Source organism: Colletes gigas, unplaced genomic scaffold, assembly GCF_013123115.1.
Source record: "Colletes gigas isolate AHSC1104 unplaced genomic scaffold, ASM1312311v1 Colletes_gigas_Sc00024, whole genome shotgun sequence".
NCBI lineage: Eukaryota > Metazoa > Arthropoda > Insecta > Hymenoptera > Colletidae > Colletes > Colletes gigas.
Window position 1 is genome coordinate 107,202 of NW_025106653.1, and position 288,358 is coordinate 395,559.

At 37.1% G+C, this 288,358-nt stretch overlaps 7 protein-coding genes and 1 long non-coding RNA gene across 8 annotated transcripts; 6 read left to right on the forward strand and 2 right to left on the reverse strand.

Moving 5' to 3' along the window:
- Positions 1 to 1,323: 1,323 nt before the first annotated feature.
- LOC122401337 lies at positions 1,324 to 12,052 on the forward strand. The gene is made up of 5 exons (XR_006259435.1): positions 1,324 to 1,621; positions 1,719 to 1,886; positions 2,031 to 2,213; positions 10,994 to 11,137; positions 11,299 to 12,052. It is a non-coding gene; the product is annotated as an uncharacterized LOC122401337 (long non-coding RNA).
- Positions 12,053 to 59,116: 47,064 nt separating this feature from the next.
- LOC122401370 lies at positions 59,117 to 172,805 on the forward strand. The gene is made up of 14 exons (XM_043403451.1): positions 59,117 to 59,195; positions 160,127 to 160,259; positions 166,080 to 166,179; positions 166,250 to 166,380; positions 168,753 to 169,943; positions 170,024 to 170,240; positions 170,324 to 170,431; positions 170,498 to 170,589; positions 170,675 to 170,738; positions 170,841 to 171,178; positions 171,248 to 171,380; positions 171,463 to 171,723; positions 172,410 to 172,529; positions 172,629 to 172,805. Exons 2-14 carry the CDS (start codon positions 160,180 to 160,182, stop codon positions 172,803 to 172,805), a joined length of 3,012 nt encoding a protein of 1,003 aa, XP_043259386.1. The 5' UTR covers positions 59,117 to 59,195; positions 160,127 to 160,179.
- A 7,962-nt stretch (positions 172,806 to 180,767) lies between these two features.
- On the forward strand, positions 180,768 to 182,890 carry LOC122401372 (vacuolar protein-sorting-associated protein 36). Its single transcript, XM_043403455.1, has 6 exons — positions 180,768 to 181,090; positions 181,152 to 181,347; positions 181,431 to 181,792; positions 181,849 to 182,013; positions 182,082 to 182,297; positions 182,356 to 182,890. Exons 1-6 carry the CDS (start codon positions 180,995 to 180,997, stop codon positions 182,527 to 182,529), a joined length of 1,209 nt encoding a protein of 402 aa, XP_043259390.1. The 5' UTR covers positions 180,768 to 180,994; the 3' UTR covers positions 182,530 to 182,890.
- A 226-nt stretch (positions 182,891 to 183,116) lies between these two features.
- LOC122401335 (putative uncharacterized protein DDB_G0291608) lies at positions 183,117 to 186,424 on the forward strand. Its single transcript, XM_043403412.1, has 10 exons — positions 183,117 to 183,559; positions 183,651 to 183,697; positions 183,772 to 183,852; positions 183,924 to 184,130; positions 184,209 to 184,293; positions 184,386 to 184,508; positions 184,569 to 184,741; positions 184,834 to 184,935; positions 184,998 to 185,186; positions 185,244 to 186,424. Exons 1-10 carry the CDS (start codon positions 183,496 to 183,498, stop codon positions 186,384 to 186,386), a joined length of 2,214 nt encoding a protein of 737 aa, XP_043259347.1. The 5' UTR covers positions 183,117 to 183,495; the 3' UTR covers positions 186,387 to 186,424.
- A 195-nt stretch (positions 186,425 to 186,619) lies between these two features.
- Positions 186,620 to 187,744, reverse strand: LOC122401336 (malignant T-cell-amplified sequence 1 homolog). Its single transcript, XM_043403413.1, has 6 exons — positions 187,605 to 187,744; positions 187,370 to 187,522; positions 187,193 to 187,293; positions 186,981 to 187,114; positions 186,829 to 186,896; positions 186,620 to 186,755 (listed from the first exon to the last, which is right to left on the reverse strand). Exons 1-6 carry the CDS (start codon positions 187,613 to 187,615, stop codon positions 186,674 to 186,676), a joined length of 549 nt encoding a protein of 182 aa, XP_043259348.1. The 5' UTR covers positions 187,616 to 187,744; the 3' UTR covers positions 186,620 to 186,673.
- Positions 187,745 to 188,155: 411 nt separating this feature from the next.
- On the forward strand, positions 188,156 to 189,911 carry LOC122401387. The gene is made up of 4 exons (XM_043403475.1): positions 188,156 to 188,703; positions 188,911 to 189,096; positions 189,173 to 189,334; positions 189,627 to 189,911. The coding sequence occupies exons 1-4, from the start codon at positions 188,644 to 188,646 to the stop codon at positions 189,726 to 189,728; spliced, it is 510 nt and encodes a 169-aa protein (XP_043259410.1). The 5' UTR covers positions 188,156 to 188,643; the 3' UTR covers positions 189,729 to 189,911.
- A 462-nt stretch (positions 189,912 to 190,373) lies between these two features.
- On the forward strand, positions 190,374 to 192,679 carry LOC122401344 (membrane-bound transcription factor site-2 protease). The gene is made up of 6 exons (XM_043403426.1): positions 190,374 to 190,572; positions 190,695 to 190,973; positions 191,211 to 191,561; positions 191,680 to 191,838; positions 191,965 to 192,222; positions 192,307 to 192,679. The coding sequence occupies exons 1-6, from the start codon at positions 190,498 to 190,500 to the stop codon at positions 192,673 to 192,675; spliced, it is 1,491 nt and encodes a 496-aa protein (XP_043259361.1). The 5' UTR covers positions 190,374 to 190,497; the 3' UTR covers positions 192,676 to 192,679.
- A 59-nt stretch (positions 192,680 to 192,738) lies between these two features.
- LOC122401345 (transcription initiation factor IIA subunit 2) lies at positions 192,739 to 194,204 on the reverse strand. Its single transcript, XM_043403427.1, has 4 exons — positions 194,012 to 194,204; positions 193,567 to 193,671; positions 193,356 to 193,485; positions 192,739 to 193,249 (listed from the first exon to the last, which is right to left on the reverse strand). Exons 1-4 carry the CDS (start codon positions 194,081 to 194,083, stop codon positions 193,218 to 193,220), a joined length of 339 nt encoding a protein of 112 aa, XP_043259362.1. The 5' UTR covers positions 194,084 to 194,204; the 3' UTR covers positions 192,739 to 193,217.
- Between the last annotated feature and the right edge of the window lie 94,154 nt (positions 194,205 to 288,358).

Sequence of the window (288,358 nt, forward strand, 5' to 3'; positions counted from 1 at the left end):
ATTGAAACTCCCATTTTTCGAAAAACAATGCCATTACGAAAATTTATGCAACTCTCCCATTTTTTACATTTTTCTAATAATGAAGTTGTGGATAAAGATGATCGTTTGTGCAAATTACGAGATATAATCGATTATCTCAATGAGAAATTTACGAGTATGTACACTCCCAAAGAATATGTGTCATTAGACGAATCTCTAATGAAATATACCGGTCGAATGTCATATAAACAGTTCAATCCATCAAAGAGGGCACGTTTTGGAGTCAAATTTTATAAATTGTGCGAGTCTAAATCAGGATATTGTATCAAATTTAAAATATATACAGGTCAAGATACAGTAAAAAATTCAATCACCAGTGCTTCCGAAAATGTTACCATGTTTATGTGCACACCAATATCCAATTTCGGACACACCTTGTTCTTGGATAATTGGTATTCTTCGCCAAATCTGTTTAAAAAATTACAATCCATAACAACTAATGCCATTGGTACAGTTAGATGTAATAGAAAGAATATGCTGAAAGATCTCGCAACGACAAAGCTGAAACGATCAGAAGCTATTTCAAGATCATGCAAGGGTATTTTAGCTGCAAAGTGGAAAGACAAAAAAGATATATATTTATTATCTACAAAACATAAAAAAATTGAGATGATGGAAGTAGAAAAGAAGAGATGGAAAACTAATAACATCGTTGTAAAGCCCAATATCGTTTTAGAATATAATGATGGCATGGGTGGGGTAGATTTCCAAGATAGCTACTTATCTTCTTTTTCACTTATGAGAAAATACGTGAAAAGTTATAAAAAAATCTTTTTTTACTCAATGGATATTGCACTTTTTAATGCTTATGTTTTATTTTCAAAGAAATTAAATATATCAAAAAGTAAAAAATACACATTTTCCAAATTCCGATTAGATGTGGCGCAACAGATTTTAGAAAGTGTATGTATGCCTGAATACAAAAAACGTGGAAGACTGTCTGCTGGTGACGTACCACTGCGTTTACAATCAAAACATTGGGGCCATTTTCCAAGGAATATTCCACCCACAGAAGCTAAAAAAAATCCCCAAAGAAGATGTAAAGTGTGTAGCAAACATAAAAAACGCAGCGAGACTACTTGGGAGTGCAAGAAATGCCTTGTGGCATTACATATTCCAAAATGTTTCGAAATTTATCATACAAAAGTAGATTATTAATTAATAAAATGTTATTGTTGTCGTGAGTATTCATTTATATCCGTGTAAAGTTCTTTATGTAAGAGCCTACCATGCGCTGAGTCGCTGCTTAAAGAATTGCACTCGCAGACGCGGAGCGGCGTAGATGTGACACTTTACCGCTTGTTATATTGTAGCGCACGGCATCGCAACCGTGAAGTTTATTCGTAGCGCAAGTGGTTAAGGCTTGATCGTAATAATTCTTGCTCTTCTGTTTAGCTTTTTCTAGATTCTGTGTCACAGTCGTCTGAGTGGTGGTAATTTTTCAAAGAATTCATCAAGCTGTTTTGCAAAGGTTCTAGGTGTTAGACCCATGGAGAATTTTGAGGGTATATTGGCCTTTTCGCCAAAAATAAGTTCATTGGGCATAAAAGCAGTGGTCTCGGGCACAGAAGTGTTATTTGAGGTAATTGATGAAAACGTGGTATGCTCTTTCGAGGGAGCCCAAAGATTGTGGGTGGAAAGCGGTAGAAGTTATTCTTTGAATTTTTAAAATTTTACAGAAATTTTTCATAACTTCATTAATAAAATTCCTGCCTTGGTCAGTATGGATAGCCCTTGGACATCCAAATCTACTGATGAATTGTTTGGCAAGGGCATAAGCAACGGTTATTGTATCTATGCTACATAGCAGGATTGCATCTGAATATTTAATGAGGTTATCTTGTAAGGTAAGTAGGTACTGATTACCTTTATTAGTTACGGGTAAGGGTCCAACTATGTCCATTTGTACCTTTTCAAACGCGCGTTTAGGGGTGTCTGTAATTTGCATTGGTTGTTTAGTTCGCATGGTATAATTCTTGTTTTTTTGACAGGTGGGGCACGAACGAACAAAATCTTCAATTTCCTTTGCCATACCTGGTCAGTAGAACCGTTCTTGGATAAGTTGGCGAAGCTTAAAGGAACCTCGGTGACCTCCAACTACCGATTCATGATGTTCCTTAATAATCTGTGATCGTTCCGACCTTGGCGGAATTATAATCTCCGTACAGCATATGGTAATGTTATATTGTGGGTCGTTAAAGATTTCCCTAAGCAAGTTTAATATACTATTTTGCGCGGAGGAATCGGATTTATTTGGGTCTATTAAGATACTGAAGGTAGCAGAATTTAAAGAGTTTTGTCGTGATCGTCGCGACAACACTGTTGTGGTTGGCTCACGACGAAGAAGTTTTGCTGGTTGGTTTTTTACAATTCTTTATTGCGTGAAGTACTCCTTCTCGGATCTTTTAGAGTGCTGTGGTCGTAGCTCGCGGGCTACCTTATATACCTAATTTTGGTGGGTGGAGACGCCGGAGTCGGAATAGAAAATTGGGAGTGGTGTATCAGGATTGGCTAATTGGGAAAAATGTAGGCTGGGACCTAGGAAAAGGAGTGGAGGTATGCATAGGGCTGTTCTGGAAAAGGAAAGTCGGTTAAGAGGACACCAGGGTAAGTGAAAACATGTGGGAAATATGGGTGGTCGAGCGGCGCCTCCAACCACCTAGCCGACGTCTGGCCTTGAGGGTACCACTTGCCCAGGCGACGAAAACTGCCTAATGAACAGGCGAGCAAGTGGTTGGGCCCTAACACTTGGGCCTACCCTACGTATTATATTGCGTCGCGACGGGACGCTCGAGGGTCTGCGACGCAACATACCGGCCCCCTTGAACTATTTAGTTCAAAAGAGAAAAAAAAGAGAGACGAAAAATTGATGAAAGTTTCGGTTTACGAATAGATTGTTGTAAGGTGCAAGACTTTCTAAAACAAGAGAATACCAAACTAATGTACAACCATGTATGATTATCTTAATGTTTAGCGTATTAAGTAAAACGTTAGTATATACGTATAATTAAAAACGAGCCCTTGATTCTAACAAACCTTATGCTAAATGGATTAAATTCTCTATGTTATAGCTACACGCAATGAGAAATAGTAAAATAAATAGCCAAATTAGATTAACATAAACACACATGCATCCGAGATTAATAATCATACAGCTCACTTCATGATATTCATGATTGTCATACAATAGTTAAACGCGTTGTCTTCATATATTACTTATTGAATCGTTAATCGGTAAAGGACAAATTTTTTTTACAGTTCTCTTATAAACTCCGTCGGTCGTTTTTACAGTCACTACTCGCACGATTTTATCATCACCAGGGTGCAATTCACTAATTCGCCCTAATTTCCAACGCATAGGTGGCAGATTTTCCTCTTTAAGGAGCACTAACGTTCCCACCTTTAAATTGCACGATGGATTGTTACACCATTTGGTACGAATGTTTAGTTCATTCAAATAGTCCTTGTACCATCTGGTCCAAAAATGCTGTTTCACTTTCTGTATATGCTGCCAAACGGACAGTCGATTATTCGCGATGGCAGACACGTCTTGCTCCGGTAAGCCAATCAAAGACTCGCCTATTAGGAAATGGGCAGGGGTAAGGGCTATGTAGTCATTGGGATCGGAAGAAATCGGTGTTATAGGGCGTGAATTTAAAATCGCTTCAATCTCTACAACATACGTATTTAACTCCTCGTAGGTAAACAGAATATCTCCTATTGTACGAAGTAGATGATACTTAAATGACTTAACGGCAGCTTCCCATAGTCCTCCAAAATGAGGAGATCTTGGAGGTGAGAAATGCCATGTAATGCCCTTGTTGGTTAAATATTTGATAGCTACATGTCGATGTTCTTCGGACCTTAATAATTCTTCCATTTCGGTTAATTTATTTCTAGCACCTACAAAATTTGTACCATTATCAGAGTAAATGGTGTGAGCATAACCGCGTCTACTAAAAAATCTTCTCAAGCTAGCAATGAACGCATCGGTTGACAAATCGCTAACAACTTCGAGGTGCATTGCCTTTGTTACGAAACATATGAAAAACGGCGATCCAAACCTTTAATCTCTTTGTATTGCGGAATTTTTTCTCTTTAATATAAAATGGACCGCAAAAATCGATCCCGACGATTTGAAACGGTCTTGCTGAATTTACACGATCTTTCGGTAATTTACCCATTGAATACTCTGGTGTACTTTGCGGATTAACTCTAAAACATTTAACGCAATTTCGAATGATGTGCCTTACTGTATTTTTGCCATCAATGGGCCAGTACCTTTGCCTCACAGCGTTTAACGTTCCCAATATACCTGCGTGCATACAGCGGTGGTGCTCGTTACGAATAATGAGATATGACACGTGATTAGACTTAGGCAGAAGAATCGGATGTTTTTGCGAATATCTAATGTTTGAATTTTGTAGGCGACCACCGACGCGAATGATACCGTGTTCGATAAAAGGAGACAGTGCATACAATTTACTGGTTTTAGAAACCATGCCCTTGGTATTTAAATCCTGAAATTCTCGCGTGAAATGAGTTCTTTGGATATTCTTAATGATACTATCCTGAGCTCTTCGAAGCTCGAAAACCGATAGTGGCCCCGTATTTGACTCTAGCTTTAAGGCATTTTTACAAAAACGAACACAATATGCTGTTACTCGCTGTACGGTGGTTAACGAGGAAAAACGCTCGAAATCATTTATTTGACTTGTGCAACTAACTAGCGTAACCCGAACCTCTTGTATATCTTTGACAGGGATTGGTATTATGGGCCACTTTGATGGCAATTCGGATAACCATACTGGACCATTTAACCAGAGATGATTTTCGAGAAATTCTAATGGTAATTGTCCGCGAGATATACAATCCGCGGGATTCTCCGATGATGCTACATGTTTCCAATCCTTCGCATTAGTACGCTCTTGTACTTTTGCAACGCGGTTCGCTATAAAGGTTTCTAGAGTGTGCGGTGGTGAATTTAACCATCCTAACACTATTGTTGAATCGGACCAAAAATGAACCGCGCTAAAGGGCCTTTTTAATGCTTCCGCGACTGTTCGATACAGGCTACTGAGCAATTCAGCAGCACATAATTCCAATTTTGGAATTGTGATCGTTTTTAACGGAGCTACGCGAGACTTTGCTGCTATTAGATTTGTCGTAGTGCCCTTCTTGGCATCTGTACACCTTAAATAAATACATGCTCCGTACGCAGTTTCACTTGCATCGCAAAAACCGTGTAACTGGCATTCCAGTGTGTTATTTCCGATAATTTGGCGTGGCACCACAAAATTGTTAAGTACAGGCAATTGTGACATATATATATTCCATAACGAGGATATATCCGACGGAACAGTGTTATCCCATCCTACACCGCGTTTCCACAATTCTTGCATTATTAGCTTTGCTTTTACCACCACAGGTCCAAGCAAGCCTAAAGGATCAAACAATTTAGCTATATTTGACAAAATAGTTCGTTTCGTTATTTGCGATCCCTGATCAGTAATAGTTACTTTATAGCTAATCGAATCATCGCGTGGACGCCAATAAATGCCGAGAGTCTTTTTTACCGTTTCCATATCTAAAAATAAAAATTCTTCCGAAGCGAGCTCTTTGAAATTTGCAATTAATGAAGGTTCATTCGATGCCCATTGTCGCAAATTGAACCCTCCCGTCTTTAAGGCTTCGACTAGTTGATCACGTAGAGCTATAGCCTCGTTTAGCGTTTGTGTACCGGTTAGAAGATCGTCCATATAAAAATCGCGTTTTATCGCATTTGTTGCTAAGGGGAATGATTTTTCACTATCACTAGCTAGTTGATTTAGGCAACGAACTGCGAGAAATGGAGCACATGCAGTACCATACGTGACAGTATTTAATTGGTATGTCTTGATTGCTTCAGTAGGATTTTTCCGCCACAATATTTTATGATATATTGCATCATCTGGATGCAGTCTTATTTGCCTAAACATCTTTTCGACGTCAGCGATTAGTACATACACGTGCGATCGAAAGCGCGTAATTAAAGCAAAAACATCTTCCTGGATTGTCGGGCCTACCATAAGCGTATCGTTCAGAGATATTCCCGTATCGGTCTTAGCGGATGCATCAAAAACTACCCGTACCTTCGTTGTAAGGCTACTATCTTTGACTACTGCATGATGCGGCAAGTAGCATCCAGAATTTTTAGCTGCTACATTTGTTACTTCTGTCATATGACCTAACCTTTGATATTCCTCCAGGAAGTCTACATATTTTTCGCGTAATTCGGTATTCAATTGAAGTTTACGTTCCATCGCGTAGAATCGTTTTAGCGCACTTTTATATGAATCGCCTAGCTCGCCCTTTCTTTCATTAAATGGTAATCTCACCATAAAGTGACCCGACGCATCGCGCTGGGTTGTATCTTGAAATGATAGTTCGCATAATTTCTCTTCTCGCGACATTAACCTTTTTTGAGGGATTTCCTCGAGTTCCCAAAACTTTTGCAATTGTTTATCTAGAGGAACCGTAGCAAGAAAACAATTCGTCCTATTTATCGGTTTACGAACGGATCTTACTTCACCCGAAATAACCCCAACCTAATTGCGTTTCCTGCAATACCGCGGTTTTATTGCTTAACCGAATTTGTCCACTAAGTAACAGTTTATAAAATAAATATTCGCCTAACAACGCATCAATATCAGCAGGTATATTAAAATCAGGATCGGCTAATTTAACATTACTTGGAATGTTTAAAACATCGCGTTCAACTCTTCGCGATGGCAGATTACTCATTATACTTGGTAATATTAAAAACTTCGCGTCATACGAAAACCTTGTAAATCTTGATTTAACTCGCGATTGTACGCACAGTCTTACTTGACTTGCCTGTTGCCCTAAACCTAAGACTGGCAAATTGATTTTACGCCTTGGCAATTTTAACTTATTTGCAAATTTCTCGGTTATAAAATTCGATTGCGAACCAGGATCTAAAAGGACTCTACAATTGTGTTCCTTATTATTTGCGTCTAAAATTATAATTTGAGCCGTAGATAATAAAACCTCCGAAATTCCATAAGCTGTTAATGCTACTGAGGTTGATGCTGACGGCACGGCGTTGTCAACAATTGTATCTTTCTTGTTATTATTGTTTGGAGGGTCAAAATGCAGTAATGTGTGATGTTTAGCTCCACATTTCCGACAGGTACTCGCTCGGCATTGTGCCGTTGTATGATTTGAATGGAAACAATTTACACAATGCTTAATGCCTTTAATTAACTTTAGTCTCTCATAAGGAGTTTGACTTAAAAATTGTTTGCACTGATTTATATAATGAGTTTGTTTGCATAAAGCACAGGTTATTGAGGAATTTGCACTGACAAAGGTATTGGTTTTATGTAATTTATATGGTTTGTCAAACTGTCTTTTATAATTATTATCGCGTTGTTGAGGATTGTCATGATAATGTGAAACTAGTTTGACTGGTTCATCGTCTCGTGAATATCGATTTATGAATGCTAATAAATCTTTGAATTTTGGCATGACATTCTCTTCAATTGTGCGCTCCCATGAAGTGCGTGTTGTTCTATCGAGTTTTGACGTTATTATATAAATTAACATTTCATCCCAATCTACTGGTTGATTTAAAGCCTTCAATGCATTAACATGCATCTCTGCCGCTTCTGACAGAGCACGTAATGCAGAAGGTGAATATTTAAGATTTTCCGGCAATTCGAATAAAGCGCGTATATGGCTTTGTATTATTTTTCTCGGATTATTGAACCGTTTTTGTATTAGTTCCCAGGCAACAAAATAATTTTCCTCAGAAGCAGTTAGCGAATTGATAGCCGAAGACGCATTCCCAGTTAAATATGATTTTAAGAGGTGAAATTTATGCACGATCGCTATGGAATCATTTTCATGCACCAATGAACGAAATGTATCAAAAAAGGCTTGCCAATCGATAAAATTTCCATCGAATGGCTTGATGTGGATTTTTGGCAATATTGTTTGGTTCGTCATTACAGTAGGACTAGCGGCTGAAATGTTATTTGCTGGAGCAGTGGTTATGGAACGATTAGATAATCTATATAATTTCCCACCTATAAGATCTCCACATTCATAATAGAGTGTTTCAAACTCTTCGCGAGCTGCCGTGTGATCAAGACTATCGTCTACATTTTCTATCTCAGTTTGAACTGAACAAAGCCTTTCAAAAAGGTCTTCAAGTTTCTGCTTACGTAATTCTAACGCGTGTATTTCTAATTCTCCTGCATCCCTTACATAATTTTTTATTCGCGTAATTTGTGCCTTGAGCACCGTACGTTGCTTAGCAAGAGATTTTAAATCTAACGCCATAATTTATAGAGATTGAAGCAATTTTCGGACAAGAGTAATTAAATGGTATAGGAAGGTGAGTCAAGCTTACTTGAGCGCTGAATGGCCTTTACCGCAACTATAATCGACTCTGTCCTCCTTCGGTTTCAATTGCCACAACTGCAGGTAGAATGTTGAATTCGTCACTCGCTGGAGCCCTTTCGGTGTCCAGATGGTTCCGGGGTTGTTAGCCGGTGGTACAGGTCCGCAGGTTACAGGTCCGCCGGTTGTAGGTTCGCTGGTTGCAGGTACGCCGGTTGCAGGTAAGCCGCTTCGCAGGAATTGCCCAATGCTGATACAGGTGTACCCGTCGAACTCGTTGTCCTCACCAATGGTTTGACAATATAATATTGCCACTTATGATTCCTCGCCAAGGAATTTCGATGAATGCTTATTGCATCCGATAAATGTCCACAGTCGTTGATATGACTCAATAAATGAGCGATCAAAATGACTGCTCTTCGATTTTTAAAATAATAGATGATCTTATTTGATCACTATAAAGCCGGTTACGTTGCACTTCACTTCAGAATGTTATGTTTGATAATTGCTCTTAATTAAGCACAGTATCATAAAACACAGTACTAATTTACTGCTATCCGGCTCGAAGGACCATGTCGTGATCGTCGCGACAACACTGTTGTGGTTGGCTCACGACGAAGAAGTTTTGCTGGTTGGTTTTTTACAATTCTTTATTGCGTGAAGTACTCCTTCTCGGATCTTTTAGAGTGCTGTGGTCGTAGCTCGCGGGCTACCTTATATACCTAATTTTGGTGGGTGGAGACGCCGGAGTCGGAATAGAAAATTGGGAGTGGTTTATCAGGATTGGCTAATTGGGAAAAATGTAGGCTGGGACCTAGGAAAAGGAGTGGAGGTATGCATAGGGCTGTTCTGGAAAAGGAAAGTCGGTTAAGAGGACACCAGGGTAAGTGAAAACATGTGGGAAATATGGGTGGTCGAGCGGCGCCTCCAACCACCTAGCCGACGTCTGGCCTTGAGGGTACCACTTGCCCAGGCGACGAAAACTGCCTAATGAACAGGCGAGCAAGTGGTTGGGCCCTAACACTTGGGCCTACCCTACGTATTATATTGCGTCGCGACGGGACGCTCGAGGGTCTGCGACGCAACAAGTTTAGTAGATTTTTAAGGGATTTCAGCGAGTTTTAGATGTGACCAAAAATTAATTCATCTTGGGGGTCAGTTTTAAAAAACAAAAAGAATACCGAGTATTTATCCTGTGGGAACGCCATGGCATCGCCAACATTTACTTTATATTGTCATATTTGTTCTATTGATAGACCTATTTGACCTAACAGTCCCTCGGTTGCGTGGGAGGCATTGGTGCCATTGTTGGAGATGAAGTGAACGAAGTTATCTCGTCGTGTAAAGAGGTGGTCCTTTAGATAGAATATGGTAGGAGCGGTAGGAGAGGGTTTCGGTTCGTCTATATCGGCATTTGTGATCAAAATCCTTTTCCCAACATTGATTCTGTTTTCGTCATTGATATCTTGTGCATCTAAAAGGTTTCCTATAGGGTCTACCGAATTTACTACCGAGGTCACACCACTGGATTTCCCTGTGCAGTTCTGGTCATCCCCATTCACACTTTCATCTGGCCTCAATGGCCAGGATACAGGCAAACCTCGGTCCACCTGACCGGGTTGGAACCATCCATCCGGTTCTCCTGCCCGGATGGGATACGTAGGCACACGGGGCGCTCCTCTCCTCTGAGACGACACAGGTTGCACATCGAGTACAGATTCCCTCTCACGGCCTCCGAAGCGAGTTGAGGAGACTCTGGGATACTCGATTGGGGTGTTCCTTCAGGAAGTTCTCGCGCGAAGTTCATTACTGAGCATGATTTCCCCGAATCAAAAATCTTTAGTACGCCATTGGTGACCTCGCTTAATTTCCTCGCTGTTTTCCTGCACGCTAGGAACCAATGAGTCTATCGTTTTCCGCGAATAACGCTTCATCCATCTTATCCATTTCGGAGTCTACAATTGGTGGTTTGTCTGCGCAGACTTGCACCCTTCCCAGACACCTCGGTTTAGAATTGGAGTCCGCGCAAGATCGTACAAGTTGCAGTTGAAGACTGGAATTTATGTCGGCGACGACGGGATTACGTCAGGCAAATCAGACAATATCAGGTTTCATTACTCCGCAAGTAATCTTATGACTTAAATATGCAATTTTCTTTTGCAGGAAACGACATTTCTCTGATTGAAGAGCCAGTCCGGCATTTTGCTTCCTTGGAGGAAAAGATATCAATGATAGGTTTTTAGCATCTCGCCAAAATCTCTTTTCATTTGTTCAATGTGAAACGCTCGCTAGGCGTAACCGGCTGATATCTTAACGTCCTACCGTCGCTTTTCAAAATTGAAGAACTACGTTTATAATAGAACTACCCGATCCGATTTTCGTTAATTCTTGATAGTCTACTATTCTCGCAAATTCTACAAATAAATTCGAAAGAAAAGTATTCGTGGACCGGATGATCGGCTAAACGCGCGGTTTCGCAATCAATCTACACATATAACGAAGACAGACATGGGGCGACCAACTTTTCAGAGTATATCTCTTCTTTCAGGTTCCGTTCCTATCGCGCCTCTCGTTCGTTTCGAGCCTCCCCATAGAGGATGATCATCCGATTCTGTTGATAAATTATCATTTTTTCCTGGGGCTGTACGAACAGAGGAAAACGTCGATCGACGGTTACCGCAAATTTCACGTGGTAAGATATATTTTATAAATATTTATCAGAGTTTAGTCAACATTTTTTCCAGCGTCCCTTTTGTTATGCTCCATAACTAGTTTACTTCCTTTTCCTCCTTTTGCATAAATTACTTTAATATTAGTCGGTGGGTCTGATTTTAATTCTTTCTGTTTCATTAGGTTCAATTGGGAGCCGGTGTTACGATCGGGTCAATGGACAGGGTTTGGGAGGAGCCAGATATAGGAGGTGACGCGAACGTGCTATTAATCATATTTAAGGGACTGTCCGTCGAGTTATACCCTTGGATTATGGACTGTACGGGAACAAAACCTGTTTCATTTACTCGCAACACTACAGCTCCGGAAGTAGGGGGTTCTACGCGGGAAGATTCTAGCGATTCCTCTATGAATACTCCACTATCACCACGCATACGCTGTTTACGGCTCCCTTTAGCCCTCACGTATTTCTTTAGGAACGGCGGCATTTTATCAATTGATTAAATCTACTTAGTGCGAATAAATTAGACCAGTACAAATAAATCTAGCTACTAGTCTGTGCTGCGGCTATTATTATATTACTACACTTACAGTTCGCTAGCAACTACGACGGAAACGCTCTAGAATTTTATTGACCAGTTCTCCTGCAACAGGGGTTTTCTGCTCGTCGTCGGTCTGTTGAGTCAGCGGTCTGAGTCCCGGAAGATGTTCGGAATCGGCGATGGGACTGGTCCGTGATACCTTTCAGATGTTCCGATCGTCGGTGGTGTTCGTTTCTCTGTCCTACAGGAACCTCGTTCGGTGGCGTTCGTCTCTCCGTGCTGAGTAAGGCGAAAGTTCAACCGTGATGTGAACAGGGTGCATGTGATAACGGTGGTGGCTTGCACGGCCGCCGAAATCACCCGTCTCCGGTATTTACCCGTGCCCTTGGGGAAACCGTGCGAAAACCCAAAGGAAAACGGATGCACTGATTCTAATGTTCACTTTATATGTATTTATAAGAGTTCAATGAAAATATAAAATTCAGTTTGTTGGAACGTGCACTCACGAGCCGGCAAAGTTTGTCTTAGCTAAATTCGGCACAGTCCGTAATAAACTAAAAGAAGGAATGACGGAAACTCCGATTCGACATGACCTTTAGAAAATATCTCTAAGTATCTCTAAGAAGTGCTTTCCTTTCTCTCTACCTTTTCCAGCTTGATCGCCGACGTTGAAAAGCATACAATTGCATTGTTTATTACAATACGCTGGTCCGTTTGAATTTCGCTCTTAATTAGAATGCAGTTACATGACTGCACTTGACGGTGAATAATCGGGTTTCAATTAATTCCCGTTGTGGCGCTATGTGCATTAAACTGTTGCGCGTCCGGCGGCGTATTTCCGAAACTTCGTAGGGAATTCGGCGGGGAACGCTGCCCGTGGAGTGCTAAGGCACTCTGCTCCTTGGACGCGGGAGTTTCAAACGGAGATCGCTAGATAAGGAAAATAATAAATGGATACAACGATTTGAACACACGTAAATAGAACTTTAATTAACTCAATAAAAGAATATAAAACAAAACAACCAAGATTTCGCAGGAATTATTATAACCCGTTCGTACACTTCCGCTCTCTCGATTCAAAATGCTTCTCTCTTTGCCGATTCAACTCTATTAACTAAACTCAAATAATACAAGTACGATCTCGCTTAGGTTACAATGCTACGTCCGTTCACTTTCGATCTCCGGATTCAAGTGTCGCTCTGCCGGCCGGTCGCGGCCCAGCCCACACGTAGGCCCCTTCCGATCGTCCTTTCTTTTATTCGGGCCGGGCGCAAAACTCTCGCACGCGCGTTCCTCGGCACACCCCCGATCCCTCGAGAACGGTCCTCTGCGGCACGTGGCCGTTATCGGCTTTTGCACGCAGCCCGTTTCCGGCAATCGATAGCGCACAGCCCAAGTCCTGGAATTACACCCCTAGGAGAAAGGATCAAAGTGGAGTTCACGACTATCCAAACATCCGTCTCCAATAAATTATTGGCTAATCTATGACCCGAAGTGAAGTCATTAAAAGAATCTCTAACTACTTTTAAACCGTAGAATTGGCGCGGACTCCACTTTGTCTCCCTTTCCTATTACATTCGTGTAATCTGATTTAAACCTCGCGCCCCCCCAGAGCTTCTGCTACACGGTGCCAGGCGGCGACCGCAACAAAACCTATGTTCACGTGATAGCGTAACAGTACTGTTGCGTCCCGAGTTCACGGTTTAGGGAAAAAGGAGGTGGGTTGGTGCCCGTGGAGCGCTGGACCGCTCTGTTCGACGAGGCGCGCAAAAATCAAAACGATGGACATTATGAAATTCACTTCTACGTTAAAAATAATCAAAAGTAAAATTGTAACTTCAGGAACCCTTCCAATTAGTGAAAGTAAATCATTAGAGTTGTACAAATATTACTTAGTTTCGCTACGACACAAGAAGTACAAACTCGTGTGATCCAATTTCTTTCAGCTCTGTAAACTTGAATATAAAATGCAAATTGGGAAATACTCATGCTCTTAAAGATTCTGGATCTCCCATTATTTATTCCATAACTAGATGAATAAAAACGAAGAAATGGACGAATAAAAACTTGGTAAACTCACTATAGTTAATGCATTATCGATTCCAGTCTCGTTTCCTTTTTCATTTTAAACGAGACTTGAATATAAATTACAATTAATTACGGAGTCTACACGTTATTCATCCTATAATTATTAATTCTATAATTAAAACCACAAAACTTTTATAAAATATTCAAGAAAAGTTTTCCAATTTTTGCACTAAAGGAGTCAACGTAAAGTTTAAAACCACGAAAAGTAGTACAGCGTCCATAAAATGACACCATTTGTAACTGTGACAATTATCGGTGGAAAAGATACCCACGAAGATTTTTATGTACGTGTTTCCATCTTGTACCTTTAAGAGCGAAATAAAACTTGTTTATTACTGAAGTTATGTGGGTTCAGTGCGTGTCTAAGAATGATTCGAAAGAAAGGAGAGTGAATCATAGTGCCGAAACATCGTTTAATGTTTGGCGGCGGGAATAAAGGACTCACGGGGACCCAGGTGGCCCGAGCGATGCCATGGCGTTGCGATAACAGACAATGTGGACGAGCTGACGAGTTTGAGAAACGTTCGACATCGGGCAGTTCTCGTCGAGACGTGGAGTCATTTTTACTTCGAGGCATTTCTCTAATATCTCTGTGTATTGTCGTTTGTTTCTTTATTGTTAAATATACAGGGTGTCCCGTAAATAGTGTAAGAAACGGAAATGGGGGGTAGGTGAGACAATTCTAAGCAACAATTTCCTTTGCAAAAATGTCGGATGGGGCTTCGTTTTTGAATTATTAACGAAAAACACTGACCAATCACGGCGCTCGCCTTCCGCGCGCTCAGGGCCGTCCGACCTCGGAGAGCCACCGCGCCGGGTAGGTAGCAAGATGCGCGTTGAAAATACATCGAGGAACGAGTACAAATAATTAAAAATACTACCACTGCAACTGTTACCTAATTCGTGAATTACTACGTAATTAGTACGTAAATTACTAAATGGAATTTACTTTTTATTAATTATTTGTATTCGCTGTTTCCAAGGAAGAAGGAATAAAATCTCGGAATTTTTAGAAAATTAACCCTTCGCACCCGAGTGACGCTTCTCGCCAGAGTGTTTTAAAATTAAAATAAGAATTATTATCAGAAAATTAAAATAAATACGGTAAGAACCATTTGTAACCGTTTGTTATTAAAAACTGTACTGAAAAAGCAGACTGGATTTCTGCGTACCGAAACATTCCTCGAATGCAAAGGGTTAATAGAGAAATAATTGAAATTCGACTTACCCATTCATTTGCAAGTTGACCTACTGCGCTGACAATAGGGCCCGGCCAATGCACCGCTGTCGATCACGGCAAGGTCGAAGACCCGAACGAAAATCAGCTGATGGGCCAGCCCGGTCACTGTACCTGCTTCTCACCCCGAAAACACTTCACAGCACGGTCACTAACAATTTTCATTTTCACTTTTCACTTTCGCATACCGATGCGTTCCGTTGCACCCTTCTTCGATTGTTGCCTCTTCCTGGGTTGATAACGGTGCCTGGATGTTGCTCCCTCCTGAATTGTTACTCCTTCCTGAATTGTTGTTCCTTCCTGGATTGTTGCTTCTTCGAACCTTGCTCCCTTCAGGATTATTGTTCCTTTTCGCTGGGATAATGGGCACGATACGTGCGGGCGGCTTTCTTCGCGTTCCCCTTGGACTCCGCGAAAACGAAGAACGTATGATAATACTCTGCGTTTACGCGTTCCATCGCGTGCGTCCGCTTCTGTTCAGAAACGCGTAGGTTCTGTGAAAAATTTTGACTGACAAATTGCATTTCCCTCCCCGAAAAAGTTCCAGGTAAGGCAACCTATTGTCGCGCGATTCGGAATTACCTGCGATCGGCGAACGTGCAGACCATGCTTTTGCCGTGTATCGCACAAAGCCAAACGTCTCTTCGGCTAGTTGACCCTGGCGGAGTTATTTTTTTATTACTGCAAAACTGCCGCAAATGTTTGCTGCTAACCGTGCGTTCGACTCTTCTATTCGAATTTTTATGATTCACCGTGAATATTTTTTCATGGAAAATTTGTTGTAAAAAAGAAAGAAGAATATACCATGAAAAATTCCATGCTTTTAAATTTTAAGAGTATAAAATAAAAAGGTATTGTTTATAAAAAATAATCCACAAAGAAGGAGGCAGTTACATAATAGATAATATGCGATAATAAAAAATATTGGAGCAACAAAAAACAAAAATATTTAACAAAAATATTAAATAATATTTCTTCTAGTTTTTATTTCTGAAATAAAAATTCCAAGAAGAAATATTTTTTAATATTTTCATTAAATATTTTTGTTGTACAATTAAATATGTTTTGTGTACAAAAATATTCACGGTGAATCATAAAAATTCGAATAGAAGAGTCGAACGCACGGTTAGCAGCAAACATTTGCGGCAGTTTTGCAGTAATAAAAAAATAACTCCGCCAGGGTCAACTAGCCGAAGAGACGTTTGGCTTTGTGCGATACACGGCAAAAGCATGGTCTGCACGTTCGCCGATCGCAGGTAATTCCGAATCGCGCGACAATAGGTTGCCTTACCTGGAACTTTTTCGGGGAGGGAAATGCAATTTGTCACTCAAAATTTTTCACAGAACCTACGCGTTTCTGAACAGAAGCGGACGCACGCGATGGAACGCGTAAACGCAGAGTATTATCGTACGTTCTTCGTTTTCGCGGAGTCCAAGGGGAACGCGAAGAAAGCCGCCCGCACGTATCGTGCCCATTATCCCAGCGAAAAGGAACAACAATCCTGAAGGGAGCAAGGTTCGAAGAAGCAACAATCCAGGAAGGAACAACAATTCAGGGAGCAACAACAATTCAGGAAGGAGTAACAATTCAGGAGGGAGCAACATCCAGGCACCGTTATCAACCCAGGAAGAAGCAACAATCGAAGAAGGGTGCAACGGAACGCATCGGTATGCGAAAGTGAAAAGTGAAAGTGAAAATTGTTAGTGACCGTGCTGTGAAGTGTTTTCGGGGTGAGAAGCAGGTACAGTGACCGGGCTGGCCCATCAGCTGATTTTCGTTCGGGTCTTCGACCTTGCCGTGATCGACAGCGGTGCATTGGCCGGGCCCTATTGTCAGCGCAGTAGGTCAACTTGCAAATGAATGGGTAAGTCGAATTTCAATTATTTCTCTATTAACCCTTTGCATTCGAGGAATGTTTCGGTACGCAGAAATCCAGTCTGCTTTTTCAGTACAGTTTTTAATAACAAACGGTTACAAATGGTTCTTACCGTATTTATTTTAATTTTCTGATAATAATTCTTATTTTAATTTTAAAACACTCTGGCGAGAAGCGTCACTCGGGTGCGAAGGGTTAATTTTCTAAAAATTCCGAGATTTTATTCCTTCTTCCTTGGAAACAGCGAATACAAATAATTAATAAAAAGTAAATTCTATTTAGTAATTTACGTACTAATTACGTAGTAATTCACGAATTAGGTAACAGTTGCAGTGGTAGTATTTTTAATTATTTGTACTCGTTCCTCGATGTATTTTCAACGCGCATCTTGCACCTACCCGGCGCGGTGGCTCTCCGAGGTCGGACGGCCCTGAGCGCGCGGAAGGCGAGCGCCGTGATTGGTCAGTGTTTTTCGTTAATAATTCAAAAACGAAGCCCCATCCGACATTTTTGCAAAGGAAATTGTTGCTTAGAATTGTCTCACCTACCCCCCATTTCCGTTTCTTACACTATTTACGGGACACCCTGTATTCATTCTTTGAAATACCAAAGGTTTTTGTCATTCCATGGTCCGTATGATCCTACAGTTATAATCCAAGGCGGAAGAAATCTTAATGATCTCGGAAACTTAAACTCCTTTTTCCAAATTTCACAAACTTCCAAGGCAAGAATAAGGTAAAGACGTTGTGATTTTCAATTCAAAAGGGAGTCTACATAGAATTCAACCTCGAGAGAGATTTCGAATCTTTCTTTCAAAATTGGGCATCGAAGAAAGTAAACCTAGTTACCTTGATTTCAGTAAATGGAATATTTCTTCCACGAAGAATGTTGAAAATAAAGAAAATACATATTCATTTAAATATGTCCATAGAATGAACATATCATAATCGTTTTTAATTAAAACACAATCAATATTAACTGTTATTAGTGTGGACCGTTTGAAAACCCCGCGACATTGTACGAATGCGAAGACGAGTGAATGAGAGAGAGAGAGAATGTATATAAACAGACGGCGTGCCTAGCAGCGAGAATAAGAATAAGCGTAGCATAATCGAGAGCAGGTGTAACTCCAAGCGAGTGTAACGAAATTCCGAATAAGGTGTGTGCCGAAATAAATCTAAAGACCCTGTCTTATAAAAGTTTTTGCAACATTAGTAATTTCATTAACTTTAAAATTTATAATACGTTTTGAGTATCGCTAATAACCAAAGGATGAATATTTATTTGACCATTAAACGACAATTAAAAAGCTGAAATTAAGCTGCTCTGTATGGTCCAATAAATACTTATCTATAGACATACTCATTTCTAGTCAGAGTTGTTAATACTATATCTTACAAGCATTATATGTACATTGCTTAAAATAATTATAGGATATCAAAAATGAAAGAATGAATGCTATAATAAATGGAATACATAGTAATTCCAGTAAATGTGTACTTGTAAAAAATTATGGAAACTCGTTACAGTGTTTGTTGGTTTTTCTCTTCTAAAAGAGAAAGTTTTCTTTATGTAACAAAAACCATCGACGCGTATGTTGCGTTTAGAGACACGAGTCAAGAGGGTGCAGCTGTGTCCCTTCCTTGACTTGTTTAGACAAAGTATAGGACCGATTGGGTCTGAGGGTACGGGACGAATTCTTCGTCAATGACCTTTCTCATTCTGTATGTTTCTTTCAATGCGTAAAGACGTGCCTTACAAGTGTTTCAAATAAATCTTAGTAAAAGTTATATCGTTTAAATTATTTTATTTATTCCACCACCTATTTCCAATAGTTTTTATAAGATATATTGTATATTAAATATAATAACTTTTTCTGTACACATATATGCATGTCTATTTTTTTATATTCAATAGCTGTGTTTACTAATATCAATTTAGTTCATGATTTCATAACATGTACATATAATTTTGACTATAATTGAGCAATTTTTTTAATTTTATTTTGTTGACGTGCACATTTGGCATTTCTCCGACATGTAAATAAAATTATACATGTATTTAAATTGAAGAGAATTTACGTCAATTTTGCATTCCTCTTTCAAAGTATTACAATTGTATAAATTATTAATTTGTTGCAGAGATCCAAAACCATGGTCAGAAACGTTGTTATATTTAATAAGTATCAAGCTTACAGAGAATATAATTGGTTTGCACAATTACGGGTAAATTTTAAATTACCAAATCGTAACATAATTCTCGCTAACTACACAATATCGAACCGACACTCAAAATACGGTCGAACACGGTTATATCGAGCACTAGGAGATTGACATTGCCTCGTTGCATTCGTTACTCGCTATATTATTTCTGTTAATGCAACGACAGTTATACAATCATATAATATTTTTTAATTATAAATAAATATATTCCATTTAATATTATTTTTTTGTGTTTAAAAGCTATACCAGTTATTAATTTAGATAATTTTACTTTAACACTTCTCTAATTTTCTAAAATTTGTACACTCGAGTAATAAGTACGTTAATTATAAAAATGAGCAATTTTTCCAGAATACAAATAAATTAAAAACATCGTTTCCTCGTTCGATCCTATATGATTTTCTATAGAGGGTGTTCGGCCAACCCTGGGAAAAATTTTAATGGGAGATTCTAGAGGCCAAAATAAGAAGAGAATCAAGAATACCAATTTGTTGATGGAGGCTTCGTTAAAAAGTTATTAACAATTAAATTCAAAAATTTCAAAAATTTTCGTCTTATTTTGGCCTCCAGAATCCCCCATTAAAATTTTTTCCAGGGGTGGCAGAACATCCTGTATACGTGCTCCTGATTCAGACACTTCATTTAAGCCCTCTAATTATCCCAAGCAAAGACGGAATAAAAAAATCTAAATCGAACAAAAGCAACACTCACGTTATCGTGGTTCGCCGATAAATCAAAGGGCAATCATCGAGTCACGCGATGTAGGACAACCAACAAGTTTCCTCGAGCAGCTGCCAGCGTAGACTCTCACTACTCGAGGGGTGTTTTCAGGTGCTCGATGTCCGCTAAAACTTTCGACGGAAGAAAAACGAAAACTCCAACAGTTATACAATCTTACCGACGAGATATTTTCACAGCCTTACACAAGAAAAAAACCAAACGAACAAAACTATAAGTAGACTTTCTCCACGAAGTCAATTCGACAATGTGTGACGACGGAAATCACCAGGCCACGTTTACTTTCGGTTGGAATGTTTTCATTTTTACGGCGAGTAGCTGCTTCGATAATTCGATTCGCGAGTTTATCGAGCGTTCGAACGGTGGTGGTTGCTCGCGTCGTAGCGCGCTTACAACTGGACGGCTTTCGACGTCGCTGGCTAGCGATAGGTCGCTCCTAGAGGGTTGAGTGGAGTTGCGTGCTGAAGGGCGAAACGAACAACACGGGGTCAGAGTAGGGGTCGCGCGATTTGCGTCGAAAGAAAGGACGCGGACCGTAGAAATGAACATTCGAACGTTAGGTGACCTCGATATCGGTTCGATGTTTAACCTTTATCAGCGAAAGCGTATCTACCTGGTCCTTATCGTTCCAAGCCGGTTGAACTTGGTGCCTTCGCGATATGGTGACAACTTTTTCGCTCGATAAACGAAAATCGTGCCGGTTATCGCGAAAATGGCGATTCATTTGAACGTTTTCGTTCGACAGATTAATTACTATTTAATAAACGATAATAAAAAATGGACTAAAAGAATCTTTTCGTATAGTTTCAAAGTTTCTCCCCGTGTGCCTAAAAGTCTAGTACAATAGAACTTTTAATTCTTTACGAAAAAGATAGAAAAGGAATTCCCCCTTACACGTCTTGCTAATGTAAAATTTGTTAAAGATCGTTAAATTTTATGAATAACTTACAAAACGTATGTGCTTTGAACAGTAGAATGATTTATGGCCAATTTCAAAATTATTATTGAGAATTTATTTATTTTTAGAATTGCATTGTGGGATCGGGAAGATAATGACTCCGCTCTGTTCCGTTCCGCACAATTGTATAGTTGCTGTCGTACAACGACGTGACTCGTGGTGCGGGTTACGCTCGACTCTCTGGTACGATCATCGCCACCGTACCAAGAGGCCTTCAAAAACAAAAGACGGTCAGAGACGACGACAACGGCTTTTCGGCTCACGCGGCTCTGGTCGTCTCGTGTGCAACCATCGTCTCGTGTGCAACCATACATTGTAGCGGCTTCGAACGGCTAAGGCGTATGTGGTGCCTTGGCCGCCACACTACCCCCCTGCCAGTAATTGGCACAATTACGAAAAATTGACCGACTACATTACCACTACCATTTACTCTATTATATAAAATACGTTATCCTAACTAAGATTTACATTACAGTATTTGAACAGAGTTGAAAAAAAAAAGGAATTTACATGGAGTTTAATATATAATACGTAATACCTAAAAATACATGAAAGTACATAAAAGTGATGGATAAAAATAAATGGTATATGATACTTATTATAATAATGCGCAAGCCTTAAGTACTACCGCGTAATTTGAAATCGCTCGGGAAAACGTACGCGTCTACCTGAACGCGTAACACGTTGCTGTATAACCGGCGCATTGTCAGGTACGTTTGTTTGTGTGACCGGCTGATTTTCTATGCTCACGGGATCCGGTCTGTTTTCTGCTAGCATATAAGCAGGCTTTAGCCTTTCAATTGATATATTTATTTCCTTACCTCTAATGTTTATTGTAAATGTTTTTTCGCCTCGGCGCACTACGGCGTATGGACCTTCATAAGCGGGTTGTAAAATAGTTTTGGCTGAATCTGTTCGGATGAAAACATGTGTTGAACTGCTAAGATCTTTGAAAACGAATGTACGATTAACGGAATGGCGTGATGCATTAGAGGGACTCAATTTAGAAAAATGGTTGCGTAGTCTATTAGTAAAATCGGAAGCATTTTCTGTGCCTTCCGCTGAATGCGAAGACAAGAACTCTCCCGGTAATCTTAATGGCTCGCCATAAACTAATTCCGCTGAGGTAGCGCCGAGGTCTTCTTTCCAGGCGGAACGAATACCGAGTAGAACCGTCGGAAGTATTTCTGTCCACCTGTCGGATCCGTGGCACCTTATAGCCGACTTGAGCTGTCGGTGAAAACGCTCTACCATCCCATTGGCCGCTGGGTGATACGCCGTTGTGCGAAGGCGTGTGGATCCAATTAAATTGTTCAGCGCAAAAAATAATTTGGATTAGAACTGCCTACCCTGATCGGTGGTAATCCGTACAGGAGCACCAAACCGCGCTACCCAACCGTCATAAAAGGTTCGAGCTACGGTTTGGGCCTCCTGATCGACCATGGGGAAGGCTTCCGGCCACCGCGTATATCTGTCTACACAGGTCAGACAATACCTGAAACCTTCGGACACCGGTAAAATTACTATGTCTAAATGAATGTGTTCGAATCGCGCAGAAGGTTTAACAAATGTAGCCAATGGTGCAGTCACATGACGGGAAATTTTTGATCTTTGGCACGGTATACAGCAACGTGTCCACGTGCGAACATCTCTTTTAATCGACGGCCAAACATAACGTTGCGTTATGAGCTTGATCGTCGCGTTAATACCTGGATGTGATAATACATGTAACATATTAAAAACTGCACGTCGGAAAGGAGGGGTGACATAAGGTCTTACATTCTTAGTCGAAATATCGCAAAAAATTTCGGAAGACGTGCCAGGCAACGAGACTTTGCGTAATTGCAGGCTAGATTCGCTATTCAACAACCGCTGCAACTCCTCATCCTGGGCTTTTCGTGGGGAAAATCTTCGAAAGACTCCCTCCCACCTCTTTGGGGAGAGGCGGGAGGGGTGTGTGGGATTCCCCGCGCCCATTATAACGGGCGCGGGACCTACCCACTAAAAACCCCACGGTGACCCTTCCGCACGATTTGGGAGGATACCGGGAATCGCTTGAAGTATACTTCCGGTATCCTCCCCGTGCCCGCGCTTTGCGCCCACCCGCGGGGGGACAAACGGTCCCCCCGGTAATCGCCCTGTCTCATAGCGGCAGGACGAGGTCACATCGTCCTGCCGCCATCCGTCCCGGGGCCGCGTCTAGTGGCGGCTGCGAGCCCCAACTCGCAACCGCCGCGACCCCCTTTCCACCCCTCGGAGGCCGGCAGCTCACGGCCGCACCAGGCCACCGAGGGTGCCGCTCCGTGCGCCGGGCCCGGACAGGAGGCACTGCCACCCCATCCGGTCCGACCCTACTCCGCCTGGCGGGAGGGGGCTCCTATCAGGACCCCCCCTCCCAGCCTGGGTCATGCGCCACGCCGAGGGGGCCGCCCGCGTCGCCTGACGCCCAGGCGACGCTCTCTCGCCACCAAACGAGCGCGAGCTTCAGCACGCCGCTGACGCTCGCGCTCCCTTCCCGCGGTCTCCTTCTGCAACATTACGATTTCGCAGAAGGAGGCCACGGCCCTCCACTTCTCCTCGCTGCCGAGCATGGCGCGCACCATGCCCGGCAGCGAGACATCCCGCCCGATGACGCCGATCAGGACACGGCGTTCACCCTCCCATGCAGCGCATACCTCGAGGGTATGTTCCGCCGTGTCCTGCTCAGCGTCACAATGGCAGCAACGCGCCGTCGGCTCCTTCCCTATCCGGCACAGGTATCTCCCGAAGCTGCCATGCCCCGAGAACACCTGTGCCATCCTGTAAGTGAGGCTTCCATGGCCTCTGTCCAGCCACTCACATAGGAGTGGCCGAACAGCCCCGACTGTCCGGTGCCCCGCGGTAGGCAGAGCCAACCGCACTTGCCACGCGTGCACCACGGACTGCCGGGCCTGGCGCTTCAACTCGCCCCAAGCAGGTTCCTGCACACCCGGGACCGCCCCCACCCCCGCGCGACGGTCGACGCGGTGACTCATCCTGGGCTTGCGATTTTGCCAATTCTTCGAAATCAATCGAGTGGTTAACCGTTTCCACTCTGGACAGTGCATCGGCAACGACGTTGTCTTTACCGGAAATATGTTGAATATCTGTAGAGAATTGCGCAATGTAATCTAGGTATCGGAATTGTCGAGGAGAGCATTTATCTAATTTCTGTTTGAAAGCGAAAGTTATGGGTTTATGGTCTGTAAAAATCGTGAAATGTCTGCCTTCGAGCATATGTTTGAAATGTTTTATTGCTAAATAGATAGAAAGTAGTTCCCGGTCGTAAGCTGAATACTTCTTTTCGGCAGATCCTAATTTCTTAGAAAAGAATGCTAATGGTTGTCGTTCGTTGCCGACGCACTGATGTAAAACAGCTCCTACGGTGTAATCAGAAGCATCGCAGGTAACCGACAATGGAGCGTTGACCGCAGGATGAGAAAGCAGGGTTGCGTTTGCTAAACTATTTTTGGTATTTTCGAAAGCCTGACGCGCTTTCCCTCAGGGGCTGTGTCCGGCAATCGTCGACCGCAGTACGGGGCGTAGCGACCCCGAGGTACCTGAAGCTAATCACACCGTAAGCCTCCTGTTTGTCGTCACGACGACCCATTCATAATTCCATTTTTGGTTTTGTGAATGGTACGTGACGGCAGGAGAAACGGGGGCCTTGGCTTAACCGCCTGGGCCAAGAGTATGGCGACTCTATAAAATCGCCCTCCAATCCTAAGCTATGGTGCGCGGCGATGGGATGCATGGTTGGGGGAGAAGGCCCAATCCCAAGGATAATATATCCCTGGAGGAGCTCGGCATCGCTTCCGTGAGGGCGAAGAGGGCCGTGACCGGGGGTCTCCTGCTGGAGATCCCTGGTCCAGAGGGCGGCGAGAAGGCGGACCGACTCGCCCAGAGGCTCCAGGAGCAGCTGGGCGAGCGGGGTGTCCGAGTCGCCCGGCCCACGAAGCGCACAGAGATGCGCATATGTGGGTTGGACGACTCGGTCACCGCGCAGGAGGTGTCCTGTGCCCTAGCGAGGGCGGGTGATTGCCCCGAGGGAGACGTGCGGGTCGGAGAAATCCGCAGGTCTCCTTCCGGCCTGGGGTCGGTGTGGGCCCGGTGTCCCCTCTCCGCCGCCCGAAAGGTGGCGGAATCCGGGAGGGTATTGGTGGGGTGGGTTTCGGCGCGAGTGGAGATACTCGCGCCGCGGCCACTCCAGTGTCACCGCTGCCTCGAGCTGGGGCACGTGAGGCAGTGGTGCACCTCGCCGGTGGACCGCAGCGGTCAGTGTTACCGCTGCGGGGCGAATGACCACCGCGCGAGCCAGTGCTCGGCGGCCCCCCACTGCCCGCTATGTGCGGACATGGGGAGGCCAGCCGATCACAGGGTGGGGAGCAAAAAGTGCTCTCCCCCCTCCCGGAAGGGGAAGAAGAAGGGGCCCACCCCGGTTCAAGCACCGCGGTTGCTGGCAGCGTCCACCATGGAGGTGGACGGTGCCACGGGGACGGACAGCCGGGAGGAGGCTGGGACGGCCGTTAAATAACGGCGCCCCGCCTCCTCCTCCAGGCCAATCTCAACCACTGCCGCGCGGCACAGGACATGATGTCCCAAGTCCTCGCGGAGTGGGGGGTTGGCCTGGCGGTCGCCGCCGAGCCGTACCGCGTGCCGGATCACCCACATTGGGTGGGCGACGCGGACGGTTTGGTGGCGACGGTATGGGGAGGTGTCGACGGGTCCCCGCCGTTCTCCATTCTGGAGCGCGGTCGGGGTTTCGTCGCCGTGGACTGGGGGGGAGTCGCCGTAGTGGGGTGCTACATCTCGCCCCGCAGCGGTCACGCCGCGTTCGAGCTGTACTTGGCCGAGGTCGCGGCATGCGTACAGCGCTGCGCGGCCCGGCCGGTGCTAGTCCTGGGGGACTTTAACGCCAAGTCGGTGGCTTGGGGATCCCCTAGGACCACCGTTCGCGGCGGGATCCTGGGCGACTGGGCGGCGGGGCTCGACCTTCGGTTACTGAACCGGGGGTCGGAGCACACGTGCGTGCGGCATATGTCTTCGGATGGGGGCCAACGCTGCGATGTCGGGTTGGCGGCCCCAGGCGTGCGCCAACTGGGGGGTCACTCAGGGGGAGCTGGCCGCGGCCATCAGACGGCTCGGGGCGCGTAACACGGCCCCGGGTCCGGATGGTGTGCCCGGCCGGGTTTGGGTCTTGACCCAGGGCGTCCTTGGGGCTGACCTCAGGCGGTTGTTCGACCGATGCCTGAGGGACGGGCGATTCCCCCCCAGTTGGAAGGTGGCGAGGATGGTCCTCCTCCGGAAGGAGGGTCGGCCCGCGGAGTCTCCCTCCGCATACCGGCCCATCTGTCTCCTCGACGAGGTGGGCAAGCTCTTCGAGCGGGTGATTGCTGCCCGCCTCGTCGAGCACCTGGCGCGGGGTGCCCCCGGCCTGGCCGACTGCCAGTACGGTTTCCGGGAGGGTCGATCGACCATCGACGCGATAGGTCGTGTCAGGGCCCTCTCGGAGTCGGCCGTCTCCCGGGGAGGGGTGGCTTTGGCAATATCCTTGGATATTGCCAACGCCTTTAACACCCTGCCCTGGGAGGAGATAAGGAGGGGGCTCGAATATCATCGGGTCCCCCCCTTGTCTCGGGGCGGTCATCGGGGATTATCTCCGCGGCAGGTGGATCGAGTATCCGAGCCGGGATGGGCATATGCGGAGGGAGGTGTACTGCGGTGTTCCGCAGGGGTCGGTCCTCGGGCCACTCCTGTGGAACATCGCGTACGACGCAGTGTTGCGGGCCGACCTCCCCGACGGCGTCAGCGCCGTGTGTTATGCAGATGACACACTGGTGCTGGCCGTCGGGGCGCACTGGGGGAGGGCCAAGCGTCTCGCGGAGGAGGGGGCGCAACGCGTCGTCGACCGGATCAGAGGGATGGGGATGACGGTGGCGGTCCATAAGACCGAGGTGATAGCGTTCCATTCACCTCGGCAGGATCCGCCACCCCCTCTGATCCGCGTGGGTGAGGCTAATATCGAGGTGAAGCCCCAGATGAGGTATCTGGGGCTGATCCTCGATAGCCACTGGCGCTTCGAGGAGCATTTCCGCTGCCTGGTCCCCCGGCTGGAGAGGATGGTCGGGGCTTTGGGCCGGATTCTGCCCAACCTGGGGGGCCCGGCGGGCCGAGTTCGCCGCCTCTATGTGGCAATGGTTCAGTCGGTGGTCCTATACGGGGCCCCCGTCTGGGCGGACGACCTGGCGGCCTCCCGGCGCGGCATGACTATGCTGCGTCGGGTGCAGAGGCGGATGGCTCTAAGGGTCGTCCGCGGGTACCGGACCGTGTCACATGAGGCGGCGACGGTTCTTGCGGGGATGCCGCCCATGGATCTCCTCGCGCGGTCGCACGCGATGATGTATCGTCACCGCGTCGACCGTCGCGCGGGGGTGGGGGCGGTCCCGGGTGTGCAGGAACCTGCTTGGGGCGAGTTGAAGCGCCAGGCCCGGCAGTCCGTGGTGCACGCGTGGCAAGAGCGGTTGGCTCTGCCTACCGCGGGGCACCGGACAGTCGGGGCTGTTCGGCCACTCCTATGTGAGTGGCTGGACAGAGGCCATGGAAGCCTCACTTACAGGATGGCACAGGTGTTCTCGGGGCATGGCAGCTTCGGGAGATACCTGTGCCGGATAGGGAAGGAGCCGACGGCGCGTTGCTGCCATTGTGACGCTGAGCAGGACACGGCGGAACATACCCTCGAGGTATGCGCTGCATGGGAGGGTGAACGCCGTGTCCTGATCGGCGTCATCGGGCGGGATGTCTCGCTGCCGGGCATGGTGCGCGCCATGCTCGGCAGCGAGGAGAAGTGGAGGGCCGTGGCCTCCTTCTGCGAAATCGTAATGTTGCAGAAGGAGACCGCGGGAAGGGAGCGCGAGCGTCAGCGGCGTGCTGAGGCTCGCGCTCGTTTGGTGGCGAGAGAGCGTCGCCTGGGCGTCAGGCGACGCGGGCGGCCCCCTCGGCGTGGCGCATGACCCAGGCTGGGAGGGGGGTCCTGATAGGAGCCCCCTCCCGCCAGGCGGCGTAGGGTCGGACCGGATGGGGTGGCAGTGCCTCCTGTCCGGCTCCGGCGCACGGAGCGGCACCCTCGGTGGCCTGGTGCGGCCATGAGCTGCCGGCCTCCGAGGGGTAGAAAAGGGGTCGCGGCCCCGGGACGGATGGCGGCAGGACGATGTGGCCTCGTCCTGCCGCTATGAGACAGGGCGATTACCGGGGGGACCGTTTGTCCCCCCGCGGGTGGGCGCAAAGCGCGGGCACGGGGAGGATACCGGAAGTATACTTCGAGCGATTCCCGGTATCCTCCCAAATCGTGCGGAAGGGTCACCGTGGGGTTTTTAGTGGGTAGGTCCCGCGCCCGGTATAATGGGCGCGGGGAATCCCACACACCCCTCCCGCCTCTCCCCAAAGAGGTGGGAGGGAGTCTTTCGAAGATTTTCCCCACGAAAAGGCCACCGAGGGTGCCGCTCCGTGCGCCGGACCCGGACAGGAGGCACTGCCACCCCATCCGGTCCGACCCTACCCCGCCTGGGTCATGCGCCACGCCGAGGGGGCCGCCCGCGTCGCCTGACGCCCAGGCGACGCTCTCTCGCCACCAAACGAGCGCGAGCCTCAGCACGCCGCTGACGCTCGCGCTCCCTTCCCGCGGTCTCCTTCTGCAACATTACGATTTCGCAGAAGGAGGCCACGGCCCTCCACTTCTCCTCGCTGCCGAGCATGGCGCGCACCATGCCCGGCAGCGAGACATCCCGCCCGATGACGCCGATCAGGACACGGCGTTCACCCTCCCATGCAGCGCATACCTCGAGGGTATGTTCCGCCGTGTCCTGCTCAGCGTCACAATGGCAGCAACGCGCCGTCGGCTCCTTCCCTATCCGGCACAGGTATCTCCCGAAGCTGCCATGCCCCGAGAACACCTGTGCCATCCTGTAAGTGAGGCTTCCATGGCCTCTGTCCAGCCACTCACATAGGAGTGGCCGAACAGCCCCGACTGTCCGGTGCCCCGCGGTAGGCAGAGCCAACCGCTCTTGCCACGCGTGCACCACGGACTGCCGGGCCTGGCGCTTCAACTCGCCCCAAGCAGGTTCCTGCACACCCGGGACCGCCCCCACCCCCGCGCGACGGTCGACGCGGTGACGATACATCATCGCGTGCGACCGCGCGAGGAGATCCATGGGCGGCATCCCCGCAAGAACCGTCGCCGCCTCATGTGACACGGTCCGGTACCCGCGGACGACCCTTAGAGCCATCCGCCTCTGCACCCGACGCAGCATAGTCATGCCGCGCCGGGAGGCCGCCAGGTCGTCCGCCCAGACGGGGGCCCCGTATAGGACCACCGACTGAACCATTGCCACATAGAGGCGGCGAACTCGGCCCGCCGGGCCCCCCAGGTTGGGCAGAATCCGGCCCAAAGCCCCGACCATCCTCTCCAGCCGGGGGACCAGGCAGCGGAAATGCTCCTCGAAGCGCCAGTGGCTATCGAGGATCAGCCCCAGATACCTCATCTGGGGCTTCACCTCGATATTAGCCTCACCCACGCGGATCAGAGGGGGTGGCGGATCCTGCCGAGGTGAATGGAACGCTATCACCTCGGTCTTATGGACCGCCACCGTCATCCCCATCCCTCTGATCCGGTCGACGACGCGTTGCGCCCCCTCCTCCGCGAGACGCTTGGCCCTCCCCCAGTGCGCCCCGACGGCCAGCACCAGTGTGTCATCTGCATAACACACGGCGCTGACGCCGTCGGGGAGGTCGGCCCGCAACACTGCGTCGTACGCGATGTTCCACAGGAGTGGCCCGAGGACCGACCCCTGCGGAACACCGCAGTACACCTCCCTCCGCATATGCCCATCCCGGCTCGGATACTCGATCCACCTGCCGCGGAGATAATCCCCGATGACCGCCCCGAGACAAGGGGGGACCCGATGATATTCGAGCCCCCTCCTTATCTCCTCCCAGGGCAGGGTGTTAAAGGCGTTGGCAATATCCAAGGATATTGCCAAAGCCACCCCTCCCCGGGAGACGGCCGACTCCGAGAGGGCCCTGACACGACCTATCGCGTCGATGGTCGATCGACCCTCCCGGAAACCGTACTGGCAGTCGGCCAGGCCGGGGGCACCCCGCGCCAGGTGCTCGACGAGGCGGGCAGCAATCACCCGCTCGAAGAGCTTGCCCACCTCGTCGAGGAGACAGATGGGCCGGTATGCGGAGGGAGACTCCGCGGGCCGACCCTCCTTCCGGAGGAGGACCATCCTCGCCACCTTCCAACTGGGGGGGAATCGCCCGTCCCTCAGGCATCGGTCGAACAACCGCCTGAGGTCAGCCCCAAGGACGCCCTGGGTCAAGACCCAAACCCGGCCGGGCACACCATCCGGACCCGGGGCCGTGTTACGCGCCCCGAGCCGTCTGATGGCCGCGGCCAGCTCCCCCTGAGTGACCCCCAGTTCGGCCGCCCACTCCCTTGGGACTGCCGCCTCCGCCGGAGGACGTGGTCCCCTCACCCGAATTGGGAAAAGAGTATTGACCACGTCCTCCAGCAGCCGGGGGTCAAGACCCTCGGTGACGGGGGGCGCCCACGGGCGGAGCTTCTTCAGCACCACCCTGTACGGGCGCCCCCAAGGATCGTCATCGAGGGTCTGGAGGAGATCCTTCCATGCCCGGGTCTTGGCCCGTTTGATGGCGACCTGCAGAGCAACCCGCGCCATCCGGTATGCCTCATACAGGTCATCTGCCCTCGCTCGCGCCACGCCATCGTCCGGTCGTAGACGACGGCGCGCGCGGGCGTACTGGCGTCGGGCGCGGACACTCGCGACCCGCAATTCCGCGATCGCGGCCGACCACCAGTACACCGCCCGGCGAGGAGAAGCTCGCCCGACCCGGGGCATCGACGCGTCGCAAATGTTTGCGACTAGTACCCCGAGCCGGGCAGCCTCCTCCTCCATGCTTGGCAACTCGGCCGCCACCTGCGGCCAAGTTGCAGCGAGGGCAGCTGCCATCAGGGCGTCCTTGTCCAGGCGCCGAAGCGCCCAGCGGCGCGGTGGGGTGCCATCCGGGCGGCGGTGCCGGGACGCAGCCCCGGCGGCAGAGACCTCCATCCGGATATACCGGTGATCGGAGAGTGTCTCTGCCTCCGGGGCCACCTGCCAACCCGACACCATGCGCACGGCGTTGGGGGTCGCGAATCCAACATCCACGATAGACCCCCCATATCGCCGCACGCACGTGTGCTCCGACCCCCGGTTCAGTAACCGAAGGTCGAGCCCCGCCGCCCAGTCGCCCAGGATCCCGCCGCGAACGGTGGTCCTAGGGGATCCCCAAGCCACCGACTTGGCGTTAAAGTCCCCCAGGACTAGCACCGGCCGGGCCGCGCAGCGCTGCACGCATGCCGCGACCTCGGCCAAGTACAGCTCGAACGCGGCGTGACCGCTGCGGGGCGAGATGTAGCACCCCACTACGGCGACTCCCCCCCCAGTCCACGGCGACGAAACCCCGACCGCGCTCCAGAATGGCGAACGGCGGGGACCCGTCGCCACCTCCCCATACTGTCGCCACCAAACCGTCCGCGTCGCCCACCCAATGTGGGTGATCCGGCACGCGGTACGGCTCGGCGGCGACCGCCAGGCCAACCCCCCACTCCGCGAGGACTTGGGACATCATGTCCTGTGCCGCGCGGCAGTGGTTGAGATTGGCCTGGAGGAGGAGGCGGGGCGCCGTTATTTAACGGCCGTCCCAGCCTCCTCCCGGCTGTCCGTCCCCGTGGCACCGGCCACCTGCATTGTGGACGCTGCCAGCGACCGCGGTGCTTGACCCGGGGTGGGCCCCTTCTTCCCCTTCCGGGAAGGGGGAGAGCACTTTTTGCTCCCCACCCTGTGATCGGCTGGCCTCCCCATGTCCGCACATAGCGGGCAGTGGGGGGCCGCCGAGCACTGGCTCGCGCGGTGGTCATTCGCCCCGCAGCGGTAACACTGACCGCTGCGGTCCACCGGCGAGGTGCACCACTGCCTCACGTGCCCCAGCTCGAGGCAGCGGTGACACTGGAGTGGCCGCGGCGCGAGTATCTCCACTCGCGCCGAAACCCACCCCACCAATACCCTCCCGGATTCCGCCACCTTTCGGGCGGCGGAGAGGGGACACCGGGCCCACACCGACCCCAGGCCGGAAGGAGACCTGCGGATTTCTCCGACCCGCACGTCTCCCTCGGGGCAATCACCCGCCCTCGCTAGGGCACAGGACACCTCCTGCGCGGTGACCGAGTCGTCCAACCCACATATGCGCATCTCTGTGCGCTTCGTGGGCCGGACGACTCGGACACCCCGCTCGCCCAGCTGCTCCTGGAGCCTCTGGGCGAGTCGGTCCGCCTTCTCGCCGCCCTCTGGACCAGGGATCTCCAGCAGGAGACCCCCGGTCACGGCCCTCTTCGCCCTCACGGAAGCGATGCCGAGCTCCTCCAGGGATATATTATCCCTGGCGAGCTGCATCGCCCCCGCGAGTGTCAGGTCGCCCCCCTGAGGAACGGTCAGCGTCACTGCTGCCGTTTTAGGGGGGCGCCCTGGTCGCACCTTCGCGGCCTTTCCCCTGGCCGCGGGCGGCGAGGTAGCAGGTCGCGGCTGCGAGGCCTTCCTCGCCGCCCTCTTTGCCTTCCGCCCTACCACCTCGCTCCACGACACCCCTCCTTGGGATGGTGCCGCGGAGGACGCGCGCACCGGGGCCGCGGGTAAACTACCCCCCTGGGGAGCCGCGGCCCGCGGCACCGTAACGGCCACGGTGGGTGGAGCCTTCCCTCCCCCCACCTTCGCCTTCCCCGCCCGAACCGACCTCGGTCGGGGAGGCACCGCCTTCCCGCCGACCACACCTCCGTAGAGGAGCTCCTCCCGGAAGGCGGCCAGCTTGCCGTCGATCATGTTCCCGATCCTCCTCAGAAGTTCGTCCTCTGAGGAGAATGGGGAACTCTGCGCGGGCGGAGTGCGGGTGGAAGGTCCCCGCAACACCGCCGCCGCACTCCGCTTTTTTTCCACGACTGTGGGTCGTGGTGGTGGAGGTGGAGGAGGAGGGAGGATAGGAGGGAGGGCTGCGCTGTTCCAGCGCGCCTCTGCCCTCATCCTCCCCCGTCGCTCCTCCTCCACCTGGAGCTGTAGCCGGGCATTTCGCCCGCTCAGCTCCTGCGCCGCCTCCCCCATATTTTGCGCAGCCTCTCGCAGGGCCTTAGCCACGCTGCTTTTCTGCCCCTTTAGAGAGCAGGCTGCGGCAACCTTCTCGACCCGCCTCAGGGACGAGGAGATCCTCTCGGATATCTCCTCGGTTACCTCGTCCCTGAGGCAACTCACCATCACGACCGGGTTCATCGCCCGGTCCACTCCGTCGACGGCCTGCCCCGTCCGCTTCCTCTTGGAGCCTATGTGGCTCCTCGTGGAGGAGAAGGACGAGACTGACGCAGTCTCGTCGTCCTCCTCCACCTTCCACGAAACCGGGCCAGGCGCTGAGTGAGGCGCGATCGCCGTCACCCTAGCCCCAACACCGTCATCGTCCTTCCCCTCCAATATAACCCGTCCCAACCCCGTTTTATTTTGAAAATCCATGTATGAATCCCACGAGTAGGTCGGAAATAAAGGTCCACCCGGGCAGAGCCGCCTTACCCGGGTAAGCCTAATACTCCGGGGGTTCGGCAGGTGCCCCGGAGGTGGTCGCTTGGGATTGGGCCTTCTCCCCCAACCATGCATCCCATCGCCGCGCACCATAGCTTAGGATTGGAGGGCGATTTTATAGAGTCGCCATACTCTTGGCCCAGGCGGTTAAGCCAAGGCCCCCGTTTCTCCTGCCGTCACGTACCATTCACAAAACCAAAAAAGGAATTATGAATGGATCGTCGTGACGACCAACAGGAGGCTTACGGTGTGATTAGCTTCAGGTACCTCGGGGTCGCTACGCCCCGTACTGCGGCCGACGATTGCCGGACACAGCCCCTGAGGGGACCCTCGGTGGCCTGGTGCGGCCATGAGCTGCCGGCCTCCGAGGGGTAGAAAAGGGGTCGCGGCGGTTGCGAGTTGGGGCTCGCAGCCGCCACTAGACGCGGCCCCGGGACGGATGGCGGCAGGACGATGTGGCCTCGTCCTGCCGCTATGAGACAGGGCGATTACCGGGGGGATCGTTTGTCCCCCCGCGGGTGGGCGCAAAGCGCGGGCACGGGGAGGATACCGGAAGTATACTTCGAGCGATTCCCGGTATCCTCCCAAATCGTGCGGAAGGGTCACCGTGGGGTTTTTAGTGGGTAGGTCCCGCGCCCGTTATAATGGGCGCGGGGAATCCCACACACCCCTCCCGCCTCTCCCCAAAGAGGTGGGAGGGAGTCTTTCGAAGATTTTCCCCACGAAAAGGTCTCCTAGATTCCGCCATATCAACCTCCATAGTTTCCATTTTGCGTCCCACGAGTTTGGTGGAAATAAATATCGGCCCGGGTAGAGCCACCATTGCCCGGACAAGCCTATTACTGCCGAGGGGTCAGCAGGTACCTCGGAGTTGGTCGCTCGGGATTGGGCTCTCTCCCCCAACCATGCATCCCATCGCCGCGCACCATAGCTTAGGATTCGAGGGTAAGTTATAGAGTTACCATCCTCGCGGCCCAGGCGGTTAAGCCAAGGCCCCCGGCCCGACCTGCCGTCGCGTGCCATTCACAAAACCAAAAGAGGAATTATGAATGGGTCGTTGCGACGACCAACAGGGGGTTACGGTGTGATTGGCTTCAGGTACCTCGGGGTCGCTACGCCCCGTACTGCGGCCGACGATTGCCGGACACAGCCCCTGAGGGGACCCCACGGTGACCCTTCCGCACGATTTGGGAGGATACCGGGAATCGCTCTAAGCATACTTCCGGTATCCTCCCCGTGCCCGCGCTTTGCGCCCATCCCCGGGGGGACAGATGGTCCCCCCGGCAATCGCCCTGTCTCATAGCGGCAGGACGAGGCCACTTCGTCCTGCCGCCATCAGTCCCGGGGCCGCGTTTAGTGGCGGCTACGAGCCCCCCGACCACCGCCCTCCTCCCACCTTCCTATCTCTCCTTTTCTTACCTCTCTCCCCCACTCCCCCCTCTCTCATCGTCACCCCCACCGGATGGTGGTCCGACTCCACCCTCTCCCCTACCTCCATCCTTTCCAGCGCCTCTCTTGTCCCCTTGCCCCCAGCACATAATCTATTACTGTTTCCCCTCTGCTTCCCGTGTATGTGAATTCCCCCTCTTCATCCCTATCCACGTTCCCATTCAGAATCTCCCACCCTGCCACTTCTACCAATTTTACTAACTTTCTTCCGTCACCATTTATCTTCCTGTCCTTTGATTTTCTTCCCCCTTCCTCCTCCTCCTCCTCCCCACCTTCTACCCTGCCCCCTGCCTGCCTGTCCTCGCGTTAAAATTCCCCCCCTATTATCACCCTGCCTCCCTCTTCCTGCCCCTCCAACCACCTTCTGATCCTTCCCAACTTCCTCTCCATATCCCCGTTCACGTAAACCGCCACTACCGTCCATTCCTGTTCCCCCGCCTTTACCCTTTCCACCATCAACCCTTCCTTCTCCCCCCGACCGTGCTCCTCCTTTCCTACCATCTCCTCCCTCACACCTATCACCATGCCTCCCATCGCTCTTCCCTTTCTATTCCTCCTCTTCGCCCACTGGGCTCTCCACTTGTACCCTCCTGGTAGCCTACGTCTACCACTATCCCATCTGTGTAATATTTATTAATAAGATTAAAAAATGCGAGTGCAAGAAGACCCTAGCCTGCACTAAAAAAATATAACAATTGATGTTGCTGCTCACGGGTATTTTTCATACCTGCGGTCACTTGACTCGTCAAAAATACTAAGTATACAATTGGTCACCCGTGTTGATTCGGATCTTTCATCCTACAACATGGTTGGGGACCAGAGGAACACAAATGCCATACGACTCACCAATGGTGAAGCAGTACCTCTGCGATAACTCCATGATGACGGTGCTGCCCACTGGAAGTCATCAAAGAAATCATCCATTAGTCAGCATGGACCTGCTGGTTTCCGTGATGTAAGAATCAGGCCCAAAAACTGTAAGAAGACTGCAAGATAACAATTATAATCTATTGTTAAAATTATAGAGATTTTTAATTAACAAATTTCAAAGTATAAACTTATACTTACATTGTTCGCTCGTGGAGCACCGCCCAATAATCCTCTTTGGTGATGCACTGACTCTAACCCCGGTAACGAAAAGTTTCAATTTCAAATTTAAAAAATAATCAAATTTATTAGATATTAAATTACATTTAACGCGACCGAAGATTCAAATCGGCGAACAAATGACTCTATTCTCGCGATTTAGAAACTAAGGAGAGCCACGATGCTCTGGAATTAATTTTAAACTGTGTAAGAAACACTGATTCTATTATCGCGTTTGTCTAACACGTAAACGACTCAGGGTCACTTTGCCCAGAAAAAAAAACTGTTGCTACGCACAATCACCGAAGCTACCAGCCGCATTGCGCGCAGCCAATTTTCCTGGAAAGAAAAGAGCTGAAAAGAAAGGGACAGGAGACAAGAAATACAACGAGCACACCTGTGCTTCTCCTATTTGTTTTCTTTTTTTTTCGATGTTTGTCAACAGAAATACTGCTTTATTTAGAACTGCTATATAAGTTGTTACGACTAACCGTAAAAGGTTAATGCCACGAAGGCGAAATATTCTCACACAATATGATTTTCAACGATAAAATGTTATTCACGAAAATAATTGCTTTACAGTAATTATTCAATTTATAAATATTATATCACCAACTTTCACAGTTAGAGTTGTAGGAATGGTTGTATTTATTTTATCGAATGTTTTAATATATCAATATAATATAATAATAATTTGTATAAATATTCCAAAATTTGCAAACATTAAAGTTCGTTAATTATTTATGCTTTAATAACATATTCCAACTATGTAGTTTCTACGTTTTCTTAAACTTGCATCGAAAATGTATGCAAATTACTATTACAACAATTCGTAAAGACAGATTTATAAACAGTCAATTTCATAAATAATACTCGCGGCCAGAATACAGTTAAATATAAACCATTCTAATTTACTCTTAATGTCTACCGTTAGCCATTCCTAAGTATTACGCTATCGAAAGTACTTTGATATACTTTGGTATATCGAAAAAGGTGAAAAGTTCATTAACCATTTTCATGATTCATCTGAACACGGACTGATTGTAAAATTATGTATCAACGAATAATTTAATAAATAGATAAAAATATATAAATATTAATATGTATGTTAATTTTTTTTATAATTGGTTAAACGTTACCAATATTCGCTTCAAAAGTCGAGTTGTCTGCCATCTATGGTGTCGTTTAAGCGCCAATATTCCATGGCGTCGTATTCCAATCAGAGACTGCCACAGAAGTAAAATAAAAATTAAGATCAAATGCATTGCAGGAAACATATCTACTCATAATTAAACAATAATTGGTGTACAAGATACGTAATTTCGATTAGGGAGATGTAATGACTCGACGCCGGTTAAATATCGAAAAAAACGCGCGAAACCCGATTTAATTTTTGCCACAATTCCGACTCAATTCATAGTAGAAACGTATTAATATTATACGAAAGCACCGTTAGAGAGTAAACGAGTGTAGTAATAATGATGAAATATCAATAGAAATATGTACCTCGTTCGTAGCGAAATACCGACAGGTCTCGACGCGTCTTATCACGCCATTTTTACAATAGTAATGGCTACCCCTCGTTGTACCCAGCAGCGCTCGCAAATTAGGTGGTGGGTGGCGGTACCCTCCAATATTTTTAGAAGCTTTCATTTCGAGAAGAAATTCTTTAACTTCGAATTTCAAAGACTTTAACAGAAATAAAATACAAATTAAAAGCAAATGCATTACAGTAAACATAAATAAAGAATAATCGAACTTGAAATAAGATGTATAAGATACGTAATTTCGTTTAGAGGAAGATAAAGAACCGACGCCGGTTGGATGTCAAAGAAAACGTGTAAAATACGATTCAATTTTGTTACAATTCCAACTCAATTTATAGCAGAGATATCAATTGTAAATGAAAGCATCGTTAGAAAATAAATGCGAGTAGTAATAATGAGGAAATAGCAGGTTAAAAATACACACCACGGCCGCGAAGCGCCGACACGTCTCGACGCGTCTTGCTACGCTAATTTTCAGATTACGAATGACGAACTCTCCCTGTGCTCGCTAACGCTCGGGATATAGGTGGAGGAGACGAGGGGAGCCCAAGATCTCGCGGCGCTCGTATTTCGAAAGGAAAGGTTAAACCTCGTTTTCGGAACTTCGTTTATTCGCGGAAAAAAAAGAACGAGGATAAGCCTACGTACTAAAACAACGTAAATACCTTGACTGTAGAAGCATATTGATGCATGAAAAGATTCTTGAATTCATTTACATTATTCACTTCGACGATTATACGTAATTGCGATTCACAAAGTTGCATTTTTCTCGCATAGAGGGCGTATGTGACACGACGAACTATTCGATTTCTGTTAATTATCAATCGAAGAATTTCTGTCCTTCTAATAAAACGAATATTCTTTCACTTTCTGGGTACATACAATGATTGTCAAGGGCAATTTGATTTAGAATCTGATCTAAAATTGATCTTTCTTCCGGCAGAGTATTTAATAATTGTCAAAAAGTAATATAATACAAATTTTATTTTATTCGTAATTTACAATCGATAATCGATTGTAACGTTAGAATATTGCGAATCTATTGACACTTTCCGTTTCGTAGCACACACCGTATCTAAATCACACGTTTGGGAATAAATAGATTTATTACAAACAATAGTTTAATGACTAATTAGGTGTTGTTTACACCACCGATTCAATGTGAGGTTGTGTTCTAACGAATCGAAATACTGATCGCATACAAAATCAATAGCAGTACAGCGCACTCTGTGCTTAAAGACAATTACTCTGACAATGAGAATCATATTTAACACCTTTGTCAATGTCGGTAACGTTAGCAAATTCACGAATTTTACTTCGGATACGATATTGACAAAAGTATTGATCAAAAATTAATTATGTATTGTACGGTCGTATACTTTTAAAGTCAAGATACAGATTTGATATTTTCAACTTTGTATATTTATACACAACTACAATTTGCCTATACACTAATCCAGTGAATAGTTCAGCTGACCGCCATCCATGATAAAATGTAAGGTCTACTTGTATACCTCGTCTGTGAGGATATGCACATTTTATAATTACCTTAATCCTCCAGTTATAACCATTTCCTTTCTTTGTCAAATGATGCTTGAGTTTACTTTTATAGAGAATACGCTGCAACATATAAATTACCTACAAACGAAAATTGACTTTTACAACAAATTGCTAAACAGGAAATTTTTGCGACGATTTCAATTTATCTGCCGAGACTTGCAAGTAGATAATCGTACACTTTTTGCATTATAGATGGTGCGCATTGTAGCAAAGCTCACTACATATCATCTCAAGCAATGTGGCCATATTAATTAACACGACGTGTATTCGAGATCTGGTGCATTTTGATGCTGTTATTTTTTAACCGAGTTCAGGTTCAGGACACAGTTCAGTGCAATTCAGTGCACCAAAGGTAAAGCTAGTATGAATATTTTTGCAACTTTTATCCGAATATCGTTTACATTCATAGCAACATCTGTTATAAGTTTAAACTGAGGTTCCAAACATTTCCTACTCTCCGTTCGATATGAAATGCGTAAATAAAACTACGTAACTGCGACATAGCCGTCTTTACAGACGGTTACTATAACATTTATTACGTCACGAGATGTATGACATTTTGAGAATAGTATCTCATGTATGTATTGATATATTCGATATGAAGGTTATCTCTGTTTTCTTTTTGATGTCTTTTTAATAACTAAGTTGCTTCTTTCAGACACCTTGTAGGTTCGGATCTCGTACTAGTTTGTTTGTTTACATCACAACTGATATGTAGAGTCTATTTATTCCTGATCAAAAAGATATGAAATATATTATCCAACTAAATATATCACTAAATTGGCATTTGTGATAGGTTAATTTGTTACAAAAATATTGGTATAAATTGCGAAATGTAGATAGTAGCTTTTTCAGATATTACATTTACATCAGAATTTGGCAAAATATAAACTATCAATTACAATTATAAATTGTAGTCAGCAGCATTTACATTTGTCAATTACAATTTTCGTTATAGTCAGTAGCAATTAAAAATTACAGAGTATAATTCGTAATTCGATTAAATTGTATTTATAATTAATGTAATGTATTTGATAAAATAATTTATAACGACTATAACTTTCATAATTAAAACAGCATGCTACCATTTGTTGCATTCCTGTTATTAAACTTGAGGAGGAGAGGGGGGGGGGGGATGATAGCATAATTAGTTAAAACGCTAGAATGTTTAAAAAACGTAGTATATTTTTTTACATAGTGTGAAATGGTTTTTGTATTATTTTAGTGCTAGAAATGTCAAAGTACAATAGGAATACTAAATCATCAGGCGATATAAACGACGACGGCAAATACTGTTCCAAATGTGGAATTATGCTAACGGAGAAACATATCTGCGGTTCTGTACATAGACGGAATAGAGAGAAAAAATCTAATTCGAGGAACAGACGTGCGACATCGCGTAGAAGGAGGTCCATCGCTACGCAAACAGAAACAACAACTGCGCAGATATCGACAACAACGCAAACTACCGATGATACTGATCAAGATGAAAGTTGTCAAAATCTTACTGAAAATTTATTCAACAATATGGCTTTCAGTAGAGCGTTACTAACACATTTGAATTTTCTTTGTCATTGAATTGTATTATATTTTAACGAAGACATATTTTAACGATTTTTACTGTAAGAATAGCAATAACAACACTATCATTTGTATTATCATGTTTGTCCTTTTATTTGCATTTTATGGATATTATTATATTTTGTTTCAGTTCAAGTAAGTTACTTATAATATTATGAAATATAATAATAATACGTTATTACGAAATGAAAAGTAATATAAAAAGTTAGAATTAACTAAAACATTTATGTTATATGTATAAGAACTAATATTGTCGAAGAAAGAGGGATTCTTTGAAATAAAATTCTGTAATTTTGTATAATAATATGCAATATATTCTTGGCAATATAAAACTAATGAAACACAAACACACCTCATCCTTGAATTTAAGAAAATATTTAATGATTTATCTATTTCATCATAATAGTTATCCATATAGGTATAGATAAATCCTATAGATCTTGGTATCACGAGAACTGAAATGCCTACCAGCCAATAAAAAATTAATGGTGTTGTAGCGCAATCTATATTTACCAAAGGTTTAGAGAACCATATCAAACATAACCCTTGAAATCGATAAAATTATCAAATGTAGGAAATTAATTCTCATATAACAGACGAGGTATACTCGTATACTCTGCATTTAAGGACTACATATTTCGAAAATATTTCGAATAAATATTTAGTACGTGTAATATTTTACTACTCAAACTTATAAAGATTCAATCGTTGAGACTATTTCTGTTTCGTGACACTGACTCCTATTTTCGGTAATCAGAGACGGTAACCAGAGAAGCGCGATAACTCTGCAAAACATTTCAACAGAAAATAAACAAATCGATAGGAACGTAGGATGTAGTTGGTCACACTATATTGTAAGACGAAAGGTTCAAACCAGTACCGATTGTAATTTCTACCTGAGATATCCTTGAGTGTAGATATCAACAATATTATTCGAAACTCGAGGCGTAAGCTTTCGTTCTGAAAAACATCGAGTATCGAAGACAATGGACCTTCCTCCGCCCACCGCCTAGTTCATGGTGTCGCTGCTAATGGGACAGTGTCGCCATTCGTAACGTGAAAATTGGCGCGGTAGGACGTGTTGGTAGTTTCACGAATAATAAAATAAGTACGTTTTATTTATTGCTTCTCATTTAATTATTATTACTCTCTGCCAGTCTCTAATGTTACCCTCTTTTAATATTAATACATTTCTATTACGAATTCCATCGGAATTTTAAAGAAAGTTGAATCGGTTTTGCGCCTTTTTCCGACGTCTAACCTAGGTACAATCTCATACAACATATTTCAAGTTCAATCGTTGTTTAATTGTATTATAGGCACATTTACATTAACGCATTTATTCGAAATTTATATTTTATTTCTGCCCGCATTTCTAATATCAATTGAGTAAGAATGGAATTTCTTCGTTGATTACTCCATAGGGAGAGTTGTGAGCCGTGTCGTGTCCAGATCGTGTCTGCTGATCTCTGCTGACCGCTGCTGACCATGACTGACCATGATTGACCACTACTGACCACTACTGGTCAGTGTCGGACGGTGATCTACGGTAAGAACTGTTTAAAAATTCTCTCCCCTCTTCTATTCTATCGTTTGATGCCAATTTCGCTTCAATGAACTGATTTTGCCTTGCTTGTTTAATTGATGTTGCTATAATATGAATATTTTCTTACTTTACAGCTGGCCCAATGGTAACTACCCTATGTACTGATAACAAGTAGTAAGTCTACTCCACTTATTTATATTTTATTATTTATATTTGTTTGTTTGATGTGAATTCAACTTTATTTATTTGATTTTATTTGGTTATTATGAATGTTCCTTTTCTCTGTTTCTACTTTTACATTGTTTTTCGAATTTATGTGACTGCTTTAATATGTATAATATTGCAGGATACAATAATGTAATATTGTTTTCAATCATATACTATATTTGTTTCAATAGAATTTCATGAATTTTTATTTTTACGTTCTTGCTCGAATTCTCGTAATATTCTACGGAGGTACTTTGTTTGATTCTTCCATTTCGTTTGATTGTTTGGTGTTGATTCAACTTGGTGTCTCGATCTAAATTTCTTTCATTACAATTACGAATGTTCGTTTTGATATGTATAACATTGTGTCGATGCAAATATCATATTTGTTTCGATGATACTGATGAATATAAGAATGTTTCTTTTGATATGTATAACATGGTGTCGATGCATACGTATACCATATTTGTTTCGATGACACTGATTAATATAAGATTTTTATTTTTACGTTTCAGCTTAAATTCTTGTAACATTTTACTATTATACTCTGTTCAATTCCCTTTAGGTAGGTGATAGATTATTTTTAAGTGTTTATTACATTTCGTACCATATCTCACTAATATGTAGACAATTGGAGAGGTGGTAGGAACTTTGGTACTCACAATTCAGGTTAAAATGTTCTTTATTTTATATCAGGGTACAGACCGACAAATCAACGGAGATCTGAATAACACAAAACTGACTGACACTGACGATCTCTGATTCTGACTCTGACTCTGACTCTCTGGCGATCGGGGCCCGGGCTTATATATCCCCAGATCCGATCGTCTTTTGGCTCTTTCGTACCGGGTGCAAAACTTCCCGGCGCGTGCCGTGGAACCTTCTCGATCGTTCGACGATGTTCCACGGACACGTGCAGCCGATCGATTTTTGCACCCGGTCCGAACTGGCGGCCCACGGCCCGCGGCCCACGGCCTCCTTTGACGGTCTACAAAGTAACAAATCTAACGGTCTACAAATATAAATATTAGTTTTGATTTACCTTCACCCCTTTTTAAACAAAATAATTTCTTGGTACAATTAAACTAGACTTAAGCTTCGACTGGTTATATACGTGCTTTCTTTGGCAAGTATATTAGTATCTTAAAATCATAATCTTCTTGCACACCGCGATTTTTAAAATGACAAATGTCATAGTAGATTCAATTATTTTTAATTTGACACTCATTCTAAAATGAATATATAATAAGTACATATATACAGGGTGTCCCGTAAATAGTGTAAGAACCGGAAATGGGGGGTAGGTGAGACAATTCTAAGCAACAATTTCCTTTGCAAAAATGTCGGATGGGGCTTCGTTTTTGAGTTATTAACGAAAAACACTGACCAATCACGGCGCTCGCCTTCCGCGCGCTCAGGGCCGTCCGACCTCGGAGAGCCACCGCGCCGGGTAGGTAGCAAGATGCGCGTTGAAAATACATCGAGGAACGAGTACAAATAATTAAAAATATTACCACTGCAACTGTTACCTAATTCGTTAATTACTACGTAATTAGTACGTAAATTACTAAATGGAATTTATTAATTATTTGTATTCGCTGTTTCCGAGAAAGAAGGAATAAAATCTCGGAATTTTTAGGAAATTAACCCTTCGCAACCGAGTGACGCTTCTCGCCAGAGTGTTTTAAAATTAAAATAAAAATTATTATCAGAAAATTAAAATAAATACGGTAAGAACCACATTTGTAACCGTTTGTTATTAAAAACTGTACTGAAAAAGCAGACTGGATTTCTGCGTACCGAAACATTCCTCGAATGCAAAGGGTTAATAGAGAAATAATTGAAATTCGACTTACCCATTCACCTGCAAGTTGACCTACTGCGCTGACAATAGGGCCCGGCCAATGCACCGCTGGCGGTTACGGCAAGGTCAAAAACCTCAACGAAAATCAGCTGATGGGACGGCCCGATCGCTGTACCTGCTTCTCACCCCGCAAAAACTTCACAGCACGGTCACTAACACTTTTCACTTTCACATACCTATGCGTTTCGTTGCACCCATCTTCGATTGTTGCTCCTTCCTGGGTTGATAACGATGCCTGGATGTTGCTCCCTCCTGAATTGTTACTCCTTCCTGAATGGTTGTTGCTCCCTGAATTGTTGCTCCCTCCTGGATTGTTGCTTCTTCGAACCTTGCTCCCTTCAGGATTGTTGTTCCTTTTCGCTGGGATAATGGGCGCGATACGTGCGGGCGGTTTTCTTTGCGTTCCCCTTGGAGTCCGCGAAAACGAAGAACAAACGATAATACTCTGCGTTTACGCGTTCCATCGCGTGCGTCCGCTTCTGTTCAGAAACGCGTAGGTCTGCACGTTCGCCGATCGCAGGTAACTCCGAATTGCGCGACAATAGGTTGCCCTACCTGGAACTTTTACGGGGAGGGAAATGCAATTTGTCAGTCAAAATTTTTCACAGAACCTACGCGTTTCTGAACAGAAGCGGACGCACGTGATACCCACATATTTTAGGTTAAAATATTTGTAAAATGCTATCAGAACATTTATAAATAAATATAAAGCATTGTTATATAGTTAGAATTTGAAAAAAAAAATAATGTAGAAAAAAAAATACTAAAAGTCCAGAAGAGAGACTCGAACCTACGGTAAAAAAACTTCCAACGGTTCAGCAGTCGGACACTCTAACGCTGCGCCATCGACGCCGTTGAAAATATCGTTGATTTTTTAGGATATATACACCCAATGGTTGGCTTTATTTTATTTGTTTCAATTGTTATGTAATTCTGCTTAGTGTAGAAACATTAAACAGTCTACAAAACACTTATATATTGAAGGATGCATAAAAATTCAACGTGTAAGTTACTCTAATACGCAGAAAACGAGGAAAAACTCGGTTTTAATTTTTTTTCACTGTGGCGCACCAAAATGAAAAATCTGAAAAAAATTGAGAGTAATAGTAATAGTAATACCTGTTTACTGTAAAAGTATAAAAGTAGTTCCGGGCCTCCTTCAATACGTAATCGGCATTTTTCGGCATTTTTTGCTGTTTTTTATTTTTCACTACCTGGTTCTTCAATCAAAAAATCTGAAAATCTCCCAAAGTATGTGCCCCGGTACTCGAAATGTTTCTGAATTTTTTTACATTTTTTTACTCAATAGGTCAAGAGAAATAATTCAAAAACATGATTTTCGTTTTCACCCCATTACTACCCCCACGGTCGAGATTTCAAGTTAAAAATTTGCACACAGGGGTTATTTTTTGTTTGCTATCGAATGACCCGTGGCTCGTTCCATTCGGTTTGGGGGCACATTTGACCCCCTTATTCGGCTATACCCTTTGGTTGAAAATATGTGACAACGCTTGTCGCGTTGTCTGACTCGCGTCAATCCACACGCTCCTGTCTCTGTTTATGATAAACAGGAGCGGGATTCCTTCACAGCGATACGCAACTGTGTTAGTGGACTGTATACTTAAACGTTTCTCGTGTGATCGAGAAACGTTCGACTGCAGTTCTGGAAACTTTTAATAGCAGATGGGGAAGACAAGATTTGAGCCTCGATCTTCCCACTGCTGCTGGCTTGAATTTTGGCTGGAGGTGACAACAGTTGGAGGTTGTAAGGCTCCAAAAATAGTCCACTCCGTGATTCAGCGTCGTTTCCTGGTCCGTACGGGACCGGTGTGATGCAAGCCCTTAACTGCGCTAGAAGCGTCTGAAGGTTAAGGTGCTTACACCACGGTGCCCTTTTGAACGTCGCTCTACACCGAGTGTCCGTACACACTGGTGATGAGTGACCGACGTTCGAGCTAATCGAGTTCAGCCGAGAGCACCCAGGGAATACGCCAAATAAGGCCCCTATGGGGGTGGTACTCAAACTGAAATTTCGATCCTCGGAAACGACAATCCCACTCAGGGTATACGCCAAAAGGCCCCTATCAGAGTGTTTGAATCGCACAAAAATTCAAGGAAAACCGAGAAATTTCTCTCGGTTCTCGTTGCACGACAGCTGATTACAGCGGTACGTGCCTTCCACACAACGGTGGCGACAATCAAACACTATTTAAGTGTTACGATGATTGTTATCAGCCACCGGTTGTTAATGTGGGAAATCTACTTATGATTTGAAACAATTGACGCAACGGTGGCGATAATCGAACACTATTGAAGTGCACACACGATTATGATCAGCCACCGGTTGTTCACTGTAAATTGTTTCGATGCTGTGTTTGATTCCAGAACGGTTCTGTTCACACAACGATCACTAAACTCACGAAACCGTGAGGTACGAAATCCGACTAGGTTAATTCTTTCGAATTTACCACAGTCTTAATTTCGTTCCGTTTCGGTTCTGCGGTGCAACTATACAATTAAACGTATTTAATTGCGCGTATATCGTGATCGCGGTGTTGGACGAGGTCGGTTTGAACGATGCGAACTCGTCGAGAACCAGATAGCAAGTGATCGTAGAGACAGACCCTCTTGTGCGCGTTCGCTAGAGGGGAGATTGTCTGTCTCGTATTAATTTTGTATCCTCTCTGTTATTTCGGCGTAGTAACACCTGTTCTCATGGAACCGTTACTGGGCCGATCGCGTGACTATGATTGAAGGTAAATTTGGATTTTTTCTACACGGTATTGCTCCCGAAGCAGGTTACGACGCAGAGAAGGCTCTGGAATGTCGCGAACACTGAGGACAACACCGTATAAGAAATGTCCCCTTTTTTCTATAGATCACGCGAGAATTTAACCACCGTTTCTTAATAACGAATTAACGCGTTATTTAAACATATGTACTATTTTTACTTTGTCACTGCACTTGCCTGTAGTTGTAGTATTTGTAGTTTTACAGATTCAGTGTTGGGCATATGCTTCTTGCAGGTGTCAAATTTTTGTTTGTTCTCTTACTATTCTATTAAACAAGTTTCTGTTACAGAGCATATTCCTATGGAAGTTTTAGGTTTATAGAAGTAACAATTAAGAATTGTTACAATTTTGTTTGATATTGCTTTGTTTGTGTTTGAGGAAATCATCGTGGGATAAATAGAAGATAGAAGAAAGAAGAATGTATTTCATGTATTTTGCTTCAGATTGCTTAGTTTATGTTTTAATAATTTAAATCTATAGTTAGGTAGAATGTAACAGTGTTTCAGGAAATTTTCGTCAAAGGATCAACAAGAGAGAACATATTTGCTTTGTATTTTGTTGGATGATTAGATAAATAGGATGTAAACGTATTTAGATTTATAGTTAGGCAAGAGTTTGGTTCTCTATATTAATCATTATATCAGGCAAGCAATATTTTGGTCTATTTCTCTGTTTTGTTGATGAGAATTTAGTTTCGCAAAAAACTCTTTCGTTGGTTGCTTCTTTTGTTGGTTGCACTTTCGTTTATTGCTTCTTCGACCAACGATCGCTAATCACAAAAGATTTTTACTAATGGAGGGTGGTTGGGATTCGGTTAGGGCGGGTCTTCATTAGCAGCAACCTCCATGTGGTGAGACCTGGGTAATATTATTTTGCGTTTAATTAATAATCGTATCACTCTTAGCTGGGTAATGCAATTATTGATTAAAAACTAAATAATATTAGAAAGTTGGCTGCGATCCACTTTGCATAGGTCATCATAAATATAGAGCTTCTTCGCTAGGTTAGTTTTGATTCTCATTGATTCATCAAAGATTCTAGAGTATTGTCAAAGAAGACGAGGTATACGAGTAGATCTTTCACCCAGTGTATTTTTTCGGCCCATTTTTCTGAGGTCACGAAACCCCATTACCATTTTCGTGTCATTCGCAACGTTACCAACAGATTCAGAAATTAATTTTCATCTCGTCAACTCACATGTTTTTACGCAACACTACAGCTGTTTGCCTATCAATACTAATTCAGTTTGTCAACTGACCGCCATCGATGTGAAGAGGACGCTAAAATCACCTCCGAATTTTCAGGTCGGTATGGCAGTCAGATTGGGCCACCACAGACGAGTATATGAATAGACGTTTCACCTTATGGACTTTCGCGGCCGAATCTGACTGTCATACCGACCTGAAAATTCGTAGCTGATTTTAGCGGCCTCTTCTCATGGATGGCGGTTAGTTGAGAAACTAGGCACTGAATTAGTATTGATGGGCTGCCAGCTGAGTGTGTACGTAAATACATGTGAGTTGATTATGGGAGGGATTGGAAAAGACAGTGCAGTATTATCAGACGGCAGACCCGTGCCGAAAGGGAACTGCCCCACCACTCACACACACTAATGCCAACCACCTTGTATATGAGTTCTGGCGTTTCGTATAGCTTCGTAGATTCGAGAAAGGCGGCGAATGTCAGTCTATCCTTCTTGCTCTCAACACAGCTGAAATTCGATCTCGCATATTCTCGAGCCGAGATTCTCGACTGCCTAGGCATTTTTGACTTTCCGACCTGTGTAGGCATATACAATGTATAAGCAATATACCATAATGAAGAAAAAATTACAAAAATTTGTTTTTACGGAAATACACGTTTTAAAACGATAATATTTTATGAACATATTTTAACCCTTTGCACTCGGTTGTCCCCTCTGAGGGGACATGAAAGTTTATTAGTGATTAAGGAGAATGAACTGATTTCACCGCAATTTTTTAAGAAACACATGTTTTCCTGTACTTTCCTATTAAAATGGGAAATATTCTATTAAAATGAGAAATATATCAGCCGTTTTTACGTTGGAAGTGGAAGGATTGTCGAGGATGGTCAGAGGCGTATGGTCGGATTCAAACACGTGGACAATAAACGTAACTATATAAACTATATTATTTAATGTTTACTAAAATTATTTAACATAAAGAACATAAAACGTAAACGTAAAAAACTATAAACGTAAAATCGAAACTTCATTCAAAGTCGAACCATTCCTATTGCTATCTTCGTTATAATCTAAATAAATTAACGTTCTTTGTCGGACAATAGAATGAATAATAAGCTACATATTCCAAATGTAGGCCAAAGAAACCGGGACTGCATTATTTGTTCCGACAGGAAAACACCAGGAGAAAGACGTCAAACAACATTTTATTGTGAAACATGTATAAATCAACCTGCTATGTATATTGGGAATTGTTTCAGAATTTACCATACCATAGAAAATTATGAGAAATAAATTTTAATTTTGTATTGTAAATATGTGTTCTTCAATGTCCATAAATACATATAAACCAAATTTCAACACAATGCCTTACTTGGTTCCAAAGTTGTACCATATAATATCACGACTCAAGGCTTTTCGTTTTCGCGAGAAAGTAGCGTCGAGTTGCTGATAGCTAACGTCCGAAAAGGTGCCGAGTGCAAAGGGTTAACTATTAAAAGACATTTTTTTATAACAGCTGTGCTTAAAAACTCGATTTGTGTAGCCGGCCGCCTAACGGCGGCCACGCATTCATTTTCTATTTCAATTTTCTTTATTGATATTATCAGAAGTGGGAAAGATTTCAGCCATTATTTCGACAAATTTAATTATTAGATCATTAGCATGATATTGTCGACGGAAGAAGAATTCACCTAAATAGCCTACATAATGTATTTGGCGAGTTCCATACTTCAGAATATTCGAACCTTTGACAACAATGCAGAACTAGATTTAGCTCGACACATTATACATTATTTGTCGTCGGTTGTCATGCCGACTAATACAAACAAGAGAAAAAAGCAACGATCGTGGACTGATGCAACACAGAGCCACAGATATGTACATATAGACAGAATTCATTGTAGTAGTAGCGATATTTTTGAAGAAAAATCTCGGGAACTAAGGCCGAGCGGCGGTTATATGTATAGGAAAAAGTTGCTCAAAATGTTGATTTCTACAACATATTCAAAAATCATCGAAATCGGTGAGACCCGGCCTTTTCTAAATAATTACCTCATTTTCTTTCAATAATTCTCCATTGCAAAAATTCTACAGTATTCTTACATTTTTTTATATTTTAAAATTTTCCCATGTTATTAGAAAGTAGATATACAACGAAAGTTATACAATTTATAGTTCCTAGCATGTATAACATGTATATGTATATGTATAACGCATGGTCGCTTCGTATGGAAAGTCAATGAATCTTCAAAAAGCGCCCAGGTCCGATTTCGAGAAATGTAAGGTCTGTCAGTCACGATGGCTTTTGTCGTTTACTGACGATTCGAACGGTTGGCGATACCAGGCTTGCTTTCGAGAAATGTAAACGTCAGCGATGCAAGAGCGAGAAGGAAAGCGAGTATCAGCCTGTTCTTCTCGGCTCTTCCGAAACTCAACGAGCTCACGTACACGCAATTGAGCATAGTGTGCGAAAGCGAGGAATGAGGAGTTTCCGGGGCCCCGATGCACAGTCTGATTAAACTGATTTCGAGTCGCAAATACGTTTCTGCCGAGTTATTTTTTTAATAAATGATGTATTACAATTTAAAATAAAAAATAGAGAATTTGCGGTGTACGTATCAATGAAATACATCTTATGAATTTTAATAATCTTGAAATTTTTAAATACTCTAAATCGATTGATTTCTCCAATGAAATTAATCGATTAATGTCCAATGATGGACCCTACAGCTTTAATTCCGTTAAAAAATAATAAAATTTATGTAGTTTTATTTTCTGTCTCACTTCCTCTTGTGTTAAATTCTGAATCTGTTGATAACGTAGCGAGTGACACGAAAATGGTAATGGGGTCCCGGGACCCCAGAAACTCCGGCCGAAAAATTACATTACGTGAAACGTCTATTCATATATCTCGTCTGTGGGGCCACGAAAGTCCATAAGGTGAAGGGTCTACTCGCATACCTCGTCTGTGATGAAACGTTGACTGCTCGTGTAACATACACAGATATCTTGTAAAGAAATGGAAGTTTCCAATTTGCTCGTACATCGATAACTGTAAAATATAATAGAATATCAAGATGTCTACATTATTATCAACCAATAATGTTGTAGTCTTCAATAACGACCGCTTTATTTCGATTACTGTTATTATTTAAATAAATTTTCGTAACTAATTGGCTATGGTGGTTTGAAATATAATTACAAATGTATAATGTTCGTAGGAAATTAATTATTTTCAAATTAAACTGCAAAACTATTTAATCCAAATACTATTTCCTTTATGCTTTTTTTGACTCGTCTGTATTTATTAAAACGATCGTAAGTTTTCGATTCTCAGCTATCAAAAATATGAGGAACATATTACGTACATATTACAATAATACAAATGTATCATTCGCTTTTTTAATTCAGTTATAACAAACTTCAAAGTAATATAATATTTTCATAAACATCGTTAACAGAGTCTCGAACGTAATAGATACATTGTACAAATTGAGAGAAGCTTCGTTAATTTAATCAACTTTGAAGATCGTCTCAATTAGACGAAATAATATAGATAATTAAAGTTGGACTGGTTGCTGTAAATGCATCGCGCGGAGGAATGCGTTTCTTGTTTCACTACAGACTCACACGCATAACGTATCGATGTACTAGGTCAGAGTTTTTCAATTTCGATATGCATGCTGAATCAAGCACTTTTTATTGCGACTTTTATCGGATTTTTCTCTCGATTTAACGCGCGCCGTGGCACAAGCTGGCCGAAAACCAAGAGGAAACGGAAATATCGTAGTCTTTGTTTCGAACGCAGGTTTAGTGCTCGTATATATATTTTGAAGCTTTGAAACGCTTAATAGGAATGTCAATCAAGAAAAGTTTAGTAGAATGGTTGGTTTTGGCAAGTCACGTGGGTGAAACACGTGCATCGCAATATCGACCAAAGTTTTAAAAAAGTTTCGTCGAAAGAAACTTTCGAAGCATCGTTTATGTCTGCTTGCATTATTTCATGAATTTTAATTTCAAATGTAATTTCGCTTTTCGCCATTTCTAGTCTTCTGGAAATAAATACGAACAAACCGGGCACGTGTGCTCATTTTCATGTTTTGTAACAATATCTTCATAACTCTGCAATGACCAACAAATTTAAGTAATTGGCAGATAAAAAAGTGTAATAAATAATGAAGCGAAATACTGATAGTGTTATCTAACGTGAATGTTACGAAAAAATTCGACAAAAATCAAACTAGAACTCTAAACGGTGTCTGAATAGTAATTTGATCAAATATCGAACAAACGATCTTTGAATAGAACATCCCTTGTAGATTGGAAAATTCTAGATTTATTTAGTTGTAATTCGTGCTTTTATTACCTGTCGGAGCACAATATGCTTGTTCAAATACATGTAAGATTTCTTTCGTTAATAATTTTCTATCTGAGATTTGAATGTCTTTGTGTAAAATAAGATAGTTAAGTAAATAAACCGATGTTATTTAATTCTCGTTCCAGTTTGAGGATTGTTTAATATATCTTTTTTGAAGTTCTTCACGTTATCTATCTCGATGTACAAAATTTCAAGAAAAAGAAAATTTCGACGCGTAAAATTCATTAATCCTTAACGCCTGGGGAAAAATCAGACGAGTGTCTTATTTTATTCCGAGAACATGACGGCAGAAGAAAACGATAACAAAGATACATGGTAACAAATAAACGTGCTACAAACACGAAAACCCATCACGAGCTTTTTTGATGGATCGCCATGAAAGATTGATGTATTCTGTGTAGGAAAGGTTTGCTAAAATACACGAAAGATAACTCACAAAATTTAAGCAAAAGTTTCTACAAAGTGAAAGATATTCAGTTTTTATATAAAAAATTATTTTATTTCAGGATCTTTCTTTGGTCTTTAGCTAGGCTATACGGTAATTTTCTAGGTGTTCGTTGCTAGTATTAAAAACTGATAATTACTATTTCACTTTCCAGAGTTTCCAAAACGTTCTGAGTGAAACAAGTGAAATATTTCATTTTATTAGAAAGTATTGTTATATCCATATTTTCCATAGTATGTTAGATGTGCTTTACATGTATCAAGTAATTTGATTGCATTACAAGGGTATAACAATATTAGCGTTTGTTAATAATTGTCTAAGTAAACCATTAATTCCTTTAATTCACTTTGTAATAAATATATACAACGAAATATTAATCAAGGAATTTTGAATGTAACAAAATAATTCATCTATTTCATCTTATAGTATTTAGGGTGTTCTAGGCAGTGTAATAATAATTATACCTTTAATCGATCAACGAAGAATTGATTATTTTATTGAAATTATTTACAAAAAAGTGATATTTTGTTGAGATATGTTTTTTATATTTCAAATAATCGCAAACAAAATGTCATGTAATTTTCTCCAATATTCTACGAATTGTGTTTCAAAATTTCTGCCTCATAGGCGACAGATTAGCTCTTTTTAGTGATCTCAATCAATCGATTAAAGTTTTTTAGAAATTTATATAAGCGTGGCTATCAGTTGAACTAAATTAAATAATATAAGATGAGGTTTAATAAAATAGCGATTTTCAAAAAAATAAAATTCTAGATTGATTTTCTAGATCCATTAAATTGTAATAACATATGTAGGCAACTGCATTTTATATTATAAGATTTTAATGAATTAAATTTCCGATGATCTTTATAAAATTGACAGCTGTCGTAGTTTCATATCAGATTCGATTTGTTTTCTTTTGAAGCAAGATTTTTTTTCATGTACAGTGGCAAGTTTATCGAGATGATTTTCATTGTACTGTAGCGGCTAGCTCGCGCAACAAAAGAAACATCTGGTGTGCAAATGGTTTACGACAAGCAAAGTCGAAAAGGCCACTTTTGGGAAAGCCGTTTCTTAAGCGTTTTATTACTCGGCATGTTTTTCGTCGAAAGTCTCGAATGGCCTCAGTGGCATATTGCACATGTCATAAACCATGGATTTCCGAAGGGCTGCAAGGCCGAGTCAAGCGACTCTCGGCGGGTGACATCACCAGGCCTAGACCTGTCGGAAATTCCGCTGCATTGCCAAACTTCCGTCGACAGAGGTACCCCCCACCGAGTCGCGTCGCCTTCCTCAAAAAGCGCGTCAAGGGCGCAAGGAGTAGGCGGCGACTTCCGAATTGCAAAATGCCTAATTGGTTAACTTCGACATATCGGTTCAACCAATTAGGTGGCTGCAAACAGTTCGAAGGAAAAAAAGGAAAATGTAGAAGTCAGTCTTCGCCACGACTTGGAGTGGACAACACTGACAATAAAGAACACAAGGCGAACTACGGCGATTTATTTAAAACCTAATTTTATCCTAACACGCAACCCCTCAGTACGATCGGTGGATTTGACGATCGCAGTGATAAAGTGTAAGCTTTCGTTGCGTCGTTCTTTGACGGATCGTCTAGCACGATTGGCGATCGAGTCGATCAGATGAAGAGCGAAAAAGGCCGCCAAGGCTAAGTTTAAGGGGTGGTTGAGGAAAGATAGAAAGGGAGGGTGTTTGAAACGAACGTCTGTCTCCGGGGGGGTTACAGGTGGTTGCTCCTGGAAGAAAGAGACGAGAGAAAGGAACACGTCGAAGGAGGCGAATGAATGAAACAGGGAGACGAAAAATAAAAAGAGCCGCACATGAACCATGCGCAGTTTGATTATCGGTCGAACTTTATCGCGCATATGTGAGGCGAATAATAAAAAAATTGAAATCTTCCCTTCGTCGTACATACCGAAAGCATCTTAATTTTATCGCTATGGCTACACGATTGAATTCACGCACGGTTCAACAATTGGGGCAGAAAAAGAATTTGTAATGGCAATAAATTATTTTTTGTACGATTGTCAGATTAAGCAAACGTTCAGTTTCTGAAAGAAAGTTGTGCCAGAATTGTATCAACTAAGTTGTATAATAAACGGAATGAATACACAAAGTTGAGCAAAACTGATCCATTCGGCAAATATCGAAAATAATATAATTTTATTTGAAAATTCTTGTTAGAAAATGCAACGAATACAAAGTATAGAAGACACGATAGAGACATCAAGCTGATTGCTTTTTCTAAGGATAGAAAATTTATCGAGCGATTTAGCTTCTTTTAAAAAGCAAAACTGAAATAAGTCGACGATTATTTCGGCACTTTAAAGAAATTTTTATTTCAACAATTTATCAAACGTTAAATATTAAACAGAAGATAAAAGAAAAATAGTATACACTGTGTTTTTTCGAAGGATCAAAGGATCGAGTGGGCACACTTTTTGTACGTTAAAAAAAACACGATTTTTGTCATAAACTTCTTCTGCACTGTCAAGCATTAAAAACATATTTTTCAAAGGAAATTCGGAACTTTCCCAGTGATACAGCCAGTTCGATGTACAAATAAAAAATAAAATCAATATGACTACCCACGTATTTTCGGCTACATTCAACAAAATAAAAGAATCATAATATACATTCCTATTTTGTACAGTGAAAAATTTTCCATGAATTTTTGTTTACACAGGGTGTAAAAAAAATCATTTCATATTTATAGAATAGATAGTACATACTATATCGAGCAAATAAACCTTAGTAAACATAGGTCAAAAGTTCAATCGTTTCTGAAATATAAATCATTTTGTATGTTAGCATGATTCGCTTGCTGGCTTTTACAGAAGGTGTTCCACATGTCCTACTTCCATTTCCATACATGCTTGATATCTTCTTCTTACAAAGTCGCGAACTATCTCGAAAATTTCACGACCCTGTCGAATTATTTGACGGGCATGCTGGATTCAGTCGCATAATTTTTTTAAGTCATTTATCGGCGAATACACTATGTTTTTCAAATATCCCTACAAAAAGTGTTTAAAGGATTAAAATTAGAGGGTCGAGGGAGCTATATGTATATGGGAATTAAATGAAAATATTCAAAATAAACACTGTACTAATATATCAAAATGTGTATACCTCAGAAACGGTTCAACTATCAACATTATGTTTTTTATGGTTTTTTTTTACTTAGGTAATATATAGTTTTTTTAACTCCCAGAAAGCCGAAATTATCTTAATCTTGATTCTGTTGAAAGTAAAGTAACAAATTATCGTTTTAAAATATAATAAATGTAAAGTATTATATAGAATGCACAATATAAGAAGAATTGATAACGTAAAATTCAGATTTTTCATTAAAAGTCAGACTGAAACAACACATTGTTCGAATCTCTTAAAAGTTAATTAACGCACTATTGTTCGAAAATGTAACAAACGTAAATAAAATAAAAAAGAGCAAAGGAACGGTACTTTTTTTCAAACGTCGTAAAATGAAAGCTAAAAAGAATTACAAAAGTAAAAAGAGTTACAAATCTAAGGTATTGGTAAAACGCAAAACATATGTAAACCACCCCCAGTTCGACTCATCGAATATTAAATAACAAACAATGGCTTTAAAATATGATAAACGTAATGTAAGCAGAGTTGGCTTAATAAGAAGTATTCGAGTAAGAAATTGTTTGGATAAAAAATTATTCAAATAAATATTTATCTATAAATTTATTCAAATACAAATTTATTTATAGTTCTGATTGCCAAAGTGAGAATGTGTTTAAATCTGTACTTTTTTTGCAAATATTGAACATATACACGTAATTAAAATTATACATTTCGGTTATATTGTGTGTAATGAATGAAGAAGAAAGTTTGGAGGCAGTTTCTAGTTTAGCCATATGTATATGTATATTATTGGGAAGTCCATAATTATGGAAATTGTAAATTGTCAATCGAAACTATTAGAATTTAAAAACAAAATTAGTGGTTCAGGCAACAACTAACTCAGAAGAATGTAAAATTAACGAATGCCCAATTAGGTCGAATAAACATTTGAAAAGAAATAGATTCTTTTCAAATCCATATTTTACAAGAAATACAAAACTTAACTAAATCCAAGAATTATTTACCTTTTATATTACGTTTACTGTTATGTTATGTGTTCTTTCATACAGTAAACATACATATTTCAAAATTATTTTATTTCCTGATACAATTTTAATTTTCTTAGACCGATTATCGCAACTTTCCCTATTAATTCGGATAATTGACGTTCTACGGTGTTTAAGTTGTATTTATACCCGCTACTATCACAACACGGACCGACTAACTGCGTATATCTAAACAAACTAATGATATAGAGAGACATACATATGTATGTAGTCCAAAAGTAAACACGCAGTGCCTATTGTGTTAGTATATTTCCATAGAGACAAATACGAAAACACGTTAATGCTACTAAGTTAGCGAAAATAAATAATTATTCGTATTATTATTTCAAGAATTAATGAAAATTCCCCAACCAGGTTAATAACAATCTGCCATTGGAAGCCTTTTTGCATGATTCGAACAAGAGAATGAAAGAAAATTGAGTTTATAAATAGAAATTCCTCTTCTTCACGACTGTCTACGATAAAAGATAATTTAAAAAAAAAGTGGGTTTTCATAACCCACATCTTTCCAGGACATGATCAAGTCGTGATCTCATGGATTATACTGGGCCACACAAAGCTTATCCACCCATATCTCATATGCCATTGACAGTGGAATATATCATAATACATTAAAAAAAAAAAAACAGGACATACTAATACAACATAAAAGTCCCTTTAGAAGACATCCTGGAAGGCAGCGTAGCAATTGAAAACCTATTACAATACAAACTATAAAGTTGAATCTGAGTCGCTAATAATCCACGCGGTGGTTGAAAAATTATTCGAATAAATCATCATTATTTATCAGAGGAGATATAAGATGCAAGTCTCTCTTAGAGTGACCAAACTTCTATGTACCTCGGAGATCTTTTTATATTTGTATTTCTAAATATGTAAATTCCAGTCTAAATTCACCGAGCCGATTTAGAAAAACTTGTTAGCCTTATTATAAATCGTACTATTTGTATTTTTCTGTACTGTATTATACGTATACTCAAGTGGGGTTATCCGTACAATACATTATCGCTATCATTTATTCGAATAAACAGAAACTAAATCAGTCACGGATAACACATAAATATTTATCCCGCGAATGAAATATCCCGCTAGATATTTATTCAAAACGATTCGAACAACACCGAGCCCCGGAGTATGATAAACAGAAAATACGGCGGAAACGTCGAGTCCAGGGTGGTTTCTCGAAGAATCGTAACGTTAAAAGGCGATCGGGTTTCTTGCAAAACACGAAACCAATACCGAAACCTGCCTGATTGTTTTGAAAATTAATTAACGAACGGTTCGGGGGAACACGACGGGGAAAAGTGTGCCTCCCCTCTCGGTCGGCGTTGAAATGAAGATTCCACGAACGCGTGCCCCGGCCGCGAGCAAAATTAAAACCGCCAGCCCCGACCAGCAACCGAATCCAACCGTGGCTGGACGAGATCCCGAAATGCCAGAGCTTAACCGCGCGCGCCACCCCGTAGATAAGAGCAGCGTTCGATGGTGGGGGTAGAGAACGCTCGGAGGGGCGAGCTTTTGCAAGCTCGTGGCGCCACTTAGGGGTGAAGTCCCCCGTTGCGGGAGGGATGTGCAAGCAAGCCTCGATTCGAGGCTTCAGTCAGTCGTGCGAGGAGCGAGACTCGCGAGGGTCGAAGGATCGTCGCGACCCGGTGTTGGTCATCCTTCCTCCCGGCGGATGGTTCTCTCGGGACAGGCTTCACCTGTTTATATATCAATCCGTCGCGAAAACGAAGCGGAAGAAAATGTTGCCAGCGCTGTTCACGAAGGGGAACGCAGGATCGAACGACGACGGACTGTGCACGAGATAATCGGCGTGAAAGGGGTGAAAACGCGTGCCGGTACCCTGGATCAGTGATTTCGCCGTGATTACCAGCTTAATTGATCAGGTGCGGTATGGTATTATCCCTGTACTCAACCGCGTTACTCGGATACGCTTGGACGATCACTGTGCGACCACGACAGGTCCTTTTACCACCGTTCTCTATCTAGTTCAGTTTCCTGCCCCTTTTTCCATCGATGGCCTCTTTTTCTGTGTCTTTTTACGTCATTTCGTCTCTTTCTCCGGCGGTTAGCCCTCTTTCTCCCTACCTCGGGTTTCTTCCCTCCTTTTCCTGGCCTTCCCCCCGTTCTTCCGGCCTCTCGGCTGATTAACCGTGAAATGGGGTGATTACGGACGCGACGCGACACGCGCACGTACGTAAATGCGCATACATTGTAACGGCCACGGATGGAAAAGGGAGTGCAACGTGACCTCGTGGTGAATATTCTTCTATTCGTGCGCGAGTCGGTCGGTAAGAGCGCCCGACGAGGGTTGCCAGGCTGGGTTTTATCAGAGAACCGGAGGATGCCTTCGGATGCATCTTTGCGGCTCTCTGGATCCGCCACTTTTTTTCCTCCGTTCACAATCGGGAACTTCGGGGTCACATGGACGCGCGTACGCGTTCATTGTGTATTTCCAGACTTCCAACGGTGACTCTCTGGCTCGTGAAATTTTCATGAAATCTTTAACGTTTACCTTGAACGATAAGCGAAGCACTCCGTGGAGGAAGCGGAGATTTCTGGTTGAATTTTTTAAACGATCCACGCGCGAAAAGCGTTTCCCTGCATATCTTTCTCCGCGAAAGTATCGAGGTTAAATGTATTTGCGATACCTCGGAAAATCTAAACGTCGCTCGAGACGGTCCCGGCGCTTTGTAAATTGTTTTCTGCGTCGTGATAATTGAAACTGACCGTTTCCCGGAAGCACAAAGACCGTTATGAGTTGCAATAATTCCTAAGAGTGAAGTTCAAAGTAAAACGTTAATAAAACTAACGTACGTATCGATTTTAGATGGAAAATGACAATGGGATGATAGCTTTCGTAGAAATTTCATGTAGGTACTCTTAAACGATCAGAAATTATTATAGCAAGATGGTAAATCGTTGCTTCTAAAAATAACAACGAATATACTATTTTTCCCGTAAAACAAATCTAACAATTCGGAACTAGTGAAACGACGAATGGAAATATTCCACTCGCTCATTTGCCTTAGAATTAAACGAAAAAATTTTCAGTGAGGGAATTCGGGGTAATATGGCCACTGTGGGGTAGAAGGGGTATGGATACTATTGTTCAAATGCTTTGAATGTTACGAATAGAGAATTTCTTTGTCCCCGTTTTTGTTCTTTATAACTGTGAACAATTCTATAACAGCGAATAATCGCCACGTTGTATATTTTGTTATATTTTTTTATTAGAATTTATTAACTTAACTATTTCTAAGTTGGAATTAATTATTTTTGCTCCGATAATTCTTGCACACAATAAATATGGTATTTTCAAAATAATGAATTCCATTATCAACGCCAATGATTCATGTCGGAAATTCATGAGCACATATTGTATTTCTGTGTTGTTCACTTGACGTTATTACTTTTTTTTTATCAATGAACGCGTAAAAGCTGCATGAAGGTTAAATTCGTTTTTCATATATTTACGAATACATTAATCGATCCAACTCGTCGCTGCCAATAAGAAAGTGTTAAACTAATTACGTCAAAAGCCGTCGCTTTGAGAAATATTTTTATTTCAATTATATGAAGTGGTCTAACAGAAATAACTCCTTAAGTAATAACTTTAGCGAAGTTTTTGTTCGTGCCTTTTTTGTACGTTTGTAAACATTCGAGAACAATACTTAAGAAGATTATATACATTCATTGAACGATTGCCTTCAGTTTATTATTATTCTGCAAATTACTAAAACCTTCAAATAAAAATAATTAATCTTGCAATTTCGAGAAATAGAAACGGTGAGAACGAATTAATAATGTACCGTGTGGCCTTCTTCGAACCGTACTAAATTAATTTTCGTTAAAATTATTATTATAATATAATGCGTGGTGTATAGAGTGATCCTAGTGTCGATAGACGTGTATTTTAGTGACATTTTTGTGGTACGTGTGGTGCATATGGTATTTTGCGGTATGCATAGCGTGCGTCATGTTTTTGCAATGCGTGTAATTTTTGGTTAGCGAATGTAATTTTTGTTATGCCGCGCAGAGCATGTACCTAGTCTTTTTATAATGTGGGTGACAACTGAGTTAGACGTGTTACAGTGTTTGGGTTCCATAGTGTCTGCGTTGAATGCGACGATCCTCTTTATATTTGTTTCAACTGTGATAGTAAAATATGTATAGTAAGCAAATGTATGGATAGACAGTAAAGAAATAATTTCGGTAAAGTTTATTTCATATTATGTTTTCGATGAAATACAATTAGAACCATACTGCCCATATTCTCCACGCAGATGTTCATATTACCCTAATACATACGTGGAAAATGTGACCACACGTACAAACTATTTCTTCAAATTAGCAGTATGTGAGTGCGGATAGAAATGTTTGAAAACATGGAATTTTTATTCGTAATAGTTGTTTTAGTACTCCTATTAATTTATTTCTATTTAAAATAAATCTGTGTTCACTCGTAGAACAAAACTAATTCGAAAAAAAGTGACAAGTGACAAAATTGTTATTAAACAAACTATTAAATATTTCGAATCTCGTAACAAATATTAATCGAAACTCATCCTAAGAGATCATTTCACCGACAGGTTCAATATTCGTTAAATAATATTGTTTTTGAACGATACAACGCTTCGATTCGTGCTACTCTGTCTAAAGTATTAAACCATCGACGCTAATTGATACCTACGTTTAGTTTACGCGACGCTAAACGTATAGGTAAAAAGAGATTAACGATTGAAACATTTAACAACGGTACAACGAGAGTGAACGAGAAATAATAAATATTTCTCAGAAGTTAATATTAAACCGATGTTTATTCGTCGTACGATTAAACCTACTGAAAGCGTAGTTCGTTAATTGCGCGTTACTTTCGCGTGTAAAGTGATTAGAGGGAAGTTTGTCGCGACGGATGATCGCGTCTCGATCTTTTCCCTTCGCCGCGTTTCTGATCCAAACCTTTTCCAGATTACTTCCATCTCGTAGTTCCATTTCCATCTTGGCACCGTTCAAAATCTCCTCTATCTCGATCAATGAACTTGGAAACCGAGAGCCGAAAAGTAAGCACACGTCTCGCGGAATAGCGGAGTTTACAGCCCAGCGAGAAGATAGGATCGATACTTAAGAGTAAAAAAAAAAGAAGGAGTCTACACGTAAAATTTCTGACCTTAAAACGACCGTGCCGCGCGACGTATGATATTATACGTACCCTCCTCTAATTGCGATGCGGCGTGAGATATAACCGTGCTTAATTTTTCAAATTAATTGCCTTCGTCTACCCCGCAAAGCACAGCCACCGTGCCTCCTACTTAACATACTACCGTCCTCTTCGCGAATTTGACGTTACTTAAAGAAGCGCCATTCGGGTCTGGATAACGTTACATCCGTAATAATTAATACTGCAATCCACGGAAGCTTCTAAAATATTTAAGCATACGGTACACGCGTTTTCGGTTTATTATCAAAGTGAAAATACATGGCATGAAAGTTTGTAAATATTCTTGAAAGCTCTGTTTAAACTTCTCTTACCACCTGAAAAATTCACCTAGTTTTAGAGGAGAATCATTTTAGTGATTATTCTATTATTCAAAATATCTTTTTGATCAGATTAAGCAATAAGTTCGTTCCTTCTAAAATATTTAAGCATACGGTTCACGCGCTTTTGGTTTATTATCAAAGTGAAAATACATGGCATGAAAGTTTGTAAATATTCTCGTAAGCTCTGTTTAAACTTCTCTTACCACCTGAAAAATTCAACTAGTTTTAGAGGAGAATCATTTTAGTGATTATTCTATTATAATAGAGTATCTTTTTGATCAGATTAAGCAATAAGTTTGTTCATGTTTCTTTAGAAGAACGTACAAATTTTTGTTCTAGAATCTTTTACGATATGTCAGATCGTTTATTTAACCTGTCACTGTAAAACGTTTCCTTTCTATTTTCACCATGTTCGAGCACGTTTATTCTTAGGTTCTCTGTGATTTAAAATGAGTTTTCGTATAACGAATGCGATAAAACCGGTTCCTTTAAGCGATATAATAAGATTATATCATCGGTAAAGATTAATGTTCTTCAAATTAGATCCAGAGTTACGTCGATCGTACAAGCGTTATATTTTTCTCAAAGACGTCACTGAATATTTCTCTCGACATGCTATTTTAAAATACTTCGACGAGGAATTGAAGAATTAAAGAAACTGTGTTCCTACAATGTTCCTTCACCCTTAAAATTAGAAAGACGCGGAAATAAAGTTCGACCGATCTCTTCGGGAACGATCTTCCGTGTCATTGAAAAAATCTAATACGAACAGTGTTCCTCGTCGGTTTAATTTCTCGCGTACGGGAGTTACCAACGAATCGTTACGGTTCCAAGTTTTTGATTTCCCGTGAAAAATAATATATTTCGTAGCCGTACGGCGCGCATAACGCGAGTTACACGGAATGTAATAACGTTCTTTGAATTAAGGTTCGATTTAAATGCAAAACAACAGCCGCGCGTGGATCTGGTATTTCTCGTGCGCTGATTAAATTTCAAACTCGATCGGGTGTGGCATAAAGCCGATTCGTGATTTGAAAACCACTTTTTGTTTCGCCTGTCTGCCTCGTGTACACTCGTCGGGGTAGATCGACGAACGTTTGAGCTCAAGGGTCGTTTGAACTCGATATCTCGTCAGCATGAGTACATCGCTGTCGAGCCGCGACCTAAATGATTTTAAAAGAAGAAAATCCGTCTCATCCCGAGAGAACGCCGCGTGACGTCTCGCCCGGCTCGTTCGCGTGCAGCAACGGTTCACAAAAGATGAGAGATGCGAGGCCATTCGTCGTGACGCTCGGAAAATTACGAAATATTTACGAAAAATCCTGGCCTTGATCCCGCGCGAAGACAATTGCTTTTCACGATATTCTTTCGCTCGATTCTCTCCGTCGTGAACTTCCCCGTGTACCCGAAATTTCTCTATAAAGTGTTTATAAAACTGAGATATAATTGTTTAGTATACAAAAGATTTGATTGATATACAGGGTGTTCGACCACCTCTGGGAAAAGTTTTAATGGGAGATTCTAGAGGCCAAAATAAGACGAAAATCAAGGATATCAATTTCTTGATTGAGGCTTCGTTAAAAAGTTATAGGAACATTTCCGGCCACACAGTTTATTTTCGGTAAAGAATTTTTTTTTCGAAACTGCGTAGGAATTCGAGGGTATGTGTATTGACAAAAAATGATTGTAATTGACTCTCGCAGTCAAAAATAATTTCTCCAGAATGCTTTTGAAATTTTTTAATTTTGTTGACAAAGTGGTCCACCTACTCGAATTTTTTTCTCGAAAGTGCGTGGGATTTCGGAGGTATATGTATTCATACAAACTGATTGCAATTGACCCCCGTAACCGAAAATAATTTTTGTAGAACGATTCGAAATTTTTTTTTTCGTCGTAAAAATTAGACACCTATATGTACTTCCTTGTCGATATTTCTTAAAAATTCGTTTCTCATTTTTTATAAATTTGTGTCGTCCTACGGAAATTTTGTTTAATACTTTTTTGTAGGTACCCACGAGCTCTACTTCCATACTAAATTTCATTGAGATACGTCCAGTATTGTAGAAGTTATGGACCTTTGAAGATTGGGCTATTTTTATGGGGGTTTTCTCACTTCACGATGTTAAGGAATAACTTTTCGAATATTCTTGGAATTTCTAAATATTCTTCATTAAAATACGCGTTGTTTGCCATTTCAAAAATTAAAATCCTCCAATCCGTTCAGAAGTTATGATGTTTTAGAGATACGTATGGAATTTCAGTAGAACGTCTAAACGATTGGTCAGGCATGAAATTTTCGGTAATGAATTTTTTTCTAGAAAGTAGATAGGATTTCGGGATATGTCTATCTACAAAAAATGCTTGTAATTGACCCCTGTAACTAAATATAATTTTTTTAGTATGATTTGAAATTTTTTAATTTAGTTTAAAAATTTCAGTACTTACTCGAATTTTTTTCTCGACAGTAAGTAAGGTTTCAGGGGTATGTGTATTTACCAAAAATAATTGTAATTAACCCCAGCAACCGAAAACAATTTTTTCAGAATGATTTGAAACTTTTTGAAATTTTAGGGGAATCGGAATGTCATGGTCAGACATAGTTTCGGTAAGGACTTTTTTTCTCGAAAGTGCGTAGGATTTCGAAGGTATGACTATTTACCAAAAATGATTGTAATTGACCTCCGCATTCGAAAATGATTTTTCCGTGAATGATTTGAAATTTTTTAATAACGAAGTCTCAATCAACAAATTGATATTCTTGATTTTCGTCTTATTTTGGTCTTTAGAATCTCACATTAAAATTTTTCCCAGCGGTGGCCGAACACCCTGTATAGTAGTATATCATTTATATGAAATTCAAAATAAATGAAATGAATAAATAAAATGAAATTAGTAAGATTTCATTTCTTGCGATCGTTGCGTTCATTTGTTCAAATTTAATTAAACTTAAATAGATCCAGATGCTCGTGCAACGACCCGAAACGGTGAATTCTATTTCGGGGGCAGAAATTAGATTTTAAGAATAAAGGTCTGTAGTACGACTTAAACGTCTCAGCACGTTTATTCGATCACTCCTGAAACCATAATTCAAGCGAAAGCAGTTAGTATGTCCGTTTTGCCCCACTTTCCCCTCCACTAATGTCTAGACTGCGGACGTTCGTGCAAATGGATATTTTTATGGAACGCAGATAGACAGGTGAAACATGGTCTGAAATTTTTTACGTCATTAGAGGCGTTTAAAAATGTATTTTTTATTTTGCATAACGCATACGTTTAGCATATTTCGTTTAAACGTCACGTTTATTTTGTAAAATTCGTTCAAAGTTCACAGGAAGTATTCTAGCATGAAGTCGCAAGCACATTTGCAAACATTTTTAGTCACATTTAAACAAATTTAGTAACCATTGATCTGACCATTGACTAATTCGACATGATAATTTGTGGCGTTTGTTCTACTTAAAGATGCTCTTATTCTATCGTGTAATGTAGTACGTTTCATTCAAGCGAACAAATTAATATTAATAGATCAATTTCAATAATTGACGAACAATTCTCCACAATTGTACATTCTTTATAGTAACGATGGTGTATCTTATTTGGATACATTTAGCATACGTGAGATGTAATTAATAGGATGCTTCGGTGAAGCTTTTCTTAACGAGTGATTGAAATATAAAAATTTTCTATGAAACAGTATCGCTTTGATGATCTTTATCGTTCGTGTACCTCGTAAACCATACGTTGGAACAATCGTCGCGACGCAAATGATTATTGCAATCGGCCCCAGAATTAATATGACGAAGCACCGTCAAATAGAATTGTAAATTGAGCGTAACGAAGGTTAACATTTAAAGCGAACGTCAGGGGAGGAAAAAAATATTCGTTATTTCCGTTACTCGACGCGATGGAACGCTTGTTGGTGTTTGTTCAGCTTGATTCGAAATCAGTCAAAACGAATTACCATCGAAACGTGTTAGGTATCTAAATACGGGAAATTATTGTGCAACGGAATTTACTGTTACGAGCAGCGGGCATTTTCACCGAGTATTTCACGTCCGTCGTGGAAAATTTAGCGCGAGATAGGCTCTTTTTCAAAGTAAAGATCGAAAGAAGATGGACGTCGAGGAGCAAAATAATGGTGAAAATCGAGTGGAAGGGGTAAGAAAATGCAGAATTATGGTTCTCACGAAAATGTGTCTGTTCGCTGTGACGGACGCCGTGCTCCAGCGCAAAGCAGCGCAAACGATATTATCCGTACACTCTTTGTTGAACCAGCTGCGCCCATTTCGTATATATGTATATACATCTTTGTATATATGAGTACAGCTGGTACAAGGTTGCATACCTAAAACGTGCTGCGCGTCATAAGCTCGCCAGCCTACTGCACCGCGTTTTAACTGCGCACACCCTGCACATCGGAATATACGTGGACATCGGGGTTAAGTAGCGTGCTGGAAGAATTTTTCATGCCAAACTTTCTTGCCACTTAGCGATCCAGATCTATTCGCGGGTTTACACACGGTCGATGAAGTAGACCGAAGTTACGTTGGGGTCACTGCTATGTCGACCCGTCAATATATTGCACTTTGTAACCGATATTCCACTAGTACGTCAGCGTGACAACTGCTCGATGCAGTTTTCCCTTACCGTAACTTCGCGAAAATGTTTTGCAATCACTAGACTAGAATTTTAACTCTCAAAAAACTACGGAATGCACTTAGTAAACAAAAATATAGGAAACACTTAAAGCAAGATACGAATTGTTATATTTAGAGGTTGAGACAACCCTTTACAAGTGGCTTAATCTAAACAAGCACTCTTTTTCGTAACCAACAATTGCACAACTTTTTCTTCCGTCTTTTCAATAGTCTCAAGTTAATATTATAAATTTTCTTGATGCATCTATCTCTTAATCGAAAATTATTTTAGATATTTTAGGTTAGGAAACGGGATTGAGAACGTTTATTGCACAGAGGCCAACGAATCGATTAAAATATTGTTAAATTTATGCACATGCTAGAAACGGGGTTTGATATTCATTTTTTGTAGTGTTTTTCTTTCCATGTTGGAGGTATCCTCTACAAGTAGCTTAATCTAAACAAGCACTCTTTTTAGTAACCAACAATTGCACAACTTTTTCTTCCGTCTTTTCAATAGTCTCAAGTTAATATTATAAATTTTCTTGATGCATCTATCTCTTAATTGAAAATTATTTTAGATATTTTAGGTTAGGAAACGGGATTGAGAACGTTTATTGCACAGAGGCCAACGAATCGATTAAAATATTGTTAAATTGATGCACATGCTAGAAACGGGGTTTGATATTAATTTTTTGTAGTGTTATTCTTTCCATGTTGGAGGTAATCTGAAAAATTGATCGAGAAAGGGATTAAGTAATGGTTGCAAAAATAGGGGAAAACCGTTTAGGTAGCATGTAGGTATATGCAAGTGAACTCTGTCGAAGTAATTTGCAATTTTCCGTTCTAGTCACGCAAGTGATTTATGTACTTCCGTGTATCAGAAAAATTTTCTACAAAGGCAAGTAAGTCTGTTGTACGTCAAACTTTTTTATTCCCGTAGCTATCGATAACCTTCACCGACGTGCAACATTTGTCGCATGTTATACAGTCAGGGTTAGGGTTTGCAGACCTATGGTAACATTTACGTTAACTCCTTATTCCTATAACTACTATGCTATTTATCATTTTTAAATCACTGCTGTTGCAAATATCGTCTATGCAGTTGCATTTCGCCAGTTTATTTCAATAGAAAAAACAGAGAACTTTGGTAACCTAAATCTAAATAACTTAATTTATGATTTGCTACGATTATTATTTTAATTTAGAACTGTTTAACTGAGAATCATTTTTATACGAAAACATCGTTCTTAGTCTATTTTGGTCAACAACCACGATCTCTAACATAAAAATCTAACACGTATCATTATTGATACTAGGGTGCACAAGTTATGAATAAAAAATTAGGAAGCGCTTTGTCGAACCATCGATCTTCTGTCCAAACAGGCCAAAACGTAACAACGAACTTTAGACTGGTATTTTTCATCGTGGTCCTCGGCAAGGATAATCTTTAGTCCAATACCATAAAGCTGTCTTATAATAGGCGTTTCATCGTATCCGAACGAATTAAACGATATTCTGCCATTTTGTAATTGAAGTTCCACGAGTTTAATGTAAAATAGAACTCTGAAAGTAGAATCATGGTGATCAAATTCGACGTCGCTCGAACCTTAAGAGACTCGTAATTAGTTTGAAACGTTGGAAGCCGTGAAAGCGAAGGCCACTATAATATTAAAGTTCTCGCTTTATAATCTAATTCAATATAAACTACGGGACGCGAATTCAAATTCTGTCTCGAGGGACTTTGATTTTTTGGATTCTTCGAAAGAGTAGAAAGCAATCCAACGAGCGATTCTTATTGATTCGGACCGGATTTCGCTCTTTAAAGGCGAGGCTTTCGAATGTAAAAGTTCGGAACTTTAAAATAAAGAGGGAAGAACGCTCGACGTCGATATATTCACGGGGTGACGAAAAATTCTAATAACGCAGGCGCAAATTCGCGTTGATACCTGCGCTCCGTTATAGGCGAACAAGTAAATAAAGCCATCGATAGTTCCCGGGGTATATACGGAGAATTTAATTTCTGCTAAATAAATTTAACCGTAACGAACTGCGTACATTTTGTTTTTCTTTCTTTCTGGAGGAGTAACGTGATAGGAGGGGGGATTACTGGAACTACTGTTAATCAATATAATCCATGGCAGTGGTTGCACGTGTAGAAAAATTCATGTATATTTACACGCCGCTATTTACACGGGTACTATTTACACGTCGATCGTATTTTCCACGCGAACATCAAAGATGCATTTTAGCAACGACGCATTCTACGGTGTCGACTATTAATAACGCAGTTGCACACATTTTATTTCATCCTGTCCTCTGACGCTTCGAATAGAGAAAGAAGGAAAAATCGATTTCAAAGCAGAATACAGAAGAACTTCCAATGCATCAAAGTAACATCTATCGTGAAAACAGAAACTGCAAATAACAAGGGTCGCGAAAAAGCATTCTATGTCCATGCGTACCCAGCATTTCCATACGAACGATACAAACTAAACGCTATACAAGCGCTCGTCCGGCAAAAATCGAAAATCGTGCTTGCGCGTTATTTTTATTTTCGGTTGACGGTGTTCTATGCACACGTATCTCATTGTTTAGTAACGTACACCTGTAATACAGATATACATTGTTCACTGTCCCTGTCTATCGATAAAAGCGGTGCACAATGAATTAAAAAACGAATAGTGAAAACTTAGTAATTTATATCGTCGATCGGAATACATTAACAAATTTTAAGACCACCTTGACCTTCCTGATAAACTGATCGTAAAAAAGAACGTAAGAAACTGTGACGATTGTACAAATGATGGTGTAAAGGGAAGGATATCGAAAATAATTTCTTCAAACAGACGTTCACGATAGATTCGAGATGTTCGCTTTAAACGCCCACTGCACGTTAGTATATCGCTTGATATCGGGGGAGTTTATAAGGTCGTACATTTTTCATATGAATATTCACGTTTGAGGTCGCTTAAAAAAAAATACTATGTTCCATTTAAAAAGTTCAAGGTGATTTTACAATTTTAATCAAATTAATTCCAACTGTTCGACGTAGATCATCGTGGGAAACGTATATTGCATGAAGTATATTTTTGTCACAGTTAAACTAGGTTCTCTGACCATTTAAGTTGACGCTCGTATCATACCGAAAATTTGAACACATACAAGCGAGACATTGTAAAATATTGATTATATGAAAACTATACTATTGCTTTAGAATCTCGATTGAGACATATTGATAATAAGATTAAATCAAATTTTTAAAATATTGGTAATTATTATGTGACTTCAGAGTCATCTTAGGTAATGATTACAACTAATATTTTATGTTATGTCACATTATAACATTGAATAAATTAGCTAAACTAATCGTAAATGGTTTTATTGGAATTTTCAATATGGGAAATTAGTATATTTAACTGTCTAATTTCGTTTCTTTAACGAGGGAAAACTTGTTCTAGGTATAAAAATAAAAGATAAGCTCTTCCCGAAGTAAAAATTGTAAATTACCGACTTTCTCGTAAAAAGTTACGCGCGTCCGCCCATTGGAAGGTTAAAATTAAAAATAGCAAGAAAGAAATATTATCGTGGGCTAGAAACTCAACGCGTTATTCCCACCCAAAGAGTAAAATATAAATATGCAGATCTAACCCAGAGATTCCTAGATCACTAACTAGAAAACAATTTTTCAACTCAATTTTCAACAGATGGATTTTGCGTGTCACAATATTCCGCGCGAATCGATTCCAGCAGTTTCGATTCAAACTCGATTCGGAAATCAATTTCTTTCGCAAGTAATCGAACGTCGAAAATTCAATTTTTCAGGACGTTTTTAGTGTTTTATTTTGCATGAAAGAATGTAATTTCGTTTAATCAATAAAAAGGAAAAAAAGATAATCCCTGGGTTACGAGCTCATTGTACTAATTTCCAGAAACTCGATCGGTGTATCGCGTAAACTGAATCAGCTTATCGGTGAAAACGAGGGAAGTTGAAGCAATCGAAACAAGTTATCGTATCGGGCTATGATTTTTAATTCACCGAGAGCTATTTCCGCGTACACGCATCGCTCGCGTCCGATGATACAGTGCACACATCATAGTCGTGTATGCATCTCATATGCACACGGAACATACGCGATACATACACGCCGCGTTAATGGCCGTCGATGCCATTCGTTTACGAAGGTAGAATGAGGAAACGTCCGATATCGTTGCTGGCCACGAGATCCAGCGTATCTTAATGCCAGATACGTGGCCTCAATCAGCGCTAGTCCAGAAACGTCTACACTCAATTCTCTTTTTGCACGGTTTCGATTTAACACGGCCCCGGGAAAAAGAGAACCGACTCTATTCTTTCGTACGAATTTTTTGCTCCAACATTCCGAAATTAGATTATTCCGAAAATGTCCATTTCACATCAACGAAGCACACAGAAATCTAGAAACTATAGAGGGTACTAAATATTAATTAATTACGTACACATCGATACACTTTTCGACACTTTGCAGTATTTTATTGGAAAAAATAAAGAAAATATATGTTAAAAATTAATTTAGTTTCTTAGACCAAGTACCTTTATTTTTTGCTTTCAATATTAAATTCGGGGTTAAGTTATAAAATAACTTTACACTTTTACGCTGTTTGATACGATGCAGTTTTTGTATGTACATTTTTGCTGAAAAAAATGAAATATAAAATTACAAATAGACTCAAATAGTATTCACAACACAGTTTTTAGTTATACTTGTTATTTCTCTATTGGACTTTCCACATTCGCTCTTTGTCATCGTTTAATAAATGAATACAATAAAACACACACGAAGAAATTCCTTCGCAACGTAAAATTTAGTTATGTTTACTTCGACATTTCTAACTAAACTTAGAGAAGTATTTTCCGGTCCAGCTAATTATAACTACTACTGCTAAATCGCGGTTCCAAATTCGTTTATGATGCTTGAGTAAATCCGTAAACGTTAAACCGTATTCACGAATGAAAATTTCAATAATAGTAAGCCTATTGTTTCACACAATATGCTCTACTTTGCGATGCATCGTTGTGTCAAAAGACAGTCTCTCTAGCGACGTCTCCTGTTGGAGTCTGTATGCGCCTACTCATCTTTTGTTTACCAGAGAACAGTTGCCCGTTATTTACAAGCAATTGCGCTTGCAAAATGGAAATATGTACATTTGCAGAGGTGGGCCTATTTTCTTGACGCACGAAGAACGATTAGAAGCGTATTATCAATTTAATTATTTGCGATCTATTGTTGTAATTTTGAAGTATGTCGTTGCTTTGAGAAAAACGCAAAAAGTGTACTTAATTTCACTGAACCTTGTACGAATTCGCGTTGTAGATTTTTGGTATAGCTATAGGAGTCGTGTGTTTCCTTGGAAGACTGAATAGAGAGATTCATTTATGACTTGAGTTATTCATGACGTTTATTCCACCGAAGAATGAAATTTTTATTTGTTCGTCGTGAGATATGGTCATTCTATAATTCAAATCCTAAGTTTCATTCTACGAGTAACGAATAAAAGTTGTTCACTTTTTATTCGTTATTCGAAATTTGTATCCGGACAAAAATTTTTCCCATCTCTGGTTGAATATAATAAATCAGCTACGCGTTTGGATCACGAGTGCTTTAAAACGTGACGTTTATATTATTTAGTACAGTTAAATGCATATACGTAAACATATATGTTTGGCTTTTAATGGAAATGTTTTCTGTGTGATTTATTAGGATCTTTTTCTTCTAAATAGTTCCTTCTTACTTTTTGTACGATTTTCAAAAGTTACGGAACAAATTCTTCATTTTTCCATAAGCAGTACGTCCTTTTTTTATACAATGTTGTCTTTGATAGAATGTATTTACCGTATAAAAAGAGAATTGAGTGCACCGTCGATGTAAAACCACGTCTCGGGGACTGTAAGTGATATCGAGCCAGCTTTACCTTTGCGATAAACTTGGCCCAGTAATATAGTAACTCGCGTGCCGTTTCTCTTTTCATAGAGTCGCCAACCGTTGACGGCTTGGAAAATCAAGGCTGTTTAAACAGGCGCGTTTGAACCGCGAGTGTTCCAATCCCATTCGTGATATTTACCTTTCAGATCACGGATATCATTTCACGGATTTGCCATTTATTTTCAATCTTGGTGCAACGTTACATTTAATGCAATTCATCTCGTCGAAGTTTTGTTTGAAGTATCCGATTATCTGTGAATTTTAATTTATAAAACCATTAAATACAACAGTGAAAGCACGCTTTAAAACGATAAAGAAACAAATTACAACAATTCCTTGTACATTTTTATATTTTAAAATTATTCACACCATGTTATGAAAAATATTTCAAGCGTTTTCGTCGTTGAATTCGGGGATTACATATAGCTTATCCGATCAACAATTTTTTCAAGCCACTACACGTATGAGAAATGAATGATGAACGAAAAAGTGGACGTTTTTTGAATGTATATAGAATACAAATTCTTCTTGGTCGGTTTTGATTGTCGTTTATTTTTGGAAAGTTGCTAACGGTTGGAAAAGCACCAAATAATCGAATAAATCAAAATCGAAGAAACTCGAGTGTTTCACGTATCTGCAACACAGTGGAGCACGAATTCGCGATCGTAGAGAAAATCGATGAAGATCCAGGCAAGTTTTATTGCACTCTACTTTGTTTTCTGGGCGTCATAAGGGAAGAACGCGAACAACCAGCTTGCACGAAACTGCCGAGGGCACCGCTTTCGTGAACTTTCGTGAACTTAACGGTATGCGGAGCATTGTTCATCCTGTTTCATAACCCCACCGGGTATTAACCCATTAACATCCCCGGCCTACATTAACTTCGGTTGCCAAGTATAATTGGCATTATATATTCTAGTCTGTTTCATCCGGCCGCTGCATTGGGCAAGCAGAAATTTAGTACGCCAATTAACGACCAATTACCACGCTGATAATCTTACTCTGACGGCAAAATGGGGGAAACTCGCTACAGTTCATCAAACATACCTCGCTCAATGGATATCGACTGATCAAGTAGTGCACGCTCGAAGTTCCATGGCATTACACATAATCAACGATGAAAACCATTATTTAACATTATTTTCGAGATAAAACACCCTTGAAAACGAGTTTTGTTTCGAATCGATACCGTAGTTAATTCCGGTGAAAACAATTATTTACGAGAAAATACTGGCTAGTAATTACGCAAACAACCTGTATACAAATTTAAATTCATTTTCTATTAAATAAACAATTTACAATTCAGTTGTATCGCACACCAGTAATCAATAGGAACTTCTGAAACTTCTTTCATAGAGTCAAAGCAGATTTCGAAACAAACAAAAAAGGCAGTATAAATAATAATAGTTGATATATTCGTCAGATAGACATTAACGATTTTTCTTTCAAGACAATCGCGTGGTTAGTTCCGAAGATATAAGGGTTCGAAGCGTTTGTTTACGTTTCATTGTTGACATCGGCGCGAGGTCATTGACCGTTCGTGTAAATAGTAAACAGTGCGTAGTAAATTCTTAGAAATACTACGACTTCCTGGTCACGACTTTCGCTCCTCACGTGTGAGAGACAGGTCCTTCCAACGCGTTAGACGGAGACGGAGCTAGTCAAAATTAAAAAATTACACTTCATAATTAGAGTAGAAGCGAATATTGAAAAATTCATCGTACGTGTATAATAAGAAATTCGTGATGTTAAATGGCGCTAGAATAACATTGTATGTTAAAAATTCTAAACGATATTTTAAACAACGGTCATTTGTGGTAGGTTTAGTGTTAAAAATGATTTTACGCCCGTAAACTCTCCTTGTAAGAATAAGTACATATATCGAAACATTCAAACATACGCAAAGTTTTTAATGTGCTTAATACGTTCAATGTTTCATGTATTCTTAGATTTCACAACAATTTACAGAGTACAATTTTCTCTTATATGTTAAGAAACAATTCTAAATTCGCAGCCGATTTGCTCGGTGTTACCACGAGGAGGTTGTTGCGAGCGGAGACCCCCGAAGAGAGATAGAAGGAATCCCAAGTTCCTTCGTTCTCCCTTTTAGAATAGAACTTAGTGAACTAAGGATATAGAAGGTATCCAAGTTCCTTCGATCTCGTTTCGCTCTACACGCATTATACTTGCAATAGAAATTGCTAAACTAAGGAAAGAGGAGGAATTTAAGTTCCTTCGATCTCCTCGTTTAGTCCTGCTACGCAATTGTTTCGACAATGAAAACGAGGATGATCGGTCACGTTGCTCTTAGTAAGTCTGATCGTGCAGGAAAAAGTTACCCATTTCTCTCAGCGTCCCACTGGGAACCAATGGACCCGACTTAGAACGTCTAAACAAAGAGGGATCCCGAGCCAGACAGAATTGCCGTGCACATCGACGGAAAACCCATCTGATTCATTGAATCGTGCCATCAGAGGAACGCGATTGACCGTTAGGATCTCTGCTACACGGCCACTTGCTTGTTTCAAGCAAGCAGATGGTGATCGGAGTAAGGAACGAGAAAACGAGTATAAAAGAGTAAGCTCGTAGGAACTTAAATTCCTTCTACCTCTTTAGTTTAGTCATTTCTATAGTAAGCATAATGCGTTTAAGGCGAAATGAGATCGAACTTATTCCTTCTATCCTTGTTAGTTGATTAAGTTCTGTTGTAAAAGGAAGATCGAAGGAACTTCGATTCCTTCTATCTCTCTTTGGGTCTCCGGTCGCAGCAACCTCCTCGCGGTGAGACCTGGTAATCGGTGTTACCCGCGACCGAAAAATCCTGCGTAGCGGATAACACCGAGCTAATGGCTGCGAATTTAGAGTCATTTCGTAAGATATGAGAGAAAACTGTTGCGAGATTTAAGAATACATGGAACTTTAAATGTTTTAAATACATACGTCAAGAACTCTGCTTATATTTGAATGTTTCAATTTTATTCTTACAAGGACTTAAAGTTAAAGTTTTATTATAAATATAGGCAATGTTGAACGTAGACCCATTATTAATCGTGTATACGTAAGTATACTTCTGAGGCATGTTTACATTTTTCAAGAACAAAAGCTCATTTTGACGAACATTATTTTTATTATTCTTTGAAATTTTAGAACCACGTAATTGAAACATTGAGTATGAAATGTTTTATTAAGAACCGCGTCTTTGTTTAAAAAATAAACATCAGTTTTTGTGATACAATTTTAACCATTATGAGCCCTTGCCTTCGAATGAAAAGGGTGTGCTATAATCGGCGATACCATAATCGGACCGTATTTTATTGACGGCTTATTAACAGGCAACAAAGGTTGTATTTACCACTTTTGTTAGAAAATGTACTTTATCAAATCCCTTTAACGATATGGTAATACACGATGGCTGTTCTGAGTATTATGCACAACAAGCACGGAAATTTCATACTCGATGGATTGGACGTGGAGACACTATTTCATAGCTACCTCGTTCTCCGGACTTGACGCCGCTTGATTACTTTCTTTGAGAGCATCTGAAAAACAAAGTTTATCGCGAGCTACCAACGACAGTTGAAAACATGAAAGACTGTCGTTAGGGCATGTAATTCTGTAACACCAGAGACTCTTGAATGTGTGTGTTATATTCGAGCACTTGCGTTGACAGTAATGGATAACACTTTCAGCATTATTTACGTAAAAAGTCATTTAAAAGGAATTGCAGTATTCATTGATTGTTGAACCTATATACCTTAACAATTTTTCACTCAACATTCCATAGTTTTTAAAATTGCGCGATCAGATGGTACATAATTCATATAAAATACAACAAAATAACCCTCGTATCTTGTAGAAACCGCATTGATACTATACTATTATATTTTTGTTTCAAATATTTTCTTATACAGGGTGTTCGGCCACCCTTGGGAAAAATTTTAATGGGAGATTCTAGAGGCGAAAATAAGACGAAAATCAAGAATATCAATAGGTTGATTGAGGCTTAGTTAAAAAGTTATTAACAAATTTTAAATCATTCACGGAAAAATTATTTTCGGTGGCGAGGGCCAATTATAATCATTTCTTGTGAATAGACATACCCCCGAAATCCTACGCACTTTCGAGACAAAAATTCATTACCGAAACTACAATGTCTGACCAATCGTTAAACGTTCTACTGAAATTTCATACGTATCTGTAAAACATTATAACTTCTAAATGGATTGGAGAATTTTAATGTTTCAAAATGCAAACTACACGTATTTTAATGGAGAATATATAGAAATTCTAAGAATATTGGAAAAATTGTTCCTTGACCCTGCAAAATGAGAGAAACCTCATAAAAATGGTCCAATTTTCAAACGGCCATAACTTCTACAATAGTGAATATATTTCAATGAAATTTAGTCTGGAAGTAGATCTAATGGATACCTACAAAAAAGTATTACACAACATTTCCGTACAGCGCCAAACAAATTTATTAAAAATCAAAAACGAATTTTTAAGAAAAATCGACAGGGGGCTGCTGAAATTTTTCGGCGAAAAAGAAAAATTTTAAATCGTTTTAAAAAAATTATTTTTGGTTTTGAAGGTCAATTACAATCATTTTTGGTCATTACACATATCCCAGAAATTCCACGTACTTTCGAGAACAAAATTCTTTACCGACAATATACTGTGTGGACCGAAATGTTTCTGTAATTTTTTAATGAAACCTCAATCAACAAATTAGTATTCTTGATTTTCGTCTTATTTTGGCCTCTAGAATCTCCCATTAAAATTTTTCCCTGTATATTTGAAAATAAATTTGATTTCGTAAACATTTAATTTTTTTTCGCTTGTGTAAAGAAAACAGTCGAATTTTCCACTATATCGGAAGCTTTATATGGAATTTTGTTCTACAAAAAAAAGTTTACGAGTAATTTAAGATGGTCGTGTTAGATGACTCGCTGTACTAAAAGTACTATACGATAAGTCTTCATATAAATGTATAACTCCAAGCGGAGTCTTCGACAAATTGAATCGAAATTTTTCCAAATCAACATTGCCGCCGGCGAAACTAATCTTATATTCAAATCACGGCCACGGGGCGGGAATTCTTCGAACTCGATTCCAGAGATCAAATCAAATAGTAAACGCGAAAGCCTTCGGTAATGTACACACTCGCGAATAAGAAGTATGCGTATGAATTTTTGAAACATATTGCAACGCGTTATCGCCTACGGTGCCCATAAAATAACGTAGTCGTGGAAAGATGAAAAATTGTTTTTCACTCTTTGCAGAAATACGTCGCTTGTATTGTTGGCCGAACAGAAGACTGTTTCGCGGTATTTGAGTGATGGATCGAAGTGTGACTCGAGTAAGAACAAGAAATTCTTAACATCAGATTCAGAAACATTAATCGTAAATCCATTGCGTTTACAATTACATTAAAATGCGGTCTTTCTTTTAATTGGAATACGAATGTATCATTACATCAATCAAATTCAATATAAATTACCAACGAATAATATTTTGGAGTTCTGTAACGTTCAGTTTGAAATCTGAAACCCCCCAAATTGACGCGTTGCGTAAACCTAATGTTTTAATGGAAACTTTTCCCGGCTTCGGTTTTTTTATTTTTAAACACAGAGGGTCAGTGTAAAATGTCAGATTGAAACCGGAACGCAACCCACGCTCTTTACTATGTCGAAGCGAAAGTTTGATATCACTATATCGCTCAGAGCATCAGCTGCGGCGAATACAGTAATGATTCTTAAAATGAACACCAAACGTGATTCATAAATTGAACATTTCTATCCCTCCCAACTTGGGGGAGGGAAAAACTTTTTTATCACACAATTTTTTGTGATTTTTGATGTGAGAGAATAATATTTGAAAATAATTCGATGTCTTTCATATTGTCTAATATTTCATGAATGATTTTGTTATACTTCAGGCTGAGATACTTTTTTTGGCGTTACTTTAATAGGTAAATATCTTTTTAAATATTTTATACATCTTCTTAATATTAGATGGGCACGTCAACCCCGGAGCGATGTTCATTTTAAGAATCATTACTGTACCTATGACCGCGACCACGAGAAATGTAATGACGTTATCACCGTGCTGCCGCCAATCCCAAAGTCTGTCTGTGATGGTGATTCGCATCCCTCGATTCGAATTCTACCCGCGAGCGCAGTTTTGCATGCAAAGCAAAACACAACAAATCGCGTTTGATGTTGGTACTAGATACACTATATATCCGACTTGCATACGTCACCAAGCGATTTCGCGTCGCGCGTCATTTTATGCGACCCGAGCCATTTCCGCGAAGTGCTTGAAGGACGACGAATCGTTCAGAATGAAACGTAGAGGCTCAATAAGTTGCATCTATAAATACAAAAATTTATATTTTACAGTCTTTTATTTTAATCGGATATCCTAATGCTCGATCCTAGGACGTGGCCAAAAGCAATAGATCTTTAATAGTTTCCAATGACATTTATTGATTTTAATACGTAAGCAGAGTAGATACTCCAAAGATAACCCTCTCCAGGAATTCCTGAAAAGTAAGATTATAGATCTATCTTCTTACGGTCTCACTTTTTTTCTAAATACGAAGATGCACTTTGTTTTAAATGGAACTGCACATTTTTTTACCAAATATTATATGTATATCACGTTTTAAGAACGTAGAGAAATTATGTACGAAATATGATACGATATGGGAGCAAAACGTTGAAAGACCTTTTCGTCTCACGAAATGTCGATTTTGTTAATATTTCTATTTGTAACGTTTCGAATGTTCACTACGTAGTTGAACGTTAAGTAATGTCGACTACAAGCAATTTCCACAGAATAGATAATGCTGTAAGGGAAACTTGATCTCACGTTATCTCCACGAATAAATTTCCAATTAAATGTTTAATCCTAATTTAAGCATTTAGCCCCGAAAGTTACAGCTCCCGAGCGTAATGTTTATTAAAATTCAACGAAGATTAATCGTAGTCGCGCAACGAAAGGGAAAATCGTGTATCACAGCTAGCCATCCGAGCAATTTTATGCATCCAGTGCGTTGAAAAAGACTTGTAGTACTGCACCGTATACGTTCCATTATTCTTTGTTTCTCGGCGTACACGTTAGAGCCAATCGAATCAACCATTGTTTATCCGTAATTGCGTCAGTCACGGTGGAGTTGTTTTTTAACACTCCTTTATCCGTTTCATTTGCCATTCTTGGCAATCCATTTGTTCCGCGCAACGATGCGTTACCTCGGGAAATTATTATACGTATACTGTACCTGCAACTGTGATTCCGTGAACGTTAGGTACAATAACGTTATCTCTGCACTGCAGCCAATCTGGAAGCCCCTGCAGTGACACGAGTACTTTCGGTGCTCGATGCAGGTGCATTGTTCCCAGGTAGTTTTGTCTAACGGACTAAACGTAAACTGTTCGCAGTTACTCTATTTTGCGCTTCTAATTCGTGGAAGAGATAGTATTATATACCTGGATGTCACATAACGAGGGTTTTGTCATCTTACATTCTTTAAATAAAGGCACAATGCACACCCGCGAGCCAAGATATGCGTATACAGAGTGTCAGAGACAGAAAATTCGTTCCTGTCGAAGATAAAACAAAATTGCTGAGGAAAATTTTGCATCGTTTAACATGGTCTACCACCGTGCAGTTGCACTTATTTTTTAAATGGATCTAGGTAACATTTTTCTCAAAAGTTTAGGAGATCTTTCATTTTGTTCATAATATTACAACACTTCTCGAGTGTTGCTTTGAACTTCAAGATATACTTTTAACTATATATTCATTCTACATTAAGGAATCAAAAAATTAAACAAAATTAATGATTTTAATTGACTGAAAATATGGAAAATCAAAATTAATTTCTTTTAGTTTTCCATGCTTGAATATTGTAAGATATAGTAGAAAAAAAAAGATTCAATCTTGAGATTGACATTAAATTGGGTATTTTCATCTTTGGTCTACGCCAATGAAAAAAAGACTCTTGAATATGAATTGAATTTTAAAGTTTTAGTGTATTTCCAACTTTCAAAATAGGTTATAGAAAATATTGTACTCATATATAAAGAAAAGAAATTAATTTATAATAGACCTATTTTCTCAAGAAAATATTGTTTTAGGTAGAATATGTAAACGCATAAATATAATGTGAATTTGTAATGGATATGTTTTATATAATTTCTAAATATATTCTGTCAAGGTCTGTTGAATTCAGTCTTGAGATTGACATTAAAAAGGGTATTTTACATAGCGATGGCGAATGAAGTAGCGAGTAATTGGTATGTTTGTATTCGTTGCATCGACACGATGAAGCAATGCATATCGAAGAAGACAGAAAGTATCTGACTTTTTCGTCAGAGTACGCTTCTGCTTGTGATTCTTAGATATCAATTTGCTGCAGAACGAACGAACCATGCACGAATTCGCGAAAGCGGACAAAGCGTACAGTTGTAGTATTGAGAATCCCAGTTAATGATGTTCTTGGCTCTAAGACGCTTTATAAAGTGCGAGAGCCTTCATGGCACTCGTCTATTTGCTTTGCACAGCAACACAGTTCTCCAACAATTTATATTCTATCCTTTGCTATATAAAAAGCACTTAAAATGTACTATTTTATGTAGAAGTAGAACTGGCATAATTTCATTGAAAATGAACAAATGACAAAGACATTCGAGTCACGAGTTTCCAAATAAACGACGTCATTTATTCAATTAAATTTGATTAAATAAAGAGGATTACTAACTTACAAAATTATAATTATTTAATACGACGTTTCGGAAGAAGTTTAAACAAAAATAATCTCGTATATTGTATAAAATAATTTTTCAGCGTGCATTGAATAACACACTGAAAAATTAGTGACATACCACAGTGAATTTTAGACAAATATAGTTATAAAAATCAGTAAAGTTATTTTTTGGAATAGACATATTATTGCTTTATGCATAAGTTTGTATTATACAAAAGTTATTGAACAGATTAGCTTTTAATATATTGAAACAATTATATGTAGTTAATAAAAATACAAATTTTATTTAGAGCTTACTAGAACTTTCAACTCATGTAAAAAAACGCTAAACTTTTTGAAACATGTAAACCGTTTTCATCTAATTTAATTTTGGTCCAATGTGGTATAATTTAGTTTGACGGTTTCCTTACGTAACCTTGTGTCTGTACTTGTGTACTTTGCGTGGTTGCTAATGACCTATTCGGGTTGATGCAACTTTAAAAATTAAATATATATATATAAAAGTTATTGAACAGATTAGCTTTTAATATATTGAAACACTCATATGTAGTTATTAAAAATACAAAATTTTATTTACTTAATGCAAAAAATTTTCGGATAGTAAACAAGTTAGATCAATTTTATACAAATAAAACATATATTTTTAACAGTACTATTATATATAGCTTTATGACATCGTGTAAACAGTTTGGCATATTAGATACAATTTTTTTAATATTTCTGTATTATACTTTCCATTCTTCTAATAATTGCTCTTTTAATTCTATCATAAAGTCTATAATAAAGACATCTTTGTTTGGATTAAACTATTTACAAGGACACAGTAAAACAATTCAAATAGCACGTTTAAAAATCACTGAATATTTCCAGAAAAGTTTATGATTATATTTCTTAAATTTTTCATTTTTAAGAATTGCAGCAAATTAGTCTGCCTCCTGGCAGAATTGGACAAATTTTATTTTCGAATAGCGAATAATAATGTTAGATTTTCCCAAGACTTTGCTCAATCGAACACTCGTCGATCTAAAATTTGTATTCGTTATCAAAATTTCTCCTTAAATTTGTACTCCCATTGAATATAATTTATCGCAGCAATCAAACGATCCGTCGTTAAGACCACGGAGCAATTTAATAATGCATTCTAACGCGGCGAAAGCACGTACTCGATGGCTCGATTAGGTTTATCGCTGACCAATCGACGCAAGGTGCACCGCATAACTTCGCCAACTACGATGGAACGTTAATTACCAAGACAGCGTTTAATTTACCCAACGGGAGCGACGCCGGGACTGCATTATAGAATCGGTTCGCGGGGCATCGTGACGATAACAATTGCGATAATAATAGAAACGGTTATTGCGTTATCTATTTAACGCCGTCAGTCTCGCACCTATCTCCGCCTCGTTCCTCTTTCCTGTGTCCATTTTCGTCTGCCCACACCCTTTAAAGTACAACCGCAATCGTGGTTGCATTGTCGACGCCTAGCTTTGCGTGACGCGATACAGGCAATTTCGAAAGATCTCGATTGACGACCGAGGCTTCGCGCGATCGAGCTTCTCGTGATTACCATCAAGCCACGTTCGTTGTCCAATTTCACCTGTCGCTTGATACCGAGAGTACACTAAACGTGTGCTCATATATATACACATACGTATACATACATACGTGAGTTAGTAAATGCATATGCACATACGTACGCGTACATACGTGTACACGTACATGCGCTCGACGTGTCCTCCTCGGGATTTCTCATACGATACGAACACGTACATACATATGCCCGGAGTACGTAAGCGCCGTATTACTCCGTTGTCCCCTGATAAACCCTCAGAAACTGCTTTTCAAGGGAAAACGTCTGTGCGCCGGGGGATCAGTCGTGTGGGTCGAACACGCGTCGGAAGAATACGGGTCAGTAAATAAATAAAATCATCACGTACCGACGCTGTCCTCGAGGATTTACTACGTCCCGTTATTATTGAATTAATCGTTCCTGTTACTTTTTCCTATTAACCAGCACAGTGTGTCATTATCGGTCATTGACCAGGAAACCACAATTTGGCGAGGGCTTTGAACCACCGATCGCCGACAGCGCGCCAGGAATTTACAAACGATTAACTACCCGATCAATTAAATACTAAATTATTGCCTTCTCCGCTATTAATTTTTCCTTGCTGCACGTTATACTAAATAACATTTTGTAAATAAGTTTTTCACAAACAAAAAGTTTCTTCGTAAATTACATGTTTTATAAACAGTACTGGTAAGCCTCTATGATATTTTTTATTAACTAAAATTTGAGAGAGTTTTTAACTAGATTTAACAGAGACAAATTCTTCGCAATATTGTAAAGGAAACAATATTATCACAATTGTTAAGGATTCTAAAGGAATCTTATCATCGCGGGGTTTATGATATAGACGTTACTTCTCCGCTATTTTTGAGGATTAGGACTTCAAGACATTTTTACTTGGAAACTACTTTACGGTCATTAAGGAACCTCCAAACTCCACACGGGACTGGAATCCTTGGAGCTCTTCCTTGCTTCAATAGCGATTGACGTATCGTAAATCCACGGTAGCACACAGCTGCAGACCACCGGGGCCTTGGGGGCTTTGGCTTTCCCCAAAATGTTTATTTAAAAAGGGGCAACGATCTCGCTCACCCTTGCATGGTGTACCTGGACACTGGACAGCAGGGTGGGCGGGAATGTTGCAAAAGGCATGAAACACCCTGCCAAGGTGATGACTTGGAGGATTGGCTTGACCAATTTTAGCGGTTAGCGCTACGCGTTTTCGTCACCTTGGTAGAGAGAGCCGAGTTTAGGTTAAGGGTAGTATTAGGTTTTGAAATTAGATTCGTTTGATCGAGCCGTACAACCTCCAGTCGATTCTCCACAAATCTAGAAATATTCTTGTGCAACTAAAAAGAACAACGGGCTTCAAGGTTATCGGTTTTTTCCCAAACACCAGTTTGGATGGCCCTTCGAGCACAAGGAAAAGAAACACAGTACGGTCCGCGCAGTATAGCAAATGGGCATAATACTTCGCGGCCAAAACACAATATTAATTAAAATATTTGTCGTATATTAATGTGGTGCAAGCAATGAATAAGATTTCATTTATTTATTAGAGAATATAGACAAAATCTTTACTCAACCGTTTGTGTAAAATTTAATTCTTTCTACGATTTATTTGAAAAATTGTTTAAAATGTTTATAAATAATCGAGACGAGAATGAGAAACTTAAATGTGAAGTCTCTTCAAAATCTATTCGTTGCACAAGTATATTAGAGAAAAAGAAATTTCTTTAGTCAAAATATGATCAGAAATCTTGAATCGTGTTTTTCCATAAGAATGTTTTCACATTTTTTTTGTTCACAAATTTTTCCTGAATATTTTTTGATTCCCAATATATTCCAAGAAAAGTTAACAAAAAGTACAGTGCACTCTCAACTGTTTAACTTGAAAATCATGTGATATTCGATCAAATTTTAACAACAATAAAAAAACAACTTTTTGAATGGCCCTTACACAGGGCTGCTAGGTATCTATTGGATTAAGTATTGACCGTGTTCAATGCAGCCCACCTTCGATGAACAAACATAGATCAACGCGTGTCAATGTATTTGTCGAATAAACAGACAATATTGTAATATGCTCATTTCCAATAAACACATATCTAGAGGAGGTTACTCGAAACCAAATCACTATATACTATTATAATTATGGCACGTAACCGCGATCGTGGTCAATAGAAGGAGTTAACGCGGAATAGTACGAAATATAAAAAGGAAGTCGTACAATGCGAGAGCCAATATTTTCTAATAAAATTGTTGCTTTCTGAAATAATATTATACAGAGAAAAACTTTGAACCGGAATATTTTGTTCGCAGGACTATTGCTTCGCCATTTAAGCTATGTAGGTCATTGATAACATTTTTGAACAACTGCAGCTTGTTCAAGCTAATAAACGTGATCGCCTCGAGCCATGCACAAAAATCAACTTAAGGGGATAAAATGAGTATTTGTGTTGTTTCGTTAATTACCAAATCGACAGGTATAACAGGGAACGAAATTATGAATATTAAACAAACATAATCCATATTCTCATAATTAATCGGTTACGTTAATCTCTTTAATACATGAACGCATAAAATTTGTTCGAGTTGAAAATCGTGCCACGACTGAACATATACCCATGAAAGGTACAACTGTTTTGAATGTTTTTTAGCTTAAATGTAGGAAATTAACTATAATTAAACTTACACGTGTCTAGTGAAACTTAAAGCATATTGTAACAAAGCCTTCAACGCCTTAATAACTTACACCATTCTACATAGTTTGATAGAATTTTGTGGCATTCTGAACACTAAAAGCGCGCAAATTTTAAAATTGAATGCCGTCACTGAAATGAAAAAGTAACTCTCGTAAAAAAGCACTTTTCATCAACTTTGACCCACTTTCTCAGGATCTAAAATAGAAAATTTAATGAAACTTTTTATGATGAATCCTCAAAAGTAACTGATTATACTGAATGAAAAAAATTTAAAAATAATACCTAAGTTTGGAGAAAAGAAATAATCGTTCGTAAACTAAATATAATTGTCTTGGATAACCGCTCAATATGTACATCTCTGTTTGTGTTTATTTGATAAATGCTTATTTAATGCTTATATATTCAAAGATTTTTTACGTGTGCCCGTATTTCTCCGTCTCCATAACATCATAAATCTAGAAGAAGTAAAAGATGTTTTTCCGTTTAGAAGAAATTATGTTAATCGAATTCAATAAAATACTACGTTAACCTTGATGATAAATATCACCACATGACGTTAGCCATACGTGAACCTATTTATCTATAGATTCGTGCATAATCTGAAGAAATAAATAATTTTTAAACATTAAATTTCCGCAAAGAATCAGCTATTACGTCTGAGAAAAAATCTAATTTTTAAGAACATATTTACTAGCATTAGTTCATTAGTCTCTTCGGTTGACCTTTTGTTTAATTTGTAAGTGTCAGTTGTACTTGGAATTCTTTAATAATATTAATTTTTCCAATCTTATAATATTGGAGAGAAGTAATGTAAAATGATCGTCCTCTTAAAATGTTTGACTTACCTTTGAGTGTATTCTATTAATTCCAGCGATGAACAAACGTAGATGTAAACGCAGATTTGCAAATGTATCCATTAAACTAAATTATACTCGCCTCGAGAACCTGGGAAAATCGACGGAAGGTCGGATACATAAAATAACAAGTGTCGTTTAACAGCGATAACATTTTATGGTTTTGCGATACTTGAAAGTCAGTTTTCTACGCTGTGGATGCTTCTGATCGGCTTTATCGTATTTATCGGATGGAACAATCACTGCAAAACTATTTTTTTTCATTCATTATGCGTTTATGGGAGGAACCATACCTGTTCAATGTGAAACACTAGTATTTAATAGTGGTTTACTAGCCAATTTAATAATAATGTTTTTATCTCTAAGACATGTGTCCAAGCTTTTTACTTTTATAATACTGTGCTCTTTCGACTACGATGAAACATAATAAAAGTAACTTAATAATTAAAGAATATGCATAAAAAGTGTCACTCTCATTCTTATTTATTCGTATGTAACCTGATACAACTCGAACATTAACGAATACAAATATTATTAAATTCTATCCGTAACAATACTTTTCCGTTTTTAGATATTAATTTACCTATTTTCTGGAAAAGATTTAAAAAAAATCGAGAATATTAACATTAAATATGCTTGTAAGAAACTATTAAATACTCCTAGTGTTAGTAGAAAATTTTTTAAATATTATCGTGTCCAATTCATCACATACTTTGGAGATAAATAATCCTAACGAGTTTTATTTTCAAATTACTTTAATCCTTTAATCCAAAACAGATTACCTGACATTCCTATCAAATGTACCTTTACGTTAAACGTAAAATACGATAATGTCGGCGGAATAGAAGCCATTATATTATTCTAATCGTTACATTTATTAAACAATTAACATCAACTTTCTTCTAGTCGTTAAACTACAACTAATCTCTGAGAAATAGCCACTTCATTTAGTCGAGCTTGTAGGGAAAAAAGTTCAGCGCGCACAAGAACTCCCGCCGAGCGAAATGCTGTGCTGAAAGCCGCGAGCATAATTAATGCGTACGCTGAAAAACAGCGAGAATAAAGAGAATACCAGCAAGAACTAACTTTAAATTTTTATCCGCAGAAATTTTCTAGCCACGCGGAAAAAAGGAGCGATAACGGTTTTTCTTTCCCGAACATCGAGAAAGGATATACGCTATGTGTTAACTCTCCATTGCGCGAACTTTATTTAATCTTTCGTAACAGAAATTGTTGCTCGATTATTTACGCGTCCGTGAATCAATTAATGGATCGACCAAGCAACGAGAAATTGACTGGAGGGAACGAATCGTTCGTTGATATATTTTAACAACTCAATTTCATACACATGAGAATAGATATTTACCCAGACATGAGTATATTTAGAAGATATGATAATAAAAAATAATACACTCACATATGTATCTAAAGAAAAGAAAATTTATATAAATATATAAACATTTTTTTAAAATAGTTTTTTTTTTTATGTGTATGTATTATTTTAAATTTAATTTCTATTTTTTGTATTTGTATGTTTGGGATTTTTGTACAAAACATTATTTTGTAGTTAAGAAAATTGCTTGTAATTTTGATCATCTTTTTGATATTTCATAGTACTTTCCTGTAATAAATATACAATTTCACCTCTTAGAAATTGAATTGCTGGGGTATATACTATTCTTTTGACTTTGTCTGAACACTAGGAACAAACTAAGAGACCAACTCACATTCAACAAGTAATTAAACTTGCAGAAGTTTTACAATGCACAAGCCCTGTGCAAGGTTGCAGAACAGGGTTGAATTAAATAAAAATCACGTATCGCTTTCTGGTAAATATCGGTAAAATTACGAGGCTAAATTATCAAACCCGTAAATTTACTTACCTACCAGTTGAAATTTTTCGCTAGACTGTTGTTTTTCTTCTCTCCTTTTGTTTACCTATTGTTATTCCGTTTCATTAGAATTTAATAAAAGGTCGATTAAATCGTGTTCCTCTCCAGCGATTTAATTAAATCGACATCGGTGGAACAATTATCAGATAATTACAAGCGAGTTTTCAATAAATTCAGTTAAGTTTAATTTAACGTACCTTCGCCGTGTCCTTCTTTCCTCTTTCGCTTACTGCTCGTCCTCCGACTTTGAACAAAGATTTTCAGAGTCACTTTGTTTCCATTATCGATCTCGTAAGTTTTCGTAGATAATCGCGTTAACCGTGAACTTTATAATCAACAACAAGTTCGTTTCAAAGCAATTCTGTTTTTTAAATACAAAATCACGTGCATCGTTTGTAAGTCCAAATGTGAATGTTTCGAAGTTTAACATCGAGTATCATTTCAAGGTCCTTAAATACGAGTGAACAATAGTCGAGTCGAAATAGAACGAAAATGTGTCTAGAACTATATGGATACCAAAGTTGAGGCACTTGTTGCTACTTTTAAGCTGATAAAAGGACAAATAATTCTGCTGCTGACATAGGTTCTCAGAAGCGGTTCTCAACCGTGTTCCCCACTTTAAAAGTAGTGTCTATTTGCACACACGAAAATATATTTGATTAGTAGTTACTCCATGTAAAATACAAAAATGTTATCTGTTTCCTTTTCTTTCCATAATCTATAAGCTTTACAGTACAAATAAAAAAATATAAATAAATAAGAGAGATTTCAATTTATTTCATTTAATTTATTAAAAATAAAAGTTATAACAAAAATCAAATTGTAAACTTTAAAAAGAATATTGAATCTCCGTTTTAGAAACCAACATTTACATATTTTTTTGCGTGCTTATTAAATACATAATTTTTAAATTTGATATAATATTTGGTCCCATTTAGTATCACTTACACGTATCATACGTTGAGAACCGCTGATCTAAGATAATGTTTGAGCTAATGAAGCTCCTAAACGACGCGCAGTTTCTGAATAGGGAATCAGGTGACTGCAGATAGAAAATTTGTCTTTGAATACTGCAATCAATAGACACGTACACTCGTCGTGGAAAGTACGTTAATATAGCATAAAACTGCTTTTATTGTCTTTTAATTCATCACGCATTATATTTTAATTTTCATACAATATATTTATTCATTGCGTGCTTGCAGAATAACCTAAATCGTATTTTTTCAATTTCTTAGCTGTTACTGAATAGAAGCATCGCCCATTAGTGAATATATGAAGCGTTCAAATAGTGAAATAGTGAAAAGTGTAAATAAAGAGTTGCTATATGATATTTTGTTTTGTGCGTGTTATTCAAATTTTTAAAAATCAGACACGATCGATATAATCTTTAATCATACTTATGCAGTTTATAAAAATGTAAGAATGCAGTTTTATTCCACATGTTTATGTTTTTATAAAAGGTGGTCAATTATAGTTACATATACATAACAATTATTATAAAGATTAATTCAATATTTTCCTAAAAATTATTACGATCATACTAACAGGATTTACGAACTCGTTCTTAATAAAATTAAGAAAGCAAAATGGTTTGAAACAAATATTGGACAAAAAGTGAATCTTAGCCAGATTTATTTTCTTGGTGAAAAGTCCTGTCCTACCAACTGATTAAATTATACCTTTCAGGCTATTAATTTTGTTATTTTGTTAGGCTTTTAGACTAATTAATTTTATTTTTAGTTAATAGACCATTAAAACATGCAACAACAGGTGCCCAAAAAATTAAGAATTTCCAATATTAGTTTGCATCTAAATTAGAACTAAATAATAAAATATTTAAATTCCTTCGATATGTAAATATCGGCGGATATAGTAGTGTATATTGCTGTAAAAATCACACGAAGCAATACTATCTTTATAGGTCATGTAGATTAATATTAAAGGAGTCGCTAAAAGTAGTCCAACGGAGAACAACTCTTGCAAGATTTCTTCAAGATCGCGTAATCCGGTGCATTCAACCGGGACATTCGCTTGGGAACAAGGAAGCTCGGTTTTCAAATGAGAAACACAGCCAGTGGATTCGCTAAGTGGCGAAATCGTTCGTTAATTAAATTTTCCTCGAGTCGGTAGCCTCGCAGCTTTAACGCGCGCTCTGCCTTCCGCAACTATTTTAACTTTACGCGCATTTTAGCACCACGCTCAAACGCTCTCGCGTCGATAAAAAGCATACTCGTCGAAAATATGGGCTCAGGCACAAACGCATTCACTGTTGTCAAAATCGTTGTTAATCCTTTGCTGAAATCCCAGCCCTTGAGTAGCGATAATTCGATTCGAGATCTTTAAATGTCTCTGTAAAATACGTATAAAATTCGTGGTAGCAACCGAATAAATTATACCGCAAGTGGTACGAAACAAACGAAAGCACGAAAGCCGACAAAGAAGCAATTGTGGTTCTGTATTTCTACAATGCGCGTTTTCATTCGAATCTACGTTATGAAGTTTCGTCGAATTAGATCGTACAAGAGAAGCAAAGATCGGCGCAAGGAAGTCTTAGCGAAGCTTGAATTGCTTTCGAAGAGGTACTTCAATTTCGTTCAGACTTCTCTGTGTAAACATTTGTTTTTGCATTACCGTGCTGCTATTTGTCGCATAGTTTATGGTGCCCTGCTCGGTAAGAAATTGTTCCCAAGAAATGAGAATCGAATAAACCTAACACAGGATTCAAAGAGGGGTCTGCAAATGCAACGGGGTTTTACGCAATTGCTTCAATCTTAGTAGATTTCATACTCGTTTTATTATTACGATACTGAAGAAAGATTATGCAACGTCAGACTGTTTTGTCGCAGTAAGCAAAAGAAAAATTAAATAGAAATACAATCCAGATTAGTTTCACCGAAACATGATTACAAATACCAATGTTAAAGAATAATTCATGAATGGAAACCACGCGATTGATATTATAATAATAAAATTTGGTAAGTTATTTTAAGAACACCTTATATATCCAGGCTGTTCGGTCTAAGCAAATGCTCGCAGATAACGATATTAAAATGTTCTGAAAGGTCATGGGTCTTGAAGGTGAAAGGAAAGTTTCTCAAAGAGCTTCAATATCGCAGAACATTTCCATACATCTCATCGATGTATAAGTGTCAATTAATTTCGCCAAGGTAACCGTAATAAGGTGTTACTTAAGTGAAAGGACCATTCGTCCGTGAAAGAAAAATAACGACGGAATTAATACCTCGCCATCGGAAAGTCCAACAGTGAAATGCGACACGATTGACTTCGCAGTGGGAATCGAAGTACAATTAGTTCGGAATTTATTCGCCATTCACAAAAGGTGCTCGGAGTTCTCGTTGTATGTACACTGGCCGTGACTGTCTTTTCATCGTACTCGTTAGAAACTCTAACAACAGTAATAATTAACCGTTTAATTTAATACGGACGGGGAAAAGGTCAGGAATATTTCTAGGAGACCTTCGCGAGTGGAAATGATCGTAGTCCCCTTTGATTGCTTCTCGAATATCAAGTTCGCGTTCGGAGAAGTTAGAAAATTGCATTGTTTCGAAAACGTTCGATCAACGAAAGTGGAAAAGAATAGTCGCGACGATGCGTCTGCTTTTCAACGAACAGGGAACCGGTTGTCCACGGTATTTGGTAAAACTGATAGAGCATTTACGCGGATAGATTTGTTGCGCGTAATGTCGGAAGAAACTCACGCCGAAGTTTCGTAGCGCACATTGAAATTGGACTTACATTCAAGTTCCTCGGAAAGTTTCGAAGCTTAATCGACTCAGCATAACCGACTTATTTCGAACAAACGCGCAATGATCTCGTTCCGCCCTTAGATGAAATTACTTTCGAGCGTCTGCAAAGAAAACTGTATATCCCGCGACATCTGGTTAGCAGGCTCGAACCCACTTTGCAGAGGGTAGGTTTACGAACTGAGGATTCCCCTGGGGTACAGGAGGTCAATATTTTGACACCCTTTGTTTTTTTTATCAGAGCGATAATAGATATTCGATCGGAGAGAAATGTTGTGCAAACGAAACAGTAGCGACGTTTCAATCTAGCAATTTTAATAGAATACTTTACGTAATATACAGGGTGTTCGGCCACCGCTGGGAAAAATTTCAATGGGTAATTCTAGAGGCCAAAATAAGACGAAAATTAAGAATACCAATTTGTTGATTGAGGCTTCATTAAAAAGTTATTAACGTTTCAAGTTCCGCCTGTAGAACAGCTGTTAGTGATTCTCACTCACAAAACTGTAAGATTGTCGATATATCACTAAATAGAGTTTTTCATGCTGAATAAGAACCACTACTATACATGGAACTTTAAAGGTTAATAACTTTTTAATGAAGTTTCAATTAACAAATTGGTATTCTCGATTTTCATCCTATTTTAGCCTCTAAAATCTGCCATTAAAATTTTATATTTCGGTAATTGGACTATATCTACATATGAAGAGATCAAAATGGGGAATATAAACACAAATTACATTTTCAATGAAGAATTTTTTTCTTGAAAATGCGTAGGTATTCGGGGGTATATTCACCAAAAATGTTTGTAATTGACCCCTGCAACCGAAAATAATTTTTGTAGAACGATTAGAAATTTTTTTTTTCGCCGAAAAATTTGGACACCTACCCCCTGTAGATTTTTCTGAAAAATTCGTTTTCGATTTTTAATAAATCTGTTTGACGCTGTACAGAAATTTTGTGTAACACTTTTTTGTAGGTATCCATGATATCTACTTAAAGACTAAATTTCATTGAAATATATTCACTATTGTAGAAATTATGGCCGTTTGAAAATCGGACCATTTTTGGGGGGTTTTTCTAACTTTACGGGATTAAGGAATATCTTTTCGAATATTTCTGGAATTTCTACATATTCTTGGCCAAAATACGCGTTGTTTGCATTTTTAAACATTAAAATTCTCTAATCCATTCAAAAGTTATGATGTTTTAAAGATACGTATGAAATTTCAGTAGAATGTCTATACCAATGGTCAGACATGAAATTTTCGGTAATGAATTTTTTTCTAGAAAGTGTGTAGGATTTCGGGGTATGTCTATTCACAAAAAATGCTTGTAATTGACCCCTGTAACTAAATATAATTTTTTTAGTATGATTTGAAGATTTTTTATTTCGTTTAAAAATTTCAGTACCTACTCGAATTTTTTTCTCGAAAGTAGGTAGGAATTCAAGGGTATGTGTATTTACCAAAAATGATTATAATGAACCCCAGCAACGGAAAATAATTTTTCCAGAATGATTTGAAACTTTTTGAAATTTCAGGGGAATCGGAATGTTAAGGTCAGACATTGTAGTTTTGGTAATACATTTTTTTTCTCGAAAGTGTGTAGGATTTCGGGGGCATGTCTATTGACCAAAAATGATTGTAATTGACCCCTGCAACTAAAAATAATTTTTCCAGAATAATTTGAAATTTTCTAATTTCGCTGAAAAATTTTAAAAGCATCTATTTATTGACTTTGAATTATATTTCGTAAATAAATATTTCAACCAAATGTTAATCATTTTTTAAAAAAGTGTGCATTGTATTCTTTCTTTTGGAAGAAAGGGAACAAAATTCATTTTGATTAATTCCAACGGACACGACTTCACAAGTAACTTTCTCATTTTATTTAGGATAGTGGTGTGTAAATAAGTCGTTCCAAATATAGTGGCGGGAATACAATTTGAGCCCCTAGGTTCCATCCCCTATCCATCTTAATATTCTTCGTCGCCCTTTGTTTGTCGTCGGTGGCGTAACGAATACGCACGAGAGTCGAGATTATGCATGTTACTTCGCACAGGAGTTTCGTACGATTAATATAGATGTTTCGGTGATGTCGACAATGCGATCAAGCACCGTGTCCTTCGCGCGATAACCCAGTTTTTAGAACGACGCACACACGGACGTTTATCGCGTCGCTAGCAGACCACATCTTACGAAATTAGTTTTGTTCCGTTCAATTTTCGTCGAGTTTCACGCTCGCAAAGCAAGATAACAGTGGCATAAAAGTAAAGGACACGGAGTCCAGGGACCGTGAAGCTTTCGCCGGCTGGCCAGGAGTTTTTCTAAATTTAATCAGCTCAAAGCCACCTGAAATACCTCTCATGAAAGATTCAATGACTTCTTTGAGAACTGTGTCAAGAACCAATGTCGTTCGCGGCGAGGAAAATATTTTTTCACCACGACGTAAGCTAAGCTGGCCGGTTACCAGAGACGGCGGCTGTCTTATGCCAACGTGGCAAATAATTTATTTGCGAAATTCAGAAACTTCCCGCAGCACTGCTCTTTATTGCCAACGATGAACCATGTTTACACTAAGAACAAAAGAAAATAAATTATATTTATCGACAGTTTATTCCGTTGAATATTAAAGTGATCTGTAACAAGTTTTTTATCTCTGGGATTAAAATTGTGACAAAACAGTTGTGAAAGTGGCGATAGAGGCCTTGAAATTAAAACAAATTCAATTAATTCACGTCGTGGAAATGGTTTCATTTAGTTCGGTTTCTTTTTCAAATATTCTGGGTCATAGTCTTCTTACGATAACAATACAAAACATCTATATACGATACAACGAAAATTAATTTTTATTTACTTTGTACACAAATATTTGTTGCCATGAAAATTAACAATAATTACTCTTATTTTTGTATCAAGCATATACATATATTTATAACAATCAAATAAAAGAAAAATTTCTTTTTAGTAGTTAAAACTTCATTAGAGATTTTGAAACGTGTTATTTGGTCTTTGTCAAAAGTTTTAATTTTCTTCATATAATAATGCAGACTTCGAAACTGTTTTGTCATTCTACTGAAAAATCGCACTGAACATGAATAGAAGTTATTGATATTGATATCAAAGGGTTGATATCACCACTTTGTAAATATATTTCCTTTTTGAGTGGTGCAATAAGGACATAATTATTATTACCATTTTTATTACCAGTTGAATAATACACTCGTCGTCCGTTAATCGTACGATCGATGGTAAACCAGCAATGTGCGGATAAAAGTCCACCGGATTCGTACGGTCCGTAATAATTTATTATACATATTTCAAAACGGTAAAATTAATTTTCGCGAAACGAATATCGCACGTACAGTCGCGAACACAATCAGTGTCGGCGGTGGATCGTTTCGTTTAATAATACTCGACTAAGAATCGCGATGAGATTGAAAAGCTAAAGAAGTCGGAAAGTTGACGGCCGCGGAAACACTTAAGATTTAATTAACGCAAAATTCATTACAGTAACTCTCGTAAAATTCTCGTTCGGGTTATCGTTATGAATGCTGCATCGATCGTTACGATTTACATCTGAGAACCAGAAAAATTGCAATTCCGATTGCCGCGTTTAATAAATTCTCTTCGGGGCTACGGAAATAAAAAAAAAGGAAAAACAAAATTTGACGACGGGGGAAATCGTGACCACTCTTGGAATATTCTGTTTAATCGCTGACAGACAACTTGTTTCATTGGACGACAAAAGACCTAATCCAATGGAATGATGAATCGCGAGGACAATGTGGCAGTACGAGCGACAACCATGAATCGAAACAATCAAATGATAATGAATGCCAAGCAAATTATTGCGCACATTCTCGTTTATCATTAATGTTTGGTTTTTCTATTTTTCCTGAATTTATTCAGTTGTTATTTAAAGTATACGTTTTTTAACTGGATACCTTAATTTGTATTATTACTCACTGTTTCATTTATCCTCTTGCATTGCACCACGAAAATGTTTGTTCACTCGATAGGCTCTTTGTTTCAGTTTACACTGAAGAGTATAAATAACTGCGCGTTTCTCGTTGTTGCTCGATATAACAAAATCAATACCCAAGTATCGATCACACATATTTCGAATAATTACAAGAGCAAAGAAACTCGATTTTTTGTAATACGATTCCTGGACGAAACTTGATGAAATTTTCGTCAGTGTACCTGAAAATGCTTTTAAAAAAATCGATTCCTTCGCGAAATCGTAAATAATACTCGATAGAAGTTTTGCTAGCGAAAATTCGTTCAGAATTAGCATTGTTCGCGGAGGAGAAACAAAACTGGCCAGCACAGCGGGAGAAACTGAAAAAGCAATTGGAAAACCCAGAAAAGTGTAAATCGTGAATGTAACATTCTGCCGTATCTTTGCGGATGCGTTCAGAGCCATTCATCTTGCCTACGAATGGCATGGAACTGAAACAGCAATCCAGATTACTGCAGCTAATAAATTCCCTGCTAGCTGCTACACGCTGCAGAATTCCGCCGCTAGAATTTGACCGATGAAAATACAAAGAAAGAAAAACAGGAACGGTACACTTATTGTAATACCACCGATACGCTATCGGAAAGTTTCTAGTTTTCGCAACCTTATCGCCGTAACATTGCACTCGAGAAGCAATTCTGTGCATAATTTCGAATTTAAAACAGCCAGGTACTTCTGAGAAGTTAATTTGCCGTTTGCGGAATGTTTACACGCTGCTTTTTGCCAGAAAACGATATTCCATGATAATACTTTCACAGTTTCGGAAAAAACAAGTTGGGCGCTTTTTGTTTGAACATGATAAATAGATCGTGAAATAACTGATCATTTGCATATTTATAGTTATAGAAGCAATACTTTTCGTTATTTCTGAAAAATTATTTAATATCTTAAATTTTCGGTGTTTTTTATCAGAATGATATTTCGATGGTAAAAAATTAATTGACTTCTGACGAGTAACTGAATAATATCTAATTGCATGGAAAGTATCTTCGATAATAAAATAACAGGAAATTGACTTGTAATGTTAATTAAATGGCATGTCTCGACAACACCTAAGTATGAAAATAACTTGTAATATTGGCATCGGAGCAAACGTTAACTCTTAGCAAATATTGCAATTTGCTTCATCGAGATTGGAAAATATTCTAGAAGTTTGGAATGTCGTCATAAATTGCAAGTAAGTCTTCGAGTAACGTTTTATAAGTTTCGAATTTACAAAAATTGCCTCGAAGCAAGAAAAAGTAAGGGTTGTTCGTCGTATAAGCAGAATTTAGTAACTTTATTTGTATCGACCATTTAGAAATGAAAAATGAAACCTAACGTTTGAAACATTTACTCTGTTAGAGTTTGCTTTTTTTTTTATTATTTTTTATTTTTCTTTGCTGTAAGAAGTTTTGACATTTAGCTTCTGTTTACATTTATGCATATTCCTGTGTACAGAAATGATTCATAATAAGGAAGAATGAAAAACATGAAACATACAAATTAATTGATCGACAAAGCAAAGTAAAAATTGGCTTTTGGATTTAAATAAGTCTGAGGTATCGAAACTAGCATATATTCTTTTCAATAAAAAAAAAATTTATATGTATACATATCTTTATATACTATTTTCAGACTTGGAACGTTACGTTTCATTTTTTATTTATAAATCACCGATACAAATGAAGCCACTAAATTTTGTTTGTAACTAATATTACATTAGTAAGGTATTTTTCTACAAACGATTAAATATGACACTCGTTTATCAATCAGATAAAAGTTGAATAGTTTAAAAAAATACTCTGAGACGATAATGAATTATAATGTAACCATGAATGTTTCATTTTTGCCGTTGTATGGCTACTGTCGTTGACAAATAATCGCCATGTAAAAATGTGCACTTTACAGTATTCTCGCGAGGGATTAAAATGCAGTTTTTACCCACAGATGCGTGTATACTCTTAATTCTTGTTTAATACGATAATCGAATAGTTAACACACTCGATATAAACATTAATGAACTTCTCTAACTTTATTAACGAAACACGAAGACTTTGTTTGCATTTGTTAGGAATTGTTTGCAAGTCAGTAACTTTTTCACATACATCAAAAATTCCACTAATGAGAAATATTCAACGCCCACCACAACGTGGTACCATGAACTTTTGAAAACTCGGTGCGAATCGAATGGAAAATAAAACTAAATCAACCCCAGTAGAATAATGAAAAAGAAAAACGGTATGTACATTGTTAAGTCACCCATGCTCCTACGTTCGTATATCAAATACTTCACAGACATAACACAGATTTATCGGCGCACAAAGACCCAATTACAATAGAAATTCCATTATTCGATTCTTTGTTATCTGATTGTTAAATCAAGCACTCTATTGTTCGAACTTACTTTCTATTACACCTTCTCTTATTAAAATTTGTTCACAGTGGTAAAAATCATTTATTAGGAGAATTCAGTACGAATAATAATTACATCCATGTAATATACTAGTAATTAATACAATAAAAAATAAAAATTATATGCTTTCAGGGTCGGATATCATGAATAATACTCACTGTGTACTCAAAATGTTTAAACATTGACAACTTAAAGTTGTATTTTTCTTTTTGAAAAATTTGTTGCACACTTTACATTTATTATCATAAATAACAAACCTTTTTTCTATTACTGATTCTTTTCATCAAAATGTTTAAGATAACTGTGATTTTTAATCTCTGGATAAATGTAAATATTGGTATTAATAATAGTAATAAATCTTATAGTCAAATATTAATATGACGTTCTCCAAATATTATAGAAAATATAAAAACATACAAAAACTCTTGAGTGGAATAGTACACATTTTTAAATAAAGGTAAAATTTCCTGATTAAAAGTTTTGTTTTCTGTTTGAAAACTAAATTAAAGCTTTTAAGTCGTTTAATGCACTACTTTTCCATATTAACATCATCTCTGCTATTACAACCACGCCCAAAATTGCTGTTATATTAAATAATATATTTTCTTCAGCTGATAATACAACATATAAAATATTGTGAAATACTATATGAAGTAATATCAGCAATTTCCAAAGGAATCGTGAACTTTCAGTCGATGCACCGGTTAGTATAAGAGCGGAAACTCGTACCTTAAAAATTGCATTATGTGCTTGTTACCTATACAGACTTGCGTCTCTGAAAAATGTTTTCTGTTCCGCGTACACGACCAATTTGCCGTATATTTTTAAACGAAACGTACATACACACGACCGGGCGGAAAACGAAGAGGAAATTGCTATGCGGGGGCGGACCTTTGCGCGCCCTGTAAACACTTTGGAAATTGACCGCGTTGTTTCAGATCAAAACTGACTTTCTTTGAGGAGTAAAAGCTCGGATAATTCAACGATCCTGTAATGCACGTGTACGTAACAAGGTAGACATCACGCTCGTTCTCGTATTCCCTTTTTTCCCCCACGTGAATATTTCATTCGTTCGAAACGGAAGGGAAGAAAAAAATATATCGACGAGACACGGTACACGCGAAGCGCAAACAACCGCGAATTTGCGAGTTAAACGCTTCTTTCTGCTGTGGAAAAACGAACGAGTAATACTGTTCACCGCTGAAAATAGGAAGAAGGGGCTAATGAAGATTGTACTATTGATTAAATAAATCGCGCCTCGTAAAAATAATCGAATTTATTTATTAGAAATTAAAGCAGTATTTCAAAGATGGAATTTTATGAAAAACAGTAAACACAAACAGCTGACAGCTCCCTCTTTTTTCTTTGACGAAGTTTACACGACTTCTTTGATCTTTTAGTAAACTGTAGTTCAATGCTGTTCTTTAAAATATTGACATTTTCAAATTGTTTACAACAGTCCTTGTCTCCAGTTATTCAGTGATTTAGGGAAGGTTTGGTTTTGTTGTACGTAGACTGGGGACATTTATGCAAACTCATATTTTTATTAATGAAATGGGAGCTTTGTAGAGGGTTGTCTCAACCCCAAAATATAATAATTCGTATCTCACGTTAAGTATTATACTTTTGCATATTAAGTGCATTCTGTAGATTTTTAAGAATTAAAATTTTGAAGGGTGGATCCCATACTTCGAGCTTTGACCATCTGTCGGGGAGCTTGTCTCAACACCAAAATATAATAATTCGTATCCTACTCTAAGTATTTCTTATATTTTTGCACATTAAGTGCATTCTGTAGTTTTTTAAGAATTACAATTTTTAAGTGTGGATCTCATACTTCGAGCTTCGACACATCTGTTTGTTTCGAATTTCTATGAATCATTAACATTATTCCCTGGACTGAATTACAAATTTTATCCTCGTCAATTCGAGAGTGTCGAACGGCGCCCAATAAAACGTTGCGTCTGGACGTTAAACTTTCCTTAATTTAATCTCTTTGCGTACGTTTGCGACCGTCCGACACGAATGTCCAGGATGCTACATAAATCCTGAGGGTAACCGTCGGGAACGGCGCGAAACTATAGTGGACGGCCATCGTCTGGCGAAAGACTGCCACCTTTTCACGAACCCAATTTTCATTTAACGACCGTCACTTCGGCGGAATCTCTCGGCCCCGGTTTCCTCTGTTCCCGGTCCTTTCCCGACGGAGGCGAAACGAGGCGGAAATCAATGGCGGAGGCAAACCTCCGAAGTACCGAATTCGATTTTGCGAGACGGTCGTCGTCCAGCAAGCCCCGGTTATACGTGTCGATAGAAACACACGCGTATGCCTGTCGTGCGTGCACCTACACGCGTCCATTTTGCGATATCGGTGCAAGTTGTCGGACGAGCGTAAGTGAACGTGCACGACCAGAACTAGCGGGTAAGGTAATCAAATTTGCGAGAGAGTGATGGGCTTGGCGCTCCATCAGCGTTTACAACATTTCTGTCTCCTTCCTTCTCTCCTTTCTCTATTACTATTTTCTCTCTCACTCTCTCTCACTCTTTACATATATATATTCCTCCCCCACATCGAAACACCTACTTCCGCGTGTGCACACACAGCAAGGACGTCAGTGGCGGCCACCTTCGCACTCCCGACACATTTTACACTACACCCACTCCTGCTGCCCATTTAATTACCCTGAAAGCCGAACGCTACGCCGACCGCCGTCTGTCGTCGGCTGCATCCGGAGAGGCCGTTCTCGTACTCGTCGAACGTTAATAATGCACTTGGATGCATCGTCGTCTTCGACGATGTTGGAGATACGTGGCCGTTGAACGTCTTTCGGCTGGTAATTTTGTTTCCTGCTTCTTTGACGAGGAGCAACGGTAAAGGGACATTTGACCCCTCTGAGGCGTCTCTTCTATCGAAGCGGTCAAAACGACCCATTCTTAATTGGAATATAAAAATTGCAAACAATTTACTCGACTGGATTTTTGAAAATTTATCATAGCTTTGTATAAGGGAACGAATGAACATTTATTTCCATTGCATTAAATATATCTTAGTTCCAAATAAAAATTACAAATAATTTACTTGACTGAATTTTTGAAAATTTACGATAACTTTGTATAAGGGAACGAATCAACATTTATTTCCATTGCATTAAACATTTCTTAGTTACAAATAAAAATGATAAAAAATTTACTTGACTGGATTTTTGAAAATTTATCATAGCTTTGTATAAGGGAACGAATTTATCTTTATTGCATTATGCATTTCTTCGAGTATCTATCGGTTTAATTTCTTTGATAGAAATAAATACGCCATAATTGTCGGTAGTTCTAGTGTTAAACTGGCTGCATCGATTCTGGCGCAAGAATAATACCGATAATAATAATGGCATCGACTTTATTATAGACGAAGGGGTAGCAATGTGAGATACTTCTTTTTAACCTAGAGGGTTCCAGAATATCTTCAAATACAAGTTTCGAACAAAAAACTACAAAATGCACTTAATATGCAAAAATATAATAGTTAAAGTAAGATGCAAATTATTATATTTCGGGGTTGAGACAATTCTCTACAAAGCTCAGATTTCATTAATTCTATTAACAAAAATATAAATTTGCATAAAAAATTCGCAATCTATTTATAAGTATAGAAAATTTTTTAAATTGTTTCAAAATAGTATGAAGCAGTATTATTTCTTTTTAAACGAATAAGTTATAAATACAATTGTCATAGGCTCGTAATTGACGAGACAAGCATAGAATCCACACTTCATTGTTAGTCAGTCAATTTCAAATCCCTAACTATACACATTGATTTTTCCATGTTCGTAATTGTACGTAAACACAATTATCCTAAAAATAAAACCTAAAGGAAACAGATCTATGTGCCATTTTGAGATCGTGTTTCTAAAAATTATATTTAATAATTGAAGAACAAATTGATTCAAAACTAATTTTATATACAATTTGAGACGCCTAAAACAGGGCCACCTGAATAATTTGCTTGCTTGTAATTGTAGAAAAAAAAGTGTCAGGCAAAATTTCTTCGATTTGAAGGGGCACATAAAGGGATACCAATAGCTTTTTTGTAGGTACAGGTATAGACAAGATATAAAGGTCAAACTTGTTTTTTTAAGTGGAATGATATAAGTTTTTATGTATATTCTGATAGGGCTTTTCTGGAGGAATATAATTACATAAATGAAGGTCATTCAAGGTTACACAAGGTAACTGTAATATTTTACTAATTTAATTATTGGTGTACTCACTGCTACAACAAATGTTCGAAATGATGGCCCTGTACATCGATGCATTTCCTCACTCTGTATAAATGCATAAAGTACTCGATATATTGACCGTACTACTGCAATTTAACGTTTTGCGTTAATACACTTTCTTTTTCAATTATCCAGTCAAGCGCGCAAACGCAGCTGTACGAGTAACTGGACAGGCATCCAATCATTGCACAATGAGGGTTGGTTTCATGCTCCAATAAATAGATACAATAATTTTGATATTACTTACGCTATACGCTTTAAAATTAAGAAATAAAATTTGCTTCAATTCTACCTTCCTCAGTGTATTTAAAAAATCTTTATTTCTTAATAAAGTAGAAAATGAAGCTCAAGCACGTGGTAAAAAAAGAAATGTTCTAGGATTATTATCCAATTTTTTAAATATTATAAATATCATACGAATCTTAATACTAATTGAGATTTATTTTATAAGGAAATTTGAAATAAAAATGTTTCCATTCCCTAGCTTATATTTTTACAGAAGAGACATATGCTATTCTAGGAGCAGTTTAGTTTATAAAAGAATGAAAAATATAACAATGTATTGTATTCAATGATTCCATAGGTTCATTACTGGTTATTAGAAACATAAATGCAAATAATATACATATTAAATTCTTTAAAATTAATGAGTTATTAAATAGACTCTAACAAAAGTAGAATAAATCGCTAAAAATTATTCGAAGCTAGTATAAACATACAAACTAAACTAGATACGAGTATAAACATATGTGTATATCTGATACATAATGTAATAATATTTAATGAAAGGAAACATCCAAAGAACAAGATACTGTAATAATAATAATTTTAGGGACTGTAGAATGCAGAATTGGAACGATCTGACAAAATCTCTAACGGGAAAGATGTTAAGAAAAGGTGAAAACAACGGCTGATTATGGAAACAAACTCTTCGCGTTAAAGTGGAACGACAAACGTGACATTTTTATGCTCAGTGGCATTCACGATGCTATGATAAAGACTGTAAAAAGTAAACATGACGCTTTGAATAGAAAAGCCACATGCATGTACTGGTTACAACGAAACAATGGCTGGATTTCTCGGATGAATATACGGGGTGACTCAATAATGGTGACCCTGCATTTATATTACGTACAATGCGGAATAAAAATCCGTTTAATTGTTATAAGTTTCCAACCTTTTGTTCCTGGAACACAGACACTTGAACTCAATTTTTATCTGGATATAGAAAATATTAAAACGAATAGAAATCGTGTCAACAAGTTTGTTTCATTTTAATATATAAAGATAGTACAATTAGAAATCAATCAGAAGTATTGATTATTATGAAAAAAAGCGACAACTTGTAGCATCTGTATCTCAGAAAAGTTTATGAACTCATATACGTTAGAACATTTTTCTTAATTTTAAACAATAACTTATATCATTCGTTGAAGGATACAAAAATATTTTAGTATTTATACATAATTTATAAAACACAAATATTCATCGTGGTATTTAGTTTCGAATGAAAATTATTGACAAATTGTTTTAAAAACAAAATTACAACAAATTATAATGAGCAGACTAATTGATAAATAAATTGTGCAACAAACTAAGAGTTGAATTTAATTGGCAAAGATATTTTAGTTAAAGTTTAAGCTCAACCGATCACTTGTAGTGTACAATCAAAGTACAAAAGCATCTAAACGATTCAGTGTGCTCGCTTAATTGACACGGTTAAATAAGGATTTAACCAGGGAGAATTTAACCGAGCATCTTCGTCGCTTTGCATCGTGCCATAAAATTATCTGGGAAAGGGAAATTTGTTTGACGCAATGAATTTATTAAATAACCGCTCGATACGATGAAAAGTGGAGCAATAATTTTTAAAACGTAAACTCGATTCTCCTCGTTGACCGAAAATCCTCTGGAAAGGAGTTTCACAGTTCTTGTTTTTCACCGAACGAAATCAACTAAACCCCTTTTGGGCCATTCGTATTCGAAGTATATCCAATTTTTTAATACTTCGTACAAATTAACTTAGATTTTCCGTGCAATAAAACACACGGAAACGAAACGTTTAAAATATTTGCAATTAGTCGAACCAGTATTTTTCGTAGACACGATAACCTATACTTCCCTTTATCGTGTCAAATACGTAAATGATTAACACCTGCGAAGTTCAAGTACGCGAAAATTATATATTCACGCGCGACTTCAAATAATTAATATTCAGTTGGTTCATTAATTTGTTCAGGTATACGTGTGCAGTGCGCGTATCTATTTAGGTCAGGCAATTTTACACCCTGATAACGCGAGTAAATTTATAACCTGTCGCAGTTTATACAATTTTACTTATATACGTAAAAGGGAATCTCGGTTCAAGATTCCCTTTGATGTTACCAAAAGTAAGATGCTCCCTTTCAGTCAATTCGATGAATGTCGACGCTCGAATTTCTCGCGTTTATTTTGAGCTATCTCTTCAATAGGAATTGCTCGTAAACTGTTCGCAGATTTTCTCTCGCTGCTCCGTCGTTTTAAATTCTGTATCAACGAAAACGTGCAAATTCTAGACACATTCATGAAAGAGTCTCAATTAAACGTCGCATCGCTTCGTACGTTTCAACAGTCAATTAATATCGTTTTCTATACAAACGTTTAATGGACGATTTTCGCGTCTCCCACGTTCTCTTTTTCCGTCGCGGGAACATTGACTGAGATAACAGAGAAAATTCTTGCGATTACTACATAACCGATTCGTGTGATTAACTTTTTTCGTCTGTCAGCTGGCAATTATTCGTGAAATAAATTTAAAATTTCATTTTCACAGTAAACACGAGTATTTCCTTCTGCAAGCTTACTTAATTTAAACGACGTCTATTTAAAAATATTATTAATGTCGGTTACGATCCTTTAAAAACGCGGAACAGAAATCTTGGATGAAGTTGAAGCTGCAACACAATTTTGTGTTGTATTATGGTTCGCGAAAAAATGTAGTACGCGACGGGAAAATAATTGAGAGAGAAATACAAACCCAACAAACTTTGAGGTGTCCCTTTTTTTTGCGATACATCATATTGATTTATCGAACCACAGGCTCTCTAGTTACAATGTGGAAAATCAGAAACCAGATGGAAAACAAAATGTATCTGTCTGTTAAAAGCTGCATTTGACTTCACACGTTTAAACGCAATTCAAACGCAACCGGTAAGTGATTCAAATTAATTACGAATCATTGATCGTCCTCGTAATTTATGTCAACAACAGTTAACAGTATTGATTCGGCTAACAATGCAACACTGTTATTTACGTCGATGGTGTTTGTATATCACTTTCGATTAGTTCTAAATACTCCAAGACAAAATGGTTAATATCTTCCGTCCCAATATTCTCAATTTTACCAGTTTTCCTGCATTTTATTCAACAATGTTATCAACTTCGAGATTCTGTTTTTCACAAATTTGAATTTAAAACATGATTGTATATGTATTTAAGCCCTTTTCAAACATTGAACTGCTTTAATATTTCATATGCAATACAAAATGTATGATTAAATAGTAAAAGGATATAAAGTTTAAATATTTAAAAAAAGAAGTCTTATTATTTTCTCAATATTAAAAGCAAGTACAGTAAAATTCTGATTATTCGGCATACTTGGGACTGGGACAATGCCGGAAAATCAAATATGCTGGATAATTGGACTATACCCATATATGAAGTTATACAAATGGGGAAATGGACCATCTTTATAGGGGTTTTCTCACTTGACGGAGTTAAGGAATTACTTTTCCAATATTCTTAGAATTTCTACATATTCTCCATTAAAATACGCGTTGTTTGCATTTTGAAACATTAAAATCCTCCAATCCGTTCAGAAGTTATGACATTTTGAAGATTCGCATTAAATTTCGAGGAAGCATTTTGACCTCACATTAGATTTTCGGTAATGAATTTTTTTCTCGAAAGTGCGTAGGATTTCGGGAGTATGTCTATTCACTAAAAATGATTGTAATCGACCCTCGCAACTAAAAATTATTTTTCCAGGTCGATTTGAAATTTTTTAATTTTGTCGAGATATTTGTCCACCTTTCTGAATTTTTTTCTTGAAATTGCGAAGAATTTCGGAGGTGTGTCTATTCACCAAAAATAATTGTAATCGACCCCCGGAACTAAAAATAATTTTTCCAGGACGATTTAAAATTTTTTAATTTTGTCGAGAAAGTCCACCTACTCGAATTTTTTTCTCAAAAGTGCGAAGGGTTTCGGAGGTATGTCTATTCACCAAAAATGATTGTAATTGACCCCCGCAATCAAAAATAATTTTTTCAGGATGATTTGAAATTTGTTAATTTTACCGAAAAATTTCTGCACCTATCCCGTGCTAATTTTTCTTAAAAATGTGTTTTTTGATTTTTAATAAACATAGCCATGGGTAATGTAGTAATACAGTTTCTTATTAAAAAATAAAATATCTTCTTTGTTTGTATAAAATATAATCCGTAACATTTACCAAAGAATAGTCGGGGTAAATATACCAATAATTTGGACATACTCGATAACCGGGTGCATGATAGTCGGAAGTCTACTGCATACATAACTTCTAAAAATATAATTTAGTTATCCAACTTTAGTACCTTAAGCAAATTTTAAAACAACTGTATTTGGAGTAACTAAAGTTGCATGAGAACAAGGAGGATGTGCCATGATGAATCACGTATGAATCATTTTTTCACTACCTCAATCTATTTCAAAGATATTAAGGTCATTTTCGATTTTTTAAACGGAAATTCAATAATCATGAATTTCCTAAGTTAGAATATCTTGAAGCGTATTCACCATTAGAGCATTATCCATTAGTGTTTTAATAAATAGAATTTCTTAACTCTGAAAAGAATTTCTTAACAAATGGTTAATTTAGTTCACATGTATTCGAATAAATTTTTTACTCAGAATTCGGTGAAATAAATATTTTCCATTAAAAAAATCGAAGATGACCTTAATATCTCTGTAAAAACGCAAGCTAGTGAAAAAACGATACTCGCATCATACGTTTCGCTTGATACAATTTTACATACAACAGTCAATTCAAAAACAATTTGAAATATCATAGATTGGTTTATTCTGTATATTAACAAAAAAATTCTTTACCAAAGCTGCAAAAGACTAATACAGAATTCCCATTGTACGATAAAATAAGAAAACCTTATACGTTTGCCTAGCTAATGTAATACGATGAACTAATTTTTGTAAAACACACCGTAAACACAGCGCAACTTGTTAATTTCAACTAACCAATTTAATGTCTCGTTAGCTTTGATAAAACGCAACGTACGAACGCGAATTGAACAACCCAGTTTCAAGATTCCATTTTTTTCAGACCTCATTTACTTTTTTGCTAAAATTATATGAATTCTGCTAACGATTATCTTCGCGTTCGCGTAATTATTTAAAATTTTTATAATTTCAATAATAGAAGACTTAAACTCTTTAGTGACTGAAAAACAAGCGTGAAAACGTAATATTCTGTCCTCGAATATTTTCACCATCGTATTATTTCGCGTCACGAGTTCGTTTCTCGTTGTTATAACTATAAATTAAATGAGTCAGGAGCGTTTTGTCCGACGTCGGTAATTAAAAATCAATCGACTTCCGCGATGGAAGTTTCCATTCGACTGAAGAATTATTTTCGAACAGAAGGCGGAACAAAAGCTTTCGTTTCACCGCAGAGAATACAAATAGGATTCTGAAGTGTTTCTTCGGCCACCGTTCTCATACATGAGCCGTTTCTTCTCCGAGAGTGGCGCGAAAAGGCACTACACGACACGTCGAACCACAAAACGCGGCCGCTGGCCGATTTCAACCACAGCCACGAACTAGCACGATACTATGGTCCAAGGGTTTCCAAGTGCCTCGAATACACACACACGTGAAAGCGTTTCTTCTTGGAAGAGTGGACGTTTGCGTTTGCTGTACAAATTCGTTCTCACATCGAAACGGTTTGCGCGAAGAAAAGCTCGAAATACCGACGAAGCTACATACTTCCGACATCGATTTTCTCTTTTTCGCTCGTCAGAGATATTCTTCTTGCACTTTTCTCGACGATCTCAGTGACAAGTGTAAATCAGTAAAACGCTTCCAGCGCCAATGGCTGAATATCGAATGTAAATTTCTAGGATTCACTTAGAAGTTCGTCGGATTCAGAGTCGTTAAATATTTAAGATTTTATAATAGGTATTTAAATACAGTGCACTCTCGATTACCTTACCACTGGAAATTCTTGATACTTCATCAGCGTCGTATTACTTTCGAGATGAGACAAATTCTTATCTAAATTAAGTTGCCTTTCTACTTTGTGGGATTTAAAAAATCGAATTTTTTTGCATTTTCTTTTAGTATGTAGTCTCGAAAATATACCTACCAAATATTAAATCGAAATTTGGAAAACTAACGAAGTTATAGCCTGCTGTAATGTACCACGCGCAGGTATAACTGGACGTAAAACTTTAAAGCTGTTTTTCTCAAAACTACATTTTTCGGCACTACGTATGTGATAACAAAAATCTATTCAAGATATCAACATGAAATTTATACAGTATCTTTAGAACTGGTCTCCCTATAGCATGAACTAGGATAATTGCGATATATGCAATACTTTTTCTTTTATTAACAAAAAAGCAACCGAATACATGAAAGTATTCAGTATTTTTTCGTAAAATAACTGCCATTTTGCCATGAAAAAATCCTAGTTCATGCTATAACCACACTCATCTATATTAAGAATATCGTTGATTTTTGGATTTCGGATAACTTGTTCGCAAGATATCACATACGCAGTCGGGCGTCATTCGTAAAAACTGTTGTTTGTTGATCAACAAAATGAGCGTAATGAATAGATATTATATGTTGCAAAAATTCGTAAATATAGCTAAATATATAATAAATGTATCTGTATATATATAATAAATGTCTGATTCCATATTTAAAATTGCAGAACGCGTAAATATTATTTTTTAACAACTTATGTTGAATTTGATTGATGCACTGGCATGAATACATATTCTAATTAAAAGGAAAATCGTATAGTAAGGTAATCGTCATCATGAAAGGTATCAATAAATATACGTGCGATCAATGCCCGTAAATCGTGTTAATCACTCTTTAATAGCTCGCAAAAAAAAATCACAAAGAAACATGTATTTTTCGTGCCTACAAGGTAGAATGGCCCCTTAATATTATTCTATAATCTATTATTCCAATTTTTCTCAACTCTGTCCGAGTCATATTCATGCTCTCCCTGAGTATTTAACAAATGTTCACCAGATTTGTTATCTAAATTCTAGAAACTAGAAAGGAATTATATTCCAGATTAAGTTAGATAATCGAGGAACCACGGTGTTAAACAAAACTTTGCCTCAAATATTTCTGACAAAACAAATCTGAATATACATTATGATTTATGAAAATTACGAAATGTTAAAAGCAGGAGAACTTTCGAACTCAAAAGTTAAACAAATTAAAGTACAATTAACAATGTGATACGTACTATATATTAATTGATTGGTAGAATAAAGGAACGTATCAAACTGTGTAATTATTATTACTGTCTTCATTTTGTTACTAACTAGTATTCATAGTGTTTTCTCATTGAGATTGTGCATTTGAGCAATATTGACATTTTTAAATTGAAAGTTTATGAGACGGGTTAACCTAAATTAAATCAATCTGCAATAGTATACTTTAACAGCACAATACATTTGAATATGCTTGTTTACTCTACCGTCGACTGTGAAACGAAGAAAAAGAGGTTACGAGAAAATTAAAGTTGACATTATTCGAGTCAATATTAGATTTTAAAAATCATACGATAATTAAGTAAATTTTGATACCAGTAAAATAATATTTTCGTAATTGTCTTGTAAGTGGGTCATTAGTATTTCATGGATTAAATATCCTTTTACGTGTAACCTTGATCCACCAATTTCTTTCGTGACTACTAAATCTGTTCCATCAAAGGTTCGATACTTCTTGGTAGATTCTTTTGGATAGAATTCTATTATTCCCACTATTGCGGTTCAATATATTAGTCACATTATATCGTGGACATTAGCCACTGTCAAACGCAAGTACATCGCATGTAAATCTGCTGGAAGTGGAACTTTCCAACCACGACACTAAACCTTCTCGTTCTCTTCATGAAATTTTAAACAGTCCTATCGTGAAGTTCGTGATGCACGCCACGATGTATTTGCAATACAAACTGATTTATGAAAACGACAACCTCGGTTTATCCGGAAAATTAATTCTTCTTTCGTGCCAGAAAAGTTTTGCACAAACGTCCAAAATTTATCTATCAAATTAATAACATACACGAGTTTCGTAAAGTAACTTTGTGAATAGAAACTTTACGGACGCGAGTACAATTATTCTTAATTAAATAATGCCGAGCACAGAAAAAACAGTGTATATACATTTCCTGTTTTGTCTAAAGAAAATTTACAATATTTATAATTTTTATCTTCTATTATATCAAGGCAATGTACATTGAGTAAAGTATAAAAATTCTTTGAACAACATTGTGTCTATAATACAAATAAATACACGAGAAAAGTAACATAGTATTTCAGGCAAACAAACAGCAAAAAGGAACACGTAACTTGGTAATAAAACTTTATAGGCTAGTATATTATTTTCTCAACATTATTTATAATTGCTTCAATGGAAGTTTCCATTCGATGAGCATGGAAAACATTAAGCGAACGATAATAGCCTGACAGCCGATACTAAACTAAACTTTTACAGTTAATCGACTGTTATCTTTTATTCTGGACATTGAAATTTCAAAGAATTACCGTACCCTTGTTCGAAGTTTTTAATCTAGAGGAGAGTAAGAAAAGAAACAAAATCGTGCGGAGCTTTTAGTTAAATTGCACGTTTAAGTCGAACCAGCGTACCGTTTAATTTCGCCACAAATTCGTAACTTTTTAAAAACGCGACGAGGGGACGTCTTCTGAAACTGCGCGATAAAAGGAAATATATTAGCTTCCGACAATGACTCCTCTCGGTCGTAACGAAGATAAAGGAAATTAAACGTCTTTACAACGCGTAGGATCTCGTTCAATGTCATCAGTGGTACGGAGTTCCTTTCAACAGGGAGCTATAGTAAATTCAATCCCTGAGGAGCGTGTTTATACGTGGAAGTAAAGTTTCACGGAACCATCATATGTGCTTAGCTTCGCGTAGCCCGATCTTAACTGTATCTACAAATCAACCGGATGTACAAAGCGCAGAATAATTTATGATACAACCGAAAATTGCGTGATTTCTTGCAGAGAAAGAAGTCAAAATCGTGGAATAAACTTTGTCCGAGCGAGACTTAGTTTCTGAGATATATACGATCGCATGCTAAAGTTTTCTCATTTGGCGAATCGAAAAAATAATTTTCTTTTAATGGCATTCCGGAGTTTTCAAAGATCTCGGAGGACAGCTTTGAAAAAGGAAAAGAAAGTTTAGTTTTAAATCCCAATGACAATATTTTTAATCATTTAACACTTTAGCTATCCCATATATGGATGACAGGAATTTTCACTATGGAATGAAAACAATTAATTTTCAAATTGAAATGTTAAAAGAGAAATTTTAAGTTGTATAGTTTACAATTGCCTAAAATCATAGTTTTGGTTTCGTAAAACATCTTGCATAGCTGTTAGTACAACGTACACCTAAACAGTGCCAAAATTTGATATTTAATTGATGTCTTTCGAAAAGAAAAATTAAATTTAATACGAAACAATTTATTCCACATTTTCCAACTGCTTTTTAATCGTGGAATTATAACTATTTCGGTTTGTATCGTGAATTACGCCACTTCCCGTACGTGTTCTGTAATAAATTACTAGCATGCTAGAAAGTAAATCAGAAACTAGACAAGATTTCGTAATGTTCCCCGGGGGGAGGGGAGGGGGGGGGGCAAAATACTGTAACTTTGGAACAAAGATGCAGTCCCAAGCGGTTCACAGGATGCCGCAAGTAATTAACGAAAACGCTGTAGAAATTGCGATTCATTGCATGTAGAACAACGTTCGGGATATCCAGCGAGCTATTTGCCTCGCATCTGTTCGATAAACTTTTACCAACTCCGTTTCAGTGATGCATCCACAGTTAGCTCCGCCATCTTGCTACTAATCCTCTTTGAGCGTGCAGCGCGCTACAAATCCTTTACCGTACACGTATTCTTTTAAACGTATTGTGTCGAAGCGCGATTCAACGCAAGTTTGAAACACGGTCGAACTATTCGAATAATCTCCTGATCAAATATTTGACAAACGTTCGATTGCTTCAAATAAAATTCGAATAAAAAAGAATTAATATATTTGCATTATACGTACATATACAGGGTGTCTCACCCGATTTTGACATCTTGATTGTCTCGCTATTGTTACTCGTAACAAAAAATGTTTCAGCGGAGGCTTGAATGGTATCGAGTGGAGCATATTCTGATGTTATTAGTTTTTTCGTGAGTGGACGCGTAAAGGTCATATAAAGGTCAACTTTGTTTTTTTAAATGGAATGAGGTATTTTTTAATATATCAATCGATTCAGCTGGACAATCGTTATAAAAAAGTACTAACTATGTAACGTCGAAAAATTAGTAGTTCAAGAGATATTTCAATTTTGAACATCAGTTTTGATTCATGCTCATGAATTTACATCGCTTTCATAATAAACGGCTCATTTGTTACGTCGAAACACAGGGACTTTGCAAACCTATAGACCTATAGAATCGAAATTGTGTAAACGGCTCTGCGATACGTGAACGAAATGCAACGTCACAATGATGCAAACAGTGGTTCTGCGTCACAGACGTTTAACAATTGCGAAAGAGTAATTATCTCGTTGAAATGCAGCGCCGATTTTAATATTGCATCGCGAATGGCCACGTTTCGGAGCGAATGTCGCGTCGAATATTGATTAACCTTAACAAACGAATTCTTTACTTTCTCAGTAATGTCCAGATCGTATTCGAAATTTTACGGCTAGTATTCAAGCATTCGTGAATCTCGTTATCAATGTCCAATCGGTAAACAGCGAACGTAACGTCTTAAAATGTTCTAGGCAACAAAACACCCGACATCATTATTTTTCAAAGCAGGGACTCGTTGCAATCGAAAAAGACAATCTTTTATACAGAAAAATATGGATAACGCAACATCAACGAATTAATTTTCAAAATGTGATTTTTACTTTTATCGACAGATGTAAGTATAATAAATAATCAGGATATTTTAGGCTTACCTAAAGTTGATTTAAATTATGTAAGTATCGAAATACTTCTTCTATATCATCGTAACTTTCTTCTGTTTATTTTTCATTCAACCCGCGTTTATTCGAGCATGTATGTACATTATGGTAACATAAAATACGACGCCATTTGAGTGAGCACGCTCGAGTTAATTCGAGTGTACTCTTTCGAAGCTTGAAAAAATAAATCTGAATAGTGGTCGATGAATTTCGATGTGTTTTTGCCTAATTGTTCCAATTTCAAGTCGGAATCATCATTAGTTTTGAGATGACACTCCCGGTACCATGGAAAGTGTGATTTTAATAAATAATTGCCATTAATAATGCCCATAATAAACCGCCTTCTTTAAACTTTCGTAACTACAAAATTTCTCAATGCTCAAATATCAATTATTTGATCGCATAAAACATGAAACCTCTCTTAAACACCTTAATTAATATTATACATTCATTAGAATGGATTGGGAAAACGTAATTATTTTATATAACGAGCTAACTTATATAAACAGTTAATTTCTGAAGCAATTCACACGGGACACCACGACTAATTAGCTTTGTCAAATTCGGCGGGTAATCACGTTGCTCGACATTACGTCAGCTCCGGTTTGGAAACTCAAGATTACGTTTCCGTTTGTGCTGTTTTCGTTGCTAAAATTGCCTGTAGTTGTCGACCAACAACCATGACATTCAATGAAACAATCTTCGAAATAAAAAAGTCTTATATTTTACCTGCTTGTTAATATTAAGAGATAATTTGTCGTCAAACAATGTGTACAGTTCAAATACTTTACAATTCTGGTAGTAGAAAATTCGTGTAATTAAATGTTAAGTCATAGACAAGGAATTTGATTTAAAAAAATATTACTCCCACTCGTATTCGTGGATTATAATAGTGATTCGCTTCAATAAATGAGAAAAGATGTAAGAGTTTGTGTTTGAATAAATTAAAAAGAGAAAGAACGCTTGAGAACACCGTGTATTGTTGGCAATTATTATTGTATTATATTATACCTTTCTATCGGTTTTATAATTGGGCATTACTTTTCCGTTAACATTAAAGAAAAGAAACGAAAAAAAATTACTTCGTAACACAGTGTAATAGAAACAATATTTGGTAAAAATAAGTGGAAAAGATTCATGAAAAACAAATTTCTTTCCATTTATAGCGAATCATCATTATAGTGTATGAATACGAGTAAGAGTAACTGTATATGTACATAATTCTTATATTAACGATATCATTAGTCAGGTGTAAATAACTATATTGTTAATAACAATGATGGTATTGACATTGAACGATCGATATTTAATATTATTGGATATTTTTTTATATAGTCGTTTAACACTTGCAATGTAAAAAACTAGTAACAGAAATACTACCACGATAACAAAACAAAAAGATACAGTATAACAAAATTATCAAGGTTTGGTATACTTTCAGATGTAACTAAATTACTTAGAGAGTTGGAAAACATTAAATTAGAATTTTTCTGAAAATGATCACCCACTAATGAAATCTATACACTGCAATTTGCATTTACTGGCAATCTTAAAGCGGCTTCCGCATCTTAGCTGCCTTCTCATTAGTCTCCCGTAGCTAATTAAATTCATGGATATCGCTTGGAATCGTTTCTTAAAAATAGAACGTACCAGGCGAACCACGTCATACGTAAATCCATGCTTGAAAGTCCTTAACAGAGAGTTAATTTTAGAACAATTTAGTATCGGAGCCAAATAGACCGAACGTATTCTTTGGGAGTTCGGCTCGAAATGCGGCAATAACTATAGGATCGTATCGAGCGACTCGGCACAGACCAAATAAATTTATTTCAAAGATTCCTGCGGCAAATGACGAGCCAACGGCCGATCATGCTGTACCGCTACGATATACCGGTGTGACCTGCCATCGTGTGTAGGCATATAGCCCGAAGCATGCCAGCTATTGGCATCTGAGTGGGAGACAAAGAGCTTTGGTTCTATCCGGGTATTGGACTATTGGATTCTCTTCTCCTCTCCCTTCCATGTGCTCTATCCTCGTCTACTAGTGCCTACTGTCCTGCCATTACTTTCCTCTTCCATCCCCCCTCTTTACACCCCGTTTTTCTCTTACCATCAGCAGCGTCATGGATGCAAAACTTATTAAACCAACCGTGCCACCTGTCCGTCCGTGTCGGTGGGAATTTCAAAAGCAAGAAAACTGAGGTAATGGCGACGCGTACAGGTGCCTCTGTGGAAACGCTATTCCGCGATATCCCCGGTTGCGATCGGTGAAAAACGAGGCAACATTCGATGGTGTAATGAATACTCTTGTCTGACTAGAGATTGATCGAAGTTACTTGTATCCTTTGGCCCGCGAAGGGACAGGTTCGTTTTATTTTGGACGCGTGATGTATTTTCGGGGGAAACGCCAGCCATTTTTCTTTTTGTCAACGTTTACGGGGAATTGATTTTATTTATATTTATCGTTTATTTAGCGCTTGCTGACGTCGTCGGCGCGGCAGGTACACTCGCGAGTCGCGAACTTTTATGAGCGATAACTGAAAAAAATCTCTGGTCAGTTCCACCGGTCCGATACGACCGAAACATTAATCCGACTTTTGTCGATGAACGCCCGTGTAATTATTTTTCTAGAAGTTAACTGCTTTCTGTCCGTTGTAATTATTGTTTTGCTAAATTTTTGTTATATTAAATTTTTTGAAATGATATTGATAATACTCAATAAAAAAAACATTTGAAATTGTAATAATACATATTTGTGTTTGAAGTTAAATATGAACATTTCAAAACATCACCATTATTACATAAATTTCACCATTCATGTGTAATACAAATTAATGTTACAGAATATGAAATTATCAACATAATAACAAAAAGTTTATTTCTGTTTAAAAAACATTGCGCGTCTAATGTCATGTCCATCAGTTTACATCTTTTTTTAAATATACGAAATTTTGCATTTTTATTTTCTTATTTTCAACAACAAAATAATTCAGATTTCATGTGGAGTAATTTATTATAAACTAAACAAATCTCATTACTGTGGTGAAACTAAATTTTATCGAGAAACGAAAAATGAGAATTAACCTTTAAGTTGATTATTAGGGCCGCTGTGACCCTTTGCAAATTTAAACTAAGAATTATATAATACATATCAATGTAATTAATTGAAAATTTATGTAATCCTTCATTAGTTCATTACTTTCTAAATGCTTTAAAGGAAAGTCGATTTCCATTTGGTAAAAATCAATATTAAGTAAAATAATTCAGTTGAGATTGAGAGTCCACTTAAGGATTAAAGACACATTTATAATTAATGATTTCTTCTCGAAAGGAATTTAATTGATACACTTCCCTTATTGTTACTTTATGAAGTTGCAATTAAAGCAACATAGAACCCGAGAATCAGGCCGTAACATGACACCAATAAAGAAAATGAAAATTGAAGGAAAAAGAATTATAACGTATTATCTGCGCTCCATCTATTGACGCTGTCTGACGTATGGTTGGCTCGTACCACTTCCCACTGAGCACATCCTGCTTCTATACCATTGAATTCCTCATTATACATGGTGGGCAAGTAGTACATACGTTTATATACGTATCCTATAATCTGCTAGCACTACGAATTTCATGTTAGTCTGTTTTCGACAACGTTAATTACGTCGATGGGGTGTACTTCCGGTAAGTGGTAACCCAATAAACGTAGGCACAAATTAGAATGTTGACGCGAATAAGAGCAATTTACCAACAAGGGAATAATGACGTGTCGCGCAAGCTTCATATCGGCTGTCCAATAAACTTAATTTATGAAGTTTACTGCGCATTAATAGAATTTGAAAGCGATATACCATATAAAGGTGTATATTCACCTATCAGCCCCCATTAGTGTAAAACTTCTCTGCGCGTATGCGTTCGTGTAAACAGCAACAATAGGGGAATACATTTATACAAGACTATTGCAATAACTAAATCTATCTAAATGCTTTCCAACAAACAGTGAAACAAAGTATTGATTTCGTTCCTCTAAAATACCGCTAATATACTATAAATTACTGTTAACTGTTGCAAATAATGTTAAATATTTGTGAGCCTACTATGTAGTTTATCGTTTATTTTAGACGAGTTATTATTATCACCGTTACTATTATGCCACCTCTTGCAGTAAATACAAACACTCTGCAACAATGGAGTTTTAGTTCTCGAATAACTTAACGTAGCAGCTTGATTTATTAAATAAAATAAAATTGCAAAAATCAGTGTAAATATAAATGTGGTTCATAGACGCAACATCTACTTCTTCGACAAGTATACCATCGTATTTTTAATCGATGTGCTTAAAAATAAAACTACGCGACGCTTCCTAGACTAGTAACCCGTTGAAATAATGAAGATCTATGACAACGGAAGTCTTTCAAAACCGATCAAAGTCACCGCGGTAAAAATTGCACGATGTCGCGTATCCTTTTTTACGCCTGCGGCGCGGCGGTTTCTTGCGAGCCTCGATCACATCCTTCCCGTTCGCGGACGGTGTACGAAGTCTCGCGAATCCGTTTCGCGCGGCTAGAATAACGTGTAATTTGAAAAGTCAAATCATACGAGCGTTAATGGACGAACGGTGTCGCCAGAATATCCGATCGTTTACAGTATCGATTGTCTTTGTCCGTTCTTTTCTCTCCTCCCGTTTCCCTCTTTCTTCTCCGTGCAGCCGAACGGAAGCAGTAAGTAACGTGCACCAATGAGAGACGGAAATAATGGGCAGAAGGCAGCTGTTGGCCACGACCCAGTTCACCTATTTTCCCTGGGATCTTTCCCCTACCATTTCTTTCGTTCATTCTCCGTCGTTCCCTCCTTTATTTTCTTTTCTTCGTTCCCCCTGCCTCCTTTTTTCTGACGTGACCGTCGAGAAGAAAAGATAACGGGTAAGAATGTAAGGACGTCCGGGGCTTCTTCTTTCAGTACAGGCGGATCTTAAGAAAAATAAACTTGAAACTAGATTAGTCGATTTTCGATTTCTGCGCGATCGTTTCTGCGACAGGTAAAGTAATTGCGGGAAAATAAAGACACGATGTATAAAGCTGTCGAGCGGCCGGAGGAATTCGATACGGTCGACCGTCGTATTTTTCTGGGAAAAAATATTGCCGCCGCGCGGATTAAAGGGGTGGTCTGCTAATTTCAATTGCGATCAGTTTTTTCAAGTAAAAATCAAAGTCTTTGAAACTCTTTGAAGTTTCGATTTTTAGCCATTATCAAAGTATACGCACCATTCAGAATTTTTTGTTGTGTTTCAGGTTAAGAAATAAAACATTGTTTCGAAAAAATGATGTATATTTGAAACTATATAAGATACATGTTAATTAATGGTTATTCTGATATCTGTACTATTTCTTCATTACCAGAACTGGTACATATTGATAATAGGATTAAATTAAAAAATTTATACAGCGGAACTAGACCATCTGTATAAATTTCCAAAAGCATACGAAGAGAAGAGATTACGAATATAAATGGCGTTTCTTTCAGGTTCTAGTTATGCACTCGGTAAGTCTGACGCAGGAAGGCTTTTTATTTGTTCATTAAAAGAAATATTAGTCTCTGATGTTGGATTATTCTTACCGAATAATGAATGTTCAGACTGCTCAAGTTGATTGATCCCGTAATACACGCATCGAACGTAACGTAAAAAGTTGTATAGTACAAGCATATTTAAATAGAAGGCAGGCATGTTCTTTTCACATTATGTATATGACAATTTGCTCGTAAAACGAACATCCAATAAGCTGACTATGAGCCATGATTTCCCGATTAAGGGAGAGAACGCAACGAAAAGCCTTCCTCTTTTTGTCGAGAAATTCTCTTACAAAGGAAACTTTTAGCTAGTCACTAACGCGATAAAGATGTGAAAGGAGCAGGTAAGCGTAGCCGTGACGAAAATAGAGTTACCATGCATTGTCTGGTCTAACTTGCTTCGCCAAATATCTCGATAAATGTGCTGCTTCAACTTATGATCTCAGATCTGTGATAATAGCGTTGCATTGTGAGACACGGAAGCGGGCAAGGATATAACGTAAATGAAAACACTGAAAAGTGGCCGAGGTAAATTCTGACACCGTTTCACTTTTCATTCGCTGGTAATAAACGTCTTCCTGAAAATAATACCAGTAATATGTCTTTATTGCATCAGGATAAAAGTAAAAATAAATTATACCTTACGGTAAAAACGCGACGTGCAGCTATGTTGTTATATTAATCTTCGTGGTCAATTTGAGGCTATACAAATTTATGAGTTTAAATTTGTTCCGAAGAAAGTCATTGGTTACGAAAAAATGCTAGCTAGTAACTACGTAGACGTTTTAAATTCATTTTGAATTAAATAAACAATTTATAATCCAGTTTTATCGCACACCAGTCGCATCATTACGTGGAATTGCTGAAACTTCTTTGGGTGCATAGAGTCAAATCAAATTTCAAAATAAACATAGAAGGCAACATAAATAATAATAGTTGGCATATTCATTAGATAGAGGATGAAGAGCCCTTTAAATTGAAATTGTTTCAAGTCGATAGCGTCATTAGTTCAGGAGATATAAGGGTTCAAAGCGTTTGTTTACTTTTCACTGTTGACATCGGCGCGAGGTCATTGACCGCACGTGCGAGAGAGAGAGAGGTCTGACACGTTAAACGAAGACAGAGATAGTGGACATTAGAAAATTACCCCTTTATTTAAATTACGATATATACAAAACGGAAAGTCGGATTGACATAAACCAAAAACCACTTTAAAACTTTACCCTTTCTAATGATGGCTCAATAATGGAGAAAACACTAGTAGTTTCGGAACTGCACGCGTTTAAAGTTTAATTATTTTTAATACGCGTTGTTAGACTGTTCTAAGACAGTGGAAACTGAAGATTCTCTTCTTTCATCAAAAAATTATTGGATTTTTGAAAAAACAACAATAATTTTATACTTTGCTAAAAAGAAAATAAAAACATTGTCTGTTACACGCAATACACAATAATAAAGAGCTTTCTATTAGACTGTATTTAAAATCAGAAATAATTGCACATTATAATCATACTAAAGGTATCGCAATACAAGTTGGACTAATTGAAACATACATTTGCTATCATCGAACGAATCATTGGCTAATGACATTGTTTTATGATATGCTCGGTGTATCTGCTCTCCATTCATATATTATATGGACGGAAATAAATCTCGGTTGGAATAATGCAAAATTATACAAACGTCGATTATTCCTAAATGAATTAGGACAAGGTTTATTCATCTCATACACGTGTAGCAGGATCTTTTTGAGTGAATTGTGTATAAAATTAATTCTACCTAATTTAGATCTTCAAGTATTTTAGATTCTATAAATTTAATATTTATAAGAATACCAAAAAAATAGCATTGTTTTGAAAGATAAATACAGTTTGCTATGCATATAAAATACGTTCTTCATTGTTTGTAAAAAATATCTAAATGAAAGTTTCTATATATAAATTATAAGTCAGCCATAATGTTCATAATTTCCAGCATGAAGTAAAACTAAGAAAACCATAATATAACAAAATTGTTTCATGAGCTTAGTATGCAAATTTGACGTGGTTACTTGAATTATATTTATAATAAATCCCTTATTATACGTGAAGATTTAGTTAAGTATTATAATAATATTCCGATTCGAGTTGATGTAATTCGAACACCTTCCACATAGCAATTGTATGAAAATAAACATACTAGGAAATAAATATGAAATAATATTAAACTAACCGCACTGCGTCAGACATTAAACTAGGAGGACAGGATTCTGATATTACTAATCGACTGCTGGCAGTGTTGCACATGAGACCAATCGAGTTAGAATGTTCCAAAGAAGTTCTGTAAACTTGTATTTATTAGTCCACGGGGGGGAAAACAACTTTACAATGTTTCTTCGAAGATAAATCGAGTTCGTGCAAATTTAAAGCCCTTCCGAGCGGTGAGCAGAATTCATGATGTAACATCCCTTTGGACGAGCTTAAATAAAATATGTAATTTCACTGTCGGATAAGCTGTTTCAGGTGTATTTCGAAGGAGAAATTTAATACGTTAAATTCGCCGAGTCGTTGCCTCGATCGAGCTGTATTCCGGGACATCTTGTACTCGTGGGAATCGGAATCCTCACTGCGATAGGAGTCTGGCAAACTTTTAGGTAGACAGTAATGCGATAAAGATGCGAGAGAAATGTAGATAAGCACTCATGGGACGAAAAGGCTGGCTGGCATATAGATAAAATTGAATCTGGGTACAGATAGAATATGTCTCCAAGGGAATACAGATTATTAATGTAAATCTCGCGATCTGTTTACTGTTGTACGATACATATCTTTGGGAATTTGTGGTTCAAATTGAATGTATCAGGTAATTTTATGGCAGTAAATTATATTCGAAGAAAGTATATTATCATGAAAAATATTAAGAGGGTATTCCCACTTGGAAACGCCAATCTTAGGCGAGCTTTAAAATAAAGAATCATTATGTAATTATAGATGAAAGGTTTAAAAATGTTTCCTACGTGTTTAGTCATTTCTCAAAATAACGCAGCGTAATCTTTATCGTTGCATTTACCTAAAATAGATAAAATTTACACATAGACAAAATTCTCATTATAGATAGAACAAACTTCGATCTTTGTTCGATTCAAAGTAGAGTTTGAATCAATTTATATTTTGAGTAAATGAAAGCTTGTCTGAATAACTGTTTAATAGGAAAAACGTTGCAAATAAATAGAGAATTTTTATTCATAAAAGCCTATCTCTGGCTTGCAGATGTAATTATTGGGATAACAAATAAGAAACAAATCTCCAACCATGAAACGACACCGATAATATTTTGTTAAAAATGGTGGTCTTCTAGGGCATTTTCTGGAAACATAAATTCTTTAAAATCGTATCTGTATCTTGAAGGAATTTTAAAAGACAAAAATTCTTTCACATTATTTAACTGAAATAGCAATATTTTACTTTGATTCGTCGTATAGGTATTATTCATAATCTAACCTAGTAGTTTATGTAGCTGCTATTTTTTTTTTGTTTTACATTTCCTACCGTCGTATATTACTTTTTCCAGACCTGTTGAAAAGGTACTGCTCGCGATGTACTCGAGTTCTTTCAAGTTTTATTCCAGTTCTGAGTACCATAACCTTTCAACGAATCGAGAGCTTCTCGCTCATTTTGTCTCGCAAGGAGCAAGGAGGATTTTGAATTCCGGCGATTCGTCGCTAATAATTACCGTCACGAAGAAAAATAAATTCCAATATCTGGCAGCAATTGGATCACACCGATTCCCTTCGACTCGTCCCACGAGGATGCATTGTAATCCGGAAAATAATAGTGTACCTCTTTCTCATAAAAGAATTTCTCGTTAGGATCTCCTTGAGAATTGACAAATTGAAATTCTGCGCACGTACAGTTCCAATCGGACGCGAATAAATGCGATCACAGGCAAGCACTTTTATTCCTTATGAATTTACATAAAAATTACCAGGACATATTGCAAACGTTGGACACAAATTAAATCAATTTTAACAAATTATTTTTCTAATATATCCATTTCTGTTTTGTCTCGGTCTGGAATTGTTATTGCTTCGATCGCTCACCTTTATCTCAAATCCTAACAGTTTTGATTCATCTTTTTTAATTTCAACGATCGTGGACTTTCCAATATGTTTCATGGCTGAACTAGAGACTGCCACAAAAATTTATATTTTCTAATTTTAGTGCCATTCCGTTTTTTTTTCATTATTGGTAACGATTTGAAGATATCAATTTAAAAAGATTTCAAAGACTTCAATTAATCAATGCTCTGATAGCTTTATTTACAGACCAAAATTAAAGGCTTGTAAAATTATTTTCTCCTTCCTCAACGATTTTGAAGATATCAATTTAAAAAGATTTCGAAGACTTCAATTAATCAATGCTCTGATAGTTTCATTTACAGTCCCAATATAAAAGCTTGTAAAATTATTTTCTCCTTCCTCAAATAATGTAAATTACAAATCTCGGAACTTCGTTATAATCCAATATTTTGTCTCGCCATTGTAAATCACATAAACCTTCATATTATGATTTCAAATGCTTAATAAAGGAAAAATTATTATTCGTGTCTAATATTTACGAGGAAAATATAGATCCTAGAGTATAAAGAGATTAGAGCCTTTATGCTCCATTTATTTTACCGTATATCGAAAAATAAATTTTCGTTTCCCAACAACAGCTAAAACTTGGTGTTCCTTTTTTTGATGGGGACCGATCGTTCGCAATTAAATTTTCTGTGGTCTCGTATCGCGTCAAATCTCGTGCGATAAACGAACGGAGGGGGACGTTCGAGACGACAAGTCGTGATTTTCGATGTTCCCGCAATTCTGCCTGCGATAGTGAAACAATTCGGTTTCGAACCTGTAATTGCTCGCGAAAGGTTTACTCGCGTGGCCGTCTGCCAGCTCCTCCGAGGGTTATTGTCACAAAGAGAGAGAGAAGAGTAGCGTGTAGTAAATATGCCGATTCAGCGAGGCGTTCCCGCTCGATGCATTCTCGACTTACGCCCATTATCGTACGTCATTGCCACGAAAATGTCTTGTGCTCTCTGTTCCGCCCATTTCGCACACAGGAATCGATAAGTTGATTACCGGGTAAGTAGGTTGAGCGCGTTGCAATTTTACTCGCGGACTTACTCGCGATTAGGTTTACAGGAAATTAAACTTTGCTTTAACGATGCACTTATCTGCATGTGCGTTCGCGTTAGATCCAACGATCGTGCACGAGGACTCCGTCTCGAGAGGTACCAAAATTTTTCAACATATTTCCTAACTCGTTGCTCGGCAAAACAATTTTCCAACGTTTCGAGGCCTCTTTCATTTTGAGATTTTACACTTAAACTAATACGTACGACTAGTAAACGCCAAATGAAAGTGTTGAGAATGATTTGCTTGTCATTGATTGGGAAAATAAATATTTATAAAGTGATTGGATAAGGTAAAGTAATTTCATGTTTAAAAATATTAGAAAATGTATTATTTCGAAACACGAAAGAAAAGGAATTTTTCCACTTGTAGAGTGTAGCCACGTGTCCAAATATAGAAGTTATTTTTAAAAAATCAGCGATTAATATTGATTGATTAGGATATTACAATAAAGAGATTAACCGTAGAACGCTAAGGTTTCTTTTTCTCTTTACAATTTGAATACATATTATCCTAATTTTTGTCTATTTTATCAATCACAGGACAGAGGAGAAACAAAATTTCCATAAGTCTGAAGTTTACGTAAACGTTGGACTTACGTAAATCGTACGACTGCATAAATTTCATTTTTGAGGGAAATTTTTTGTTCCTTGAATCACGATACAGCTTCGTAGCGGTGCCCGAGCTTGTCAGGTTTATTTAGAAAGTTCTAAAGTTTTGCAAGCCCCCGTAATAGAGAACGAGTTCTTGACGACAATTATTGGACACGTGCGGGTTTAAATAACATGTAACAGTGTGCATCTTTGTCTTTTTAAATAAAGTGGAAGCGATCGAAGGGAATGAATAGGATAAATTGTATCGAGTGGACAGACAGGCCGAATGTCGATTCTTTTCCCCTCTGGCTCATTTTCTCTATAAATCCCGTGGATGGTACAAGGGGAATATAATGGAGCTTCGAGTGGTCGCTTTTGTGCGAGCTTATTGTCTTATTGGCTCGCTTCGAAATCCATTTAGGAGGGCAAACGGCGTTAGACAATGGGTCGCATTCAACAAGTAATGAAGCTCGCCGATTGGCAGTCTATTCTCGGTTACTGCTCGAAACTACTCGAACTAGCGGATCCCGATTCCGTATGCTTAGAAGTCGGATTTTCCGTGGGTGGCTGAGACGAATCAATCTGTCTAGACGGGCCTGTGCGTCTCAATCATGGTGTTGTTACAAGCGACCGGTTCACAGGGTATCTAGTCGAAGATTTAATCCCGCCGCGAACATTTACTCTCAATCTCTTCTATCCGCGATATTCTTGGAAAGATCAAGCTCTTCTTTTCATAGGACAATGATGGATCGACCTGCCATCCCGTACATAACCTGTTACATTTACTGCGTGAGACGAAAAGATTTCTACTCTACATTTTATTTGTTTTATGGTATTCGAAATTACGAAAGTAAAATATTTTGGAAGTTTAATTAAAACGATCGCTTTTATCGTCGATCTCTTTAAACTCATTTGTACAGCATTTATTTTTTACGTTAAAATAAAAGGAAATCATATCCTACATTAAGGATCCATTCTACCTTGTAGGCACGAAAAATACATGTTTCTTTGTGATTTTTTTTTGCGGGCTATTAAAGAGCGATTAATTCCGTGTTTTGTAGATACATTTATTATATATTTAGCTACATTTACGAATTTTTGCAACGTATAATATCTATTCATTACGCTCTTTTTGTTGATCAACAAACAACAGTTTTTACGAATGGCGCCCGACTGTGTATGTGATATCTTGCGAACAAGTTATCCGAAATCCAAAAACCAACGATATTCTTAATGTAGATGAGTGTGGTTATAGCATGAACTAGGATTTAATGGCAAAATGGCAGTTATTTTACGAAAAAATACTGAATATTTTCATATATTCGGCTGCTTTTGTGTTAATAAAAGAAAAAGTATTGCATATATCGCAATTATCCTAGTTCATGCTATAGGGAGACCAGTTTTAAAGATACTATATAAATTTGATGTTGATATTTTGAATAGTTTTCATGTTATCGTCTACGCAATGCCGAAAAATGTAGTTTCGAGAAAACAGCTTTAAAGTTTCACGTCCAGTTGTTATACCTGCGCGCGGTACATTTCAGCAGGCTATAACTTCGTTAGTTTTTCAAATTTCAATTTAATATTTGGTAGATATATTTTCGAGACTACATACTAAAAGAAAATGCAAAAATAAAAATTCGATTTTTTAAATCCCCCAAGGTAGAAATGCCTTTTAAAGAATTATTTTATTTATTTTAGCTTATGGAATGAATATAACTGAAGTATAAACATTATTGAACGTCGTATAACCTAATACCATTCGTTTATTTTAATCTTTTAGAGAATAGACATTTATGTCATCGGTGCTAAAAATGGTTGGAAACAGAGTTTAAACAACTAATTAATAGTATTATATTATCCTACAAAATTCACAGATATTATCAAATGCAACCTGTTTTCTTAATATTAAAAATAAAAGAATATCAAGTGTCTTATTACTGAGCTATCTCAACTAGGAATAAGATTGGTTAGAATAGTATTGAAATAAATAAAAGACAGTTGAAAAGGAAACGAAATAATAACTAAGATTGAACATTAATGTAATTGTCCTCGTTGCTTATAACGTGTTCCTGTCAACTCATTAATTCTCGATATCTCTTTTAGACAAATCCTTAATTTTTTATGGAACGAATTCAGTCAACGTACGAATAACCGTCAGCGACAGTATTTCTTAATTTCTTCCCGGGTAAAATAGTCTTTCAAACTTCTGAATAAGTAACAATCCAATAAAGACATGTTGGAATAATAAAGAGAGTGAATTATTCATTTTCGTCCAAATTCATCAATTTTTCCTAGCTCCGTTATTTTGATGCAAATAGACACGTTTCATGTTAACCAAATTAGGTCGCTTTTCCAATCTTGGCTACTAATCGTTTCAATCGACGACAGTAAACTTTTATACGGTAGACCGAACAGAAATATCCTGTATCAAAAAGTAAACTACAAATCGAACTTTCCGTACTTCTGTTTCAATCAATGCCCGTATCGACACAATAAACAATACGCATATCACCAAACGGTAGAACGATGAATACAAAAGCGAAAAATAATATGATTCGAGCACACTTTTTAGTATTTTTTTTAGTTGGCAAAGTTGCAGCCGAAAATGGGGGAAAAAAAACATTTGCCATTCTTCGAGGGGGACAGAGTCACATTCCTGTGAAACAGGTGACGGGCCAAAAAAAGATTGTCAGACATTTCGTATGGAAAGTTCCCTTGTTAGTGGCGATTTTTTTCCGCGCTGTGTGGCAAAGGAAATGTCTCGACGGGCAGCGCAACGAAACAGCGAAAAGCGTTCTCTAATTAATCTCGCTGTGACGTGACTCTTTTATTTTCTTTTTATTCCCCTTTATTAAACAAAACGATACGAATATGGGAACGAATCGGGCACAGTTGTAGCAGGTCTCAATGGCCGCGTGTCTTTCCGCTCGTCCCGCAACGTAAAAGGAAAAAACGAAAATAATCCGGGTATATAGAAAATGCAACGACAGTTTCAGTAATAACCGTTGAATCCCACCGGTGGCGGCTTACGAGAAAAAAATATCGAGATCGCTCGCTGCACTCGCATGCACTCTGCCTTTTTATCGGCTTTTCTTCGAAAGCGAGGTGTACTTTTCGAACATTCTCAAAATCGCGAAAACCGTAGTGCAACGACACAGAAACCGCCACGACGTTTCCGTACGACCGTATACATATACATTATACTTCGACGCACGACAAAAGAAGACGCAAAGCGAAGGGAAGTCGATCGAAAGTGGAATAACAGAGAAATTCTCCGTAAAAACTTTCGCGGGGAACTGCACCAGCGGTTTCCTTCCGCTGGACGAATCAATCAACGTAAACCATTCTACCTGCGTATCTCCGCGACAGGCGAATGTCTATTTTCTCCGGTGATCCAGGACGCGTCTAAAAACAGAACTTCGGCTAGGACCAATCCCCGCTTCGATAACAAAATTCTTCTGAAGAAAGCAACACCAGATAGGGATTAAAATACTTGCATTTTTTTTTAAATTTTTTCCCAAGGACAGTGTTTATTTGCAATTGAATAATATTATGTCTCGAATTACCGTTCTCGTAAATTAAATTTAAATCTGTGTTTATAAAATTTGAAAGTTTATTAAATTTATGTGGAGATTCATTAACGTATTGGTGGGGATTCATACAAAATACTTTTTGTAATATTTTATTTTTATTCATGAATATTAGTGGTTCTTTGTTGTGCACTTATCTACAAGCTCCAAGAATAAATTTTTGTCGTTTGAAAAAATATTAATTTAAAGGGGCTTGAAAATAACATAGTTTTGTGGCATCTTTGATTTTTTTAAAAATAAAAATGTCTTCTACTATTTCCATGGCTTCCAAAAACAGTAAAGTATTAATTCATACAAAATTTATAATATGATGTCTCGAATATTTGTTATGCCAGAACTATAATATTACGATTACCTAATGCAATATTAATGAAAATAGTAAATGTCACGTTATATTATGATTAACCTTTAAAATCCGGGAAATTGTTCTACCTCGCCTCGTACGTACAAGCGCTATTACAGAAATAACTATACGATGAACTTGTAGGTTATTCCACGTCAAATAAACAGGCAATATTAAGTTGTAAGGCAACGTGTAAAGAAACTAGACATCTTCGTTATTCGAGAATAATTACGGGGTATAATAACTTCGTGATAAAACATGACAGTTTCGTATCTACGTCGAACTGGGATTAATAGATCCTTTGCACCGACAGTCATTCCTATAGAATAATTTTGAAATTTTTTTTCTCTCTAATGAATTTACTAGAACATCAAAATTTTGTTTAGCATCTCATTTCTATGGCTGTTGGCTCATATTTGTTCTTATTAAATTAATTCACCTTTGATCGTTGCACAACGCGTGGGAGGCGTCCATACATGCGCAGATAATAACAATGCCAGCAACATCGACAGATGACTTATTTTTCATTACGTCTCGCTATACATATAAACTTCGGACTGCTTTTGTTAGCACTGTATTATACTTTCACATTTACGTGTCACCTCCGACCTTCCAACAACACGAATTTAATTAATTAAAACAGAATCTCTGGTTCTTTCTCTCTATACTTTATCCAACCACCATTAAATATTTCATCTTCTATGCAATGTTAATAAGGCGTTCTTCGATATCTGCAATAATTACCTGAGACAAACATTCAAAATGCTCAAGTTTGATACAAGGAATTTTGTAAAAAAATATTAATTCTTCATGAAACGTCTGAACATGCAATAAATCTTAATTTTCTGTGTCAAATAGTGCAAACGATTAATTTAATATTTAAAAGCTGCGTGAAATAATGTAAAAGAAAAATAACCTTTTTCTAATCATTTATATAGATTTAGTTTGCAGGTACTAATTGAAAGTTCTCGTCATTCCTAGTATTATTATGATTGGTCTGTGCCATTTGAGTTTCTAAATGTGATTTATGCTACAGTACCTTTGAAGCATTTCACTTTGAAGTGAATTCTGATGGTTTGATAAGCACGAATGCCAATAGTTGCTGAATACTAAAGGATACATTTATTGATATAGTAATTAATGGTAAGCTTGTGATCAATCTTTGATAAACTAGTATTGTTTATCATGTATATATGCCTTGACTCATTGTTAATATGGATAATAGAAATATGAAACCAGTAAGCTTAACTCTACTTTTCTAAAATTTCTCTTCTTTGATATATTACTTTATTATAATATCTGATAATATGATAATATTCGAATGATCTATAAATTCTGTTATTAGTTACAGTAGGTACTATATTCATACAAACATTTTAACTGGTTCCTAATATTTCACATTACTTTTAATTATTTACTTCAATGTTGTAGGAAGAAAAGTTTACGAAAAATAAAAAATATAGAAAAGTCAGGAATTAAAATGCTTTTACAGCAAAAATATAGAAAATAGAAGGCGATTAAATATAAATAAATATAAAAGAAATACAAATAAGAAAAATATATAAAATCTTCAACCTTTATTCGTTGTTACGTTTATATTTTAATTTTCTATTGAAAGAAAAACAAGAAACTTATAGGCCACTCCAGCTAAAATTTAGGAATTTTCAAAAGCTGTAGTTGAGCTTATTGGCTCGTGACACGTCCGTAGGTGCAAGTTTTATTCCGTTGTTGTGGACGCGTCGTTTATCAAGCAATGCTTCGATGTTGTAAAAGTTTTCCTGGAGGATTTTCGTCGAATGGAAAATTGATACAAGCGTTTCCTCATGTTCGCTCGAAAGCTTCGATAAGAACGTGTTAAAGACAGGTTTTGTGCGACGGCAACGTTCGCTATCGATCGTTGAACATCCTCCTTTCGTGGAAACTAGCCGCTTCAGAGGCCGGAACTGAGTTTGATTAACCCGGAAATCAATACATGCATCGAACATTCGTTACCACTTTCCGTTGATGCGCCCTTGAAGCTCTTTCCACAAATGGAGCCACCACCATGGGAGGTCAGGGTCGCATTATCCTTGACTTGATTCCTGACGTACATATCTTGATCATTAACGCTTGATCAACGAGAAGATCCAATTACCCGTTCGGATGTCATTATTGTCCGATGATAAATTAAACAATTCTTCTGTTTGTATGAATTCATAATCGCAGATGCGCGATAAACACGAACGAAACAATATTCATTCCCGGACGAACAAAGCGAAAAATAAATTGATCGTACGCGGAATTGTTATATCTCGATCTTTCAGAATCCCAATTTTATCGAGTAGGCAGATAAGATTTTGTGAGCGACAACGAGCAATTTAATAAATTACAAATATGGATGACATAACTTATTAACTAATAACACAAATCATTGACTCGTGTCACCAGAAACGTTTCGACAGATTGTACAGACCAAAATAAAAAAAGTATAGTCATGTTAAAGTTTACGTTCAGTTGGAGCTTTGTGCAAATTGAACCTGAATCTCGTTCCTTTACGAATTTGTCTTTCGTTGTGCAAATTAATGGTGTTAATGTCGTATTACGAGATACTTTACTCGTAAAAGATTCTTTTATTTTGAAAGCCTATTTTAAAAGTTAACATTGAATATAAATATTTTTAAGTTTGATCATTTTCGTGGTATTTACGATGAAGAGCAGATTTTCATTCCAATACAATAGTTGTTTGCAGATATTATAAGCGTCTTTATTCCGTAACATTTGCCTTTAGAAATTTTATACGGACCCTGTGCTTTGACAATCGAAGCGATTATAAGAATACGGGTACGTGACATTATTTATCCCAAGCTTTTGTTAATCGCAAGCTACAAGGTTGAAACGCAGTTTAAAATGTTTCGATGCGAGCCTATTCCTCTCGAAAGAAGCTTTTCGTACCCGTAGAAAGCTATTCGCATGCAGCACTGCTTGTCGTACAAATAAATATGTCCTCTGTTAATAATTCAGTGTGCAGAGAAATACAAAAATATCGCAATATTTTTATTTACGTTATATCTTTCGTTTCATTTTATTAGCATTTATGGCTCATTGATACAATTAGTATTTATGAATTGTAAATAAATGAATGTTCAAGACTGGCTGAAACTTCAAAACAAAAAATTTTTTCCTGTTGTAGACATTCATTAATCGAACAATAATTCGTTTCTTTATTTATTGAACGAGCTACACATATCTAATATTTTGTATATATTATACAAAAGAAAGTTGAAATTCTTAATGCATTGGACTGGGAAATTTTGTTTCGTCCATATTTAGAACAATTTATATAAGTCAGAACGCCTAATTTTATAAACACGAAGAAAATCATTTAATATTCCATCTGGGAAAATCGATTATCCAGTGGTGAAAAATGCCTTTAAAATTTAATTTTTCAAGAAACATAGCGTTTCCGTATCGCTGAACAAGATCGATAATTTCGCGCGATGCGACCCGACAGTATCCCACATCGCTGTTTTCGCATTAATCGAACAGAAGTCTTTCGTTCGCGAATTTATTACTCGACTTGACGTCGTAATTCCGAGCTTCGAGCATGCAATACGAATATTCATCGTAATATTGATGTTAGATTAAGCACGTGTATGTACATAGTAGCGTCACTAATTACCAAGTTACAGCGAATCCCTGAACACCGAAGTGGACCAATATAATTGCTTCATGACAAAGGTATATCGAATCTTGGCGGCGCACCGGCAGGATATTAACTCGCTGCCACGTTCCATAAACTTGCCACTATTGGCAAATATAGAACAGCGCGATTCATTATGCCAAAACGAAGACCCCCATGCATGGATGACCCGTGATAAATCTTGTTCGAAGGGAACGTGTAACGTCTCTCCTCGGATTTATTTGCTTCGAGTCTCGCGTCTTTGTGTCCCTTTTGTATATTCGATCGCGTTAGACCAACGAAGCCTGTTAAAATAATTTCTATCCAATTGTGCAAAATCCAGGCATCGAACATTAATTTTTTCTTTTCGTTAGATATTCGATCGTACAACGACAATGTGCCTAGCGAGTTTCGTTCCCCGAAAGAAGTCTCTCCATTATTTATGAAGTTGTGGATGAAATTCCCTGGAGCCGTCGGCTCACTTCCTCGGCCTCTCAGCCGCTATCACCTTATCCACGTCTCCGCCTTTATCCCCGTAAACACCATTTGCGATCCTCTTTACTCTTGCATGATATTGTTTCTTGCATAACATCGTCCAGTCGTCCAAGAATGCCACTATCGTAACGATTCGGGCCTCTGTGGGGTATAGGACTTTAAACATTAAGATGTACTTGACATTTTTAATATAGTACAAACAAGCATACATTATTACATCATATTTTCAGGCTACTCAGTATTAAATATTTACACATTTAAACGATGGGGGAAATAATAGGTCTTCTGATTGTTGTTTCTACAATCCAAGTATTTCAAACCCGGAAAAATCATAAAAACTTACTAATGATGTAGATTCATAGTTAATGAAAAATAGGAAATTAAATTAAGTTGATATAAAATATGTCACAAGAAGACAAATCCCTCTTATAAATAATTTCAAGGTACGCTGTTGACCCGTATTATAATGTATAATGTATTTGCTTGTCAGTTCTTCCGCCAATTAAATGATTGAATAGATGTTGACCCATATTTTCTAGTCTAAAACAGTTCGAAGGAAAAAATAAATAAACATAACCGTTTTTCCACCCATTAAACGTCATCATAAATTTCCACGTTTATACTAGGCAGGATGAATAATTTTTAAAAAATTTATCTGAAACTCGTCAGTATTAAATAATAAGGCCAACGTTGTACACCCTTGCTCATTAAATAATCCAACATCGCGCATGTTTTATCTTCATTAGCCGGTAATAGTCCCTTTAACGGCTCGCGCCGTAATACACTGCGAGCGAATTGGTCCATGGGAAAAAAAGAAAAAATCACAAACCGCGGGCAAGAACACGTGCCGATACAATCCAATTTCTCCCCGACGTTTGAGAAACAGAGCTTGTTGTTCCTAGTTCGCAACGTCGCGACCGGAATTCCCCGAGTTCTTTTCTTCCACCCCCGCGTGTCGATAGCCCCGAGACTTCCACTCATTTTTCCGCGATCTTGACGAAAAGGATTCCTCGCGCGTAGCTAATGAAAATTCCGATACGAATTTTCGCGCGAGCCCAAAACCAATTTCGAATGCATCGTTCATACGGGCGGGTTCGATCAATTTCTGTTCTATTAAAATCTCGACGACGACGATCCGGATCGCTGTTGTTCCTAGCGACGCTGCGGCCGGGAAACTAGTCCGTTCTTTTGCGCCAGTTACGGGGCTGCGGTTGATGCTCTTGAGAAATCTCTTTTACCCTCTTTTTCCTACGCGTGCACGCGCGCGCGCATAACTTGCACACCTTCCAGGCGCACAACGATTCACAAACACACAGAATAGAAGATGAAGCAACGGCGAGGAAAGAGAGAAGGTCTACGCGTCTCGCTCCCACTGGCCGCCTGTTTCTTCGTATCAGTCTAGTCCTTTTCTTCTTTGTATTTCTCTCGCACAATTTCCTTCCTCTTTCCCGGGGCCAACGGGCTCTACCTTCGCTCTGAGGAGAAGGAAAAGGATGGACGAAGGAAACTCGTGGGTGGGTGGGTCGAGAATGCAGCAGGCTTGGCATTCCACGCATCTCCTAAGCCATATTAAATCCACCTAACGGGTGACCTGTTACCAACCGCAACGCGCCACCGAGGCTTCGAACACCCACGAAACGTGTTTTTCAATTTACTTGTGGCGTCCCCTTTCGATCGATTAATATTCTCAATGTTATATCTACCGTGAAGTAATCAAGCTTCAGATTTGGGCCCTTAAATATAAGAGATCAGGCGTCAACTACAATAATAACTTTTAATTTATTTTGTTTTATTTTATATAAATATTCTCCCATGCATACTGATTTCTATGGACCTGAACCTCTCTCGCAAGTAAAAAGCTCTATCAGAACACATATAAAAACTTATATCAAACAAAGTTGACCTCTACTATATATCACCACGTACAAGAATACCATTTATTCCATTTTATTAGATTTCCTCTTATTGTTCAAAATATTTAAGTGGACCGTATCAAATACTACAATATTCTAAAGTAACTCCGTGTTGCTGCATTTGGTCGAAAACCTTCCGCCAGGGGTTGATCAACATAAATATAATATGTGACGACACTTCCCACACTCACCGCCAGAGGGCTACGCTCAACCTTTCTCCCTCACAAGTACTCGACCAACCATTTAGTGCCCTCCTCTCCTTTATTTCTCACTCCTCCTACTACTTCGCTTACTTCTTCCTCCAAAAGCCACATTTCGATTATCCGTTCTTAGGTGACGCCTTGCAAAAGCAGTCAACGTTTCGATCAACGAAACGCGATCGCTCTTCGCGCACTTTCCAGTGTTTGTGTAGCTCGTAAACAGACTTCCCGTTGAAGATCGTGCGCGTAAATTACTTGGCGTTTGAAATCGAACCTCGAGTCCCCGGCTCTCACGATTCAAAAGAGTTTTTACACATCTCGTAAGTCGAGTTTCGAGCCCGATAACACGCACGGGCGTCAGATGTTCGCGCACTTCCATCCGCCTTTCAGACGATACTCCCCCGCAACGCCCGTAATTCAAACAAAAACGGCCCCCGGAACTGCGTTCGTAACATTTATGTCTTCCGCGAGTCCGTGGATAGTTTGTTCGAGTTAATCCGTCGAGAAATACTTTCGAGAGAAATAACAAGTAGTGAGTGAAGGGGGGGAAGAGGTAAAAGGATAGCGATTTATCTCGAGAGACCTATTAAAGCGAATCGCTCGATTGAGAGAAGTTTCCGAGAGATGAGTCTCAAGATCGGGATCACCGATAGAGACTGTCAGAACGCACATTATTTCTCGTTCGCCTTGTAGATTGCTGTGGGAATTCATAGCTATTTCCAGTGGAGAGTGACGTATAGTGTCAGCCGCACAAACTACGTGACCCAGACTGCCAAGTGAGACGACTATCGCGTAAATGGGGAGAAAAAAGATGGGCGTCGATTTATCGTAGGAATTTCGAAAAGTTCTCAAGACAGTTGCTATGATTTGATTGTATGAAAAATATCGCTGATGGAAGGAATATGTAAAAGACACGACGAGATCACGAGGGTAAATGGTTGATGTATTTTTGAGGCTATGTTCGACTCGAAATCGATTTTGCACGTATCGCCAGGAATATTTAACTGTTTATACAATAGATTACAATTTACAATAGAGTTAGGAAACAATAACAGCATTTGCTGTTTAGATGTCAAGCTAATTGGATGCAACCACCAAATAATCACTGATTGTATACAGGGTGTTCGGCCACCTCTAGCAAAAATTTTAATGAGCGATAGTAGAGGCCAAAATAAGACGAAAATCAAGAATACTAATTTGTTGATGGAAGCTTCGTTAAAAAGTTATTAACAATTAAATTCAAAAATTTCAAATCGTTCTGGAAAAATTATTTTCGGTTGCGGGGGTCAACTACAATCATTTTTGGTGAGTACACATACCTCCGAAATCCTATCTACTTTCGAGAAAAAAAATCGAGTAGGTGATGAAATTTTTCGGCGAAAAAAAATTTTTCAAATCGTTTTAAAAAAATTATTTTCGATTGCGGGGATCAATTACAATCATTTTTTATCATTACACATACCTCCGAAATCGTACGCACTTTCGAGAAAAAAATTCCTTACTGAAAATCCAATTAGGTGCCTAAATTTTTCAACGGAGAAAAAAAATTGCAAATCGTTGTGGAAAAATTATTTTCGGTTGCGGGGGTCAATTACAATCAGTTTTTGTCATTAGACATACCCACGAAATCCTGCCCACTTTCGAGAAAAAAAATAGAGAAGGTGTGAAATTATTCGAGAAAATTAAAAAATTGCAAAACGTTGTGGAAAAATTATTTTCGGTTGTAGGGTTCAATTACAGTCATTTTTGGTGAATAGACATACCCCCGAAATCTTGCGCATTTTCAAGAAAAAAATTCAGTAAGAGCGGCACTTTAAACGTTAATAACTTTTTAACGAAGCTTCCACCAACAAATTAGTATTCTTGATTTTCGTCTTATTTTGACCTCTACTATCGCTCATTAAAATTTTTGCTAGAGGTGGCCGAACACCCTGTATATGATACAAATTATCGGTCGAACGATGTTTTGTTACTTAACACAAAATTTTGCTAATTAATAATTATCCAAACTGCGTAATAGAACTATATTTCAAAATTAATGTTCCACTTATGATTAACCAATAACAATAGAAGTAAAATATTTGTAGTAGCTTCATATTATATAATTGTTTTCTAATAAATTTACAAATTTAGTATTATCAACTATACTATTTGTACTTATTTGATTATTTATACTTACTAATAATAATTATTTCAATGCGTAAAATATTAATTTAATCTTAACAATACTCATAAACAAAGATCCAAACGTAGAATTTGTTAATCTGCATTATTGAATTATGAGCTCCGGAAAGTATAAATAAATGCAATTTGAACAACCAATCTCTTTCCAAATTTTCTGTAAATAAATGCGATGTATTCATGTACATGATAAAATCAATATACTGGACAAAAAGGAACAGAATACAGCATTCAGTTAAAACAAACATGTAGACTGATATAACGACAATATTTTGTGGTACCTTCAATTAAATAATTTTACATCAGAGAGATCAATTTTAAATATTATTCTATTTTGTATTTTTAGCAGTATTTCGCCTCTTATACACGAACGTAGTTTAGGTACGTTTCATTTTTATACTCATGGGGTTATCAAAAAGTTTCCTGTACTGGCTCTATAGAATGTGACATCCTAACCTGAGATTTTAGTGGCCAACATTTACCTCAAAGTAGTCCCCTTGGGAGTTGACGGAATGGTCCCAGCGATTCCGTCACCATTGGAACGTTTCCTGAAAGTCCTTTTCTTCGTTCCGCTCGCTGCAACCATTGTCTCTTCCTGGATCTCTTCAACTGTGACAGAGCTCCGCTTTTTAAGCTTCGTCTTCAATCTAGGGAAGATAAAAAGAGTCACACATGATCAAATCCAGAGAATAGAGAGTGTCATCCTTCCTAGATTGAAAACGAAGTTCAAAGGATGGACGTTTGACACAGTTGAGAAGAATCGAAAGGAAACGAAGATTATGCTAAATATCACGAAGAACGATGATTTTCAGACGGTGTTCCAAAAGTGACAGAATCGCTGAGACCGTTGCGTCTATTCCCAAGAAGACTATTTTGAAGGAAGACTATTTTGGTGACGAACAAATAAAATTATGTACAACTATTTTGTTTTCTTTTCTAAACACTTACCATTTTTAGCAATTACACAACACCAACTTCAAATTAACTGAATTTTAACACACAGATCAATCACCCTAAAAACTAGCATAAGCGAAGTAGCAAGTAATTAATAATAACAAGGACACGGTGGCAAAAACATACTGGCATAATACTATTTACAGATAAAACTACCCATCTAATCAAACAAAAGGTAAAAAAAATCAAAAAATAAACAACACTGGCAATACGAATAAAAGACTTCCGAAAACAGCACCGAAATTGTATCTATTATTTTTAAACCATGAATACATACAAAAAGCAACGATATCGACAATATGTAACGTAGTTTGCAAATGTTTTAACTCACCAGTTTAACATAGAAAATATAAAAAATTTGTACGGTCCTTGGATTCAAAACAATAATAGTAATATTTCATTTCAATAATCTATCGTTCTTTCGTATAGAGACACACAGTCACTGAAATTTCGTGGACGGGGATGAATGGTCTAGTTCGAAGACAATGCGAGAATAATGAAGCGCAGAGTTATTTGTAATTGAAATTAGCTGTCGAGCTATAATTGCGACGGTAATGTCAACGCTTCCTCCTGAATGGTTTAGGCATAATAGCGTATAAGCATTGATAGAGAACGTTGGTTGTGCATATACGCCATCAAGATCGAAGTGTATGTATTCGCATGCGGAGAACATGCTAATTCCTGGTCTCACCACCCCTTCTGCGTATCTGTCTGACTGAACATTCGTTCGAACTTTCGGACGAGGAACGCGTAATTCCTCTAATCCGATAATAACATTAAATTCGACACGTCGTTTCGTCCCTCTGAAAATCAATAGGGAGCAAAGAATGGATAACGAACACGTGGATCAGCTTTGTACATCGCGGTCGTTGCATCGCCAGGTATGGTTGGCGGAACAAATATAGCGATCGACTTAAGGTGTCTGGCTAGTTTGAAACCCTACAAATTCAGCGATGTTTGAAACTTCTCTGAGAAATCTATCGAATATATATTTATTCGTGTTTTGTCAAGCTGTATAAGAAATTTTTAGACATATTAATTATCTTCTTGAAGTATAAAAGCTTAGGTATGTCATTTGGCAAGAGAATTCGTTCTGACTAAATAAAAAATCAAACAGATTTGAGTATGAATATGTTTTTGAAATGATTGAATTTGAAAATTTGTCGAATACGTAATTGAAAACGATTTGGCCGGCGCGTCTGACCATTAATCTATTTTTCTACTTGCACTAAAGTTTTAAATCGTACTCTATTGCACGCATGCTCCATAAATCTTTAACGGCAATTATCTCGAAAACAAAAATATTTTGAATACTACGTATCGTACTTCTAAGTTTGATATTTACAATTTATTTGGAATTTTATCGATTGTTATTATTAGAAATTGAGGAGATTTCTGACATTCCGATTCTGATGTGCTCGCCTTGATCCGATTCTAGGCCACGATTAAATCCTAGCTCCAACCAACTCATGCTAACTATCTCCGTCTATGCATTCTCTGTTGTGTACAGACCGACAGTTTTCGGCAAGTGGATAATATTCTAGCCTAGATTTAACTTATATCCTAAACAAATACGTAGCATTTAATTCTCATAGTGACGGTTATAAATCAAAGTTACTGAGAATGTTGACCTCGATAACATATTTCAAGATTGTTTAAATCGATGAGGTGTACTCCTTCTAATATAATTTTCAAAATAAATCACGAATAAATTAATTTTTTTTTAATTTGGACCATCATTAACATCATTTAACATTAAAGATTAAGATCCTACTACTTTTTATTTCAGTGTTGAATTGGAAGGGAAATGTCCACGAGAAAGTTGCATTTCTTTCAACTAACAGAAATCCCATTTTCTTTCGATCCACCTGTAAAGTTGCATGATCGTTCTACTATGATTCATAATCATAGAAGTATAATATAAACTGTCGATCGCTAACGAAGGTGTCGATACATTGAACGTCGAAATCGAAAGTTTAAACGATACCCTCGTTAGGTACAGATTGCTAAATAGGTATTTCCCTGCGTGATAAGGGTCTGTCGGTTACAGCATCGTAGTTATAGCTCGCTGTCCATAACATATATTCGTCTCGAGACGCTCAGACTCTCCTAATGTTCTAGGGTTCAATAAAGAATCGGTGGTACACTGCAGTTAAGGTTGATAGCATCTCGACACCCTGCAGTTTTTGCACACGAGACGCAGAAGTTTGGAAACCCCGTCTCGTTCACCCTTGAATACGCGATACGTATCGTCGAGGTTTCTGTAGAGACTCGCGTTCCACTTAATTTGGGGTCGAATAACGCGCTCCTACTCCAGAAGCAAAAATCCCTGTAATTACGAGTATTGATTCTTCCTTCAGGCGTAACCTTGCACCTCTCTGTCCGCAAATACGATCAGCTGGTTGTCCCGGTGACGATTATCCGGACGGATTTCGGCTTAGGTCGCGGGCCTGGGTGTCGTTAATCGGAGTTCGGCGTCGAAATTTAGGGCTTCGAGCGGGCGCTACCACCGGTGCCCTGGATTTTGGGAAACCCTAAAAGCCCGCGCGCGCCCGTCTGGCTCGCGGAGATACAGCAAACAAGAGAAAGAGACAGAGAGCAGCGATAAACGGTCGCGAGAGAAAGAGAAAGAGAGGTAGAATGGGGGGGGGTTAGAATTTCGATGTTTGGCAGCAAACGTTAGAAACTCGAGGGGCGAGCTTCTGGAGCGCAATGCGCCATCTGGCAGCTACCCAGAATTTCCACCCCTCTTCGACTCCTACTATCTCTCTTCCCCCTCTCCTAACACCGATGCACACCTTTTCCTATTCTCCCTCTTCGTTTCTCGTTCCTTCTCACTTTGGCAACGGTACACGTGGAAGGGGTAGAAGATGGAAGAGGAAAGACAAAGAAAACCCAAGAGGGTGTTCGGGGGGTATTCTCTTTTAGACAAAGAGAAGAGAATGAAACAGGTACGCGCGTACACACGTACACGTTTCTTCCCTTTCTCCTTCCAGTCTCTGCTTCATTTTCTACGTTTTTTTTTCTCCACGTCGAGATAGCAGCACTCCTATATCCCTTTTGTTCTCCCTTTCGTCTTGTTGCTTCCTTCCGCTTCCTTATGCCGTGCACCGACATTCTTAGCCAACCCCGCCGGAGACCGAGAGCGACAGCGCTCCGTCCTCATCCCAGGACTCCTTCTTCCGAGCCCTCGGATGCTTTAGTATGTTTTGTTTGCGTTCTAATCGACCCCCGGGCTATGCTCCTCGCGAGCATTTTGGCCAGCCCCGTCATCAACCCCCGTTTCATTCTGGTTCGTGGTTCTGGCCGTACCCCAATACGCGCAATCAACTCGAATATACCTAAACCGCGCGATTTTCCTAATTTTCGGCTCATCGCCATCCCGTTTCTTCAGTGCCTTCCCGCTTGTATCGCATTGTTCTCGCGCATGGTATTTTGTTGACTACACGGACGATGTGAAACAGAGATTCGATTATCGCCACGGGGGTCACCGACCCTCCCAAACGAACGAAAAACTCAGAGCAGTATTGAGAACTTTTATGAACCCTCTTCCTGGTCTCCTACATCTCCCTCCCTTATGTACAGTTCTCTCTTACGCACAAAGGACGCATTTACAATATTGTTTGCGACGCGAATGTTCGTAATTCTTCTTCTCGAGTTTCATGAAGCTCGCCGAGTCACGCGAACGCCCTCCAACGACAAAAAGAATTTCCAAGCGTGGATATAACTTTGTGCCGCGAAACCACCCCTTGGAACCGTCTTCCTCGAACGGCTTATATTGAAGCATTAAAAGTGACGCTTAAACTTAGCACAATGCGAACAATATTCTCTAAGACGAACGGCGGAACGAAGGTTAATGCATTCGGGAGGGAGCTGAAACGCATCCAGCTAATAAACAATGGGTTAATTTATCCAGGAAAACGATCTTTTGCATAATTGAATCTCGCGAAACTGAATTTAATACGGTATAAATTCTGAGTGAAAAATAATTTTATTAGACTCTTCAGAGCGTATACAATAGTTGTAAATATTTAAATACTTTTATGTTCCAATCATAGTTTTAAATCAATATTTTCCAGAAGTTTCTTCGTTTTGTTTAACATTATTCTCGTACGATTTCTGTTAACTGATTAAATTTATATTATTTATATGAACGAGAAAAGACGAGTCAAACATCTTAAAACGCGAAAAATAAGAGTAACAATAAACATAAAAGACCCTATAATGCATAATGTAACAATCCTTATAGTCTTTATTTTTAATTCTTATTTTTATGTGTCAATTTTTAATACAAAAAAAGAACGAAGAAACTTATGAACTATTCTAGAAATATATTAACCATAGAAATTTGAAAAAACGCTAATGCCCAATGTAATCACTCATAAATTTGGAGGTTTAGGAGGTTTAAACGAATTAGCGTTGGAAAATGCACCGAAAGGATTGCATTCGTACAGCAAGTTCGTGCCGTTTTATGGTTTCAAATCTCCGCTGTTTTTCCCTGGTTCTATTGTCGCCGTTTTATCAGGAGCAATACGTTTGGTTATTATTGCTCCATAGTAATCGAAACAGTTAAGAACAAAATTCAATTATCGCGGCGGCGACTTGATGGTGCGAACGAGAGATCCGATGGTGCAGTGGCATGCAGTTTTACGAATGCGGCCGAAAGTGCAACGAACCTGCCGCACTCCTGCAGCCGCGTATACCGACCAACGGGACCGACGACCCGATCGATCGAGACCACTCGATTACCGGTGCAGACGAACTTCTTCTGGGTATGCTAATCATTATTTAGAAGGGTTTCTCTATTAAAAAATGTCGCTGCGCTTGGGACGTAATCACACGTTGGAAGATAGAAAAAAAAACAGCCTAAAAAAGCATTCGAACGTGTTTAAATACTGCAGCAAACATAATCAAACTTGGATGCACAGATTACGACTGCAACGAGCAGAAAGCAAGAATAATTTTAATTTACGAGTATTCCCATACCATTTGACATTTTCCCAGCGTAATACGCGGATATAGCGAACAATTGAAAAATATGGGAAATATTATTGTGAAATTTGAAAAAAAAATATAAACCTTTAGATTCGCGAATGAAAAGATTAACTGAAATCGTGTTCTTTTAGAATATTGAAACACAAATTGAAAAACTCGACATAGTCAAAAATTTTAATTATTGGTTTTGGGTGTGTAGTTATATCGCCATTGTTTTTCAATATTAACGAATAAGAATTTACGACGAGATGATTTTGTTTAACTTTTTAAAACGTGATTTTTAAATTGTAAATGTATACTTTTGAAGCCTGCTGTTATATTTACAGAAAATATTTAACATTCTAATCCAGAAAAATTATTTCCTTTTTTACTATGATATTACAGGCATAGCTATTTTATAGTTTGATAGTAAAGCAGGATTTAAGAAATTAAATAATCTGTACCCGTTTTTGAAATGTTCTAATTAAAATGTATAGAAGTTAAACATTTGTATGAATTTATATTCATTTCTAGCATAATACTGCATTTATATTTTACAACATATTATTACACAAATAAAAGTCATTTTTTTACCAATTTTGATGAAGGTATTATAAATCAGTCCAAGGAGCATTATATCTATATTTTTTTAAAACTGCTTGTACTTTTGATTCCGTTAAATATATCAATAGTCTAGGTTTTCCTGTGGTCAAGTATTCTTGAACGTCGAGTTTATCGGGTTCGAGGCTATTTTTGCTTTATATTTTAGAGTCGAAAATTTCCTCCGTTGCGGAAATCATATTTATCATTACTTAAATAAAAACATGTACATTACATTTAATAATAGCTATGTTAATTTTAAATTGCAAACAATTAAATTATGTTTAATATTAGGTATTTTATTATTCGTACGTGCATATTAGTACAAATAATATGTAGATATATAAATATATTATTTTTCCTGTGTAATATTTCTTCCGTATTTTAATCATTTTACTATTTTATTGAAAATTAAACAATATCAAAGATTCATCTCATCACCAATACAATGAAAAAATTTTATCAAGCCTCTGATGTCTGTTATAACCAAATTCGAGTACATATTCTTATGAAAAATAATAGAAACAATGTATCTAAATGATTTTTCAACTTTGTTTTTGAAAGTTCTCGATTACGAGGTTTCCCATCAACTGAATTTTTCCCAAATGAAAGTTCACGTGCATTTCTCATGAAAGTAAATACACAGAGGTTTCTACGGAAGTACATGGATCCAGATATAAGTAAGGTTGCAGACATTTCAGTCCAAGGAAGCTTAAAGGTAGCCTTATTTCTATACAACACGATACTTCAATCTTTCTTCCTTAATATAGCTGAAAGGGTAGTCTTCGCAAGCGAAGTAACAATATGAATTCTACGTGTCCACCTTAGGTTTTTGATTCCTATCAAAGCATTGAATGTATCAATCATATAAATGCATGCCAGAATTTAAAACAATGAAACGATCAAGTTTTTCACTTGTAGTCCATAGCAGACGCGAAAATGGCATTCAATTTTCTTGGTTATATGAACAAACCTTTATTGATAACAGTAATAACAATTTTCTCGGTTTCTTGGGCGAAAAAAGTTTTGCAGGAAAGACGAAAGAATTCTTTTGTACAGGAATAAGATTGCCCGTGGGAAGTTGTCAAAGATTACAATAAAATGGCCGGCAGGAGTTAAAGTTTTGCAAAGACAATTCCAGTCTTTGTAAGATATCCGTACAAGTATCGTTGTTAGAGAACTGTTGTAACGGATGGTAACGACGCAATAAAGGGAACGTTTCTAGACTCTGAAAAAGAACATACTTTAAGCGTGGGAGTGTCAAGTACAATGAATGTAGCGATAAATTTGGAAAGACGCAAGAATATCGTCACAGGAAGTATTTAGCTTTCTTCTACCTACAAGTTGATCGCGAATTTTTCCTTTGCTTTTATACAAATCATTCGTTACGTTAATCTGTTGCAACGTGAAAACAATTTCAGTCAGTACGTGTGGATGAAGGAAACTAGTAATTCGAGAGACGTCTAAATTAACAATTGTTTGTACGAATTCGTATACGAATTGTATAGAATAATTTGTTTTAAAAATTCAGTGAATTGCAGAATAACGACTTTCTTTTATCCCGTGTTCTAGCTTTGAAACGCTGACAAATTGAAACGGTACTTGAAAAAATGTTTCCTAAACAGGTTCCTCCGAGTTTCTAAATATTTATCGAGACCTTTCCGTTTTTTTCAATGCGTTCTATCGGCCGCGAAAATTTTTGCTGGTATATTTATATTTGTTTTCGCGAACGTCAGTCTCAGCCTACAATAGCAACAACTTCAATGCCGAGTAATTCACGGTGTATGGGATTTTAAATTAAAACTTTCCGTCAATGCGGGTTAACATGCGAGGCGCCGCGCGTGGCAATCTCGATCGGCGGTCGGAGAAGGTTAAATCGCGTACAAGCATCGAAGAAATGTTTGAACGGTATCATAACGAATTATCGCGGAGTTTTCGAGCATACTTCTAGTGGCTTTTCCGAACGAGAGACGCAATTATACAGCGACAGAATAGAATAACGTCCGCGGAGCCGCTACGCGAGAAATTAAAAATTTAAATGTTCGCATAGCGGACCGAAATACAGATCACTGCGCAAATCTGCCTTTGCCGGTTACACGGTGTTCCAGGTTGTGGAAAATTCTGCGTTACGTTTCGCGATATCGCGTTTTACATAACGTCTTCCAAGCACAACGCTATCGCTGAATAATTCAGTGATTCGGTACTTCAATTGCAATGCATATTATTTTGATTGTATATAAGAGAAGGAACGTAGAGAAATTTAGAACTATTAAAAATTTTAATATCGTGTGATTTCATTCGATTTCAATTTGACTTCGACCCGACTAATTTCGAGCGATTTAAGGGAAAATTTTTGATTTCCAAAAGTGAATAATTCCTCCATTTCAACCCTCCTTCATCCCCATGGGGGAACATTTTCGTTTATTTTATTTGTAAATAATTGTGAAACTATAACACGAGGTATACATTATATAACATTATCAATTTATGTTATACGTTTATGAAGTAAAATAATATATCTTACAACAATCATGTGACAATTTGGAGAAGGAACGGAGAGAAATTTAGAACTAGTAAAATATCAATCCATAAAGACCACTGTTCTATTTAGGGGGCACTTAAAAGAATAATAACAATTTTAATATCGTGTGATTTCATTCGATTTCAATTTGATTTCGACCCGACTAATTTCATGTAATTTCATGCTATTTCGAGCGATTTAAAGGAAAATTTTTGATTTCCAAAAGTGAATAATCTCTCCATTTCAACCCTCCTTCATCCCCATGAGGGAACATTTTCGTTTATTTTATTTGTAAATAATTGTGAAACTATAACACGAGGTATACATTATATAACATTATCAATTTATGTTATACGTTTATGAAGTAAAATAATATATCTTGCAACAATCATGTGGCACTTTGACCTACGTTTGTTGACCGTAAATGTCTATATGAGGAATCGATAGTTTTGCGTAATATTTCCTGTGTATCTTTTAACCCAAACCTAACCCCGTTTTAATGAATTATTACATCCCAAGAGGGAACCGATATTTAATATATCCTTTCATCAGAGGAATGTAACACCTGGCGTAGAAGGGAGAAACAATGAAAATACACAGTAAATATTTAATCTATGCGGTCGTCCCTCGCGGATACTTTCTGCTGCACTTTACACAACTTCCTACATAAACAGAACCACCTGACGATACATTCCGTCATTTCTCCTTCGCGTTTTGCCATCAGGTTTCTCGGATTTTATATTTTCTCAACGCAATATTGTCTAAATCGTTGAACAATAAAATTCCTTCTAAACCAGTGACTCCAAAATTTATTTTCACGTTTCGTGATAATAAACGTTCGTAAAAGGTACTCCTATATTTTGGTTTCTTTCGACTATGAAAAATAAAAGTTTACGACTATCGAACGAACGAAATAAAATTTTAACGAAACACTGCACTTGCTACAGTTCAACTTCATAAAGCACTTTCGAGATATATTTTTCATATTTATTAAAGGTTAAGGTTCACTTCTATACATTTTAATCTAATTATTTTTTAACAGAAACCCTGCAGAAGACTTTTATTTAAACGAGAACTAGATTGGGAATGAAACTTTATTTTAATAAGTCCTCTTCTTCTAGTCTTATTCGAATGTAACGTTAAAGTATTTCTGACTTTTTTTCCTTTCTTCGCATTGTTATATTTCCGGCTTACATTATATACATTAATTTTAGAGACGTCGAAAGACATAGGTAGCTTAAAATATCAACTAAAATTTGCAACTTCCTAGGCTGATTCAGTTACCAAGTAATTATTATTTGCATCGTAAAAATATTCATATCAATATTTTACGACTATGACCGCCTCGCTAGCGTGTGTAACATCAAGTCTTATTATTCACGACCATAATTCGTTGCAAGGCAGTTGGTGCAGGCTTCGATAAACACCTTGATACAGGCACTCATGAATATAGATAACGAAAACATTTGTTTAACTGCATTTTAAGGATTTTGAGTCAAAAATATATAACACGCAACAAAATTTTATATTCAAACAACAGTGGAGGAAATTTATATGGATATAATCCGACCGAATAATTTTATTATATGTGTCAATATCACACGCGAAAAATATACAGGGTGTTCGGCCACCTCTGGGAAAAATTTTAATGTGCGATTCTAGAAGCCAAAATAAGACGAAAATTAAGAATATCAACTTTTTGACTGAAGCTTCCTTAAAATGTTAGTAAAAAATTTCAAATCATTCTGAAAAAATTATTTTTGGTCGTCGAGATCAATTACAAGCATGTTTGGTGAATAGACGTACCCCCAAATCCTACGCACTTTCGAGAAAAAAAATTCTTTACCGAAAATATATGTGGCCTTATTAATATAATAGTAATAATAATATAATAAATATAATATGTTTGTCGAAAATATAATATGGAAGATATGCTTTCCTGAAATTTCATGCAAATCTTTAAAATGTCATAACTCCTGAACGTATTGGTCGATTTTAATGTTTCAAAGTGCAAACAACGTGTATTTTGGCGTAGAATATGTAGAATTTCTAAGAAATTCCGAAAAGTTGTTCCTTAACCCCACAAAGTGAGAAAAACGCCCCAAAAATGGTCCAATTTTCAAACAGCCATAACTCCTACAATAATAAATATATTTCAATGAAACTATGTTTTGAAGTAAATCTCACGGGTACCTACAAAAAAGTATTAGACAACTTTTCTCTAGAGCTTCAAACAAAATTATTAAAAATGAAAAACGAATTTTTAAGTAAGATCGACAGGGGGTAGGGGCCTAAATTTTTCGGCGAAAAAAAAATTACCAATCGTTCTAAAAAAATATTTTCAGCTAGGGGGGTCAATTACAATAATTTTTGGTGAATAGACATACCCCCGAAATCCTACCCACTTTCAAGAAAAAAATTCGAGAAGGTGTGAAATTTGTTGACAAAATTAAGAAATGTCATATCGTCCTGAAAAAATTATTTTCAGTTGCAGTGGCCAATTACAATCATTTTTGATCAATAGACATACCCCCGAAATCCTGCGCATTTTCGAGAAAAAAATTCAGTATTGGCAGAATTTTAAACGTTAATAACTTCTTAACGAAGCCTTCATCAACAAATTGGTATTTTTAATTTTCGTCTTATTTTGGCCTCTGGAATCTTCCATTAAAATTTTTCCCAGGATTGGCCTGACACCCCGTATATGCATATTTGATAATAAAACAAGCAAAAAGTATAATTTGGATGTTAACGTCCTATAGAAGCAATATGAAATTATTGTACGCTCAAAGAAAGTTGTTAGAATAATTTTTTAAAAATTATCTCGTTCGTCGGGCACGTTTTATCGACGGGTGGTCTGAAAATGTAAAAATCGGCGATACCGCTGGCACGACTTTACACTATTCGCGAAATAAAATGATTCGAAGCGTACAGACTACCAACAACGGGCGAGTTTCACACGTGAATTATTCATGACGTGTGAAGAATTCCGATCTCGTAACTTTCTGAATTAACGATAGACGAACTCGTGTTAAATTTTGTACAACAAGTAATGCGCCCTATTGCCAGAAATAGCGATTATTAAATTTTACGAATGCTGATCTGAAAATTCATCGTGGCGACGCAACAAAATGTCATGGTCAAGTAACTGGGCAATTTGAAAATTAAAAATAGCTTGGATCCATAACTTGGCTGCGATACCAGATATTCGTAGAGTAAGAAAAACATCGTAGAGTTTATCAATGGCTGTTCGATGTTGTCTAATTACTCAAAAATTAATAAATAAGCAATTGACACTCGGGAATTTGCTCGACTTTAAATACGGAATTAATTAAAATGTTTAATTGCATTACGTGAAATTTTATTAACTGAGATTCTAATTACAAGATATTCTTTGTTCTTCTTAATACGTGTTCGTTTTATATTGTAATTCTAGATTTAATTAATTAATAATAATTCATTAAATCTAGATTAATTAAATAATTATTATTAACTCTATTACTATTTCTATTAAAAAATTCTACTTTAACGTATCAAATATTAATTGATTTAAGGTGATATTATGGGATAGGAAACAATATTCGGAATTAAATTCCTATAATAATCCTAATGACGGACTTTAGAGAAATATTAAAACGAGATTGCCTTTTAAATTCCACAAAGCTCACTAAAGAACAAGGGAAGCAGAAAGGAAAAGAATATTTTGAATTCTTTTATAGAAATCTTAACAAATATTTAAAAATATTTAATAAATTTGACAATTCAACGTAGGTAAAAACTGAAAAAATACATATATCCTTTACTATTTCAATTTTAATAAAATACATAACAGAAAAATGTTTAATACACAAAAATATACGTGAAGAACAAAATTTACTAATTATTTTGGAACAAGAAACGTGTATCAAGAAATATAACTTACCTGGTAAAATACGTACAATAATATAAAATAAAATTAAAAGGAAAAATTAACATATTATTATCAGTGAAAAATAATATATAAAATTAAATGCAACACTATTTTAAAACAGTTTAAAATGAAAGTAGATAGAAAATCTAATCTGAAAAAATCTGATGCTACGTTAAATAAATTGTGATCATCTATTTATTGTATCTCAGTCAATACTTAATAATATATCAAATTTGACACAACACTATTTTAAAACAATTTAAAATGAAAATAAATTGATTATTCGTTAAATTTTTATAAGACTTATTGTTAGATGAGTGTTAAAAATATAACTTAAAGTTTAAATCTGATGCTACGTTAAATAAATTGTTATCATTTATTAATCGTAACTCGTTCAATACTTAATATTGTTTATCTTCTTTTTCGAGTCGTATCAATGACGGGCCTACTTCGTAATTTCACGTTCGAATGGAAATTCGCAACGACAGAAGGAATTGACGAATTTCTTTTGTCCCTAATCAACTGCTCTTGATATGTATATACCTAACATCGGTTACCTTGACATACTGGCACAAATGTAAGAGCAGGCACACCGCTCTGGGCTGACCTAGTTTTGATATCCTCTACTTACTGGTCCTTATTTCGTCGTTCCGCGTATGTACGTTGCCCTTGCACCCTTGATTCTCAAAACATACAATGCATTTTCACGCATTTGTAACAATGGGTATTCAAGGTTGCCTATACCACGATGACTGTTCTTGAATAATAATGACGAAGGTTAATAAAATTCTTAAAATTAAAATAAAAGGTTTCCATCGATTTACACTGCGTGAGTAATTTAACGAACCAAAGTGAATCATTTGATTAAAAAACATTTATTCGCGAATAAAGAAAGGAAATATTTTGCTATTCTGTTTCTTTAATCCTTGTTTCGCTTTAAGGCGTATCCAGAACGCTTGCTGTGCCGCGATTTCAAAGGCTATGAAGTAATGAAAACCTAAAGGAATTTCAAAACATAAACAGAGAATACCACATAGGCATTGCTTCCGTATTATAGAACTCGACACCTCTAACACCTGAAAATATTCTATTTCTTGCTTATATTCCATAGTTGGTTTCGTTAATTTAAATTATATAAAGTGTATTAATCTTTATAAATTCAATTACTTAATCTTTGTCCACTACTTTATATTTTTGTCAGAAGCTTCCCTTTTCTTTAATTTAGGCCGTTTATTTCAGAATACGGTTACATCGATCCTATTTCGATGTATTTGCAATCGTTGCAATAGTTCCTTCTGAACAGTGCTACGTTAATTCGTTTATTTTGTAATTTTATGTAGCTCACAGCAATGAATATATGTTACATTTTTGACTCTTATACAGGGTGTTCGGCCACCCAGGGAAAAATTTCAATGGGAGATTCTAGAGGCCAAAATAAAAGGAAAACCAAAAATATCAATTTGTTGATCGAGGCTTCGTTATTAAAAAATTAAATTAAAAAATTTGAAATCATTCACGGAAAAATTATTTTCGGTTTCGGGAGTCAATTACAATCATTTTTGGTGAATAAATATACCCCCGAAATCCTACGCACTTTCGAGAAAAAAATTCGAATAGGTGCTGAAATTTGTCGGAAAAAAAAAATTTTCAAATCGTTCTGGAAAAATTATTTTTAGTTACAGGAGTTAATTACAATCATTTTTGGTTAATAGACATATCCTCGAATTCCTACTCACGTTCGAGAAAAAAATTCAAGTAGGTGCTTTTTGTCGGCAAAAAAGAAAAATTTCAAATCGTTCTAAAAACATTATTTCTAGCTAGGGGGGTTAATTACAATCATTTTTGGTGAATACACGTTCCTCCGAAATCCTACGTACTTTCGAGAAAAAAATTCTTTACTGAAAATATACTCTGTGGCCGAACATCCTGTATATTTAAGTATACTCCATCATTTAATAACAGTCCTGAAGAAGACTCTGTGGATCGAAATAACGAACGTTAAATAATTGGTAAATTATTTGAGAATTCTCGAGCAAAAGAGTATCATTATAAAATTAAATTCAATAGATTGCTGGAAATAAGGATGCTTATTGTGGGGTTATTTTTATTGTGTGGTATGCCTGGTGAGTGAGTGGGGAATGAATGAGTGTGGATGTTGGCAACGCTGGGGCGCGAGAGGGGGACGCGCGGAAGTCCCATGTATGGAGGGAGTGTGATGCACACGTGGAGAGAACATTGTGAAAAATATATATACGTTAATTTATTAAATAGAAAGAGGCTCATTTAATTTGACTACCAAATTCCTCCCACACTTATCACTGTTTAAGTAAGAGAGAAAATGACCTTTTATCGAAAATACAAACCCTCTGTCAGAGTTCCTTTAGACAACCATTTCTCTAAAACGTAGAACAATAAATACATCATAGTCTCAGACCGTAATAAATTTGTGTCAACCCTTCCAAACGATTCTATAAAATCTCGCGATCATTTAATTATCTTGGGACGCGAGCGTCTTTATTCAGGGTCCGATTCTTAATATCTGTTGCTTCTGACAGGACCGTGACAGGCGTAGCATTTGATGGGCTGAAAGTGGATCGATATATCTTTTAAAGCTCAATTGAATGTTCCTAAAGTAACTTCGTGACCCGTTTTTTCTCCCTTCTCTTCGTCAAGAGAGCGAAAAAGAGACTAGCCCCTGAATGAATATACTCGAGAATCAGGGAATCTCTTTCTCTTTCTCTGCAGCCGCGGGCTAAAATCTTACACACCACTAATTGCTACCATTGTCTCTGATGGAAAAAAGCGAAGCACCGCCACCAACCTGCAACCACTCTCTTCTTCCGCGCTAAATCTTATCCTACTCGTCCGTCTCTTCTCTCTGCCAAAAATCTCGGTTACTTGCTCGACGATGTACCGTGTAGGCAACCATTCGCCAACCAATCCTAAACGTGAATCGAAACACTACCTTTTCCCATTAAATCAGTTTCACTTCATATTCTTTATAGTTCGATTCCATTTTCAAATTAAAAGTTTCAATATGCACCGACGTTTTGAATAAAATAATTTTGAAATAATAATTTAGTATATTGACTTGTATTATAGTCATTAATGTAGAATGATTACTGAATTTTTTAGGCCTCTTCAGTACATCTAGTAATTTAATTAACGATGATGAATTATATCTACTGAAATAAGTATCATTTAATTTAACTATTTATTTAATTAAGCATTTTACATTATTACGTTTGATGAAATTATTTTCGTTTTTCAAATTTATCAATAAACTATATATTCTTTACGTTAAATATAACTCTCCTGTACTGCTTTGTATAGTTTGTTCCAATACCAGGTACCATTTGATACAATTATTAAGTGGTCCAAGGTAATAAGAAACGTAATAAGACCTTCATTACTTTTTATGTAGAATTTGATGGAATGAAAGCAATGTTAGCATAATTTCCTTTTACTATTCATCAACCAGATTATTCCTTCCTATCAGAAACCTAAAAAATACTTCGACCATATTAAATGAATTTAACATGATTTAAAATAAAGTTTTTAAAATAACAGTAAAAAAATAAATACACTTACAGGATTAATGTCACATAGAAAAATTCAACTATGTTAATCATATTATTACTTTTATTATTTAAAAAATGTCTGCAAACGAATAATATATTTTCGTATTAATTTCAGCTTAGATTCGAATTTCTCTCGATTTTTGCAATAGCTCTTATACGCGCACAATTTTCCAAAAATGGTAGCACGTTCCAAAACATCAATTTAAAACCCATGCTCGATGATCCTTTGCATCCTGCAGCTGACATCGCTCGACGATTGTTCGCAGACTCGTTTTCCACAAAATTAAACCGCGACGCACGTCTACGTTCCATCTTTTAAATGGAATAATAATACTCGAAATGGTTTGCACGAATGAAACGTCTCGGTACTACCTGCAAGAACAATGAGGAGCGCTGAAGAAACCTTTTCCTTTCGCTATTACCACTCATTCTTCCGTGCTTCTTTTTCAACATAATACGACTGTTATTCCCTTCCCTTTCGTTTCTCGTTCCTTTTAACTAAGACTTCATGGACGGATCTTTTATTTAACCGTGTATTCCCATTTTAACGTCATCCGATATGCACTTCTACAATTCTCTCTTTTTAGTGTCCTTCAGATTTCTTTCTTACTGCTAATTTATTAAGAATTTATACAATCCTTCTTTTCGCGTAATTTTTTAATTAACTCTCCCGTCATTCGCAAGACGTCAAACAGAATAATATTTCATCGTTTAACTCCTATAAAATTAATTCGATTCTGACAAGTTAAATCCTCGATAGCGCATTTATAATCTACTTAACATAACTTAGAGTCTGTATACTCTGACATAAAATTTACTCGAACAATTTTTTACTTTACATTCTATTAACAGAGCATAAATACACTTTATTGCAGATAATTGGGAATATCATACTGCAATATAGGATTCCAGAGTCGATGAATCGACAAATCAAGAATATAATTGTCTTAAATAATAGATATTCGAATAGAAATTCGGCGTCAAAACATCTTTAAACTATAAAGGAACACTGAAGGGTTGAAAGGATTCTAAAAACCTTTTTCGAGAAATCGTATTTATAAATACCGTTTGTGCGGGTGTCTGTGCGCGGTTTTCGAGCTAAATCATATGTACGTGTATATATCTGTTCCACTTCAAAAGCGGATCGCTTCTTCGAAGGGAAAACCATCCGGATTGCTGCTGTTCGTTGAATGCCCGTCGAAGCATCTGAGCAAAGTTCACCGACTCCGCTGGCTTGGCCTATTTTTTCAGACACACGCTGGGGTGCACTTTCTTCCATCCGTCCCCCACCTGCCACCCCTTTTTTTTTGAAAGGAGCTGAGTGCATGACTATGCTAAGCCACATGTACTTTGTGTCAAAACGTCTGAGATAAGAGGGGAGCATTACCACGCGTCGCAGCAACCGGACGACTCTGCTCATCTTTTTCGGACATAAGTATACAATTTCTATATACGTGACAACGAGAAACTAATTCGTCGATCGATGCCCACCCCTCGAATATTCAAATCGTGTCGAAACCGCGAAAATCGTGAATAAATATACAAAGCGTTTCATAACTATCATGTGCAGAGATAAGATGTTTTCTACCAGATCTGATTTGTTATAGTATTTTCTACTGTGGGAAGTTGAATCTATAAGAAGGAAATTATACTGTAACCGATCATTGGAACATCTTCTTATCTCTACATAGTAGATATGTGACTGATTAATGGAACTTACAAGAGGAAGTAAAATGTTTTCGAATGTGTTCGAAATATAAAGCTTCACAATAATACGTAGACTAAGGTATAATTCTGACCATCTCTACGTATTACCCTTATGAGAAAAAATAATATTTATTATATTGTTCTGAGAGCTCATGGTGTGCTCTAAATTAATATTGAGGAAGTTCTGCAACAGCATTGCTTGCTTTTTAACTTACAATGTATTTTTCTCAAAGGTTTCATTTACAATTGTGATAATAATGACTGATATCTCGACAAATAAGAGATTCGATCTCCTAAAACAAAAGTAACGTTAACTACTACAACGATTACATAATAATTATATGCTATGAAAACATTATATGACTAATTATTAAGACATCCACCGTAAAAATATTGCATCAAGTATTACACCTTTTCAATGAACGAGATATTTTTACAAATCCTTAAGAATACATAGAACATCTTGTTTGCGAATTGAAACTTAAATAATTCCATCCGTTTTCATTCTTCGCTGATTAAGCTTTGCAAAGTTCTTGGAGCAGAAACAGGGATGGCTGGACAGGGCAAGTTTTAAAGGATTGTGTCTCTGCTGATTTACGTTTGGATGTATCACGAGTCACGGAGAAAATTGTATGAAATACTTGTTTCGAAAGAAAATAGTCTAAAAATCTAGTGTTGCAATTAACTACGAATAAGTTTATCGAAACATTTTTACGTGAGATAGTGCATGTCGAGAAGTGATAGAATTGCTAGTCCCTAAATATTCCTAGTGAATCGCGTTCGAAGCACGTATTCTGGTTCGTGGTAGACTACCCATGCGGCGTTAAGGGCAGTCGTCTGAGGGTTATCCAGTCTTCTTTAGTCTACGAACTATGTACTTATTCATCCATGCATATGCATGCCTCTACATAACGCATATATTCGCAACGCGGTATATTCAGCCAAACACGTGCACGTATACGCACATCGAGACACGTTGAAGACGCGGACACACGCGTGTGCGCGATGCAGCCAGGTTGAAAGACGAGATTATGGACCCTTCGCGACGTAACCAAAGACGAAACCGCCGCGAATGGGAGCTCGAATTTTGCCACGAAGTTTCTTACGAATCGTGAATATCCTTTCATCTCCCGGGGCCGCAATAGCGTCAATCGTCAAAAAACTTTTCGGGAAGATTTTATCGCTCCCTTAACTTCTATCGACATTTCTGGCCACCGACCACTTCCGACAAATTTTACGAAGCAGTTAACGGCTACGTCGTCCAAAAAGTTCTCGCGATAATGGCGCTGATAACTCGAGAACACTTCGCGAAGATGAAACTATAAAAGCCATCGATCTATTTTTTTCGAACGGCGAATACTTGCAAGCACCGGAGGTGCAACGTGTTGCGAGAACAGAAAAAGAACAGACTGAAAAATTAAGGGTGAATACGAAGGCTAACTATAATACTTGATTCAGTATTACGATGATATCGTTAAGATGCCAATAAAGAGAATTTAACTTAAATATTCAATATGAGATCCGCTTAAAGTGTCGTACGAGTGAAGGGAACGAAAATAGCAACTCTGCCATGTTAAAGATATTCGACAGTAAGCCTCGCGGCCATATTGCCTCGTCTCGACATTATGAAATAAAGCATACTGATAATAAAGCATTAAGTTTTTTTATTTATCTTCTTTTGCAATGACTAGATAAAAAGACAGTTCATTCTTTTCTGGATTAATGTTATCAGGAATATCGAACACTGTGTCACGTGAACCTAAATGGGATATCGATTACTCGATGACTATACATTTCTAAATAGTATCTCATTCTTCATTTATTTTTTAAGTAGTCTTATTATTATTACTGGAAAATGCCTGTCGATACTCGATTCACCAGTTACTTTATTTTCAAAATTTCTTGATTGCAATTGTAAATGATAATGCAGAGAAAGAGAAGGTCGAACGCAAGAGGAAACGAGAAAGCAATAAGTACGAATGCTTGTGTTGCTCGATGATTATACTTTTCTAAATAGCATCTCATTCTCCATTTATGTTTTAAATAATCTTATTATTATTACTAGAAAATGCCTGTCGATACTCGATTCACCAATTACTTTATTTTCAAAATTTTTAGAATGCAATTGTAAACCATAAGTTTAATAAATTCAGATTTTAATTGTTTAAAAATGAACGCAGAGAAGGAGGAGGTCGAACGCAAGAGGAAACGAGAAAGCAATAGGTACGAGTGCTTGTGTTGCGCCGTCTGCGATGAAAAATGGTAAGGCGGTATGATTCAGTGTGTTCGGTGCGACACGTGGTATCACGAACTGTACTGCGGCAATGTTACCCCACATACAATTACTTACATTTGCCCTAAATGTCAAACTTCGGTAAAAAAAAAAACTAGTACAAACTTTGAAAGCTTCTGTATTCGTTGTTCACATATATTGCTAAGTATAAATATTCTTAACGTTATACGATTTGTTCTAGAGTCTATACTGGGCACACTTTATGTGCCAGTTGTGAAATATTTCGTTTTACCTGTATTTAATATCAAATGCTTTTCATCAGCAATCACATATAATTATCTATTTACATTATACGTTTTGTATAATGATATTTAAATTTTAGTTTTTAAATCGATCGATATTATTGATGCATCATTTTTATCTTTTCCAGACAAAGTAGAATTATACAGATCTTGTTGTTTAGAGTGGTTAGCAGATTTTATATTATATTACTTAGTAGTTACTACTATTAGGGTAGCTGGTAAATCGTAATTTACAGTTTAAGCTCCATTTGTTTTATTATATCGAGTAAAAAATCATGGATATTCTACCTGAAAGTGTGCACGTTTCTGAATTTTTGAAAAGGTATATAACAGTCAAAAAAATTAAAAGTTTCTGATCCCAACTTAATTTCGCATCTTCTCTAACTTGTCAATTACTGTTACGTTCACCCTAACAAAGTGTGTTACCCTACCGAGGTGTGCAACAAACTATTTCGTTTCTGTCTAAGGTGGGTGTAAAATTATACCCTCGAAGACGTGTATCGATGTGCATACGTACGTAGGTCGAGACCCGAACCTACTCGTCATATCGAATGTACGCACACTATGGGCACCCGTAAGGATCGTTAATCCACGGGTAATCTTGGTTCTGTAACTGTAATCGGATCATGCTTTCCATGGATTTACTTCGTGTGTTTCAGGCTCGGCGGTTTCATCGGATTTGTGGTTGGGCCTGGATTTGGTATTAAGAAGGATGGGTTGGACACTCACCGGTCTTGGAGTGGCGTTAATCATCGTCGTCATTGCTGGCGCCGCCCTGGCGCTGTGCAGAAGGTGATTGCACCACGATTTTAACCATCCCGTACGTCAGTGTACTGAACAACCACTGAACACTATCCTATTCCTCGATAACACTATAAAGTCGTCGTATGTCTTCCCGTTTATTCGAAACGTATTTAAAAATGTGATCTACATACGATATTCTTATTTTCAGCAATTGTTAACAAAATTTTTCAACGTTTCAATGCCTGTAACGCTTTGAAATTTCGATAGTTTTAACGAGGAATATAACTTAAAGCATTTGCAAGTAGACAACATTGAGGGACACGTATTTTATTCATCGGCAAAGGCTCGAGTTATTGGTTAAAACACTTATTTTCGATGCAAACTTGGTGCGTTTAGTAACAAACGTGCTAAACGAAATTCGTTCTTCTCGTTTCTGTTAAAGAAATTACAAATATACACTGTCAAGCGTTGTGAGCAATCTTCGATGTTTGTTTTTTCACACATATATCTACTTATTTCATTTAAGATTTACTCTTTCATGATAAAAGGTCACCACTTACGCATACTGTAAGATAGTAATTACACTCTTCAGAAAAACTCGAAAAGTGTAATACTTCTTTCTATTCGAGGAAACACGAAATATAAATTGTCGTCATTTTTATGAATATCTCTCTTCTAGAGATTAATTATCTAGTTGTTCCAATTTCGATACTTTTTTGTAAACTCGTAAAGAATCTATATCAATTAATTAATGTTTCTTTCAAGAGATTCCTAACTATTTGTAGCGATAAAATGTTTTGATCCAAACAGTAATTATATTTTTCAATGAAACATTTATATACGTACTTTTAAGCAACTATTTATTTACTTTTACGATCGAAGGTTGCTTCAAATTTTTATGACTACATATAATCGAAGAGTCGAAAGAGAATTGTATTATAAACGGAATCATATTTATATTGTTCTTACCACCATCTGTTTATTATCATTGTCTTAGACTTGCGATGCGATTAATTTATCACACAAAAGTTTGATATTCGAGTAAAAGTTTCCTGGCACGAAAGAAGAATTAATTTTCTGGATAAACTGACCGTATCGATCTCATAAATCTGACACTACACCTCTGACGAGTTAAAGCTCGTATCAGTGTAACGATGACGCCGTATCAAGAGAATTGATAAGAACGAAGATGTTACGACACGCAATTGCACAAATGTCTGAATCGTGGGAAGTCGATAGTGACAATTCCTAAGCGAGGTCGACGACCCAGAAATCGTTAAACCCTATCGCGTTGACCTCGAGAGTTTGGAACACCGATTATGGCGGTTCAATATGAACGCGAACTCTGAGTTGCTCGCGAGGAACGCTGCCATTTTTTTGCCTTTTAAACTCGAGCCTTTTCCGGAAAAATAGAATCTTTCTTTTTTTTTATTTTTACCTAATAGTATGGGAGATTAAAATTAACAGAAATCGTTCGTGCGAAGAATTATCGCTAAAATCAGTTTGCGTCATGTTATCGCGATGACAAAGTATAGCAATGGAGGGTATCTGGTACGTTGCTTGCATTAGGAACTCGCGATGGTAACATTTACGTTACAAGTATCTGACTATCTATCTACTGTTCTAGCTTGATAGTTAGAACACCGTTAATTTTTCCAAGAGGAGGTAGAGATTTTTCAAATATTTAATATTTATGATGGTACTGTCGTGGATGTAGAGAAAGTTCCTGGAAGGGTTGCACAAAAAAAAATCGCAAGATAAAACATCCGTACAATCAAATATACCGACTTGGTATCAAGAAGAGATCGTTAGTATCTGATCTTCTATCATTCGAAAAAGTTGAGAAGGCCGGATGTTCCGTGTCCTTTACTTCCTTTAATACGGTAGAGTCAGGGCGCAGAAAAAATGTTCGTGATCCTCGGATCAGGAGATTATAGATTCCCAGCTTCGATACTTTAAGCGCTGCTACGCAGAAGTACAATCACTGTCGAGGCGGTAAAATACTTTGGCTTCCGGGATTACAGAATATCATAGACCCTAATTTCTGCCCGAAGCATTGTAACAAAGCAAATGCTAAAAATTCTTTTCGTCTATAAAAAAAAAATTACTCGAGAATTTGAGAAATTAAATTCATACAGGGTGTTTGGCCACTCCTAGAAAAAATTATAATAGGAGATTGCACAGGTCAAAATAAGACGAAAATCAAGAATATCAATTTGTTAATTGAGGCTTCGTTAAAAAGTTATTAAAAAATTAAAAAGATTTCAAATCATTCACAGAAAAATTATTTTCGGTTGCGGGGGTCAATGACAATCATTTTTGGTGAGTAGACATACCCCCGTAATACTACGCACTTTCGAGAAAAAAATTCATTACCGAAAATTTCATGTCTGACCATATCTCTGACAGTTTCCCTGAAATTTCATGTTTATGTTTAAAACGTCATAACTCCTGAACGGATTGGAGGATCTTAATGTTTCAAAAGGCAAACAACGCGTATTTTAGTGAAGAATATTTAGAAATTTCAAGAATATTCGAAAAGTTGTTCCTTAACACCGTGAAGTAAGAAAACCCCCATAAAAATGGCCCAATCTTCAAACGTCGATAACTTTTACAATAGTGAATATATTTCAATTAAACTGTTTTCTGAAATAGAGCTTATGAGTACCTCCAGAAAAGTATTAGACAACTTTGCTGTACAGCGCCAAACAAATTGATTAAAAATGAAAAACAAATTTTTAAGAAAAATCGACAGGGAATAGGTGCCTAAAGTTTTCGACAAAAAAAAGAAATTTTGAATCGCTTTACAAAAATTATTTTCGGTTGCGGGGGTCAATTGCAATTATTTTTAGTGAATACATATACCTCAAAAATCCTACGCACTTTCGAGAAAAAAATTCGAGTAGGTGGACCAATTTGGCGACAAAATTAAAAAATTTTAAACCGTTTTGGAAAAATTATTTTTGGTTACAGGAGTCAATTGCAATCACTTTTTATCAATACACATACCTCCAAAATCCTACGCACTATCGAGAAAAAAATTCTTTACTGAAAATATACTGTGTGGACAGAAATGTTTCCATAACTTTCTAATGAAGCCTCAATCAACAAATTAGTAGCCTTGATTTTCGTCTTATTTTGACCTCCAGAATTTCCCATTAGAATTTTTTCCGGGAGTGGCCGAACACCCTGTTGTATACATATGTGGCAATGAAGGGAGAACAGTGTCAAAAATTATTAACACAGATAAAAATAAATAATTTATATTATTTAATATTCATAGTTAGAGAGTCTTGAGATCAGTGAAAAACATGTAATTATATTTATAAAAACTGACACAAGTAAAATCAATTGTATTCTGTATTTTCAGCTTCCCTTGGTACGCAGAGTCGCTTCCTTTTCAGTTATATTAAGAATGCTGCTGCACTTAAACAATTTTTGAATAATGTATAGAAAAATTTAAATCGTTGTTGAAAGCAGTGCAGTAGATTTTCATTTTAAGGTCATTTAATCTTCGATTGCCTTGTTGTTTAAAGTGAACATAAGCGATCATAATAATTTGTTCACCCACTGTATTTTAACTCAAATTGAAAATTTATTACGATTAATCGGTTTTAAAATCACGAGGACCACGAACTGGCAAACAAACCATTTACTTTGCGGTCACTCTGAACATATTACGAAAGTATTTACACGATGCTCATGAATCGTATGGCTGCAAAATTAAACACGACGATTGGTACAAAACGCCTCTGGTCGTGGGCGTTTAGTCGAGCTTCTGTATCCCGGTATTTTCTCGCATTACATAACACTATACTCCTGAAGACTGGTAAACGCTACACATGCAACAGGTTAAAGGGTCATTCAGCCACCAATTGTATCAAAGACGTCTTATCTACCCTTTTCTGTACGCGAGTTTATTCTTCTTCGAGTAAAGCGAGACGCGAGACATTTCTCCGAGCAATTCCGACCCACGCGGAGAAATATTAAAATATACCTGGAAGCGATAGTCGTTGTCAGATTCGTTAAACCTCCGCGGAAACGACGCTCGGATCTAAAAAACCGTAACAATCGTAATAGCGAGTCGATATTCCCGATATCGCAACGCCGAGCTTGACCTTTCAAAGAGAAACACGAGCCACCGTAACATCGACAGAATGTGAAATTGCAAACTGAAATCTGCCTCAAGTTTTTATTTACGATATTCATGCACCGTTGGAATTAATTTTGTGTTATCGTTGACCGAGGTTACTGCAATCAGTTTCTTACATCTTCTATAAATAACATTTTTCTAAATATTGTAATAAAAATTAAACGTATCTGGAAACCTCTTTGCCTATTATCTAGCAATTATATCTTTTTAGTAGTAATGGTTCTAGTAAAGAGTGAAGAAGAAAATACAATTATACTGTCACAATATAATAGCCCCTTTAAGACTATTTTATCTTACAAAATGATTCAGAAGTAGATGTTGTTACTAAAGCCTTGAAGAATAACAATATTTCACACACATTTTAAATTAATCAATTAAGGAAATTACTTTCTACTAACCTAGTAAAAGTCACTTATAAATAAGTCACTGTTATGACTGTTATGACCACATAAAAGTCCCATAAGTTTTAATCAGAGGTGAGACTACCACTTCATCTTCTTCAGCCAATAGTGTTTTCTTTATCGCGCGTCCAATATAGAGCACTTTGGTTTTTCCTTTACAAAACTCAAACAAAACAAGCTCCTCCTTTTATTACATCCCTCAGTCTATCATCATCCTCTGCCATCTTTCTTTTTTGTAGCTCGTCCAAGGCTGTTACGTCATTACATTAAAATGGAGTTCAACTTACTCTCAGAATCAAATGAGTTATTTCTAATACGTTTGTTCTGTTTCTTCGTGGTTTGTTCATAGTATTTCTCTTTTTGTTTATTTTTTAAGTTTTATTTCTATCACCAGTACTGAAGTACTAAGTAATAGAAACAATTTTCCACAGAAAGCTATAATAAAATAAAATATGTATTTAAGGTTTGAGAAAATTGTTAAATTTGATGCTTATTAAAATTGATATACTTTTATAAGTAATCACGATTTACGATATTGTCGCCGTTTCATTTTGCCGTAGTTCAGCATTTTTTTTTTGTTTAACGACTATTCGATTTACGACGACGGTTAACCGGAGGCCCACGCAGGCCACTACGTAGAACGTCGAATCGACGTTGCATTAAAGGGTATATAACGCGAATTAGAATTTATAACCGGTCTTTATCGAGCGTTTCCACCTAATACAGGGCTATAAAATAAATATCGCTCGACGATGGGACACAAAAGTTGAGGCAGAAAGCGTTACGTGCCTCCTTCTCGCGGGATCTGTTAAAATGACTGTTAGCCGGGAATGGAGCGAAATTTTATTTTACCTTTAATACAGCGCTTACTAAAATTGATTTTCCCTGTGACCTCTTTGACGAGCGCACGTCTCTATTCACTTAATAATAGCATACTCCCGCGTGCTTGCGAGTACGCTATTAGTCTCCCATTGGTCGAGCGATCCATGTGACCAAACACTTTTCCGCCGTCGTGTCGGGATACAGAAAAAAGAAAAAAAGGAAAACGAAAATAATTTCCGATCGTTGACGATTTTTATCGCGACAAAAATTTTATGTAACGGCAATCCTACTCGTATTAAATATCAATATTTTCAGTATTCGAGCATAGTGACCCAGTAATCTAATTCCCAGGCTGTTGTCCCGAAAGTTTCTCTATGAAAACATGATTATCGACCGCAGCATCTAACATAACAGCTTGCAGCATCTGAAAGCCTGCGAGCGTTTAACGGAAAAGCGTAACGTAATAATACTTTGTATGCAATGTCGCCTCAGGTATTGCATTGGCTGGCAATGGAGCACTAGAAACGTTTGGAACGTCTGCGAGGAGTGGCGACAGAGGCTGTCCTGGTTGTGGGCACCGCGGGAAGAGAAGGTATACATAATCTTGCAAAAAAAAAAAACACGTAACCGCGTTGCAATCATTTTGTTGCGTCTGTTTGCAGGTTGGTTTGGTAAAAGCACAATATCCAACGGCGCAAACGATCCCTGGATTGTATCGACAACCTGGAAACGCATCCCAATTGCTCCATAGCGACAGCGATCTCAGACTCAACGAGCAAGGCGCTTTTACCAGGTAAAACGAACTCTAACGATACAGGGTGTATTATACAATTGAGTCGAATACTTAGTGAAACGTACTCTAAGCAAACTCGTAAAGAGAATTGTATAGCTCGGTTTGAGGGTAATCCTTGTCATCCTTCCATAGTCTTACGCGTTTTAAATGGTATTGGACGACACTCGTTAGCTAGACTATGGACCTAGGTGATAGTCTAATCGCCTGATCTCATCACTGCCACTTACTTATTCACCCTTGAGCCTTGAGGCTCTTATTAAACTTGTTGAGCTGTACCCCCGAAGGATTCGAAACACCAAATGTGTTTTTCATCGCGTTTGGTGTGTCAAGGATGCGATGGAACCAATACGATTACTGAGAATGTACGGTTAATCAGTTATAGTTGGAATTTATAAAGTGGTAATAATCTTGACAGCATCCGAAATCAATAATTTGTAAGAAAGAATATTTTATAGCGTGTAAAAGATTTCTGTACAAAGTGGTTGAAAGTGTTTCGACGGAATGTCGTCATTAATTACGAAACGATTGAAGTGTTATATATTAACTTTGTATCGATAAAGGGCAGCGTCGAAGTATTATCCCGATATTGGCAATTTTGTGTCTAGCGCCGACGCCTGATGGCGCGATAATAAAATTTTTCACTACGAGCACTCAGAATAATTGTATGAAACCATTAACAGCTCTACTCGAATGGTGCTTATTATTATTAAATAACCGTAACGTTGTTACGTGCGATATGTTATAATGATCGCTTACACATTAAAATCGAATTTGCGCGCGAAATATTTTTCACTCGAGCGTTTCTATACACGGAACTCGGGGAATCGTAATTAATGCTCGCCGAATTAAGACCGAATTTATGATTCGAACGAAACTATATTATCAGTGAAACATGCATAATCACTATATACTCCAAACATTAAATCCCACTTGTTACAGAATAATCAAGGAAAATTACATCCAGAAACACGAATAAAATTGTTACGAAGATAAAATGCTGTTTAATCTTTCCGAGTGGAACAAAATATTTAATATATTTCGTATAACGTTTTCGATTGAAGATTCTCAATCCTCTTGGATGCAAATAAATAGAAAATAAATATTATAAAGTAAGTGGATGTGAAGCGAAACAACGTATAACGAAAGATGAAAATAAATTGAAGAATATTTGAAAGTGTTACAATTAGATACATAATCCAAACTATACACATTAGTTGTGAAAAATTCAATTCCATAATTATTTATTCAGCATTGGAATCGATTTTTTAGTTAAATCACATTTAATAACTCTATCTATTCTATTACATATGTTTCCTTGTTTTCGAAATATTAACAAAGAATAACATTAATGGAAAAATATGGCAAAACATTTTAAATATCTGTTGCAAAGAAAAATTAACTTCTATACCTTTTAAGGGGGTGTTCTAGTGTAAAGTGCATTTTTGTAGACTTTCTTGGAGAATTTTCTGTGAATAAACTATAGCATTTTTTGCAGTTAAATTTACAAGGTTTATTTCTACATATTTCAGTGATATTTTAAAATTTTTTGAGCGACAAAGAGTTAAAATTGGTGGCACTGTATACTCTCAAACATAGTCGCTTTTGAAAAAGGTCGTCTCACGATGTCCATGACTCCGGTCATTCTGCTTGTTTGAAATAAGAAAACGTGAAAGATTCTTAATTAGTATGAGTTTGGTTACACCTGGTACTAGAACAAAAGAAAAACGTCGATAATTAAACAAATGGCAATACTTTGAAGTTAGATTATCAATCTTGTTATGTTCTTTTTTAAATTTCGGGAGCCTAAAGAAAGATAGAGTAAAAATTTTGGGTTAATTCTAATACCGGCTATAGTCATACATGTGCTGAATGTGCATTTTAAATTTTAAGCCAATTGGTCAAGTAGATTTTGAGATATCATGGACTTTTACAGTTTTGCATCCCTATAACAATGACGTTGACCATCACGCCTTTAAATAGCCATAACTTCGTTAATTCTAGGAGTTTAGGCATAAGGTTCTGCAGATATATTTTTGAAATTATATTCTTTAAGAAAATGCAAAAAAAAGAAATTGTTTTTTCAAAGGTTCGTCCTGGAATACCCCTTCAAATAACTAAATTATTCCTGAAGATTACAAAGAAATTCATCATACGTGATTAAAGGATTCAATTGAAAACATCATACGAATTATATGTATAAACATTTTCTTCGCTTTGCAAAGAGTAAATAATCTACAACAAAGACCAGTAATTTGGTCACGAATAAAATAGATAGAAAACATATTCGAAACAACGATCTTACGATTACCGAGAAGAGGAAAAGCCAAGAGCAATAAAATCCTTCTACAGCGCGAATCCTTGGATATTTGCAGATTCGAGCCAGTGGACAGAGATCTACATCCGCCTCTGGGCGCTACCGGAAGCACGATCCCTCCACAACCGTTGAGGCCAGCGCCTCAACCGAATCCAATACCTCAACCAAATCCAGCGCCTCCGCCAAAATCAACGGCTCGTCCAAGGCCTCCGCCCCTTCAGACCACGAACACCGTAAACTACCTGAGAATGCAGGAGACTGGTCCGGGCCCATTAACTCCGCCGCCGTCGTTACAAGGGTCGATTCCCTCGAGGTCGACCGGACCCTCGTTTTTTCATTTCCAAGCGAAACCAAAGAACTACGGGCTGTACAAAACATCGAACGATCACGTTTCGCCGTTTGGATTCGAGGACGATACCACGAAATCCGTGACAGAGAGCATTCAGATGACTCCGTACGGCGCGCAGAATCACGTGGACTCGAGGCTGAGATACGACCTCGAGGAGGAGCGAAGGAAAGACGCCAGGTGCAATCCATACAGACAATTCGATGCCAACATGGAGTCGACTAGGATCAGATACGGGGTGGACGGTGCTCCTATAGCTACCTTGGACGGTAAAGGGGACGAGGAGAGTAACACGAGCTACGGTAGCTACGACATCGTGCAAAGGAGTCACATGATACGCCAGCATGTCAGGAATGATTCGAGAGTCACGCAGAGCAGTTTCGGAATGACGAATTCTTCGAATGCCGCCAGCCAGACCATCATGGAATCGATATACGGGCACGAGGCGCTGTCCAAGATGCTCCAGAGCACTCAGAATCTCGGCAACAACCTCGATCACAAGAGCAACGAGTTGCAGAGCATCGAGATGACGCCCTTCAGGAGTTCCAACGTTCTTCAGGACGACATCGGCTCGTCCTATTTGTTTCGCGAGTCGCAGGGCCTGCAGAAGGTCTCCCAATACATTCAGAGCCTGCCCGATCTTCCTATTTACGATTCGATGAATGAGCTCGCGCGACAGCAAGATCAAGAGCACGTGTTGTACGACGACACGATTCCAGAGTCGATCGATGGGCTGAAATTCAACAGCGAATCGGCCTCCAGCCCGGTACCGCCGCCACCCGCGCCGCCCGACCCGCCGAAAGACGTGCCAAAAAAGAACGGTCCGACCACCGGGGAGAAAATATTTAACGCGTTCAGATTGGTCACATCGCAAAGTTACATCGACGCGTCGAAATTTTACAAGTAGGTTACTTCGATTCTCCGTAACGACGGAGCACATGGAAAATGATTTAACGGTTGTCTGTTGCTTACGATAACCGTAGCTCAGTCCTCTCCGCGCCGGAGCAAGTCCAATGTTTCACGTTTCCGTCGAGATCACCGTCGCTGGTGGAGGACAGCATCAGCAATCAGTTGCAGGACGAAGTCCAGGATATTTATACGGAACATGACGCCGACGTAATAGGTCCCGACGGTTCCAGGCGTAGCTTGGATCTATACAGTCCCGAGCTTAATTTGGAGGCTCACCGAACAGCTCAAGAAGTACGGACACACACGTTTAATTTAAATGGTCACTAGGGTATTGTTCGAACGCGTTACCTTATCGTGCTACGTCGTTTCAACAGGTGTACAATAGTTTACAAAATCCCCCCTCTTCGCCGCTGCTGCTTAAGGATCACGATCAAGAGATATGCAGCTACGAGTCCGATCCTAGTTTCACGAGAACCTCAGAGGTACGGGGACTCTATAATTAAATAGATTACGCACGTTAATTACGATCTAACGAGAACTGATTCCAGGACATTCTGAATAGTATCGAGCAGAGGAGGAAAAGTATGGAAAGGCAGAACGGTATTCTCAGCGAACTCAACGAGTTGGATGAAGCTGACTCGTTAAGTTTCCAGTATGCATCGATTCTGTTGATCTTGTCCGTTAGGAAAAACACTAATACATTAATCGATCAACTCGTTTTACAGAAAACAAAATAGCCAAGAATTTTACGCCGCGCAGGAAGAGCTGTTGTTGCGAAAATCGTCTCAGGTGCGGTGCTATTCTTTCGTCCGTTTTGTAGCCGCGTTAACGGTAACGAATCCGTAGAGTACGTTGTAAAATATAATCGTTGAACGCAATGGTAATCCGTAGAACTGGGAGGACGCTTTCAAGGTGAATTACACATTGAACGATCTTAATGAAATCAGTCGCGGTAGTCGTCGTGGGCCCCAGGGTCCGGAACCAGAGCCTCCACCGGACGAATCGGTCATGAAGAGGGCCATAAGCTGCGAGAGCGTGTGCTCGGAGACTAGCGTAGTTCTTAACGACCTCGAAGAGAGACCTATCGCCGGATACGTCTGCGTCACAGTTGAGTACGATAGATTGAGCGGCCGAGGATTCGACAACGAGGGCGATCTCGTGGTCAGTGTTCGCGAAGCCAAGGATCTCGTGACGCCAGACGGTCAACCCGCGAGGGACACTTTCGCCAGGTTTGATTCCCTTATCTAATCGAAACGGAATCTTGAACGTAAATTAATGAGGAACTATTACTCTTTCAGGGTATGTCTGTTACCCGACAGACAATCCTCCTGGAAAACTAGGACTTACAGAGGAACTTCGTCGCCCTGTTATCAGGAGAAATTCTTGTTCGGCCTTCACGGTGGTCCCACGGGTAGAACGCTTCTTATCGAAGTAGGTCTTGACGAAACCGTCTAATAAAATAAATCCAATTCTCGATGATCGATTGTAACAATGTGTACATCGAATCCCAAAGGTTTTTTCCGACGAGACCAGTATAGGTGGCGACGAGACTCTTATTGGAGAATCTACGTTACCGCTCGAACCTCCGCCAAGGGGTACGGGCACAACAACGACCTGGTTGCAACTCGCAGGATCGTATATGCCGTCGCCACGATTAGGGGAGTTGATGTTCTCTCTGAGCTACTCGCCAACAGCGGAAAGACTCACTTTAGTTGTTGTAAAAGCTAAGAATTTACGCGGAGCTAGTAGCGTGCCCGGGGACTTTTTTGTTAAGGTACGTCCTTGAAATATCAGCATACAAATTGTAGGGTAATATTGTCTTAACACTGAATCAACGTTTTTAAAATATCGGTTAGAATTTTTAACATAAAATGTTATTTTAGTGCCATTTATCTTCACGACTTTTCTTATAGCATACGTGCAATGAATTTTTCAATATTCACTTCTATTCTTATTGTTTGTTTTCTGAGAAAAATATGTAGTATGTCTTGCCTACCAAATTCGGTCATCCAACCGGTTGAACGATTAAAATTTTTTTGTAAAAAACCGGACAAAATTTGGTATCAAATTCTCATTTTCATCGTCGTTGCAATACGACTACAGAATTTTCACCACGTACCACATAATCTCATTATTTAATCCACATATATTTTCATTAGCATGTTACAAAATTATCATATTATGTCATAAATGTATAAAATAGTAAAATATATTACCTTCTGGGTGGTAAATGTACTAACTGCTCGTGGTCTTAATACGACATCAAACGCCTCAAAATTATATTTTACTGTGTTGCACATCCGAACATGAAAATCGACCAACTATCATAATATCGTACTAACGTTGAAAATGCATACGATAAACGACATTGTATTAATTTCACTTAATTATTGACGTTATCTAATTTAAGAAACGATACAGACTGTTGTAAATATATTAAATGTTTATTATGTTACAAAGGTGTACTTACTTCAGCAAGGAGAAAAAGTGCACAAGAAGAGGACATCTATAAAGAAAGGAGAGAATAATCCGATTTTCAACGAGTTCATTATTTTCAATGTGCCCACTCACATTCTGGAGGTTCGAATTATTTTTCTCTGTCGCTTGAACGTTACACGATCTTCGTAAAACGAAACATTATATCACGAATCACGTTTCGATATGCTTTCCTGTTTTCAGAGTATACAATTGAGATTGAAAGTAGCAGAAATTAATAGCGAACAAGGCATGAAACCGATCTCCGTCGGATACATCGTCGTCGGACCCACGTCGACCGGAAGAGCACTTCACCATTGGAAGCAAATGTTAGCTGCTTTCAGGCATCCTGTCCCCATGTGGCATCCGCTCAGGAAGTGAAGCGAACACGAAGGATGCAACATAAGATCGAAAATCTGTAACGATTCCAAGTACACTCTGCGACGAAACTATAAGGCACCTAGTAAAATTGTGAAACATTCTGTTTCAGGGATTTTTTCAGCTCGTCCATAATGGTCTTACTCATTTCCAGTAATGAAATCTAAGAATCTCAAAAAAAATTTACAAGTTTTCTTTGGCAAAGAAACAAAGATACTATCATGGTCTCCTGATATTAGGACTACATAAACCTATTAGAGAATGTTATCGTTCAAAATTCACACTGAGAGTAAGAAAAATGGAAATTCTTGAACTAGAGAACTATTAAATATTTATACAAATAATCATCAAAAAGCATGACTGAAATCATTAGACATACAGGTTACTGCGCGTTGTTAATAAAACAAACTTAATTTTCTCGCAAATTACTTTCGCGTAATTTTTCCAAAAATATATTTTCCGTCTCGTAGTTTTCTCGCATCGTTCATCTTACAAAATTCTAAATCAGAAAATCTCTTTCGTTTCGGAGTTCCTAACGTTGGTAGGATTGAAATATACGTGTTTGTAATCTTATTTTTAGAGATCTTAGTTTTATCGATCGGCGTTTAAGAAAAGGCTTTGAATAATTTATGATATGTAAAATCATAAGTGTCGTATAATTTCGTCGCAGATATGGAGAACGGTAATGTCTGATCTTACGATCCGTTTTCGTGACACAATGAAAGCATGAAGCTGTAGTCATTGCGTTCGATAACTATTATGAAAGAAACAATCGTATTTGTTTCGTTAAAACACATTGCAAACTTATAAATTACAGGGTGCTGACACGTTTAAGGCCTCAAGCGAACTCAAAAGATTTTTCTATTAACGTAACAATTACCCTCGTGACTATTCCTCCGTGACTCCGACATTAAACCGTTCTCCTCTATACTGTAACAGAGGAAGTACTTGAACGCGCGGTACATAAACATCGCACGTTGAAGGTAGAACAAGATAATCCAACAGTCTACGATCCACCGTTTCCGACTAGGTGGTATAAATTTCAATGTCGATCTCGTATCCTGTTGTACACGTACTAAATGGAAATGCATGATATGTTGTGTCACCTACTGTAAGATTCAAAACGACGGCTCCGTGGTCGAAATGGTGCATTTGCTTTAACAAATTACGAGGAGCGATTACACCTTCGCGTTCGGTGCAACGGGAATATGGAAATAACAGGCTAAACGCGCGTGAAACACGGAGCACGTATCAATCATTTCAGACTGATGTATCGATATCAAAAATCATCGTCAGGCACAAATCGTTATAGGCTCTAAATGGATCTGCATCGTCGTTCGCATCGTGCGTCCCTCCACGGGGAAGGTTCGAACGAACTTTGCGACGACTATAAGATACCCTGTACGAGGCTCAAATATGTATATTAATATTTTATATACGGTCGACAAACGTCAAGGCCAAGAAAGATAGTATTCTGTCCCCCATTCGTTTCGTTCGTTTGTTGGCGAATCAGATGACTTGAGCGCGAAACAAAAAGAAGAAAAAAAAAAAAAATGATAAATCGAAGAGAATCAAGCGCACCGATATAAATTAGCAAGATCGAACGACGATTTCGTTTAGACTTGTTCTCGTTCGCCGGAAACGTGCACGAATTTTGAAACGCAAATCTTAATCGAACCTTCCTTGCGTGTACAGAAATTTCATTGAAGCATTTTGTGTGTATCGCGTTAATCTAACAATAAGCTAAACCGCATAAGACGTATCAATTAAGTGGTTATTCCTTTTACAAAGAGATGAACTTATTTAACGATTCAACCATCATTGTTTCGTGATTAATCGTCAAGTATCTCGCGATTCGCTTGTCTTACGATTTTCGTTCTCCGATCGCTGGCGTATAAAATTGAATCTCGCTCGTTGTTTCGCGAACCACGAGCCCCACGTCACGGAAGAAGAAAGGAGAAAACTAAAAAACGTTTCGACGATTCGTCGCTATTATTGGACACGTTGCGATGTCGAAGAATTTATGAACGATAGTGGCTCTGATTCAGGGTTTTATCGAAATGTAAACGTTGTTGTTCCCAATGGACTGTTAATGTTTGTACAGAGTTTATTAACGACGTACTCGACGCGCAGAGCATTCTCTTCGAAACGTGGAAGATCGATCCTCGATCCTCGATTGCGTTCTTCTCTCTCCTAACGGCTGACGATCATTCTTTCGCTTTCAAAACGTTTCTTCTTCTTCCTCGTCGCCACGACTTTTGCCCCCCTTTTTCTATCGTTTCGTCCCCCTTTTCAAAACCGACTTCGTCGGTTTTTTCTTCCTCCTCCTTCCCCCTCCTCGTGACAGTACTTGACGCTCGGCCGAATTATACAATCTTTAAACAATGCAGGGTCGATGCAAAACGACTGTTGATTGTTTGTATTGAGAGGTAGAATTTAACACTGAAATTCATGCGTCGACTTGATCCTAAAATTTGCTCCGTCACGATTCCATTGGACGTTCGAGGTTACGATGCTGCTACTGGGAATAATATTATTGGCAATTAAATATACAATGGAACTACTTTGGAATTATATGGAAAAAATGGAAAATCAAAAACATCGAACGACAATTATTCGCTCGATAACATACTGACAAAATTTTACAAGAATACGGAATCCCTAATTTCTGTGTCATCTGTGCTAATTCCTACTGTTTTGTGTTCTTTTTGAACACCGAAATCGTAATATTGATAAGTTCGTAGCCGCGTCGGAAAGTGGAAAACCTCGTGTTATTTACGACCAACGGGATCGTCAGATGCAAATCGAACGAATTAGATAGCCTTTCGGACCTCATAGCCTATTCTATACCTGTAAATTTTGTACCTCTTCGTACACGATAAAACTTAACAAATTAATCCTTCGTATACACGCAGACATGTACACGAACGCGCACACACTCGCATCCACACACGTACACGTGTATATATGCATACATATACATCTATACATTATAGATACGATTACGAGAAAATTTTACACTCTATACTATACATTTTTTGTCATAAATGCCGACTATTTCAATCCATACTTATGAACTTATTCAGGTTTTTTCTATCGCCAACTTACTATGGGACTAATATCGCTGAATTCTCATTAACTCCATAAATATATTCGTAAATTATCGATCGTGGACGATATGTATCTCTGCATCGTTTCGTACAAAGTGATCCGTGAGAACGATCGTGATTAACCGTTTTTCGTACGATGGATCAGAACCGCGAACGATTTTGTAAATTACAACAGTGTCAACGTCGATCTTTCATCGAGGAGAAAGGTGTGTAAATGCTAATGTAACTTTATCCTTGTTACGACGAACACGAGTTTGTTCGTAACGAGAGGTAGATTTTATAGATTAACCGACGATCGTTTTTCGAATGTTAAAACTTAAGAAGAAGGAATCCACCGACGACCCAAATAGATCCAATTGGTAGAAATCGTTCTTTCTGTTATCGACAAGGGTAAAAAGAAATCAACAGACCGCTCAATACTGCTGAAACTTCATCCCCACCCACGCCGTTTGACTATTCCACCACAGTATGTCTCGTGCCTTCGCGCGAAATGTTCCCTATTTTGCAAACAAGGAGACTGAAACAGCGCAAAATGTTGATGTTTAGGTCGGAAAAAGTGGTATCGAGCATCCACTTGTTTTTGTTGCGATTGTACTGTGATCATTTAGCCAGGAATTTGCAGTTTCAAACGAGTTACGAACAAAGTTGAGTGATTTTTATTCCCGAATAACGAATAAAAATGTTAGATTCGTTCGTAAACTAGCTTTTAGCCACGGCTTCCCTTGTTTGAACGTCGATTTAAAAGCACGCGTTAACGGATTGTAATTTATGAATGAATTTACGAACGAAACTAAAATTTGCATTCCTAATTAGGTAATAAAATTAGCTCGACTCTAGTTGTGAGCCACCGACGACAAAAAAACAAATTCCAACATTTAGAACACTCAATCGGTTGAGTCATTTCCCTCTGTAGTATATTGTCATCGATCAACACTTATTTAAGTACAATAAGTCCTCGACTCACGCAATTAATTCATTTCGAAGTTTTTCGCGTGAGTCGTGTCGTCTAGAATTTATTTATTTGAATAACAGATGACGAATAAAAATTTTGTATAGCAGTTCATTTGCATAATTCAGATTGTAATTCACGTTGGAAAAATAACGAATCAAAAGTTGTTCATCTTTTGTTCGTTATTAAAAGCCTTGTGTCTAGATGAGTTCTTGCCTATCCTTGATAAATATGATGTATTGCAGGGAGAAAGAAAAATCAATTCAAGACAACGAATATTGCAGACAGTGTCGGATAATTTTTATTCGTAAGGACCATCGATCAATTGACAATCTTCGATTTTTATTAAACTCGTATTCTTTTTTATTTTTAAATATTTGTGTTCGAGGAGTGAAAACTGCCCTTGAAATACTTGTTTAATTAAATTGTTTAAATACTGAATATTAATCAATGAATAAATTTGATATATTTCATAAATGATCAGATTATCAAATGGGTGATGTTCCCTGCTGCAACGCCTGACCCAATACGGCTAGCAACTCCTGTCAGAGATCTTTCTTTCTCCCTACAATATGTTTGGTATGCAATTTTTGTTACAAACATTAAAGTCAAACAGATCCATACGTACTTCTTTATGAGAAGAAAAATTGCAGAAAAGGAAATTTACAAGGGCATAAATGTAAATTGCTATTTTTCGTGCGCCTAAGCTCAAGCGACGAAACGCGATTGATCAAGGCATTTTCGCGTACCACTTTGTACACACGAAACCGTACGTAGTACGTATGTATAATCTGTATACATGTAAGTCGAATTATCATTTAACACTGTTGTACATCAGCACAAAACTAATCTTTTATTCTTAATACCTACGTGGCCCGCACGCGTGCACACATTCGCGCACACGCACGTCTACTCGCGTATGTGTGCGTGTGCGTACGTTTGTGCCTGTGTACGTACATGTTACGATACATACTAAGTTTAACTGTTAAACTGGAATATATTACATATGGCGCAGAATGAAGACAGGGAGAGAACAATATTGATGACGTTCAATAGCTTGCTTCTCGTTTACCAGAATTTAGTTTTGTCAAAGGCTAGCTATATATAGGGGAGAGAAAGGAGCGAGAAGGAGAGAATGAGAGAATGTGTGTGTGGGAGTGTGTGCGTGTATGTATGCGTATGTGAGCGCGTTTGTGTGCGAGCAAGAAAGAGAAAATGGGTCAGAGAGACAGGATCGAAATGGCAGACAGGATGAGAGAGATAGATAGCGCGAATGATAGTAAGAAAGAGAATAAAGGAGAACAAAAAAAAAGGAAAAAAGAATGATGATGACAATAATAATGCTAAGCGATTCGTACCACAAACAACAGATATGATAACTCCTGATAGTACCTAACAATACGCTGGTGTTTGCGTACCATAGTTAAAATTCGTTCTGAATTCATACGCTTTATCGATCTCGTTGCTTAATTATGGTATTTACTGGTTAATTGCTACAAGTAATACTCTAAAATGGCATTGTACATTCTACGTTAATACATAATTGCACGTGTTTGCAAAGCTAAAGGCTTAGAAGAAGGTCGAGGATCTCGTGGAGAAGAAAAATCGGTGGATGAAGATATTTCTTTTAAATCGAATATCATTCTACAACTTGTTACATAAAGTAAATATGTAAATAATTTAGATTTTTTATCGCTAAGTTGCAGGTAAAAAATAGGAGCATTTATTGAATTGCTGCGAGGAATAACGATGGAAAGTATAATTTCAAAATCGTATAATTGTGTTCGTGATTTAGAATAACAAGCAGCAGAGCGTTAGACTAGTGTAAAAACAGTTATTGTTCCAAAAAGTGGAGAACATAAAGGTTTATTGTAAGCAAAATTTTCCGAGAGAAAGCCTTGAGCTTCTATCTACCAATTTTACTTTGTGAGACCTCCTTAAACGTTACTCGTAATTTCCAAGGATTATCTATAAATTAATTAAAACGAAGTATAGCGTAAGTTTTTATTTATTTTATTGTACTGGTATAATTTTTTGCTGTAACGTAATAGTCATACCTAAAATAATTCGTTAGTTATTAATTACAAAATTCGATTCGTACAATTACTACACCTTATGATTTGTAATTGCGACGAACATTGTGGGACGAATCGCAGCGCGTAGCCATTGCATGAGTGTACGATTCATACAAAAGTACTATAAAGTTTAAATTGTTTTATATTTTTGTTACGCCTCTCTGTGATATAATAAGGGCACATTCACCTCACCCTGTATATGCATTAATCTTTGTATCTTATTGATTAAGGTGAAACTTTTTGAAGAACAATCCTTGCCAAGCCCTTTCTAATTACATTTCGAATTATGCTCGTGCGTACCATCAAGTAGTAAGAAGAATCAAATCGAGGAGATTCAAACGATCGCAAAGTACTCACAAGTTGCAAACACTACTGTATGTACTTAGCAGACTTAAGGGAATTGTTAAAGCGATTATAGATTACAATACCATGCAGACTGAGTCGTTTAAAACAACTATGTTGAAATATTAATAAGAATTTATCTAACAGCTAACAAACACCTTAAAATATAAAATATTTCAAACTTAACTAATAATTTTATTGTAACAAAAAAAAATTATTAAAAACGTTAAACGAATTTATATGTCGTATGTAACATATGGATACGAGAAATTTGATTTTTCAACAATATTCTAAAAACTTTGCAATTTTATTTTTGTTCGGTAATAAAACAATAAAATTTGTAGCATTTGCCTGAAACAAAAGAAAACGAAATGCTGTTTCTAATAGCAGTTTTAATTGATTCAGTCTAATAACTACTTTTTTCTAAAAGAACTGTAAGAGTGAATTATCTATATACCATTAAATAGTTCGATTCACCGTGTATGTACTTTTATTCCTCAGTTTTATGATCTCGATGTTACATGTCTATTTAAAAGTATAGATTTATTGAATGGAAGAACTACGTGGGAAGTTTGTCTAGATTTAAATATTGATTTTAGCAATAGTAACATATCCCTTAAGATAAGGTACGTTCGAGCTTATGCTTGTGAAAGGTATAAGGTGTATCGTTACACATTACATTGTATTGTACTAATTATAAACTAAACCAAAAAAAAAACAACCTTATATTAATACTGTGAAAAAAAAAATATATTACAAATGAGGACGTTATTCACTATACAAACGTGTAATAAATACACAGAGAATCACGTACTATTAACTATACATTATCATTGTTACTCATGGTTGCGGTTCTATTTACACAATTCGTTTACTGAATAAATTCGAAACAAATATATTTGAAGTAAGAACCAATGTATTCCACTTCGTAATTGAAATACCCCTAAACCCTACGATTGGAAAATATTTAAAAAATCAATCGGTGGATATTATTTAAATTCAAATACCTGCATAGCTAAAATGCAATGATACTTTTTATATTCTTAAAAACATGCTAGTAACTTAAAAATTCCATAGTATTAACACGATTTTATAAAAATTTTTTCTTTTAAGCCAAATTTTCGTGTTTTATAATTGCGATCATAATACAAATTACAGTTACAGAAGTAAAAAAAAATATAATAAGTGACTTCTGTATTAGATACATTTACTTACAAAATTGAGCGTACACCCAAGTTGGCAATGATGATTGGCGAGAAAATAAACAAAAACGGACATTTTTAGAAGTAAAAACACATTATATATATTTTGTTGGATATTTTAACAGTTAAATATTTAATATCCAAACAAAGTACATATTATGTTTTTACTTTTGATAATGTCTATGTTTGTTTATTTTCCCGCCAATCATTATTGCCAACATGGGCGTATGTTCAATTTCGTGAGTACATAACTGTAATATCGTACCATTCGTACCGCAAAATGGTACTTCGAGCTCTTTTGGTTAGTTCGTACTATTAAAAAACGGAATTTAAGCGAAGGTAAAACGTATTATGCATAAATATTGAGGCAGGGATAAATCGTACAGAAATTGAAGGACGTCTCATAGTTAAGACACGTTCGAATTGATGGTAGACTCACTCAAAATTTGCGAAAATTATTTTGCAAGTGTTGCTACAAGAACCATACTAGTTTTTGCCATAACCTTCAAGAACGATGAATAGATTCGAATACATTGGATCTCGACTTTTTCCAAATGAATCTTATATAAGACGCGATATTGGCGTACATTTATATGATGGCGACAATAAGGTATAGGTAATTAATTATACTATTTAAAGAGAACGTAAAATAACCTCTAACTTGTTGACAGACAAACTTCGAAGGGGGTGAATTAATTCTTACAAGCCATAGAGTCCTTTGGGGAAGACCTGGTGATATATCTCGTGGTAATACATGTCTTTCACTATCCCTTCATCATGTTATCTTTTTTGAAGAAGAAGCTTCTGGTCCATTTTCCTTTGGGCGTAGCAAAAAAGTTATTATGCATCTCTCTGAAGCTATATCTGGTACTTTTTGGTTATACAAAGCAAATATTTAATAATGGAAATAGCAAGATTCATCATTTTTATGCAATATTTTATCCTTGCAGATAAAATGCCTGGTCCGTTAGATAATAGCATATACAACTATGTCAAATTATCATTTAAAGAAGGTTTAGATCCAAATTTTATCATACACTTATCTGATACTATTATGAGACGGACTTGGGAAATAACACCTATTATGTCTGTAAATCAGTTTGATTCTAATGTGCAAAATAGAAGTGGCAATGTTAAGCCACCTCCACGAATAAAAACAAGAACTGGTATTATAGGCATAGAAAGAAGTCTCCAGGAACAACAGAAAGCAACAGATGAAAGTATATCAAAGGCATTTCAAGATCTCAAAAAGCTTATGGAAATGGCCAAAGACATGGTTTCCATTTCAAAAACCATCTCAGCAAAAATACGGGTGACTCTTAACAGTTAGTTTGTAAAATTGACATTCATAATCAAAGACCATTGCAGGAGAGGCAAGGAAACATCTCGGAGGATGAGACAGTCACATTTAAGTCTTACTTACTGAGCCTCGGCATTGACGACCCTGTAACACGAGATGCATACAAGACTAGTAATGAATATTTCAAGCAATTGGCAAAGCAACTTGCAGATATTTTAGATGAACCTATTAAAGTTAATATACTTAATAATTAATAGCAAATCAAAATTATATACGATTCTTAGCAAACTTCATTTTGTAGGATGTTGGGGGAATGATGACGTTAACGGATGTTTATTGTCGTGTAAATAGAGCTAGAGGTATGGAACTTCTGTCACCAGAAGACTTGTTGAACGCAAGTAGGCAATTAGCGCCTTTAAATTTACCTATAGTATTGAGAATTTTTGACAGTGGGGTTATGGTTCTCCAAATTCGATCTCATGATGATAATGCCATTGTTGATCTTATAGCTGAACTGGTAAGCATTTTAATATAAACATTTTCGTGTAGAATTTTCTTTATTCTCTGTATTACAGATAAATGAAAAAGGATCTCTAACGGCAGAAGAACTTGCACAATCGGAAGGTATATCTGTTCTACTAGCACGTGAAAGATTACTAGTTACAGAAAAGAATGGGAAAGCGTGTAGGGATGATACAATCGAAGCCTTAAGATTCTACCCCAATTTATTTTTGGAGCGAGATGATTAACGCCAATATTCTGACTGCCATTTAAGTATAAAAACGTACTAAATTTTAAACAGGCATAGTTTGCCTGTAATGTAAAACTCGTTACTAAAACTTCGTATATTTTTTGTGCCTTTACATATTACACGCATAAAACGAATCAAAGTTAAACATTAAATATCTAAGAAAATGGAGACAGCACATAAATTCGAAGATGAATGGTGTATTATTTTTATTTTGAAATTAATATCTATTCTAATCATTGATATTTGTAATAAAACATAAAAGGAAAAACAAATACCTTTATGCATCATACATGCAAATAAAAATTGCTTTTCACTGATGGCTAAATTAAGGTAAGATTACCAAATTGTAATTGTTAAATATTCTATATAAATATCTGTATATGAATAAATAATTATATAATATGTAAACATTTGTAAATAAATATTTTACACGTTATATATGCTAATGTTTCATTTGTATAATAAATATTGAAGTTTACTTCACCATCAATGTGTTCAGCAAACTACTAAAAAGATCTTACTGTATCCCGACGCACTAGAAATGTAGTAACTTATACTTATTGATTGTAGAGGTTGGCAATAACGTGCATCACAATAAAGTGACAATGCCGAAGTGAATTGTAAAAGTCATTAAAAATGCTATTAATTTAACAATATTGTAGCTCATTTAACCAAAAAGTAAAGCAAAGTTACAGTGAATATAAAAATATAGTTCTAAATTATAACTAGAATGGAGATGATATCTTTTACAGTGAAATCTTAAATGCTTGAAGAAGCATCGCTCGTACGGCCATATGCAAAGTAGCGGTATTTAGAGATAGTTGGTTCTTCAAATCGATTATATTCATTCTCTTTTAGTTACAAACGATATTATTTTTTAATAATACCGAGTAATAATTATAGAGTACTAATTTTGTTCGTTCCAAGTCAAAGAAGATAAAACTTTTTCGCTCTCGCATACAAAATGGCTTTACCTCCAAACTACAAGCAAGTAGCAATTGCTACATCAAACATTGTCGCATCTAATCGTAAGCATTGCCTATTTTCATTGCTTCTGATTTTACTTAAAAGATATTTTTTATCAAAAGATATTCTTAAACAATAATAATTGTATTTCAGAACGCCTCAGAGCTTCTGGTGGTAGTAGTAATAGTTCAACTAATAGCGTAAGTAGATTCTTAATGAAGAAAACGTATGTTTATTTTTAATATACAAAATTAATTCTTATAATAATCTATAGAAAGATGCACAAAGTCCATTTATACAAACACCGCATAGTCATCCTGGGTTTACACCACAAAAAGTGGGGAAAAATACAAATGTATGTATTTTATTTTTTAAGCTATAAATAATAATTAAATGTATCTCTAAATTTTTATATCAATCTATTAGGCTGATTCTCGTATGCCTAAACCACCCAAACCACCAGAAAAACCACTTATGCCTTATATGAGATATAGTAGAAAAGTATGGGATCAAGTAAAAGCCCAAAACCCAGAATTAAAACTGTGGGAAATAGGAAAAATTATTGGTCAAATGTGGAGAGATTTACCAGAAGAAGACAAGACAGAATTTATTGAAGAGTACGAGGCAGAAAAGGTATATAACATGCCCATATTATTTTTATATAACATTATGCAAATAAATAAATACTAATTCTGTTCATATATCAAACAGATTGAATATGAAAAAAGTTTAAAAACTTATCATAATTCTCCCGCATACCTAGCTTACATTGCAGCTAAAAATAGAGGAAAATCTGGTAAATATTATACATCAATAAAGTAGACAGACATATATGAATATATGCATTTATATTTTGAATTCAACGATGCTTAATCTTTGTTAATACAGCATTATGTGCAGCACAACAAAGTAGTGACGATCGAGAGAGTCATGAACGTTCATCAACCAGTACTAAAGGACAAGCAGCTCAAGATAGAAGGATAGATATTTTACCTGCGGAAGATGATGATGGTATGCACATAGAATTTGAGTAAATAGTAATAAATAACATATGAATTTTTTATTTTACAGATCAAGACGATGGGTATTCTGTAAAACATGTGGCGTATTCTCGATATACACGAAATCATCGTCTTATTAATGAAATCTTTAGCGATACTGTAGTTCCTGATGTTCGGTCTGTTGTTACTACACAAAGAATGCAAGTATTACGTCGCCAAGTACAGTCTTTAACAATGCATCAGGTAATGCAACATGTTAGAATAAATATGAGTTTTAATTGAACAATGTAATGCGATTAATGTAGTTGTTATGTGACGTTTTTAAATGTTTACAGAAAAAACTTGAAGCTGAACTCCAACAAATAGAAGAAAAATTTGAAGCAAAAAAACGTAAATTTATTGAAACAAGCGAAATATTTCAAGAAGAATTGAAAAAAGTAAATTTTTATTTTTTTTACTAAACTGAATGTTGAACTATATAAAAAAGAAATTCTTTTAGCACTGTAAACCTGCAGTAGATGAAGAGACATTTAATAAAATGGTGGAACGACAATATGAAGCGCTTAGACGAGATAGATTAAAAGGAACGGAAGAAAGTCGTTCGGATGGACCTGCATCAAGCGAATCAACTCCAAATTCTACACCTACTCCAACTCCTGCTTCTGTTAATGACGAAACTCCATCGGATGTAGGTATTGCTTATGTCATTTTAATTGTAGCAATTATTCGTTACCATTTTTTATAGGTTCCTGATAATGACGTGGTAGATAAGAAACAAAATGGATCGGAGAAACCTAATATTGAAATAAAGAAAGAAACATCTTCTCCACCATACACTGAAAATAAACCTGAACCTCCATCGGTTCAAGGAAATTCTAATCAACATACATCCAATTCTGGAATTTATTGCGGGACAGTTAGTCCGATACAGCAGCAGCAGCAGCAGCAGCAGCAGCAGCAACAGCAACAGCAGCAGCAACAACAACAACAACAACAGCAACAACAGCAGCAGCAACAACAACAACAGCAGCAACAACAACAACAACAGCCGCAGCAACAGCAACAACAGCAGCAGCAGCAACCTCCGCCACCGCCACCACAACAACCACAACCACAACAGCAGTCACCGCCAACTCAACATCAACCGCCGACATCTCAATCACATCAACAGCATCCGCAACAGCCAACTCAACAATCCCCTTCTTTACAACCACCGCAACCTATTACTACGACAGCAGCTGCAGCTGTGAATATAAATACGAGCGCAACTGTAAATGCACCAACTATGCCTCCTGTTACTTCGCCAGCTCCTCCTATACAACATACTCATCAGCAGGGAATGTTAGCTAATCATTCAATGCCATCTCATCAAGGAACACAAGGAACTCAGGGAACTCAGGTGCTTCCATCTCAAGGACCAGTTTCTAATCCACATACTCCTCAGATGATTCCACCAAATCAAGGCTATAGTCAACAATATCAACCAGGGCCAACTCAACAAGCTCAAAATGTTCCATTAGCTCCAAGACCTCCGCATCCATCTTATACTTATTCTCAGCAGCAACCATATCATCAACCGTATCCTCAATATGCACATCCATATTACCATCAACCATATTCACAGTATTCGCCGCATACCATGGGTCGCCCTCATGCCCACGGCCCGCACAGTCCACACAGTCCTCATTATCATCCACAATCTCCTCATGCCATTGGAGAAAATAATTCTACTAATAACAGTGTACCCGGTTCGAACACTGTTTCTGTACCAACATCTGATGCTAATAATCCATCTTATTCTCCGACATCAGGACATTGCGAAAACGAACGTTCTGTTTCTTCGGAAAATCAAGAAGGACAAGTAGATATAAAATCAGGATCTGGTTAATTATTTTTTATAATTACATCTATTTATAGTACTCCTTTGATTTTATGTAAACTGTAGAACTACATTTGAATAATATGGATGCATTTAAACAGTTATAATAAAATTGATACATTCATTCAGTTTGTACAATAAAAATGCATTATTAATATTTTATTTTGAGTAACAATACTATGACTGGAACCATCATTTCACAGCATGACATGTAGTTTTAAATGTCAGAGAATGCATTTGTACAACAAACAAGATGTTCGTACACGATTAAATCTTCATCAATGTACATCAGTCTTTTACTTCACAGGTTTCATTTGCCAAAGTCCATCGTTCAAGTAATGACAATTTTCTATGCCCACTCCTTTATTCACTTTGGCTCTATAAATTAGATTATTATAATTCACTTAGCACTGTTTGATACTTTATATGTATTTAATTTCATATTACTTACATATCTTCTGTAGATAATGTAGTAGTACCAACAGCTAAAGCATGTTGCTTACCCTCTGCCATAACAGCCTATATTGTAAGTTATGAATACTATAGTCTCAAATATTTAAATCGACGAATATATGGAATTCAAATTATTTTAACAAAGGATACAACAACTGTTCCCTTTTGTACAGGTGTCATCTTTGCACCTTTTGAAGTTAAACCTGGACACATAATGTTTGCTCCGCTAAGAACAAACCGGATAGCACCTTTATCAACTTGTTGCATTGGTAAAAAAAATGGATCTGAAATTTTTTAATTTATCAACACACAATGTACAACATATTTTCTATCAAAGTTTTATAATAAAATGTATCACTCACATTTATGTAACAATCTTAAGGTAGGCATCCAAGGTCCTTCACGTTGACGGAAAAATAAAAGATCTCCGGCAGCGTTTACTATGATTTCTATGTGATCGTGACTGGCACGTAAAATTAAATACAAAATAAATTCATTTATTGACGAATTTTAAATACGTTCATTTTAAAAAGTCTCACCACTTTACAATTCGAAAAGAATCCTTTTTCGGGATTATGGCATCCACGTGACTTTCCAAATGAGGATAAAGTTCTAGGAGCTTTGAACGAATTCCTTTCTGTACCGATGATTTCAATTGTTGTACACCAGAAACACTGTCTTTCTCGTCGAATCTAATCAAATATTAAATAATGAAACTTAAATTTATTAAAAAATAAAGGTTATGTTCATGTATAGACATATTGACGCACGTACTTTTTAAACATTTTCTTCTATTTTTATAAATCACTGCTACAAGATAAAAAACTATTGACATATAAACGATACATTCAATTAGGCAATTCTTAATGTAGATGATCTGTAAAAAGTTTGATGCCAGCCGGTGCACACTTCATATAGTTATAATGCTATAGTATCGTATAATATGTATATATACATGTGTAGAATAGTCACACACATTCATGGTGTTTCTTACATCAAAGTAACAATGCAATTGGGTGTACACACACGCACACATGCATTTTAAATGAACAACAAATAATGACAAATTCTATTAAATGAAAAATGTCAATATTAATAATTTTATATTTTCAAAATAGTAAAAGTTATTGTAATTTATTTGCCATACGATTTAGAATATATAGTTAGAGAAATTGAAAGTATAATAATATAGAATACTATGTAGACGTTAATTTTGCATACATTTCAACATGTGTGCATGTGTATGTATAGCATATATCAATGTTGGGTTCAAGGGTTAGGTTAGGTACTGTGGTCCGTTGACTTGAAGTCCCGCGGGACTGCGCACAGGGGCAAGAAAGAGAAAGAGGAGTCGGACCGCCCATCTATCTATCTTGCTCCCTTGCTCTCAGGTAGTTCAGGTGTGTGTGTAACTGCCGCGACGAATCGCGAACCAGAGTTCAATGATACGTGGGAATAGGTGTATCCCTTCTACTTTTCTCGCATTTCTGCCACGGGAATCACGGAATTCGGGCGGGACTGGCGAGAGTCTCGGGACTAGTCGGGTCGGGACTTCAAATCAACGGAGGGCAGTACCTGCTTTAGTCGTACACAGTAACATGAAGTTGTACCAGAAGAAAATTTAGAAATGAAAATACCGAGCTATATAAATTAAAATTGTCATTCTTTACGTGCAAGATGAAAGTGAATGTTTGCCTATATTTTAATCCGACGATGAACCTTCTTCAGTGTTTGTTCAGTAAACGATTATATGTGTTTGTGTGATTCATTTCTGGATTGAATGTTTTTAATGTAATGTTTCCAAAGAAAAAATATGGCGCATATTCTCACTAAATTTAGAATACCCAAATATGATTATTCAGCTTCCCTCTTGGTGTGTTTGTATTACTTAAATCATATTTATGTGATATTGTCTCTATGATATTATATTCCACAATAGTCTAATATTCTATAAAATTTTCAATACGTTTTTGTTATTTCAATAAGAACAGTGTAGATTTAATTTTTTTAAATTATGTTTAAGTTTGAAATGTAGAATGAAAACTGTTTTTTTTGTTAATGATATTGACAATTAATATAGATTATAGGAACAGCAGATTTATGTGAGAAAGTTTCTGAAGCATTACATCAATGTGCAAAAGGAAAAAAGTGGAATATTGCAGTGCATAAATGTGAATCTATTAGTGAAATTACAAGGTTTAAAATCAATTTTAGCATAGATTATATTATACTTGTCAATGATTGGACAACGCAGTCCTTATCTGAAGTAAGCATATAATTCAGTTTAAATAATTATAACTGGAAAAATTAATTATTTATATAAAATTAAATTAACATTTAAGGTGGAGACAAACATATGTCTAATAGATGAACATTACATACATTTTGGTGCTATATGTTTAATAAACTGCCAGGGAATTTCAAAAACAGTGGGATTGAACGCCCATAAATCGTCAAAAATTTGTGACAAATATAATATTCGATTTTTATCTACTAACATTTCTGTAAGTTTATACAATGTTTTTCCAATAGTAATTTATAATTATTATATTATTTTAACTTTTAATATATATACATATAATTAATAGCAGAATGGGTGTGGTATTCGAGTAAAGAACTGCGATTATAAGATTTACACCAACTTTTCTGTATTATTTACTTTGGATGTAAATTAGAAACCTTTACACAGGTGTCACACATCTGTACTGCTGCTAATTATACTATATAATTAATCCTTCTGCATGTAATCACCCCTTTTTATGTACTCAGTTACTTCAACTTTAATATTCTTTTTAGAAGCCACAAAATTGTATACAATTGGGTAATAGAATATTGAATTTAGTAGAAGCTGTATTCGGTATAACAAGTGGAATTCCTATCATTGGGTTTCCGCTATAATGTTTTTAAAACATTTAAATGTTATACATTCCATATGAAAACGAAAGAAATAAATGAAAGTCAAACGTGTGTCTGCAGTCGAGAGGATAGCAAAAATAACAGAACCAAGACTGAATGTATTATTGACGATAAGTTGACGGCCGGTACTGATCGCAGCAGTACATCTAAATACAATGCTTACTGGAAAAGGTTGATGTAAATGTAAAATATCAAAATAAAGTGCTCTGTAAATACCTGTTACAGACAATGACAGGTTTATCTGGTGTTTTAAATATCATTAATCTTACAAATATAACTTGGTTTGTGTACTATATTGAATGTAGTCATGCATAGAGTGAATAAATATTTATTAATTTTTATACAAACAAACTGAATGAAATATACGTATAAGTATCATTACAATATAAATAGCCTTTCACATTTCGTTGCTTATAAAATATCGAAGTCCCGCTGTTCCGTGCTTATATTCGCGCCATACAATATACATATCGTTGCTAGACTCGCAACAGCATAGATGATTTTAATTTTTCTCACATCAGGGGAAAGTCACCAGTGTCGGAAACTTTTGACTTACACAACTCACGGCACTGGTGATTTTCTCCTCACACGGCAATAATAAAGCTCTGCCGGTTGTATGTTTCTACATCGGTGCTTAAAAGCGCAGATAATGTTTAAGTTGCGTGACATTTAGAAATAGTAAAAGGAATAATTGATATATAATGTAATATGAAAAGTGTTTACATAGAATATCAAAATAAAGTCCCGGAAAATGGATGCTTTAAGTATACTAATTGCAATAGGTCTCATTCATTGTTCGTTGTTCTTCTTTGATACAATTTTTAAGGTATAATTCGTTAAAAACAGATGTAGTTTTAGACATAAATTTATAATCGTAAATGTTATCTGAAATAAAAATCTGTCTTGAAAAGAAAAAATATAATTTAAGAAAATACATTTATATTTCAGACATGTTCACATTATCCGTATCTTTACTTTTTAAAAAATACTGGTTTAGAAGTTCAAGTATTAAGAATAAAATGGTTTACAACAGCATTTAATCGCAAAATAATAAAATGGGGAATGGATCGTTCCAAATTTTGGACCGCCTGGTTCAATGCTGGAGTTATTGTTTGCATTATTCTTCTGCCTATAGCAACAATTGCAGTTTTAAAAATGACATTCAATATATGGACTAACGGACCATTCATTGATAACAGTAATTCTGAACCTTTGTTAGAACCTATGGTAAATTTGTTTCAGTATAATTTTTAAGTGCTTATTTTTATAGAATGATAATTAAATTTGTATAGAAATTTATTTGTTGCAAATATGTGTTAAAATATTTTAATAGTATAAATATTTATGTGACTAAGCAGCCTTAAAAATTATAAATTGCATGTTCAATATATATTTAATATTAACGATTCAATAAATTTTCAATGGATTTAATAATAATATGCCATTTGTTTTTACATTTTACAGTTACCTGGAATAGATGTGCCCTTTAATGAAATTGGGTATTATGTAATTACATTAGCAATTTGTAGTATTACGCATGAGTTGGGACATGCGTTGGCTGCAGCAAGAGAAGATGTCCAGTTATTTGGTTTAGGAATACTGATTGCTTTCACAATACCTATAGCATATGTACATATAAGTAGCGAACAACTTGGTTCGTTACCATTAAAAAATCAATTACGAGTTACTTGCGCAGGAATTTGGCACAATATAGTACTCGCAACATTGGCTGCAACTGTTCTTATGCTTTCTACATGGTTATGGGCACCCTTTTATTCGCTTGGTAATGGTATTTACGTGAAAACCATTTTACCAGTAAGTGAAGGATGCATTAATTTTTTCTATGTTCTATCATTTTAGTTTTTAAATGTATATTAATAACAAAATTGACTTCAAATGTTGACATTTGAATTATAAAAATTTATATTTATAGAATTCGCCTATATTAGGTTCAGGAGGCCTTCTTGAACAGGATATAATATATGAAATAAATGACTGTCCTATAAAACATAGTGAGGATTGGTATGATTGCATCTTAAATACAGTAAATCAGCCTGCTCTTGGATATTGTGTTAAACAATCATTTATTCAGGTAACATAATTTTGTTTCTTTTAATCGGTATCATTAATTGTTTTTAGAAAAAATTAAAATAAAATTGTTTTTATCTCAGACGTTTACATATCAGTGTATATTTGTAATATTTATGCATGAATTTAGGAATATGATGAGTCAGTTCCAGCCAGGCAAAAGACTAATGGCGTTATAAACTGTTGTACTTCGGATAGCGAGATTAGCGGTAGTTTGTGCTTCGAATATATTGAGGGACCACAAGCTGCACCTCTTCATTTACCTCCACACTCTTGCCTTCCAGCTAGGATTATGATCAATCAATCACAAAACTTTTGTTATGCAAGCCATGAATGTTTATTTCATGATACTCATTGCTTGAAGCCTTCTCTTGATAATGTTACTAAGGTATTTAAAGCACAATAATACATTTATTTTTCAGATAAAAGTTAATGATATTCAAGCTATTTTAAAAATTTATTTTTATTATAGATTGTTCAAATAAAAAGAAGGGAAGGGAAGGATGTTCTATTTTTTGGACATCCGGCAGACATTTATCGAACGGTCGATGTATCCGATTGGATATCGAAATATTCATTTTTAAACCCAAAATTACCAGAATCTATGGTGCTTTTTTGCAAATACATTACGATATTTTCTGCAGGATCGGCAGTTATGAATATTGTACCCTGTTTCTTTTTAGACGGGCAATACATTATAAATATACTTGTACTTTATTTATTAAATTTTACACCACACAATAAAAATATCAGACAAACCATCATATTAACGATAACAAGTATAGGTACATTACTTCTTACCATGAACTTATTTTATTTACTTATGAATAAATTATTATAAGTAGTAAGAAATTGTTGTTAATATTCAAGATTTATATTCATAGTACAAAGTACATTGTAATGAACTATGTTCATGTATATCCTTAATGCCACTTAGTATCACTTATTCAGATATCTTAATAAACCTTGCAGTCTCGTTCGTAAAATTATTTACATCTTTGGAACAACACGTTGGACCACAGGAAGATTATATCATACAACATATTTTTGTATTTCCCGAAGATAAGTTGTATAGTAGACATAATATGATGTATAAAGTCTGTTCATTTTCCAAATACAATATAAAAATAAATCTAATGCTAGCTTCTGGTATGATAAAAAAGCAAGTAATCTTTATGCTCCTACTTTCAACATAGTGTCATAATTACAGTTACTTGATGATAAGATTTAACTGTTATAGGTAAGCAAATGAAAATTGTATACCTATATTAAACGTACAATGTATTTTACTTGTATTACTGTCTATTGTGAAATTTTTATGTGGCTAGTATTTTCTTATCTGTGATGTAATATAGGTACATTTGCTTGGAGAAAATAGTGATGTTATCGCCTTGTTGTTGCGTCAGCATCCAATGCTGCAACAATACAAAAATTATAAATCGTTTTTTAAAAATTATACATTGCTTTCGACAGAGCGATTCAAATGTTGCAAACAATTTTATAAATTAGCGGTATACTTACTTTTTCCATCGCATGCAACAATTTTAACTTTATCTACTACAGCAACTTCCTGGACTTCTCGAAATTCCACATCATTTAGCATAAATGTCCATACATTGTCACAAAATCTATATGTATTTAATTTACCAGCCTAAAAAGTTAATATAAACGATAATCGTAATACTTATAAAACTTAAATAATCATTAAATACATAGATTTAGAGATGTGTACCTTAAATGAAAGTCTTGATTTAACTCTGGTTGCAAGCGCTTGATTTATTGCCTTATCGAATTGTAATAATACTTTAATTGCTAATTGTGGCGTAATTTGTCCATACTGCAACATTGTATTATTATATAATTTAAGATTAAACTTATACATTGTGCATTTAATTTGTGGTTAAGCTATTGCTTAAATTTGTATCACGATTAACATATTTTTTATTTCGTACATTTCGATGACATTGAAGATCAACTATGTAGAAATGTTTTGATGTATTTACAATTACGAGTATGCACGGTAATAATGTTAACTATTAATACGGCTAATATTTATCATACATAAAAAAAATTAAATAAATTTTAAAGCAGCATTATTATATTAAGTTAATAATAACTGTATTTAGTATTCATCGGAGGTTCTAACCTCGGTAATGGATAAGTTTATATAAGCATACCTGGATCAGTTCATCAAGACTTTCTTGTAACGTATTACCTAATGTCGTGTTTCGATATAATTGATAAGACATTGTCCTTAAAGTATAATAGGCGAAATGTTAAAATAAATCAATGTTGGTTAATGCAAAAGTAAACTTCATGCGTAACGAAAATGGTCAATGATATTTGTTGATTAACTGATGACTAGGCGGAGGTGCTGCAACACCTGGTCATAGAAATGAACCAAGATAGCAGAAAGTAACATTGAAAGCAGCGGTAAATTTAAATATAAGTAAAGTTAAATATAACACTACATTAGAAATTTATCTATACAGAATGCATAACATATTTAGCACTATAATAGAATGAATATGATATTTAATAAGATATTAAATTTCAGTAAAGGACCCCGCACAGATATTATGGAAAATGGCCTCCGGTTAAATTAGCTGAACTTTTGATATGATGTAGTTCATGATGTCTTGATGAAAAGTTCCAATGGGCCCAAGCTTGTAAATTGAACAGTCTCCAAGATACGGGCGATCAAATGTCAATAATAGTGCGCCTTATTCTAGACTACCACGTTTGAGCATATTTGAGTGTAAGAAGCACTCTGACTCCCTTTCGGAGTCAAAATAAAAAAACCCCAAAAAGGTAAAAAATGGTTTTTTTTTCATTGTACAAATATGAAACACCATCGACATTAGCATTACCCAGTGTGCACCACGAGGAGATTGCTCGATCGGATTTTGCACACCATGTGGCCCTGAAGAGGGCCGTTTTTATAGTTCTCTCTATTTGTCCATAACAATCTCAACATTCATATTGTCTTGATGCCCTCTATTAGCGCAGATTGACACTACGTTGGTAGATCACAGCCTTAGAAGACTAAAAGTTTATTCACGATTTCGGAATCGTACCAAATATCAAGATCTTATTTCTCAAATTCCCAAAAATGAACTGGAACTAGAAGAGGAATAAATGGTTACTACTGTATCTGTCAATCCGGTGACAAAACATTGGGTACATGCGCACATATTGCAAGTGTTTTGAGGTTTTTAGGATTTGCTCGTCATCAAAGGCATGCCAAATATTCGGATGGCAATCTTCTAAATACGACCCTAAATAGCCCCTAATAGAGACTATCAAAACAATATGAATGTTGAGATTCTTATGGTCGAATAGAGAGAACTATAAAAACGGCCCTCTTCAGGGCCACATGGTGTGCAAAATCCGATCGAGCAACTTCCTCGTGTTGCACACTGGGTAATGCTAATGTCGACGGTACTTCATGTTTGTACAATGAAAAAGAGAACCATTTTATACCTCTTTGGCGTTTTTTTATTTTGACTCCTGAATGGGAGTCAGAGGGTCAGGGGGTCAAGGGGTAATATTTAAGGGCCCACAGTACAACTACTCAGTTTTAAGGGGTGTAATAAATGGACAGGGGCACAACAGTGCTTCTTGCACTCAAATATGCTCAAACGTGGTAGTCTAGAATAAGGCGCACTATTATTGACATTTGATTCCCCCGTATCTCGGAAACTGTTCAATTTACGAGCTTGGGCCCATTGGAACTTTTCATCAAGACATCACGAACTACATCATATCAAAAGTTCAGCTAATTTAACCGGAGGCCATTTTCCATAAGATCTGTGCGGGGTTCTTTACTTTAGTCTTTATTTATTAATTACATTCTGTTTTCGTATTTTCAGAATTATCACTGCAATTTGACTGTCCAATTTCCGGAACGACAGTGTGCCAACAACAGCAGTTTAATGAGCACATATTTGAAATGGCACTGCGCGGTAATTGGAACTACAAACAATATATTTTGCAAGTCAAGCAGAATTATTTACATGAGAAGGTAATAAAGCTCACCCTCTTTCGTATAAAGTTAGAATGCCTTTTGGTACTTGTAATTGATTCGCTAATCTATATAACCAAAATGTACGTATGCATATACATATATGTATATATATATATGACAACATATATTTTGAGCAGCTCTTTTTTAGCGATCGTTGCACAGTGACTTCGAAAAGAAAAAAATAACATTTCTAATAAAAGAAACGTAGCAAGTGTTTTGCGTAGGTAGCAAATCTATACAAGGAAGAGTGCTAGTCCTCCAGTCGCATATGTAACACGTATACCTTGTGAATGTTTGATAACGCTATCTGCGGATGGTCAATGCGGCAGGTAACTGTAACACCAACGTGGCCTGCCACCCCTTATCCCGCGAACTTTCCAAACAGACACGTGGTGCAACACTGCGAGACGTCCATTACCGCTCCCCACCACTTTCTGCGCAGACAAATCAAAATTTAGAGTGCAATTTCAAAACTTCAGTGAAACAGTGGTTATAACGGACGCGGTTAGCGCAGCAGTGATATATCAATTAACATAACGCGTCTATTTTTATACGAAGACGCGACTGAAAAGTAATCGTATGCCTTGAGGTTAGTCGGCATCAGATACGAACAATACGTACCAATACTTTTACTGAAATTTCGAGACTACCAAAATTTCGATCGCACGATCGCGAGTGTAACATTGTGTGTTTACCGTCAAGTTGAAAGAAAGTTCGTCGACTCGTACATGGTATCGTTGGTAAAGTTAATCTGTGGTAGGGATTCACGCTTCAGACATAAAGAGTAGTGGCTATAAAGGTGCATGAACGATATACATCGATTCGCGAGCTTACGTGCTTTTCATGTGTCATTTTAGGCGCCATACCAAGTGACTGCGTTATGAATTTGCGACTAGAAAGCCAGGATAGATATTTTCATCGCAGATGAGACCTCGATTTGGTGAGTGTTTTATCCCTTACATTTTAATACGTAATTAAATTTTTACTTTTCGTAAGCATTTTATCATTCACTCGGTGAATCAAATTAAGTACTTATAGAGATTTTAAATTTTTATAAGAACGCAGAATTTTGTTGTCAGATATAAAACAATTTAAGAGTATTTATAAATATATATTTGTACCTAACCTATCTGAATGTAAGAAACATTCAACATATCTTCTACAAATATTCTTTTTACACGATACATGTATCTTTTTATGCACTATCCAAATGTTTTTTTTTCTTCCATAGAAGTCTGCATTATACAATTCATTTATTTACTGTTGTCTTCCAATTAAATTCTGTTAATTTTATTAATATTCTAAATTGTTTGCTTCCTTAAAGTATTTTGACTGTACTCAATAATCAAATTATTAACAGCTTACAAAAAGTAGCCTCTCTAGTTTATTCGTATTATACGAATTTCTGTTGTTGAAAACATGGCCGCCGCCAGATTACTAGCGCCATCATACGATTTTCAATTTAGACACCTCTTTTAATAAAAATTATACGAATTAAAAACAAATAAAACCACTATGAATATAAACAAAATTTTTAACAAATAAAAGATTTAATTTTTGACGTGCATATGTAGATGTACTTTGGTGGTACGTTTGTTAACGCGACTAAACTTTATATTTTTAATTTTATTATACGTAATCTTATTCATATCGATTCAACAGTTTTTCTGTAAAATTGACTTCAGTATCTTGTTATTTCTGGATAAAAATTCTTTTGAAATCGTTGTTGATCTGGATTATGGGTTTTCGATTTCTAATGTCTACATTCATACCAAATGTGTTTTATGGCAATTGGGTTGGGTGATTAGGAAGGTTATTAATCACTTTTGGACATTTGTATAGTAACCACATTTTGGTTATATGCGACGTATGCTCTGGATTATTGTTGCAATAACATTTTAGGTAGTCTTTTCCAATTTTCAGCACTGCTTTTTAAATTTGTTTTCCAAATATTTAAATACTCCGGCAGCAGATAAACAATTACCAATCCACCTTTATTTTTAATGATAGGGTTTAAATTTTTTATTTCAAATTCTTCATTTGGTCGACATCAAACTAATTTTTTAAAATGACAAACTAACTTTTGTCGACAAAAATAATTTGTTTCCAAAAATTGAAATCATTATGTAAATGTTTTCTCGTAAAGCATAGTCTTGTGATCCATGATTTATGGAAGGAATCACTTTGTCGATTTGCTGGCAGAAAAATACCATCGAAACTGATTATATATTTTGCTGATATATCATCGTCTGCAGTACTCTCCTTCTTTCTAGTTAGAAAAATAAAAGCAACTGTCGTTCGAAGAAAGCGAAGTTTAAACGGTGCAAAGCATCACGCGAAACACTTTGGATCGATAGCAATTACGCAAATACTCGTCGTCAGTTAATTGCAAGTTTCGCAGCGTGGAATACCTGTAACGTGCATTATTCGCAAAAGATTAAGTTGTTGTGTGATGTGTAAATTATTGCAACCTACACAACAGTAATATTGTTATGTACGAAATGTTGCAATTATGGAGTCGAATTAATGACAACCCATGCCTTAAACATATTCCAACACGACATTAATATTGAATAAGTACTGCTGATTATGAAATAAGAGATTACAAATTCAGTTTTGTTCCAAATCAGACTCCATAATTATATTAAATATAATCTTTCTTTAATTTGATTCACTTAACATTTAATAGCAGTAAACGATGATCGTCGATTTTCTATTTTACTATGAGTTAGACTTTTTGAGATATACTTTTGAAAAGTCTAAGGTTAATTAACTAAAAATGTAAAAAAGTAAACGATGATCGTCGATTTTTTATTTTATTATGATTTAGACTCTTTGTATTAGACTTTTGAATAGTTGAAGCTTAATTAACTAAAAATATTTTCATCAAGAAAATAATTGTTATTTTCGATTCACTTAACATTGAACAGCAGTGAATGATGATTGTCAATTTTTTGTTTTACTATGATTCAGACTTTTTGAAATAAACTTCTGAAAAGTCTAACTTTCATTTACTAAAAATATTTTCATCAAGAAAATTATTGTTATTTTCGATTCACTTAACATTGAATAGCAGTAAACGATGATCGTCGATTTTCTATTTTACTATGAGTTAGACTTTTGAAAAGTCTAAGTTTAATTAACTAAAAATAGTTGTTATTTTCAATTCACTTAACATTGTACAGCAGTGAATGTTGATTGTCAATTTTTTAGTTTACCATGATTTAGATTCTTTGAGATAGACGGTTGAAAAGTCTTAATTTAATTAACTAAAAATATTTTCGTCAAGAAAATAATTGTTATTTTCGATTCACTCAACATTGAACAGCAGTGAATGATGGTTGTCAATTTTTTATTTTACTATGATTCAGACTGTTTGAGATAGACTTTTGAAAAGTCTAAGGTTAATTAACTAAAAATGTAAAAAAGTAAACGATGATCGTCGATTTTTTATTTTACTATGATTTAGACTCTTTGTATTAGACTTTTGAATAGTTGAAGCTTAATTAACTAAAAATATCTTCGTCAAGAAAATAATTGTTATTTTCGATTCACTTAACATCGAACAGCAGTGAATGATGATTGCCAATGTTTTATTTTACTATGATTTAGACTTTTTGAGATAGACTTTTGGAAAGTCTAAGTTTAATTAACTAAAAACATTTTTGTCAAGAAAATAATTGTTATTCGTCTTTATTTTGGTTATAACGTTTAAATTCTTTGGGTGCTTACTGTTCTTGCAGTCGTAGATTTCAGACTGACCCGAACGTTGACTGTATATTCACCGTTTCCTTGGCTCCACTTCACAGTATTTATACTTCCTTTCCTGTCGCGTTATTCCTTTTCTCATGTTGTTATGCGATTTTCAGTAAGACAATCAGAAACTCCACCATCATGTTTTCTGATCGCAACGAAAGCGTGCAGCAATTGTTTAGTGCTCGCTTCCTCCCCTTAACGATTGGTTGAGTTTTTAAGAATTGATAAATTATGAGCGTAATGGCTGGACTGGTTCCAGATCGCGAGCTAGCAATTGAAAGTTCTTTTAAACCCGTTTTTGATTACTTATTTCCCGTACGAGTGGCCACGTTCAGCGTCTTTTAATCATCTCTTTTACATTCTTGTCGAATCGCAGCATAATATCTTTTAATCGTAATCGTAATATCTTTTAATACGTAAATGTTTTTATCGTATTTCTTTCTTTCTGTCGTGCATATTTGTACACACGACACTGACACTAAGTTTCAAGCCCCGATGTTTATATAATTTTCAAAAGCTTATCTACATCCGTGGAATAATTTCTTGAGCGAACATACTTTGCTCAAACTTCAAAGTCGAAAGCACGTTCGGACGTAGATTCGGATTTCAGATTAAAAAAATGTTTTATATTAATTTCGCGTATAGCATTTCGATGAAATAACGAGTAACGTATTTTTTGTGAAATAATAAGACAAAAATATTCAAATTCTTCTTTTTCCTTTTTTACATTTTAATTCGAAAGATATATTCCCTTCTACAACCAATATTGTTTTTAATATTATTTTCTACGAGACACGTAAAATATAATCATTCTTGCTTTTTGTATTGACAAAGGGGAATAAATTTTTTTCTATTTTCTATTTTCTATAGTATCATTTTGTAAAGAAACAAGCAAAAAAATTTACTAATAATATAATTGGCTATGGTTTTGCTCGTGTGAATGTCAGTTTAAAAAGATCCATCAAAATAAAGTGTATTTACTCTTCGTTAAAGAGTAAATAAATTTTTGTGTTCATATTGTTAATTGAATGACAGAAACATTTATAATTTACAGTAATATTTTCTGTTGCTGTACAGTAGAAACAAATTAATTTTCGCAACCTATTTTCTAAATTACAAATGTATCTATTATTACATATTTATTTATTTATTTAGACGAGTAGTAATCCTCCCATTACCAATATTATAATAATTTAGAATAATAACCATATCATTATAGTTATCTATATTGAAAATTGAAAATAGTAATGTTGTCAACCCATTTTCTAAATTACAAATGTATCTGTCATTACATATTTATTTCTTCATTTAGACGAGTAGTAATCCTCTCATTACCAATATCATAATAATCTAGAACAATAACCATATACACATCATTAGAGCTATCTACAATATCGAAAATTAAAAATAATAATATTAAGAAAGATAACCACGAATAAAATAAATAACGGAATAATTGCATGGCTAAACAATGTCAGGAAGAAATCAACAAAATTAGAAAGATTGTTAGTTATACGATATATTTAATAGCCACATTTTTATATAATGTTCCTCTCATATCAACGCAAAATTATCGGTGGGTCTCGATTTGATCGGAAAAAATGAACGATTGCGTTCAATTTCCTCGTCGCCGTTCGATCGCCGGCATAATATCAAAAGTTTTGTTTTAATAAGTCAGAGCAACTTCAACCCCCGCGCTAATTCAAGCAAGCAGGTGGGACGTATAAGAGGAAGTCTTCTTACTATCCGCCAAGTTTAGATGCCCAAGTAATTACGAGTGAAAACTTCAGCGCGCATGCAAAACTTTTCTCGGTAAACCGACAGAGGTACAAAAGTCTTTCGAGCCGGAAATGAATAGGCCAGTTTCCATGAATTTAGCTCGCGAAAATTACACCGGCTTCTTTATGAGTTGTACGCGTTCCTTCGGATTTATTATACGGCCGTTTGAAATACGTGGCGTTCGAATAGACAGTACGACAAGCGAGAAAACCTTCGTCCCTTTGGTTATTGGTGGATATTTCCGATTCAATCGAAGGTGTGAAGTCCGTCGAGGGTCGTGCAATTCTTTTTAAATGTTACGATCAAAGGTGTTAAAGGAGCACTCGAATCGTTAACGATATTTTATTAATGGCGGGTTATTTAAATATGTCTTGCGGGCACTCGTACCACTGAGGAATACATTCGCTTCGCGTCGATTAAGTTTCTTAGCGATTCAAATCGACCACCGTCGATGTTCGGACAAGGAACGCACACATTTCAGCTGGTGCTTCAGGGAACGCACACAGATCCGTGCGATACGAACGAGTTTTCACGGGATTGAAGCGAAGCAAAGGTCAATTAAGCCGATGCGAACCGTAACGAGCGCCAACAATGGACCAGAGAAGCGAAGAAACAGAACCGAGGAGATTGAAGCGTACGGTACCAGGGATTCAGAGCCACGAGAAACGAAACGTTCGCGAGCTTTTCCGCGACATCGGGGATAGAAGAAACCGATCAATTTTACGCCATTTTTAAATTCGTAGCTGATCGTCAGTGTCCATAATTTTAAAATTTTATATTTGATATCAATCACGACCACATTCGTAATGTTTTCCATGCTTGTTTTGGCTACATACATATGTGTAGAAATGAAGGAGAGGATGTAAACGATGAATCTATTTGAAAATATAAAAGTTTGGGATAAAATACATTCATATGGCAGTGTAGAAATAACATTTAATATAAAAATAAGTACAGTGAAGTAACCGAATTTAAAAGAAGAGGGTATACACAAATCTACACGAAAATGTAAAAGTTTGTGATAAAATACATATACAGGGTATTTCACCTAACTTGACCACCTTAAATATATCGCTTATTTTGTAAGATAGAAAAAAATGTCAAGGGGAGAAAGTATTCTGTTCGAAGGCGCCAATACGGTGATGGATCGAATTTTTTTTTCAAGATCATTTTTTTCGAGATTTCAAGGTCATCGTATTTTTTTTAAATGGGACCACATATTTTCGCTACAACAGTCTTATAGCTTATAAAAAGACGAATCCAACGATGTGCGATATGTTGACCTTCACGTGACCTTTAGCGAAGGAATTATGAAATGTTTGTCAGTAACTTCAGTACGCGTTCGGAGACGGTAAATGAAGGAATTTCAATTTCATTGAAACAGTCTTAAATTAAATGTTTATTTTAGAAGGTGTTCAAAATGTGCACCATGAACCTGGATACATTTTTGGAGGCGGTAAATAAATTCTTGCTGAACATTTTTCAGTTGTTCTACAGTAATTGATCTACATGCATGTAGAATCCTTTGTCGCATGTTTTCTGCTGTTGTGGGAATATCATTGTAAACTGTATTTTTTAGGTGCCCCCACAGAAAGAAATCAAGTGGCGTAAGATCCGGCGATCATAAAATCATTTCCACTTTTTCTGCTGCAGTGTACATGATGGAGACTCTTATTACACTGCTATCGATACCGCAACTTGTTGTGTACGTCGCGGCTTTTTGACAACGCGCTATTGACCCGCTTCGGTCATTCCCCTCTTACAATAATAATGCTTGTAAACATACTTCAACCGTTGAAAGGAGAATATGAATATCTATTTATAAGCACCAGAAACAATTACACGGTACACTGTTTCAATGAAATTGAAATTCCTTCATTTACCGTCTCCGAACGCGTACTGAAGTTACTGACAAACATTTCATAATTCCTTCGCTAAAGGTCACGTGAAGGTCAACATATCGCACATCGTTGGATTCGTCTTTTTATAAGCTATAAGACTGTTGTAGCGAAAATATGTGGTCCTATATAAAAAAAATACGATGACCTTGAAATCTCGAAAAAAATGACCTTGAAAAAAAAATTCGATCCATCACCGTATTGGCGCCTTCGAACAGAATACTTTCTCCCCTTGACATTTTTTTCTATCATACAAAATAAGCGATATATTTAAGGTGGTCAAGTTAGGTGAAATACCCTGTATATAGGCTGTTCTGCTACCCCTGGGAAAAATTTTAATGGGAGATTCTAGAGGCCAAAATAAGACGAAAATCAAGGATACTAATTTGTTGATTGAGGCTTCGTTAAAAAGTTATAGAAACATTTCGGGCCACACAGTATATTTTCGGTAAAGAATTTTTTTTCTCGAAAGTACGTAGGATTTCGGGGGTATGTGTATTTACCAAAAATGATTATAATTGACCCTCGCAACCGAAAATAATTTTTCCAGAACGAGTTGAAATTTTTAAATTTGTCTACATTCCTGAATTTTTTTCTCGAAAGTGCGTAGGATTTCGAGGGTATGTCTATTGACCAAAAATGATTGTAATTGATCCCCGCAACCAAAAATAATTTTTTTAAAACGATTTGAAATTTTTCTTTTTCGCTGAAAAATTTCAGCACCCCTGTCGATTTTTCTTAAAAATTCGTTTTTCATTTTTAATAACTTTGTTTGACACTGTACGGAAATGTTGTCTAATACTTTTTTGTAGGTATTCCTGAACTCTACTTCCCCCCAAAATTTCAATGAAATATAGTCACTATCGTAGGAGTTATGGCCGTTTGTAAATTAGTTCATTTTTATGGGGTTTTTCTAATTTTACTGGGTTAAGGAACAACTTTTTCAATATTCCTAGAATTTCTACATATTCGCCATTACAATACGCGTAGTTTTCATTTTGAAACATTAAAATCCTGCATGCCAGTCAGAAGTTATGATGCTTTAAAGATACGTATGAAATTTCAGTAGAACGTCTAACGAATGGTCGGACATGAAATTTTCGGTAATGAATTTTTTTCTCGAAAATACGTAGAATTTTGGGGGTACGTATATTCACCAAAAATGATTGTAATTGACCCCCGCTACCGAAAATAATTTTTCCGTGAATGATTTGAAATTTTTTAATTTAATTTAAAAAATATAATTTTAATAACTTTTTAACGAAGCCTCAATCAACAAATGGATATTCTTGATTTTCGTCTTAATTTGGCCTCTTAAATCTCCCATTAAAATTTTTCCCAGAGGTGACCGGACACCCTGTATATGGCAGTGTAGAAATAACATTTATTACAAAAATAAGTACAAAGAAGTAACAGAATTTAAAAGAAGAGAATGCATAGAAATCTACTCGAAAATATAAAAGTATGAGACCAAACACAGTTAGTAGAAACACTAAAATCAGTATTACGAATTAAATACAACTTCTCTCTTTCATGTAAAGTGTTTCACAAGTACAAATAAAGAAGATTACATAAAAAAATTTCATTCCACTGAAAAATACATATATTATATAATAGTGTACAAGTAAATATAAATAATGCTTTAAGCTACCTGTTAGAAATGTTCATAAATCTAATAACGCCTTGAAGTACGATTTAATTTCAAATAATTTGTCAAACGTATACTATTTAATTTTGTTGAAATTTATTCGTACAAGGAATGGCCATGAAAAAGAACAGATTTGTTTTATGAATACCTCGTAGATGTAAAAATGTGTTGATTTTAACTTGATGACTCATGGGTAGCCTCATGATTGTGAAACTTGACATCAAGAACTTATAACGAGTCAGTTAAGTATCTATATAGTATTCAGTATGAGATATCTGGTCACTTCAGTACTGTGCTACCGCGAGAAGTTGGCTAGCGATCGGAATGCGGCTCTGATTGGTGCTTAGATTGCCACGTATCGTCGCCATTGGTCGAAACGACGAAAATGGAAGGGGATAGGCGGAGCAAGCGGAGTACCGTCCCACTTGCCAACTTCTCTTGAACGTGTAGTACTAGTCATTGATACGAAAGCGTCGTAGTATTTTGTAAGTAGAATTCGTACAAATATCTTTGCGACCAATTATTAAATAATACACTCTCTCGTTAAACAAAGCGTGCAATCTATGTTTCCCGTGCAATCGTTGTCTATTTTCTCTTAGAATAGAACCATAGTCTAGTTATTACAATCCCTCTATATACGAATAACAGCAACACCATTCGAATCATCGATTTTGGCAGCTCCGTTCGATCCGGGGGCCCTAGGCAGATGACTTTTTTGCCCACAGGATAACGCGCCACTGGCTGGGGTAGCTAAAGTTCCCGCTTTGAAGTAACGGTACGGGAAGGGTGGGAAAGGGAAACGCGGAGCGAGGACGAGGTTTCACGGAATCGCGAAGAAAGAGAGAAAGAGAGGGGGATAAGGTCGCGAAGTACACAATGGAAAATGCGTATAGTCGGATTCGAGGTCCGGTTTGTTGGAGGACATTGAACGAAGCGGGTTCCTTCGCGCCAGAACGGGACAGCGTCATCGATCGGATTCCGCTGTGTGGGAGTGCAATGAAAAGCATCTTTAAGAGTAGCATAGCGACGTCTCGCAGAGAGGGGTTGAGGTTGGTTCGGGGCGAAGGTGGGTTGTAGGAAACGCACGGATCGACGGAGGGTGGAATGGGGACGGGGAATCCACGAGACTATTCATATAGCTTGCTATCCAGAAACTTTGCAAGAACAATTTATTACGGATATACGTACCATTTAGAGACGCCGAAGTTATTATGACAGAGAACTTTATCTGCGATAAAGGGAGCGGGAGGCTTCGTTATTCAATCGATGGAAGTGGAGAGTGCTGGGTATAATAGGGGAGCCGCAGCGTCTTTCCAGAAAGATTTTTATTCTCCCACGACACGACCGTGCAGGGTCTCTCGGATATAGATTTAGGATACTCGGTCACGGTAGTCGCGAGCCTTTTGAAAAATTGTACACGTTATGCTTGATTCCTCGTAATGTCTTCGTAGATATTGTAGTAACCGAGAGATCTCTTTGGTTGTACGAACATTTGGTATACTATAAAGCGCGAGTTATGTGTTCCTCTGAGTCTCGTTTTTTCGTCGATAAAACACCGAACACGGTTGGGGTCTTCGGGGCTAGGCAGACTTGGAAAACTCCTCTTTTCCTTTCGGTCACGCGTCACTTACCAAGCAGCGTAGGGGTCCGCCATGAAATACTCGAGCTCTTTGTAACTCATAGTTTAGTAGATTTTATTCGCGTCGTTTAATAACGAAAACGATTATCGCTTTATCCTTATTCCGTGGACAATTTTTTCGGAGCCGCTCGTCGGATAGTAATTTGCACGGCTTAAACGCGTCGCTCGCGAATAATTTCTTCGCAAGTATCACGTCGACATGCACAAAGATACTGAATTTGAATGATATTCCTTTAGAAATAACTCATGACATTGTCAGCGAATTTATCAAAGGGAGGAAATATGTACTTTCTTTTGAGAGCATGAAAAATGAGAGCATTTTTCTGTTTCTTTTGTGTACCGGAGAGAGAAATAGGTTCTTATTTCGCGTTCCTTACGAACGAAGCTACGACGCAGTTTACCCCTTAACAACGCGATTACATTCTTTAACGCGCCTCGAGCGTAATAAATTAATTATCGAACGACAATTTCACGGAATTAACGAGCACGATTTCTAGCCATCGATAGTAGTCGATACTAAATAATTATTGGCTCGATCAAATATTGTTTCGTTCTTCTCATTCATAAATGAAAAGAAGAAGAATATTACAAATTAAGGGGACAGTTTGGTAATTTTAGATAAATAAAACTATTATTGTTTTGGATTTTTTCAAAGTACGTAATTTCGAAAATGTATTCTAAAAACCTTCGGGTTTGGGAAAAAGGAAAAGTAGCTCAGATAATTCGTGTTTGTACAATTTAATGTGATTTTTTGTTTGGTTTGGTTTATTCAAGTTTGAATTATTGTATGACAATGACATTTGAACGTGTTATTAAATTATAAAATGCATCAAATGTCATTGATAGATAAATTTACACACGCTATAGTTACCCAAACTTGGTATACATATTATAATTCAAAGTTGCATCTCGATAAGGTTAGGGTTAAATAATATACGATATGGACATATGCGTTTAAAGTATATTGTATTTAAACGTTTTCGAGCAGGTTTATTGGTCTGCAGCAAGGAAATTATAATTCAAAAATCTCCAGTGGTAGAACTGTACAAAAAGTTCACGGAATTAATTAAAAGTTGTGTTATGAATAGTGTAAAAGCGTCATTGTTAACTGTAATGTCAGTACGACGGCCATAACACAACTTTTAATTAATTAAGAAAACTTTTTGTACAGTTGTTCCTACTACTGCGGCACATATTTGTTTATAATTCAGATTTTTAAATCATAATTTCCTTTCTAAAGAGGACAAACAAACTTCGAAACCATTTAAATAACAACGTGTTTGACACGACTGTGAGTACGTCGTATTATTTAAACTATACAAGTACGAAATATTTCCAAGACTTCGTACATCAGGAAAATATAAACAATAATCAATTTTTTATTTTAAAATTAACATTTTATTTTAGTTGTCTTTTTAATTTTGTTACTCGTTTTTTTTTTATTAACGAACCATATGTGGAATAGTTTTGAAAATCACGACAATATTAGTATATTAATAATTTTATTCATTTCCATCGATTTACTCCAAAATAATTTTTTATTTAAAATATTTTTATTTAGAAAGAACAAATTACATTTTTGCAAATTGATTAAAAAAAAATTATTAATACAAATTCCATATTATTTAAGTGCTTCAGATAACTTTATTATAACAAATCCAATAATTACACCAGAACACATAAATAAAATGAAAAGAATAAAATCGATTTAATGAATTAAGAGGAATAGCAAAAAAAAATTGTTTTCGGAAAATTAATACACATTTCATTGAGGTATACATTCAGCAATTTTGTGATCCAGTTATTCTATCGCGGATAATTACAAAGACCGCTGAATTTTGGGCCCAAAATGGCGGACAGTCCTCTTAAGTTTGAAGAGAATCAATGAAAACGGCGAGAGATATCCAAAGAAGAGAAACGATCGTATAGGAAATGACAATATCCACTGTCACTGTGGCATATATTTATTTATAATTCAGATTTTTAATTCTAAAAAGGACAAACAAACTTCGAGACTATTTAAATACAACGTGTTTGACACGACTGTGAGCACGTCGTATTATTTAAACTATACAAGTACGAAATATTTCCAAGACTTCGTACATCAGGAAAATATAAACAGTAATCAATTTTTTATTTTAAAATTAACATTTTATTTTAGTAGTCTTCTTAATTGTGTTACATGCTTCTTTTTGTTAACGAACCATACGTGGAACGATTTACTCCAAACTATGCACATAATGAAGGCAAATTTGTCTCGTCGTGTTTCGAATGAAGAGGACTAGCAAGAAAAAATTGTTTCCAGAAAAATAATACACATTTCATTCAGCAAATTTTCCGATCCCGTTATTCTATCGCGAAGAGAAGTAATTATAAAGACCGCTGAATCTTCGGCCCAAAATGGCGGACAGTCCTCTTAAGTTTGAAGAGAATCAATGAGAACGGCGAGAGATATCCAAAGAAGAGAAATGATCGTATAGGAAATGACAATATCCACTTGTTACGTCGTGGAACGTAAACCTCGATGGTTTGTTCTCGTGATGCGAGGATAAGGAGGAGCGAGAAGAGGTTGAACGCGAGACGGGATGGAAGGAGAGAGAAATGACGAGGAGCGGAAAATGGGAATATCCGTATGTCGAAAGAGATAAGTGAAACGGCGATTGAGCTTAGCGGGAAAGAGAAGAAGGCACGACGGTAAGCGTCGCCGTTGCCAGGGCAATGAATCGCAGATTGACGCAGGCGTCACGACGTCCGGCCACGCGCATACCCGTTCTCTGCTCCCTTCCACCCACGTCGAAGCGTGCCGCTGCTTAAGGCATGCACTACAATAGACGTTTTCTCGTTCGACGCAGTTGGTTGAGCTTACGAGGTTTGCCGCATTATGATTTCCACGTAAAAGTCTTTTTGCCGCGGAAGGTGTCAGTGTACCGTTCCTCGCAATCTTCCGAGCAGTTAACTATACTTAAAGCCATCCAATACCATCCAACAAACTTTCCGAACGCTATGAAAATTTCCAGTAAATATATTTTCCTATTTCGTTCACGAATTTTTCTTATTTTTGTGTCGAACCACGTTAACTCCTTAACGTCTAATCACAAGCATATTTTGACACTTATACTATCTCATTTTTTTTAAATTTGTTCGTACATTCATAAAAAAGAACATACTTATTTTTCATGGGGTTAAAGACTGTTGCGTAATACGGTAGAAATTAATTTATAATTTTCAAAAATTTTTTCCACTGTATTTAGAAGGTTAAAAAATGTACGAGACGAAATTTGATTTCCCTCTATGAAAAGTTTCGTTTAACATTTGTGGTGCTTTTCCCTCCGCAGCACGCAATTAACTCAAAACTCATTTAAGGATTTGACGTCGAACTCTTTTTGCATCGTGCAAGGCTGCGGTTCGAATTTCGTTTTTCCGACTTGGAGTAGTCTGTATATTTACTATCCAATGTACGTAATATGATTCTGTTATATAGAGCGTATCGTATTCCAGCAAACCGTGTTAACGTCAATAACAAGCACTCGCTGTTAATCCAGGCTTGAGCGCATTTAATTCGTAACATGTGCGCAAAATTCACGCTCATCAAACACCTTACCGCTGAACTTGTGTCTGATAAATCACTGTCATAGCTCCGTTAGCGTCTGATCTGACGCGTCTCGACCTACTGCCTGAAAGTAAAATCTATATTTCACGCTTTACGAGTGCCAGACGCGCAGCAGCGTCACGGACCAGGCAAAATTACATCGACCTTGCGATGTTTCCTGAGGGTTCTCGATTTAAGAAATTACGATAAGGTCTCTGAAACTTCGCGGCGGAAGTGCAAAGAAAAATTAGACCGGATTGCCTTTGAAATCTCGGATCGATGCTCGACACGGCCGTTTCGTCAGTTCCCGAACTTTGGCCCATTTATGCTTCGACTGGAGCGGAGTTGGCTATATTTTATTCTTAATAAAGAATAATGAATAACGAATGTATCTCTGAAACCATTTACGAAAACGGAAAGACGATTTTATTGGACGAAAACTTATTCCTTATTTGGTAATAAATCTGTAGCGTTCTTTGAATTGGATTTATCGAACCAGATTGGACTATCGTTTTATTCCTTATTTGAAAGGTAAATAAATGTGATTGATAAGCGCTGTTGTTGACAGACGGTGTTCATTTATGGATAGTTTATTACAATTTTGCAACAATTTCCACTCGATAACAAGGACAACTCCAATAACTTGTTAATTAACATTTTAGCAGATTAAATATTCAAATTGTTAAAATCGATGTTATTGCTTATAATAATTGTTAGTTTCAATTAACATATTTGTATAAACTTCAATTGAGGCCATCGACTACTATAGAATCGTTAAAATACCTTTTATAAAGAATTCCAAATTTATTAATAATCACAAAGAACGTTTATTCGAATAAACATTTATTGAAATAAGTTTATTCTATAAATTGAATCCCTGTTTGTTATTCATAATTAACATTTAGTTTACTTTTTACCTTGACGAATTTATTTGAATACAATTTTGTAATAAACATCGCACAGTAAGTTAGATTTTATCCGTAGCACAATTAAAATAATCGACTGATTTCAATAAGAATTGCAGGTAGAAATGTTCAGTAAGTACTTTCTTTAATATTTCTATCTAATACCTACCTGTAAAAAAAGCATGATAGGATTTTTTCTTCGTTTCTAGATAAGATAATGTGTCGAATGTAATTTAAGAAAGCCAAAGTGTCCAATTAACGCAGGTGCAGTCTTGCCTCTTTACTTTCATTCACGTTTTAAACTTTCTTTTAATATGTAATCTTCTTTACTGCAGTTTAGTTTAAAAATAGATCTGACTTTTAAACATGCGGACCCTTTTCTTCTTGTATCTTACATTAATACTTATTTTAAGAAGAAAATTGAAAGTTTCGTTTCTCTTTATTTTTCTTTTATACTTTTCTATATTACTTAATACAATTTTTATTTTTGTTTTAATTGTTGGTTTTGAAGATCTCCAGTGTTTGATAAGGACTAAGAAGTATAAACACTGTGGAAAGAATAAATGTTTTTGTTGGATTGTCTTTACTATCAGTTAAAACTTAATTTTTTTTATTTATATTCGATATGTATATACCTATTGTACATTCCTATAATTATAGGTTTTAGTATATTATTCCACATGTTGTTTTCCCTTGTTCGTAATTTGCATTAAAAAAACTTCGTATACATTTTTCTCGGACTCGTATTTTTCAAATTTGTTATGCAATATAACTCAAAAACTAATGGATCGATCAACTTTGCACAAAGCCCATTCAACGCTTTATAAATTTTGTCCAGACAATACAGAATCGATTTTTGCATTGAAAAGAAATTCATTTTTTCAAACAGAAGGAATTGTTCGATACTTCAAATTCTTTTTAATACGTGTAATTTCAGGGTAAATTATTTAGTTATGAACAAACTTTCTATTTTTCGCTTTTGTGATTGCATGATTATACGCTACTCAATAAACAGTAAACAAAATTTAAAAAAATATTTTCTTTGTATTTTAAGAATTTTATTTTATATTCTAGAAAAATATATTTGGATATGATCGATGGTCTTTTCAATAAAAATTCACGAATATCACCTACTTTTGGAGTTATTACGCTAAAATTTTCACATAAGTCATATATTTATGAATTTTTTATAGGAAATTTATACCATTAGTTAGAATGATTTTTGTATTATGTAGAAAGTGTTTGTCAATTTTTTAAAATGTCTATATTTATTTCTAATGGAAAAATGGCGTTCATTCATGCCATATCAAGTTTTTCTTAATTACATTTTTCTTAGTGGGCCATAATTCAAGAATTTGAGAAAATACTGCTAACTACTTTTATATGTTTATCTCTGAATTTTTACCAAATAAAAACGCTGATATTTATATTCTAAACAGTCTGTTAAAATTTGAAATCGATGGGTCGTATTCTTCAGGAAACATTCACTGTGTCAGCTTAAAAAAAAGCATGGTTTCGAGAGAAACGCGTTTAAAGTCTCACTGTTAGTCACTTACCAACAGGATATGCTCCGCGAAAGCAGTTATCGCTTCGTCAATTCCAGTTCGAATCGAGCAAAATTTTAGGAAAACATTTTCAAAACTCCAATCTTTCAGAACGAGTATAAAACTTTTTCAAAGCTTAACACGTTGACCGCCGCGTCACTCACGTATTGCCGACAGGATTTTTCACTAAAAGAGCAAAACAAAATAATTCTAAAGATTTATGAATCAAAAACATACTATGACTTTTAGATCAAGTAGCTTCCAATCGTCACGGATTTTGGCGAGCAATCAACGTGTCAAGCAAAACAAAAACAGACGAGAACGGTTTAGGTATTACAGAGAAACGACTTGTTTAACATTTTCGAACGCGCAGCTCTCACTGAAATCAGTCGATTAACGTCGCGCTACGAATGAATTCCTGGTTCACTGTTCGTCGTAGCGTCAGCGAATGCTCGCGCGATAGCGATTTAGCCTTTAACGCGCATTCCCCGGACGGGGAAAGAGCTCGCGAGCTGGCGGGCAAGTTGGTAAGCGAAAGGGAATAAAGATGGAAAATATCGGAGCGCGCGGGTTATAGCGTATGTCGTCGTCGGCGGGAGCGTCGACGTTGTCCGTAGCTCTGGTGGGGGAGGGGAGGGTTGGAAAAGTTGGGCGAAACTTGAAGGAGAAGGAAACGTAGGATACGCGAAGGAAAGAGAGCCACCGGTGGTGGCCAACGGTTAGAGGAGGGGGGAGAATTGGAATGAAAGGAGGGATAGATTTGGTGGCGGAGAAACCGTCGCGGATGTGTAGGGAATCTCATTGGCAGTGTTGGTAAACGTAGAAAAGACGAAGGTAACGGCGCGACGGATGACGGTGTGGTGGTGGTGGGACGATGGTGTTGGGGTACCGGTACCATCGGTGGTGGTGGTGGTGGCAGCGTGTCCCGACGCCGGGAAAGTTTCGTTGAGAAGAGCGCGGAGTGTGAGAACGCGGCGCGAGCGAGATGGGTCGAACGCAGAAAGAGAACAGAACGGTCTGCGGAAGGGGTAGCAAAGGGGATAGAGAATGAGAGTGAGTTTGGAGCGAGTCCGGAGGACGGTAACGCGGTGCGGGCAAGGTTTTCGTCTCCAGTTCCCGCTAAGCGGCCGACAGAATTGGAACGAGCCGGCTGCGTTACGCCGTTACGGTTGCACACGCGAGGTAACGTGTTTGTCCAGGTAGCGTGCGCGGTGTGTGACGACGGTGGTTGTTTGCAGCGCGAAAGAATGAACACACGCGGCACGCGCTACCGACAGAACGACCGGCCCGTTGGCGGCGTGTGTGACCGACCGAGCGCGCGGCCGGTAATAACGACCGTAATAGGCGCAGTAGTGGGGGATTATTTTTGCACGAGTACGCGTGCTACCGCGGTACTCGAGTTCACGCGTGGCACTACGGTCCGCGGAGGACCGCAAGCGTGCGAGGTCGACGAGCGCAGACTGCTGTCTTTCTCTCCCACGTCTTCTCCTTCCCGATTCCTGCCCTCCTACGTCCACCACCTCCTACGTCTTCTCTGCCTTCTCTTTCTCCTGCTTTTCCTTCGTCGACTCGTACCCTCGCTAGGTTCGTCGTCTCTCTCTTTCTCGTATTCTCTACCCCTAGTGAGATATTGATTTCCCTTAGCTGACTCCCACGAGGCCAGGCGGCAGGCAACCAGGTACGGCTACCTCCGCAAGTAGACAGCTTCCGACGATGAGAAGGAAATCATCGCACGCGTCCTAGTATGCACTTTCCAAGTTTCAGCTACCCGAGGTTACCGAGTTCCCGAAAACGCTACCGTGCGTCGATCGGTCGCCCGCAATCCCTCTGTACCCCGGATACTCGAGCGATGCCGCGCTTTTCTCTATCCTCTCGCCACGTGTTACTCACGTTCGCGTAACTTCCACGTACGGAAAGTTTTTCCGAGTACTTGTGCCGCGGAGCGAACGTGCAGCCACGGGCCTAATGGCAAAGTTGCGCGTACAATCGCAAGGAGGATTTCTTAGCGACTGCATCTTGACCCGCGGCGAGGCGTCCAACTTGCGAGCGCAACAATCGGGCAACTTTCATATCGGAGACACGCGTTAGGAAATATTCTATCCGTTTGCTAGTTCCGATGCACCTCTGTACGATCGAACTCGATCTAAAAACTATCGACAATTATCGTTCTATTCGTTTTGTCGCGCGTTCGAGCCGGCAATCTCGACATCGATTCCTCTTTGTTGCGCGTCCAACTCCCTCCGTAAGTAAATAGTTTTCTTCCGGCGTTGGCCGCCGTTCGGGAATTCGTAGGTGTTCCAAGAAAGTTTTCCGAAGTAATCCGCCATCTTGGTTCCTGCGCATTGCTGGCCGGCGGATTCGCGAGTGACTTGAAACTTTTTTATTTACCGCGTTCATGCTTACACACAGAGACAAAGAGGGTCGGGAGAGGGGAACTGTTTCCCCTACTCAAACTCTGGATGGGGTGTACGTATCTGTCAACCCCCACCCGGCTCGTGCCGCCTGCCGCTTTCCAGTAAAGTTTTCCCGAGATCCTGGAGACTACGAGCGTTGCGGGTTGAGGAGGGAGGGCGGTCCGCACGAGGGAGGGGAAAAGCGAGACCGCTTTCTGGTAGCGTGCGCTCACCAGGATCCCTTTTCAGCGAATTCTAACCTAGTAACGAGTTTGCTCTGTCGGTAACGCCGGACGCGTGCCAGCGATAAACGTGTCGCGTGTTACGGTGACAGTGGGATGAGCAAAGTGATACAGGAACCGCCGCGACACGATGGCCACGCGATAACTCATTGACGATTTACTTTTTTTTTTTTTCTCTTTCCAACCACGACCACGCGTGCCATTCAAACAACCGCGTGCAACGGGACAGGGGAAACGAGCGCGCGACGACGAGGATCAAATTTACGCAACGATGACGTTTCAAACTAGTTGTTTACGTCGGTGCTCGTGATTCCGTTTTATCCGCGGTGTGCGACGCCAGCCGACACGATGTACGAGAAGTGTTTTAAACTGGACAGGATTACTGGATGATCGTGACAAACATATATTACAACATAAAAATCAAGTACGTATATTTGAACCAAAGGTGGTGGTTTGAAAAATTTCTCTTCTCTTCTAAAAGAAACATTACCCGATCGACGAAATATTAACGAAACCGTTTCAAACTGATCGCCGGTACACGCGAAACGCGGTTTTTCTAGTCGTTGGTTAAACGATTTAACGATCGTTTATCGGCTCGTCCTCGTGATCTATAACTGGAGATTGGATTCGAAACGGTAGTTAGGAACAGCGATGTTATTCTTCAATCTGCGTCATTCGACGTGAGTGTCCCAGCGATGCTCGTGTTTTTCCACGTCTCTGGGGACGGAATAGGTCAGCTGATCATTTACCAGACACTATATAACGTTGCTTGTTGTGAGAGTATCAACGCTTTTGATTATCGGGATTCCGAGCGCGCAGACTCAATGTGAGATTAATCCTCTGTGAGCTCACCCCTTCTACTATGAACTTACCAATACACGCCTGGTCGGACGTTCGAAAGTTTCATGAGCGTCGAAAAGTTTTGCGCTCCTGTAGTTGCGGGGATTTGATCGAGAACCGAGAAACTTCGTGCTTGCACGCGGAGCAATTGTTTCTTGACTGTATATCGTACGTGAATGTAAGATGCGAGGTCTGCGCGTTTGTATTTGTACTGGGGGGGACTTTCGTGTTTCGTTGGTCGTGGTGGTTCTTAAACGCGTGAAAACGAAATAACGTTGTATCTATCGTAAACGATGCGCCATGATTTTAGTCGGGAACGATGATGGGATTCGACGTCAATGCGGTATAATTAATTTTGCAACTTATATTGAATTATATTTGGAATTGTAGATTCGGCGCGAATTAATATTATGATGCTTTGATAATAATGCTGAATCGTCGATGCGCGTACAATATTCGGTTTGCATTTTCCATTCGGTTACTATCTTGTTGCGGTTTATAATTCGCCCGTTTTAATTTATATATAGATCGATTAACGTATACCTGGATTAATCTTCTGTCGAGCCAGCGCCAGGGTGCAACGGGCGCCGGGTTGTTGTACCAACAATTTCGACAAAAAAAAAAATCGAGACCAAGCATGAAATCTCTGCCGTATGAAACTTGACGTCGTGTTCTCGGAACTACGTGAAATATCGTACCGGCCCGGGTAATTGTTAAAATCTATGTCATACCGAAAGAATACAAAGCATTCCTCGTACACGAGACCCAAAGTGATTTTGGAGAGAAAAACTGGCGCAAATTACGCTCAGCAGTTTTTCTGAAAAAAGCGCCCATATACCCGTTGCCGCGCATAAAACGCCGTGTTTTTGAATTGAACGTAATTGGAGAAGCCATACCCCGCGTATTCGCTGTCCTTTCTTTTTATACTATAAATCCACGCAAAACATTCGGTAGAAAAAATAAAAAAACATGTCATCTCAAACGTTTGACGCTAAGGTTTCTCGTGGGCCACGGCCGCGATGAAAGGAGACCTTCGGATAAGAAGTTCTTTCAATCTTTTCGCGCGCTTTATGCGCATTAAAGAATAATCTATTAACATCGTGACACTTTCGCGTCCGACCTGACGTGCGATTATACGAACCACCCGTATTATTTTCACGAGGGCACGGATCGCGTCGCACAATGGGCGACAGAATTTTCTCCAACGTTAATACGTTGTATGATAATCCTGTCCCCGTTTAGTAGCACCTGGAGTGCAAGTCCGATGCATGAAAAAGTAGAGAGGCACTAATTAAGCAGCTATCATTACGGTTCCGCGGTGTAATTCCGCGTTGTTGGCATTGTGCTTCGAATTCCGCCAAGTGGCTGTTGGCCGGGGGCTTTTGGAATCCCCCGAAGCGTGGTCCAAGGCCTTTCAACTCAAATTCCACGCGCGTGCGTCTCATCGTCGAGGTTGACGTCGTCGTCAACGACGTCGTCGTAATCCTGGACGCGTCCTGTTGTTTTCCCGCTGCGCCTCGCAAGAACGCAGCTAGAAGTTAATACGGTGTTTCGTGGCTGTTGCTTCTTCTACCCCGTATGCGCGGGTATTGCTCAAGGAGCAGCCGTTGCTTTTGTATTCTTCTTTTTTTTTCTTTTTTCTTTTGCACGCGGTGCACACACCCTTTATCCGATATTCGAAAAGGGTAAACGTGCCATGTGCTCGCGACTGATAATAGACCTTGTCGCAGAAAAGGTACTCATTAAGTGAGTCTAAATCTGCTAAGGCACATCTATCATCGCCTCTCGAGAAACTGGCTGAATAGCACTCCTATCGCGCGCGAACAATGCTCTTCCTAAATCTTTTTTTTTTCGCACGGGACGCGTGAAGTTTGCTCTTAACGTGAATAATCGTGTAACATGTTTTACGCGTTCACGGAGAAATTTCAGGGAACGAAATACGAGCTTCTTTTAAAGGCTTTTCGCGGCGACACACTGTGGTTTGAAAAGTTTTGTTCAACGATAATTATTTGTTAATTTTGTTTAGCCCTGGATTCGTGGAATATTTTGACAACGTGGCAATTATATTTTTGTATTTATAATTAGTATTGCGCTCCATTGTGACCAACTGTATATAATAATAGTAAACGAGGGGTTGGGAACATTATTATGTTTCTTTTTAGTGTTTATAGTGTAGTTTCATTTTATGAATATTTTTTATTCGATGTTTCGACCACAGTTGCTGCCCTTCAGGATAACAATATTAAAAACTAGGTAACGAATATACAAATAGTGTAAATTGAGTATGGATAGGTATAAAATGATTTGGTTTCTATAAATTATAAACTTAATAATTATTATAGGTTGTGACATAAATTGTATCAAAACATCATTATATATCAATATGAAGTAACACATTTTCTGTTGAATATTATGATCTGATTGTAACATAATTATATAACAAAGTCACTGTTATTTATTTTGTAGTAGTATATTTTGAAAAATGTGGATAACTTTTTTCCCTGTATTAATACATTTATCATCAAAGTTTAACTACTGTAGGAATATATCCTTCTTCTATCATTTTAATATTTCATTTATCCCTTTCAGTAAATGCTTCCATTTCAAAATTTTTCTTGGAAAATATTTCATAAATATATTTTTCTTCTTCTTCTCGGCTTGTTTTCGATTAATTTATTTAAAGTCGCATCAGCTTAAAAACCATTAGTGACCTCTGAGAGTTACGTTTCTAATATTCAACATAAATCTTTTATAAATTTAACAGACAAGTAATCCCCATAATATTTGGATTTTACATTTTTTTACATTGATTGTTATTATTGACTAATGTGCTAATGTTTCCTTCGAATTATAATTCTTGATAATACATTTCTTGCTGTTCAAAGTGTCTTTTAGTGTCAGTATTTTACTACAATTTTTACAATAGTTGGTCTTTTGTTTTTAGGTGAAGACGAATCAATCTAGTACGTCTTATTCTTAATTGAGTAATTAAGATTTGTTCCCTTCAGAATAACAATTTTTGTCAGTTTCTAATCATTATTGTTAATAAAGAGGAGAGTAAATATCGTGTATGGTATTTATCTATACGATAATTTTGCAAAGATTTTATTTAATTTATATAATAAAAGATTTAATTCGCTAAAGAATTTTCTTTAAATAATTATTTTTGTTTAATTTGAACATTAAAATTAAAGTAAAATTGATGAATGCAACTTAATTTTAAACGAAATGCAATGAATATAGTATAATTTGTTTTTTGTTTATTTTGTGAGCAGAAATTCTGTTTTCATTTTGGGGGGAAGCTTTTCAGAAGTGTTGGAAACCATTGGTTCAACGTTTTCGATTAAGTATTTGTCATCATATTCAAATCTATCGAAATAGGATAATCTGAATTTAAGAAAAAAAATTATCAAAATTGCACAATAAAGAACTATTTAACATTAATTCTTAGAAGACCACTTAGGCCCCATCGAGTTGGATTTAATAGCAACATATTGTGAATTTCACTCTTTACGCTACAGATGCACACTGTCCACTGTTTAAACAGAATAGAATAATGTAAATAATAACTTGTATCTGTATTTAGTAACCAATACATATTATTATTATTACTATTATTTGGGATATCCATTATTTCGTTGATGTCTCATTAACTTCATTGATTTAATACTTGCATCTATTGCTTAGTTTAATCTCTCTGTCAGCCACCTCTAATTTTATGCTGTGGTTATATGTTTTTATGTTATCTTAAATAGACAAAAATTAAATGATTGAGAATAGTCTAATAAACGTTGCATAATTTCTTATAATTTTATTTATTAACTTAAATTACCCTGTTTTGATACTACGAATGCGTGGTCGGAAACATTAAACAGAAGTAATAAGTGGCTTGTTACGACTACATTCAATGTTACTTATTTTAGTATAATAACATTTATTGTTTTACTGTTTTCTCTTTTTTTTTAAGATTAAAAGGATTGCATTTTATTCAGCGGAGACTATTCTGAACACAATACCTGTCTGGTGTTAGATACTCTTTTTTTCTCTTCTGAATAGACTACAACATACGGTTTGTAATGTTGTAATTTCCTTGCCTCCGCTGTTTACCGTTTGTTATTTAGCAACAAGCAAAGTGCACCTTAAATTTCTGTATACATATTCCTACAACAAACATCGCATGCAACATGCCACGCAGTACTTGAAACGCGATTTATTATTATTTTCTTTTTAAATGTTTAATACAAATTAAATTTAAAAATTAAAAAATAAATTAAAGTTTCATCGATGCATCTATAGCGTCTCTTACACTTTTTAAATGTATCGCGTAAAATTGTATCGCCGATAAAACATACTGAAATTTATTAATATCAATCGAACGCTATTTTTGTCAAGTATTCGAATCAGAACCAAAACTCGAAACAACGTCGAAATTAAATAGCATCTAAACAAAATTCGCATTTAAAATAAACGCTACCTACGTAGTTATAAAAATGTAAATCTCTTAGGGAGAACGAAGTGGAAGTTTCTCAAATGTAATTTTATACCATTTGTAACTTCGTAGCGAATAACTTTACCGTAACTTCGATGCTAAATAAAAATTGGATAAGAAATTGCTGACCTGTGTCAAACTTTGTACATAGAATGTATTTGAACCCTCGAGGTTCCTCCAAACTCTTCTATCGGGGGCACGTTTGCCAAAGACTCGGCGAATGAATAATAGTGATGAAAGTTGAAATCATATCGTTCGCTCGATGTGCTTTCGAGTGAAACTAACCGTAAGTTTAGCCGACTTTTAAGTTTCTCTCGGTCGTGCAAATTTCATTCTTACCGTGTAACGCGTTCCTCTGTAAGTTTGTAATCTCTCTATCATTTTCTTTGCTCGGGAATAACTCGAACCGACGCGTACAAAATGACAGTAGAAAAATACTTACGTTCGTTCGTTCGATTTTTAGCATGTTTTCGCGAACGTGGCGATGGGAAACGTAGGTGTGCACTCAGTCATTAAAAGCTTTGTTTACCAGAAGGTCTGACATTTTAGAATGAGCAATGGATACGATATTTCAAGCAGCGGCATCCGTTCGATGGTTTTCGTGCTGACTCCTGGCGAAAAGGCACGAAATCGTTGAGAAGTTGCGGATGCTGGGACAGATGAATGGGAAGTAACAGATAGCCAATCGTGCGAGTATAATAGACACGCAAAAGTGGACAAAAATATTTGCACTCTGAATTGAAAGAAATATCGTAACTTACGATTTATTGTAATCGAGGGCATATTAATTTTGGTGTTTATGTCAAAGACAAACGATGTCCAGCTTTTATTTACATATTAATTCGTACGTTTCAATTTAATCGAACTTAAAAAGTACTGGATAATCCTTTTTGGGCGATGATTTAACAAACCAAAATAAAATGAAAATCAAAAGTGATGAAGTTTTGCCATAGAGGCTTTGAGTATGGAGTTACTAATTGTTGAAAATCCGCGGAAATACTGAAATTTCATTAATATTTTTCTTTGTTACGGAATATAGAAAATGTGTTTATTTAACTGTTTTACGTAAAATTTAATTCTATTTAAAATTTATTTGTAACATTTTTTATGTGTTTACAAATTACTACCTATGGACTTTGGCAATAAATATCATTTTAATTAGTAAAATTCTCTTATGTATATTGTAATTTTCTAAACTAAATTGCATTTATTGAACTGTGAATAACTTAAGGTATGCAAAGAGTATTCTTTATTCTCAAAGGAATAAATTTAGGTTCCAGTAGATTAAAAGAGAGTTGAACAATTTCTGTGCGTGTTTTTACCTCTAGAATGTCGTTTTTGAACAAACAGAGGCAAGTTTGTAACAAATGATTCTAATGCAATTAATATATTGGCTGCAGTTACTGCAAATATAGAGGTCAGTCGTCAAATAGCCAGAGATTGCGGAATCAGTCGCGATTCAGTCCATCGAATATTACAATTAAGTCAATTACTATCTATAGAAAATATCGTTACATCAACAAGAGACAGGAAACGATTTTCAACATTGAATTTGTTGAAACAACAAATGAATCAAGACGATACCTTTTAATCTGTGATTTTGTTTCCAAACCAGGTAACATTTACCAACACTCATCGCGTTAATTGCATAATCGATATTGTCTGTAAATATTTGTTACAGCATCATCGATAATTATCGAATCATATTTTGCCAAAGATTCGTTAGTGACTACAACTTATCAAAATTTGATTAGAAATGTTTTAGAAGGATTCAATTTTGTGCTATGTATATGTATAAAAATAGCAAACAAATATTAACGAAATGAAATATAAAAATTAAAATAAGAAAGCTTTCATGAAAATTCAAATTATTTTTCATTTTCTGATTACGTACGAGAGCAAATCAATGCAATATACTTTAATTTAATTTAATATTTTCTCCTTTTTTTGTCCTTTATATTAATCCAAATATGTATGATTTTGTTTTTCATCATCGTCACTGCCATTGTAATTTCACAATGGTTCATTGTACAACAAATCGATCATTCTTTTGGCTTGGTGTCAGAGATTATAATGAAATTGGAATACGATGTAGTCAATGTAAAATTGGGGATGGGGTTATCATTTCCTTCGCTTCGAATTTATTAAAAAAATACAGGATATTGAATTTTGTGGTGTTTGCTTATTTGAGTGGAAATCTGCTGTAAAAATAAATGTTTGGCTTCGAAATTATTAACCGTATTGAATTGCAATTCTTCTGCAATGTTCAAGTTGAATTTGTCGTTTGTATACATCTGAAAAGTATGCATCAATTCCTTGAAACGTCTTTCGTAAAATAAGATTATTTACAGGGTGGATGTTTTTATAATTGACATCATAATTACTATGATAAATACTGTGCGTTTTAATTCATCACTTTCGCGCTGTTTTAATTGAATAAAGTCTATAAACAAAACCAACAGTTCGATTTCTATCGTTTATACATCTGAAAGAGCTTTACTGGCCACCTTACATTAATTTAAGCAAAGGGAATATTCGACATTTTAGCATAAATTCTGTTTTCATTATAAATTTTTAGAAAGTATAAAATTATAGTAACGAGTTCTTTAATTTGATAGTTTTCAAGTGATCAGAAACCAAATCATTCCATTGTACTGGAGGGATGTGGTTCATATTAATAATTAATAAATAAACGACTAGTACTCATTAGAGAAAACAAAGTCATTAGTAGAAAATTTGTACCGTAATGATAAAATAAGTAGAGTAACATCTGGGAAAGAAGATGTTATCTTAGTATATGGAGGCCAGATTCAGAGTAGTTTGATATTACCACCCCATTTTCTAGATTGTAGAATTTAGAAAAAGCGAAAGGTTCATAGGTTTCGTAAGGTCCACAATATTTAGACTCACGTAGCTTATTTCACACGAAATTCTCTAAATTAATTCACTAACATTCTCTAATTTTGTCTATTCTGAGAGTCTATAGGTTACGAAATAAAAAGGGTATCTCACATTCCTACCACGTTGTAGAAGTAATCGTGGCAACCGTAATCAGATTACATTTTTCGTAACACTGTAGCAATCAACTTCGGGCCCGTAGGAGTCTAGATCCGCCACTGGTAGTTGCTGGTTAACTGCCGTTCGCTGTAGAATTTCTTCTCGGTGGTCGATCCAATTGTTTTCGCGCACAAATCTCCGCTATCATCGTCCACCCTTCCGGTTTTATCCGCCTCGGTCATCTTCGTTTTTCTCGATCTCCGAAATCGAAGTATCGGCATCAGCGCGGCCCCCGACATCGCCAGCTAGGAAGTTTACGTCGTAAACTTCGGGTCTTAAGGGTGGAATTATAGTTGAGTAGAGCTTGCGCTAAGCCACGCAGTTGTTACCACGGTGAGCGCTTTAAAAGTTGGTTCTTGGGTGTTCGTGTTCGTTGGGGGTGGTCGTAGGAGGGGGTGGGGTGGCGACGAAGAAGCCAGAAGAAGCGGGAACGCGCGATTGGGTGGGAAGGGACGCGGGGACGTGGTTAAGTTGCCAGGAAACTTTGGTAAAACTGAAAAGTTAATTTCGTCGTGTTAAATTACTCGAGCGCTCGGGCATTAAACTTGCAAAAGTTGGCCGGATGACTGAAATACGTATCCGCCGCCCTTCCTTATCCTCCTTCTTCCCGCGTTAAGATTTCTTCTTCTTCTTTTGTTGCCGCTACCGTGTCATCTAACGCGCGATATCGCCGCAATGATTTAATTACCTTCCTCCGCGTGTATGTCACCGTTAGAAAAGGAACAGGAATTCGATAACACCGTTTGTATTTACAAATCTGCGTTGTGGAGCCACGAATAACCGAGTGGAACAATAATTAGGCTATTACCATGAATTGTTGCGGTTTATTTGACGTTTAGGAAACATTCGGGGCACGGCAGCAACGGTGGTACAAACGCAAAGGAGGTGATTTTCTATTTAATAGCAAATCGAAAATATGTAATAATATTTTTTCATTAGGACTTCCTTTTCGAGAAAATCAGCTACTATATTTGTTTTTTTTTTATATCTGCGAATATTCGATTTAAAACAGTGAAACCCACTCTCAAAGATTTTCATCATACTTCAAATTTGAAATTCAAAAACATCCAGTAGTTGAATATTCTTTGTTAATTTATTATTACACGTGAAACCCACCCTCAAAGATTTAACATGCACAGAATGTCTCACAGCATACTTCAAATTTGAAATTCGAAAACATCAAGTAGTTGAATATTGTTTGTCAATTTGTTATTACGCGTACATACAATTTAAGTAAAACACTTTACTGTTGCAAAATATACTCATAGAATGCTGCAATAAAATTTTACACTAGCATGTTTTGAAAACTAGAAGGAATGGGAAACCTCCATTGCGTTAGAATTATTATTTAGCGGATATTTGTTAATTATTCCCAATTAAATTTTCTACGAAAACCCTATGGGTTCACACCTTTGAATCGAATATCTGCAGATATAAAAAACACGTAACGCTTAGTTTTTTGATTAATATATGAAATCAAATCTATTTGGTATTTCTTGTCAATTCTCCTTGTGTTAGTGTTGGAAACATTATCCATTGCCCTTAAGATCTTCTAACTCTAAACTTGTTTCGAATTACCGCAAATGGAAAGGTATAGCCACCAGGAGTATACTGATACGTTGTTTGCATTAGAAGCTTGTGACGTTAATGTTTCTGCTGCAATTATGTGACTATTTATTTACTGTTCTAACTACGGCAGTTAATTTTTCAACATGAGGAGATTATGAGCAATTTTTAAGTAAGGAATAAGTGATTTATAGAAAATTTATGTTATTTGAACTGGCACTATCCTAATAACTTAATACAAATTAATAATTAAGAAGTCTTGAAATATTCAAATTTCATAACGCAAAATCCTATAAAATTGGATGCTTTTTATATGCACGAAAAATCGTTAAAAAACACGATACTCTCATGTTGTTTCACTTGTTTCAAGGGAAAATAATTAAATCATCTTGTGTCACTGTACGCAAAAATTGCAAAATTTTGTTGCCCGCATATTGTAGCACTTGTCAAGCTTTGAACAATTTTTACCATTTGGCGACTTTCTTTTCAAAAAAAAAATTTAACCCTTGTTAAATGAAACTAATTTAAATCAACCAAAGGGGTTAACAAGGAGAAAGCTCAAGCTTTAAATTACTATTGAAGCGATGCAATAAATTTTTTCTACAGCGTATATTGTATGGATCACAATTAATCTTGGTGTATTAATTATTGGTGTATTGCAAAATTATATCAATTTTTCGATTATTTCCAAATACAATTTGTTCAACATAGAAGCAAAGTAGGCAAAATTGTAATACAACAGAATCTTCTTTATATAAGCACAATATTTACAGTTTATGTATAAACTTATTATCAATGGTGGTCAGATTGATTGAAATATAATACTTTTCCAATTCGAATCGATTTCACTTCGATAGCTCCAATGTAATAATTATTGAAAGTGCACGTGGGTTAAGAAAACGTAAGAAATCAATAAATATGTTTGCTCGAATGGGAAGGCTTGTTCAAATGAAATCGAAGTATACTTTTTATCAGTATCGTTTCATCAGAGTATGCGAAACATCCATTAAACGAAATTCAAATTAACAGTACACGGATAATCGATTCACTGATATTACGATTACGAAGAATGAGCGGGGGATCACATTTAGCCCTCGCTATAGATACAAGTAAATTCAAATCGAATCACTAGCGCAGCAGCCAATATTGTGAAATATCCCCCATTCGTGTAATTTGAAAGCAATTATAGAGCTTTCCAGTTACTACCTGCAGCATCATTTGTTTCCTATGACCCAAATTTTTTTATTGCCTCCGGTGGGAAACAGTAATGGAAGGTCAGAAACATTGTTAAAATATTTACCTTTGCTTGCCATTGTAAATTTTACAGGTATCTTGTTAAAACGTATCAGCCAAAAAAGGAAGCGACGAATATCAATTTTCAAATATTATTCGCTCGGTGTTCCATGTTATAAATTCGTTGTGAAGGGTAAAGGAAAAGTAGAATAAATTTTAGTTGGAAGCTGTCCAATCATATAATTAGGCAACGGTGGCTTAATTGCGATGGTATTTCAGTTGTGGCGTTATGCTCAAAAAGTAGCTTGAAATGAAATTTTAATGTCATATTAATTTTGTACCTGAAATACGTGCAAGTTAAATGTGTTCGTTGAAATTACTAATTTTGTATTCGATCCTGGAATTTTAAATTAAACAAAGTTCCAAGAAAGGTAGTGGTAATATTTTGTGTATATATTTGGCTAGCAACACACATTGGAAGGGAATGCAGTAGAAGCTAAAAAGTATTTCATTTTTGTATCCAAGGTTTTATATTAGTAGGAACGTATGCATTACTATATTTGGTTAGCTAAGATGTTTACTTACAACTCACGTAATAAAAGGATTTTAGTTTAATATCGTAATCTATACGAAGACATAGTTAATTTTTCTTGTTACTCTAATGGATATCTACATTATAAAATGTACTCCAATTTTGCTATGCGAGATTATCAATTACTTATTTAAAGCACGTACTATTTTGCAAAATTTTTTTTTCTACAAGAAACTACTAGCATTTTCATATAAAAGAAGCTGAGAGTATTCTAGTTTCGAAATATCTCTATTGAAATTACAAAAATCAATACCCATTTCATCTGTTCCGCGCACAAAGCGTATAAATGTACATTTCGGCGCGTATGTTTGTACGTGGCATACCAGTTTTTAAGTAATTGAATTAAAATGTGTACAGAAATAAAATTTATACCAGTTTTGAAAGTAATCGTTGTAATAGGATTTAGTTGCAGAGATTTCATGTTTAATCTTGTTTATATCCGCGTTGCTTCGAAATAGCTACCACTTTCTAAGTGTAAAATTGATGGCTGTATACCCGCGGAAGAAAATTAGATTTTCAGCAGAGTTTATTTTCTTGATGTTTATTTCTGGCGGGTTGACACTTTGTACTACTTATATGTCTGACTAAACGTATCTGCACCTACTGCAGTAGAACGTATCGAATCGACCGCTACGAAGACGAAGACAAGTGGACTGCGCGAGAGATGTTGGTCGATATTAAATATAGTTTGCAAACAAAGGCAGGGTAAGTCAAAGCTCTAAAATAAAGCTAGCTAGCAGTGAGATAGCTAGCAAGCAGTGAGGTAGCTAGAAAGCAGTGAGGTAGCTAGCAAGCAGCGAGGTAGCTAGCAAGCAGCGAGATAGCTAGAAAGCAGTGAGGTAGCTAGAAAGCAGTGAGGTAGCTAGCAAGCAGTGAGATAGCTAACAAGCTGCGAGGTAGCTAGCAATATTGTATCATTGCGGGTATAAATTACTTAAGGATTTAGACACATTAGAGTATATTTGGTGCTCAAATTAAAACGCACAGAAAAGTATACTATGTTTGCAATTAAATTTCTAAATAAAACGCCTAATTTTTGTGTTAAGAGAAGGTGTATAGAGTCGAGTCTCAACACTCGGTTCATTCTTCATAAATGTCTTCATAAAAATCCACCATGCTTAGATATTCATATTGAATCGAAAGGAAAGATTCACTAGTCGAGCATAGGAGATTCTTGATCTTGGACGAGGTTTAGGTCATAATTCATTTGGTTCAGCTTTTTAATTCGCTACAGGCGCCATGTACGTAGTTTAATAAGTCCAATATTTTACGCGACATATATGCTACTTTTCACGTACATTCTTAGCCCATATTATTCTTTTAAAAATGTTTTAATAATATTCAGAAATTCTTTAAATTATATACTTCGTGTGGTATTTAGTTTATTAATTGCAAAAATGGAGAACATTACTACAAGTTTGATTCTTAATATCTGTCAAATGATTATAACAGATTCTATGTCACAGGTTACAGTGCACTGTTTATGTTTCAAATAAATTATAGAATAACAAGTAATCTTTCTCAAAAAGTATGTCTTCCAATTCTTTAAGTATCTTCTAATCCTCAAATTATTCCTTGAATCGAGTTCCTCGATATTGTTATTTTCTATGTCTTTGAATTCAAGTTAATGAAATAAAATATTTTCCGCCAAATTATAGCTGTCAAAGCCAAAATATCTCGCAGGCCTCGCACTGACTGAGTTTTTGTTTCCATTTATCCGATCGTCTTACCTGGTGTCGTTTCCTAATTGGCAGTATTTGAACTCGCGTTAATCGAGACCTCTTCCTCTAGTTTTTCTATTCGAATTCGGTCGGTAAGGTCACGGTCATAATGTTCACCGACATCGTGCACATAAGTGCACTTGGTCGAGCGTGTGTGGACGATTTGGCGCGTGCGTAAACACGCAAGAGAACAAACTTTCGCGGAGGCTGCAGGGGGTGAGTTACCCCACCGTCTCCCCTGGTGGCCGACAAGCGCGCTGAGCGATCCGCCACCAGCACGTGCAGTCGACTTTAAACACACATAAACGCACACCATCGCGTCCTGAGCCATTGAAGAGCATTACTTTTTGCTCATGCTGAAGCATTCGTAGCGAGAAGCACTATGTCCTTTCGTTTGAGTCTTTGTACCCTGGAAATCGTTCACGATAGTGACAGAAGTGAATCGTTTACAAAAGCGCCTGAAGGATATCGTTGTGCCAGTCCAATATGTAACAATTCAGAAAAAAACTAGGTTCGAGGGAGAACGCGATTAAAGTTTTTGCTTAACAATCATTTGATAATTTACTTCTTTGTTGTTCGTAGCGAGTGGCTAGTAATTTTTTATATTCAGTAATGTTTTCATACCCCTTTAAAATAGAAATATTGATGATGTATGCTCGCGTATCGAATAATCAATAAATAATTTACGATTCAGCTACGCAAGTATAGCTTAATTTTGTTGATGGCAATTATGTTGGTCCTATATTTGGACCATTTTCGGTAATAATGATCTGAATAATCGTGGAATGAGTAGAACTAATTACGACGAATGTAATAAATATCAGAAAAACAAAACGGCACTTAGAAAAATTCTGTATCGTGTGGTGGACGTGTTCTGAAACTTTTATTAAACCTATATTTGTGTCCGTACTATTTAATTGTAATTTCTTTTAGATTCACTATGTAAAAGTGTTTGTAAAAGCATTTTTACACTTGTCAGTTCTTCTTGCATTTTTAATGAAAAAACCAAACGAATGTAGCGTGTGTAAATAATAGAAAAAATTCAGCGACTAGGACGATATTGATTGAAAATTTTGTAAAAATAAAAATGCTTTAAGTTCTTTCATTATTGCATTCCTACTATTTATTGAATTGTGACGGTAGTAAAATGGAATTGAAAAGGACTATTTATTTTGAATCTGCGTTTACAAAAGTAAAATATTATATTATAATTAAAACGACTCAATCCTTTTCAAACTAAATAATAGCTTGTTTACAAATGGTTTTCGTTTAATTTAATACATTGATGTTTCAAATAGCATAAAAAAATTTAATATCTGTAACAGAAACCCAATACGATAATTTATTTATTTATTCAACGCAAATTTAACTGTGACTATAATTAAAACAATAATTTTAACTTTAGCTATAACTGATTAACGATGATGCACTATTAGGTTTACAGTTTCACAGAAAGTGCATTGTGATTGACTCGACGGTTTTTGGAAAAATAGTTTTCATTTTGTACAGCAGCTTCTAAATTCATTCATACGTATTAGGGAACCAGGAAATTTAGAAAATTTTTGAAACACTGCATGCGAGTGGTTCATCAGCAACACAGAATCATTTTTCGTTGGTGCCATAATATAGTTTCACTTGAAAAAAAAGCAGATTTTTCATTTTCGCAGAATAGCCAGAAAACTGTGAGAAACATCGAAAAACAGTCGAAACAAAAGTGGCATATTGTTTTAAACCTGAAAAACTACATACAAATTATTAAAAAAACCACGATTTTTAAGTTACCCCTTATTTTAAACATTTCCATCCGACTTTCTATGCTCCGCGAATTTATGCAACAACCATCACTCTTTGTACGTTCAATATTTGTTTAGGGAAAGTACGGATGGATTTTTCGATAATTACTGCTGTGCAATTTTCAAGCTTTAAAAAAATATGCAACTTTTGTTTAAACTTTCTCCGATCAACTTCGCTGTTCCGCAGCTAATCCGCGTAAAAGAAAAATCTGCATTTTTTTCGAGGAGTGATTTCATCCCCTCAAACGATATTACGGCACCAACGAAAAGCGATTTTGAGTTACGGACGAACTACGCTGTGTGCACACGGTTTTAACATTTTTTAAATTTTCGAGTTCCATGGTTAATTCTGGACTTTCAAATATACAGGGTGTTCGGCCATTCTTGGGAAAAATTTTGATGGGAGATTCTAGAGGCCAAAATAAGACGGGAATCGAGAATATTAATTTGTCGATTGAAGCTTCGTTAAAAAATTATTAAAAAATTAAATTAAAAAATTTTAAATCATTCACAGAAAAATTATTTTCGGTTGCGGGAGTCAATTACAATCATTTTTGGTGAATAGACATACCCCTGAATTTCTACACACTTTTGAGAAAAAAATTCGAGTAGGTACTGAAATTTTTAAACGAAATTAAAAAAATTCAAATCATACTAAAAATATTATATTTAATTATAGGGGTCAATTACAAAGATTTTTGGTGAATAGACATATCCTCGAAATCCTACCCATTTTTTGGGAAAAATTATTTACTGAAAATATAATGTCTGTCCATACATTGATATGTTTCCCTGAAATTTCATGCGTATCTTTAAAACATCATAACTTCTGAACGGGTTGCAGGATTTTAATGTTTCAAAAGGCAAACAACGCGTATTTAGGTGAAGGATACGTGGAAATTCTAAAAATATTGGAAAACTTGTTCCTTGACCCCGTAAACTGAGAAAAACTAGTAAACAACTTTTTCGATCAAAAATGAATCAAAAATGAATATTTACAAATAATCGACAGGGGACAACTGCCTAAATTTTTCGGCGAAATTGAAAACTTTTAAATCATTCTGGAAAAAGTATTTTCGATTGCAGGGGTCAATTACAATCATTTTTGGTCAATAGAGATATCCTCGAAATCCTAACCATTTTCGAGAAAAAAATTCCTGATCGAAAATTTAATTTCTGGCCAGAAATGTTGCCCGGTGTTTAAATTATCATAACTTCTGAACGGATTGAAGGATTTTAATGTTTCAAACGGCAAACAACGCGTATTTTTGCGAAGAATATGCAGATATTCCAAAAATATTCGAAAAGTGTATCCTTAACCCCGTAAAGTGAGAAAAACCCCATAAAAATGGTCGAATTTACAAACAGCAATAACTCCTACAATAGTGAATATGTTTCAATGAAACTTTTTTCTGAAGTAGAGCTCATGGGTACCTACAAGAAAGTTTTAGACAACTTTTCTATAAGGTGTCAAACAAAATTACTAAAAGTCACAAACGAATTTTTAAGAAAAATCGAAATGTGCCTAATTTTACTGCGAAAAAAAAAATTTCACATCGTTCTAAAAAAATTATTTTTAGTTGCAGGGATCAATTATAATCATTTTTGGTGAATACACATACCTCCGAAATCCTACGCACTTTTGAGAAATAAATTCAAGTAGGTGGACAAATTTGTCGACAAAATTAAAAAATTTCAGATCGTTTTGGAAAAATTATTTTTTGGTTGCGGGGGTCAATTATAATCATTTTCGGTAAATACACATACCCCCGGAATCCTACGTACTTTTGAGAAAAAAATTCTTTACCGAAAATATATTGTGTGGCCAGAAATGTTTCCCAGAAATTTCATGCGTATATTTAAAACATCATAACTTCTGGACGGATTGAAGGTTTTTAATGATTCAAAATTCAAATAATGCGTATTAATGGGGCTCTAGAACCCCAGAAAAATGGGGCAAAAAAAAAATTTGATGTAAGGTCTACTCTTACTTTAACGTTAATAACAAATTAGTATTCTTGATTTTCGTCTTATTTTGGCCTCTAGAATCCCCCATTAAAATTTTTTCCAGGGTTGGCCGCACACCCTGTATACATATATTACCGTGGAATATATTTACCGTCAAAAATTATAATTCACATCGAGCCTCTCTACACTCAGACGGACAAAATTTTATTTTAGATCAAAACATCCAACATTGAATTACGAAGAATAAATAAAAATTATTCGCCTTATTGGTTATCTATAATTCGAGTGAAATGTTTTCCGTGTTTATTTATAGTTCAAAGCGCGCGAGAAGCGCGTTTCGAATAATGCGAAGTGTATTTTAGAACGACGATTTGTTTGATTAATTATTTATCGAACGTCGAGTAGATAAATACACGTGGATGGAGCGCGATCGTGGGTTCAAAACGTTGGTAGAGAGATGATGGTGTAGACCAGGTTTATATCGTGGTCAGCGTCGCGGCGCGCGTCATCTCCCATCTCTCTCTGCTCCCGTTCGTTCCTCTTTGTCTCGGAAAAGTTTCCGGTGATGAGCTTTGTTGGCCGTTTCCCCTGCAGGACGGAAAAGTTAAATGCGAAAGTTTTATCCGATATCCAGTTCCACGACGCTGCTGGAAAAAGGGATCTGCCCGCGCTGTTACGCCGAAATTCGGATACCCATGATAATTATAATGTTTACAATTTATATACCGCCCCCTGCCCCCTCAGGGGATCGAATATTACGATTACATTGCTCACAGAATTCTTCTTCGTTTTGTTTCTTACCTCGACTCGAAGTGAATTTATTAAAAAGATTCTCAGAAAAAATATTTCAGTCGCACTGCGACCGTAAATGATAAAATAGGTTACAGCGATCCTAATGAAACCATTTACACCGTATTTATTATTCAGAGTTCGCGGTCTGCCATATATTTCGTTATGCAACAATCAGTACCGTGATTACGTTATTAGTGACTGTTGTACTATTCATCGATGCAATAAATGATTATCAGATCATATTACATTAAAGAGTGGGTTGGGAAATACAGTCGGGCAGAGAGCAGTTTTCCCGTGTAAATGTCAGTCGAAAATATAGGATAACGTTTTTCCGTATGGGGCGGTTCGTTTTCGGGAAAATCGATTTTGAGAATCTGTCTGTTTCACTGCCACTGAAAGATTACAATTTAAGTAGTATATCCGTGCGTCCATGATTACTGTATTGTGCTGTAACAATTGCATCATTAATTCGTATTGTTTAAATTTCAACCCTTTCATTCCCATTATAGCTGTATGGCTATGCACATATTTAGAATTATTAAATACAGTACTACTGTCATCTAGATTTTCAAATCAGTGGAAATAAAGGGAATCAAGGGTCAATAAGTGAAATAACATAAATGATAAATCAATGGTTAGAATATAAAATCAAGGTATGGTAAAAGTTAGTAAAAATATCTATTATTTTTACACGAGCTCATTATCATCATTTGTTGGAACTTCATAATTTCAATTTAGGTTATAAAATTTTAATAAAACAGTTTTATTCTTAGTAAAGAATAAGGAATACACAGTGAATCTTAATATTTGTTTACAAATAAAGAATAATGATTTTATTTAAACATTATTCCTTATTCACTAATAAAAGTATTTTTCAAACGACATTTATTGGAATAATACTTCATTTTTTGTGCGAACCAGGACGGTAATACCAATTGTTTTTTAAATACTATTAAATGCTATTCCAATAATAATTTAAAAATCAGAATGAAAGGAAATCTTTTGAAAGTATAAGAAAAATATTCATTCAAATATTTTCAAGTCATGCATTTTATAGATTTATAAGAAATGCATGAAAATTTATATGTCTGCAGGTTGTAAAAATGTAAAAATTCCCGTAAAATATTTGTCTGATTGAAAATTCGTTTTTCATACAAAAATATCAACATTATTCCGACCGAAAGTTATTGGAATAAGTTTTTATTCGGATTCATTTTTATTGAGAATGAACTCTGTTATTTATGCATTCCACCCAATTTCTTCTTTATCTTGAGAAGCATCGTAGACTCAAATTTTATGCCAATAAGTCTAGAAATGTCCATTCCAACAAGAATTTATTCGAATGATGTTCGACTTTGGTTGCAGTATGTTACTACGTGTGTATTCCTCCTCTTTTCCTCTGTTCCGTAACGGTGCAATAAAGACGTTAAATAAATAAATAAATATAGGCGACGGCTGTTTATTTTGTTCTCTGTTTAGCATGGCATCGAAGAAGACGAGGCAAAACCATTCTATACAGCATTTGCTCGAACTGCCAAGCAACAGAGAGACAAAATTGCCACTATATTCTGCGAAGGAGCCGATCCAAATGCCACTCGTTCCAACCCCTCGACAGGTTCCGATAACCGTTCTACATCCCTCACCAAAAAAGGTAAATGATGCACGAATTAGTTACTAAAAATCTCTTCTTATTATTCAATTTACAAAAATATGCAATTATTCTTCTTAATTTCTCTTCTTCTCTTCTACGATCCTTTAAACCATGACGAGATGCTGTAGTGCTCTGTTAAAAATTCATTTATTATCACGTTTCGCGATGGATCGCAATGTAGTACGTTCTAAAACTTATCGTTTCCGCTGCACAACGATCAAGAAGACCTAGACTCTTTTCCGATAATCTTAAGACGCCGAGAGTGTGCTTAACATGGCGATCTTCACGAAGCTGTGAAGCTTCAAAACATTCAACTAAAAATACCATTCTAAATCAAATCTTTGTATTCACCGTTGGAATATTGTAAATGTGTACATTCACCGATTAATAACGCTAAAACGTTAACAAAAATGCATGTTTATATATTTTAAATAGATTCGTGTTTGAAATCATTATTATACGCAATGGAAGCAATAAAGTGAATTATACAGAGCGTTCTGCTATTGATGCATCAAATGTTAAAGGTTCATTCTACATCCTAAAATGCTTTACGTAAAATTTAATTCACTTTTGAGATTTATTTAAAATACTATTTTTGCGATCTTCACAAATAACGAACGTGTGCCCGAAAATTAAAATAATTACAAGAAGCAACGCTCACAATTAAAATGCGTAATTTTTTTTGCTTACAATTCTCTCGATTACAATATATTTCGTATTGATCGGGAAATAAAATAATTACAGACGCAGTTTCGTCGTTTTTGATTTTTATCTTTGATTAAATATCGGGATAAGATTTCTTAAAATTTCTTACACTAGCAATTGGGATATCTTATACGATAGAAGCGTCTTAATTGGACGACGGCGGGTTATTACTGACAATAGTTCGAAAGTATTTCAAAAATGCTATAACTGTTTTACCTTTGTGCGAAACGTTATGTTTGAAGCTTTTGGGCTGGGATATCTTATACAATAGAAGCGTCTAAATTAGACGACGGTGGGTTATCACTGACAATTAATCGAAAATATTTCGAAAATGTTGTGCTATAACTGTTTTACCTTTGTCCGAAACGTTAGGTTTTAATAACTCGTAATTTCCGCGTAAAATGGATGAAATGAGCAGCGAGCAAACGACCTTTTAAACGTAAAAAAAATGGGATTGGCGTGAAACGTAAAGTGGAACCATTGTAACCGCATAAATTGCTGACGTTTTACTTTACCCCGGTGGTTTTTTTATCGATCATTCGGCACGTGGAACATTGTTATTACTCGTATAAATGTCGACGTAAGCTCGAATTCACGCGCGTCGGCGGCGTAGATAATTTTTAACTTTATTTCCACCATTCCTGTCGTGCTGTAATTAGAAGTGTTCTTACTTAAACATTCGTTCCGCGGCAATATGTATAAGTACATTTAACAATTCGTCCAAGCTTGTCATTTAAAAATTTTTGACAGCGATAATATCGTTGTACCGTGCAAGTTATTAAATTCGTCGGAACGCTTTCGTTTCTTCGTGAATGTACTCGCAATTTAAAACGAGATAATAATAATATCTCATCGTACATCATTTCACGAAGCTACATATTTCAACAGCACTGTTCATTCGCGCATAACGAAACGTGATTTGTTTTACACAACTTTAAACACGCGCGGGGATATCTATTTTGGCTGATTGAAAAACTTTTTCTTGTTGCTGTATGGCTGCTCTTTTGTTTCCTTTTCGTTCCATTTTATCCGACAGAGAGTCATGAAGAGGGATTCACGTAACTCAGTGGGGGAAGCTTCGGCTTCTCTGTAAAATAACGATTTTTAAAGTTTCTCGAGGAGTTTCAAACCTGTTCCCACTGAGATTCGCCGACGAAGTTTGCAAAGTTTGAGCCGCGTAATTGGAGAGGAAAGGAATTTCCTCTAACCATGTAAAATGGTTAGTACGTTTAATGTTTAAAATGAACAGTGTCCTGGCTTGATTGGTTATAAAATAATTGTGATATGTCACAAAAGTTTTGTCTATTAGTCGAGTTTATTCCCTATAGGAGAATAATAATGTCTATACAGGTAGGAATGCCACAGAAACATTTAAGTATTTTACACAAGCACGTTTTGTGTATTATATGAATATTTTCCTTTTTTAGTGTTCGTTGAAATGTATATCTTTGTCGGTTATTGTTCTCGGTATACCTTATGGGATATGTAGAATTGGACCATTCATGTTACCAATCAATAGTAAATTCTCCCGCGTCTGTATTATCCGTTGATAATAAAATATATTATTGTTAAGAGCGTATTATAAGTATTTCGATTATTTGCAATTTTTAAATACGTAATAGCAATAATCAGCAATAATATTGTTAAATGAAATATTACGAAAATATTTATTGATGCATTACCGACGGTGGTATTGTTACATCCTTACCAACAATGGTTTAACTAGAGATTTTTTGAAAGTTACCGATCGATTCAAGGTCAACTTTATCGGTAAGGTAGATTACCAACGGAAGGGAACCTCCATTATCGACGAGTACGAAGATACGTAAACCACAGACGAGAGGTAGGAGAGACGACTGGATATTTGATGAGAGTTCCTGCCTTACAACTCAGGGGGCTCCAGAGTACCCTTACCATTTTCGTGTCACATTCCACGTTATCGATTCAGAATTGGGTAACATTCTAGCGCTTTTTACAATAATAAGTAAATTTTAGCTTGTAAAAATAAATGGAATTCCAAACAGTTCAGAAATATGAGAACACATGTAATATTTTGTATTTTAATGTAGAAATGTTCAAATATCTTTCAGGTTTGGAATTTATTTTGTTCTTGAATTTCATTGAAATGTAGTGTTTTTTGGGTGGTTATGTGGAATGTGGTTCTTCGTGTTACCATCTTGAAGCATAGAATGCGCTGCAAAGCCACTGATTTTTCACAAGGTCGGTATTTCAGTTCATGAGATAGAAACTTTCGTTGAATGTTCGGTAAATTATTCAGAATGTTGACTAAATTGTGAATTACAAGATTTTAAATTATTAACAATACAGTATTTTTATACAATAGATACATAAATTAATGCAATTCGATATTTTTCTTTACTTCAATCTATGTAAAGTTTCCAGTTAATTTATATTTTCAATAATTCCTATCTATAATTCATGTGAATTTTAAATTGTTTCAATTTTAAAGTGTGCATATTATTTAAATTGTAATAGTTTTTTGTGACCGTAATTTAAGCCTCCTAGTTTTCGAACGAAACAATTTAACAAAATGAAGGAACGTGTACTTTCATTCTCAGTTGGAAAAATAATTATTTTTAAATGAATATTCAAATGGTTTCGTTGATATTGGAATACACGTGGACAATACGTTTATTTAAATTTTGTTCTTTCGTTCGGGTGAATCCACGTGCTTTACGGGAAAATAATTTGCTATTGAAATCCTGTGAATGGAACTATGGTCGGAGGCGTCTTAAGCATACGCAAGGTGGTGGGCGGAACTGAATTTATGATAATTGCATAAATCAGAGCTTTCCTCCACAATAATCATAATCTATTGGGATAGTTGTGCGAAGTTAGCTATTTAGCCAACGGCGCGCATAACGGAAGGAGGCCAAGGGGTTCCGTGAGACCGTGAATAAGATAAAGTCGATGTTCTAAGGTCGAATCTGAGAGGAAAAATATTTTTCGCTTCCGATTTGAAGACCCTAACCCTATAAATTTATAACACGCAAAAAGAAATTAACATTTCATGATTTTAAATTCCTTTCATTGATACTGCTTCATTAAATGTGTATTAAATTTTGCAACTAATAATGTTCATTATACTAATTTTTTAAATTAACAGCATTCATTTGTTATGTAAGAAAACGCAAGAAAAAGTTTTTTATTACAAATATCTAATGAGAATCATACTGTCTGTGTGATATGTTTTATATCTAACGAACGATTTTCCTCCATATTATTTTTAAAATTTGTTGATAATCGTAGAAAAGAAGGAAGCAGACAGTTTTGAAAATCAATAAAGAATGTGCGCCACCACGAGAGTGAAGAAAACGACCAGAGATGGTACCACTAGTACAGATGCTGCTCGTAGCTTAATTCTACTGGTTGCAAATATTTTATTGAACAAATTCAATTTTGAAACAATAAGATTTGCATTAAACAAGATCACGTTACTTTTAAAATTTATATTTTCTGGATAGATACTTACACATTGATAGATTACAGCATATATAGTTCGTGGAAAATAGATTTAAAGATTTAATGATGCCTTTATATATTTTATATAATATTTAGGTATTCAATTAATAATATAGGTTAGATTTTCTAAATTTTTTTTAATAGCTCGATAATATATACTTAGAATATGGGCATGGTAATGCTTAGTCAAGTATAAAAGTGGTTATAGTGTACTGAGTAATTATTAAAGTTATTTTGTATCTTTGTACTGAATAATTTTTTACAACATAAAATAAAATAATACTTGAAAATATTGTCAATTTAACCAATATTATATTGGTTAAAATTATAATTAAGTAGCTATTATTTTATTTAAAAGTGTTGTAAATTTGATAAAAGTAAATTGATGAAGAGTAATGCAATCTAGTAATAGAATGCAATAATAATAAACTTAACCATTTTTATAACTTTATAAATGAAAAGTAGTGTAATTTGCAAATTATAAGAGCATTAAATTAATAATATATTACTATAAATCTAATTTTCCTTTGCAATAGATATTGAAAATCTTTTCTAATATTCCTCATTTAACAGAGATGTAAATGTAATACTATAGACATATTACATGGATGAACATACTAAATTTATGCGGACGGAAGTTTGCTATATGAATATTGTATATCCTTTGGCACGGACGCACAACATTCGCGCAGACAGAATATTGAATCTGGAGATATGCATTAAACAAAAATATTCGTTATAATAAATTTATACTTTATATGCTCGTTTGTTCGAGGTAATCTCACAAACTACTGAAATGATGTGAAAAACTCGTTGACCGTTTAAAAGCTTACTCCCGAGTATCATAGACTGTACATTATTATATTACAATAATAAACCCATCTGCAAAAGAAATAAAAGAAGAGTGAGAAAAATAATTGCATTTGTATTGTTACATTTTACTCGAAAAATCAAGTAAAATATATTATTTTTAATATATATTTTACCAAATGTGTATTTTTAAAACAACTTTGTACAGGTGTATTATTTATTGAAAAATGTGTAATTTTATGTTTATTTTATATTTTTTTCCTACGCTCAATAGGTTTTCCCTGATTTTAGGTTTGTACTCTTTTAACATAGAAACAGGCCTACAAAGTTATTCAAAATCAGTTATTGTCACTTAGGGTAGTTCCTTTGGTAGTTGTGTTTATGGAAAATGGACTGAAGTGGTACTGATCAAATTTAGAATGTATCCTTAAAGTAAACTAACTTAAAATATTACCTATATAATACTGCAAAATTCTTGTTGAGAGAAGGGTAGTTGGGGAAATTTTAGCATAAAATAATTTATTGAAAATTAAATTTAACAATTTTTTTATTACAAACAAATTTTCAATGCACATATACATTCACGTAAAAAATTTAAAGAATCTCTTGGTAGAAGTGATTTCAATGCTGGCAAAGTTGGATAATAGTACAACATTTAAAAAACAGTTAAAAACGTAAGTTTAATAAAAAGTGAACGTGCAATGTACTTTAAATCATTGACATTTTCCTATACATAATTTTAATATTTCAGTCAACAGATTCAACATTATTCTAACTGTATTTTCTCATTTATACGAATCACCTTTTTCGTGAAGAGTGCTAAAGCAAAAAGTGACATTTTAAAGCGTCCAAGAACTTGTCGTTTTATTTAAGTAAAATTACTCTATTACAGAGCACCGTCGCGAGACCTTAAGGGTTGTATTATTTTATGCTTTCATAAAACCGTTCCACGTTTCGAAGCCACCTAAACTGGCCCTCATCTTCAACGATCATCGTAAATATTAAAACGCTGTTCCCTTGTTTCCCTATTTTCCGCCGGACTGTGGGAAACGCAACGGGTGACTGACATTTCGAAATCGCTGGCGATTTCTTTATTAACGTTGCTGGATGCGAACCTCCGAGTGATTCGCCGCTCGCTGCTGGAATATTAATGTTAAAATCTGAGGAGGCTGAACCGACGGGACCGTTACAGTTACGATTACGATTATGAGCAGTCATCCTTCTTAAAGGAGAACCCTTATAGCCCGGGGATAATACTCCGTTTTTAACGGGAGAAACGTACAGTGGCGATTAAACGAGAAATCAAAGGAATTTAGTTTTGTAATTTGAAGAAGAATTTTTAATTATTATTTGTTGAGGTATATAGCTCTATATTTGAATAGCTTGATACAGGTGTATGTATTGTCATATTCAAAACATATATTATTGCAAATATAGTCTGGACAAGCATAGTTTATTTAATATAACCGTTTTTCGTTGGAACACAGTATTACACCTCTAAGTATTACCATGTGATAAAATTATATGATTCATAAGTAAATAGTGGATGGTAACTTCATTTTCATATTTGTTTAATTACAGTTTGTGTTTCTTATATAATTTATTTGCTAATATAGGTAGATAATAATGATGAATTAATTATGAGTCGAAATGTTTATATTAAATAAAATATGCTTGTTCAGGCTTTGTTTTTAATAGAGACATACTGCCAGGAGGCAATTATGCAACAATAAATTACATAAAGGATGCGCTAATTTTTTATTTTTTATTTATTTGACTAAACACCAATTTGTAATAATCTTCCGCGTGGTTTTCGAATGATTATTTCATCAGATTGAGAAATCCAATTAAAAACAAATTTTTTATAACTTCTTCATTACTCTTTGAATAAATTATTAATTTACAATTTTTTAGAATGTGTAGAATCGTCTTCTATAATTCGCCTATTTTTAACACTAACCTTTGTACAGAAAGTAAGAATTTGTTTCTTATTCCTTGCCTTTCGAAATATCTGTCGAGTCAAAGGGACCTATTTTTGATTTATTTCAGTTCCATGAACCCTCAAAATCGATAGATTTTGAAAGAAATTCCAAAGAACGTTCTGTTTACATCGAAGTTTTTGTTTTAGAATTTTACGTACACGGAAGGAATTTCGTTCCCCCAAGATATGATATTAGCGACCACTTCCTCTAGAGGAAAGCTGAAAAGACGAAGCGCAGTACCCTTTAACTTTGTCGAGCTGTCATAGTGATCGGGGTTGGAACGAACCCTCCAATTCTCTCAGTGGGAGTAGCCACGCGGTTGAGTGAATTTTTATGAATGAATGCGCGAGGATACCTAGATCCCTGGCTTTGGAATGCGCACCCTGTTTTCACCCCTGTACCTATATTTACGTCAGTGACTCTCAATTTGAAGTTCTCGTAACGGTTACCTCATAAAACTGATAGGGAGCGATCGTTAAAACCGTAACCCTTTGTACCAAGTAACTCTAAAATTCATTTTATCTCCCTATCATTTTTACCCATTATTTTACGCATAATATTTAATTAAACATTTTTCCCCCCCGGTTTAAAGCATAGTGCAATAGTGCAATTTATTTTCTTTCACTCGTATATACTTTGAATTTTTACGTGTTAATATACAGTCAATGTAAATTAAAGAAAGTTTGCAAAATTATATCTCCAAAATTTGAATCCTAAATATTTATTACGTACACTTCGAATTTTCGCCCAGAGTTCATAGAGTTATTCATAGAGTATTAATGTTTCGTACATAATTCATCTTCCTAGAGTTATTACAAATTTAAGAACGTTGGTACCATTTTATTCCTCTTCGAATTCACCCATTAATAGCATACATTTTCAATTTTTGTACATTAACATTTCACGCGTATTTCATCTCCGTTTATCGTTACTAAAAGTGTTTTTTACATTTCATCCCCTCGATTTGAATTTCACGCATTAATTGCATAGGCTTGTGAAAACGTTTGAAACATTACATTCCCTGAATTCGTACACATTCTGTTCGAGTATACAACAGTATTATCCGAGAGGTGAACACACACTTAGGCTACCCATGCCGGGATAAGTCGAAATAATGCCATGTGTCGTGGACGTATCATCGTTGCGGGTCGTCGCGGCAGAAAGCTCCTTTCTCCGGGTCTGAACATTTTTGCGTGGGATGTAAAATCATAATTGTGCACCAACATCGTCGCACTCTTTGCCTACAAAGGGACTCTTTTACAGAAGGGTCTGTAGGCTGAAAGTGTTAGCGTCAGTACAAAAGAAGGCTTAACCCTCCGTAACCAGAGGGGAGTTTATAAAAATCGTGTCAATTAGGCCTCGAGAAAGAAAGGCAGGTCGGGTAAGGTGTTCCATGGACGAGGGGTTTTAAAGCTCGTATTATAAAGAGATCGTCGACAAGCAATTTGCCTTTTTGAGCGCCTCTTAATAATGCACCTTCTCGCTGTCGCGCGCGAGATCCTGTATTAAACTCTTTCGTTGGAAGAAAATCCCCGGACCGGAAACACCTTCTATCGAGTGGTTATTAATTTCCAGCGTCATAAATGCATTAAATTCGCTTGACACGATTCTCTTTGTCCCGGGATCGACGGTGAAAAAGAAATAAAGGAGCCCCGTTTCGCTGGAATTTCCGTGTTCTTGCGTCGAGATTGCGATGTTTAGGGCAAGGAGAAGGGTCGATCGAACCTAGGCGCAGCCCGAGGCGAGGATTAGCCCGTGGGGTATTGTAACGTCGTAAATACATTCGCTTTTTACCCCTCGAGCTTCCAAGTCGCATCCCTTGGTTCTGTCGTCTGTCGGTCGGTAACTCTGCCCGCCATTGTCGCCGACACCGGATTCAATAGCCGAGAGTAAAATAATCGCCATTACAGCGTACCTGCGGGGCTCGTGACGATCCAGGATCCTTAACCTTGCGCGCAAATTAGGAAATAAAACATACAATTTTTAAAGAATCATTAAACACCAATGAAACCATCGCGAATTTGAGGAATAAAAAATCCTCTTTGATGTCAACATTATATTAAATGTATTATTATAGAACACACCTGTTATATCCATTTGTTATAAAACATTTATTTGCTGTATTAGGTCTGAATTAGGTCTGGGTTAGCGACCTTTACTTTCCATCTCATCAGAAAACATGGCGGACCAACTCTGTATTTACTTTTTCCACGCGTTGAAATCGCAAAGATCCGTATTGATCACTTCAATTTCATGTCTTTATCTTTCACACTTTCTGAATCGAGAACTAATGTATAATTGTAAGTTTCTGGACTGAAATTATCGTGAGCTTGAGGAATAAAAAATTCTCTTTGATGTCAACATTATGTTAAATGTGTTATTATAGATCACGCCTGTTATAACCATTTATTATAAAACATTTATTTGCTGGGTCTGGTTAAAATATATGTTTAACCTTCGAATCGTTTTTTCCGCTACTGATATTCGTAAAGTAAGTCGTGTGTTCAAAGTGGAATATACAATTGTGAAGAAATTCATGAATGAACTTTTAAGGTGGTTGTTGTTTAGTCTTGAAATTCAGAGTTGCTTTGGTTATTTTCGCTTGCCTGAATGGATCTTCGAATAATACAATTTGATAAACAATAGAAGTTTCAGCCTTCAACTCTTTGCGGCACAGGATTTCAGATGATAAAATAGACTCATGTTGCATAGAGATTTTATTGCATTTTAAATTAAACAAAGTTGGTATTTCTTTATTAATAAAAGTATCACATAATGTAAAACTATAAAAAAATAGTAATAGTTTAATTAAATTTGTCGCAATGAACCTTCAGCTTGCAACAATTGATGAACCTGTATTGACATGTTGAATGTTGCCAACACAGGTGAATACATCTGTAACATTTGTTGAAGATATTACCAACTGCTTTACGTAAATAAGACGAAATATAAACCTAAGCGCATGCAGCTATTGCAATATTTCGAGGTTGGACTAAAAATGTCCATACATTACGGTGCATCAAAAAGGTGGGTACACTTTTAATCCCAGCGTACCCCAAAGAGTTAAAATGACTCTAGAAATATTATTGTAAAGACATATTTTCTTCGTGGGGTACCAAAAATGGTGGTTCTGTAGCATCCTCGTCCCGAATTAGTACCGAGGAGTACCCGTCTGAGATTATAGACCACTTATCGATCTCGGAGGACCTTCGTTTCCCTTGCGTTCATCGGCTTAGCAGCCATCTTTATTATCAAACGCGATCACGGGTTATAATTCCGTCGGTTCGCTCCCGGGGACCGGTGTAGTTTTTCGACAGGATGGGGAAAAGATTAGGGAAAGCATTCCGGGCGAGGCACTTTAGCCAATGTCGTCGTTTCGATACTTACACCCACCCCTCCCCCCCCCCTCCCGTGTTCCTATTCGTAACGGTAGCACCCTCCGGTTTTCTATCTGGTTTGGTGCGGAAGGAGACCCCCATTCCGCGGAACGATATCTCGGAGCGAAATCCCGGTCGGTCTCGCGCTTATAGTAGTCGAAATGGAAAGGGTTGCACGCGAAGGGCTCCGGAAGGACTGCGGGGTTATAATGAAATATAGCCTCGTTCCGCTTCGTATAAGACTGCATTAAGATTATACGTTGGCGCGCTCCTTGGCGACCGAAGAAGGTCGAAATAAACCGTAGGTGGGTGGTTAGGGGGGAGGGAGGGTGGTATAGGGCCGTAGCTGGTGGCTACGAACTAAAGGGGTAAGGGATTCCTCCTACGGTGTTTTAATCAAGCCGGATTTGCTGCGGCAAGCCGTGGTTCCAACTTTCATTTTAGCCAACCCCGACCTGACAAGCCGCGCACGAACGTTTTCGTCTGGCCTCTCTTTCTCTGCTCTTCCCGCGAAACTTTTCTGCCTCTCCGTCCCTTTCTCACTTTCTTTTTGCCCCCCCCCCCCACCATCCTCCCCTCTCACCCGATACGCGTCCGTTACCAACCTCGGTCTTTCGTCGGGGAATATTCCCGTACATGTATTTGCCCTTGCATTAAAACGCTGTCTTTGTTTCGCCGTGGGACGCGTGATCTCGGCCCGGTTGCCCTCCTTAAGAAACTCCGCTCGAAACGGGGCTCGTCGCGATTAAGTTATTAACTCTATCGGAAACGGAGCGACGAGAAAGATGTACTTTTCATACGCTGTAACGCCCAAGCTATTACGAAAGGATAATAAAGTCCTGATCGAGACGGGGAATTAATATGGAAGCTACAACGTCGCGCGGGCTTGTATGTGTTTTATGGGGAAAAGGACTAGATGCTACTTTTTAGGTAGTCTTTGACCTCGAGTACCATAAACTCATCAAATTTCCATAAATCGGTAAGCAATTTTTAACGTGATTGTTGAAATATCATAGAGTCTCCCTGGATCTCCTTGTTCTTTGGATAATTTATCTCAGGTTGATTCGTGTTTTGAAAGATGTAGTTTTCATACGCTGCAACGCCCAAGCTATTACGAAAGGATAATAAAGTCCTGATCGAGGCGGGGAATTAATATGTAAGCTACAACGTCGCGTGGGCTTGTTTGTGTTTTATGGGGGAAAGGACTAGATGCTACTTTTTGGCTAGTCTTTGACCTCGAGTACCATTTTCTATAAATCGATACACAATTATTAACGTGTTTGTTGAAATATCATAGAGTCTCTCTGGAACTCTTTGTTCTTTGGATAATTTATCTCAGGTTGATTCGTATTTTATAAATAAAAATTTTTGGAGAAACTTTTCACAAGGAGGATTTCAAATATATTTTTTCCTTATTTAATATCTGTGGTATACTTAACTCATATTGTTATTTATTCGTTACATTAGACAGGAAACGTAACTCATGGATTTACCAAAACGTTAGCTGACTTTTAGCTGAATTTTGTTCATCCTTTCCATAGTATTTTCCATGAGTTCTTCGATTTTAAATGCAATTATCTTCCAAAATTTGCTTTCTCGTACATTCGTGTTTTATAAATAAAAATTTTTGGAGAAACTTTTCACAAGGAGGATTTCAAATATATTTTTTCCTTATTTAATATCTGTGGTATACTTAACTCATATTGTTATTTATTCGTTACATTAGACAGGAAACGTAACTCATGGATTTACCAAAACGTTAGCTGACTTTTAGCTGAATTTTGTTCATCCTTTCCATAGTATTTTCCATGAGTTCTTCGATTTTAAATGCAATTATCTTCCAAAATTTGCTTTCTCGTACATTCGTGTTTTATAAATAAAAATTTTTGGAGAAACTTTTCACAAGGAGGATTTCAAATATATTTTTTCCTTATTTAATATCTGTGGTATACTTAACTCATATTGTTATTTATTCGTTACATTAGACAGGAAACGTAACTCATGGATTTACCAAAACGTTAGCTGACTTTTAGCTGAATTTTGTTCATTCTTTCCATAGTATTTTCCATGAGTTCTTCGATTTTAAATGCAATTATCTTCCAAAATTTACTTTCTCGTACATTCATGTTTTATAAATAAAAATTTTTGGAGAAACTTTTCACAAAGAGGATTTCAAATATATTTTTTCCTTATTTAATATCTGTGGTATACTTAACTAATATTTATTTATTCATTATATTAGCCAGGAAACGTAACTTATATTGTATGTCATTGATTTACCAAAATGTTAGCTAACAAGTAAAAATTTTCTAACATTCTATTAGCAATTTTTTTTTAGAATTTTGTTCATGCTTTCTATAATATTTTCCACGATTTCTTCGATTTTAAACGTGATTATCTTCCAAAATTTGCTTTCTCTTATACAATAAAATTTATAGTAAAGTTAAAATGACTAAATATGAGAAAGCGAGATAATAAAGTCGCTCCAAAAAATTGTATCTGTACCTTAATTTGAATTTTCCAGGGTGGACAAGCAAAATGTAAAAGTTATGTAGCATTTTGTATTTTTGCAATTTATTTTCCAAAATATACACGTTTATAGTATATAAAATAACTTTTAATACGTATAAGAAGAGTTCAATGCTCGAGGATTGATATATCTATATCAAAGATAACTTCCTATGTATTTGTCACATAAAGAACAATGGTAGGAACAAATATGGCAATAAATTAAGGAAATTGTTGAAGAATGTAATTACATTTCGTCCAATACAAGACACTGGCACATATGATGTACCCAAATCAAGTACATACTATAATTAATCCCAGGTTGATTCGTGTTTTAAAAATGAAAATATACATTTTCCCAGTACACCTAATACAGACTATAAAATTCTTGAATAAAATGATGTATTTGCTTTTGATAATTTGGAGGGTTGAACAGAGAGTGATGGTTTATTTCGAATTTTTTGAATCAATGGAGATCCGTTAAAACAACTAGCTTTAAAATTGACCTTAGCTTGAAAAATATAATTTTTTCGAGCCCCTAATATGATTCGTAATTTTGTGTTACTGGAAAGTGTGGTGCCTATAGAGTTCTACTTCCTAATTGTATAGTTATCTCTTCATAGTCTTCAGACGCATAGCTGTTTCGAGTTTGCTTAGAGGAATGCTTTGTCGATCTCTTCTCTCTACTCCATCTCTCTCTTCTCGTGTTGGTTGTTCAATAGCTTCGTTTATCTAAGCAATCAATCCAATTACACGAACATACCCGTCAGATTAGTAGCTGCGATACACAGTCGTGGATCACGCATTGTTGAACGACTGACTATGAAATTCAGTAACACTTTCATTACGATAATATACCAATTATTTTTTCAATTTTAACGTGAACAACATAGTACCAACAATCTACTATTTTTGTGTAATTAACAATACATTGGGTGATTGCAAACGTGTGTTTTTAAATGTTAAGTTAGACAGATATGGTTCATCCATCCTTATCGATGGATTAAACTTTTTATCAACGCTTAGAATTTTCTTTTCATCGATTTCGTTATTGATAGACACTTCCATTGTCTGGGAATCAAAGTATCTAAGATTTCAGTTAACGTTTCCAATATAAATTACAAGATCTTCGAGAGACAGGGCGCGTTCTTTACTCTTCGTTTGGTACAAGAAAACCATTAAGCCTCGAGGATGTGCGGAGGCTTTATATTTCAGTGCCCTCGTTTATCGCCCCTGTGTTTGGCTTCTCATAACAGACGAAGTAAATGATATTTTCTATCGAAGGTCTAATAAAATTCGGTTAGCATCGTTTTCCAGAATGTTTATTTAATTTCAATGTAGATAATTCAATTTGGAAAGAGAAATAATTCAGTCGAAAAAAATTTGAAATACTAGCAGAAATTAATTTGCTGTAATTATTGATAAAAATTTTAATATTTTATGATTCATATTTCTTTAATACTAATGTTTACATTTAAATCAAAATGAAAATTCATTTATACAGTTATCAAATATTTTAAAAACTTAACATTATATCTACAATTTTAACTGCTTTATTTATTACCCTACCAATTTTATTGTATATTAACTTTTACATATTTCTTCTTGCCGTATCATAGAAAATTGTTATTAAACAGTTTCTTAATTTCAGATGTATTTCTGCAATCTGATATTGACGCATATTTTACGTTTTCAAAATTATAAACAATTTTTACTATTTATGCAGAACGATTAATACGCTTAGATCGAGTAAATGATATACGAAACAATTATTTCGCGGGTGCAGCTGATGAAATGAAAACGTAATTGTCGACAGGAATAATTTGTCAGGTACAAAGGCGACAAAATTGCCGATGTACGATACAAATTTTACAATTAACACCGACTGCTCGTCGCGACGCTCTTGTTTCGTTTCGCGAGAAGAACGATCATTAATATCGTTCGTTGATATTAATTTCTGTCAAACTCGATAATTATCCTACAGGCAGTACGACCTTTTAATTAATTATTATGCGCTTCCACTCGAGCGTTAACAACTCATTTTCCACGTTTTAAAAAACCAACTCGACGACTTTCGTTGTTAATTTTCCAAGTTGTTCGTGCCTGGCGCGACTTACAAGGAACCATCGCGAACGGTCCGGCTTCGATTTTGATGAAACTTTGTACACTTATAAAGCAGCCAAAAATAATCGACACGTATTTTTTTTTAGTTGCGGTAACTCGAGTTTAAGGGGTGAAACCACCCCTTGAAGTTTTGGCTCGAAACGGCTATCTCGAAAACGGAAAGAGATACAAAAAAATTGTTAATGGGCGAGGTTAATGGTTTCTTATGTACAATAACATGGTGTTAAAAAATTTAAAAAAATACAATTTGTTTATAACAAAAAAAAATTTATTAACTTAATTTTTCATTTTATTGAAATTTTCATAATGACAAAAAATGACGAGCATTTTATTCCAAATCCATTGGTATGCGATTTTTTAAAATTGCCTCTTACAGTTTTGCAGATTTTGATGATTTACATCTTGCGCGCACATTCATTATGGTAGTAGCCGTTCTAACTTTGATTTTAATGAAGCACTGTAGGCTTGCACTAAATTATACAGTAATAAGTAGCGAGTAATAATAACAGTAACAAGTTTCTTAAGCCTACAGTGCTTCATAAAATCAAAGTTAGAACGGCTACTACCATAATGGATGTGCGCGCAAGATGTAAATCATCAAAATCTGCAAAACTGTAGGAGGCAATTTTAAAAAATCGCATACCAATGGATTTGGTATAAAATGCTCGTCATTTTTTGTCATTATGAAAATTTCAATAAAATGAAAAATTAAGTTAATAAATTTTTTTTTGTTATAAACAAATTGTATTTTTTTAAATTTTTTAACACCATGTTATTGTACATAAGAAACCATCAACCTCGCCCATTAACAATTTTTTTGTATCTCTTTCCGTTTTCGAGATAGCCGTTTCGAGCCAAAACTTCAAGGGGTGGTTTCACCCCTTAAACTCGAGTTACCGCAACTAAAAAAAAATACGTGTCGATTATTTTTGGCTGCTTTATAAGTGTACAAAGTTTCATCAAAATCGAAGCCGGACCGTTCGCGATGGTTCCTTGTTAGACGGATGAAAAGTTGTATAATATTTATACTCGTTGAAATTTACGCTTTACACTCGATGTTGGTTTATTCGTAAAATATCGTCACTTTGTGTTCTTTATACTGGGTCTTATATTTATTAACAAATTGGTACATTATTCTGTTGTTGATAAATAGAGTTTAATATCCATCTAAATGTATGAACACACTTGCAAGATGCAATTTCACTTTCTTTCTAGGTGGAATTATCTACTATTATTTTCATATATCAATTCTTCACATTATTCTTTGTATTAAATTAGATTAATTAAAAGTATGAAATAAGGTAATCGAAAATTCAATATTTTGGAGATTTTTTTGTGCATAATTCGGCAAGTACTCGGAGATTTTTAGAAATTATAGAAAACATTTATAAAGTGTTTGGCGAAGTGTCCATTAATGTTAAGATGTGTCTGACATAGGTATTTTTTTATTGTTAAATTATATTTTAGAAGTTCGATGAAGAATTTGATCATTCTCAAACATGCATTATCGTAATTTTTTTATAGTCGTGGAATGTATACATTTTACTTTTTGCTCATAAGCAAATGATTACAATTCTCTGAATGCTGCTCATTGAGATTACGGGCAAAATTAGTTGAATGACAAAACATTCCAAGCTTTCCAAGAATATATTGTTTAAAAGTCAATGAATTAGTATAAATCTGCAATTAAAAAGCTTCTTGGCTGGTAGATAGTTATATCTAGCAAAGGAGATTCTATACTTAATAAAGTGAATCATTTTCAGAAAACTAGATCTTCTAACAGGATTTACTACTATGGAGCTAGAAAAATTAATTCTTAAGTCGGGGGAAATAAATTTGGGTAGGATTTGTGAATTTTAGCAAGGTTACAAAAATAAGTACCGAAAAAAATTTTAATTTGGTCTAAAATCAAAGTTTCAGTTTTCCAGAAAATTGTGAAGTTTTGATCCGGCAATGAACGCGTTAATGAACTATAACGTACGAACCGTTGGACCTGATAGTACAGTTGAGAGTTTCAAATCAAATCTAAGGGACCGAAACGGCCTACACGTAAGGACTAATCTCTTCGATCGCATTGTTCTCATCGACAAAGATATTCGTAGGTGGAATTCGTTTCATCTTGGGCTGGAGGTTGCGGAAGGGAAGGTAGGAAGGCAGGAAGGAATGAACATAGAGCAAACAATATGGCGTCAGCCATGAGAAACCCAAACCGTTGCGGACCGGTCAGTATGCAATATGCTAAGGTTCTGCTTTTCCCCTCCCTTCTTCCACCCCCTGTCTACTACCGCCCCAAAATTCTCTTTCTGTCTCTATTCCTCCCTCCTTCTCTATTCCTCCTTCTGGTCCTCTATAACCTCCGAATCCTTGGGTTTGGGAATTTAATTACAGTATAGTGCCTACATTGTAGCCCCAGCCGGCCCGGAAATAAACTCCCCATTGTCGCGGCACAAAGCTTCTATTTGTCACGAGACCTGGGCGTTCGACACCCTTGCGACGCACCGCTCCTCCACCCCGCGCGTTACTTGCCCTCTGTGCCTTTCGATATCGACTTTTCCGACAGCGCCCACGACTTATGTCGTTCTACGCAACAGAACACGGACTTGGTTAATAAGCGGAACGACGGGATACAGTCAGCGGTTTTTACGCGGCTTGATCGATGGGCAAATACCGTTGGAAGCATTCGCGGCTACGTCCACGGTAACGAAAATCGCGAGGGAAGATTCGAGTCGTGCGATTAAAACGTAAGCCGCTTGGATTCGAAACCTTCCCACGCTTGGAGAACGTGTTTGCATCCAAAAGATAGTTTAATCGGGCCTGGACAAAATTGTTCTATACAAATATATTCCAAACTTTATTAATCTTAAAATTTTATGATTACGACATTCTTGAAATGTTTTCTTTCAAATTATTATATTTTATAGGATTATTATTTCAGTTTATTATTCGTTAGAATTAATGCTTTATTTGGAAAACTTATTAAATTAATAGATAATATTAAGGATCGTTGTCCTCGACTAAATGATTTGATATTAGTAAAGACAAACCTGCTCGCTTGTATGGCTTCTATGTTATTTTAATTACTGTGACTTGGCAACTAAATTTGTGAGTGAGTGTTAATAATTATTTTTTTTTAATTTTTCGATAGACGTTTATGTGAAATTGGATTTTTATTCCTTTCAAAACAATTTGTTTCTGAGTATGTTATAAATATTAATGTATCTGTTCAGTTTCATTTCTTTTTAGTATGCCATATAATGAATCAGAGATATAATTACTTAACATTTGCAATGGATGCAATTATATTCAAAGCTCGAATAAATTTTTCTAGGAACGTTATTTTTTAAAACCATTTACATTCTTCATTTTGTTACCTATAACATGAGATTATTTAATATTTGAATCACTTGATCGCTTGACATAGAAATGATGGTACAATATATCGTGATTTGCACACCAAAAATTACCAAAATTAAGGGTTAAAACGTTTATGTTATATAAACTGTGGCTGTGAGTTTGTGTACAACAGTAAAAATAGGGCAGGATCAAATATACCATTTATATCGCTATTGAGACTTCGTTAAGGTTTCTTAAAAACTTTTACCACACTGGTTGATTTTTCGAGGAGAACGGTTACTCGAGGATTTTTGTTTTATTCAAGGGATGCGTCTTTATTGGAAAAGGTGGTCCGTAGTTTGCTCGGCGCCGTTTCATTCGCCGTCATACATTATGAAGAAGATTATCCGAGTAACCAAAGCCTAACAATCTCCCTATTCCGCTTCTTCGCGAACTTCGATGTAATAAGTAACAACGCCATTTAATTATAAATGCTCGCACCCGAGGAACGAACTTATCTAGCCCCCACTTTCCATTTAATCCTAACCATGGGACGGGTTACAGAGAATCGTATGTTAAAATTTAAACTGTTTCCACGCTGAAAGGGTGGCTGTCTTCGATTAAAGCGTCTTCGGGCATCATTGAGTTAATTAAACGATCCATTAGTATTTAAAGAATTTAGAAATCGTGGCCCTTAACACTAGAACTACCAAACCAGTCAAAATGACCCACTCATAATTTCTAATACAACTTGTAAAAAATTTACTCGACTGAATTTTTGAAAATTTATCGTAATTTTCTATAAGAGAATATATAAACACTTATTTTCATTGCATTATATATTTCTTCGCGTTTCAATTTCTTTGGTACAAATAAACACACTATAATTGTCGGTAGTTCTAGTGTTAATAAGGCTAGAGATAGAGTTGGCTAGAAACTTTCAAGTACAGACGTCTAGTCGGAAATCAGTATGAAAGACGAATGTTATTCTCTGTATTTTAATAATTTCTATCAATAATATTAGTTTTAATATCAATGTACGCGAGTCAATTAACCGAAAACACGAATTAAAGTTTTTGTCGAGTGTGATTTATCTAGCGCGTCTGACCATTACTCGTTATTTCTACTTACATTGGATGTTATAAGTATTCAGGTTGATAAGATATTATTTGTTATTAATGTTTCACTTTATTGTAACTAATTAGAAACTAATAGGAAGAATGACTAATACTATGCCATAATTGTTTAACAATTAAGAATTTATCTGGCGCGTCTGACCATTATTCGTTATTTCTACTTACGTTGGTTATAAGTATTCATGTTGATAAGAAATTATTTCTTATTAATGTTTTTCTCTTTTGTAACTAATTGGAAATTAATATAAAGAATGACTAATACTATACCACAATTGTTTAAGAATTCCAGCACAAGTAGAAATAACGAGTAATCGTCCAGGTCGTACTTATAATGAGTCACAGGCGTATTCGACGAATTTATTTTCAATTTTGAGAAGGGTTTCATTTTAAGTGTATTTTTGTTTCCATTATTGTTTAAACTTAAAAAATAATAATACAGAGTGTTTAAAAGTACAGAGGAATACAAAATGATGAATCAGCATAGGTCCTATAACCACTCTTTTCGATATAAAGCTTTTATTATTTACAGACATTCGAGTAAGTGAGCTTTTATTGATATTAATAATAACAATCTCGTGAAAACCTCGAATTAATATACTTCTAATCCAATTCCTATATTTATATTCTATATGTTACGAAGAGACTCGAAAGTTTCTTAAATAATAGAAGTCAATTTTTTGCTGAAAGGATTGATACTAGAACGTATAGTTACTCTCACACGTATTCGTACACATTAATGATTTACTTTTTTGAATGAAAAAAACTTTTTCTTATGAATTGAGCCGTTGTTTTTGAAACTGATACAAATCCATTTTTTCATACATTGAGATATTTGAGGGTTTGCATTTGAATAAATTAAAAAGAAAGCTTGCCAACGATCACGCCACGTTGAAAACACCGGTTCTCGTTCGATCACCGAAGTTAAGCAACGTTGGGCATAGTGGGAGCACCGTGTATTGTTGGCATTTTATTATTGTATACTGCTTATATTATATCTCTCTTTCGGTTTTGTAATTGGGCATTTAACGTTAAAAAAAATTAATATTAAAATTTGAAATTAAAATTTAATATATAACAAATGTAATACTGAAATTAATATTAAAGCCCATTAATATTAACAAAAGAAACAGAAGGAACAGAATTAATTAGTAAATAAAAGTGACACAGTATAATACAAAACATATGGTAAAAATAAATGGAAAAAATTGATAAAAAGTAAGTTTCTTTCCATTCATAATGAGTCACCACTATAGTGTACGAATGCCAGTGGCAGTAATTGTTTATTGATTAGACTCTTTCTACGCTTTTCGGTGAATACTATGAGCCTTCAAAGTCTTGCACCATTTTTTATACAAAACCACTATACAGGGTGTTCGGCCACCTCTAGGAAAAATTTTAATGGGAGATTCTAGAGGCCAAAATAAGACGAAAATCAAGAATACCAATTTGTTGATTGAGGCTTCGTTAAAAAGTTATTATCGTTGAAAGTTCTATACCGACAGGAAAAGTTTTCACCGAAATTAAAAAATTTCAAATCATTCTGGAAAAATTATTTTCCGTTGCGAGGGTCAATTACAATCATTTTTGGTCAACGGACATAACCCAGAAATCCTGCTTAGTTTCGAGAAAAAAATTCCTTATCGAAACTACAATGTCTGACCCTGACATTCCGATTCCCTTAAAATTTCAAAAAGTTTCAAATCATTCTGGAAAAATTATTTTCGTTTTCGGGGGTCAATTACAATCATTTTCGATGAATAGACATACCCCCGAAATACTACTCAGTATCGAGAAAAAAATTCGAGTAGGTGGACAAATTTTTCGGCGAAATTAAAAAAATTCAAATGGTTCTGAAAAAATTCTTTGTAGTTGCAAGGGTCAAATATAATCATTTTTGGTGAATAGACATCCCCAGAATTCCTACGCACTTTCGAGAAAAAAATTCGTGTATACGGACAAATTTTATTAATAATTTTTAACAATAACTTTGTTACTAACTTTTTAACGAAGCCTCAATTAACAAATTGGTATTCTTCATTTTCGTCTTATTTTGGCCTCTAGAATCTCTCATTAAAATTTTTCCCAGGGGTGGCCGAACACCCGGTTACAGTGCTGTATAGTTTTCTTTATTATCGAAGCAGTTCGACGATGACACGGACAACGATAAAATCGTCGGGCATACCGTAGAACCGTGTCACTTTTAGGGTGAACCACCCCTCGCTAGGAGCGGCGCGGTGAATCGAGGGATGTTTCATTGAACATTAACGATCGCAACGTTCTTCGATGGTTGTTATTGCCCCGTGGCACGCGTCTTCTCGCGTGGTACCAGCAAACCATCGCTCGGTTTCACGGCCACGAAATAGTTTTGCTTCCCGGAGTGGCAATCAAGCGTTGCATGAATTTGCAGACTAACTGTCCTCCAGAGAGGATGTTCTTTCTCTTTACGACGGGTCGTGACTACAATAACGTTGTAGATTTTTACAAGGTGCAATCGTCGTTCCCAAGACACGTCGATGGTAGTCGCGAGACACGGCTCGATTAAGAACAGTTCCGCCGTCCGTTCCAGGACTGAAATTGCTGTCATTGTCGGCTCATAAATATAACTACGAGGATAGTAGCGCTTCTCCGTTCGCCAAACCTCTCCTGCATCGGACCGTAAAGCCCCATAATTATTCACTCGTCGTTAAATCGGCCGCCTACGCGGCAGTTATGGCTTTCCGTCGGCTAAGTGTACCGTGTATACTGACTACGTGTTACTAGGATGCTTGCATATGCGATGGCGGATTAGTGTTTCTCGGTGAACGGTTTCGGTTTCGCTGGTTACGTTACGACTTATTCTACCCCCATGGTAATCTGGCATCTTTCTTTGATGAAAAATCTGATAAATATTTAGAATCACGAGGAACTTCGATTTCCAGTGATTTACTTTATAGGTAAAACTACATATGCCATGGGGATACCATTTTCCTTAAAATTTTTCTTGCATCTTTTCATTCGGTGAACAACGATTAAATATACATCACTTTTTAATTTGGAGATCAAATGGAACCTAACGCAGACTATTTTTACACAAAATGGCAACTATCGAGACACTTCAAATATTTATAAGAATTGTTTATATATTGTCGAGACAATTAAAAGTAAGAGAACATCGTACGATACACTGGAAAACACTAAATTTTTTATTCGCATGTTTTTATAAAGTGCTACTAAAAAATCAAGTTAAAAAAAAGTGGTGTTTCGAAACGAAGGTAACCCTATTTATACTGATCCTTTATACAGTGTACTTAACAATCGATGTATAGTTAATTTTTCATTTTCGTACACGTGGTTCCCCAACATAAATAAAAATTTCTCACCACACATGCATAATAATAATTTTTTCTTTTCACACAAATTCAAATAAAAAATAAAAATAAAATACAATACCTGAAATCATATTTTCTCGTGCTTAACGATCGCTGTAAACGGTAATAACATAAATTGGAAAAGTGGAACGAGGGTGGATCTTGATATTACGAGTCTCAGCGACGCTACGTAAAATTATTGGGACAGTTAATGACGCGAAATGATCGATTGAAAAGTTTTGTACGTGAAATTGCGAGGCTCGGGCGATACCATATGGAATCATCGGAACAGAAAGGGTTAATCGACGACGCGTAATCGTAGCCCTCTCGATTATCGGCACACATGCACCTGCGTTCGTTCGCAGAGCGCGTTGCCGGGAACGCGACGGCGAAAGGAGGGAACGAAAGCGAGTCTGAGAGATGCAGATAAGAGTGCCGGAAGGGTGGAAGAGAGACGGTAGAAAAAAAAAAGAAACGAGCGTGCAAAAGTTTCCGATGAAATCGCGAGTACCCTCGAAACTTGCAGCTTGAAACGGTCGGGGGGGCTCGCGGATGCACGAGATTCGACGGCGAGCGGAAACGGTTTCATTTTAGGTGGATGGCGACGGTGGTGGCTCTCTTTCGGCGATAGAGGGAGGAGGGGAGGTGGGTAGGGGCGTCGGGGAGGGCCTTAATTGCCCGCGAGTTAATTAAACTGTAATTCAATCGCGCGGATTCGCCGATGTTTTATCGTGGCGCGACGCGCCGTTAAGTTTGTACTTTGCGATGCGCTCGTTACGGAAAGTATATCGGGCAGGCGTGTTTTGCGTGTACGTGCAAGAATTATGGGGATTTACCCTCGCCGAAATCGAGCGAACGTTTCGCGGAACACACACAGGAGAGGGAGGGTTTTAGGACGCGTCTGTCTATGTAAGATGTAACGCGATAGAAATTTTAGGTCCAATCGGTGGATTAAATATTTCAGCCGTCTCGCGAACTAAATTATAGCAGCGCCCGGTTAACGGAACTCTACCTGAGCTTCTATTATCTGAACTACTGCGCGTTATTTCAGTTATTAGATAAATAATAATTTTGTAAACGATTTTCAAACTTACGTTCATGTACAATTTTATTTTAGAATATATGTTTTTTTTTAATTAGGGTATAGATTACAAATGTTATTCTTGTAAGTTGTTCTATTTTTTTAAAGAATACCATAAATAGATCTATAAATCCCAACAAGGGACCAGATGTTGGCACCAGGTCTGAATAATTGCTTTACAAATTTTTCAACCCTTACGAGACGTTAACCATTGTTTTTTTTTAATTATATTGATACATTTTTTGAAGAGTTAGGAAGTGAAATAATATACTGACGATATAAATACATGATAATGCTATGAAAAGAAAAGGAAGAAAATTTGTACAAAAGCAGTACATGTATTAGAAGCCAATAATAAACATAATACCAGATAGTTGTAAAGAATTCGAATACGTAAATGTATTACAGTATTTATATCGTCAAGTAATACAGTGGCTAAAAAGATTAGATTTCCAACAGAACAACGAGTCTAGTAAGATATTCGCTGTGGGTCATGATGGACCCAGACGTCAGGGATTTAAAATCTGATATTATTTTGGATTAGATTGGACGAGAAGTCTGGTGCCCTGGCAGGTTACCGTTTCCGTTGGCGCAGAAATTTATGGCAAATTACGCTAGTCGATTTCTTAGATCAATGATGAGGTAAGGGCAGCGAGGGTTGCTTATTGTAATTATCCCTTCGGAGTACGTGGAACCTACCCCTGGCCAACCTTCCATCGCACACGCTCCCGGGCTCGATTGTTCTTGCTTGCATAGCCCCATGCGCCACGTCTATGAAATTAAGCGTACCACCCTTCTTGCCGAAATACGGCTGTTCTGTCAAGACTTCGCTCCTGCCCTCCCCGTTCCTCGCTGCTTCGCGCATCTTCCGTTCGCCCTTAATTTCTCGAAGATAATTGCCGCCTCATCTTCGTAAGCGTCGCTGGATCGTGTCGCTTATGGTGGCGATTGATGACGATCCGACGCGGCAGGGAAATGCAAAAGGAAATTACATTCTTTCCGAAGTACCGCGTCATCCACCGTACATTTGCGTGATATCAACCACTTTCTCAAATTATCAACGCTGTGTAATTGCAAGGATAATTAACGCTTAAACGTAATCGATGAAAACATATTAATAGTTAAATATGTTTTATGTAAGTTTGGTTTGTACTTCATCAACGGTCAGAAATGTATAGATTATTTGCAGAGTCTGTTGAAATTATTCTAGTGACACAGTTTGCATTCTAGGACGATGAAATATAAAATTTAAATATTTTATATCTAAATAATTTTCTCATCTTTGTATAATTTTTAATATCTATAATAGTTAAGTTCTGATATGGACATACTTGTATCAAAATTCTATTTGGCCTTCGATCGTCTTTAAATATTCATACATCATCAATGTTTTGATTACTGTATTTATGAAAATATTGTCTATATAATTCATTTCTTTAATTACGGTAGCGTCAGAGTGTCGGAATATTTTTAATTTCATGGAGACGTGTAATTAACGACTCATCATCGCGATCATAGCAAATAATCGTCCGTCGTCCGTCTTTCGCTGGTGATGTAAAACAGAATTGCATTCCTTCGAAAGTCCCGTCTCATCCTTAGCAATTACTGTCCCGGGAGGCGTAAGAATCGTTCGTCGTTTCTAATTTTCTCCCGGAGAATCAGTTTTCCATCGAGCAAGACGAACGATCAAAAATGTAATCGCGCCCGGAAATCTTCGCGACGTTTCAGAATCGAAAAGTTATCTGTTCTTTGGTTTCAGCGGGCAATCTCGAATACCCTGTACTTCTTCTTTTCCTTTCTTTTCACGACGAAAATCGCGCGTCAAATTCGTGGCACGTAGCGGGTCATGCACTTCGTCGGAATGTTTGACTTTACGGCGGATACATATTTCAATCGTAACCGAAGAAGCAAGTGGGGCGAGGGACGGTTGTTTGCCGGTGACCAGAATTTAATATTCATCCAATCAGGGGGTAAACCCACCGTGCCCGAGGGTGTCGCCTCTAGCTCCGACTCCCTTTTCCCTCTGACCTCCAAATACTCCCACTGCATATTTGTTCTTCTGCAAGACCCAATAAAAAAAATCGTTCACCGTGTTCCGGAAGAACCGACATTGTTCGCAGAGAATCGCGAAGACCCCTTTCGTCGAATGGAATTTTTTAGGACATTGTACGATTCTCTCTGCTCGAACGTGCGGATTATTCAATTCTGCTGTTTTGTTTGCAAAACCCTTGTGTTCAGAGAATCCTATTTGTTCGTTTCATTTGCTTTTCACGTATCGAGAATACTTCGATTATCAGACTCTTTCTTCGATCTTTCTGTTTAATCTCACCACTATTTAATTTCAGGCCTGCTTTGTTTCATCCCATTTTCTGTAAAATATGTTAATTACAGCATCTTTTGTCCTTTCATATTTTTGATCATCATCTTCAAAAAAGGGTTTTAGTATAAAACAATCGTGAACAGTGTTAGAGACAAGTTTATATTAGCGTTTCAACCCTTACGATTACAAAACTGGACACAAATAATTATTGAAGTATTCCTGTTTTTTGAATCGATCTTTTCTGATAATTATTTGTGCAGAATTTTGTAGATATTAAAAAGAGATACAACTTTCTATATTCCATGAGGAAGAAAAAAATCTGTATTCCTTTAAAGCAATGACTTCATATTTTCAAATCTTATTATTAGACTGGGGATTTTTATGCAAATTTTTATTAATAGAATTAATGAAATCAGAGATTTATAGAGGGTTGTCTCAATCCAGGTCGTCAAATTAAGTGTATTCTGTAGTTTTTTGAGAATTAAAATTTCCCATAAATGTGTAAACATTCGCAGTCTACTTATTATGGCACCAAAGGAAAATATTCTTTCGATTCTCTGAGAAAATATTTTTATCTATCATCTTCGTGTTGTGTATTTTTTTTCTCACATCTTGTTCTACTCGTGTCTAATTAAATCTCTTTACATGTTAAATACCAATTTCGTTCTAAATTGTAGCGATTGAAATTCATTTTTATCTTTAGAAAAAAATGTTTCGATACAGTTGATGATATAGTTATTTGAAAATATAGATTTGGATAGTGTCTCTATTGCATTTAGTGGAAAAAGGATGACCTTATATTAGGGTTCTTTCTCCTTCACGCTTTGCACAGTTCAGCGAGGCTCTCGTGTACTCCTCACTGGATCCGATAGCCACTGCAACTATAGTCGTCTGCACAAAGTCTGAATCTATGTAATTTCGGTATTTTCCTGGGGAAGTATATCATCTTGGAGTTTTGTGTTTAGAGAGACGTTTCCTTCATAAAAAGAATTCGTAGTCACCAGGTACAATGTAAATCAACTTTAGAAGTAAATTTCGTTTTGTAAAATTCGAAGTCTTGTGCTCGACGATCCGTTAGCGACGCAGGGTGGATCGTAGAAAAGTATTATAAGGTGAAAGGGGCCAATTAGCGCATATTTAGCATATCAACTTAGTTGGTTCCTTGCAGCGATTTCTGGTCCAGATGGAAAAAGAAACTATGCCGAGTTCACGTCGATAGAATTCGGGGCTGGCCGGCATAGAGGGTAATTTAATTTGCATTATGCTCGCAGCGGGGGTGTACCCTTGTTTCGTAAGCATTGCGGGGCAAACTCAGTAACAAACCCGCGGATTCGTTCGATCAAACTTAATTAGCGCCGAATTCCAGACATAATTAAATTCGACCGCCGTGCAATTTCGCGGAGGTAGGCGACCTGTTAGACGGAAACGAAGGGTAAGGGATGTAAAAACGAAAGGAGGGAAGAAGAGAACGGGCCTCGAACCCGAAAGAGAGGAAAAATTTTGCCCCGTCACATTTTCCCGTCGAATATTGTTCGTTCAGTGCCCTCCAGTGCCATAAATTCGCGCTCACGTCGTATTATTACAGTGTTTAGCTGATTTATATAAAATCTTTTTCCTCGTTGCGCGTTTCCGTTCGTATTGGCGAGTGTTTCGATGTTCAGAATTTTGCTTGGACCTTGCAATTGGTCATGTTAATTTTGAAAGACAGATCGAATTGCTGGAAACGTTTATATCTTCGAGATTTGCAACGTTAATGATAATGATTATTGTATGGATAACTCCGTTCGAGTATACCTATAATACAGTGTAGAAAAATAAAATAATAAGAATTACAAATAGTATGGTTTATAATAAGATTAACGAATTTTTTCTGAATTGGCTTGGTGGTCCACAGTTCAGAGGTTCAATCGAAGTTTAAAACAATCGTCGAGATCGTTTATGGAACGAAAGAATTTGAAGTCGTCAACAAATAGTAGGAACTTGGAACAATTGCAGAACACTGGGGAAATCATTAACGAAAAGGGTGAATAGAAGAAGAATCTCACGAAGTGAGATTCCTGAGATACATCACAAGAAACATGTATAGAATGAGATAATGTCCCATTAATTCGAACTCTCTATCTTTGATAATTAGACTGCGGATGTTTATGAATAAAATGCACTTAATATGCAAAAATATAAGAAATACTTAAAGAAACATACGAATTATTATATTTAGGGGTTGAGACAACCCTCTACAAAGCTCCTATTTCATTAATTCTATTAATCAAAATATGAATTTGCATAAAGATCCGCAGTCTAATGATAATAATGAATTACTAAAACCTAATTTGAACAGTTCGTGAATTAGAATAGAGTGAGATACCGTAATAAATGTAGTTTTCTTAAATCAGTGTAAATTGAGTTGGCCATTTTAAAGCGTTCGAGATGAACTGGGAATGAATTGTAAGATTAATGTTGATTACTTCGGCATAAAACCGCGTTGCTCTTCACATATTACACCTGATCGATGGTTTTAGCAATGTAAAAGTTGAAAAGATGAATCGAATAGTAAGAATCGAGTAGTTTCTTGGCGCGTACAGCTGCTGGACGCTTTGTTTAGAAGGGTTTGCGTCTCGCAGAAAGCAGTTGCTGCTCAAAGATTTCATGCGTGTCCTGCGAGAAGAGGATGATAAACGTAGCCAATAATGCCGCAGGATTCCAGCAGAGTAGCAGATGAGAGAGAGAGAGAGAAAAGATAGATAGAGAGAGGGAATTCCTGAAATGCTTTCGGAGTTTAGAAGGTAGCTCCCACGTTCTTAGCTGTACCCTTTCTCTCCTCGAGGCGGTACACCGGTCCATTCAGGATATCCTCTCATTAATTATAAGAAAACATTGTCCCACGTCCGTACCGAGTATTCCTACGCCGTAGACGGTTTTGCTCGAAAATTTCTTGATAATTGATCGCGTGTAATCGGAGTTATTTAAGAAACGTTTCTCGTGTTCGCGTGGCCTCGACTTCCGAATACTTTGCAACATTCCTGCGTTTGGCTACTGTGCCACGAACTGCAGTAGAATATTTGTTGCAAGAGCCCAGCTCCGGGAGGGAGACTAATTTGTGCGTTGGACGAGCAACGTCTCGAGAACTCTTTAACGCTGCGTCCGTGCCCTTCAAAGATCTGTCAGCGTGATCCTAATAACAAGCAGCATTAATCACTGGCACGCCAGGTTGCAATTACCACGATGGCGCTGGTTTGGCTTAAGGCACCGTTCAAGTCGAAGCGGGGGCCTCTCTCGTGTCTAAAGTCAGAGGGGATGCGTTACCCTTTCCTAATCCTTGAATCTGTTCCTTGGCGCACGAGATCCGTCTCGACAATTTTTAATTTGCATTACATAAACGAATAGACTAGTTATTTTTTTAGATTTTTTCAAGCCACTTATTGATCTATTCATTGATGGATTACTATTTAGTAATAAATAGGTATTTATGGAAAATTTTAATTTTCAATAAATTACAGAATGCACTCAATGTGCAAACATATAAGAAATACTTAAAATAAAATACGAATTATATTTGAGACCATTCTACAAAGCTCCCATTTCATTAATTCTATTAATAAAAATATGAATTTACATAAAGATCCGCAGTCTAGTAAAAAATATTAGTAACTTCCTTGTTCGATTTCTTTTGAATTTGTAATTTATTCAATAAAAGTACAGGGGTCTTCGATTTAGTCCCAAGACAAGTTTTTATACAGTTCTGCAACGATCATAGTAGTTCTTAGTGGGAGGAATATTCTTCAGAGGTGACGAGGCAGAGGTTATCGCAATATTATAGACTTAGGAATTTTTTACTTAGAAATTAATTTCGTATAAACGTTCCACTGGGCAGTTGGCGAATGGATTAATGTAATGCTCGCTTACTGTCCGTGAAGTTCGTCGAAACGAAAGAAATCACAGAGGAGAAAACATGTTTCGGGCACATGGCCCGCGAAAGTCAAATAACGGAAGTAGACAACGGGCAAAAAGCCGTGGAAAACAGACGTCCCGACCGTACGAAGAGTCTGGACCGCGTAAAAGGGAGTTTGGGATCGAGGAGGACGTACCAGTCAGCACCCTTTGACCGAACCAACCCTACCTCGAAAACAGATTCTAACATGGTCGCGTCATAACCTCCTCCTCTTTCTCGCAATTTCTCCGCGTCCTTCTGTCGACTTCCAGTGTCGCTCTCGAGCGTGATCAATGAACGGCGCAGATGCTGTTTCGGACTGTTGCGGAGTATTGTGCACCTAATCGCCCACCCTGTCACTTTGACCACATCCCGGGGACTAACGCAGGGATCCCTCGAGACGACGGCCCATAAATCGAAAGTTCGAGGCTTCCCCGAAGGGTATCGTGTACCCCATCCTCCCTTATCGACGAATACCTGCGTTAACATAAGATCGAGCTGCGATTCGCCTCCGGCTACTCTTCGTCAGTTGCGGGATTACCACCTGGATCGCTCGAAATCACGCTCTCTAAGATATATTGTTACCGTGATTTATATATACAGTATTCTCACCGCCATACGCGTTACGCGGTGTTAACAATTTCTTTAAATTAACACGTTGATTGCCGGACCAAACCCCTGCAATTGTTCACAGAAACGACACTTTGTCTTCAGACAGTTGGAAACTAGTATATCCACGATTTGTCAACTGATTTTTACAGGCTCGTTAAAATTCAAAAGTCCTTATTTTCTCTAACATATAATCTTGAAGATTAATTTTGTTCACTCCTCAGTGAAAAATTATGTCACATATGGGTCAATGTGTTAAAATGGAATAGTACGTGACTCGTTCTGTGGTTAAAACTTCGAGCAAAGTGACCATAATTGGTTTCAATTCTTTGCATTTAGTGATTTCAATGTAGCCTTACCTCATTAGGATTCACCATTTTTTATGCAAATGGCCAAGTCCCAACTTATACATTAATTTACTTGGAAATAAATAATACAACTCTAACTATGATATTCATAGTTTTTGTAGAATCCTTCTTGTCATTGCTTTAACACGTAGCTAAAAATCATTCAATTTTGATTTTAGACTATTGTAAACTACATGTAATCTAAAATTTGCACTCATTTTTGTAACCTTTCTAAAATTCACAAATTAATTTCTAGTTCCATGATCTTGTCATCCATATATGAGTGAAAGTGTTAAACAGAACGTAATGAGGGGTTGCTAATGGGGGTCCAGTCGATGATGAAGACCCCTATCTTGCTCGATCAATGTATAAGTGGATGGAAAAGCATGATGGAGATTTCTCTTTGTGTGGTGGATTATTGTTGAAAATTAGGGTGGTTTGTTAGATTTTCCTGTTGTTGCCTATCGGGGCTTCGAGAGGGGCCAGGTGACGGGATGCTGGGCGAGAAGGGAGGCGTACGCTCGCCGTTGTAGGATCCACCTCTTGTCAAGTTTAAACCCGCTACGTGACTAAGTTGCAAGCGGCCTGCTAAGATGTCCTGCTAATTTATATGTTCGCGTTAACTTGCGTTCGTCCCCCCTTGTACTTCCACCTGCATCCCACGTCCCCTACGTCTCGCTGAGAAAGCAGAAGGGGTGCAAGGAGGAAGCTTCTGGCGAGAGAGGCCACGGGTCGCATAAGTAATCGCCGCTATCGTGCTCGACAGATGCGTTAAAGATCCGTTGTCCCTTGCGGTGGAGGAACGATTTCTCGAGGACAGTGTTTCCTTATTATAAATTAGAAGTCTCCGTTAACTGTCAAACAAGGACCACATAGTACCATTAAAACGAATAAAAAATGGAAATTATACTGCTGTGTTTGGACCCTCAAATGACTGTTTCGTTTGTCGTAAGGTGATAAGGTAATAGTGGAATACACTATCTCTTGTAATCAAGATCAAGATGCTCGTCAGGTATACACATGGGGGTGTTGAATTTGTAACAGAACCTGTTCATTATGGTTTGTCTGGATACCATAATACTTGAAGATTACTTCTACTGGCATTTTAACTCCACCTTTGAAATTGGACCTCTACTTTTCAAATAAATTCACTCCAAAATCCATTCGGCCCTTTCCTCTGATCCTGTCGAAATTTCTTGTCTTTTTACGTCTATTTAAATAATTCTTGATACAGTTGTGTGAATAAATCAAACTCTTGTTGCATCTACGCGAGAGGTAAAGTTTTTTGATCGGTGACCAATTGATAAACTATGGTGTTTCCGGTATCGTTTCACTATTAGGAAGCCTAGCGTTATGTGTCTTTGTTCAGTATTTTGCAAACATAAAAGGTCACTTTTCAATTGACTATGGCAAGAAACGAATATTTCGAACAAGATGGGGTCACTTGGAACATCTATAAAACCACAGACGTAGTGGCCTTTGGTATCTTGTTCGAAACAATGTTGTTAGTTTCTTATTCGAGCGATTATAGAAGCCACTAATTTGGATAATTACGATACCAAAGGAAGGGTTGCTCGTCCCGAGAAAGCAATCGAATCGCTGACATCTCAGTGCAGATGTTCGCCTTTGGCGAGGTCTTCCCCGAAGTAAGGCGGCACCCTTTTCTTTACCGACAGGAGTAGATATCGTCAAAGGAATCACGCTTACTTACCTGAGAAGGTCAGGTTTAAGGAGCCGGATACTGGTCCTTAGGGTGAACTTTCTGGCCGTGCCTCAAGGAGGCCAAACCGCAAAAGCCTCGAGATTTAAGCCCTATGTATCCTGATGAATCGTTTGGTGTCTGAGTCCTCTTTGAAGAGTTCACTAGGCGACTATCGTTCATTAGACTTAATCGGACAGTTCCTTCGTCTCGTTTTATTCAGTTTCCCCCCTTCTTTGCGCGGAACTTGCGAAAACCAACGTCTAATTACGCCTTCTCTTCTTGTAACATCTGCAGTTTGGTTCAGAGCATTGATAGGCTACATTTATCGAGAAAGAAATACTTTTGAGAACATTTTTTTAGATACTTTATTGTTGCAGGACATTCTATTTCGATTAAACCATGCGAACGTTGACAAAATTTTCGTGTAAAAGCTTGTACTTTTATTCTTGTCAATGTTTTCGTAGAATGTCTAATTTGAATTTGCAAGGAACTCTTCTATTTTACGTGGTGTATCAATATCGAACTGAAGTATTGATTGTAATTTTTAAAAATCAATTACTCTTTGTAATAAGCAACGGAAAAATGTAGAAAATTGTAATAGAAGTTAGTTATTATAGACATGGACACATTTAAACACTATCTTACATATGAGTTTCATATTTTCATAACGAGATCTGACTAGAGTCATGAGTCATGATGGTTGCTTTTTACAGTCGTTTGATTCTCCTAACGTACATACTTTATTCTTCAAAATTAAAAAAAAACGTTTTGAAACATTTTCTTTGACTTCACTAATAGCAAGAAAATATTCACTGTATATTCAAAACATTGGTATACAACAAGTATTATAATTAATATATTTATAAAAATATCGTTTAAATACTAATTATTTTCAATTAAAATAACATCAAAGCGACGCGTTGGGAAGTGTCATGAAGTGCTTGTAAATCTCTCGAAGAAAGGGAATATGTTTGCATGAAACTGTAACAAAGGAATACGCGGAGAGTATCGATTTAGGAGAGGATGCGTGGCAGTGGTACCCCAATTAGGAACCCCTATGACCCACACGTACCGAATGTGTCAGCAACCCACATGACGAACATGCATTCGCGCGTGAATATTTGCCTAAGTGATTGCTCGCCTTGAGACGACGGCCATCCGATCCGTCTACGAAACTGCCCTGTCCTTCTCCTCTGTCTTCCCTCGCGGAGATATCCCTCTCGCGCGAAACGCAGAAGGAACTTTGTACTTGGAGTTCTTCCGAGCGTCGGACGCCTTTGGGAAACTTAACACAGGCCCTTTGGAAGAGTGGGCACGCAAGAAAGGGACATTCTTCATGTTGTACCTGTGCTTCTTTCGTCTCGTTTGCTCCTCGACAGACGACGTTTCTCTGCATTCCCCGGGGACTTTCAGCTTTTTGCTTTTGTCGCGGCACCTACGAGAATTTAGGTGCAGTTTATGCGGGTCTGCGTCCGGGGAAAGTTGTCGCATCAAATCGTTGTGAAATCTTTTCGATGGACACTCGGTGCTGGAACTCTTCGATCGATAAACGAGAATATCTGAAACACAAATATCACTTGTTTGTAAGACAGTGCTATTTGTGTGTCACGTTATCGCTAGACTGCATGTTTATGCATTTAGGGGAAATTTTAATGCAGAATACAGAATCAACAAACTTAATATGCAAAAATATAAAAAGTATTTAAAGGAAGATACGAATTATTATTAATATTGGGGGTTGATGCAACCTTCTACAAAGCTCTCATTTCATGAATTCTATAAATAAAAATATGAATGTTCATAAAGATCTGTAGTCTAGTTATCACTGTAGGAGGATCGTAAATTTCTATTTATTTTGTCGATTCACAGGGAAATCATATTAAATTCCTTTATAAAATTATTAAATAGTAACATTTATCGAATATTCTAAAATGGAAATGAGAACATTTTTTATTCTTTCTATGATACTTTTATTCAGGTAAGAATTTGGTTTATATCTTCTCTGCTATTTCAGTATTTTTTATATGGGAAGAGAAATTTGCTGGACGATCTCTAGTTTTTAATTCGAGTGGAATTGTACCGAGTAATAAAAGTCAGCCTTGGGTTAAAGAGAATGTGGTTTCGTGAATAAGTAGAACGTGGTCAGTGTCGAATAATTTTTGGTCAGTCGAAAGGCCTTACAAGGGTTAATTAAATCGTATAAATCAATACAACTCGGAATTCTTTTCCAAAATTGATCTTTTTTTCTCTACAACATTATAAGTGTTACTTGCTATTACTACAAGTAAGTGTTTCGATACATTTTTAACAAAAAAATATAAGATATGAGATATATCAGTTATTTGTATTTGTACATTATAATGGTAATTCATTGTGAATGAAAAGAAACTTGTCTCTAATGAATGCTTTCTATTTATTTTTATCAATTTATTAACACTGTGTTATTCCTATTTACGAAGTAGTTTTTTTTCTTAATTTTAACAGGCAAGTAATACCCAATTACCATAATTCCAATTTTGCCATAAGGTCATAACTTTAACACACTGTATACTTTCCTGAGAGATTGTTTAATGTGTTCCTTAAATACTAGTTTCTTATCTAGAAATATTCCGAGATATTTTACAAAATTTTAATATCATTTTTGCTGAACAAATTATGTATACATTAATATCACTTACTTTTTCGAGAAAACTATGACTTCGGTTTATCTGCATTGAGGTCTATTTTCCAAGTGTTAAAATATTTTTCCAGTATATTTACTGGAAAAGTATACACTGAATTAATGTCATCTGCAAGAAGGGCTATATTGTCTTAGGAAATTGATAAATAAAATAGGTTAAAATAAAATTAGACTTAACATTGTTTACCACTACTCTGAACTACCCTTCAGATATAAATTAATAAGTTTTATTCGGGAATCGGTGTTTTCAACGAGGCACTACTGTTGCCAAGTTTCGTTTTTAATTTATTCAAACACAAAATCTTAAATATTTTCTATGTATGAAAAACTGGACTTACACCAATTTCAAAAATTGGTTCAATTCATGAGAAACAAGTCTTTTTTCATTCAGTAAAGTGTCACCATTATAGTAGGAGTAATTGTATATGCAAAGTAAAACAAAACGACTTATGGTATGTTCACTATAAGAATCTGCGAATCAAACGTAATATTTCATCAAAATTGCAAATGAGAATAGAAGAGACCCAGAGTTCGAATGAAATAGATATCACACCGATCAGAAAGTAGTGTTAGAAAAACCATGCATTGGACTACATTATTTTCGAACAAAGATTCGTAAAAATTACACTTTTAACTCTACTTTAAGCGAGGAAACTCCTATCAAACCAACCATAGTAATAATTGACAAGCTTCGATCAGAATAATTTTTATCAGTAATCTCGTCGTTCTTCACCGGGTAATTCTCCGTCTCCCAGTGCTCCAGGAAATCCAGCTGTTGGGCCAGTGGCTCCGACAGGATTTCGCGATTGGTAGACCCTTATCAAAACATAGTCCGAACTGTGTCGGGTCCTGACTCTCCTAAGGTTGATTTTCCGATCGTTTCTCTCTTTCATCCCGTAACTCTCTGTTCGTTACGTTCGCGCGTTCCGTCTTTCTCGTCGGCATAAATCATGAGAGCTGCAGGGTGGCTCACCCCTATGTACCAAATAAAGGGAGGGGAGGTAGAGGGAAACAGGGGTGGATCCCGTATCCAGATCGTGGGCTTCTTGGTCCAGGCATGGTCCGAGGGGCGCCTTCCTCGACGAAGGCAAGATCAGTACATTACAGATAAAGCGAACGACTCGCTCGTCCGGGAGTTTTTTAAGCCATAAATTTCATGGCTAAGAGGGAGCAAGTTAAGAAAGAAAGAAGAGGGAGACAGGAGTGTTTGCCGAACTGGTTCCTTCCTTCCTAACTCAATTGCCGCGACACGGTTGATCTATGGTGGCCGGGGAAACGCCGAAATCACGGACCCGCGTCCTCGTGCCCCGGATTTCTGCCAATCGGAAAAGTCCTTCGTCTTGTCCCGTGTTTCCATCGATTCGGCATATCTCATACGTGGAACCGTATTCGGCAGGAAATTATATTTTTGAAACCTTAGAGATTGGAAGGATCTGTACTTCTCGCGCGGAGGATCCAGCTTGTCAGACGTTGTTAGCCATACCTGTTTCGAGACCCGCTGAGACGCCATGTTTTAGTTGATTCAATTTTAATACTAGGTTTGCTAGATTCCAAACTTAACGTTACGGGGCTCGTAAATATTATTTCTTAGCAATTTATGATGAATTTAATTGAAAATCTACATTTTTGTTTACATCGAATATTAATACATTCTGTTTTATATTTATAATGCAGCTAAAATTTTGAATTATTCCCCAATTAATAAGTCTTGGATATTATCATTTTTCTATGAACACACTGCTGCTTCTGTTTAAAATTTTAAATGTTGCCATACTTACAAGCTTAAAAATATATGTAATATCATAGAACATACCAGTATACTCTGTTGAAATTATTTAAGATTTGATACATCTATCTGTGAGTGATATTTTCTTTTCTTTGGTGTTCAAAAACCTTTTTCTTCTTTTGGGTTTAATGTCGCATCGACTGCAAGGTCATTGGCGACAGGTTCTATGCGGTTATTTTTTGGGTCAGTCTATTAAATTTTATTGTATAAATGAGTTTCTCTCAGATAGTTCAGTGTTCCTGATGTGGTCCTCTGAGGTCATATTTTCTTCTTTGAACGATAAATTTTTGGCATTCATACAGTAGATGGCGTGTTGATATTAGCTGGTTACAAGGGTTGCAGATCGGTTGTTCTGATAAAAAAAAACTTGTATTATTCATTTTAAATATTTATATTAACGCGACTCGTGATGCTGTTATCTTTTGTTGCGTCACGGTGACTGGAGGGGAACGAGTTTCACGTAAAATCAAACGGAAGCAAGAGGTAGAAAGAAGTACGATACTCTCTAACGAAACGATCTAATGAGTGGGAATCCTCTTTATGGTTTACAAGAAGTTTGACCCTTCTGGAACGTGGAAAGGAGGAGACAGAGCTACCGTCTAGTTCGACACCGGTATTCCCGGGCCCTCTTCGCCCGGAGGGTGACTTCCCTTCCTTTTTTAAGCCATAAATTGTTCACGGCGGAACCTCCACGCTAAGGTGCTTCGAGACAAAAGAAAAACCTTCCTGGGACGGCGTAATGTATTTAACTGAAGTACCGCGCGCAGATTACGACAGGAAATATTGTCCTGGACGGAGGCAGGTATTCTTTGATAATACCATTTACGTCGCCTTTCTAAAATCCTGCTCAAACAACGCCATTTGTAAAGGTCAGAAGTAAAATACGCGCAAGTGAGAGCTGAGAGCTTTGTCGTTCAATCGATTCGCTAAAATTAAAAGAATGGAATTATATTTGCTTATTTAATACCTATACTAAATGGTTCTTCAAATTATTTTCTGAAATTCATCATTTTCTATTTGTTGAAGGAAATAATCAAATTATTCTTTGCTTATATAATTTGTTGGAGTGGTACTCGAAAATATTGGATAAGGTTGAAACAATTATGTTTCAGGTTATCTAATCGTTTGTAAGTTTGTTAAAAAGGAAGTATTTAAATATGTATATTTCAGATTTAAGTTATAGAGAAATCTTAAATATAAGTATTTTATAGAAAGTCCAACAAATAAGTTCCAATTTAAACATAGAATCGCTTCTTCAAATTCGTAATAAGTTTTATGTACAGTAACATAATCTCGTAAAACTTTATTAATGTAATTCACGAATTTGTCGATTTACGAAGAGACGTGATACATTAATTTTTTTCTAGGATCAATTGCATTATTTAATTCAAATGAAAAGTTAATATATGCAATGTGAACCCTTTATAGTATTGAGTTGTGTTATTGTATTTTCTTTTTCCCGTTTTTGAACTTTAAATGCAACCGTGTTTTCCATTTCTGTCAGACGTATTCAGACTAAGTAGATATAACAGAAAGACATAAGATAGCTTGATAGCTAATTACCTTCCGGCGTTACTCGAGATCATCAATAAATTGGAAGATGTACGAGTGTTCCATCGTATTAGCTTAATATTTTCCTCGAGATGTTACGCAGTTATGCTGGTGCCTCCTGCGTCACCTCGAGATGTTTGTGTCAACTCTTCTCTTGTTGAAAGTTCCTCGAAGTGGAACAAAACGGAATGATTAAAGTTCTGGAACTTTGTCATAGCGTGCAGAATGCTTCAAAATATGCGAGGGGGGTTCATATTTCGCATTTTTATTTCCTTTTCGAAGATTTTTGGGGAATGTAATCAGTGTCGTGAAACCGCTCAAAAAGTGTATGTCTGTAATAAATATCACAAGTGGAATATAGACTGTTTATATTTTTAGTTATAATTATTCAGGTTTTTACTGCACAATGTATTATTTTAATTATGTACTTTTTATTTGTAACAAGTAATGAGAAAATAATTAGCTGTACGAAGTATGTTACGCTACATTACAGATTGATCTATGATCAATGAGTGATCCAGCAGGTGGCGATCGAGTACCTGCTCTACTTTATCGACACAAGTGAGATTTACGATTACGTTTCGTCTTGCTACTCCTGACAATAATTGTTAGTTCTATATGAATATTGCCCCCTTAAGTAGTTTGTACAAATTTTAAATTTCTAAAAATTACCTTGCATTTATAAATTCTAGCGTGCCCAATAGACTGTAAATTATTGAAATATAAATCGAGATAAATATCAACAGTCTACATGTGAAAGAAGATGAATTCAAATTTTCACTTTTCTCAAAGCGTATTTAAAAAAAAACTTGTTTTCCTTAAAAACACTGATTCTGTGAGCCTTCGATCATAAACTCTAGGTAAATTGCCTATGATATAATATCTGAATTCCTGTTTCCTTCTCCAACGAGCTCGAAGTTTTTCTTTTATTATAGTTATCATAAAATTGTTGGCTCGACGATGTGCCGGTTACAACAGGAACACGAGAGTTGGCGAGTTCGCGAATATCTAGAGCGTGCGAAATTCCGCGGACGCGAGGCGCGCTAATCTGAGGGCTTCGCGGTACAAAAACTCGATCGATTTTCCGTGAGGCGAAATCTAACGGCGAATACAATATTCCGAGAGTTCTTCGGAATTTCGTTTTCGTCCCGACGGAATTCGAGAGGTCAGAATCCGGGGAACGTCGGCAACTTTTTTCACGGATCGCCCGTTGACACGGTACCTACGTTTCGGTGCTTTATCATAGCACGCCCGATATTCCAGCGATGGAATCCAGCGTCGCCCGTAGGGGCGTGAAAAGTTAAAATCGCATCAGAGAGCCATTATTGTATCGTCGATGTCGCCCGCCGCCCCACAAAAGTTAAACAATTTCTCGAGCCTTACGCGGCTGCCATCGCGCCCGATTCAGCTTTCCTTTCTTCCCTTCTTTGGTATCGTAAGCACGCGTGTCGCTCTGGATATTTTTGACGAGACCGAACGACGATTTGTCATTTACCATGTCGAAGAAAATTATCCCCTTGCCGTACAATGACGAGTCTGACTTGTTATAAGTTCTTGATGTCGAGTTTCACGATTATAAGACTATTCACTCGTCATCAAGTCTTATACAGGGTGTTCGGCCATCCCTGAAAAAATTTTAATGGGAGATTCTAGAGGCCAAAATAAGATGAAAATGAAGAATATCAATTTCTCGATTGAGGCTTCGTTAAAAAGTTAGTAAAAAATTAAATTAAACAATTTCAAATCATTCTGAAAAAATTATTTTTCGTTGTGAGGGGCAATTACAATTATTTTTGGTGAATAGACATACCCACGAAATCCTAACCATTTTCGAGAAAAAAATTCCGGTACGAAAATATAATGTCTGATCATGAATGAATGATTCCCCTAAAATTTCACATGTTTCAAATCATTCTGAAAAAATTATTTTCGGTTACAGGGGTCAATTGCAATCATTTTTGGTGAATAGACCTACCTCCGAAATCCTACCCACTCTCTAGAAAAAAATTCAGTCCTGGCGGAATTTTAAATGTTAATAACTTTTTAACGAAGCCTCCATCAACAAATTAGCATTCTTGATTTTCGTTTTATTTTGGCCTCTAGAATCACCCATTAAAATTTTTCCCAGGAGTGGCCGAACACCCTGTATATTAAAATCAACACATTTTTACATTTACGAGGTATTCGTAAAACAAATCTAATTACTAAACAAAAATAAATAGTATAGGTTTTGACAAATGATTTGAAATTAAATCGTACGTTAAGGGGTTAAGCTGGCGTCTTAATCGACGAATGTCTAGTTAAATCATTCGTGTCAACAATCGTCTGAGTGACAGAACAGTTGTGTCAATTCGTTTGATTGCTATTTTTTCATTACTTTTGCTCCATTTTTAAGTGACTCGCCTTAGTTGCAACGTGATTTGGACCAACTATAGTGCAAAAGTACTTAATGGAACTTATTTCTCTCCGACACCTTCAAAAAGTCTTTTTTCTTTCCATTTTTCGAAAGTACATATATTTAAGAGTGCACTGTTAAATTTTGTATTAACACTTTGACTGCCACGTCACCCATATATAGGTGACAGGATTTACTATGATTCTAGAAAAATTAATTTTCAAGTTAAAGCGTCGAGGGAAATAAATTTGGACGGAATTTGTGAATTTTAACAAGGTTACGAAAATACAAATTTTAGGTTATGTAGCTTACAATGGTGTAAAATCAAAATTTTAATCTTGAAGAATGTTATACAGTGTTAAGGGGGTCTTCTACTGCAAACTGCTAAAAAATTCTATTTTGTTTTTGCATTTTCTTAAAGGATATAGTTTTAGAAACATATATGCAAAAGCATATCATCGAATTAACAAAGCTATGCGTCTAATTAACAAAGGTCTGATCCTTCTATTTAATATGTGAAACTGACCAGTAGTCAGACTCAGAAGTTATATAAATTTTCTATAATCAATACGTTCCACTGTAAAGCCTCGATCTGCTGCTCAAAATTAATAGTTTGGAACGTAGCTTTGCGAGATTTTAGCGGAAGTTGGGCTGCCACCGATCGAGAAAGGCGCAGGGCGCGGAAGGTGTGTACGAAAAGGGCGGGAAGGATTAAAATGGGCCGCGTGTATAATCTACTTTGCATTTCCACGAACCCTTTCTAAGCGCGGCGACTAATACGGTAATGCATCGGAATCCCCTCAACGAGCGCAGTAGTTTCCGGTAGTCGTAAAGCCGGTTTAAGTAATTCCCGATAGAGGGAAGCTTTCTCCGTGTAGCTTCTGCCTGGAAATCTCTCAGAATGTTCGTCTTCGATTGAGATACTGCACATGTGCGAATTTATAAGATTCATTGGCGATAGGAACTGGAAGAAACCGATTATTTTAGAGTCGATCGAAACATTCTGTTCATCTTTGACCAATAAATCGATCGACTAAAATCAGTTCAGCATGAAATGTCCAGTAAATTCATTGGCATCTTGATTTTTATTTTGTATTGTACTTTTACAATTTTTATGAAACTTTATCTACTACTTTATAGACCTGTGTCTTTTTCTGTGGGTTTTGATATGAAAAAAATGTTATTTTATTCTTTTGATTTACTTTTTATGAAACTTCACACGAATGTTCATTTCACAGAAAAATTAAAAGCATTTTTGTTTGAGCACCTTTATCTACTACTTTATAGACCTGTAAGAAGCATTTGAAATATTTTTAAATATCTTTTGTCGTTCAAAAAAAATAGGTGGTTTCGATATGAACAAATTTTATTTTATTCTTTTGATTCAGCTTTTTATATAGAATAATTACATTGTAGTTTGCTATCATGATTTAACAGACACAGACATAAATTTGAAGTTTCAGAATCTATGTATATTTTTATTCCCCTGTATATTAACAGCAAATAAAACGAACAAAATTCTCCCTTTTTTCCCATATCTGTATCCTTGGACTTAAATTTAATGTTTGTAACCATGGATCAATGAATTAACACTTTGACTGCCACGTCACCCACATGTGGGTGACAAGACTATGGAACTAAAACAATTCATTCTGAAATGTTAAATAAATTTGTATAGGACGAAATTTAGCGAGGTTACGAAAATAAGTACCGAAGGCAAATTTTATGTTATGCAGTTTACAATTGCCTAAAATCGAAGTTTTGGTCTCGTAAAAAGTTGTACGGTTTTGGAATGGCAGTCAGCATATTAACTGAGTCATGATTGCTTTGACACTTCTTAAAAATTCTGTATTTCCATTCTAATCCTCCAGAATGGTTGAAAACGTTTTTCGAGACTACGCATCAGAATATATTTCATCAATTTTTATATATAAAAGTGGATATTACGAGCTACATATATTTAAACATTCCTCCATGTTTCATAGTCCTCCGTTTGTTTACTATAGATCCAAAAATTTTACTCAGTCGTCGAGTCAGTTACAATTTCCAACCGCGCGTGGCTTGAAATGCGGAGTTCTACGATAAATATTCCAACGTTAAGGAATTCAGATTTTCGTTCGCGACACGGCTCTGTTAAAAAGCATCGGGCGCCGTGAAGACTAACGCGAATACGGGCCCGTGTATCCATTTTAAATGTAAAACATCTACGTGCCGGTAGCGAGGCGAAAACTTTCTCGAATGCCAGCATCTGCTCGTTTTTTGCCCGTTACAATATGCATACTGCACCGGGACACGTATAATCGCACGTGCTACATTCTCACATTAAAAAACTTCCAGTGGCTCTCGTCACGTTCGTTACGTCTGTCGGCGGCGCGCTTCAATTCAACGAATTCTCGCACCTCCTCCTTCATTTCAACCCCCTCGAGGCTCGCGTTACGTATCGCCGTTTCACGATCGTTGGAAACCTCCGAAAACCACCCGAAAGTAGTCTCCAAGTTAAAGAAAGGAGGACCAATTTCTTTCCAATATATTAAAAATTTTTTGTTCAAAATTTTTATTAACGTTTGTTTGAAGCATGTTGATGAATTCTAGCCTGGAAATGTAGGCAAAGGTAAAATTAGAATGCAATAATTGAGAAGCAACTTACTGTAAACATAACAGTAATATGCACAACCATTGATAAATAACAGAAATATAATAAACACACGTTTGATTTTGACGATTGTAAAATCTTAAACAAGGTGAGAAATTACTTCGAAAGATCTATTTTGGGAAACTTTATATAAAGACGCTAAAGGTTCTATCAATTGCCAGTTAGAAAAGTATAAACAATATAATAATATTATATATTTGTTGAAGAGTAATGGATAACAATATTCATGTGTAAATTAGATTGTACATTAACCCTTCAGTGGATTATTGAGGTCACTATGGCCCTGCACAAGTTTAAATTAATAATTATTTAATACATGCCAATGTAATTATTTGAAAATTTTTGTAATCCTCCATTAGTTTATTATTTTTTAAATGCTTTAAAGGAAAGTTGATTTCCATGTACCAATTTGGTAAAATAATTCAGTTAAGATTGAGAGTCCACCTAAGGGTTAATTTTCTGATTAGTGTACTTAGGGGTTTGTTAATAAATATGTGCTATTTTAAGTGCTCATATTCAATAATAACAGAGAGATTGAGTAGGTAAAATTTATATTTCTTTTCGAAGTTGTTATAAAACAACGTCAAAATATTTATGTTTATTAGCCTCCAATTAGATTGAACAATTCCTACATGCACAGAAGTAAGATAGAAACAACGATATTAGTATTTTTGACAGCGTTTGGTGTTTTTCGACTACTCTCAATATATATATTATAAATATCAGTTTATTTCATAGAAATTTAACTCTTATTTTTTCTCGCCGCTTTCATTCCTCTCTGGTTGGCCCGCCGCGGCGCAGGCATCTTCGATGCCTTCAGATTTCGATTGGACTCGTCGCACGTCGTTCGTGGAAATCGTAAAAGTTTCACGGGAGACGATGAATTATTCCTGTCGAGGAGACGCAAAATTGCAGGAAACTTTCCTGCGCCCGAGGTGAGTCGCCGACTGTGTGCGCGTGTGTACACGTTTGATCGAAGCGGACGTGCATGCGTGTGCATGACACGCGCGACCGTCGAGGTCGTCGAAGACGAAGGAGTACGAAGGGCCAGATCGAGGAATGAATGCGGGAAAGCGTGGGCTCGCGAAAGGGTGAGTCGCAAGTTTCGAAGATTGAGAAGAAGAGTTGAAGAGAAGGGAGGATTTTTGAGAACGAATTTAGGGTGAATTAACACTAAATGTACCGACACCCATTCCTATACAAATCGTAGGATCCCGTATGATCAATAGGAATTGGTGAAACTTCTTTGGGTATATGGCGTCGAAGTAAATGTAAAAATAAACATAGAAGACAGCATAAATAATAATAGTGAACATATTCGTGGGATAGAGGATGAAATGCCCTTTAAAACGACTGTTCATTCAAGTCGATTGCGTGGCTAGTTCCAGAGATATAAGGGTTCAAAGCGTTTGTTTACTTTTCGCGAGGTCATTGACCGCGCGTGTAAATATGCAGTAAACAGTTTCGACTACACTTTCCTTTACACGACGATATCTCCAAAACGGAAAGTCAGATCGACGAAAACCAAAAATCATCTTAAAGAGGAGGTCTTGCCACTTCTAACCGTAGTTCAATTATTAATAAAACACTATTGGTTTGGAACTATATACGTCTAAAATTTTAGTAATTTTAACACACATTAATAGACTTTTGTAAGGCAAAGAGAGAAATACTGGTATCTTAAAAATTATCCCTTTATTAAAATATCGATATTTCCAAAACGGAAACTCGAATCGACATAAGCCAAAAATCATTTTAAAGGGGAGGCCTTGTCGCTTCTGACAGTGGCTCAATTATGGAAAAAATACTAGTAGTTTCGGAACCGCTTATGTGCACAGTTTAACTATTTTTAATACGTGTTGTTAAACTGTTCTAAGACAGTAGATATTGAAAATTCTCTCCTTTCATCTCTGATAGATATTTTCCTATTTACATTGGAAGCTATCTAGAAAGAAAAACCGATGAAAATTCAACATGTACACGTGTGGTCGCGATCTAAGCAGAAGTAAAAGTAGTAAGTAATGTACAGACTTGTCAGTCAAATAAATTGTCTGAAATTAGCGTTTATTAAAAACAATATGATGAAGGTATTGACAAAAATTTTTGTACATTAATTGGCTTGAATAGGACAGTCTCTTGTTTACCTTAATTTCGAGTCAGTCAGCACTTATAGTATGCAATTCTAATTTCCTTCCAAACTGTTGCGAACGTATCGTGAATATCAACAATCTTCAACTTACAGTAAACCGTGAGTCTTTAAATTTGCAGAACACTTAAGTACTGTCCTCCGCTCACTTGAAGTCCCGCGGAAGGAATGCGGGAGAAGTAGAAGGGGCACACGTATTCCCACGCACACATTGGTCTCTAGCTCGCTATTCGTCGCGGCAGTTACACACACATGTGGACTGCCTGAGAGCAAGTGAGCAAGACAGATAAATGGGCGGTCCGACTCCCCTTGCCCCTGTGCCGTCTCGTGGGACTTCAAGTGAGCGGAGGACAGTACTAGAATTAGTCTACACTTATTCTAGACATGTTGTAGAAGCACTGAATCTTTAACGTTGGCGTTATAGGTGTTTGTAAAGTTTGCCGGAACTTAAACTTTAAGCCCTTTTAAGGACAAGCAATTAACTGCTGTAGGAAGTTTCCAAGCTCCCTATTTAATAAGTTGTATTTTTCACAATTATTTCGAGCGAGATTATGGAAGTTGAAACTATGCCAAAAGCAGAGATCGTTCTTTTCTGTTCTTCTATGAAGAACATTTGATTGGTCTTAACCTCAACTAACAGCCATGATTACAAAAACATTCAATTGCATTTAAAAAATATTACCTATAGAAAAATTATTTACTCTTTACGAACAAATAATACTCTTCTTCAATGTTCTTCCTATCGATAGGAACAAATGATATATTTATCATTGTCCAATAAGTGAGTTTACTGCAGCAATATAAAATATGTCTATGAGAAGTGTGAAATAATATACGGAGATCGTTTAAATTTTTCTAATCATTTTTAAAAGTATTGCAAAAATTGTTTCATTTGATTTTTTTTTTCTATTTCTACTAATTGAGAGTAATAATAAAACGCATAGAAAAATTACGAGCAACGTATTTCCAACAATTATGGACTGGCATCGATAAAACATGTATTGGGGTTTCTGGGGAACCTCGACTCTGTATGCTAAGGGTTGTAAACCTGAAGCGTGAAAGTGCTAAGATGGGACACCCGGTATATCCACGAGGAAGCCACCTGCCCCGGCACTGGCACATAACGCTTCGGTTTCGCTTGGTTTGGCCGTTCGGCGTCGACATCAAGTTCAATATCACTTAGCTTTACTACGGCAATTATCATTTTACGATCGGCTCTGTATTCTTAGGGCTTTATTACCGAGGCTCGCTGCCCGCCGCGAGGCGTTAACAACCCTAAGAGCCATAATAACGACCCGAAAGAAATACCCCTTTCTATCGCTGGGCGCGAAACGATAAATGCAGTTTTCCACTTCGCGCGGACTGCATGGCTTCTGTTCCCTTCGTCGCCATAGTCAGAGCTTTACGCGCCCCGAATTTATGTATTCGACTGTAAAATTAATGTCCTGGAGTTGATCGCTTTAACGCGTCACCGCATATTCCTTCAGTTTTCTTACTAAAGAATTTGTATTACTTCGATTTACCCTCTCGTCCATGACTTCTCGTTTCCTAAGATGAAAATTTGACATTCAGATACGGCGAATCACTTCAAATATATTTTTAAATTAATTTAAACAAAATTTAAAAGATTTTGAAGAGCCATTGTACTTACTATTCTTCTATGCAAATAATTGAGGGGTTGCGTGTTAGGATAAAATTAGGTTTTAAATAAATCGCCGTAGTTCGCCTTGTGTTCTTTATTGTCAGTGTTGTCCACTCCAAGTCGTGGCGAAGACTGAGTTCTACATTTTCCTTTTTCTCCTTCGAACTGTTTGCAGCCACCTAATTGGTTGAACCGTTATGTCGAAGTTAACCAATTAGGCATTTTGCAATTCGGAAGTCGCCGCCTACTCCTTGCGCCCTTGACGCGCTTTTTGAGGAAGGCGACGCGACTCGGTGGGGGGTACCTCTGTCGACGGAAGTTTGGCAATGCAGCGGAATTTCCTACAGGTCTAGGCCTGGTGATGTCACCCGCCGAGAGTCGCTTGACTCGGCCATGCAGCCCTTCGGAAATCCATGGTTTATGACATGTGCAATATGCCACTGAGGCCGTTCGAGACTTTCGACGAAAAACATGCCGAGTAATAAAACGCTTAAGAAACGGCTTTCTCAAAAGTGGCCTTTTCGACTTTGCTTGTCGTAAACCTAGCATTTGCACACCAGATGTTTCTTTTGTTGCGCGAGCTAGCCGCTACATAATAAACACTGATATAATTGTATATGTTTCACAATATTCAACAGTTTTTAGTATAATTCGATATAATAGAATTGTCAAAAAATGTATCGACATCAGTGTTGTTTGTACAACGTAATCAATAATTATAATGCCCCTATTTTTAGTTAGATAAGTTGAAAGAAACATTTATAATGTATATCTTGAATAATGTGAGATTAAGTTAACACCTTATAGTAAAATTCCCACTCTTGTCTGGTGAATAGTTTACAAGATCAAATGTATATTGAGAAAAGTTTCATTTCCATGTCTTTTAATTAATTTCCACTCTGTTAGAAAACGATTGGATTATTTCGAAATAAATTACCATTTTCAGAATGTTCGAAATGTAAGTCTGATTTTCACGATAATTGTTTGAAAATTAAATACGCAAATGAATGTGAAGGCAAGACGGATATTTATGACAGAGCTCGGGGGCAGGACGAATGAATTCCTAGCACATTCTTTTTCGACATGTTCGGGATTCGATGTGTAATGGAAAATTTAGGGATGCCATGAACGATAAATTTGCGGCTGTCCACTCGAATATTTTCCGTGTTTTAGGTGCCCGGGGAATCGGGGGCTATCTTGACCGTCGAGTTCCCGAAGGAGGCGTCCCATTGCCCTTGCATATTCACAAATCATTCGCAGATAGGGCAGCGAATCCCTTTTCCCGTTGGGATACCATCTCCCTGTTTTCTTTTCCCTTTCTTCCATTCTCGATCTTATTCAAAATACCCCTAAAGCTCGTCCGTCTGCTCTTTGCTATTTCGATCTTCTTGTCACCTTCGCTCATTTCTTTCTAACTTCCGTGGCACCTTTTAAAAATCACTAAAATACATACTTTTATTAAATTACATACACATATGAAGTCTTTACGTTCGATGCATTATTTTTTGTATGGCAAGTAAATATAATCGCAAACGTATTTGAATTTTTATAAAGTAGCCTTTAAATTTTTGTATTTCTTACATTCATTTCGAAGTTATAATTATTTCTAGTTTCTTTTCACTCTATACACCTTCCATTTATTTTTTTTTTTTAATAATCATTTCGTTACATTTTCTATGGCACAATTGTACTTTTATAATTTTTTGAGATCTATCGAATGATGGTTAAAATTTTAGGTGCCGGAACTACACAAAATTTGACCATTTTCTACGACCTGTTTCTCTATACCAGATAATGAAATGCAATTAACGTAAGTTTAACATATTTTCAATACCAAGTGTCGCTATATTGCATTAATGTTACTATATGTAAGAGAAACTATTTAAAGGAATCCTCATTTTTCGAGTTGACGAAGTCACAGATGAATTTTCGATCTTATCCAGCATTTCGAGGTCGTGTGTCAGAAAGTTTGCGTTGCCTAGAATAGAACAAATTGGAAATTCGATGTTGCTAAGTCCGGTGAATATGCAGGGTTTGACAGGACTCCCCATTCCACATTCATTAGCCTGGTCTCGTTTCACGAGTCACCGATGCGATATAGCACCTGGCATTCTAATGCAGCGAGATTTCTTTATTTCATTTCATCATGAATTTCAGACATTTCTCTATCAATTTTTAAACTTCTAATAAATAAAACACATTAGCACCTTGCAATCATGGATATTTCGACTGTTTCGAAGTAAAAGCACTTTGACAGAATTTAAATAGGCGATTGTTCAAATAAAAGTGCTTTCTTACGTAGTACTATACAGAAACCAATAATAAAATAACAAACCTGCAATAACATATAGAATCACCTATGTTCAAACGATGAAAGCTTTCTCGTACCCTTAATATTGTCTCCAAAGATATGCACGTGTTACAAAGATTGACGTGTTTAAAAATAATTGAAATTCGATTGATACAATGGGTACCAACGTAAAGGATACTTTCGACGACATATCTTGTTTCTCAGAACGGAACGGATTCGCATGTTCCGCGGCCCATTCTAAAGGCAACGTTAATGGTATCCAATTGTCGATGGAATCTTCGATGGCCAGTGTCTGAACTTCGATTGTGCGGGCTGACGTTGGCTGTCATACAAACTGGAGCTAACTGTTAGCATGTAGGTACGTCGGGAACAGTCGATACGTTACACGGTGTGACACTGTGGACGCTGGTGTGAAGTATGAACCCGCGAGAAACGACGGTCCGTTCCCATGTGGCAGGCCAGTAATAGGAGTTTGCGAGGCCTGTCAAAGTTTTCAAAGAGATACGAGTCAAATTTCTCCAGGCAAATGTGATAAACATGGAATATATTAAGCGCACGATATACGTTACAAAATGGCAGTCGCGATCTATACGTTTTCCAAATACTGAATTTACCAGTAAAGCTATTCGTCTAGTAAAAGAACTATCATTATTAACAAACGAGTTCTGCAATTTTTCATGACGCGTTATTTACAGTAACGTCCAAGGAAAAAATAGTTCCAAGATCTAGTGTAAGAGTACTCGAGAATAATTTTATAGCTAGGAGATTATACATTGATTTCAAATGTCAAACAGTTTCGATACAATCATAGAATTCACTGTGGATTTAATATTAATATAACTCGTGTGTTATTTCATTTTTTTTGTATTATAACGTAGATTATTCTGTGATGTGACAAAAGGTTTCTTACATCGACAGGTGACGTTCCTGTATGCTTATAGTATATACAGAGTGTTCGGCCATTCCTGGGAAAAATTTTAATGGGAGATTCTAGAGACCAAAATAAGACGAAAATCAAGAATATCAATTTCTTGATTGAGGTTTCGTTAAAAAGTTATTAAAAAATTAAATTAAACAATTTCAAATCATTCTGAAAAAATTATTTTTCGTTGTGAGGGTCAATTACAATCATTTTTGGTGAATAGACATACCCACGAAATCGTAACCATTTTCGAGAAAAAAATTCCGGAACGAAAATATAATGTCTGATCATGAACGAATAAGTCCCCTGAAATTTCACGTGTTTCAAATAGTTCTAAAAAAATTATTTTCGGTTACAGGGGTCAATTGCAATCATTTTTGGTGAATAGACCTACCTGCGAAATCCTACCCACTCTCTAGAAAAAAATTCAGTCCTGGCGGAATTTTAAATGTTAATAACTTTTTAACGAAGCCTCCATCAACAAATTGATATTCTTGATTTTCGTCCTATTTTGACTTCTAGAATCTCGCATTACAATTTTTCCCAGGGGTGGTCAAACACCGTGTATATAACATTTTTAAAAATTTCGATGCAATCATAGAATTCACTATGGATTTATGTATTATCAATAGCACTGGTGTGTCATTTAATCTTTGTTTTCTATTTTATCGCAGATTATTCTGTGACTTGACAAAAGATGTCTTACACCGATAGGTGACATTCCTGTACCCTCATAATATACTTGTAACATTATTAAAAATTCTGGAAAATGCACAAAACATTCTTTGAAAAATGAGAATACGGAATTGAAGCTGGTTTCATGGAGGTCAAAGAGTACAAATTTGTTAAAAAATATAGAGGATCGATCTAATTTATTTTTGCGTTCGTCGAATAAAGTTTCTCGCGAGTTTTCTTGAGAAAATAGGTAACGAGCGAAAGTAGGGGGAAAGGGGAATGGTTACTCGTCGTATTATTGTGGCTCGTTCAGAAATCGGGGCGGTAGCTATCGAGCTTGATACGGAAAAAGCCGGTTCCTTTGAAAGAAATCGCGAGCCGTGGCAGGACGGTTATTTTCGACTGTTCGTCGCGTATTCCGGAGTTTGTCTTTGACGAATCTACGGAAACAGGGCAAAAAAGAGCGCCGGGCAAGACAACTTGCCACTTAAAACGTTTGCAAAGGCAGAGGAGACAGAGGAGTCTCGTCGATAGCGCTACGGTCCCCTCGTTTATTCGCAGTGGAAAAGTCGACGGGCATTCTCTCGTCGTCTCGTGTCTTTGTTTCGGCGTTTCTTAATGCACCGCAGGCCGCAGGACGAGTCAAAGGATAGCAAAGGCGTCCCCTGTCGTCCCGTTCGGTTTCCTTTTCCCCGCCTCCCTCACCCGGTACGCAGAAAAACCGATGGGGGGAGATTACGTTCGTTCCATTATTTCTCGCGTAATGCAATATCGGGCTAATCGAGTTCGGCCAGTTCGCAGGTGAATTATCCACCGTAGGACCACTCCCAAATTGTCCCTTCGTTAAGGACACTTTGGAACTGCAGAAAGCTACGTTATATGCGACGGTAATTAGACTGCTGAGTGGATGAGAGGCGGCAATTAATAGCCCAAAACTTGTTATTTAGGGGAACCTTGTCGCGTTGCTGCGTGTGGGAGTCTTGGTCGATCAAATTCGGTAAAAGTTACGCGTTATTGAATTTAACGCTCGCCTTCCAAGAACGATATTGTTTTTATATTGTAAATTAATATTTTCGAAAGTCTTGGGGCAGTTAGTTCGTTCGGCGTCAGGCTGAAATATGATTTATAAATCATTAAATGAAATTCCTCCAAATGTTTCAGCCTGACATGGAACGAACTAACTGTCCCAAGACTTTTGAAAATATTAATTTACAATATAAAAATTATATCGTTCTTGCAAGGCAAGTGTTAAATTCAACAACACGGAACTTTCACATACTGATATCTTGGAAAATTTATCAACAGGTGCAACAATATTTACATGTTTCTTTCGTCGATATATGAGTCTTCTTAATTACAGTCTGCATTAATTTTAGTATGTTTACGATTAATTTTCTTGTATATTTTGCCGTGATATTTTTCCATTATTGCTGAACTGCAATAGTATTTTTTTTTTATTACAATAGCCATTGTACATTAACCATATCTTAATCCATAAATTAATTTTATTCCATTCGACGTAAGAAACACCTTCTGTTGCTAATTTTCGAGTATTGTTTTATCATTATTTGGGTGCATCAACATTTTTTAAAAGCAATTTTTAGTTTCTTAACTCACAGTTATATTGAATATTGTAATTTTTGCTTTAATCATCTATCCAATTTACAATTCAAATTACATATTCCTTTTTTCCATTAATCTTGTAAAGAGTCCATTTGTTTCATTTCGTTCCAAGTACTTTTGTATTTTTCCCCCTTTTTATTCGTGTTTTTCCACCATCTTTTATCGAAAAAGTGTGAAACAATATCAGGTCGAAACTCTTAATTTTTATTTATATTTGACCTGAATT

Coding starts and splice junctions, on each gene's coding strand:
- LOC122401370 (XM_043403451.1), top strand. CDS start 160,180: ATGGGTTGGACACTCACCGGTCTTGGAGTGGCGTTAATCATCGTCGTC. Junction 160,260..166,079: donor GCCCTGGCGCTGTGCAGAAG/GTGATTGCACCA, acceptor ATGTCGCCTCAG/GTATTGCATTGGCTGGCAAT. Junction 170,432..170,497: donor GTTTCACGAGAACCTCAGAG/GTACGGGGACTC, acceptor AACTGATTCCAG/GACATTCTGAATAGTATCGA.
- LOC122401372 (XM_043403455.1), top strand. CDS start 180,995: ATGAATAGATTCGAATACATTGGATCTCGACTTTTTCCAAATGAATCT. Junction 181,091..181,151: donor TATATGATGGCGACAATAAG/GTATAGGTAATT, acceptor ACTTGTTGACAG/ACAAACTTCGAAGGGGGTGA. Junction 182,298..182,355: donor TTGATCTTATAGCTGAACTG/GTAAGCATTTTA, acceptor TCTGTATTACAG/ATAAATGAAAAAGGATCTCT.
- LOC122401335 (XM_043403412.1), top strand. CDS start 183,496: ATGGCTTTACCTCCAAACTACAAGCAAGTAGCAATTGCTACATCAAAC. Junction 183,560..183,650: donor AAACATTGTCGCATCTAATC/GTAAGCATTGCC, acceptor ATTGTATTTCAG/AACGCCTCAGAGCTTCTGGT. Junction 183,853..183,923: donor AAGTGGGGAAAAATACAAAT/GTATGTATTTTA, acceptor TCAATCTATTAG/GCTGATTCTCGTATGCCTAA.
- LOC122401336 (XM_043403413.1), bottom strand. Junction 187,294..187,369: donor TCTTTTCGAATTGTAAAGTG/GTGAGACTTTTT, acceptor TTTACGTGCCAG/TCACGATCACATAGAAATCA. Junction 186,897..186,980: donor TACAAAAGGGAACAGTTGTT/GTATCCTTTGTT, acceptor CTTACAATATAG/GCTGTTATGGCAGAGGGTAA.
- LOC122401387 (XM_043403475.1), top strand. CDS start 188,644: ATGGCGCATATTCTCACTAAATTTAGAATACCCAAATATGATTATTCA. Junction 188,704..188,910: donor ATTATTCAGCTTCCCTCTTG/GTGTGTTTGTAT, acceptor CAATTAATATAG/ATTATAGGAACAGCAGATTT. Junction 189,335..189,626: donor TTTTATCTACTAACATTTCT/GTAAGTTTATAC, acceptor TATTCTTTTTAG/AAGCCACAAAATTGTATACA.
- LOC122401344 (XM_043403426.1), top strand. CDS start 190,498: ATGGATGCTTTAAGTATACTAATTGCAATAGGTCTCATTCATTGTTCG. Junction 190,573..190,694: donor TCTTTGATACAATTTTTAAG/GTATAATTCGTT, acceptor TTTATATTTCAG/ACATGTTCACATTATCCGTA. Junction 191,839..191,964: donor TTAAACAATCATTTATTCAG/GTAACATAATTT, acceptor GCATGAATTTAG/GAATATGATGAGTCAGTTCC.
- LOC122401345 (XM_043403427.1), bottom strand. CDS start 194,083: ATGTCTTATCAATTATATCGAAACACGACATTAGGTAATACGTTACAA. Junction 193,672..194,011: donor GTCTTGATGAACTGATCCAG/GTATGCTTATAT, acceptor ACAATGTTGCAG/TATGGACAAATTACGCCACA. Junction 193,486..193,566: donor AATCAAGACTTTCATTTAAG/GTACACATCTCT, acceptor TTAACTTTTTAG/GCTGGTAAATTAAATACATA.